At 39.3% G+C, this 288,358-nt stretch overlaps 13 protein-coding genes across 17 annotated transcripts; 9 read left to right on the top strand and 4 right to left on the bottom strand.

The window, feature by feature from the left end:
- The first annotated feature begins 26,697 nt into the window (after positions 1-26,697).
- LOC125489107 lies at positions 26,698-30,083 on the top strand. Its single transcript, XM_048623746.1, has 2 exons — positions 26,698-29,199; positions 29,537-30,083. The coding sequence occupies exon 1, from the start codon at positions 26,698-26,700 to the stop codon at positions 28,519-28,521; it is 1,824 nt and encodes a 607-aa protein (XP_048479703.1). The 3' UTR covers positions 28,522-29,199; positions 29,537-30,083.
- A 7,784-nt stretch (positions 30,084-37,867) lies between these two features.
- Positions 37,868-39,056, top strand: LOC125489091. The gene has a single exon (XM_048623722.1). The coding sequence runs from the start codon at positions 37,934-37,936 to the stop codon at positions 39,029-39,031; it is 1,098 nt and encodes a 365-aa protein (XP_048479679.1). The 5' UTR covers positions 37,868-37,933; the 3' UTR covers positions 39,032-39,056.
- Positions 39,057-50,043: 10,987 nt separating this feature from the next.
- LOC125489106 lies at positions 50,044-50,895 on the top strand. Its single transcript, XM_048623745.1, has one exon. It carries the CDS (start codon positions 50,044-50,046, stop codon positions 50,893-50,895), a length of 852 nt encoding a protein of 283 aa, XP_048479702.1.
- A 6,257-nt stretch (positions 50,896-57,152) lies between these two features.
- Positions 57,153-130,367, top strand: LOC105389629 (myelin transcription factor 1). The gene is made up of 18 exons (XM_048623744.1): positions 57,153-57,189; positions 74,525-74,553; positions 102,756-102,811; positions 117,289-118,145; positions 118,832-118,904; positions 119,110-119,150; positions 119,820-119,978; positions 120,167-120,422; positions 120,593-120,787; positions 120,954-121,164; positions 121,280-121,443; positions 121,582-121,679; positions 122,826-123,039; positions 126,426-126,635; positions 126,786-126,848; positions 127,097-127,386; positions 127,746-127,906; positions 128,648-130,367. The coding sequence occupies exons 1-18, from the start codon at positions 57,153-57,155 to the stop codon at positions 128,990-128,992; spliced, it is 3,459 nt and encodes a 1,152-aa protein (XP_048479701.1). The 3' UTR covers positions 128,993-130,367.
- A 6,801-nt stretch (positions 130,368-137,168) lies between these two features.
- Positions 137,169-140,628, top strand: LOC105391775 (WD repeat-containing protein 46). The gene is made up of 11 exons (XM_011563321.3): positions 137,169-137,305; positions 137,392-137,508; positions 137,640-137,875; positions 138,033-138,284; positions 138,381-138,531; positions 138,615-138,850; positions 139,063-139,227; positions 139,431-139,570; positions 139,837-140,027; positions 140,280-140,378; positions 140,481-140,628. Exons 1-11 carry the CDS (start codon positions 137,288-137,290, stop codon positions 140,601-140,603), a joined length of 1,728 nt encoding a protein of 575 aa, XP_011561623.3. The 5' UTR covers positions 137,169-137,287; the 3' UTR covers positions 140,604-140,628.
- LOC105391776 (transcription factor E2F5) lies at positions 140,618-143,465 on the bottom strand. 2 transcript variants are annotated; one of them, XM_038118013.2, is made up of 7 exons: positions 143,255-143,465; positions 143,043-143,152; positions 142,527-142,628; positions 142,075-142,246; positions 141,631-141,717; positions 141,113-141,185; positions 140,618-140,878 (listed from the first exon to the last, which is right to left on the bottom strand). In XM_038118013.2, the coding sequence occupies exons 1-7, from the start codon at positions 143,360-143,362 to the stop codon at positions 140,778-140,780; spliced, it is 753 nt and encodes a 250-aa protein (XP_037973941.1). In that variant the 5' UTR covers positions 143,363-143,465; the 3' UTR covers positions 140,618-140,777. The 2 variants fall into 2 exon arrangements, with proteins under 2 accessions (XP_037973941.1, XP_011561624.2); XM_011563322.3 differs by having other exon boundaries at positions 141,113-141,188; positions 143,255-143,463.
- A 369-nt stretch (positions 143,466-143,834) lies between these two features.
- Positions 143,835-151,656, top strand: LOC105391777 (ATP-binding cassette sub-family F member 3). The gene is made up of 12 exons (XM_048623314.1): positions 143,835-144,013; positions 144,146-144,251; positions 144,391-144,562; positions 144,786-145,003; positions 145,360-145,623; positions 146,319-146,519; positions 147,303-147,485; positions 147,878-148,051; positions 148,634-148,808; positions 149,716-149,896; positions 150,271-150,491; positions 151,412-151,656. Exons 1-12 carry the CDS (start codon positions 143,941-143,943, stop codon positions 151,565-151,567), a joined length of 2,124 nt encoding a protein of 707 aa, XP_048479271.1. The 5' UTR covers positions 143,835-143,940; the 3' UTR covers positions 151,568-151,656.
- Positions 151,657-151,693: 37 nt separating this feature from the next.
- LOC105390355 (cerebellar degeneration-related protein 2-like) lies at positions 151,694-214,028 on the bottom strand. Of its 3 annotated transcripts, none has more exons than XM_011561646.3 (6): positions 213,796-214,028; positions 156,052-156,164; positions 155,818-155,966; positions 155,180-155,626; positions 154,811-154,979; positions 151,694-153,625 (listed from the first exon to the last, which is right to left on the bottom strand). In XM_011561646.3, the coding sequence occupies exons 1-6, from the start codon at positions 213,869-213,871 to the stop codon at positions 152,309-152,311; spliced, it is 2,271 nt and encodes a 756-aa protein (XP_011559948.3). In that variant the 5' UTR covers positions 213,872-214,028; the 3' UTR covers positions 151,694-152,308. The 3 variants fall into 3 exon arrangements, with proteins under 3 accessions (XP_011559948.3, XP_011559947.3, XP_011559946.3); XM_011561645.3 differs by lacking the exon at positions 213,796-214,028 and adding an exon at positions 167,295-167,692; XM_011561644.3 differs by lacking the exon at positions 213,796-214,028 and adding an exon at positions 162,221-162,520.
- A 2,808-nt stretch (positions 214,029-216,836) lies between these two features.
- Positions 216,837-230,967, bottom strand: LOC105390362 (U4/U6 small nuclear ribonucleoprotein Prp31). The gene is made up of 9 exons (XM_011561653.3): positions 230,643-230,967; positions 230,295-230,430; positions 229,930-230,134; positions 229,135-229,277; positions 227,261-227,445; positions 226,758-226,898; positions 226,221-226,370; positions 223,373-223,600; positions 216,837-217,535 (listed from the first exon to the last, which is right to left on the bottom strand). The coding sequence occupies exons 1-9, from the start codon at positions 230,841-230,843 to the stop codon at positions 217,425-217,427; spliced, it is 1,500 nt and encodes a 499-aa protein (XP_011559955.2). The 5' UTR covers positions 230,844-230,967; the 3' UTR covers positions 216,837-217,424.
- Positions 230,968-231,238: 271 nt separating this feature from the next.
- On the top strand, positions 231,239-234,054 carry LOC105390354 (probable nuclear transport factor 2). Of its 2 annotated transcripts, XM_011561643.3 has the most exons (5): positions 231,239-231,485; positions 232,188-232,259; positions 232,426-232,524; positions 232,758-232,874; positions 233,661-234,054. In XM_011561643.3, the coding sequence occupies exons 1-4, from the start codon at positions 231,378-231,380 to the stop codon at positions 232,866-232,868; spliced, it is 390 nt and encodes a 129-aa protein (XP_011559945.1). In that variant the 5' UTR covers positions 231,239-231,377; the 3' UTR covers positions 232,869-232,874; positions 233,661-234,054. The 2 variants fall into 2 exon arrangements, with proteins under 2 accessions (XP_011559945.1, XP_011559944.1); XM_011561642.3 differs by lacking the exon at positions 232,758-232,874 and having other exon boundaries at positions 231,243-231,485.
- Positions 234,055-234,123: 69 nt separating this feature from the next.
- LOC105390353 lies at positions 234,124-246,216 on the bottom strand. The gene is made up of 7 exons (XM_011561641.3): positions 245,897-246,216; positions 245,588-245,724; positions 245,331-245,484; positions 244,917-245,141; positions 237,303-237,461; positions 236,263-236,397; positions 234,124-235,788 (listed from the first exon to the last, which is right to left on the bottom strand). The coding sequence occupies exons 1-7, from the start codon at positions 246,035-246,037 to the stop codon at positions 235,633-235,635; spliced, it is 1,107 nt and encodes a 368-aa protein (XP_011559943.1). The 5' UTR covers positions 246,038-246,216; the 3' UTR covers positions 234,124-235,632.
- Positions 246,217-247,122: 906 nt separating this feature from the next.
- On the top strand, positions 247,123-266,654 carry LOC105390352 (transcription initiation factor TFIID subunit 2). The gene is made up of 20 exons (XM_048623583.1): positions 247,123-247,329; positions 247,421-247,473; positions 247,549-247,712; positions 248,100-248,316; positions 248,466-248,698; positions 248,903-249,080; positions 253,671-253,940; positions 256,407-256,547; positions 257,012-257,292; positions 257,611-257,850; positions 259,530-259,666; positions 260,252-260,364; positions 260,849-261,011; positions 261,861-262,030; positions 262,350-262,563; positions 262,915-263,116; positions 264,275-264,524; positions 264,770-264,961; positions 265,388-265,534; positions 266,286-266,654. Exons 1-20 carry the CDS (start codon positions 247,269-247,271, stop codon positions 266,520-266,522), a joined length of 3,663 nt encoding a protein of 1,220 aa, XP_048479540.1. The 5' UTR covers positions 247,123-247,268; the 3' UTR covers positions 266,523-266,654.
- A 915-nt stretch (positions 266,655-267,569) lies between these two features.
- On the top strand, positions 267,570-277,045 carry LOC105390351 (kynurenine 3-monooxygenase). The gene is made up of 10 exons (XM_048623685.1): positions 267,570-267,872; positions 268,193-268,262; positions 270,827-271,020; positions 271,438-271,486; positions 271,765-271,852; positions 271,945-272,116; positions 275,074-275,325; positions 275,598-275,828; positions 276,189-276,350; positions 276,781-277,045. The coding sequence occupies exons 1-10, from the start codon at positions 267,816-267,818 to the stop codon at positions 276,847-276,849; spliced, it is 1,344 nt and encodes a 447-aa protein (XP_048479642.1). The 5' UTR covers positions 267,570-267,815; the 3' UTR covers positions 276,850-277,045.
- The last annotated feature ends 11,313 nt before the right edge of the window (positions 277,046-288,358 follow it).

Here is a 288,358-nt window from a genome sequence, read left to right as displayed (position 1 = left end):
TTGTATCATCAGGTCATTTACTTTCTGTAGATTACCTATATAGCTTAAGTTCTAACCGAATTAAGAATAAGTACATTCATATCGGCTAACCGACCACCACGTTTTGAACCAAAGCTTTGAAAACACTGATATAATGTCATAATAACTCGAAAATATTCGTCAAACTTCTAACTTAAAGACCACCCTGTATTGGAGGTATGATTTCGTGGTAAGCCAATGTTACCACATCTCACCCTTCGCTTATGAGTTTCCTTGCCAAATTGATTAATATTCTTCAAGGTGCGCCATAAATCAGCTGAGTTCGGCTGAATCTCAGCTGGTGCAGTCCCCTGGTAGCCATATATCGCAATATCTGGCTTCCGAACACCGCTGCGCCGGGTTTGGTTCCCAGCTTTGCTTTGTTGCAAACTAACGTTGCAATTTTTGCTTTTGTAGTTATGATATTTAAACGTCCAGCAAAATGAAGAGTTCAAAACAGGGCATCGCAAAAGTTTATATAGCTAATTCTAATGTGTCGAATGTAGGAATATAGGTACCATTCAGTTTCCCTCCGGTAGCCAACGGAAGGCAATACATTAGCCACAAAGGCGAAGTTCTGAAACTGTTCAAATTATAAATAGGTGGCGTCGTAGGCGCTCGTCACAATACGCGTAACTTTCCGAAGCTCTTTGATTCCCGCTCGCACCCTGTTTCACGCTCACTAATTTTCTTGTCCGGACACAATTTCGGCCGCCGCGTGGACCCCTCACAATAATAATTTCACTGCGAAACTATAATAGTCGATCCTCTCCGCCTAGTAATTAATTTCTCCATAAACTGCCTCAATTCAAGCGTAAAGGTTCGCACAGGCCGCCTAGAGCCTACGGATTTTGCTGGAGTAAGACAAAATTTCAATTTATTGTGCACCCCAATTTATATCCGCATAACAGCGTTTACCGCTGAGCTACAACACGTTCATAAATAGACACAATAAACGTAAATGACGTTCAAGAAACCGGATACATGCAATCTCGATGCGAATTTCCGAAATACGCGAGGAAGCTGCATTAGCCATTACGGGCACAAAAGCGCGCGTTACGTGCGCTCCGCTGTCGCCCGCGCAATAAGATACATCACGGCGGCGGGCGAAGTTTCCAGAACAAAGCCGCAGCTCGCCTCCTCTACACGAGTACACCTATTCTGGCATTGTCGAATTCACTTACCATACGGCATTATTGGCTCGCGGGCAGCGTGTGCCGTCTAGCCAGTTACCGTCTACACATTCTCACCTGGGGCCCGGACTTGCTAAGACTTCACAACTTTGACGTGACTCAGCCTCGCATTACTAAACTGCGACGTCCAGAATCAATACGCTCGATAGCTCTCATAATATTCTGATACCACAATGTAAGCACTCCGCTGTTTAGTCAGCCGGCAATTTGAGCTGCATCTTATTTGAAACAGAATATGTAAAGCACCTTAAACTTCCGACGAAGTTGACTATTGATTTGTGAGGGACGTGCACATTATGTAGCAACAAACGTGGTCACGTTTTTGTTCGGGCCCCGGTATGCGGGAAGATGAATTCCAGTTTTTACATCTCTTAATTAAGAGTCGAGCAGCATGGCGGCGGCACGTAACAGCCACGCTCGCCGTAAATGTTACAAGAAATCAGGACTATCCCCATAAATTCCTCTCGTAAAAGGCTCTGCGATTATGCGAGGGGGTGGTATTAGCAAAGTTTGTCCGATCGGGATGGGATGGCTCGCCGCGCGTATCCCCCCCTTAATACATTTTTCGTTGATGTAACACGATTTCTCGGTTACGTGATGGATTAAGAAGCGGTCTCTCGACGCCATCAGATTAAGACAAGAAGGGGCTCAATATTTAGGGCATCGCAGCTAATATACAATGTTTGCCCACGCCTGTCGATAGACTTAACCGTATGCTTACAATCCCGTAATGCCGGGGGCTCTGCTGCCCCGTCATATTTGCTGACCCGTCACCGGCGCTCATGTAAGTACATATTTTATGATATTTTACTGCTCGTCTCTAGTACTTGGCAAATCCTCCATTTAGTAAAAGCAATTCGCCTTGCTTTCCTCTGTATGCATTCAGTTGAGAAGAGATTGTTATTTAGTTTCTTTTTACGCTTCGAAAGGGGTTAGATGGTTCTATCTCGGAGCACAATAATCATAAATACATTACGCGCGATTGGCGCCGCTACCCTGTTCGTAAACAACGCATCTCCGAGCAGGTTACAGCTGAACTTTTTATTGCCTATCTAACTTTGACGGATTTTAATAATGCCATTTTATCTACTCTACTTACACTCGTACGTCGGAATAGCGTACTTTACGAGAAAATCAATTTAATGCGATATTAATGCTACTTATCCTAGTTCTTTAACGCAAGTCTTCTAAAACACTTTTTAGGGCAAATATTACTTTTTAAAGCTTATTATCTACTTTACAATTATTTACCTTTTATAAACAGAATTCCGAGTATCCCGACATATAATTAAAGCACGAAAATACCTATAAAGGTAATTATCAATTCGGAATTGAAACGAAGCATTTAGGCGAAGTTCTGTTGATCCAGGTTCGACGGCAGCCGGCGCTAATTAGTAGCAACAAATTTTATAAATGTTCCTTACATCGGCCCGCGTCAAGACTGCCAGCCCCTCGATGTATAAATACTGAATAAGCAGTAACTGTATTACTTCGACGAACCCTTTTCACTTGGCGAATTAGTAAAAAGCTACTGGGGAGTGAAAATTTTAACTTAAATGCGCCCTTACTCCGGATAGATATTTGTACCGCGGGGGCTCTCGCGTTTAGGTCAGTGTGATGGATTTATAAATAAAATAGAAAATAATAGAAATATTTATTTGCTGAATATGGGTTTACAATATTAGATGTTTTACATTAATTTGGTTCCTACATATATTCTGACTGGTCAAGCTCGCCAATTACAATAAGTGGTAGTGGTATTACCACTCTCAAGGCGAGCAATAAATTACATTTTAATATAAAATATTTGGATAAAATTATCTTAAATTAATACATTACTTTATAAATGAACTGTTCTAAGATAGTGAAGCTATCATTCAATGTTATAGGTTGCATTAGTATAAAATATATATTATACATATCTGTGTATCTCTTACTAAATAAAAGTTTAATTTTCTCTGCGTGCCGTTTACTTTAGGTAAATCAGTCACTGTAAAGTATTTGTCACTTTTTATTTTAGCATTTACAACTTACTAAAAAGAGCAGTATATTTTACTTCATATCTTTACATCCTGTACCATAAGGTTTTTATTACTTCCAATGCGGTTCTCGCAAGTGGAGTGACCCCACTAAGTGTGTGTTTGACAGTCAGAAGTGATTACATTGCACCGCTTACCCTTCCTTTTGTTTGTTTTGATTCTCTCACGTTATTTGTGACATTTTTACGTCTACATTCGAAAAACAATTAAAAACATTAATTGGTAATGTGAGCACAATGTTGACCGATAAAAGCGTTTGTTTGTTTTTGTTTAAATTTATATAGCGGGGGAAACAATATTTAAATAAAAGAGATTAGTAAAATCTTCGCATATAATTCAGTTTTACATGATTTACAGATTGTTATGGAAGGAAGAAGGCCAAGAACAGAATAGAGTGCTTGGAATAGATATAATATGTCCAGATATAGAACATTGACTGATGATTAGGTAAATTAAATACACATTTCGTTTTCATGAAACTCGTTGTTATTACACTACTACATTAATATTTATTTCAACATTAACTCTTAAAACGATAAAACAGTGAATTGCAAACAAAAACGAGTTATCCTGTTGAGAAAGAGCACACGAGCCGCATTAAAAATCCAAACTTATTTTTTTCGACCGCCGCCGCTTTAAGCGTCACTTAGCCAAACGAGAATTAGGTAACAACATAAACAGTTGTTTATCCGGCCTAATTGTACGTTAACCGTGCAACTTGCGTTCCAGACGGAATTATAGCTCGTAATTAAAAATGCCAACGCCCGTAGACGTATGCATGCCCGTCTAATTAGGGAAAAGTTAACTGAGCGACTTGACACTGACGACACTGACGTGCATCGCGGAACGGTAAGATGAAACATGTTTCATTTGCCCGCTCTGTTCCGGGGGGTCTATCGCGAAGTCAAAACGAAATAACATTTATGAAGTAGTAAGTATTAAAATTTAATATATTAAGAATCTGAAAATAGTTGTCAAAACAAGTTCCCGAAAAAAAGCCTGTTCCTGTGACGCGAGATACAAAAATTCTAATTGACTATAAAAAATGTAAAAAAAACATTAAATTTTAAACAACTCTACGGATTCACTAACTCAATTACAAAGGAAATTCTGTCCAATCCGTCCATCTTTATTGAAGCTAATGCCAATAAATAACGTATACAGTACAAACTTATAAGCCACATATTTATTTCTTTAACAAAAGTGTACATTTACCAATAATACAGATTCATTTCATATTTTATTGGAATACTTTCGCACGGTGTTTCCAAAATCTCCAAGCTTTCTAAGGCACGTGCAAAAATGTTTCGAAAATGCCTGGTATTTTTGGTTAAGTTAAAAAGCGCATAATATATTCACCACAGGGGCACAAAACTTCCTTCATTAGGTAGCGAATCGACCTTTGTGAGCGAAATAAAGGGTAATTCTGAAGTGGGGAAGTGAATTTCAAGTATCTCCTATGAACACACACGGAACAAATTTGACGTTTCCGTGTGCCGTAATTCGTGAGCAATCACGCATTATTCTGATGTGAAAGTATGTATATGAATTTATTATTTATTTACAAAAATATACACACCGACAACAGCACATAACATAAAATATTGAGAGTTCAAGGTAATTCATGCAACAATTACCTTTCACCGTAAAATACTAAAAGTTAGTTAGGTACTGGATATTATACAATGATAATACCAGCAAGAAGGTTAAAGTATAAAAATATTTCAATAAATATGGTAGCCGTTGATTAATACTTTAAATTATACTTTGCAACTTTTTTATTATAACTTTATCGAATCAATCTGGAGCTTTATTTTTACTACTAAAAACTATTACTTATCACAATAGTTTTGGCTAGCCTTAAATTGAACAGACAAACGAAAACCCTGTTTTTTTAAGTCGGTTAAATAACAATAACGACCGTGTTCATTGGCTCTATTAGCACCGCCTAGACCAGGCAGGCCTCTCGATCTTGCCTCTCGAGGACAAGTTAAGGCCATTACCCACACGTCACGCGACACGGCGATCTGTCAAATTAGTCGCGCCTTGAGGACGCTCTCAGGCGGCGAGGTGCTAACGAAGCCAATCACACGCCGAGGTGGCTATCTATCATTATGACATACATTCCCCATATCGCTATTGACAGGCTAGTGTGCGATGTCCTTTACGACTGTTGTAGCGTAGAGTGCTACGTCTCGTAGCGGCTACGGCGTAGCGCGCTACGAGCGTAGCGTCGTAGCATTTTGTAGGCGTAGTAAGGCCTGGGTCTCCTATTTTCGCTGTAGGTCGCGTCCAGCGTCGCGCCGTGGGCCGCGTCACGATGCTCACTATAGAAATGTACTGATGCGGTCTCCCTCACACGCCAACGTTGGCGCGTAGATGTAGTGAGCATCGTGACGCGGCCTACGGCGTGACGCTGGACGCGATCTACGGCGCGTAATAGGAGACCCGGGCCTAAGTAAAAAGGTGTTGGGTCATTTAAATGATTATCATTACTATTTAGGACATTGTTTGCATCTGACTAAACAGCTGTTAAATACCGTTGCTGTAACAAAACAGTACATCAAGGGCCGAGGAATTGATATTTTTTAACATTCTGAATATTAAGTTTTGTTTTTTTATTTATTTATAACTCCGCAATTTTACAAGACTTACAAGTGTTGAAGATGTAGTCGAGCGCACATTCGGAGTGCGGTAATGAGCGCGGTGGAGGCGAAGTTAGCGCATTGCGGACGCGACTCGTGACGTCATCTCCGCTTGACGTAAATCAACTAGGGACGCGCTGTGGTATGCTATATGCAGTGTATCTACTTTTATGATACTCAGTGCAACATTCCAAAGGTATAGTAAGCCAAAAGAAATTTATTCAGATGCTCATTCTGTATAAATAGTGCATGTGTAAAATTATGAAAAACTAGGGTACTTACTATGACTTTTCATCGTAAAAAATATACTCCTCCTAGTTAAAAGTTTCTATGTAAGTAAAAGCAAAATTTTATTTGCGAATTTTCTGACTGATTGATGCCTTTAGTTATTTACCGTAATGTGCCTACAATACTTTTTTCAACCAAGATTTTATTTTATACATACACATTACACCATTTAAGTACAAGGAGGTTACAAGAGAATAATTATACAAGAACCAATGTCAACCGATGTTTACGATTTGCGTAGGCCATAAAACTGTTAAAAAATAAAATTGCAGTATGTATACAAAAAACAATCGAGTATTTACCCAAACATATAATGTATAATACCTAAGTCAGCCAGTAACATACCAAGAGGCGCCGCCAAAATCGGAGGCCGCGCGCGCCCGCGACTCTTTCTGAGTCCTCTAATGAAGCACCGACGACGTCTACCACCATAATGGTTTCCTCTCGGCCTTTGTAATACACCCCCCCCCTTCCCCTGTACCCCGCTTCCCACTCACACCACCACGGAGTAAACCCATAGTTCTTAAACACTTCTTCAGCCCTTCACTCCGGCGATACGTTCTCTTGATTAAACACCGCCGTATTTGAATAAGGCGTAATTAAGCCGGCGCGGATGTCTTCGCGCTCAAAAGAAAACTTGGCAACCGTATTTATTATGCGTGCACCAATATTTGCTTTTAATAACAACCGCGCACGCTTATTAGCGAACCTTTGAAATTAAGAGTTTACGGAATCTGGCGTGGCGGTCGGCAAACATCGCGCGCTAATTATTTTCGATTAATATTTCCGGAAATTAATAGAGTCCCGCCGTATTCCGATATAATAAGCGAGCGACTTCATATTTACATAAACTTTCATCTAAAACTTCTCGAATATAATTATAGAGGCGTCACCTGTGAGCGCCGTCTCTATGCAAATGTACCTCATCGGAAATTTCTGCACCTAATAATAAGAGTGCGAAAGTGTTCGGGGGCGGGGGCCGATTCTTAGATACCGACTTATCTGATAAATACTGCGCCTTCGCAATTTCCGCGCCGCCATACTCACTCGCTGTTCGAATAACATTTAGGGTGAAAATATTGGGCATAACTAATTTATTTGCTTTTACTCGGCGTAGCTGGCAGCGAACGAGGTGGGAGTGTGCACAATATATTTTAATAACGCATCCTCCGGAGACCCGCGGCCCTGTGATACGGATAACGAAGTTGAAAATAACGTATTTTTACTCCTCACGGATGGTTACCTCTGTAATTTAAATAGGGAACATTTCCGCACATTATAAATATTCGTTAGTCCCCGTACTTCATTAAAGCGTAAAAATATTTTCACGTCTGAAGTTTTAATACTGTATGAGTCATTCATCGCTTGAAATGGTACAGCGGCTATGGAGGGTAAAAAATAGCGGTATCTGTTGTGATTTAATTCCGTATCAGTCGCGCAGCGAATCTGTGTTCCCATCAGCGGGTCGCGGGCGCGGCCGCAGATCCGATCGAGTTAATTTCGCTTCACAAACAAATTGACAAAGTTTAGAGCGAGCATATTTCTTGGCTTCGTCCCGCGCCCCGCGCTGACAGATTCTCGCATGGCGGAAATTAAATTTCACATGGGAACAAGCGGAGGGCTCGTGTCGCGCGACAGGTCGCGGTGTCGCCGGCCGCAACATGTCGCGGGCTGATCGCGGCTGCTGCCTGATAATACACAAAGGGCGTGTCGTTTGTCTTGTAACGTTTATTAATTGTACATTCATCAACCTGAAAAACAAAAGCTAAAATACTACATAAAACTATTTATCAGCAGCAAAACACACCAAAACTAATCCTTTCGTTTGCTCTATCAAAATCGCAATTTAAAGGCCATTTACGGAGGTGGTCTGAGACAGGGCAGGGGTCACCTCGAGGAGCGCACGAATTGGCCATTAGCGGCGGCGAGGGCGCTTCGGACCTTGTTTACACCGCGCTTGCCCTAATGACGACCTTTGCTCTGCTTCCCTTCGTTAAGGCGAGCGAAAACCTCACACTAAAAGGCACAGGTCCCCGGAGTGACCCGCAGACACGGCCGAAACAAAAGACGGGGAAACACCGGCGTGAGAAAAGGACAAAAGCCGATAGCTTTCGGATTAATGCCCATGTACATGGCCGTTAAAAGGCTAGCCCATCCGCCCAGTGCGTCAGGGTTAACAAGGTTATTATGGGATGATCCCGACCAACCGCCGCCGTAAAAGTGTTAATTATGTTTTCTAACGAAATTACCGTCACATGGACTCCTCCGAAAATAAAGAGCAAAACGGCTTCACAAAAAGATGTTAGTTAGCTCGGCTTTTATTAGAAATGGTAACTTAGTTTCGCAGGCCAATACACGAGACCATTAAAAATTCCCGAACTCTCTGGCATTCTAATGGACTCCATTGACATAAAATGTTTTATTCAATTGAAGCTCGCGTGAAAACAAAAGAAAGTACGTCTTCGTCATTATGAGTTCGGAGAAGTTTCTGCATTTTTACTCGTTACTGGTAAACGTGCTCCAGCTGAAAAACTTTATGTAAAAATAAATAAGGACGTACTTAAGACTTAACGAGGTGCTCTTTACTAAGTTTAAAACGTATTAAGCACATTGAAAACAAATCATCAAAACAATGTTTAATAATTTGAAGAGCCGAAACATCGCCATTTAAAATACATATTATGTATAATATACTTACCAATCAATGCCTTATATACCTATCTGGGTTTTAAAAATAGTAGGTACAATTTGTTTTTTCTATCTTAAAGTTTCATGTCAGGTAGAAATCGGGCCTCAAAACTTTAATTACACGCACCGCACCACGTGTGCAAACTAACTATAAATCTGCGAATTATGTGAAAGCCTTCATTACTTAAGCCCGTAAACCCTTATCCCATAACGTTAATAACACAATTACTATAAATCTATCATCGCTGAACAAACAGCGTCCGAATCTCAGCCTAAGCTAATACATTTTGTCCACACCCGTATTCATACTTAACGACTAAGGGAGAGCAGTATTTGCGGAGCACACACTCGCGCCCGCACCAGGCAATATAACCTGCAAGACGCGGGGTCGAGCCCCCGGGTGCCCGGGACGACAGTAATTACGGTAGGCAAATTAAGCAGTAAGGCCCCCACGTCGTGTCCATTGCGTCTTTGTACGGACAACTCTCCGCAGTTTATTTTCGGCTTCGTGTTACAATGTGCCTCCCCTGCGGCAGACTCACCTCAGAAACTGATTTGGCCCGGCATCAGAGTTTCATTACGGTCTGTCGAAAACAATCCACTCTAAATATCTATTCTTCGGCGGGCGCGCACCGGAATTACATTAGTCTGAGGTGGCGGAGGCTCGACTCAATTTGTTTGCTCGTAATATAATAACGCTACGCTATCGGTTATTATATAACAAATGAACTATTGTGAGGGTAAATTGCAGACGAATGGTTTGGCCAGGATTGCGTTATTTTATAGCTGAAAATATTACATTGTTAGAATTCTGTGATTTACAATTTACGAATGCATAGCTTCGAATTCGGTCTATGTCTTCCTGTAGTTTATTTAAAAAGGCTTCATTGTATTGTAGAGCACGTGTCCCCAAGGATTCAAGAGCAAATATGATTTGTGCCATTAAAAAAATGTTGAAGCATTGGTCACTGCGGAGATGTCTCGTTAGCGATCGAACGTGCTCGTCACACTCTCGCCCTCCGTAAATAATGAGAGAGGGCACTCGACCGGACCCACCTCGAGATAGTGGGCTGCGCAGATAATTGTCTGTTGACTGCCGGTGATTTAGACATGTCACTGTGAAGACAATCTGTAAACTCACCCGGAATGTCATCGTAAAAAAATGGACTGTAAATCAGTGGACTGACCATAGAAAGTCAAAGACGGAGCAGGTATTTAAATAGCTGCTGCCAAAGAAAAGCTGCTTCATCTGATATCAATTATTATTCAATAAAAAAAATATCTTAATAAAATAAATTAATTTCCGAACAATCTTACCAGAAATCCTTGCCAAAAATCGAACAACAAAAGGACGAATCGGCGGCGTATTAACAAATAACAGTTTCGGCGCGGTAAATCTTGGCACCTCAGCTATTAGCATGAATCAGGCGACCCGGTGCGGGCGGCCACCTGAGCGGAGTTACGCAGTCGTTACCCGCTTCGATGCCTCTCACCTCTGCTTAGTCTCGAGGTGTCTTTTAAATAGCTCCTTTTGTAGATTATCTATTGGTGACGGAATAGGGTTGCGTGGAGTCGCTGTTTGTTTGTCAAGAGTCAATTATTTGTGATAACATTGTAAAAAATTGCATTGGGAAACTTATTTACATTTGAGTTCAACGTTCCACTCTATAAATAATGAGTACTAAGTTACGTCTGCCTTTTCATTGTAACAATTTATTAACAAAAAACACTGGCCGTAACTGTAAACTAAGCTATATAATTTCAATAAAAAAACGTTTCGATATTAAATGTACTTAATAAAAACCCCTCCATATAAAATATAATTTTATTATCGTCGTTGCTGTCACCTCCACGGCCGTGTTCCGTCCGGCGCCGTTTGTCTCCGGCGCACCTCGGCGCATCCGATTTATGGCACAGTTTTGCGAACTCTAAACCGTTACGTGATCTGCTTCCGAACCCAATTTATGTCCTTCCCGGGACTCGCGCCTATTCTTTACGACTCTATTGCTGCTGTCAGGGAGCGTTCTAACACGCTGCAGGGATATTTCACTCTACAAAGTATACTTTATTACACTACTTTTTAAACATAAAATTTGTTCTAAAATTTAGTAACAAATTAAAATACGTATTCAACCAGCCGTAAAATAAATCAATGTACCATTAATAAAAGTGAAAACATCAGCAAGTAACGAATCGAGTGGAAGCAAGTTGCCCCAAACATTCAAATGCCAGGGGCCGTCCGTCTGTGTCCTAACAAAATAGATCCTAAATAATTAGTGTCCGAGATACGCTCCCTATGTTACTTTCTCATTCGACCTTCGAAACACCTCATCAATCACTGCTAACTGTCCATAGCCGTGTAGAGGCGAATGTAAAATGAATCGTTTCGCTGAAAGTGGAGTGAGCCCGCAGTAGCCCTCGGTCACCCGATGGGCGTTTAGTATTATTATTTATTGACTTTGTCCGAACCCAAGCTCACTTTTCACTCGGCCCCTTCTATGTGAGTCGCAAACAAATCGGAAGGAGAAGTAATTATTAAGAATACTGTCAATAAGGGGCACCCTGAGAGGTTTATTAGTTTTTGAAGATGTTTTGTGCAAGTTAATGGTATTGAAAACGTTTTGAAAATGAAAATGTCTCGAGTATATTTCGCGGCTGGGCTCTTATAGGTCCTATAGGTACCTGAACAAAGCATAGATGTTTGAAGATCTGGGTTCATGAGTCCTTGCCATTACACGGCTGCTCGGTCGCACACTCAATAGAATTAATTCCCGAGCAGTCTCGCCACCGATCCGGTTCCGGCCAGACTGTTTGCTCTGCCATTGTTGATCGATCAAACCCATTATCTCCACCGTTGCTTTCTTCAATTAATTTTCATTTGTACATTACTAGAAACGTTCCATCTTTATGAGCCGAAAAAATCCTTCCGCCGGCCGGATAAAGGTTCAATAAGATGGAAAATTCTAGCAATCGTGTCGCACCGTATTACATTCTGATTTATTCGCAAGCGAGCCTACTGGGGTGGACGAAGCTGCGTTCCGGCGCTTGAAGCCCTAGTAACGATTGACCTCCCGCTCCCCTCTTGTTTTTAGACAAGTGAGTAGAAAAGAGGGTCAAAGAATGTGACGTCACGTGTCACGCGACGCTGGTCGTAGCCGGAGGAAACAAAGCATGTTCTGTTGGACCGATCGGGCGCACCTCCTTGCAGTAACTTCCCTCTCATTTAACGCGAATCCATGCAACAAAAGGATCTCCCGCGCGAAATAACAAAACAAGCAATCTTTCGATTTCCAATGTGTGCAACTTGGAGTTGAGAAGTACCTACAGCTTTCTATGAGTGTCAATATTGATGGATGCCACCCCTCAATGCTATTGTTCAAAAGAGATGAAAATTCGGAGATTGTTAAATTGAAACGAATTCACAGAAACTGCATCGCAAACATTGGCTTTCAAATTAAATCTTAGAACCAACATGCAAGTCAGACATTCAATCAAGTGGCGTATTATGAAGCTACCCTCACACATGTAAGACGGTATAATAACCTGCCCTCAAGACGTATGCCGAGGCAAGGACGGACTAGCTCGAATTCTACTCATATTCATGTAACAAATTATGAAGTCCACGTCTGACTCGAATGTATTAATATGGTTATGCGTGTTTGGAAACTTATGAATCTTATGATATATACCTATACTTATTCAATACCTTTGATCTAATTTAGGTATGTAGGTAGTTATGAATATGTTAAAATAATTAAAAAGCCTGCAAGTAAATAGATAAACAGCATTGTAACTCGGCAACATTTCGAATTAGCTAAGCATAAGCAAATCTTTCGCTTGAAAGACAAAAATATAATACAGGCATGCATGAGAAATCCGTGTATAAAAATGAACCCCAGATACAAGAGAGCTCTGAGGGCCCTCCAACGGGTTATTTAAAGAGAGCAGAGTCCTCTCGAGATCTTGACTCCTGACTCTTGACGTCACGACAGCGGAAAGACTGACGCGTGTGGGATTTGAGGTTATCTACTCAACTCTTTGGGACGAAATAGCTTTACTTTACTGCCTTATTATTGCAAAAAAATCACTTAGATAGTCTTACACTGAATCTGTTTCGAATTATTTAAATAGTTACATTATTGGATACTTTTTGAATTGAAAACTTTTCGAAATATACATAAAGTATTGCAATTTTATTTGACTCTACATAGAAGCTTTGTTTATCCCCCATTCGGCTTTATATATGTACACTTTTTTTAAACCTATTTTATAGTTAACAGCAATAGAGTCCCACCATTACAACACAATATTTTCACATTGGTTAGTGCATGTGTGTAGTAGGTACCACGTGACGGAGTGTGTGTGGCCCTTATTTCATGGTCGGGTTCACTTCTTATCGCCTCCGGGCGATGTTCTGTGGTCGTCTAATTATAATTACTAATCTACATGTGCTCAAAAGCTTGTTTTTGAAAGGATTTTGCGCTCAGTGGCTGCCTGCGGTTGGCTGAATCTCATTTTTGAATAACGTACGTATGTAAATGTTACATATGTACCTAACTACAAGTGGTAAATTTGGTATACATATATACCATTTTTTTTTCATTTAGGCATGAATTCCACAGAATTAAAATATAGAAAAGAGTACATGAATAAATTGCAAATAACTGAAAACTAAAATAGTATAACTAATCTACTTCAAATAATCGCAACATTCGCAACAGTTTCTAGTCAATCCCCATTCTTCTAAAAATTTACAAACTCATCTGTTAAAACCTGAATTATTAGCGTACTTCAAGAGTGCACTCAAATTAATTACTTTACTTAATCGAATAGTTGTTTACACGATGTCACTGGGAGCAATTAAAATTGTTTCCGAAGATAATAAATCATTCGGTGCGAAAGTGAAACATCACGACACAGTGTGCACACCTTGCAATAAATTCCCCAATTACGGGGAAAATTCCGCGCTGGCAACACCGAGCGGAGGCCAAGTTAGATGAAACTAATTACGATTATTGGACGACATAGTCTGCTAATCTTTCAATGAAATTCTGCAGGTGTAATTTTACACATAAAATCTTTGGACATAAGTACCTATAGTTTAGTAAAAATATTATGCTTGAATACAAAACACGTATGTAAGTACTAAAAATTCACTTACGAGTCACTAGCATTGAAAATTTCCATCTTCTAGATAAGTTTCTACGTCACTAAAACTTTTTCATGAAAAAAATGAAAAACATTTATAATAATATACCTAATTTAGTATTATCAAATACAAGTCTGGTTGTCTTAAAAATTACTATTGGTTTCACATTTTTACAGCAGATAGTATCCATAAATATATTTTCTGAGGATATTTTACTGGAGTGAAGTGGTTCAGTTTGACCAGTACTTAAGACGTAAAATTATTCGGGAGTATGGCATTTACACTCGTATGGTTTGCGTTTTATAATCAAATTTATTATGAATATACTTTTTAATACTCAAGTAGTCAGGTAGCAGGGTGCACTGCCGGCATCCGAACCGACAAATTTCATTAAGGTGCGGCCTCACCCGAACTTGATTTATTCTTCCACGAAGCAATTTAATGATAAATACACAATATCGTAGCGCAGATAATTTGTTCACTAGACGGCCCGTCTGAAAGGAGCAAATTAAGTCACAATTACCAGTATTTTAGCGGCGGTTTCCTCGGCTGTGTGTTCCGCCTTATTTCTCGTTATGCCTTATTGTCTCTCGTGATTTATATCGCAATAAGGATCTGTTCTTGTCCGTTCTGTAACACTTAATTTGGGTGTTTTCAGATTGTTGGCATTTTTATGGTCAATTGTTTGGTGGGAATAAATTACTTTTGTTTAAAATGTTGTAATGTCCTCGCCCTCGCCTTATTGAAGCATGGCCAGAATAGGGCATTGTAGCTGTAGTAATATATATATTTCGGCACTTGAGAAGAGTGTCGTCGTCATCCGTCACCCATCGGCGGCGGCGCGGCGCTAATTGTGAGATCATCCAATGAATTGAAAACGATGACTGATCATGAGATGGTGACGTGGCACAAACCCAGCTTTGGTCTCAGTATAATTGCTACTTAGCAATATTGCCTCTTACAACGAAATTAATTTTCGCATCGTAAATTCCTCACACAAAAGAAATTTATTTGCCACAAATACATATTGTAACATTTCTGCTAACGAACCATTCAAACCGAGAACCTTGCAACAACACGCCCGAACAAAGTGTTATGACAATTCATACTCGGCATTCCCGTTTAATTTTGGCGGCTCTCGAAACTTTTCCAAAAGCATTCCGCGTCGGGAAGCGTTCGGGCTTCTGTTTCGACTAGAAACAAAGGTTCACCCGCGATAATTGGATGCGGCCGTCGTGAATACGCGCTAGACGAGACTTAATTGAGGTTTTAGAGCGTTGGGCTAATTCGCCCACCTTCGATCTGGCTCCCCTCGCTCGCGGGGCTTCGTCTGCCGCCGGATCACGCCGGGTCAAACGAGCCCGGCCACGTCGAACGACTCGCCTCGCACTCTCGAGCTAACGGATTTATGGACGGAAATAACACTACAAATAAATACGTGGTCAAACACAGATAAGCTCGAGAAACACCCTCGCAAAAAGGAAATAGAAAGCGAGAGGTGATTAAGAATTTACTCACGTGCCGCGTACAAAAAGTAACAACTAAATATTTTGGAGACGCCCCGATAGAGGTCGGGTCCGGATAACAAAAAGTAGGGGCCGGTCGCCCGGACGCCCCTCGACGCCCGAACAGATATGATAATCCTGAATCCTGAGTATGTAAAATAGTGAAATTTAAGGCCTCTCCATGTGAAGAATTGTGTTCGTTCGGCATGCAAATTATTCTAATGCGGCCCTTTTATTCGTAGCACATTCGCGCGGGATCGCCGCGTGCCGACTACACTCATTTGTATTTCAATAAGTGCTCCACTAGCCCTATCTAAACAAGGTTATCATTCAAATACCAGTAACTAACCAAATACTGAAAAGAAACGTGTTATTTCAATGTTTTGGGCTATCGCATGAATCAATTTGAATTCGGACTGCTCTATTAATCAAAGTTTAGGCAAAGTTTCGGCCTATGGGCGAGCCTGTGCAAACAAAAATCACTTTCTGTCCGAGCAACAATAGTCCAGTCCAGTGAGTTCCCCTAATCAGCATACGACGTAGGTATAGAGACATATACAATTGAGATCTGCGAATAAAGCGCGTCGTATCGGCTGTTGCATCCGGTGGACGGCGTATATCTTCCACTGTCCGATTTGCATAGCGTCGAAAAGTTCACAATCACATTTCCCTCATCAGCCTGCGGGGAGCATAATTCTTCTCCATCTGGCGTCTTCCTGAATCAACCCCAGCGCGAGCTCTTTTTGCCTCCGCCTGTCCGCCGCCGGCGCTCTACACGATACATAAATTTCCACGATCGGTCATCCCTTAAAAACAAGTTTAGCTCTTTATCCGGAGAGTAAGTTGAGGATCGTACGTACCCTTCGATTCGTTACGTATTCAAATTATTTTGCCATTTCCTTTTTGTGTTATTTAGAGGCTTTCTATGGGAATTCCTTGGTGAATGGGTCTGCCAAATTAGATTTTAAGCCGTCTAGGTGACCATATAAGCTGCGCAAGTCGGTAGTCTATGCGTAATTAATTGGGCGTCACTTGGCGACTGCAGACGGCGGTGACGGGCTGAGACGTGGCCACCCTCCACGAGCCCGCACTATCCTCGAGGGCCTCTATTGAGATGAGATTATAAAATTAGAAACTCGTCTCGGCCTCCCTCGAGGCACTAAGTTGGAATGTGGTGATGGCTCCATGTGTATCTTTAGATACGATCGCGTTATGTATTCTCTGAATTGTATTCTAATTATAAAATAAAAGTGATACAAGTATTTTCGTGTGTACTCTTGGGATTAAAGACTCAATACACATCCTAATAGTAGCAATAATAGTAATTTATTTATCATTTAATATCACACTTTACAACAGTAATAATGTACAATCAGGTGGACTTAACGCTAAAAGCTCTCTGCGAGTAACCGGCAGGAGGTTTCAGAGAGTGTATGTAAGTAAGGGTGTGCAAAAAAGGTACATTTAAAATATGACAGTGAAACTCACATTGAAATTGTATCTAATTAACCAAAATAAGGCTGCAATTCATGTAAACTTTATTATTAAATAATTATTATAATTCTACACGAATCTACTAGATATCGAAATCCAATTCTCCACAAGGCACGCCTCAGCCACAGACCAAGCAACTCAATGGCTCGCGACGAAAACTTAGCACAAGCGAGATAAGCGAACATGACACGTCACATACTCTTTACACATTCACGTCTCACACTCGCCCAAGTACTCGCGCGAGTTGCGAACTCACTCGGCGGAACGACTTGATAAGTCGCCGGCTCACAATCATCCTGAGTTTTAGGCACGAATTTTCTGGAACCACTTTGATGAAAAGTTCAGATCAGGATCGGAAATTTGGAGTATGAAGAAGTAAATTAGAAGTTTCGTTTGATGTCAGTTTTGTTGAGTCTGCATGATATGTTCGTTCATAATAATGAAAATAATCAGGTAAAAAAGGGTTTAGCATATTTATGAATTGAAGGATAGCGGATTAAAGAGCAACAGTCACTATTTATACAATAATTTTCGTTGTAACGTGTAAGTACGTTTGTGTTAAACTTTTCCGCAAATGCATCGCCAGGCCGTGGTCCTTTAGCATTGGGAACAGGGAACACATCAGCGTGACGAAACTTCAAAAGTATCAGCAGACCAGACACATGTCGCCAAACATATTAGCGAATAAAAAGCGTACAATCCTTCGCAAAGTCCAGGCTGCGGAATTATAGCCTGTTCTTATTTGCACCTTCTAGGTTTGTACCAATTTAAATTAGGTATTTTGTTATAATTTTCGCACTATTCTCATATATTGTTATGCAATAATTCTTTACATGAGTGTGTTTCTACCGCATAACACATCACAGTTCGTTGAAAACCAAGATTTGACAGTTTTGTCACCCAGCTCAAAATAAAATATAAGTAGTTGCTAACAATCCGTTTGTGAAACTCCTACTAATTATCATACTTAATACTTATACTTTGTAAAATATAGCACGAGTCCTGTGACAGCTGTCAATATTTCATATATTTCATTTGTCATTTGTTAATTTTCAAGGGAAAATTTACTTTATTTTCCGGGCATAAGGATCTGTTAAACGTTAATCAAACGTTATAATTCTCATGCTATCTTTTACAAAGTAGGTATTATTGTAAATAATTTTCTAAAATGATAGTCGAATGCTTGGGTCTAACGCTAAGGGAACATTGTGGAACGCCACCGGTACACTGTCGAACGTGTCGCCAGGAGGGTTAATCTCAAACAAACAAGAGATGCAGTGCAATCGGCACGTTTAACACAACTAGATAGAGTCATGGCTCACATAGCAACGTTCGGAAATCTAGTTTTTCGGCATATAGAGTGACCCCCAGGGGTGTCCGGCGACGCGTGTCGTTCGCGGTGGTTCATGCACTCATTCAATACGACGACGCGGCCCGCCGGCTCCGAGACGTATGCCCGGTAAAGGATTGCTAAATGGATTTATTTATACGCTTATTTATTTATTGGTTGATATTTTGATGCCCTTTGCCAATGAAAAGATTCAGCGGGATCAAATCTTAGGAAGATTTTTCCAGATTTTTTGTTAAATCCAGACAGACAGCTATAAAGGGTACATAGATCTAGTGAGAGGTCCCAAGTTGCTAATTATAGAAAACGAATTAATCATATGTCTCAATACAAGTAAACAAATATCGATTAATACTTTACAAAAAATAAGCAGGTCAACACTTTTCAGCTAAATCTTTTTTCAGTTTCAGTCGATTTTTTCCTTCTTACTGCATTTTTGGCGCATAATTCTTTTATCCCTTGTGTCGCGTGAGACGGCGGCACGTGGTATCGACACGCCGCGACCCGCCGCGGCCCGCTCGGCCCGGCTCGGCTCCACAAATCATGCGACAGCACGGTGCTGCGCCACTTGTATTGCTGACTGTACTTAAGTACCTAGTGCTGGATTATTAATGAAAAATACCTACCTACTTGTAACACAAAAGAGAGATTTTTAAATGTCATTCGTCATCGTCTTGTTATAATTATTATTTATGCAAAAAAAAAACTCACTGAAGCATGCACTAATCCAAAAGTGATAAAATTGGACTTGCAGTTCAGCCACCATCACTTGTGGTGGCGAGAGAATGTTTTACAATGCAATAAAATATTGAAATAAAAATTTCGAACCGGCAATAAAATAAAAAATCTAACCGTTTTACGGCGCCGACAATATAATGAAATAATCGTAACGGCCGTCGATGTAACGTTGAATTGCCCAATAAATTTTCCCCGGGTCATATTGTCCACAGTTCTCTTGGCAACACTTTAATATCGAGAAATATCATCCCGGTAATCGAATGAGCTCGCCACTCGCCGCTTCGTATAAATCATTCCCCCGCACTCGACTCGAATGTCGTTTATTTTTTTAGACTTTCCATTTCCAAATAAAGTCGGCAAGCGGCAGTGCTTCCTCCTTCCGGGGCGGGAGGGGTGTGTCCGGGGCGCGGGGCGCGGGGTCCGCCGCGGACAGTGAGCGGCGCATTGTCCGCTCCGCGACTGTCAGCGAGCACTGCGCCGGAACGACGCTCGCTCAGCCAGAACCAATGTACCATCGCAAATGCTCGCCAATAATAACATTTCAAGAACGTAAACGAAACCCTCCGCTCACCGGAGGATGGACTTGTCCAAATTTTATTTTATTATTATATGATTTGTCGACTGTCGGCCACTTCCCTTTAATATTGTCAATATTTCAAATATTAATTGTTATAAATCAGAAAACTTTTCCATTCCATTTTCCTGCACGCTCTTTACTGGGCAACCGGAATTGGGTTTTTATAAAATTAGTCTCAGATGTCTGTTTTATTTTTTATATTCTGTGATTTTATATTTGTGCGTGTTTGATGTAAGCTGGCCAGGGAATCTACTGGGTCCCTGAGGGAATCGTGTTAAATTATGTAGAGACACTTAGCGTCAATCCACACACTAGTTTGAAAAAGTTCCTCCCATGAAACATTAACAAGCACTCAAGAAAATGTCCGGGTGCCGTGTGTTAAGTACCGCGCGCTTGGACTCGTTCCCACCTTAGTGAGCTGTCCATTCTTTGCACTTAGAAATTACAGACACATCACTCTGGTCTCGGGACATGTATACCTAATGGATAATCCAATTTTGACAGTATGGCGATTTTTCGTTCATAAGTAGACAATACTAGGTATATTATTATTTTTAAAACAACTACCTATATTACAGTTTTAAGTTGAAATTGCACAATATGCACCCTTACAGCTAAAAACGGTCTCTTCCAGGACAACTTTGGATGGATGAATGGCTTATGGAATACATGAGGCAGGCGTGCACTCATTAAATAACTATTTTTGCGAGATAATTTTATCAACTTATCACAGATCTCTTAGCTACGAAATACTAAAACTTCTCAAAACACTACCAAATGAATATAATCTTGATGGGGATAAACACACTGTTCATCCCCTACAGTCCAGTAGTGTCGTCGCAGGCTGTCAACGGGATTGGCGCGCCGATATCTCCCAGGAGCCGCCCGGGGCTTCGGTCCGAGCTCGATTAATGACAAACAATGCACCTCACGCACCCAATTTTCAGTTGTCGCCTTCGCTTTGTAAGGTGACAGCTTGCGCGGGTCGACCCACTCACGCGAGCGCCCCGGGAATTGCAGGGATAATAGTTTAGTTGGTCAAGTAACGATCTAACGATGGGTAAATCTGCTAATTGGTTTATTAGAAAGTTTATTTATTTTTGCGTTGTTTATATTAATTCTAAGAGTCCCTATTTTTTAATAAAATTTCAATTGACGCAGAATTAGCCTAATTAGGTCTAAATTTCTAAAAATCCTCTTTCTCACGTTCAATACACACTGCACTATCACATACAACAATAAGATGACGAAAAAGACGAGGTGTTGTCCGGTGTGTTGATGAGCAGAGCCGGGGCGCGCCGCCCCCGCCCCCGCTCCCCGCGCCCGCAGTATCGATCGCGGCGGGCGAGGGGCGCGGGGGCCGAAATTTGGGAAAACTTTGAAAGTTTCGCGTCTAATTCAGGCGCACGCACACACCCGCGCTCACCCACACAGCCACACAACTCCGATGTTGCTCGTAATTTCTGTTTTGTTCGTTCACGCTCTTGTTTTCAAATGTCACGACTCACGTGTCTCTACCTACGTGACTCGGTTGAATGCGAACGGGTTTCACAGCTTCTGACGGCTATTTTTGAGCGGTCACCCGTTGTGTTGCTTAGTTCTGATTATACTGTTAACAATTCCATAATGCGTATGTTCGTTTCACATTTCAGTCAACGTTTCAGTTTGATTAATCACGTGACTCGGAGCGCGGGGTGGCGTGTGTGGCCCAACTTGTGGAAGTAATCCGCAACTTCACGTGATCTTACATGCCGAGCTTCATTCATTTACACAACTATTCACAACGAGATCAAAAGACCGGCATAGTGTCATTATACTCATTACCTATTGTGTCCTTAAAGCTTTTGTACTGAAAAAGTAAACAATGAAGGAGATGGAGCAGTGTCCGTGACGGCACTAGCCCCGGACAATGGCGCAGGAAACAAACGCTTCCGCAGCAGATCAAAGGGAAATGCTCTTTTAATGCATACATTATGTATGTCTATTTATATTGGCCGGCTATGGCGAAGAGGTACCTACATAATAACTCAGATTAATTGACGTTTATAGGACTACTTAAAAAAATATGATCCCTCCCATGAACGTTGCAGCAAAAAGTTTTTTTATTACCCTAGTCGGCGGTGGCGGCGCGGCGCTGGTGTATCTTTGTTTTAAGCCGCGTTCTTTATTTTCAAAGACTTTTTGCACAGCCGCCAACGGTCATTCTTCCGGCCAAGGAAACTCTTGCAGCCCTTTCATTTGGCAAATATTTATCATTTTCTCGTTAATTTATCGCGGGAATAATTTCAAAAAATCCTTTGTCCTTCCCTGTTGGTAAACAGGCCGTTTGTCCGCGAGCAAATAAAGGAATTCTATTGAAGCTGCGGCTTCGGCCGACGCAAAAAATAGGTCGAAAAATAAAAACAGCAGCGCGATGAGCGAGCAATTTTCGTGATTTAATGGGCATTTAATTGTGCCATAATTAATTTCGTATCTTTAAAGGACAAAAAGAGCTAAAATATTGCGCGAGACGTGATAAGAATCGTACAGCGGCGCGGAGGTAAACTGCGGCCGTTTCTATTCAGCCGGCGCTTTATGGAAGGCATAAAATTACCGGTAGATTACAGTGTATTACAAGTCATATTCATCATAATGCTGAGCCGAAATTTAACCTTTCAACAGGCGAATGAACAATCCTCGTGAATGTCACGTTAATCATAATTTAAGGCGGTGCCACACTGCGCAAAAGAGAGGAGCTTAATTACACTAATGGCAGATACGAATGTTAATTACAATAGGAATGAGCTCGGGGCGATGGCTCTACTGCCAAATTATTACCTACAATTGAATTATTGTAGAGCTGTACATTATTTGAACAAACGGTGATATTTATCACGGATGCCATTAAGTATCACAGTCTCTAAATTATATTTTGTATCCACTTGTTAGTTTTGTGTTTCATACTATAATTATAGAATAAAAACATTACGAATTTTCTGCTTAATTTTTATTTGTTTTCTGACACACTAAGGATTTGAGGATTTATTTTCCTATTACTTGCATTTAGTCTTGGTTGGAATCGTCGTATCGATAGCTGTGTGCAGTGGCTGAGAAAATTAACGGAAATTAAGAATTTGGGGCCGAAGGGGGCTAATGGCGTCTTAATGAAATGCAACTTGCAAAACTTTTAACAAGATGGCGACACCGTTTCACGGAGTAAGTAAAGTATAGCTTTACGTGTACATAGGTATAGCAGGCGAGATATTATTTTCTTCTGAGGTATTTCATGTAGCCATTAATACCACAAGCATGAGGAAGAATAAAATTTTATCCAAATATTGTTATACCAATGTACCATTGTCCACCCGACAGGGCTTAGGTTTATTAGGAAAAGGCATGAGTATTATAGTTGTATATATGTATACTCATTACATAACATGATCATTCATGTAATGTAATGAGTCAGTAGTACAGTCATCTGTAGAATATATACCTATTTTTATTTTTCTTTTAGTATCTTCAAATTTGGGCACAATGTATAAGCAATACGCTCCACAAGTGCAAACCATCTTGCGATATCACACACACTATAATTCTCTCATAAACTTTACGATTTGACCCCGCAATGGTTATGCAGTGGAGGTGGTCAGTGAACAAATAACGCAGTTAGCCGTCATCAGTAGTCGGGTCACGGTGTGCCGGATCAAGTGTACTCCGTCCAAACACACACGATGTGAAATGTCTTAAGATTTAATTTTCTTTTTGTTTATTATGTTTTGAAAAAAAAAGGAAAATTTCACGAAATGTTATTTTGAGAAATGGGAACTCTTAGACTCCTGAATATGATTTGGTTGAAAAAACATTGAATCAAAGTTTTACATAGGTAGGCACTTAGAAATATTAGCGAAACCGCCAAGACTTACCCCTTTTAAAAGCTCCCATTTACAAATCGGGCAAAAAGATTGGAAATGCAATATTTTATCCGTCAGAGCAGTCTCTCCCACGTCGCCATGCGTAGCGGAGCGCAGCCCTCCGCCGACACAGCGGGGTCACTCTATATGACGGACCAAAGGTTGGCTGGAAGAAATTGCTTTTTGGAAATAAGCCCGCCTTTATGTACTTACTTTTCCTATCTTCTTATTTTGTCTGTATATGTTTTTGTATACCTACAATAAAGCTGTGTGTCAATTGTGAAAGCTGCTGCGCGAGCCACGACTCTATCTCGTTCTATTAAACGTGCCGATTACGACAGCTCTCATTCTTTCGTTTTCCCACAGTATAGAGTAACCCCCCAGAGTGAGTAATAAGAAAGGTGGAGTGCGGAGTGCCCCATTGAATGATAACTCCGGCGCTTTGTCTCCGGCGTCCGTCAAGACGAATCGAATTAAAAGGCTTATTGTGTCTACGTGACAGCTCGGCCCCTCCGCCCTTTGAGACGAGTTTTTGTTTCAACTAAACTAAAACATTACGGCCATTCACTACTCCCCCCCCCCTTAACGCCCGGAGCGGGGGAGACCGGATTTGCTACTCGAATTTGTACTCAATTTTTAACGGAACCCTTAATTAAGAGAGCCACTCTTTTATTAGTCCAAGTCTTAATGCGTTAATTGTTGAAATGCAATCTCGAAGGCGGTCCGTTTTAATCATTCAAATGCGTAATATTTTATAAAGGAAATTTTGTATTTAATTTATTGTGAAGTGACTAATGAATTTTGGGAAGGACAGTTTATATTAAATTTTAATTTTGTCAAGAAGAAAATGCTCAAAGCTTTATTTTTGTTTCAGCCGTCCCTGCGACAGCGGTTGCCATCGCCAACAGATAATGGTAAGATATTTATTATAATCTTCATATTTTTGCAAAAAATTGCCCCTATTTATATTAAATGGCAACACATGAATAATCTCACCCTAGAAAAGCATTCATAATATTAACACAACCTTGAAAAGGCATCCCGTCTGCGTCTGCTAGTTAATTATTCATCCACATCACGACGTTCTTCTTAGAGGCGCCGACCAAAAAGCCAACCATAAAAAAACGTAGTAAAACGAACAAGCACATTAATGAGGGCCGTGCAATATTTATACACGGCCCACCCTAATTGCTGGGGTGGAGAGTGGAAAAAATGGCCAATTTCACGTAATGTAATATGTATATTTAGTCGAATTTCTGAAACCTCGCGATGAAATTCTGTCGCGGCGATGCTTATTACACGAAACCACTTCAAACGTCTTTCCGGCGCGGCGCGGGGGACGCGGCTGCAACGGTGCTCTACTTGTGAAAAATATAAAATAAAATTCTTGAATATTTTTGTGGTTTAAGTTAATAATTAAAAAAAAACAGATGCAATAAATAGTGCAAGAGCTTTTAATTAATGAGCGATAAATCCACGTGTGTAGTATGTAAAATATACATAAGTTTTAAATTTAACTCTGTTTAATTTACTGATAAGGTATATTAAGTATCAAGCAAATTTAATGAAATTGCATTTTTCTACACTTATGTATATGTCGCAGGCATCTGGTTTAATCTCCTGTTTGATTGAACCGCTAGCCCGTTCATTGGATGGCGCTACTCAATTGTATGACTAGGCCGAACGTTGAGTGTACAAGCGTCACAAAACGTCCAACTAGTTAGCTGACTTAAAATCAGTCAGGTGGTGAATAAAACAAATATGGCGTCTAACAGCTTGTAACGAGCCGTTACCAAACCATCCACCGCACCTACCCACATACCGAAGCCCCAAGAGCGCCCGCGAGTCGAGGCGGGGCACCACACAGGCGACTCCGGAGAATACAAGGGGCGCGGGGCGACCCGCCTATAAATAACCGCGAGTCGGCTGTCCGACCACCATTCGTCACCTCCTGCTCCGGCGAGTGATCAGTCCGCTCCCGAGTTCCTTCCCCGCACCTATATCTATCTAAGTATCTATTCACGCACACTATTCTCACTACACCGTCCTCCCTACGCTGTGGGTCGCCTACTAGCGGATCGAGGTTCCCCGGAATACACGGACGCCTGGGTCGCCTAGTTTAAGCGGCCGTGTACCGAACTATACAATCGCTGAACACACACCGGCCCTCAGCCACACTTTCTTATCAACACAAGTACACTCCACAAATCCTGGAACAGATCGACACGCACCACCGGTATTCGCCCGACCTCCTGTACCCTATATTCCTTCCCCTTATTAAGATACATAGAAACGTCCGCGTAGGCCCCTTCAGGGCCCGACCAATATAAATATCAATAACCGTGATAAGTATTTGTGCATTTGTGTAGTGTGTTAATATTAAGTACATAAGCTGTAAGTACCCTAGATATATAAGTTAACCTGGTTGTAAATAAAGCGGGTCCAGTGCCGCCTGAATTGTGTTACACTAATTAATCGGCATTATTAATTCTCACCCCGTACACCTACCGAGGTTATTTCCCTCCAGGGGCCTCAGGATCAAGGTCAGGATAGTTAGGACCGCTTCACGGTCATTGTAGATCCCCCAGGCGACCAGGCACTCCTTCAGAGGCCGGCGCCAAGCTGAGCTAGTCTAAGACCGCTTCCCGGTACGTATTAATTGAGAGTTATTAGGTAGGTACCAGCCCTAAGCACTAGGGACGTTAGTCGCAAGGGTAAGTATCACATTACAATATAGCACCCAACCCCTACTCTCGGGGGAGGCCAGGCAGGTCGATTCGCCCAGGGGTCGCTCCCCGGTGATCCAGACCAGCTCCTGCTGAGCTGCTACATTACATTTGGCGCCCAACGTAAAATCCACTAATTCTCATCAATATTTAATATTATTTAGCCCCCCGTAATAAATAGTAAATCACTAGAAATAACCGACCGACCGACTAACCGTTCAAGTTAACTATCTACCCGTAGTTGTTCTAAAAATAGATCGACAACCGACCGACCGACCCCGTTTAACAAAAATTACAATCCAAAAGAGCACGTAAATTTTTGTTGGTCATTTTTATTTAAATTTTCGTAACCGATTACAAACTGGCCCCGTTTTATAGTAGGTAAATATACAGCACCAGATGCCAACTTCTTGGATTTATAACCTTAGTAAAGAGGAATTAATAAGGGAAAGTAGGGAGAGGAAACTACCGTCCGTAAATTTAACCGTAGACAAGCTGAGGAAGCAGCTATCCGACCACATTAGAGAAGAAGAGGAGGAGACCTTCGAGATGACATCCGAAGACCAGACCAAAACCGCGAGCCAGCTGAACCTGTCATCCATCGTGAGGGAATGGAATATTTCGTTCGACACCGCATGCGACCCGGTTGAGTTCATCGAGCGTTTGGATGAACTGACGTCATCAGGTGACGTCCCGCAGGACCGATTACTCCAGGTACTACCTAAAGTACTAAGAGGTAAACCGCTATTATGGTACAGAAATAACTCAGACAGCTGGGAAAAGTGGGAAGACTTCCTGAAAGACTTCAAACTAATCTTCTACCCGGCGGGATACGAGAAAAACCTGCTCGAAATGATCATCGCACGAAAACAACACCACCGTGAATCTTTCGTCAATTACCTGACCGACATACAAACCCTGATGAGAAGGTACGGAAAAATGACCAAACAAGAAAAAGAAGAAAGAATCTACGAAAACATGAACGCGAACTACAAGTACTACATCAAGAAGCAAGACTTCACCAGCCTCGGGGAATTAATCAAACAGGCAGCCGAGTACGAGGAGATCACAGAAGAATCCTCATCTCAACAGTGGAATCACCGACAAGACCGACACCGCCAGACACCGAAAACTAATCCTGAAAGATCACCAGAACCGCGTAAAATTCACGAAAAATACGACAAGACCACATGCTGTTGGAACTGCGGCAAACCAGGCCACTCACACAAGGAATGCCGGGGCAGGCAAGTACTGTTCTGTAGCCAATGCGGAGTCCTCGGGAGACTAACGCGCAACTGCTGCAGGAGAGAAACCAAGTTCGGAGACACGAACATAACCGCCGAAGAAACCCAACCGGAATACCGAATCTTCGAAGACGTAAAAATAGGGAAAATCACGTACCGAGCACTAGTCGACACAGGCTCCACCAGATCCTACATCAGTAGAAACATTTATGAAGAGAACTCGAAAAACGCCGACACTGAAAAAGTCACAGGGATGCGAGTAACCGTCGCAGATGGCAGAGCCATGGACGTGAAGCTCAGAATAAACCCAGAAATCGAGATACGGCAGAGAAAAATAACACACGAACTCTTCGTACTACCAGCTTATTCACCGCCAAACCTAGTTATCATAGGGATAGACCTCCTAAGAAAGGCAGGAGCCACAGTAGTCTGGGACAACAACACCGAAAATACACCGAAAGTCACCGAAGTCGTCGCACCAGAATCAACGCCACCAGACAATAATATAATCAAAATCACAAGAAAGTCAAAATCCCGCAAGCAAAAGAAAAAACATAACCAACAACATCCACCAAGATATCCCGACACAGCTCCAATCCAGGAACGAAAAGGATGGTTCGAGAGGAAAATGACCGAAACCCGAAAATCACCTGAAAATGACCCAACATTCACAATCAAAAACGGCTCACTCCATAAACGAATTGTAAATCCGAGGTACGGGGTCAAGATCAATTCACAATCGCAGTGGAAAATATGCGTTCCGACAGTGAAAAGAAGGTCGATTATCGAACAACACCTTAATGAACCGACAACAACAGGCTACCTAACCACGGGAAAAATCCTACGAAGTATTGCCGAAACATATTACTGGCCCGGGATGTACAAAGATGTACTTCATCATATGAAAAAGTACAAAGAACGACTAAAATCATCGTCATCAAACTCGCCGCAACCAAATTCCACCGAACCGAAGCAGTAATAACCTACCGACGACGTCATCACCCATCGCCAGATGTGCCTAGCCGCGGTACTCATGCGATGCCGAACGAAACGATTTATTCCAAACCTACCCTCAATCATCAACATAATGAAGATTGAAGACAAATAGCCGTAAAAAGTTAAAACATTTGTATATTTATGACCTAGTCATTCCATACCGTACCGTATAAATCTTATTATGTATAATTTGTAATTTAATTATAAATATACAACCGAAAAACCGCAATCTGTATTAAAAATATAGAAATAGGTAAAAATGTAAACGCAAATGCACACATTTTACACCGTCCGTCCGTAGTATAATATAATATAGGTAAATACAAGACACACAGACATGTTAAACTTATAACATCCACCTTTTTCCATCCAAGTCACAAGTAAAAATTTTGCTCAGACTTAGAATAAAGATTGTTATATTTTTGAACGCAGCCCAATACGTTACTCTGTGAACGTACACAGGTTAGAATTTTAGTAGTCAAGTCAATGTCAAGTGTCAAACCGACCGAGTAAATTTCAGCGCAAGGGCACATGCCGATTAAATTTAATTTATTTGTAATGTAAATAATCTAAAACCGAAAAGCTGAAACCGTATACCTAATGTAATTACCAGGAAAATGTATATCAGTACACAATAAGTTGTACATACATAGCCTACAATGTAAGTAAATCCAACCATGCATTTTATCATTGCTCATGTCTAGTAAAAACAAAATATTCACATCTTTTATGGAGGAAAGAATCCCGAATATATTATACCGTTTCCGTCCGAATTTACCGGCACCAAGGCTCATGGACAATATACCGTGTAATCTTTTTTTCCAAAGTTAATAATATTATAAATGTAAATTAACCTGAAACAAATGTCTAAGTAAATAAAATGTATCCTGAATCCAGATGATAAAGTAGGAACCTGTTGTAAACAAATGCACCAGTACATGCACCTTTCTCTTTATTTTTTCTTGTATGTATCTACATAACCTGTGAATTTTTAACAGGTAAAAATTCTCCTGCTGAGGGGGGAGAATGTAACGAGCCGTTACCAAACCATCCACCGCACCTACCCACATACCGAAGCCCCAAGAGCGCCCGCGAGTCGAGGCGGGGCACCACACAGGCGACTCCGGAGAATACAAGGGGCGCGGGGCGACCCGCCTATAAATAACCGCGAGTCGGCTGTCCGACCACCATTCGTCACCTCCTGCTCCGGCGAGTGATCAGTCCGCTCCCGAGTTCCTTCCCCGCACCTATATCTATCTAAGTATCTATTCACGCACACTATTCTCACTACACCGTCCTCCCTACGCTGTGGGTCGCCTACTAGCGGATCGAGGTTCCCCGGAATACACGGACGCCTGGGTCGCCTAGTTTAAGCGGCCGTGTACCGAACTATACAATCGCTGAACACACACCGGCCCTCAGCCACACTTTCTTATCAACACAAGTACACTCCACAAATCCTGGAACAGATCGACACGCACCACCGGTATTCGCCCGACCTCCTGTACCCTATATTCCTTCCCCTTATTAAGATACATAGAAACGTCCACGTAGGCCCCTTCAGGGCCCGACCAATATAAATATCAATAACCGTGATAAGTATTTGTGCATTTGTGTAGTGTGTTAATATTAAGTACATAAGCTGTAAGTACCCTAGATATATAAGTTAACCTGGTTGTAAATAAAGCGGGTCCAGTGCCGCCTGAATTGTGTTACACTAATTAATCGGCATTATTAATTCTCACCCCGTACACCTACCGAGGTTATTTCCCTCCAGGGGCCTCAGGATCAAGGTCAGGATAGTTAGGACCGCTTCACGGTCATTGTAGATCCCCCAGGCGACCAGGCACTCCTTCAGAGGCCGGCGCCAAGCTGAGCTAGTCTAAGACCGCTTCCCGGTACGTATTAATTGAGAGTTATTAGGTAGGTACCAGCCCTAAGCACTAGGGACGTTAGTCGCAAGGGTAAGTATCACATTACAATATAGCACCCAACCCCTACTCTCGGGGGAGGCCAGGCAGGTCGATTCGCCCAGGGGTCGCTCCCCGGTGATCCAGACCAGCTCCTGCTGAGCTGCTACATTACATTGATACACAACAGCTGATACAAAAAGCACCTAATAAACCACCTGTTGTTAGTTTTTTGCCAATAAATTAGCTTGAAAGTGCGTTATTTGTGTTAAAATAGTGTGACAACATGGATTTACCTATTATTACGCCGCGGGCATATAGTTTCAAAGAAAAAATTGTGGCAAAACTGGATAATTATGAACAACAATATGAAGGTACGTTTATTGTTATTGTTTAGTTAATTTGTGAGATAACAGCTTTGTAACATAGTTTTTTTGTTGACTCTTGTCTGGTCATGTTCACCCTAACCAGACATTACAAAGTTGCTATACTATATCCCATTCAACGACTTCGCTGAATGACGTTCAGTCAAGACGTCGAACGTTACAATCAACGACTTGACGGGTTGTCCTTTAGTCATACAACTGAATAGCGCCATTCAATGAACGGTCTAGTGGTTCAATCAAAAAAGATGCCTGCGACATATATATTTTTGTTAAATAGTAGGTATAGGTTTAATCGAGCAACACAGTGTGTAATTTAAATGTAAGTAACAAATATCTCAAGCATAAGTCAAATATTTCCATTTTAAAGTCTAACCCGAAATAGAGCAACTTCCAAGCCCTCAGCACAGCAAGTAGGCAAGATTTTTATTTTTTCAATATGTTTAGGTGCTCGGCTCCCCTCGCCGCAACTTCCTCTTGACGGAAACCCTCAATCTAATGATACGGCTGTGTGTTAAAAAACACAAGGAAATTTAATAACGCAAGGAGCCCTAAGCCGACGAGAGAAAACAAAGAAAATTAAATTTCCACGATTCCCACATGATCAATATTGCTCCGACCCGCGCCCCGGCGTCGGATTAAACAGCCGGAGAGAAATTAGATTTATTTTTATTTTCGCAATTGAAGAAATTAAAATTATAAATCAAACCGGCGGGATTGTGGACGCGTATTGTGACTTGGCAGTGGCAGAAGTCGCTGCCAGTACTAATGAAAGTCCCCGAGTTGGCTGAAACCCGCGGGAAGCGTATGTGCACATCGCGGAACGGGCGCGGTCACCCTCGCCGTAATTACCCGCACAAAGCCTAACACATTTCAAAGGTAAGCAAATTAGTTCCGCACTTAATGATCCGACAAAGCGCGTAAATCTTTTTAAAACGCGCACCCAAAGTGTTTCCTCTTCCTGTGGGGAAGGTAAACAGTGGCGGGCTATAAAAAAATATTAGCATAATCCCTCGCACATATGCAAATCAGGTGAAAACGCCGGCCCGTGCGGGAAAGTGCTGGGAATTGTATCAAATTGTTCCGGTGACACGCCGGTTAGCTCGCGCCGTCATTTGTTAACCGGCACATAATTTTATTATTCGGCGCCGTTAGCTAGACTTTGTAAATGTGCGATATTATTTTTTTTATTTTTGATGTGAGATACCGTGAGAGTTGGTTATTTAGTAATTTGTATATATATATGTATGTATAAAGGAATTTGTATAAAAGAAATAAACAAATAAATAAAATGTGCAATAGGGTACTTGTTTGTTTGGTTTGTTTGTTATTATCAGATTATTGGTAGAATTATGACTTATTAAAGAATGTTTAATCGTTTTAAAATTAAACTATGTATATTCCTGGTGAAAGTAAATAACGGAGTTTATATTAAAATTATTCAAATACACTAATTACACCATTACTACAAGTAATACTTAAACAGATATATCAAATTTATGACAATAATCTTACTTAAATTAACTAAAAACCGTTCGTAAGGTATTATATCCTATGTATCATAAAACTATCAAATGGAGTCCACTAAAAACCACATATTCAAAATATAAAAACATCTATCATCATTATCTTTATACAAAAGCCAATTTTCCCACGCCTTTCAATAAAGCAGTTTGCTGAAATCCGGAACGCCCGTAAAAAGGGCATTGCGAATTAACCCAACCAGCGATCAAATGTTCGCACGCGTGAACTGCAGGCAATGGGCCGGCGCGAGGCGAAAAATATTATTCGCCACCTGTGGCTGCCACACGTTCTCGTTAGCGTATGCGGTTATCTGTGCCCCGGTGATCCCGGCCGGGTGGCCCGGGTGGCCCGGATGGCCCGCCCGGGCGCATCATTGCCCGATGACTGCCCACTGTCCGCCGATACACGCCCGCCTCAATTAACGCACCCATTGCACTCACTCGATTGACCGCTCATTCATCGAGTGGAGTGGAAACCCGCTTTCATTTCCACCAATCACTTCATTCCACCTATTGATTCAATTCAACATTTTATAAACCAGGCTCCACTTACAAACTTTGCACCAAGTCGATTCATAATACAAGCCGCAAGTGCTTCCGAGAATATTTTCCCACGGTTATGAGGTCTTAATAGTGAGCCCCGGTCCTTTATGAAGTCGAGCGGACACAATAACGATAAAGGTGAGAGCAGAAAATCCGGACAATAAACCTCGACAAAAAAGCTGAGTCGTGAAGGGCGTGCGGCTAGTGCAGGGCAAATAGTTCGTGAAATTCTGTACGAGCGAGGGGCCCGGCCGCCCCGGAGCCCTGGCTGCCCGGCGCCCGGACCGGGACGCTTTACGACGGTCCTCCTGAACCTGCCATTACGCCGGGTTAAAGGATCGTTCCACGCGACTTATAAAGATGCCGAGAGCCACGCAAGATTTGTTGCCGCTTTATGGATGTAGAAGGGTTGTTGGACGCCGCGGAGGGTCTTCAGCCGGATTATGGTCGTGTACGTTCAAGAGACCGTGTGATTTAAGCTCAGCACTATGCACATAACTACTTACAGTTTGCCTTCAGGCTCTATAATTTATAATAATCCAATTATAGTACTCATATCAACACCCTTCCGAGGTAGCTCCTAACTAAGGATTACTATCACCATTATATAGCTAATCCTCAACGTAATATCCGTACGTTACAGTGGCCCGAGTTACCGGGTAACTTTTAGTGAAACTGAATAATCCACAGCGAACACTCAAATGAAAGCTTGTGAAAATGCAAACGCATTTATATGTAAGTCGGGTAAACAAGCAGGTGGCGTGCTAACACCTGCTAAGAGGCAATACTTACCAGGAGCTCAGTAAACAGGTAGAGATGCTTTGCTAATTTGCGCTCGTGACCGTCCAGCGCACACAGGGCGAGGGGCATAAAGGCGCGTCCAGAGGTGTGGACAAACAGCCCCCACGCAAACACGACGCGACGTCTGCGACCACTTGGCGCTCGCTGCTTGCGGTTCACTGCAGGCGCTCAACTGCGCTGCACTAAAGACGGTGTAATTTCACTGTTTAGCGAGTTTGTATTGTACACAAATCTGCACTTAACTGCGACTAAAATCCATAGCAAAGCTCATTAACTAAACATCTTTCCCCCAAACCTGTTTACGGTTATAAAACAAGAAAATTAACCCAACTACAGCAGACCCTTTTCAAGGCTCTTTCATATAATATTCAACGCAAAACCAGCATCGTAACCGGACACCGGTCACCTCTAAACACCAAACAGGGCAGTCAGGCAACTAGATTGTGGTTTAAATATTCCGGCCCGCAGAGATCTCTCGGGCAAGCCTTTTGACGCGACTCCGTGGCGGTGTGAACTCGCCTTTTGAACTCGCACCTATAACCGCAAACGTTTTGCGTTTTGCAAAACGTAACCAAGTTGGAAGAGAGATATTATTTCCGTAGTTCCATTATGAAACCTCAACAGATATGCAAGCGTGTTCATATCTAAACAAACATCTAATTCCGAGTGCGGTACGTTGGTACTCGGGCGCTGAATAACGAAGAGCAAACTCCACTGAATACAATGGAGGAAAGAATACTAAGTAAGAAAACTAAGTAAACGTAGCCGTGTAGAAGTTGGGAAGCATTCGAAAACGTCGGATTCCCACAAAATATGCAAGTGGCGGCGCCCGAGCGGACCGGCGGCTTGCATCCTGCATATTTCCAACTTCGACGCCTTCTTCAATATTTTACCGAAGAAATTTCCCTACTTTAACTGCAACACAGTGGATTTTCAACATGCTGCGCCGGATTTGGTGAAACCTAATTTGAAGTTGAAACTTTGAAATGGTTATTTTTTAAACAAAAATACATTATGTGCATCTGAAAACAAACCGAAAAGACAAGTCACTTCTGTGGATTGAACCCCGACATTACTCGTAGCAAAACCACAAGCCATCAAGGAAAATAACCAAGCAACAAATCGTTTTCCACCTGTACTCGGGCAAACGGGAGAAATTAATTTGGTTCTGGAACCTTCCACAGACAATAGCCCGCTTAATAAGTCACGAGTCGCGGACGCCTCGCCTTGTGTCTAATTGCATAGACTTTACTTTCCGATTGTGGAATATTGTATGCACATTGTACCTTGCATGTTATATTTGTACAAACTTTTGCCGAGCGGGTATGAACGAGTTTGCTTTAAGTCTAGATCGTATAGCATAGCCGTTAATATACTGTAGGGTTAAAGACATTATGTTTTTAGCATTAAGTTCACTTGATAGTACATAATTACATATTTTGTAATGATAATTTTTTTGTAAACATTACATACTTTGTAAACTATAGAAGTTTATATACATACTTAGAGATAAACGATGTAAAGGGTAGATATTAAATTGAGCTTACCAAAGAAATCTATTCATATCCTTAGCATTTCCTCCTTGCTGCCATATAACCAAATTAACTGCCAGATTTGCCCACAAAACAGTCAGCATAGGTCGGGATTCAGACAGCCTAGTCTACTAAACGCTGGAGTCGACACAAGCAGTGCAGTAACCACAGAGGGTGAGGCCCGGGCTGCGGCGGGGCACAATGAGACCGGGATAAGCCATTTAGTTTTACTCGCCTCGTATTGTGTGCTGAGTACACTAGCAGAATTACCTTCTGGTATATTAAGATTTTGCTAAAAGCGCGGATCCTCAGGTTTGTGATAGGGTTTTTCAGAATATTTATCATAGTATTTAGTAACAAACCAGCTGCGAAAAGACTTGACCAATAACATTTTTTTGTGTATAATATACTTACAGAATTTACAATTGTGAATTTCAGTAATCTGAAAATAGACGTTTAGCGAACCCTCCCATCAAAAACATGTTAAAAGCCACGTCCCCACAACCAACAAGACAATTCGAATAAGGACTTGAAATTGAATCCCTCGTCTTATCTCAATAGAAGACGCGGGGCGCATAAAGGAACATAAGACACGGCAGATGTGAGGAGCGCCGGATATTATGATAACGCGGTCTGCCGCTCACGTTTATGTCTGCGCTGAGGACCTACGATGTCGCTCGTACCGCGGTAATGTACTAACCGCTCTTTGTGCGCTCTGTTGCCCTGGTACTTCAACGACTTGATTGGAATGGAAATGAATTGGTCTTGATTGTTTCTGTGATTGTTTTATTTTTTGTTATAGTATAGATTTAGATAAGTACTAAACTTAACAATTATGTAAAGGTTTTGAAGGTAAAATTTCTGAAAGATGAATACGGGGAATGGAATAAATCCTGAATAAACCGTATCTCGAAGGTACCGTGTAAACATAAACAAAATATAATTCTCAAAGTCGTACACAAACAATGTATGTAACTTCGAAACGAGGTCGTATCTCCAAATTGCGCGTGTAAGACAAAATTAACCCTCGGCCACATTAAGGCAAATAAGTCGGCGAGCTCATTTGCGAGCCTTCCGGCGGCGGCGCTCATCTAGATATTCTTTACCCCTTCAGTCGATACCACACGAGCAATAAATGGCGCGGAAGGAGCCGCTATCGCGCCGTCCGATATCTTCCATCCGAATTAATTTCGGAACGCTCCTCCGTGTCGTGGAAACGAACTTAGTTCGTCGACTTGTTATTTCGACGGGCGCACCGGAGCGCCGGTTCCTAATCGCGAAGAGTTCCAGATAAAATGGCGACCCGTAATTACCATAACGCCTTCCCGAAGATATGTGGAGAATCTTAACGGTACGGTGGCTTCGTAAATAATGGGCTCCTATGAGAAACTTAAAGTTTCGAACGTAATTTTAAGGGTTCGCTTTGGCTTTTATGGAGTAATGTGTGAACTTGAAGATACGCGCTAATGTGCGTCTATGTAGATAAAAAGTTTTGTTAAGTTACCTTTTAGGTACTTTTGGAAGCCTTAATTTCTAACACGGTTTGAATACGATACATACAAGTCAATTTCAAGTTTAACGAATATTAAATGCCTATACCTACAGTCTTAGGTACCTACAATACAAATAATAAATAAACCTGTCTTAACCGATCCTCATGCAGTGCATGCAACCACCGACCACAGAGTACTTAGTACCGTCACAGAGTAAATAATTGCCGCAGTGACAGTAATTATGATAGCAGTCTGTGATCGCGTGATAGTCGCGACAGGAAGCCGGTCTCGCGACTGCCGCAGATTACATGTAAATTATGGCCGCAGATATCTTAGTGGCGTGAGCTGGCTCGGTCTAGTCTACCCACAGGTATGCATCGGTATTCGCTAATTAATTTCATGTTAAGGAAATTGACTTAATATTAATAGGTATGCTAAATTTTCTCCATGTTTTCTAGATGTGAATAACACGACAGATGCTTAGATAAAAAAGTAGTGTCCTAGTCCTGCCCTGTGGTCCATATCAATAGTGATTAGGACGTTATCTATGTGCTAGATCTAGTACATTACTAGGTATGTCTAATAACCTTTTAATACAAATATTATTAACCGCGTACCAAAAGCGGTGGTAGCTCAGTCGGGTAAGCGCCCGCTTCTTACGCCAGGGATGCGGGTTCGGATCCCGGCGTTGATATGTACCAATGAGTTCTTTGGAGTTTTAACACAATGTAGGTATACCATCGCTGTTACGGTTAAGCAAAACATTATTAGGAAACCTACATATCCTAGATTAAACACTTACACATATGTGAACCTACCAACCCGCAGTGGACCAGCGTGATGGGAAATGGTCTAAGCATAGGAAAGCAGTTCAGACCTTGATCATATATAGAATAGATAGATATAGGAAGTTAGACCGCCGTCGCATGCGGACGCAGATTTAGTCAATTGTTTATGAATTATTATTTTATCTGATTCATGTATCAGCATTTCTTCTAACTGTGTCAAGAGTGAGTTACAAACATGGACTAGTGAACTTTGTACCAACATGTCGAACGCGGAAGCGAGCCCGTTCAACCGCAGCTCCAGGACTGCCCGGAGCCCCCCTGCCGCCTCCCCCTGCACGGGGGACCATCAGCATCAGCATCAGGAAGAAAAACCCGCACCGCCTGTGATAGAAGTTATTTCGACCCCTGAGATTCAAAAATGGATGGCCCATATAGAAAGTTGTCTAAATGAGGTCTGCATTATCTCTACTGAAGGGAAACTTAATTCGGACCAGAAGTTACGAATAGCCACCCTCTGCCGTAAGATTGGTGCTGGGACCTCACAAATGGCTGTGCAATATCAATCAGTGAAGCAGCACGCGATCTCAGCCCAGGAGAAGATAGAGCATCTTTTTGAACAAGGAGGTGTACGGAAATGTCTCGAAGCCCTCAACACTTCAATCCAAGATGTGTGCAAGAAGCAGCCAAATCCAGCAAGCAGCCAACCTTCCTTTGCGGATGTTATCAAAAAGGGTAACAGCCAGGTCATTAGACCTTCCAACTCCAGCTCTATAGCCATTTTCCCAGAAAATAAAGAAAAGAGTAGCGAGGAAACTAAAAACTTAGTCCAAAAAATAATCAGTCCTGAAGAATTAAAACTGCACGTGAGTAGCGTCAGGAAAACAAAGAACGGTGGCGTCATTATTAGTACTGAAAGAAAAGAAGACATCCAGAAACTAAAGCAATGCGAGAAGTTCAACTCTGCTGGCCTAACTATCTCAGAGGTCAGCAAACGGAAACCCAGAATTATTATTATTGATGTCCCCAATAATTTAAGTAATACTCAGGTAATAGATTACTTATACGAACAAAATATTACTGACCATTTCCCAAACTCAGAACGAGAGTCCATAGTAAGCAGTATTAAACTGAGTCATCTATCAGGAAAGAAAGGAGGCCTATATTCTAATTATATTTTGGAAGTCCCAGCTGACGTAAGGAAATTATTGATATCACAGCGTCGAGTATATCTTCACTGGTCATCATGCCCCGTAAGAGACTACACATATGTCTCGAGGTGCTTCAAGTGTCAGCAATATGGCCACTCAGCCAAATTTTGCCGAGAGTCGGAGTCAACTTGTGGCCACTGTGGCCAAGTCGGCCATACCATCAAAGAATGCCCCCAGACAACTGAGCCCCCAGTATGTGCGACGTGCCTCCGCTTCAAAAAACCTAGTGACCATAAAACCGGCGAGGAAGCCTGTCCAGCAAGGAAATTTGCCGAATTGAAGATGATCAACTCTACTGATTATACGGTCTAATTTAAAATAGCCTAGTACGTGGTATTTTACCTACGTGATTATTATGTATGACACCGTTTTATTAATCTTAATGCTGACAACTATTTTCACATGCTGACATAAAAACCTTGCTGACAAGTCTAAAATAGTCTTGTAATAATTTTGTTTTGTTTACCTCATTATACCAATTTACCTAATAACCTAGTTTTTATGTCTAATTAAATTTACACTTTTACACCTTTAGTTTTATATAGATCGGATTAACTTAATTTTACTGTATAATTTTTGGATTTTTTATTTACATTATGTGCTCTTTAAGCATACCTGAGATACAAAGTACATAGCGTACCTTAGTTCAGGTTTGATTATATTAATTTAAGTTCTATAAATAACATATTTAGAATAGTTATAATTTGTATGATTTTTGTGGAATTTTAATAAATTTATCTTATCTTATAGGTGCTGGTACGTACACCCCGCAATTGGAATAGAATATAATGGAATTGCCGCGTACCTAGATAGATAATGGCAAAGGTTAAAATATTTAAAAAATCTTATCCTTAATTTTGAGTTCCCTCCCTAATGTTCAAAATCAGGCAGCGATCTTGGTTTACGATGCCCAGCGGGTCGCGGCGGCAGCGGCGGCCCGCGGCGGCGTCTTGTTCTTTCCGTCGGTGGCAATTAACAGCGCACCCGGGGCGCCCTGCCACCGCACAATACACGTGATTTATACCCGCCCGGATCACTGCACGTACCGCCAGCAATGCTGGATGCATAGCACAAATATCCCCACCAACTTCACCTGCACGCTACAAACGTGCTCTCACATTACGAGCATACTAAATTAGCTACCAAAAACAGTCTCATTTTCCAGTCGAGTGCAGCAGCTAATATTGTCTCGCTAGTGAAATATAAAGGCGTTGTAACCCTCACCTGCGGGTAAGCCGCGTCGCCGCCGAATATACTGTAATTGTGCATCGTTTAATCTGGGCTACATCTTCTGGAATGTTCGGGAGTGCGCGAGATTTGCAGGCAGTCTGCGGCGTTGGCCCCGGGCCTAGCGCGGGTTAATAGGCGGCTAAACTTCACTACGGATTTCGCGATGCTTGTTCTTGCATTCATTACGGAAATCGTACATTTTAGCTACATTGTCGCCAATGCAATTACGTGCCCTAAACGTTTTCAGCAGCACTTTTTTAAAGAGTTGCCAGCAATAAACATTAAATAACCATTACTCACTCGACCCACTTAAAATAACCCCTTTAAAAGAGTTGAAGTCATCGCAACACCCTTCAAAATCCCACTCCTTGGGAGCCTCCTACAAACTTGGTACAGTAAACAGCTACGGTGAAATTGCAAAAATGTAAAAGAGCTAATGTTTGCTCACCTTAAACCCCTTCCGAGGTGGCGCCGCGTGACGAGCGGATAAAAGGCTTTAATACACCCTCATCCCTTATTACGAAACTTGAAAAAGACAACAATATAGATCCAATGTGTCGCGGGCGAGGGCAATCATACGCGCATCAAAGGTGGCGCGCCGGCGAGCTAGCCAAGTGTGGAGTCGCCTTTATGACGCGCCATTTCGCTCAGCAGTGCCGAGTCAAAGGGCTGGATGTGCCGTTATGAGATCCCAAAACAATGCCGACAGTGACAATCCCATTTCCTTCATGTGAATTTGAATCTCTAATGAGAAGTCCTGTTGAATAGAGTTTTGCGAATAGGAATACGTTTCGTGTTATTGCATTGTTGGTGCTGAGAGCGATACAAATAGGGTTTAGCGTTCATCGTGTGTGTTTCCATACATTTTTGTTGAGGAGGTCGCCAAGTCGTCATTACCGCCCTCCGACCCTGCTTTGCAAGTCAAAGTCTCACACTCGCGCCCTGAGTGCCGCAGCCTGCCTCAAGTGCAGAGAATCAGCGCCCGCGTGGCTTTATGAGGCACAGATTTACAAGTAAGCATAAACTTTGTCTCTCTGTTGAAGGGCTTATTTATAGGCTACAAATGGTTTTTTGACAGCTTTCTGGGAGGAACTGGATTAGGAAGGCCGATGATAAAGTGTGGTGGGGCTCCTTAGACGGAGCCCTATGTTCAGTAGTGGACGATAACAGAATGATGAATAAAAAATATTCAAATAAAATGTCTTTTTATTTAATTCAAATGGTAACGTCAATGATATTTTAGGGTAACGTGCACTTATCTGCTTATGACATAACGCTGTAGGGTCGACTGCAAGTTTGATTTACGTGAGACATGCAAGTGAAATGAGATATTTTCTATCACGCACACTTTTACTATTCGGAAACGGTATCTAAAGCGGAGGGGGAGATCTATAAAAAACTCATTTATTTCCAATAAATTCGAGGTGGAAAATCTATTCCGCGGAGCATCTCGATCCACACATCGTTAAGGCGACGTGTTCGCATTACGAGGAATTATTCGCCGCCGCACCCGAGCCGGGACGCAAATTGACATTCAATCAGTGTCGCGACATTGTTTCCCTATCAATCCTTATTGGGAATTCCCGCTCACACGCGCCGCGCGCCGATATGCCGCCATCAAATCGCAATTTGTTTATGAAAATTTATTGTATTCGCCGTTACCGCGCCTTGGTGCCTTCTTTTCCTGCGGGAGCTACCCCGCGGAACGAAATCACCTTATTCAATTCCCTTTTTGCATACATCACACACGCGGGGCGGGGGCGGGAACATCGCCGTTTTTGTCTGAACACGTGAATCGCGTTTGCGATCCGTGTTCGCTTCTTATTAGTCTGGATTCTGTAAAGGTTTTTCGCAAATCGCCCGCGGGAAAAACACCTTCTCTCTGCATATGCATTTGCTTTCTCTTTCAGGGTAATTTCTCAGAAAGCACTCGCATGAACACATTGCGGCTTGTTTGATAAAAAGCAAATCCGTGCAACTGGCATGTGATGTGTCGGAAACGAAGACATCAATTTCGCTTCTTATATTTTAGGCACACAAAAGTCACCCGATCGCCCCATTTGTCACCACCAATCGCAGGTGACAAAAAGCAGTCATCCCGAAAATTTCCCATTCAAAATTCCGCGAAAATCATTTATCAGCGTGGAATTAGCGCGTCACACACGCGCGGTGGCGGCGCGGCGCCCCCGTCTTCTGTTCCACGAATAATTCCGGAAAGATTTGGGAAAAGAATCGTCGCATATATCACCGTTAATAGGGTGCGGAGAGAGCACTACTTATGCCTAATGCGACAAGGAAACATGCTCCGCGCTCCACGCCCGAATACGTTACGTTCCGTGGCTGGATTTCCAATGGCAATAAATATGTATGCTTGCTCGGCTGCGTCCTCGCGAAGTTATGTTAGATTTAATAGACTAGTCGTAATAAATGTCTCAGTTAGTGAAGATATTATTGAATGTTCTTGGTGAAATATATTGTTACTACCGAGTCCCGATCTAGAAGCATGTGTTCACTTCAAAATACTCGTTTTTACTGAAAATAAAATATTCAGCGTTTTCTAAATAGACCATCATCTTTAGTAACATCATCATTACCTTAAAAAAGAACAGCATTAACCCCTTTCCTGCAACATAACAATAAAGCGGTGACATCGTCGTAAACACGTCGGAACGATGCTTCGTAAAAAGCAACGGCGTCGGTAAATATGGACAACCGATGTCTTCACCACGGGCGAAGGCATCAGCCAGGGAGGGGCTAATTCTTTATTGATGCCACCGCGACTAGACACGATGAGTGGAAAATAACGCTTAAATATTGGCTTGTGCATTCCCGTATGACAGCGTAAGTATGTGTTGCAGACGTGCCGATCCCTGCCAATCAAGCAATCGCGAGGGTAGCAGAAAAACAAATAAATTCAGCGCTTTATTCAAATCCTTTCCCACATGTTTATGTATGCCAAAAACCACATCCACCCCTATAAATACCCAAATTAAGCAATCTGTACGATATTACTGGCAACACTGGCACTTAATCTTTTTATTTCCCACCGCACACGCGGAAACATGCGAAGATTATGTTAAATACATGTTGGTATTATTTTCTCAGCGTGCATCGCGCATACGTTATGAGCTGATCAGCGCCCTCGCTAAAAAGCTGTTATGTTTTCAGCACATTATTATGTAAAAGAATTTGAAGATTTCAGAGTTGGAGGGAAAGAAAATGTGTTCCGTTAAGACGCGGGGTTTCTGTGATTTGCATGTCTACCGTGCGCGGGGGCTTGTTTTCTCTACACACGAGTATATGCAGCGGATGTGGAAATGTGAACGCTAAATGTTCATCGAGTGTTAATTGTAGAAAATCATTATACAGCATGTACTTAATTATTCAACAGTCAAAAGCGGCTGCAATCGGTGGAAAATAAATAAAACGTCAGTGAATTTCAGTAGGTTGATGGTCCGTGACAGCTTGGGACAGGAGAGGATTAAAATCACAACCGTGACATTTGTTCCGTGACGGCAACCGCAAATTATGCACAGAACCTGCCGACACGAAAACTCACGTGCAATTTCTAAAAATAAACAGTGTACACTAATTGTTTCTGAAAAATATATGCAAAAGTGTAATAAAATAAAACAACTCCAATTTTCCGTCTCACCTAACGACTTCCTCGTCAAGTTAATAAACACAAAACAAATTACAGGCAGAATCTTCTGGCGGCACCGAGACAATTAATCAAAACATTCGGCCGATGAAAAAAATTAAACGAATAATCCTTCCACGCTGCGAAGACCGTTATTATTATTAAAATCTCCTCCAAATGACTCAACAACACTGGCTGATATAGATATAAGACTGCCATAACCCATTTGGGAGGATAAGAAAAAGGGATGGTAGTCGTTAGCATATAATGAGAGTAATTAAAATACACAAATAGAGTCGTAAAGCAGGAGAGGGCTGTCGCCGTCATCGCTCGGTTGGCAAATATTTTGGCAGCGAGTCAGCGCGGAGGTCCAGGCAGTCTTTGTTTAATTTATTAATTAATGGACCCACTGCCGCGGTCCTGACGAGCGCGAGGAAGATTAGCCGACACCAGGAACTGTTATACGACAATCATCGGCTAATTAAAATATTTATTAAGTCTTCCCTCTATATGCATTCATTTTCAGTATTTATACTGTGTATAGAGTGTTTTTTTTCTTATTTTTTTACTACTGCTATGAAGGATTTGGCAGGGGTTATAGGTACATAATTTAAAAAGAAATTAATTCGGAAATCATAGCAATAGCTTAGCTAAGTCTGGTCCTCCTATTTAAATCGTAGTATCATAGCACAAGGCATAGCAAAGGGAATCCTAGTTTGAGGACCAACATTTTAACAATTTAATGTTTATGTTTCATTGTTGGTTTTCTAATAAACGATTGTAAAAATTATTGTACAGTATTCCTTATTAAAAACGTATAATATTCTATTATTCATTCAGGTAATTATATGTTTTCCCACTTAGTGTTTCTAAAGATACCTAGTTACCTACATGTATTTTTACAAAAGTATTTAATTGTATTTCTTATAAAATATTCTATTCCTTATTAAAAATTATAATTTTAATTAATAATTCCATCCTCACTGCGGACAATGGGGGCTAATTACGAGTTGTAAGGTTTATTAACGCAATCAGGCTAATAATTAACATAAAAAAATAGTATTTGCGCCTCTCCGCCGCGGAGAAGTCTCTTAATTTAGGAATATTGCGGTTTTAAGCGCGTCTTCACTCTTCCCCTCAGACCAGAACAAAAGTATGAAGAGATGTGACTCTAGTGGAGATGAGTTGGTTTTAGGCATCTTGAGCACTGAGCAGCAACGGTTGTAGTAGTCTACTATGTCTATCGTAGAACTCGTTGATACTATACCCATTACCCACCCAGTTGACTTATATGTATAATATTTCCCTCCCTCAGTATCCACTTCAAAACTCAATCGTTTATAAATTTTACAGGTGTTTCATACATTAAATTGGGAACTTTATGTACACAGCAAATTAATACTAAATGATAAAAAAATAAAAGGTTAACGTTCCTTCTCCCTTGTCCCGGTTTCCGCAACTCTTCTCTCGACAAATGACGGCGCGATGGCGCGGCTACGATGAATAGGCCGCCTCGAGATTAAGACTAATCGTAGATGTTCTTTCGTATAATTTTGTTACGTTGAATTTGTTATTTTAAATTGTAAGCTTATTACGGAGCTGGAATACTGAAATGTTGAGGCGGGTTTATTGCCGCAAATTTCTATCTTAGCCTGGATTTTTAAGCTTATCGTTGTTTAAGAATATAAGTGGTATAATACACATTTGGATAGACAAGATAGAATATTGACTTATTCTTATCCAAATCACCTATTGATATTTTAATCAAGCTACTCTCATTCAGCTTTCAAGATACGAAGATTAACATATAAAATGGAGGGTAAAAATATGACATCAGCATTTTAATTTTTCGATATTACGAAGCGATTTACAAATTAGCGTTATAGAAAAACGTTATGGAAAGCCTTGAGAGGGTCGACCTCGCAGATGTTCTATTTAAATGTAAATTTCCCTCCAAAGCGGTGACGAGATGGATAAAAAAAGAATCTCGAATCAAAATATTTGACAAGCTCGTCAAATAGTATGCAAGAATACTAATGATTAGATCAAGGGGAGGAGGAGGGAGGAACTGGCTTATAAAGTCTTTTTTCTCTTTCCTTTCCTTTAATAAAACATTTTCTTTTGCCACCTGAACACAATAGCGGACATCAAACCAGAATTTTTCTCAAAGAAGAAATTAACTAAATCTGACAGGAGTATTTAATCAACGCTCGCAACAAACACTACGGGGGTGACAATTGCAGGCGCCGGATGAGAAAAAACCTAAAGAATAGAAAGAATTCTTTTCACTGGAAAAAGCAACAAAAAGAAAGCCGAGGTCGGGTCGGAAGTGAAAGTGACAGATCGCGCCGACACCGGAGGAAAACCACCTATCATTTACTCTGAGCACTTCATATAATTAGCAGGGTCGCCATTACCGCGCGGTGTCGAGGGTTGCACCACATATTCTTTGCTGCACCTTACGTAAGTGAGCCACTTCACCTGTTGAAACAACAAGGATAATTACACACACGCCTTGGTATTAAACATTTCTCTTGCAATAATCATCAAAGATTTTTACTAGCACTCTAGCAATCTAATTAATCCACTCCCTCCCGATCTAACGAATCGATCATAATTGATTAAGCACAACCCAAGGAATGCCACAAAGCAGTCCATTTGGACCGCCGAGAAAACAAAAACATGCTCCCCCCGTCCCCCTTTTTGGGTAAAAACCGCGGCTCCGGTGAAATCTGGCTTTGTTCATTTGGTCGGTAAACCGATAATTTCATTAAACAACAAAGTGGGACTCCTCGGTAAACACGGCAAGAAGCCACTGTCCCCTCAAGATGGGAAATTCATTTGGAGAAAAAATTCAAATCTTAGAGCAGTCGAATTAGGAGCCTCCCCTCTCTTGTTTATTCATCTTGTTTGAAAAAAGTCCGTCTGAATGAGGGTGCATGTGAAACTATTTGGTGACCCAATAGACCGCTAAATATTCATGATTTTTGTATTCTTGGGAATTCGAATCTATTATGAACAGCACATCAACAAATCAAAAGAGGCTACCCTCTCGCATAGCTACCTAAACAAATAAATTGATGAACATCTTCCGAACTGACCGTCGGGGCTAATAATGCTGGCGTAACCTAAAGCCCCGCATTCCTCGCGTTAAAAATATTGCCCAGTAATTTGGAGCATCCGCCAGGATCGGCAAGGTGGAGGCAATGAAGCCCCTATATATTGCGTTTGTTCTTTTGAAGCCGGAGTGAAGGGTTGAGCGAAGAATGCTTTGGTTTTTATTGCTCCTGCACCGTGAAGAGAATGAGGATACGCGGAATTATTGAGTTTCATCCTGTTTCATCGGTCAGCTGCCGGACGTTTTGCGTTTGTTTTGTGGTGTTTTCCTTTCAGAACTACGTATATATGTGAAAAAATACTTATTTAAACCCTTTATTTTATACAATATACATATGTAGGGAGGTACAATGAAAAAATAAAGATGAAGAGATTTACAGAGATAAAATAACAAAAAATAATATTAAAATAATTTCGCACATTTTAACCCAATTTCCACACGCTTGCGGATCGTTCATAGCAGAAAGCCAATGAATTAAACCTCAGCCAGGTAATTAGACCGAAAATACCATAACATTAATAAATAAAAAACACGAGCGGGCCCGAGCGTGGCCGGCCGCGCCGCAGAGGCCCCTCTGTCGAATAAATTTATGTAAAAATTTTCATTAATATTTTCGGAGGCCGCCCGGCCGCTCGCCCAGGGGACTCGAAATCGAGTTCGCGGTCGCGATGGAAAAATGCAAACCGAAAATTATGGGGACCCCCTACCTTGTATTTGTTTATACCGTCCCGCTGTACCTGTACAATCATCCGTATTGTTTTCGCCTACCCAGCGCTACATACCTACGTGCAGAGAGAAAAAACAATAAATTGAATCGCTTTTTATTTCAGCAAAAAGGCGCCTTGAATTTATTTCCGCGGCATTTCTTTGAGGGTAGTTTCTCGGCCTTGTCCGAGCTGGTTCACTATGAGGAACGCCCCTCCCGAGGCTCGAGATTATGAGAGATTTGTGAGTTCGGAGGAGTTGCCCGCGGCTCGCTTCGGCTTAAGAGATTTAAATCGCTCGCTGGCCCGGAATGCCAGATACAAACAGATTTCTTGCAACCGTCCCCACGAGCGAGGGAAAAAAACGATGTACGGTCTGTATTTTTTAAGGTGCAGGTAAATAAAAGCGATGATACTTAAACTGCACTTGAAAGTAATTTTTTTTTTCATTATTTTCTTGCAGGTTTGATTCAAATATTTTGCTATACTACGTTATTCTTAATACATCCAACGTCAAATTTATCATAACCGATGACCCAACCCAATTAAAGCAATGGCATAATACATATTTTTAACTTATATAAAATTTAAACAGAATTTCCGAACTCATAACATTATCTAGTAGGTACAAGCGGCTGCACAAATCTCCCACAAACCTCGACTGTATTTCATCTGGCGCGGTCTAAATCTGCAGACGGTATCTTTTCGACCTGTAAATCTTCGGCCATTTTTATATTCGCTCTTTCCCGAGTCGCGCCACCTCCAGATTATATCTTGACACTTGATGGATGAATGGTTATTGGATCTCAACATTTTTATCATTTTGATACACTTCTTTTGGGGTAAGGTGAGCCCTTTATGTTTGGGTTTAGAGGGTTCGGCACTAGTAGTCACTATTGTTGGTTTGCTTTTTGGCTGATTCATGGGCTTCTAGCACATAGGTATGTTTTAATTACAAAGGTTTAAGTAATAAAATATTTTCCAACCTTTTAAGTGGAGATATTAAAACTTCCTTAATTCTTCGCGATACATCGTAGTGAGTCGAACTCACTTACCCAGCTACAAGCTTGGCTGAACAAAACGCTACTCAAAAACTCGCTCCACCTCGTCATAAAACAGCTAATACAGCCGGTGTTTATTACAGGAAAATTCAGTGAAAACGCCGCGTCGAATATTCCGGAACATGTTCGTAGTGCGAGATGTAGCGTCAGCAATTCCTCCACTATGCATCAGCGTGTACCGCGACCCGCTCGTTTGCACTCTTTATAGAGCCCCTATCTCACACTTCATATCGCGGCGGTACGGTCCGCAATACAGATATTGGAATTTTGTTGGAAATATAGTAAAGTGTGTACTTCATACTGACATCTTATTAAGTCTTCTGATTCTGCATTCGATTGTTTCATTTCATAGTAATGTAACATGTAACACTGTGAGTGTCTTCAGCTAACTGAGGTCGTCTTCATATACCGGATGTTGCAAAAAGGGCCGTCGGCTTACTATCCCTTCCTTTATGCAGAAAAAACGTTACGATTCAGTTTTTGTGCCTTTGTACAAACTGATCAAAAGGAATGACTGTAAGTCAAGAATAACACTAAAGCCAAGTACATTTCTCGTTATTTAAATTATGTTTTTTTGCTTACCGTACCCGCTCTCACCTCTTTCCGCCTCGCATCATGCCATACGCGATATCTGCGAGGAATGCCGTCTCAATTCTGCTCACCAGCGAACGGGTAGTTCCCGCGCGGCATTTCCCGTTAGGAAACCAGTTAAATCATCGCTGATCGTGATAAACATGCAGGAAAGGTTATCTTTTATTAGGTGCGACGGGCGCCTTTATTTATGGCCGCTGCTCCGGCAAGTCGGTGCGGGATGTTTGGGAGGAATGCGTTTAGTCAGTTGCTTACTTCCATTCGTGGAAATCGATTTCCGGTATGCGCTGTTTTATATATTTTAGTAGTTGTTAGTCTATGTTGAAATTATTAATAATAATGAGGCCTTACCAGTCTACTGTTAGTAACTGAGGAGTGACGTCACGAACGGATTCGAGTCGCTATACGGGTGTACATGATATCGAGATTAAAAATAAAACAGCGAGTAATCAGTGATAAAAAGTTTATAAAAAGTTTCGTCTTACAACGAATACGTGTATCAATCGTTATCTCGGTGCACATTGCTGTTTTAACGTGTGATTATAAGTGTTTTACGAAGTACCTTGGTGATACGGTGTTTACATAAGTGGGTACTCTGCACAACCCTTTACGTTTGTTTACCCTACTATCCAACACAATACTTAAACAAAAAATCATTTACAGCGCCACCTAGGGACCCCTATATCGCAACCTACGCTAGTGACATCTACAGTGATCTACGTAAACTACTACATCCACCTTTAGTTATTGACCACACGCCAGCACATTCCTTAGTTATAATGAATAAATGTGGGGGATGTAAAAAATTCGTGGCCCGTGCCGATATAATTAAGTGTACTAAATGCACAAAATGCGCAACGGTGTATCACCCATACTGCGTGAAGGAGGGTCAGCAAGATCCGGCTACTTGGGTGTGTCCGTCGTGTGCATCCAAACACCCTGCGCCCACTCTCACCGCCGAAGTACCCGCAGCAGATCGGATGAGCTGCCAGGAGCTGCCCGAGGTGGTCGCGCCTGACGACCAGCTTAACTCCACCGCGAACGACACCACCGAGGAGTTCAAGGTGGAGCTCGGGCTCGAGATTAGACTCTTTCGTCAGGAGCTAACCGCCGCCCGAGAGGAGATCAAGGTGTTCCGTAGTGAAGTGCAGGAGCTTAAAAACTCCTTCTTAGCAACGGATCAGCGTCTGAATGCTTTGGACTCGCGAGTTGACCAGTTGGAGCAGCGGCTCACGGATGGAACGGGCTCGCGACTCGAGTCCATCATAGCTGAACTACGGCTGGAGTTGAATGAAAAGGACCAGGAGATGCTCGAGAATGACGTCGAGGTCTCCAACCTTCCAGAAGAGAGCGGGGAAAACCCAATGCACCTCATTTTGTCAGTGGCCAATAAACTTGGAGTTAGTCTTCGTGAGTCCGATGTGGTGAGTGCCGAGCGGGTCGGTGCTAGGAACCGTTGGAGCCGGGCGCCGGGCGAGGGCGGGGAGGGCGCGGGCGCGGAGGCGGGCCGGCCGAGGCCACTAGTGGTGCGACTTACGCGCCGCGCGCTCAAGGACGACCTGATGACCGCGGCGCGCATCCGTCGCGGAGCCACTTCGGCCGACCTCGGCCAGTCCTCTGCGCCGCGCCCCATCTACATCAACGAACGGTTGACAAAAAACAATCGGTACTTATTTCGGCAAGTACGGGAGGCAGGGCGAAGCCAGTCCTGGAGATTCACCTGGACCAAAAAAGGCCGTATATACGCGCGAAAGTGCCAGGACTCGCCCCGTCAATGGATACGCACCGTGGATGACATTGCTCGTGTGTTTGGTGTTCCATCAAACTCATAAAAGCGCTATCGATCACTCGTTCTTTCTTGTTTTAAGTGTATTTGTTTTCGCCACCATTAAGATTGATAATAACTTAATTTTAAACTGCTTACTAATTTGTTTGAACTTCAAGCCATTGTTTCACAAGTCGAAAACCACCTCAGTATTAATTGTTTTGTCACTCATAGATTGGTTCTTAACTTATCATTGTTTCATAATAATATGCTCATTGTACAAGTCACATTCCTACAGCGCCATGAAATATACACATACATACCTAAACTTACTACTATTTACTACTATTTACACAAAACACAAACTCACACCTATCCTTATAGCATATACAATTATATACCTATACGTACTATGTACAACTAATTATTACACCTCATGTAAACTTCAGAAACCATATCCAGTTATTTATTATAATTATCATTGTATCTGTCTGTACAGTACCTGTGCAAAATACATATTGATGCCTATCATGCCTACATTTTCCAATGGTATTGTTTTATTTTTTTATAAAAAATGTTAAATAAAACGAAATCTTTATCTATTGGTCTCTTTAACGCGGGTTCGTTAGGTACCGGACATGACGAGCTTATAGCCACTGTACTCCGCCATGACGTGGATATCTGTGCTATCTGTGAAACCTGGCTGAGGCCGTCTGAGGACGATCGAGCCCCTGTCATCCCGGGCTACAGGCTGCGGCACACGCCGCGACCCCGTGGCCAGCGCGAGCGCGGTGGAGGTGTAGGTTTTTATGTGAAAACCGGTATCAAGGCTCGGTTCCGTACTCATCCCGCCGCGACAGGTATAGAACAAATGTGGCTGACTTGTACCGTGAATACAATTAAACTACTGATCGGTATTGCATATCGACCCCAGTGGCAAGACTGCAACGCTTTTTTTGATGCGCTGACGGATTCTCTAACGTCATTTGTAGGGTACGACCAGACCATTTTACTTGGGGATTTTAATATTAATATTTTACATGGTTACCTAAATGAAAGCAAGGCGCGGCAACTCCATGACTTCGTAAATAGTATGGGTCTTACTCAATTGGTAACGGAGCCAACACATTTCACCGACAGTAGTGAGACATTGATAGACGTCGTGTGCGCTGACACCGCACTTAGAAGTTTGAATGTAGAACATATTCCAGCGCTAGGTAAACATGCATTCATAACCGCAGAGCTCAACATAAAAAAACCGAAACCAACTCCTCAGTGGATTACATATCGGCCATTAAAAAATATTATCATGGATCAATTTAATAGCGACCTAAACTCCATTCACTGGGAAAATATAAAAAATCTACAAGATGTTGATGAAATGGTAAATGAGTTTAATGACTGCATCATTAAGTTATTTGACCTCCATGCTCCCGAGCGAACCGTACGGGTGAAGAAATTTAGCTACCCTTGGATAACCGACAACGTGAAGTACATGATGAGCTTGAGAGACGCTGCTTACCATAAGTTTCGTACCTCAAGCACCGATTCAAACAAAAAGTACTATAAGGACTTGAAATGTTTAGTTATAGCCGCTATTCACAATGAAAAACGAGCTTACTATCAGTCCAACATAAATAATAATATAAAAAACTCATCTGCTTTATGGAAAAACTTGAAACAAACATTACTACGCAGTCACAATAACAGCGATCTCCCAGAATATTTCAGTAATCCAGATGACATCAATAAACATTTTCTTGACCTTCCCGGAAATAATAACTTAAACTTATCTAATATAATTTACTACGAAACAAATAAGCACGGCCCACACACATTTAAACTAGACCTAGTAGATGAAGAAACAGTTTGCAAAATTGTACAAAAATTAAAATCAAATGCACTAGGATATGATAAAATATCTCTGGATATGTTGGTCCTTACATTTCCACGTACATTACAAATTATAACATATATATTAAATTACTCCTTACAAACATCAACTTTCCCTAAACTATGGAAAATCGCTCTAGTCAATCCTATTCCTAAAAAACCTGACCCCACTGACTACAAAGACCTAAGGCCAATTAGCCTGCTATCCACTTTATCAAAGATCCTGGAGAAAGTTGTACACCGGCAAATGTCGAATTATCTCGAACTGAATAAAATTCTACCTTCTGTTCAATCCGGGTTCCGTAAGGGTAGAAGCACATCTACAGCCCTCCTCGACGTGGTGGATAACTTACTGGCTTCCCAAGATAAGGGTAAAGCCACCATCTTGACGCTGCTAGATTTTTCCCGCGCATTTGATACGATTAATGTCTCGCTGCTGTTGGCAAAATTATCGTACTACGGGTTTGACGCTAACGCGGTGAAATGGTTTTACAGTTACCTAGACCAAAGATCGCAGATTGTGAAACTGAGAAAAAATGATGGCAGTACTAGTCTCTCAGCGAGCTATCCAGTGACCAGGGGTGTACCGCAAGGATCTATTCTGGGTCCACTCCTGTTCATTCTGTACGCCGCAGACATCACTAGTGAGGTGCAAAACTGTAATTTCCATGTTTACGCCGATGACCTTCAAATATATTTGGCGGGGCCCCCATCTAATACTGATTACACATGTAAACTTATCAATGAAGATCTTGAACGGATTGCAAAGTGGTCAAATAAAAACTCATTACATCTAAATCCAAACAAATCCAAGTACATGGTGATTGGTACAAAAAACAGGTTAAAGACACTATTGTACATAATCCTAATATAATATTAGATGGAGCGGTTATAGAACGAGTTACGGAGGCGCGCAACCTCGGTCTTATTTTTGATAGCAGTCTGCGTTTTGAAAAACATGTCATGGAAATGATCAGAAACTGTTTTTATAGACTAAAAATCTTGTACAAAATGCGACCTTACTTAAATGTTGACCTCCGTATCCAATTGTGCGAATCGCTTGTACTTTCCAAACTAAATTATGCTGACACCGTATACGGCCCTTGTTTATTACGCAAAACGGAAAGATTGTTACAAAGAGTACAGAACGCCTGCGCGAGGTTCTGCTTTAATATACCTCCGCGCGCTCATGTTACACCGTTCCTTAACCGTTCAAACCTGTTGAAGATTGCTGCGAGGTGGAAACTGCATCTGGCCACTCTCCTCTTCGGTGTGGTGAAGCACCAGTCGCCAGATTATCTGTATGATAAGCTGGCCTGGGCCCGTAATCACCACACTATTAATACCAGAGCTGCAACTTATCTCATGCTGACTCCCAAACATAAATCTGCCATGTTTCGCCATAGTTTTAAATATCTCTCGAGCGACATATACAACAATCTCCCACCGCCTATCCGAGGTCTGAAAACAATTAATTCTTTTAAGTATCGTTTTAAGTCGTATTTATTAGCAATGCAAAAATCTATTTTATAAAATTGCACTTACCACGACCTTATCCTCAGTGCGTAAGGTAGGATTTCCATTGTTCCTGGATCTGCTTGAACACGGCGATGGCATGTGCAATAATATATACAAACTATTGGTTTTATTTATGTATTTGTATAATAAATACTGTCTCCATAGGTAGTCTGTAAATTAAAAATATATTTATATGTCATTTCATTCTTAGGTACACACACACACACTTTTTAGCATATTACACTCACACATAGGCATACTATACTATACTCACTAACTCACATTTTAATTTCACACTAGGTACACAATATGTATGTATTTGTTTAAACTAAGTAGGTAGGTATATAGCAAAGTGGTTTAGTCCTATAAGATATTATCTGTCACACACTCACCATTAATAATGCATCACAGGTTATTGTCAAGTCTTGTTTTGTTTTTTTTAATTATTCTGTTTCTATTTTGTTATATCTATTTGGCACCTGTGCGCGTGCGACGAGCGCAGCTGGGCGGGCCTCTCTGCCCTGGCGGTGCGAAATCCCGTTTTCAGGAGTACACGTGATCACGCTGCGGCGTCGCTCGCGCAATAACTGTTTTTTTGTCAATATTATTTGTATTTGTTTCGTGCGTCACGCTGGGCATCCACTGAAACACCAGTGCTGTGTCCTTCGAGTTCCTCTAAGGCGCAGCAATAGCTGAGTGGATGTGCCTTTTTGACACGCAGCATATTGTCCAATGTTTTGTACTGGTACATATATATATATATTTTTTTTTTTGTTTGATTTAATTATTACTTAAGTTCTTTATATATAAGTACTTAGCTGTTTTTGAAATTTACTGTATTTTTGTTTTTTCATTTTTTTTTTTGCTGTGTGTCAAATAAATGATTTCTATTCTATTCTATTCTATTCTAACTTGCTGCAGCGTATGCCTGTAGCATTAATGTAGCTGTACGGTTGAATCAAAGTATTGAAAAAAATATAACGCTATTGACATAATTTTAGGGCAAAGTAGAAAGAGAAAGTAAAATGTTTATTGAAATCTCGCAGCATTTATTTTTTTGATAAAGAAATATATTAGGTATATGTATTATATAATAATATGGTAAATATATTATACCTAATAATAATATATTAGGTATGTATTAAATATCCACCTATTATAGCAAAACGTTGCCCTTCTATTTATTGCAGATGTGATGATAATAAATTATCCAATCAAGTGTATCCCTATAATGAGATAGGAAGAGCGGGGGCACTAAAAATTCACAGAGTCATCTACGGCTGAGTGGGCATAAAAATTAAAAATGTACACCCAGCGGCAGTACCAGCGCACCGCTCAAGGAAAACATGTCGCCGAGTGTACTGCTTGTTCAAAACTTTCGTTTCGTTACACTTTTTATGGTGCCGGTAGCTAAGTAGGTAATTCAGAATTATTAAAATTTAAGGCTTTCTTACCTTTAATATTTTACATACACTCCATGCGATTTATAATTTTAAAAAATTAAGGTAATTATACTTTCCACGAAGTCAAAGGCGTGGCACAGAAGCGGTCAGAGTCAAAGAATCAAAGAATATAATCAGAGTGGAAATCTACACTTCGAGGCCTATCTCCCTGATTAGGGATTCCAGGACCTGATTATGAAGGTATACTTACTTAATTCATAAAGAGGTTCTGTATCTTCAGGTATAGCTTAAAATTTTCCTTGATATACCAATACGTACAGACTCCTAATATGGAAAGGAACCAGTCTAGATTTAGAAAAATACCTCCTAACCGTGAGCACACTTTCAATTTCCATACAAAGTTTCCCAGAGGTCGTCGACTCTCCCGCTAGCCACTTCCTCATTCCACCTGCATCTTTTAATAGGATCACATCGTCCCCTACCTTATTCTGAGTTCTTAATTCGGTGCTCGAGTTAAGCACCACTTTTTACTGTCATTTGGCGCCCCTGAGCACCGCTGTAGATGCAAAGTGATGCTACAATTTGTTGCAAATGAGATTGACAATGTCGATTGATTGATTGTTCGTCGGTGTAATGCCATCTTTTGAGTGGAATGTTCACTTAACGATCTGGTGAGGGTATTGGGAATTTTAATGGTTTCATGGAAATAAACCGTTCGGTATTGTGATTTTATTGTGACAGGGTGACAATTTTAAGTACGCGGAAGCATAATTGAAATAAAACATAGAGGGACGGGGCGCCACCGCGCGCATCCAATTTAAATTGTGTGACGGCTCGAGTCCAAGTATGTAAACAAAGATGATTTCGGTAGCTTTTTTATTATTCCAATTCCAGTTTTTTCGTATTATGGCACTTAATGTTTACTACACTCGAAACAACGAGCGAAGAAAATTAAAGAGGGTAACAGTGTTAACTAAGCAAATAAGAAAGCGTTATTTTGGCGCCTAAGAATGGTGTTTGGAGGGAAAAAATCTAAGCGTGGCAGTGATCGGCCCCCCGGGATCCCACTTATCATTGACATTAACTTTTTTGTTGTCCATAACATTTGCATAGCAGTAAAGAAGGCAGCGATATAGGCTGCGTGCCTCGGGGAGGCTGCTGGGAGTAATGTATACTTTGTAAGATCATTTTCAGACTTTAGTCAACTGCTTGTCGCGCCACCGGGACCACATTTGCAAATTATCTCTGATAGCAATAAATATTGCCTTCCCTTCAGTACTTTTTTGTTTTTTATTCAGAAATTTGTGTATTTAATAATTATAAAGATTTAAAAACGCACAATTGTATAAAATAATTATAAAGATTTAAAAACGCACAGTTACTTAATTAAGTTGAACATCGGCAGTAGATATAACATTTAACATCCGGTCTCAGTTAAAAGTTTTCGATATTAATTCGGTCTGAATGAGAATATTTTGACAGCTGTCATAGTCAGACGGGCCTTGGGCAAATGAAGCTAATCCAGGGCGTCCCGGGGGAAAGAAGAGGTAAGAGGGGTGGGCGTTTAATCATAATGGCCTCTTGCGAAATTTCCATTATTTTAAATCATGTATGCATTTTGAACAGTGCTAAATTTGTTATGCTTGATTTGCTGGTACATCACCAGTGACAAGGTTTGCAAGTAACACAAAGTTTTTAAGTATTTTTTAAACCATAACAAAAATAGCAACTTTCCGGCAATAAATCTGCCAGAAAGTCACTTAAATAAATATTTCATCTACATGAGAACAAAAAGTAATTACGTCGCACAGAATTTATAGTCCTCAGCTTACCCCATAATCCATCTCCAAATTATATTTTAAAAACATGAGCAGGTATAATGGAAGACGGCCGTGTTTAGTCTTGTACACTTGGCTCCATTATTACCCTTACAGGCTTTTAAAACATAGCAATTCTGAGAATCTGCTCAGTAATTATGATGTTGTAGCACCATTGCGTACCTACCTACTGGTGAAATCAAAGTAATTATATTGACAAAAGTTGTGTTAACTCTTAATACTTAGGTAGGAATCATGCATGTATGCTCATATCTATAACAATTATTTGTACATATTGCGTAATTGATTTTGTGATAGGTAGTTCTAAGAACACTATGGCATTGTTTAGGTGCATATAAGAATACCTAAAGTGTATCTTCAGATTATTAATCAACATTAACATTAGGTTCACTATAATGTGCATTTAACCAATCGAAAGCACTTAGGTAAGTACTTACTTATTTTTCAGTATATTGTAAACTACCCGTTTCCGAGGGTACTTGAGATGGCCAGAGGGAAGTAGGCCGTCGGGCCTCGGCCTAAGATGGCCGATAGCTTAATAAGTAAGTATCGTCGAGCAGCTGTTGTGATACCGGCCTAGAGGTGACGCCGCACTCACCCTTAAAAAGAATTTAACGCGTTACTTTGTATAGAGACGGAGTTTTTATCGTCGACTGGTTGAGAGAGGTTGTTAGGAAAATGGACCTTCAATTTATTTACAGGTATAAACGCAACTTATTTTTTTCCTCCGTGAAATAGTTTAACAACTCGAACTCAAAACGGGGTATACTTTAGAAAAATAAGAATACTTAGTTGGTTGTAAATATATTTTCATTCTTATATTCACAAAGGAATTGCTATATAGAGACAAAACAATAATATGACAACTAAATACTGATCTGAACTAGGAAATAATAGAGTTTTTCCCGTATTTCAGATGAAAAAGTCCACCATTAAACATTTTTAGTAACTAAAACTAAAACAATCGGTCTCCTCACTTCCGTACCCATTGCTAAGGCGATCGCCTTTTTTCTCACCCCACGGCTTCGGAAAAAAAATAGGGGAGATTGCTATCTTGTCGCTTCTAATTTACTTATTCCTTTTTTAAAGACTTATTTACCTTCAAAATCCCATTGTGTCCCAAGATCGGGGCTAAACGGGAATTCCCTTTAGAAATAACGATGTCCTTGCGACGTGTCGAAAGCTGCTTTCTTAAAAAAAGAAATAACAATTTACATAAATACTCGGCCCTAGTTAACAGTTAATAAAGGGAACGACGTCGCAATTGACGAAGCTCTGCTTCGCTTAAATGCTTTTAAGATGGAAATGTTGTTTTTACAAGGCATTTCAAATTGGATGCTTGTAGATGATGATACAAAAATGTTATATCTTGCTGCCGAATCTTTGTAATGTTTATATCGCCAAGGTATTTAAAGCATTTGTCTTACCGTGCAGGCATTATTAGCCCGTGTTTACATCGGCAAGTTGATCGCTGTATCGAGTGCTGAACACAATGACCTAAATTTGGCGAAATCCCCTTCCCTTCCCAAATTGTTTCATTAAAGCGGACCCAAAAGTTTGATGCCGTCGGCCGCGGCGCAGAGGCCGCCCCTGGCCATCCGCATCGATCCGCGGTTCATCGCACCCGCCGGCCCGCGAATATCAAATGTGTACCAACCTCCCCCCGCCCCTCCCCGCCCCCGCCACGCTCCACTACCAGCCCCAGTAGATGCTCCGAAACCGAAAGTCGGTAAAAGTTGTCCGTTATATTTATCTCGCGAGTTAATGACACCGCCGCTCAGACAATGTCATATCAACCCCCTTCCATTAAAAACTTCCCGTCTTCAACTTCACTAATAGTAATCTAAAACAAAGTTGGCCGGTTCAAGGTCGCAATTTAAAGTTTTTTCGAAAACTTCTTTGCCGCTCACTTTTTTTTTATATATAAGTATATAAATCTTTTTGTCGGCAAAGTTCTACCAAGTTTTTGGCCCAGATTGTCATCGATTTTTGTTTGGAGTTTGTTTTTTCGTTGTTCTTCTTTACTTGTTTGACGGTTAATTCATAAAAACTTTCCCGCCGCATCGATAAAGATCGCAGTCAGTTTGTAAACAAACCCGCGCTGCCCATTACTGCCTGTTGTTGTGTCAGCGTAGAAGCATTCTCTTCCTTATACCTCTACTTCCTTATCTACCCTATACCTAAATACGTCCGTATCTCCCATCTCCTTGCAACATAAACGCATAGGTACCTTTCCCAAAAGTACCTAGTAGTAATTCATAAGATACAGCGGCAGCTTTCAAATCTTTATAAATAAACCGTGCTTGTATGTAAATATGTCCCCGTGCGTGCCCCGGCCGCTCATCACCTCACTTGATCCTGAATATTTTTACTCTATTTTACAGTGAGCCCCTCTGTCTCAACTTATGTAAATGTTGCCCTAACACTTTTCACGTTTTTCTCGCATTTGCCGCACAATACTGTGCAATTTGATGCCAGCCCCCGCATTATCCGTATAAGTACCCTTTCGCGACGCGACCGAAAGGATTTGCAAATGGAAACACTGATTTCGACTTCGCGTTAGGGATGTCAGTGAGTGCGACTTCAAGTAAGATACATTTGGGAATAGCACTGAGTTTTTTCTTCATTTATGCAAATTAATTGTCTTGTCTGCAAACCCCAATCCGACGAATTGATATTACGTCCCGCATATCAATTGAGAATTCAAAAGGAAAAGTCTGTTTCTTTAAGAAGCATTTTTGCATTAATTGCTACTCGCGGCGGAAACAAAGAAAATAATGAATCAGCGTCCCCCGCCGTCCGTCTGCACTGATTTATTTCATGACTTTCAGGATATGCAAATCGAATAAAGATTCAAGATGAAGATGTAGCCCCCACCGCGGCCGCAGAATGACGCCAATCCGTGTGAATCTTAATATTTCCCTTTTCTTTTCCTTCCTTATATTATTTATCTGAGCGCCGACAGTGAGATTCCCACTTTGGCGCGTAATAAAAAAGAATTATTGTTCATCTTTTTATAGCGTGCCGTTTTGTAGGTTTTATATTAGCGAGATTGAAAGAGTGCCACGGCCGATCCGCGCCGCTTCACGCCCATTGTTTATTTATACGATACACAGTTTATGGACCGATCGTTCAGGGGAATCGGCATTTCGCGTAATGTTTATCTGATTTTTATTGGATTTGAATGTGTATTTTCCTGCTGGTACTCCGTCAATACCGATCTAATAAAAGCGCAGAAGTACGAGTAAATATAAATATTTGCGCAAGCCAATAATTCCTTTAGGATCTCTTGCCACCTATCCTTCATGTGAGTGATTAACAAGCCCCCGCGGTGTTTGTGCAAATACCAGAAGAGTGTGGTAAAAACAACCGGAGCAGTGCTGGGCCGGGCCGCATGATTGATCGCGCGACTAATTGGATGATGGATGATCAGTCGGGCAACTGATCGGGAAGCCTCGGGTGGACTTGACGCCCTACGCCAGCGAGTCAGGTGGAGATGCTTTCTTGAGTGTACAATGGTATATGCTACCTATCTTGTACGAGTATTTGATATGGTAGTTATGATATCATCTCATTTTAAAAAATAATCTGTGAAAAATTTAATATATAAATATGACTACGAAATTTTGTAGCACTCTCGTAGCTCGTAGCAAATTCGTAACTAGCGTAGCACTCGCACAGAAAACTCATACTTTAGTTGTAAAATTTTCTATAAATCACAATCTGTAGTAAACCCACCGACAATAACTACCTATCATAACATGCCATCGATACCCACTGATTCATAAACACATATGTGGAGTCAACACGACAAGCCCACAATTATCATAAGATGAAAAGCCGCGATTAATGTCAATGAGGGGGCACATTACCGACATGATGGTGCGTCTCGTCAGAATTGTAATTAAATTCGGCATTAGCTGGTGGAACGGAAGACATGGAGCGGAACCTAATTTTCATGGCTGATTAGGCGGCCCCACACGCGATTACCATGTGGCGGGCGCTTCCGAAGTAGCGGCTGTTGTAGTGGCAGCTCGGCTTTTCTGCCTTTAATGATGAACTGCTGAACTGCTCTGAAGAGTTGAACAAGTTGTGGTCCAAAAATATAGCATCTGCTCCATCTCATCGTTGGTTAAATGTGTTCTTATCTGTGTATTTTCTACAAATTATAAATATACTTACCTACGGCCAGCTACATTTCATACCTTACTAAGCAAAATTGCAATGCATTCACTATTTTTATCGTAAACTAGCGACCCGCTCCGGCTTTGCACGGGTGCAATGTTGATGCCAAATACATTACAGAAAAACGGTGATGCTTTTATAGATAAACCTTCCTCATGATTAAAGGCTAGATGAGATCGTAAGACGGTACAGGATGAGCCCAGTGTTACAATTATTCTTGTACTCGCGCCATTTCGGGAGACGTGGATGTTCCCCTCCCGTCACACGTCGCCTGCACGCGCAAATACGCACATCCTGTGATAATTACGCAAAATATGGGCACAAATATGCTTATTAAATGGATTTCGAAGGTAAATATACACTCGCGAGCTATTAAAAAGTTCCACACACAAAATGCTGACTACAATTTTTTATTGGAAAATAATATTTTAGTTTTTAGTCGGTAATATTCGTATGCGCTGTTAAATGTACTTCAATATTGCATGACGTCATTTAGCTAGCCTTTTCCGTTTAGGAGTAGTTTGGTGCTTTTGCCACTGGAACTTTTCTCATTGGTCGCGAGTGTGATACCGATTATTAAAGCCTTTGTTTTTAATTCCAAATTACATGTGTTATTTGGATACCGTTTCGGATAAAAAATTAAATAGGGTCGAAACTAAAACAATTCCGGTCGAATGGCGTAGTGGTTAGTGGGCTTGACTGCTATGTCGAAGGTCCCGGGTTCGATTCCGGGCTGGGGCAGATATTTGTTTAAAGACAGATATTTGTACTCGGGTCTTGGGTGTTGATATTTATATTTAATATGGTATCTATCTATGTATTTGTGTAGATATCTCAGCTGTCCGATACCCATATTACAGGCCTTGCCTAATTTGGGGTTGGATGGCCGTGTGTGAGATGTCCCCACATATTATTATTAAATCCATCGATACGTCTGAATAAGATCAAATGCGCTCTAAATTTTAGTACATCATTTAGTACGCAATAACTACATGTTCTACACACTAAATACTTCCTTCGGAAACTATAGAATCAATGGCCACACACGAGAATGTCTTCAATTACGGGCGATGTTATGAAATAATCAGTCATCAATATATTGCAACAAACAATACGCGGCGCAGTGTGGAGCCGGGCGGAGGAGGGCTGAGGCTTCGAACTGTGCAGGCTGTATGAGAGGAGAATGTGCGTTTATTTCAATAAATTAAACTCACTTCACGTGTAATGAAATGTTCCACTTGCCATTGACGTTCCATATGTGACTGGAACTTTTTCATTCGTTTTGATTTGTTAGTGTATAAACATTGAATCGGTACATACTCGTATGTTCAAGAGTGGACGATTTCTGCCTGAGGTCGATTAGATACTTGTGATGTTTCCGAATGTATTGTCGTATTTCCGATAAGAAGTTCAAAATTAATGCTGTTTTACCCAACATATAATTAAATTTTACATGTAAAGTTTGTAAAGAGGGTTTTTCAGTTAAATCATTTTCATACTTTCTTCTTTGATGTGTGCCTGACTCCTGCTCACATATTTAATACCTTACTATTACCTTCATACTATATTGAACGCCAAACCCTGCACCCTGCACCTGCATCGCGCGAACACCCTTCCCGCTATACACTGCGCTCTTTACTCGCTGCATATAAAAGCTGTCTCGAAAGTTTTCTGTCGCTCGAGCGAGTGCGGATCGATACCACCTACCGTCGGTTTAAACTTCGCCTAATGAACGCGCTCAGGGGGGTCGCTCTATACTGACGACAAACGAACGAACGAGAGCTGCAATCGGCAGGTTTAAAACAACGAGATAGAGTCGTGGCTCGTGCTGCAACGCTAGAAAATTAGTATTTCGTAATATAGAATGACCTCCTTGGTAGTAATTGTCGCCAGCTCTATGATGTTCGCTAGATGTGGGTTATTGTGCTACACTGTCATGTGAGTGTCTGCTCTATCCGGTTCTTAGGTAATGGGCGCAATGTGTTGCAAAAACGAAGAGTACGGTCAGGTGCAGAGAAACCTGACCCCCCTCTCATAGTAACAATGTTTCTGAGAGGGGTCAGGTCTTTCTGCCCTTTACTGTACCTAACTTAGACTAGATCTTCACATTGAAACATTTTCTAGGTAATGTAGTCTAGCACTTTAATTTCTGACCTATTTCAAAATTCTTGTTTTGTGAGCAAGTATTTTATGACAAAATTAGAAGTATCGCAATTTTTTATGTTCAAAAATTTATTTTACTAAATATTCTTTACAACTTTTTATTGATATTAACTAATTTATGATGAATATGTACAAAATACACCTGGAAGGTGTATTATTTATACAAATCGACGACACAAACAACTAGTACTTATAAATAATAAAAATCTTTTCAATAATATTCTTCATGACTTTATGAATGTACATCACAAATATTTTCTACCTTCAAAGGAATGCCACTTTATGTATTTCCCGTAGATTTCTTCCATGCACATAATACATTATTTAGTGAGTTGGTAATTTCATTAATCGGTAAGAGCGTGCCGCCATTTTCCTTCCGATCGGAACTTGTTCCTTCAGGGATTTGCGCCGAATTATGTAGTGACTAGTGACGTGCCACGGCTACTGAAGCCAACATTGATGTGCTTATACAGGTGTTGCAAAAAGGGTATACTAAGCCGAAACCTACATGTGCAGCATGTTATATCTAAGCCCGAAACTGAAATCAGAATTAAAAAATTCGCGAAAAAAAAAGAATTTCCAAATTCTGATTTCAGTTTCGGGCTTAGATATACCATGCTGCACATGTAGGTTTCGGCTTAGTATACCAATTTTGCAACACCCTGTATAGGGTGTTTCAAAATTGGTTTACGAGAATTCAACATTTGTTCTCAATGAGCCACTGAGTCCCCTCGCCCCCTTTAGACGCCATTAACGTGCCATATAAAAAATATATTTACAAAATAAATTATACATATTAGTGATCTACCATTGTAGAGGGAAGATAATCTTATTGTAGTACCTTTTAACAGATAAGTTTACACAATACACATATAATTTAAAGACAGAATAATAAGGACAGCACTTTCGGACTTATAGTATTACAATATACTAACTTAAAAAAATATAAGGAAATGTGAAAGTTGGAAGACTATTACTGCCTCGTCAGTTAGAAAATCTATTTATATACAACCTAAAGCTACCTATACACCTGAGTACATCCTTACAAAATAATTAGTAAGTATTGTGCCGAACTGGTTCCGTGACTGCGGAGGTCACGGCACTCCAGGATTACCGACCTTCGTGACAAGAAAACGAGCTATGTGCGCTAATATAATTACTGCGCGTGTAGATTAGGATTATTTTCCCGTACGTTTACTTAGAAAAGTGGTTAAGTGCACTCTCAATATTGGTTAGTGCTTAGTTGTGAGAATAATGTATTTTTCCGGATTCGGAGAATTTACGCGAGTACGAAAATAAGTCAAGTACATAAATAGGTTTTGACTGAAGAAAAGGTACAAAAATAACCACGACGCATTTGTTACATTACTTGAACATAATACAAACACCTACAATTCCTCACTACAAAACAAATACCCCTTAACTAGCCAAGCCTCTGTTTAATGCACACGTATCTAAGATCTGGGTAAAGCCGCCTCCACACGCACGTCACCGGCCCCGCTGCGGCTAATTTATCGCGGGCCCGTGTGTCCGCACCTTTACCCGCTCTGCTGTTGACGCACACGATTTATGGACTCCAGTGTGCGGTGCGCCTAAACAAATCAACCTCTGGTTAGCAATTAAGGGATTACGAAGGTGGGAATTTCAATTTGGACCTCCCAGGTAATAAGCGTGTGACGTGGTCGTCGTAAATCGTGTTTGTTAGTGACTGCAGAGTCGTGAAATTCACACCGTGATGATGTATGCTAACGATTGTTAACTGTACATTTTATTTCTAAATAGACGACAACGTTCTAGTAATTAGTCCATAGACATAGTAATTTTTGGGGCCTTTAAAGCTAAATGTCGGAATCACATTTGAAATGTATTTTTTTTTATCGCGGCTAATGTAACCTATATAGAGCTTCTAAGAAACCTTATTTTATTTGCAATCGAATCAAAACCGTTTTAATTTTCACAATCAAATCATTGTTGAAGTTAGTGCAGTCGTATTTACCGAACAACTGAGCTTTATAGAGCCGGTTTCTAATTACGGTTATTTTATATCTATCATGTAAAATTACCCTTGAATGTAAAAAAAAATAATTATGAAAACATTTCAGTGCTAACGGAAAAACACATGTCTAGTTTGTATAATTCCTCTTACTACAGATAATATATATTATTCAAAAATGTATACCAATAATACCTGTAATAATTCGTATATAAGTGATAGGAATTAGTGCTCTGCAATTTATTGCGAATAACTCAATCACAACCACAAACAACAAAAGCTCGGGATTGATTTAAAGTGATAGAGATATATAAAATTAAACAATAACCCTTCCGGCTCGAGGTGGAAACTACTGGGTTCCTTGTTTGTCTACTAATTACAGGGTGGTCTTCGAACGCTGACCGCGCGTTCTAAATGAGTAGACGGTGAAACGGTAGCGGAGCTCTAAATATACCCAGAGCAGCACAAACATACCTGGGTAGATGAATCGAGCAATATCGACAGATTTTAAGTCAAGTTAAAACTATAATACAATAGGTACCTGATCCTAAGAACATGAATATTCATATTAAAGCAAGGAACAACAAAGGTTGTTTTATTCCATTAAAATTTTGTTAAGCACACTCTTAGGCCAAGATAAATAGTCGTTGCTTAGCACTTGCTCAAACTAATGCTTAGCCAAGTACGACTTCACCTGAACTAAGTCGAGTTGCAATGAGTCTCTAAAATAGACACTACATAGCGTTTGCTCGGCTAAGTCACTGGCTTAGAACCTGTTATATCAAATCTGCGTCAAATGTATATTTATTTATCTGTGGTCATAGTTTCATTCCGTAGTTTTTTAGCAAATTTGGTATAAATGTGGTCTGTGGATAGCCTGAGAGCATAGAATAATAATTTCCTGAGAGTGTGGCAGATGTGACAACTTGGGTATGCTTAGCAAGGGCCAAGTCATGACAAATGTGAACTCGAACTCGGCTAAGTCAGAGTGTGAACTGGCATAGTCTGTGCTCAAGTAGTGTCTATTTTAGTGAATTCGTGTTCTTAGCATGTGCTTAAGCTAAGACTCCGTCTTAGTTTCGTCTATTTATCTTGGCCATAGTATGTTCGGACCCTGCAATTTGTCATAAATTTTCATGCAAATTCATCACTTGATTTAAACTGAAGTCCCTAACCCTCAATTAATACAAGTGGACCTAAGAAAATTAATTTTGGCGGCGCACTTCAATCAGTGCGTCCATAAATAGAACGTCCGTGTTGCCATGGCGACCGCCTCGGTATGGACTTCTCTATTATTTGATTGTATCAACATTCATACCGGGCTCGCATGTCGCAGAGTGCGGGGGGGGGCTCCGAAGCCAGATTTGATTTCTCTTCTCAATGCAGACGTCACGGTCACGCCATAGTGAAGACACAGTCGCGGCGGTCACGCTCCACCACGCCGCCCCGCTCGTCATGACCCGCGGCCGCTCCTCACAAAACGTGACCACAATTTTCTTTTCCGGGAACTTTCTGACGTACTCCCGCAGAAACCGTAAACACTGTTACTGAATTTAGAAGAAACCCTAACAAAAAAGGAACTTTTCAAAAGAAACATCCAGGTACTGGCTACTTCAGTATACTGAATCACGGTGCACTTCACGCGACATTTAAAATGAAAAGCGCAAAGGGGTCATGTAATCCGGGGGTTTTTCGCCCGCTCTCCGACTTGTGTATGCGTGTGTCGCGTCTTTTGTCACGTAGTCTTAATTAAGAGCGGCCGACCCCAAGGTTGCCCGGCGACCGGCCGCGCCGCGCATTTCCATATCGATTGTTGTTTATTCACTGCGGAGAATGAGATATGGTAAATGAGTCTGGAGTCGTCAAAATATCCTCGCAGGAAATGTAAGTGGATTGACAATTGACAGTAAAATCTGTTAAAAGATAAAAACGCGTCTATTTTCAGCCACCCCACTGTTTGCGCGACGGAAGCTGAGCCTAATAAACCGGCGCTTAACCTCTCACGACAAAGCCGATACAAACTTAGTGACATCCCGCGTCAGAGGAGGCTCCAGTACAAAAAAAAACCGGCGCCGACGTGTCAAAGGCACCGCGAGACACCGAGGAGGGGCCCTTTGTTGCCTCTTGAAATATTTTTTAAAGCTTAACTCCTTAGCGAATTGAGAGATTAAGTCTTTTAAGGAGCAACTGGTCCCCAGCGGCGCGCGTGATCATTCCTTCAGATCTCATTTCCGGGATGCTTCACTTGATTGTTATTTTTGTTTCGTTTCCCGCTCTACAACGGGTGGGAATTGAAGTGACAGTCACCGATTTGCGTTCGGGCGTGATAAGTGTTTTCCGATGTTTTTTTGTAAGCACAGATTTGTTTTTTACTTAATTTTATGGTCGCCTACACTGATCGCCCTTATTCTTCCGTAATAGAATGCTAAATCATTGAATTGCTAAGTGTTTTTTTACGTAAACACAGAATACGCCTAGTACCTTTTTCAATCCAATCCATTTATTCATAAAACATGGTGTAAAGCTTTTGATGACAAAGCTTCGACTGAAGCCCATTACCCCAAAGAGGTAGTCAGAAGTGAGTCATTTGTGTACTCTGTACTCACGTGATAAGTTCGAGAAGCGTATCGCTGTTACCTTATAACTAAAACATATAAACTTAAAATTAATTCCGAGCCAATAATTTAACATTTCCAAATATGCAGCACATTGAGGTTAGTAGATCTCGGAGGACACTCGCGGCAAAGCCACAAGAAAATATGCAAATGCGTATAAGGCAGTAGGTAAGCGCTCATAAGCCGTGTAATTATTCACATCGGATTTGCAAATCGCGCCCGGAGCGGCGTCCCGCGCTAGTATTAAACTGACCCTCGACTCGAACGCATTTAAATCAAAACACATGTGCTGAGAGCGGTCACTCGGCTTAGCCGTTGATTTTGAGGGCTTCCCCTTTTTGCGGGTCCCTGCGCCGATTCCTTGGCGATGATCAATACCCCCTCCACCCCCCGCGACCCTCCCTCTTAATTAGGACTCTGGATCTGCAGCGGACGCACACACGCGCGACCCGTATAATGTTAATCAACTTTCATTATACACTAAGGAATTATATGGGTACGCCTGAGGAGTGATTACCGGAGTTAAGGCGCGTCCCCGACCAAGAAATCATACTTTATTATGATTATTCGGTATTTGGCGCGGCTTTACGACGACACCTCGCGGGTCGCAGCCGCATTAGAATATACTGCGCGCATACATCACCCGCGGATACTTTACATTGTCTCGAGTGTACACGGCGTAATTAGCTTTTGTTAATGTTCCTGAGACTATTTGTGTTCTCAACTAGCCGAGCGAGCGCGCACAAAACCTTTCTAGGGTTCTACCTTTTTTGGCATAAGATTTATTTGCCTAATCTCGTATTGCATAGTAACGTTTGGTCAAAGTCTCGTTACGCCGAAAATCGTATGGCATAAATCTCGTTTAGTAAAAAGTTATTTCGCATAACATTGTTTAGCCTAATAATGGTATGGCCAAATCTTGAATAGCCTAATAATGCTATGGCATAGGTTTATTAGGTTTATACAAAGTAATAATATTCGTTTGGCTTTAACTTTGACGGAGCGTCTCCCTACATAGCGCAAACTGGTGCCTTGTGTTGTTTCCGCTGGTTGGAAAACGCTCCGCTCCGCTTCGCTGCGCTCCGCTTTGGTTTTGATGAACATGTGCACCTAACACGCTCCTCCTTGTTTTGCTCGTCGTCGCACCTATTTTTAGGTTTCGATCTCATGGGGTTTGTAATAATTATATTGGTCGTTAACTTTCGATTTTTTGATCATACAATATCGTGATTTTCGGGATGTAGGAGAAAAATACCACAATTTGTACATTTACTACGTACTTAATATATTATTTATTAAGATAACATTACGAGAAACAAGATTATACATAGGTATAGACGAACATAAATTTGAGCAAACGAAACTTAGGTGTTAAAAGATTGTACCTAAAGAGTTTTAGACGAAACGAGCCTTATGCCACATAAGTCTTGGCAAAGTGATGGTTCGGCCAAAAAAGTTTAGACCATACGAGTTATGCGAAATGAGTTTTGGTCAATAAAGATTATGCGAGATGAGCGGAACCCCCTTTCTAGAGATGATAGTTATTGCAGTTTTTGTTTTTCTTTTCGGATCCTTTGTGTCGGTTTCTTTATTCAGATGATTAATTTCTAATCCTCACAGTTTATAATGAGATGCGTGATGTTGGTCGCTGATACGAGGAGGTCGGAGGGGTGGAGGGCGGGTCGCGGGGGGGGCTCATCACGGACCAGGCTCACTGGACCCGACATAACCCGACAGTTCACTCACAACCACTTATTTACACTACACAAGTTTAAAACTACTTAAACTGTGCTGATATTAACATGCATTTTTAAAATATTTCCTCCCCATCAGTAACCATTAAAAAAAATTGTCAAGGTAGAATCAACTTGCAATAGGTTAAACTGAAGTATAAGTTGCCTTATTCAAAGTACTATAAAACGCAAGTCCATAGAAGTGCACCCGCCCTTTCAGTACTTTCAGTCCCCCCTCTAAGTGGAAGGGCGCAATCCTTCCCGTATTGAGTAATGCCGTTTAATCCATGTTATGAGGATAAACCGTCAATAAATCTCCTCGGGGCACCCTTTCATTATCGCTTCTCATAAAATTTAATTGATCAAAGCGTTTAGTTAGACGAACTATATTACTTATAGGCCTCCTCTACGAATATTACTGTTTGTGGATGTGAAATCGTGGATTTGATGAGCAAGACTACATCTTTCAGTATTAAGATGTATGGATTTGTCATCCTGAAAGTTTTTATGCAGTTATCTCGTGTATATCAATTACAGAATGATTCAACTGTCGAGATTGTGACTCTTTTTTTTTCAAGAAAGATATTATTACTTAGATTTTTTTATTAAATAAATATAAATCTATATTACCTTAAATTAATATTTAAATTTAATTAGCAGTAAATAGAAGCAGTTATAAATTACGATAAAGTTAATTCCGTATGTTATCATTATGCAATACATTTAACATAATTATGAAGCTAAACTTACAACCCGAATCAATCTCAAGCCGCACGTATGAGTTTGATAAATGAGTTGTCTTCCTCAATTTTCTTTACGGACAATTTATTTATTGTGTTAACTAACTACCGTGCCACCACCAGCCAACTTAGACCCCTAACACCTCTTAGTAAGACACTTATAGTATGAACTGCTACACGGAAAACGCAGGTCTTGCTTCAGTGGTTTTCTCACACATACATATGGGAGTACAGGTGGCCGTGGGCCCTTGAAATAATTAAATAAATAAGGTGTTGCCATTAATTACAAAGAACGTCGTTCACAGGCGAACCCGGCGCAACAATGTAGTAACAAATTAATAAGCTTATTAACTCCTTCCGACAAGTCATTCTTTTATACAGTGGGAGGTGGCGCGGGGTTAGTAAATGTTAGCAGCTTGGGCTGCTTTTTGAGTATATGATTTATTATGAACTTGTTTTATTTGTACTTGTGAACATTATGATATAAGAATATCTTCTTATTAGTTATAATTTTAATTGATGATTAACCATAACAGATATTATACGTTTTAGTCGTAAATTACATAAATAATACAATATGTAGAAAATTCTAATTGGACTTCGTAGCCATTCCGTAGCGTCGTAGCCGCTACGGGTCGTAGCACGTAGCCGCGTAGCATTCTGTGCTACGGAAGTTGGTAACCCTTTTTATGCATATGTGGTGCGATGTGGATAATTATTTGTGGATTTGCGGATGGATAATTTTTTTATAATATGTACTAAATGCTACCTACTGAGTATTTAAGCAAATCATATATTTTTTCGTTCTGTTATTGGGCTATCCATCACACAAAAATAATCTTATAACAGTTGTGGTCTCGAAGGCGCAAGCCCTTGGGAGTCCACGTGTGATTGATTGTTAATGAAGTGGTGGGGCGATAGTTATTAATGATTCCGCGACTCCGCCCGCCTTTCTTTATCTAGCCGAGTATCGCCTATTAGCCGGCCGTGTCCGACACACACCGACCGACGATATATCATGTGCCCCGCAACGGATCAATCAATTTGGGAAATTATGACGCCATGTCGGAAAATGTTACACCCCTTCGTTTTGTTACAAAAATTCCGCTTCATAATACTGATGAGGTGACAACCCTACTGTGGTGACGTCATTGGTTTTTAAAACGCGCCGCCGCGCGGTTTTATAGACTTTGATTTAAACAGATGTCGTGTTAAGGAGGTCCTCCCAGAATATTCGTGCGGAATTTAAATTGCAAATTCACGCGGCGGCAGGTGCAGCCTCACGATTGAATACGCACCTCTCTTTCTAATCTACCCACTTCACCTTCCGTCCCGCTCCCGCAAGAAATCAACGTATAATGAACGTCAACAAATAAAACTCAAGCGTTACTAATTACTGGAGAGCGCTCAGACGAAGAGCGGTAATTCCGTATTGCACTCACTTTGGAGAGGAAAATCTTCAAGTTAATGGCGTTAATTTAAAAAGAGGCCGGTGACTGTGATTTTTCTTTTCCGGAGTTGCGACTTTTGACTCCGGGCAGTGATTGATGGCGGATCGCTTTAAAAAAGTACATCGATACTCATTAAGGGGTAGCGTAGATAAATATATTGATACTCATTAGCGACTAGGGTAGTCGGCCCGGCTACTAAGTTGACCCAAACTAACATGAGCGCATGGGGCTGAGGGTGAAATTCATTATGTATGGGCTGAGAGGTCCAAGGGCAGGTACCGTTTCTAAATTAAAGTTTAGCTCATTTGCTGTGTTGACACGGCGGCATCGGCAGGCCGATCACGACAGTGGCCCTTCAAGAGCCTTAATGAATGAAGAATTTCCAACAACCCTCCTCACGTGCCCCTTGGCTTTTGAACACTACCTATATGGGAACTATCCCTTAAACCCAGTAACTGTGAATTAGTGATGGCACCCAAAATGTACTAATACTGGTTAATGTGAAAAAACCATGACCAATGAAGTATGTTTTATTTGTATAACAGAGTGTTTTAACATAACATTGACCGCTGTATTTGGGTTAATTAAAAATTAATTCAATCGTTGTTTCGTACAAAGGATAATAGCGTTTATGATCGAGTAATGTGGTTGTTTTGGTGTAATATTCCCTCCACAGCCTCAGTCTCCACGGTCCGTGCTCTCCCTTGCCAGTTCTACCCCCAATCGATAGTAATTAATTATTTTTGACGTTATCACAACCAAAATCCATTCTCTTTTTGCTAATTCACGGCCTCACAATATAGCGGGGACGCTTTTAACACACCGGGGGGTCTATAAAAAATAAATAAGATTCGAAATTGCTGAGGCAATGAAAACTTTTTGAAGAATTGACGTTGAGAAATGCAGTTCGGTGCAGGGTCTCATATATCTCTGTTATTTTATATGATAGTCATGAAATATACCTAGGTTTTTTGGTTCTGCTTTATATAATGTGTACTAACTAAAGGGGAATAAATATTTTTAAAGACTTTCCGTGTTAAATTTCATCAAATAAATAATGCGTCCAAGTCCGATACGCGTTCTAGTGAAGACAAGATACTACAATATCTGTAGTTGACGAGGATCTGAATCGGCTGACGGAACATCATGTCAATATTAGACGTGCAACATAAGTCCTGAGCTCTGTGACGTTGTCATACGACTAATGAAGATCCATCTATAGGTAGTCGCATACCAGGACTCAGGAGAGAAATAAAGCTCTGAAACTTTTCTTTTCATTCATTTAAAAAGTATTGACATATACCAGCCTACCTAGAAAAGACACGGAATATAATCCGTACGTTTATGTTTAGTTTTAAATTATAATTATGCATTCTAAATGATGAACAAACTTATAATGAGCGTAATTATATCCGTGCCACGTAATGTAAAAGTCTTATTTTCTTTTTTCACAAACAAAATTCGTCAAAAAATACAAAAAAATCTTATATTTTATTTCCTACAAAATCAGCGACTCGAATGATTCCGCTCGAAGGGCACAGACAAACCGAAAATACTCGAATCCAAACAGCGCGCCGTAAAAATTCCAATTAGCGTACTCCAAATGAAGTAGCTATTGGTCGAGGAAGGAAACAAGACCACTCCGAGAGAGGAGGGCCTGCGCCTCTCATTGGCATAACTTGGTGGGACTTAAAAAATACATAGTGAGACCGTGAGTTGCCCGGGGCGGGCGGCGCCGTGATTAAACCCGCCCAGGCATGCATAACGAGCCCACTGTGTACACGCGGCGAATACTTCCTACTTGCCGCGTCCGTGCACCTGCTCCACTTTACTCTATTACCGTAAGACTCCACTGTGTACTCAGGCCCAGCTACCTGACCCACTTGTCTGCGCGAGTGTATTCCAAAAATCCAAAGGATTATAATCGGTAACGCAAGAAGTTTTTAATTAAAACAGCCCCGCGTTAAGAGGCCCGGTAATGGCTTAAGTCCGGCGCAGGCCGATATTGGGCGGCGTGTATGCGAAATCCGCTACGCAAACTTATTTAGGTCCGTGCGCCCGGTTGTAAGGAAGGGCTAATAGACGTTGTATAAATAAACATGTTGGTAGATTATGTATTTTAATTAAAAATGCATCTTTATTAAAGGCTTTGTTTTTATTTCAGATACTCATGAGGGCGACAATGCGGCGGAGGTAAGTGCCTACTGAAAGAAACCAGTTTTCCGCTTGCCAGTACTTAACTACCTACTCAGTGGGGCATAAAGTGTGGAGTAGTTTATGGGGGCTATGATGGTACGGTCGACAACAAAAGTGCAAGCTTGTTTGCTCGTATATCAGCGGGACATTTGTTCCCGATAAGCGCGGTTCCCCCGCTGGCCATAAAGTGATTAAGTCACAAATCGCGCCGGTGCCGCGTCGCCTCCTCGGGGCCAACAGAAATAACAAATATTTTTGCAGTTGTATTTTCTTATTGGAAGCCTTATCTTGGAGTTTGGCTGACCTACTACAGTGTATTTGGGGGTTTATCAATATAGGAACATTGGGTTTTTTTGCCTATTTGTTTCCATGCTTGCCCTGCATATTATATTCTTGTTATTATAAAGTAGAATATTATGTTACGAACCATAGAGAATTACTTCATACTATAAAGACAAAGCCGTGATTATTCAGAGTTGATTCGCAAGCCACACAAATTTTGCTGTAAAGTATAGACATGATATTTAACCACTTCACGTCTTCACTTCACGTCTTGGAATGAGTACAACGTACTTATGGTACACAACTAGAATCTAGATGACGTGTAGGTTTCCTCACAATGTTTTCCTTCACCGTAAAATAATGCAGACTCTATCTAGTATAATACTAAGTATACTACAGCTAGTGAGCGTCCTTGGCGGCCCGGGGCGCGGGGTAAGCTGGTGCCACCCCACTACTATTCGGAATCGCTTCGAACGGCTCTATTACAAATAAATTGCCCTTCGAAATTGTTCCGTGTATTATAAATTTCATACGTGCTGAGAAATGACATACGGTATTATTTATTACGGACTGCTATTTTCGGGGAAAAAATAGAAAGAAGACATTCTGACGTAATTGAGCTCGCTATTACTTTTATTGGGGCACCATTTACTGAGGTTTTATTTATGTTTGTAAATTATTCAATTGATTGTGTAAATTTTACTTCGAGTATTGTACAGTTTTAATATTTTACTGCATTGTAGATGGCTGTAACCACTGCTATTGGCTTCGTAATATAGTATATGCAACAACAAAACATGATAGAAATAGACAAGTGATAAACAAAACAAAACACTTTGATAGTTAAACCTTGATTAAATTATAAATAGCCGCGCACAATAAGCACTATTTGTCATGTCAATTATTGAAAACAATTGATTTATAATAACCGAAAACAAATCTGGAGACACGCACTATGCGTATCATTATCAACTGTCACGGAACAGTTATACCGGCGTTTACCCCCAACTATTTTGTTTCATTTGGCATCGTGTTTACACGTTACCTATGTTTACAACCCCTTACCCCACTAACCGTTCGAAACTCGACCGTGTTGTTTAAGGCTTAAGGGTGAGGTGTAGGTGTGAATGGTGTTCAAGGTATTAGTCAAAGCCGCCATTAACCGGCGTACAAATGACACTAAAATGAAATCTATTCATTTCCTGGAGCGAGTCAATCGTCGCCGATACTGGTGGGACCCACGCGATCCGCGCATTACCGCCTCCCACGATGCTCCAAGCGAATATGTTTCAAGCTAAAATACCACCTTGCACCTGCTCATATTTCTGTCTAGTCTATGTTTAGTGTTTTTAAATGCAAAGGTTAGGTTACATACTTACCGTGGCAGTACCACTCGTGTGAATTTTTACCTTTCATTTAACACGACATAACTTGTAACCTCTTTGAATTTTTGGAGTAAAAAAATACTCAATTCATATGCCTGATTATAATATATTGAGTTTGATAAATGTAGAGCAGTAAATCACGACAGAATAAAGGTAGATTTAACATTCCCACAGTTTAACCGCCGCCACGTCTAAATAAATTAACCGCCGCGCCGCCGTAACAAGAAAAAGATAAATTGGAATCAAACGACTTCCAAATTACATAAAAAATGACATGTCTGACTCTATAATTTCCCCCTTACTTACAGAATAACCGCTCACAATCTACGTTGTGGTATGGTATTATCAAAAAATTGGCTTTATTATAAAACTATTCGCTGCCGTAATATCTTGATCAAATAAAAAATTAACATGCGCGAGGGTGACCGCGCGTTACGCGGACAAATGGTCCCCACACTGGTCCGCGCCGCCCCGGGCCAGTCAATCATACCATCCCGACATCAATACGCATTTTTATCGCTTTGACAAAATACCTTGTCCCCGCCAATGAATAACAAAACAAGCAGTAGATTGTTTTTTTAACCAAAACAAGCGCAGTAACTTTTTACAGTCGCCTTCTGAATAAATATAAAGCCTGCACCGGCTAAGCCATTTCAATAAAATTATACAAGTCGATGAAAATAAAAGTCTTGTTGCTGAGAGCAACTGCCGTGAGAGTCCCGCGCCGGCCGCTGCGTGGCGCCACCGTAGTTCGAATGCAAATATTATTTTTTCAAATTTCCTACGAATTATAAAATCAATTAGGCAACGTCGCTGTTGGGGATGCGGCTGAAAAGATAATATTTTTTCTTTTCAATTTATCTTCCTGGATAAATGATGCAGACACGATGTCAGCTGCCTCTTCTATGAAGTCTTCAGAAAATCTGGGATTTAAATTAAATTTGCACAGTGTTCGATACTAATAAATAAGAAAAATCTTAACCTCAAATTTTAAAGCTATGTTATTCCATGGTTCAATAATTATACAATATAATAATTATATTAATTATATTAAATTAAATAATATATATTAGTACGAAATGGACTACGATACAAGGAACTAACAGGAGTAAAAAAATACTCCGTTCCAAATTATGTAGAATGTTGTGCAGTAGAATTGTTAGATCATAAGACCATTATTATATGTTTGTATAGAGTCCCCCTTAAAAAGGAGAATTATGATATATTTTATGAATGCTGTGAAAATATACTTAAGAAAGTCTATAACAAAAAAGATGTAAAGATTATTTTATGTGGAGATTTTAATATAAATATTTTAAACAATACTAGACAAACACAGGAGTTCCAAAATTTACTGTTAAGCTATAATTTGAAACTTGAATTTAATGAGCCCACTAGGCTGATAAGTAAAACCTGCCTAGATAATTTTGCACATAATATCCGACGTGACTGTAAAGGCGATGTCTTAGACTTAGGACTATCGGATCATACAGCACAGCTTTTACAATTACCAGTCAAAAAAACTTACGCTTTTAATTATTTACTAATGAGAAGACGGCACTACAGCAATGAAAATTTAACAAAATTTAAATCATATCTGTCTAATTTTTCGTTTACAGAAATTTGTCACATGGAAGATCCAAATAAAGCGTATTGTCAATTTATGGAATTCTTCAATATGTTATATGAACAGTGTTTCCCTGAAAAAATTATTAGAAAACCGATAAACAGGAAAGAAAAATGGATTTCGCGTGGGATCAAAATATGTAGTAAGAAGCAAAGAAAACTACTTTGGGCATATCGACTTTCTCCGACCGACCAAAACAAAGCAAAATTCGATAGGTATAAAAATATGCTGAAACGTATAATAAAGTTGACTAAAAAAGCTCAAAATAATCACTTAATCCGCACCTCATGCAATAAATCAAAAACGACTTGGCAAATCATAAATAAAAATAAAAATATGCTACTTAAGCCACCGATAAATACTATTAAAACTAATAATACAATTATAACTGACCCTATTGACATCGCAAAATGTTTTAATGACTATTTCATAGATAAAATCAGCTCTACAGATGAATCTATATCCCCTATGACCAATAGCACAGGAGATTCTTTCTTAAATTCAATGTTTCTTGAGCTATCTACATCAAATGACATTATTAAGATAATCAAATCATTAAAAAACACAAACAGCGTCGGACACGATGGCCTCTCAACGAAGGTTATTAAGTTTGTCTCAGAAGCAATAGCTCAACCACTAAGCCACATACTTAATGTGTGTATAGATAAGGGCACATTCCCTGACCTATTAAAAATAGCAATAATAAAGCCTATGTTTAAAAAAGAAGATCCGGAAAATATGAAATACTATAGACCTTTAGCGATGCTATCAGTAATATCAAAAATATTTGAAAAATATATCCACCAAAAACTATATCTCTATCTGACAAAACGTAAAATACTGTGCCCAGAGCAAAAAGGTTTTCAAAAAAACAAAACAATTGACATGGCGATATTTGATCATTTAAACTACATTATAATGAATATCGACAAGAGAATACCAATATGCTCAATATTCATGGACATGTCAAGCGCATTTGATTGCGTTGATCATAGAATATTGTAATGTTCCATCAATGCCGAAACATTAACTATTTCGCAAATAATGAATTTAAACTACGACTGGATGTTCCGAGGGATTTGTTGCGCTTTGGAAGGGTTTTCCCGTGGGATTTTTGGAAAAGTTGTCTATTAAATCATTCAGGGTGTCGGCTAACTTCGTGCCAAGCTTCGTTGTACCGATTTCGGATCACAGAATAATCAAGATAATTATTCTGAGTGTAGGTGAGCCTTAATATTGATATCGGCCAGTTGAGGGTAGAGGATAATATCCACGTAAGCGAGCAGCGCGTGGGCACTTTTCACTTTTGTGTGAGCAGCCGCGGTGAGCAGACGGTCAGATGGAGGGAGTGATCGGTGCCGTGGGAGCTTGAGGACCAGGCGCGTGGAGCCGAGGCGGAACACCGTGTGCGAAGCTAAGTCACCTTTCTATTTACTTTTTGTCTCTCGTATATGATTGAGAAGTTATACCTACACTTTATTTCTTGAAGGACGCTAACCCACGGCTGCAATTTCCATCACACTGGTATAGGTATTAGATAGGTACACTAAAGGTCTTCTACCTCGCTCATTCAGTACTTAGCTAGCTAGAGAAAAACCTACACATTACACATTGCCTAGCTTTGGTTCAACTATTTTAGTTTAGAATAGGGACTTCTGGATAGATACAAATAGGCAGAAGCGGGCTGATGGTGATGATGATGATGATGATTATCAAATAACTAAAACCTGACAATAGATCTCACTTCAAAAATAATAAATTCTTATCAAATAAAAAATATACACCTACCTTCAAATTTGTTCTATGGTTCATTGTTCAAATTATTGATTTTTCATTAGGTAAATAAATGCTTCTATAGAATCTATGCTATATTAATTATTCAAAGAATAAAGTAGATACATACTTAAATAAACTTTTCAAAGATGATCAATTATGGTAGTATCTATATGGCAGAGAAGATTATTTGACTTTGAGTTTTAAAACAAATAACAGCGCAGGGAAAGAATTGATTGACGGAGAAATTTATTCTAAAAGTGTCAAGATATCACAAATAAGGGTTCTAGATACTTAAACTAAATCATTTCTGGTCCTATATTGCTCAATAAATACAAATAGCTCGAAGATAGATCAGATTCCTGTCCAATTTCCATATTTTCAGAAAGTTATGTAAATTCTTACCCATAGAAGTGTTTGTTTCCTTGTTAAATCAATAAATTCTTATGTAAAAAAGGATAGCAAGGATATAGTAGGAATAAAGTTAGCTAGGATATATTTATTACAACTATTTATAATATATTTGAATAAGATTATATAATATTCACTATTTCATAACAATTATCCTATCTATATTCCAATAAGATCAAAGAATATTCACTATTTCATATTATATATTTAATCTTTTAAAATAATACCTAAATCACTTCCCACTTGGCTACAAAATTAGAGTCATATTATTATATTTTCAAATACTTATCTATTATGAAATTCATGATTTAATAAAGTTACTATACTATAAATTATTGAACTATTCTAGTTTCAGTTAATTTATGATTATAAATAAAATTGTCCCCTTTAGCTTTGACAACATGTATTCATGTTGATTTATTTACATGAACATAAAGACAAACCATGTAAATATATAAGTTAGGAGCAAGGGAAGTGATTAATAAGTTGGCGGAGGAATGTCCAAGTCAATGGTTGTGTTCCACGAGGGCTCCGATTGAATATTTGCTATTATTTATCTATTTTAGAGTCTTATATATTGATTCAATCGGGTGTAGTGATCAAGGCCTACAAAGCGTATGGAGGGGCTTCCCTTATTAACCAACACCAAAAAACATTATTATCTATATTATTATCTTTATGTACTTACCTGTAAATATGTAGTTATCGTACAAATAAAAGTTATACATTAAAGTTGTAGTATATAGGTCAATAATTATAGGCAGGTAGGAAGTATGTAATCAGTTCTAGGTCATAGTTTTATTTAATTCACTATCTTTCGTTTATTCGGTTATAACACAACGTAGGGTTTCCCTGGATGTTTCATGGCCAATTCAAAGCAGTATTTGTTTCAGTTTTATTTCACTCAAGTAAGTTTTGTTGTAGTTTCAAATATCTTCTTAGTAAATCCAATAGGTAGGAGTTAAGTAGGCAGGCGGTAGGGCGAAACGTTACAATTTGGTACCGGAAGACCAGGATATTAGATGCTGCTAGGGAATTTGCTTCATCTCTTCATGTTAGATGTCATGTAGCTAGCTTTCTGTTCTTTTATCTGAAATTTTACCAGATCATTTGATTAGGATAGTACTTATTTACAAACAAATCACAATATTGAACACTCTTTTCATAGTATATTAGGTAACTTACGTTTGTCTCGAAAAAACATTAAGTTTTGTTGTTTGTCTTTGCGATTAGTAAGTAAATATTTACTCAATATGGCAGTTTTCACATAAAGGCATTTCTTTTAAAGTTTTGGCTAGAAGAAAGTTTCAAAAGTTTGTTTTTACTTTAGTTGGAAAAACTTTATGCAGCATTGCACCACAAACAATAAAAAGTCAAAAGGTTTTTTTTTACAGAGTAACTTTTATTGCGTCACAGACTTGTATAATATTTGGCAGTGTAATGCACACTCATGACTGCACAAAATCACTGCAAGATGTTAACGTTATAATAAGTCTCTTGTGTTTTGTTCGTAATGATTTGTTATATACTAGTGGTAGGAAAGTGATTATATCCTTGATATAATCACAATTTGTTGCCGTGGAGTGATCGAACTTATAAACGAAAGAAATTTAATAGGAAGCGCAAGAGGCTGGGTTTTGTAATTACGGAAGCATTTGTGAAGATAGATAGGTAGATACTAGGTAGTTGATAAAGTTAGGATGAGGAAATGAATAATGGAAATAATCCATTTATTAAAGTTTACTTAATAAGTAGGGGTTGTAGTAATGTTATGTAGCTCGTTAAAGAATTACAAAAGATTAGGGGTTGTATAACATAATGCTTGTAGTGGAGTTAGAGAATATAATCATCATCATCATCAGGAGTTGTATACTTAATAATATAATGGATTCTTATTCAGAACATTATCTATAATTTTTAATAGGTAGGTACCTACTTACCTTTAAAGAGATTAACATCAAACATAGTTGTATAAAGACTGATCTATCTGTAGGTAGGTCATATTAGTGTTGCTCTGAATCACTATGAACGATCTCTCTGATTATGTAGCTGATTAGGGAATTATTAGTGAATAGGGGTTGTAGGTAAAATAATGATTATGGTCTTATTTTAGGTAAAATCAGTAAAAAATATATTTATTAAAATCAAAAATAATAAAAAATAAAACAAATGTACTTAAAGAATAGGCGGCGCATTATAGTCCTTATGAATAACCTGAAATGATTAGGATATAGAAATTCTGGCCCAGGTAGATGAGGGGTGGGGATTTTGGTCTGGAGGTGCAGTCGGCTGTATCGGTGGATCGAGGAGTTTGCGTGGCGGAGCTTGTGTGATTATTGCTGGGCTGGACTGGCCTGGTTGGGGGGGGATCGGTAGTTATAGCAACTAGTCTATAATTATTAATCATCCTTTTGGCTGGGTTGGTATTGATTGTATGAGTTTTGTTGTGCGGGTTCTTTGGTTTGTTGATGTGGTTGATTGTGCTTCTGGATCGGATCTTTGCTTGTCATCGACTAGGTGCTTAAAAACTAGGCTCTTAAATTATTATACTTGAATGTTTGAAAAAGTACATATATTATACAAAATTGATCATAAGAGTTGGGATAGAACTGTAACACCACCTATGCTAACTTAGAGTAATCGGAAATGTCCAAATGTCTAATTATCAGATTCCAGAGAGCCAATTAGTAACAGATATTATCAGACACTTTCCTAAACAAATACAATGAGTTACAGTTAATAAAGAAAAGAAAGTATAACATTAATCTCATTTGAAAAAAAATTTAAAGAAATATATGATGAAAGGATAGCGGTCAGATATAACAATAAATTTAGAAAACAATTAATGTGTAGCAAGTTACTGTTGTTGATAAAGTGTTAGACCAGGTGAAGTAGGCTAGGACCTCATTTAGTATCAATATATTCTTTGTAAGTTAAGAATTATGCGGGTAGTTTAGTTGTTTGTATTTTGAGTGCCGTTCCAATCCGCTTCTTCACCTGAGTCAGGATGTTTACTTCATAGTATAGACTCAGAGTTTGGTTGTCAAATATAGAACATCGTCATCATCATCATCAGCATTCAAAAAGTATGTCATATCCTGAAAAGAAGAATAGAATTTAATTAAAAAAAAAAAAGCTAGGTATTATGAGGATTTACATAATTATAGTAATTCAGGAAATGACTATTTAGTTCAATATAAATTAAGTAGACTAATAGGATATTACATTTAGGGAATGATTTTATGATAGGTAATCCATATTGGATCTACAGGGGTATGATTTTCATAACAGTCTAACAAAATCTAAGTACAGGAATGAAAAAATGTATTACAATATGTAGAAAAAAATAGGTACTTACTTATTGAAGAACATTAACTTTGGTCTATAAGTAGTGAGGCATTGTGAATGTTTTGTCACAGTGGATGGTTTGATCAGTGGTTTAGTTTTAGTTCAACATAGAGTGTAGTTGGTTTTCCATTGTTATTATGTTTGGTATTATATTATGTTTGGTCCTGAAATAAAACAAATAATTATTTAGGCATAATTCAAATAAAATTACGTAAATGTAGGAGTTGAAGACCAAATGATTAGGATAGGTACTTATTTAAAAGGTGAGGGGTTGACAATAAGTTAAAATATGTTGGTTAGTCTTGTCAGTATCAATTAAAAACTGTATGGGAGATATTTAATTGAGTTAGATTTTTATAACAATAGGTGTATTATAAACACAAGATCCGTAAAACAGAGCTATTGTATGTATAAACTAACTAACAATTCAGAGGTTGTTTATTTTGAATCACGATAATTTGGGCATGAGGACTTAGTTTAGTAGCATGCATACAGGGTATTTGAAAGAATAATGACACTTACCTGTAAGATTCACTCATTATTTTAGAGTTTCGTAAGTTTAATCGGGTAAACTTTAGATTTCTTCGTGCGATCGATGTTGTTGAACACAACGACGCATGCTTATTGCTTTTGTTTTGATTAGTGCGGAAAAAAAAAACAGCCAAACAGGTTAAGGTTATGTCAGGTTGACATTGACAGTTTAGTTTTAATAAAATTGACAGTTAGACAGGTAAGGCACATTTACACAAACAGCCTAGAATAAGGATAATGGAGACCGTGTTTTTCAAATAGGGGTTGTGAAGGAGAGTTGTAATATCTCAGAAAAACAAATTAGTTACCTAGTAACATTATTTTCGACTTAGGTAGTTACGGATGGTAGGAAAATAGTTGAAGTAGAAGTAGTAGTTAGGTATGCCTACATATTTGATAAAATAAATCCTAACTAATATTATAAATGCGAAAGTAACTGTGTCTGTCTGTCTGTCTGTCTGTCTGTTACTCTTTCACGTCAAAACTACTGAACGGATTTGAATGAAATTTGGTATACGTAAGGTCTAGACCCTGGGAAAGAACATAGGCTACTTTTTATCCCGGAATTCCCACGGGAAAACTTTTTAATGCTAAGCGAAGCGCGCGGGAACAGCTAGTATATTATACATGCGAAAGTAACTGTGTCTGTCTGTCTGTCTGTCTGTCTGTTACTCTTTCACGCCAAAACTACTGAACGGATTTTAATGAAATTTGGTATACATACGGTCTAGACCCTGGGAAAGAACATAGGCAACTTTTTATCCCGGAATTCCCACGGGAAAACTTTTTAAGGCGAAGCGAAGCACGCGGGAACAGCTAGTATTATATATATTAGGTTGTAGAAAAAAAAACTAGATGGCGGTATTTTGATGTTTTGGTATCGATGGAATATTGGGGTGGATTTTGTCTGTTACATGAGAGTAGGAACTTTCAATTTTGGTAAAATTGATCTAATATAATAAAATTTTCTTTTATAGAGAAAACGAAAGGGTAGGGTATTGTCATAGCCATTTCCCGGGGATTATGTCGTGATTATAATGTTTCGAAAAACTGAAAGAGCAAAGAATGTGGAAGGAAGAAAAGTACTTTAAAGGTCATTTTAAATTCTGAATGATAAGAATGATAAAGGTACCCGGCCGGGTCTTACATAGTTGATTTAAGGATGATGAAGAATGAAGTTTTAATTAAGTATTTAATATTGAGTGCGATTTATAATCATGACAAATACAGCTGGGAAATGAAGGGTTTATTGATACTTCGTTCAGACACACACACACACACATTTATAAGGGAAACTTTGGTATATTTGTTTCTGTAAAACTTGATTGAGTAGTTACCTATTATATACATATTTAGCTATAAATAAGAAATTTATTCCAAAAGTTACCTTTATTTCACAAATATTTTCCAAATGATCAACTAGTGTAGATACAAGAATTATTGCTACTTATGTAATAAGTATTTTAATAAAAATTTAAAAAAATACTGAGTAAAATCTTAAAAGAATAAAAAAATATTTTTTATAAAAAATAGTTAACTTCATTTAAAAAAAACTACTAACTTAATTATTTATTTATTTATTTATTTATTTAATTATAGGTAAAATACATAAGAAAAAACAAGCTTAAAGATACTACAATAATCCTCGCAGGATTGTGCGCAGCACCTTCATTCTGCGTTATAATTTACATATATACAATTAACAACTTGTGTCTATTAGTAGGTATCTATTTGAAAGTTTGTATAACATGATTCAATTAGGTAGGTACTTAACATTCATAGCAAGCAACAAGTGTAGATATCGTAAGTAGGTAGGTATGTATAAGTAAAATATAATTTAGACTACCTTTTACTTTGAGGCAGTAATATAGGTACTTAAGTAATAATTTATCACTCGAGCGTCGACATAAAGTATTTTTTAAGTTTAATTCTAATATTTGAGTGGGTCAGTGATTGTCTTGTGTCGGTGGGTAGGTTGTTGATGAGTCGCGGAACAAGATAAGAGCTGGTGCGCTCGCCGTACGAGTTATTTGCTCGCGTTGTAACCAGTTTCTTTTGTGTGACGCGTCGAGTTTGTACAGGATGATTAATTTCTTGTTGAATGTTTGTATTGAAAAACTGTTCTATAATAATAATATGTGGGGACATCTCACACACGACCATCCGACCCTAAACTAGGCAGAGCCTGTAATATGGGTATAATATCGGACCGTCAGTTAGTAGTGTGCAAATTGGTTCAAGTAATTTACACACCATACACTCTTAGTCTTGCTTTTGTAGTAAATTGGCGTCGAGAGGCAGGTCTACACGGGCACAAACGTGTACAACTGCTTTAGTCGATTTATTATTTAAGTTAGCTATGCAAGCATTAACACACAAGACGTCTATACAGGCTATAGATGTTTTTACAAAGTACCTTTTACAGACTCCACACGACACACTACACTATACACAAAAAAAAAGACAATTACTTTGAAACAATTTGCTTTAGAAAAATACCTACATACCAAAAGTTGATCATGACGGAAAACAAATACACTTTACACCAAAAACACATTCTGATCGAAGTGTTAATAAACTAGATGTATTTTCTTTTCAATTTAGGTAGGTAAATGATAGAAAAGAAAATTAATAATTAGATACATTATATTTTATTGATTTAATCAGTGGGGAAGAAGAAGGTCTTGATGTTTATTAGAGTGGCGTGAATCAGAGAAAGAGGATGAGAGTTATGGTGAATCGAATGTCTAAGAACCTATGTATTGAAAAGAATAATACCTACAAACATATAGTTAAGTGAAAGTGGCTTTAGTAAAATATCATGGCTGTTCTCCTGCACTGAAGGAAAGATTCCGATTTCACCTTAATCACACAACACTATACAAAAGAGAATATTTATGAAGATTTTGGTGTTAGGTTAGGACAGCATAGTCAAATTATACTGTTGTATGTACAGTATCTTCATAATATTCTATACTCAACATGTACTTACTTTTGTCATTTTGCTGGATTGGAGGGGGATTGAAAAGTTGTGAATCAGTTGTAAACATGAATGCAATAATGGTTCACAATAATAATTCTCTTTCTAGTTTTGGTAAAGTGATACTTGATATTTCTACACTCTACATCAAGCTCGGAGATTGGTGGACATTGTTCCTGGGGATTGTTAGAATGAGACTTGAACTTTATTAATTTCTATTGATGATGCATCGTCGAAAACATAGGGCGTGGGAGAGTTCGTGCTCTAAGAGGGCGTGTTAAAGATGCTACAAAATTCTTAAAAATAAATTTAAGGTTCTGTGGTTTCTCATTTAGCATTGGATCCTTCTGATCGACAGGGTATCCCCTTGTTCCCGGTTTATTGGAGCATGAATAATCTACTAAGTATTCGATCAATAGTTATGTAAATAATAAATAATAATAGGGATGGTCGATGATTTTTGATAATTTCTGGGGATCTTGTTGGCTAATCATCTGAGTCATTTTACACTCATACACACAGACATATTGAGGTGATGATCGGAATTTCCTTTTACAAATTTTTCATCGTTTAAATTCAATGAATTTGATATTTGCGAAAATAAAGGGTGGTGTATATTATTGTGTATATTTTTTCCATATCTCAATTATAATATACTTGCGATACTACAAAAATATAAGGGGTTGAATGTAATGTTCCATCAATGCCGAAACATTAACTATTTCGCAAATAATGAATTTAAACTACGACTGGATGTTCCGAGGGATTTGTTGCGCTTTGGAAGGGTTTTCCCGTGGGATTTTTGGAAAAGTTGTCTATTAAATCATTCAGGGTGTCGGCTAACTTCGTGCCAAGCTTCGTTGTACCGATTTCGGATCACAGAATAATCAAGATAATTATTCTGAGTGTAGGTGAGCCTTAATATTGATATCGGCCAGTTGAGGGTAGAGGATAATATCCACGTAAGCGAGCAGCGCGTGGGCACTTTTCACTTTTGTGTGAGCAGCCGCGGTGAGCAGACGGTCAGATGGAGGGAGTGATCGGTGCCGTGGGAGCTTGAGGACCAGGCGCGTGGAGCCGAGGCGGAACACCGTGTGCGAAGCTAAGTCACCTTTCTATTTACTTTTTGTCTCTCGTATATGATTGAGAAGTTATACCTACACTTTATTTCTTGAAGGACGCTAACCCACGGCTGCAATTTCCATCACACTGGTATAGGTATTAGATAGGTACACTAAAGGTCTTCTACCTCGCTCATTCAGTACTTAGCTAGCTAGAGAAAAACCTACACATTACACATTGCCTAGCTTTGGTTCAACTATTTTAGTTTAGAATAGGGACTTCTGGATAGATACAAATAGGCAGAAGCGGGCTGATGGTGATGATGATGATGATGATTATCAAATAACTAAAACCTGACAATAGATCTCACTTCAAAAATAATAAATTCTTATCAAATAAAAAATATACACCTACCTTCAAATTTGTTCTATGGTTCATTGTTCAAATTATTGATTTTTCATTAGGTAAATAAATGCTTCTATAGAATCTATGCTATATTAATTATTCAAAGAATAAAGTAGATACATACTTAAATAAACTTTTCAAAGATGATCAATTATGGTAGTATCTATATGGCAGAGAAGATTATTTGACTTTGAGTTTTAAAACAAATAACAGCGCAGGGAAAGAATTGATTGACGGAGAAATTTATTCTAAAAGTGTCAAGATATCACAAATAAGGGTTCTAGATACTTAAACTAAATCATTTCTGGTCCTATATTGCTCAATAAATACAAATAGCTCGAAGATAGATCAGATTCCTGTCCAATTTCCATATTTTCAGAAAGTTATGTAAATTCTTACCCATAGAAGTGTTTGTTTCCTTGTTAAATCAATAAATTCTTATGTAAAAAAGGATAGCAAGGATATAGTAGGAATAAAGTTAGCTAGGATATATTTATTACAACTATTTATAATATATTTGAATAAGATTATATAATATTCACTATTTCATAACAATTATCCTATCTATATTCCAATAAGATCAAAGAATATTCACTATTTCATATTATATATTTAATCTTTTAAAATAATACCTAAATCACTTCCCACTTGGCTACAAAATTAGAGTCATATTATTATATTTTCAAATACTTATCTATTATGAAATTCATGATTTAATAAAGTTACTATACTATAAATTATTGAACTATTCTAGTTTCAGTTAATTTATGATTATAAATAAAATTGTCCCCTTTAGCTTTGACAACATGTATTCATGTTGATTTATTTACATGAACATAAAGACAAACCATGTAAATATATAAGTTAGGAGCAAGGGAAGTGATTAATAAGTTGGCGGAGGAATGTCCAAGTCAATGGTTGTGTTCCACGAGGGCTCCGATTGAATATTTGCTATTATTTATCTATTTTAGAGTCTTATATATTGATTCAATCGGGTGTAGTGATCAAGGCCTACAAAGCGTATGGAGGGGCTTCCCTTATTAACCAACACCAAAAAACATTATTATCTATATTATTATCTTTATGTACTTACCTGTAAATATGTAGTTATCGTACAAATAAAAGTTATACATTAAAGTTGTAGTATATAGGTCAATAATTATAGGCAGGTAGGAAGTATGTAATCAGTTCTAGGTCATAGTTTTATTTAATTCACTATCTTTCGTTTATTCGGTTATAACACAACGTAGGGTTTCCCTGGATGTTTCATGGCCAATTCAAAGCAGTATTTGTTTCAGTTTTATTTCACTCAAGTAAGTTTTGTTGTAGTTTCAAATATCTTCTTAGTAAATCCAATAGGTAGGAGTTAAGTAGGCAGGCGGTAGGGCGAAACGTTACAATATTATTAAATAAACTCCAATCATATGGTATCAGGGGCAATGTACTTCGATTGTTTGAAAAATATCTCTGTAACAGAATGCAGATAACAGAAATATCAAACATAGATTTAAAAACCGGATATGTTAATACTTACTCGTCCAATCCTAAAAAAGTTAAATATGGAGTACCCCAAGGCAGTGTACTGGGACCACTTCTATTTTTAATATATATCAATGATCTTCCGAGACATATAACACAACCTCTCATACTATTTGCAGATGACAGCACAGCCATAATTAAATGTAATAATTTTGATGAATATGAAAATGACATTAACAAAACATTAATAGACGTTATAAAATGGCTAAAAGACAATAATCTACAAATAAATGTTGACAAAACTAAAATTATTCATTTTTGCCAAAGATCAAAACCGCCCCAAATAAGAATAGCCTATGAGGATAATGTCATTGAAGAAGTATCATCAACCAAATTCTTGGGCTTGGTGATAGACAGTAAAATAACGTGGAAACCACATACTGAAGAACTTCTAAAAAAACTTAGTCGATCAGCCTATGCACTCCATCAACTCAGAAAGGAAGTTAATTTGGATGCAGTGGTAACTTCATACCATGGTTTTGTATCATCTGCACTTAAATACGGAATAATATTTTGGGGAAATTGTAGCAATAACGTACAAATCTTCAAAGCACAAAAGAGATGTATTAGGGCTATGTGTAATCTAAAGAACACTGATAGTTGTGCACCCTACTTTAAAAAACTGAAGTTGATGCCATTACCATGCATATACATTTATGAAATAGGTGTCTTTGTGCATAGTCATCTTTATTTATTTTCAAAAAAATCCAATGCACGAATGCGCAATGTACCTCTTCGTTCACCGTACATTAATCAACTCTCATTACCAAGTTGCAAAACAGCACTAATGAGAAAAAATATCATAAATATGGCTCCTCTTATATATAATAAAATTCCACAAGCCCTAAAAGAATTTCAATCTCATTTGTACAAGGCTAAACTAAAGAAGTTCCTTATAGATAAATGTTATTATAATATTCACGAATTTCTCTCAGACCAAACATTTTAAAGGTTTGATTGATTTATCAATAAATAATAATAATTTTTTTTTTTTTTTTTGACATATTGTATTAATATAGCTTATTAATTAATTATGACATTATATGATTTAATTATTATTATTTTTTTATATATACTGCTATTGATTATATCTCGTGACATTTATTGTAAATTATAGCTACACTGCTTTAGATTGTTATTAATTTTCTTTTCTTTTTTTATGCATGGTGTGTGAACTCTCGAATTTTTGTACGCCCCTTGGGTAAAGCATAGCATGAACCTTCACTATAAATAAGATCCTGTATTTAAAATGTACTCACCTGTGCTTTTGACAAATAAATTTATTTTGATTTTGATTTTGATTTTTTGAAATAATTTAATGACTAACGACCACTATTAACGTAAATTATTTTTAACAGACTTCGAAAAAATTAGGAGATTTTCAATGCATCTGTATATTTCTTGAAGGCATGTAGTATTCTTGCAGGTACTATTCTTTTTTGAGGTTGAAGCCATCATTAAGTCGACATCTATAGTAGACTCCTAGAAAGAGAAAAAAAACAGAGATTAAAAAATAATAATTAATAAATATTTATAGCGTCCCACCTGAGCTGTTTCTAAGATGTTCAATTTGGGATTTTTTAAAACTGTCTCGATCGCGGCCCGCATCTGTGCGCCTCAAGAAAGCGGCTTATTACGAATGCAAAATTTTCCATTCATATTCAAAATTTTATATCCCGATGTGGTTGGGAGAGAGCTAATTTATTCGGAGGGGCTCAGCACTCTGCTCGCGCCAGTCTTAGGGAGGATTACGGAAGGGTTGCGCGCTGCACAATTGACAGGTGCCTGTCAAAAATTACAATTAATTATTGAGACAATTGCCGCGGCGGCTGCGCTTCTGCGGACTAAATATTAATTTTGACTTTCTTGAGTGTTTTAAATTCTTCATTACTCTTTTGGGTTACTTATTGGGCATCAAATTGAAATTAATTTAAGAATGTTCCTTTTTTGTTTTTTTTAAAGCAGTTTGACAGCAAAATAATGTAGCTTTTTTAACAATTATTTACTTTTCTTAAAAGTTATACCTATGTAATATTTTTAGTAAACAAATATTATATTTATTATTATTACTTTCCCAATTTATTAATACGTTTATGAGTACCCGGCTTGGTCCACTCAGCGCCTCAGACGGGCGGCAGATCGATCAGCGGTTTATAACCGCTCGGATTTAATAACCCTAATCCAGCCTAAGCCAGCTTTATTGCTCAGTTACTACCGTGTTTTATACCTAGATTTATGTCAAGTAGTTCCGGTATTGGTGTTATTATGCCGTCGTTATTCATGAGGTAGGTAGGTAATTTATAATTTTGTATAGAAATGAACGTGTGAAGTAACTATAAAATTAAACTCAATTTCTGATATAATCTGATATGATATAACACTATTGTTATACTTTTCATAAACTTTTTGAAGACATAAAAACCAAGACATGGCTGATAAAAAAAATCACACATACCTAGATTTCGGTATAAATAAATAGTGTTAAACTTTTACCGGACTATCATTTTATCAATCACATCAAAGTAGAGTAGCGACCCGCACACACATTTTAACGGTTAAATACAACAAGTATAAATATATAAATAAGCATATGCTATATAGTTACAGCAACAGAACCCGCATTTATCACTCGAAGTACCTATTTAAAACCCGAATAGATCAATCCAACTGCAGTGATATGAACAATGCTCAGCGTTCAATGACTAACAATCTGTTATGTGTGTTTACGCGGCGCGGGTGCGGGGGCAAGTAACAAATGACGCCACTCTGTCACGAGGTCAATACCGACTCAATGAATGTCCGATACGCTAGTGATGGACTGCCTCGCATCGATATGAGCAGGAATGTTTGGTAAATGGGTCTGCCGTGCCATAGCTGCTTACTCGTATATACTTGAGTCCCGCGCAGCCTGGGCAGTCACCGACTGCAAATCTGTGGCTAATCCTTTCGCCACGGTGTTAAACCTTAACATCTACTCGTAGCTTCTCTAGTGTTTGTCAAGGACAAGGTAAGAATAAGAAAATTACCTAGTTTTCGAGTGAAGGCAACGAACTGACAAAGATAATCAGTAGTCGCTGGATTAGGAAGACTGTAAATGACTTCGAGTTGATTATGTTTATTAAATATATGATGGGATAATATATTTCCTTATTTAATAATTTCAAAAATGCATTTCAAATACAGAATAACCCTACACGTGGTTAAGTTCAAATAAATTAGTGTAGATCCTAGACCTATGCAATAATATGTAATAGTGACCTCATAAATCGTATTCAGTTTTAGCCAAACCAACAAGTGCAGCGGTACCGGCGATAGCGAATGTTATTGATGGCGCACATCCCTCACCCGCCGCTGCCCCGCTCCGCACCGCACGCCCCGATCGCGCCCGGCTCTCATATCACCACAACTACACCAAAAATCTAATTGCCATCATCCCTAAAGCAATTAGCGGCCGCCCACCCAGAGGCATTTTCATAATCTTAACGATCCTCACCAGAATTTCACTTCAACATTTCATGGTGGAATTCTCGTCGTGTCTGCGTCATAAATATTTTGTCCGATAAACCGTTCGTTCGACAGCCGCGAGGCGTAAGAAAATGTTAATTAACGAATCCATTGTTTTCCCGCCCGGCGGCGGTTCCAAGATGGTGCCGCTTCCGTTTCCGCCCGGCTCCTTCTTTATGTGCTGCTACCGCCATTTTTCCGTGAGGCGCGCCATTGTGCCGGGCCTGCTGCGCGGTGGAGTATAATGATTTTAATTTCCTCTAATCAAGAGCCTTAGGTGCGGCTTAAGAATTCTAATGATGCGCACGACGCCAGCGCCGCGGCGGCGGCTGACAGAAACATCGCCACTTATTCTGATTGCGACGAGTGTGGCGCTGAATAATTAATATGCCATTATTTTCATCATGCTTCTCCGCTAAACAAAAGGAACGCGCTGCATGTAATTTATGAATTAAGAAGCATTCACAATGTTTTACAAACTCGAGTACCTTAGCTGCCATAAACAGAAATTAATTTTATTCGAAGGGTACCGAAACATTTTGATATCAATGTTTAACATTATATTATTTAAAATTCAATACTTCACCAACCACACATGTCCACGGTTGGACTTAAAGTATATATTAAGTTATCTCAAGAAGCACCACAACACTTCCTAGGCCTTCATCCATTCACACCAGTAACACAAAGGTCAGTCGGGCGATCCAATTATCTCACATTAAATTTGAATGAAACCGTAGCCAACAATAACTAACAATCACCAGAAGCCAGTACCCATTTACCCGAAGCCGTTGAGTAAATTTAAATTACAAATGACATTGTAAGTTCGCACTCTAGTTTTAATCTAGCCGTGTAGCGAGCAACCCTTTTCGTTCAATCTGTGTAACGACTAGGGCATGCAATACCGGAACAATTTTCAATACCGGTATTGAGTTCCGGTATTACAACTCAATACCGGGATCCCGGTATTAATACCGGTATTAGACTTCCTTGTAATAAATGGCATATACTGTGTTTAAAGGTCGTATACGTCAAAATAAAACTAGAAAATGCAATCATATTCTGTATTTTGTTGTAGATTTTTACGAGAATTAAGTTTTAGAGTTTAAATTTTAGAATAAATTATTTTTTTACATCCGGTGTCGGTTTACGCATGGTCAACAGTAGATTTCTAGCAGCCAAAAACTGCATTAAACGGTTGGGAACAAGTGCGCTTTCACAGTATATAGAAACACAAGGCTAACTAAATCTTAATCGCTCTATTTATAGCCTAAAAAAGTCCGATTCCGGTATTACTTCAATACCGGTATTAACTTTCAATACCGGTATTGAAAAAAGCGGGAAATTTGTCCGGGATCCCGGTATTACGGATACCGGTATTGCGGTATTGCATGCCCTAGTAACGACCACATTACGGCGGCTGCGGGGAAGCCACTTGCAATTAATTTTTTGACAATTTAACGAAACGCCTATTGCGTTTGAATGGCGATGACTGAAATGTATGCAGATTATGCAGAGGAATTGTTGTTTTTGAGCAATATAATACTTAAAAATTAGCCTATATTTTTTGTTCAGTAAAAATATTTTTTAATAAATCTTTTTGTGAGCGGTGGTTTTGCCTTAAAAATTACAGTGAGAATACCCTATTAACCTAGTAAAATGTAACCTGGCTCACAAAGTAACAAAAACACAAAGATTCATGCTCATGTACATTTAAATAGATAGATGTGTTAAAACCTTTCAAACAGAATATTACTGTACCGTTTACAAGTAAATCAAACCTCCTCATTAGCATTCCTCACCTGATTTCTGGCGCCATTTTCTGAATCCTTTTATGGTGGTGAGATGCACCGCAGCACTGTGCCTCACTCTCCATTCCGGCGGCGCGCGGTGTTTGCCTTGAGGACCACCGCGCAATTAAGACAACCCCTTCAGATCCACACTCAGAATTCTAATCACGCCGCCAGCCCACAATACACCGCTTAACACCGCCAAATTAACGGAGAAAATAACCGAATCTCCGCGAAAACAACATTACGTCTCGCAAAATGATTTCATTACACCAATCGGCTCAGCGCAGTGCATGAGCCCGAAACAAACGAACCGAAACATTCGATCAAAACACTCATAACCCTCTGTGAAAGCACACGACTAATAAAAATGGGAAAAACGATTACAGATCAATGAAGCGTGGCTTCCCCTCGGGCGCAAATAAGGCAGAGTACACACTTCAAATATGCTTTTCTTAATCGTTCTCATAAAACAAAGATCAGCGGCCCGCGATCTCCCTCGCGACTCAAAAAAAATAAAAAGCGCTCCCCGCTGCTGCTCATATCGCGTCTATCATTGCGGATTTTTTACCTCAAATTACTTTTACGACGGAACCCTCCGAATCGATATTGTTTGGATTGAAATTGCAGCTTCCGCGGCTATTATTAGCACCGCTTTGTGGAAAACAAATCAAATTACCGGTAATACTGCACTTCCGCATCCTATTTCTTTTTTTACAATAAATTATTTATCATAGTTTCTCTCTTGTCATGTGAAATAAGGACATTATATATTATTCTAATTATAAAAGGTCATCTTATTTTGTAGTTTCATGAGAGCGTGCATAATAATGACAGAGGACCGTACTGGAGCCTTAACCACAACTTGACAAGCAGCGAACCCTTATAAAGGCACATACAGGAATAATGTCATAACAGCTTATCAGTTGAAATAAATCTGTATACATAGTTAAAACATTACTTCATATCTCCACTTTAAACCTCAACAATGTAATTATAAGGCGTCCTACGCTTTATTATTTTCCGCGCTCCCAATTCGAAATCTATAATTGCGTGATTAGGAAGGTATTTTCTTAACTCAAATCCGATGCAGCGCGGCTATCAGGTCCTCCAAGTTGGATTGGCTTAAAACCTCCTCAGGGATGTGTCATTATCATTTTCTGCGGAGAGATGACTGATCCGCCGCCCGGGGACGTCGAGGCTTTAAGAAAATTATAATACCGTAAGCTATTTTAATCTTAACTTTGTTAAAAATCTTGCGTCCGACTTTAGCATTAATCACTTTTGGCAGACGGTGTAATGGATGTGTCGCGAGTGCGCCGCGGGCGGTGTGCACGCGCCTTTATTAACATTTATACTCTAATACTGGTAATGAGTTGATCATATTATCAGTGGCGGATGTGCATGTAAAACTACTCCGAATATATTTACTGTTTAATGAAAATTAAGTAGCTGGTTTTTTTTATCTCTTAATATTTTCTTAAAGATGCAGGTAGATTAAAAGTATTGATTTATAAATTACATTTAGTAAATGTTTCTTGACTTTCCTAAACTTTTGTTAGACGTCTCGCCTAAGATTTAACTCGCTCTATGTTTCACCTCTTCTTTGTAATCCAATCTTAGCTGGATGTAGTCTTCAAATAAATTTAATTATTATTTCTCAAGAAACAAAGGAAATACCTTCATCAAGCACAAAATCTGAAGCTTAATTGAAAGTCGACATTGAGAGATTTCAATTCAATTACTAAACCATGTTTAACGAAATCCAATCCCCCTTTCCCTGAAGGAATAATATTATTTATTCACAAAAAATAATACAAAACGCGGCCGCGAGACGCCGACGCTCTGTTGGTTTTTTCGAGATCATTCGATGTAAAAGTTGGGAGTAGAGAATGTAGGCAGGAAGAAAACTTGGATAAGCGAAGCCTTCTAAAATGATTGATGCGGAGTGCGACCGTCGCGGGGCAGCGGGGCGCGGGGCGCGGGACCACCGACCCCACACAGAAACTTGTAAATTTTAAAACGAATAAACGTCGAATGGTTCATGATTTGAAATAGAAGATCATTAGCGCAATATTGGCGCAGCGAGCGGCCCCCGCTAATTTATTATCGGGAAACGAAATTCCACTGTTTTTATGGCTGCCCATCAATCAGTCTGCGATCTGCGTGGAACACGATGCTATTAAGAAATTATATTTTTCACTATTAATTCATGCTGTTCTCTGTATTCAAAACTCAAAGGATTGTGTTCAAAGGACTCGTTTAGAAATGGCATGTCAACAACAAAAGAGCAGTAGTGTTCTCCACATAGAGGAAGCTCGCAATCGCGTTTAGCCAATTTCCTAACGTATTGGAAACATTGAACAATTGTTTGAAGACATGTTATTATTATACGGAGCGTTTAGTCAGAGCGGCGAACATCGGAACTGCAAATGGAAATACAGATATACAATACATTATGTACCTCTTGATTTAAGTACTTCTGTTGTATCGTGTCTAGACAATATCCATTTTGTTAACGGTGGAATTTGATAAATTGTTACGGTAATTCATAGTTATGTAATAGTCGTATAGGAATTATATATGTACTTATAATTATTATCGAATTACTTAGACCAGCATATTTTTCATGAGAGACCTTTCCTATAGGTAAGCAGTTCAGAGAATACCTTTTTATTTCTTCATGAGCATATTTTCTGGTTTCTGTTTTTGAGCTTATTTAGTGAATGCGGTTTTAGTATTTATTTAACATTGCATTGTTGGTATGCATCCTGTCTACACAGTCACACGCTGGCAAAGATAAGTTTCTGGCGAATCTCGCCGGTCCTCAGCCTGCATTCACGCCAAGTTTCCTGCCGTCTCGGCCGAGGTGTGGCCGCCTCATTGTTCCTCTTCCTGTCTCGAGCCGTCCGTATGTCTGTCTGTCACCCTGAATGCACATTTTCAGCGCCTTGTCCTTGCTTTCATTCATTGTGACTGCTATTCAGCCGGCGGTTCGCCAAACAATCGCGAAGGTGAAAGGGGTATTAAACTCGCATGTCCTTATGCTTAGTCATAAATGTTGTTACCACATTACATGTGTATATTGGCCTTATAAATCAATTGTTATTAAATATCAATGACATATAGTCATATAGTTAACCGTCAAAAACATTACTTATCCTTAAAAACGTTACTTTTTAATAAACATAAATTCCTTAATTACCAACGCCACACTAACCAAACAATCATGACAAACAAACAACACTCCACATGATCAACAGTACACCTCTGAGAGGCTTCACATGGCCTATTAAACCGAAGCTGAATCAATTCACCATCACACAACACAGAGCACACAGTGGGCCGGCAGTGAGTGAGCCCCACCTGCCGACACCTGTGTCCCACTGTACCGGTGTAGTGTGCGGAATGTGATAACAGAACTTGAACTGCGAATGCGGGATATATGACGAAAGGCTCGCACGGTTGTATTAACAAACTAGCGAGCCAAATCGCACGCTCTGAAGGCGTATATACCGTAGGTACCTTTTGGAAAATAACATCAAAATATTCAAAAGTTTGACAAAAATATTAATGGCACCTTTGCCAATATTTTGAATAGCTAGATGTTTTTTTTTACTATGATGCAAGTCAAGGTACAACGCTTATATGAAGTTCGTGGAATGTGCTCCTAAGTTAAATCACTACTCTCGTACTCGTATATGTTTAATCGCTCGCACTTGTCTGTAGTAAGCTGCCGCGTATCCACAGGTAGATATTTACATCACTATATTTACTTAGATGTGACGTCGTGAAACATAGAGATTCGAAGCTCATAGAAAGGATTATTTTAAGTATTGTATGGGAAGTTTGATGTTACAAATATACTATGAGTCTCTATGTCAGTAATTTTTTCGGTTTTATAATTTGTTCATTGCCTAAAAGTTGTGTTTTACGACTTTTAGATGCGACTCAAGTTTGAACAGTGCATGTGTACCCCAGGTACCTATAGGTATGTTTCTGTATTGCGATGCTCTAATTCGAATGCAGTAATCCAGGACACGCTTGCAAGGTTGGATTGTTGGATTGCAAGATCCTAGGCTATTTACGCCGTGCCTCAGCGTGTTCCTAGCTCTACGGCACATTCTGTCACAGCTCTCGTAATCGCGCGTTAAACGTCGATCGTGTTCGTCTCACTGCGAACACTGATTTAATTCCACTCATACCGCCTCTATTAGCTTAATGCCGCCAATTACACGTATGGAGACGTAAATGTACAGTTATTACATTTACTACTGAAAATCAGCAAATGGAACTTAATAATAGGTTAAGTTACTAAGGTAACAAACTGGGAAATGTTAAGATACTGATGAATTTGCCCCATGCCTCTGGAGGTTGTTGGCTTACGAGTATAGAAAAAACTGTGGCATTGATTTAACATTGTATTACATGTTCGCACAAATAAATAGCCTTAATTTAATTAATGTTATAACCTTAATATTCACACTACATCCGATCATTTCTTATTATGCGTTATTAAAACAATAAAAAAACGATTTCGAAAGTTTACATTTCATTTTGAAGTTTTTCATTGATATACCTCTGAAACCCAAATAAAACATAGCCAATAATTCAATGCATTCAATATTTATTGAAATAAATGTTAGGGGTTATAAAGTCAACACACTAAATATTTTATGTTTGAGTGTTTTACGTCATGGCCGTGGGGTGTGCAACAGAATGAAAACACAAGCCGGGGTACATGCATCTGTATGAAAATCTGAGTTATGTTTTATAGTGGACGTGATTTGAATAAAGACGCCATCAAAATTGGTCGCCGGTTTGCTACGACGAACTTCTTAATTTCTTAGAACATTTCGAAAACGGCTCTGAAGTATTTTTTGTAGGCATAGCCTAATTAGATATTAATTCCAATTAGGATATGTCTCCAAAAAATTATATATTTTGCTTACCATCTTAAAGGTTATACATATAACTGTATAGATTATATAGTCCTCTATCCTCTGTTTCTATTGGTTTATAACTTACAGAGCTACTTTACACATAACACGTACCCGAAGGGTGCCACAACCACAACGCTATCCTCTGGCGACCTGGTCCCTCTGTCGGTCTAAAGTCATCGGCCTGTGGGACATCCCACGCTACGTCGAGAACTCATTTACCGCAACAGTCATCGGTTCTTCCGCAGATCATGATTCAACAAAATACAAAGCAAACCCCATGAAATGTGCAGTGATCATTCGGCGTAGCGAGGCGGCGCCGCTGCGTCAGGCCGGCGCGACGGCGTTCGACAATTCTTTATTATTCATGGGGCGATCTGAGCGCGGAGTGTTTTATATGAGCGACGATCGAGTATCAATTTGTACCCAACGCCCCGTATTAGCATTTCCGTCCCGTATGTAGGCTTACATTGTCATGAGGGTGGGAATTTTATGGGATTTTCTTCCATGATTCCTTTGTTTTCCGAAGGCTTTTTTCTCGGTTACAGTGGATTATTGGATCTGATTATGTAGCTTTTGTTCAGAGTGTCGTCGCGTATCATAATAAATAATTCTTGTGTGGTCTCGTTAAAATAAAACGTAACACATAGTGTTGCTACGCCGCGCCGTAGCAATGTCGTAGCACATTATTCGTAGCATAATTTTCGTAGCACATTGCTTACTCGTAGCTCGTAGTCATTAAACCGCAGCCCCAAAGTAACTCGAAAACAAAACAACATCGAAAACTATCAAAAGACGAGGAGAAATCGCAGAAATGCGCCGCATTTCGCTAGTTTCGTTTCTATATCTTAATACGTTTGAGTATTCGTAGCACAATACGCTAAGCAGTGTGTACGGACGGCTTATGACTGTTCATTAAAGATACGATAAAGACGGCGACGGCGACGCCTAAATTGGCTCCGTTGTCTGCGCGATTATAGCGGCTAAGTGTGCGGTGCGCTACCTCCCGCAAGGTTAATAAGTAACTGGGTTTGCGGCGGAGAAAGGGTTAACGAATGTCTTGGAGTACTTTTGTACGAGTATAAGGAATATGTAAGTTTCTCCGTTTTTGCATGATATTTTCTTGCATTTTTTAAGTTATCTATCAGAATACTTAATTTTTTCAGACTTTTACATTACATGCAGTTACGATTGTAGGATCTATCGACTAAATAAACTTTTCAGAGCTATATTTAGATGAAAATTATTATCTATTTCTTTCTATATCGTAAGAAAAAAAAAACAAAAGTAGTATTATTATAATTTTCATACTACCTTAGGTATTATCTTTCTATCCGTCTCGTCAGTGAATATAACCAAGTATAACTACATAAAGCAGACACCACACAATAGTGTTTCGCGACAGCGAGCTCCGATTTTCGCTTACGAAATGAACATTCATTTCAGCAGATGTAGTTCAACTAACAAGAGGGCTGTTAATTTAAATTTAGTATCTTAACGCGAATAATGAACGGGAAGGTGATTGTCGTAATGGCTGGTAGGCTTCTGCTGTGTGTGGAGGGTGTTGAGTCGCGATGTTTGATTTCAGCTTCAGTAATTATGGGTGTAAATATTTATCGTTAGTTACTCTGTAAGAGGTTTTGTGGCGTCTGGGGTTGAGTGTATCAACATTTTATTTCGTCGTATTAAACTCTATTGGAAGGTAATTATTCAGGCAATCAAATTAGCAACTTTATCTCTCATCTCAAGCCGTAGTAATGAAGAAAATAATGAATCCGCTAAGCAAGACAGCCACCGAACCATAAGAACATTTGTCTGTCGTCTCGTATGCAAACGAGTTGGCGGTAATTTTTAATTACAGACATGTCTAGGTCTCGTCTCGCAAGGAGCCGCTAGGGGGCGCGAGGTGCGAACGCTCGGAGAGGGGGGCGGTTAAGTGCAGCATTTTACGGCTTTTATGCATACTTGATGGCACCGCCATAATCTCCGCGGTCGTATCTCCCCTACTCCTCACGTCACCTGTATTCGATATAAATTGCTCTTAACTTATTCCCCGTCTTGGCATTCGACGGTTTTCGTATTCTCACTGCCATTCAATTTGAATGTGCGTGTAAGTAATTATTGATTACGAATAACAATTATATTCTCTTTTAAAAGCCCACGTCGAGCCCCCGTGACTAATTTGTAATTAATTCGGTAAGTTGGACGAATCGTTTAAATATTATATAGTTTAAATGCCTTCGGCTCGTGAATTGGAAAATAATAGCGGGCTTTGGACGCGTGTCGCCTAGAGAGGGGGGGGGGGTAAGGGGCATCCATTACTGGCCGCGAGCAAACAAAGCATTACCAGCTCAATATTAAAATCAAATTTACGGCCCGTGTGGAGCCAGCTTAATGCCGCAGCTTAGCCTTAAGCAGCGTTGGTAACATGTGCTTTATGAATATAAGTACTGATGTTGCCGAGTGAAATTAATGAATTTTCATTAGTACATTATGACGGCCGAATGTTGTAGTGATTAGCGGATAGCCGTGTGAGTGATGTGATATGAAAACAATAAAGTTAGGTAGGCAATTTAACTGAAAATATTCAAAATCTCAAATATACTGTTTATTTTGTTTCAGAACCAGGAAGAAACGCAGATAACACACAAGCTGTTCCGGCCGGCGCCCGCCAAAACGTAAGTACATATAATTTTTCATAATGTCTCATTCACAGTCTGTTATTAAGTACACAATTCACTCAAGAGCATTCAATGAAATAATAAATGACCAATGTACGTAATTTTATTTTATATTTATGTTTTTTTAATATATTATACTAAGCAATTACATAAATAACAAGAGGGATTAAATATACGTGATTAACAACATGCCAAAGGCAATACTTATCATAGCACAGCTCACGATACTTCGCTTTTTGCAGTCACACAAATAAGTCACGAACTCCTAAACATTGTATTCCTTATTACGCCGAAGGCAACAATTACACCGCGACTGCCATAAACCGGTGCATTTGTCGCATGCCGAAATAACACTTATTTATATACGTGTAACGAGCGAAAATTGCGCTTATTTATATATATGTAACGCGAGAAATATGTGCGGGGACGCGCGTGATCCGCGACTCTTGGTAATTATTGCGTGAGTTATTGGCGAAGGAAGATAACACGTACTTTACGACCAGTGCACGGGGACCCCTCAACTCTTCTGGCTGTGTGAGCTCGGTGATGTCAGGCGCGGCCGGGGTAGGTCGTGCAAGGTTGGTGCAGTTATAAATGTTGCCACCGTTTCGAGGGTTGCCAGCTGCCTGCTTTATCTGCCGGTTGACTCTTGATCGTGACTTTCCGATGAGATTTTGGTAATTATACTGATTATGAGCGCGGCTCGTGGCTCGGCCGGCAGCGTCTCCGGGGACCGATGCTGGGAGCTATCACACTTGTATCAGATCTACTTTTATTTTTATCTGAAATTCAAGGGTTTTCTTAGTTCGTTAAGCTGCCCAGAAATCTATTCCTGAATAACAGAATAGGTATATTATATATTTCAGTGAATCAACAAAATTAAGAGAATACTACTTGAATAAACTTACGAAACTTTTACTACATATTATTTATTACCTATGTACCTAAGAAATCTACGAATTTATTGTAATACTGCTTTTTTTTGCTTTTTATGGAACTCTTTGTTATTATTATGAAAAATCAATGACACCATAACCTACATCTGATAACTTCCCTCCAAAACTAAGTTTGCTGAGTATTTGTCTCAAAAGTTGGGCCAAAGTACATGAAGGCCAACTTCTCTCAAAGTTTGATCCAATAAAACAAAGTTCCGAACAAACGAATGCATTAAACTCCGCCGCAAAAAGATCCAATCATAATCTCGCACTTCCACGCAGCAGAAGTTAGTATGCATTGACTTTGAAAGTCATCCAAAACTTAGTTTTGTTGTGTTTATGAAACTATTCGGTATGTGCCGCCGATACAGTGTGCACGAACTGGCGCCCAACTCGAGGCATAGTTCGCTAAGTGGAACAGCTGTAAAACAAAGTAGCGAAGGGTCTAGGAACTTGGTACCGTGTGCCCGCGCCGGGCCGCGGCCGCGACCGGCCGACACAACTCTCCGCAACTACTTTGACAGTTTAATTCGGGAAGCACCAACCCGAGGTCGACGGCCGTATCGATTTTTGCCAAGTTAAACTAGGTTCAAGTAAAGTATTGCGTCGCGCGATGATAACGGCGCCTACCCCCCGCCGCCTCCGCGTGCAGATAAACTTTTAAAATGACTTTGGAAGCTTTTGAGCTTTTAATCGGTAAAGTTGTACAGACAGACAGTTCGGGCACAATCCTTGAACCGCTTGCGCCGGCGACGACGGCGGCCGCAAAACTTTGTTTTACAGGACTACTTTTCTTCTTGTTTCAAGGTTGGACTCTTAAAACAAACTCCGGTTCGACGGAGTTCGTGAACTCGGGCGCCAACAATTTACAAATTTCTCTCTTTCATAACAACTAACTGGCGCGCGGCGCCGGCGAAAGTTGTCCTGCGTAGATCTTAATCTCATTGTCTGTGCGCTCGCGGCGAACAGCTGATCGCGCGGGTCGGTGACCCCGGCTAATTGATGCGCCTCGCAGGCGACTCGGGAGAAAAAGTGGACGCGGAAATTGGCAGTTAACATGAAGTTGCTTTAGGGACCCCTCGAATAGCGGGCACTTTTTGTTTTGTTGCTATAAATCATTGATGAAGTATAGCTGTGGCGGCGGAGGCCGTGGACAGGGCCGGCGCCCTTCGACGTGTTTATTCAATTCGTTAAAGTGACATTGATAGCCGCCTCCGCCGCTCACCTGGCGGCCGCTCCGAAGCCTCACTGATAGCCGTTTAATACCGGAGCGTCTGCATTTTTATGAACTCAACGACTGTGGAGGTCGTAAAAGCTTTTATTCGCACCTGCCCCCAAGGGCTGGTGTTTTTCAGCATTCATAACTTTGAAGAGCGTTAAACATAAAACGTAATGCAATTAATGACAACGCTGAAAGCTTTGACCACGTAGAAAAATGATATTAAAATTCTTTACAGTTCTGAAGGGTAATTTTACGAAGGTACAGGGATAAGCTTTGATATAAGCTGCCTTATATACTTACCAGTATATATTTACGGATTCCTAAATCAATCGCAGCATAAGCTAAATGCAGTATCGGGTATTGCGCGTAAATTTTACGTAACCAGCAATAAATAGGTTGCGGGTGTGGGGGCGGGGCCGGTGGGCGCGGCGTGCGCGCGCCGCCCCCGCGCCCCGCGCCCCCGCCGCCGCGCCGCCGCTCCGCGCTCGGCCCCGCACTGCCACACTGGCCACACACCGCTACGGGTAAACTTTGCCGCCGCTACGCCGCGCCGTAGCGCTACGAGTGCTACGAACTTGAAATAAAAACCAAATAAAATTGTGCTACATTTTTGTGCAGTGAATAAAAATTTTCGTAACTCAGTGAGCCTACAAGTGGGAAATTTATAAACTATAGTGCGTGATGAGGGCAAGCCCCTCTGTGTTATAGCAATGTCCACCCTCGTACGGCCCGTCTGGTAAGTCGCCCGTTTTATTGCAGAATTTTATTTCGATCGCGTCAACTATTAAAATTTCCAAAGGTGAATAGTTGAGCGCCTATGCCGGGTATCCATGTAAAATCTTTCCGGGTTTCGTGTTTTTATTTCAGATTTTTCAGGTCAGTGCGACAAGTGTGAAAAACATTTAAATAAATAAAATATTTACGCACAAATCCCACGCTCGTAAAACCATTTCACAAAACGCTTTCAAATTGAAATATTAGGCAGGTAGAACTTAAGTAGGTGTTTGTGTGAATTTATTTTTAGAGATTTTAAATAGGTAGGGTCAAAATTTAGTAACGAAAATATGAATGTTAACTACAACGTATTTATTATAGTAAATATCTTGAATGATTACATTTCATTAAGTGAAGTCTTACTTTTTACTCGTAAAAGTTTACATTTTCTTATTTCGTTTTTATACACTAATTTTTTCTCTTGTTCTATATTTTTATAGTTTTATGATTTTGAAAAAAATAGTGTATTAAGGTACAAAAATATAGAAATAGCCTCGTTAAGTTGTCCTACTAGATTTCATTTAACATACAACGGCTTGATATAATTTAATACTTTTATATTCAAATATCATGCTCATTTACTGTTTACGGTGACTTGTTTAATATTAAATAAAAAGAAATACAGATCTTTTTATAAAGTATTATTCGTGAACTTAAAGTTCTTAAAGCTAATCATCATATTTTATATTATTTGAAACAAAGTTTAAGTTATAATATAGATAATTACTTATCTATATTATAATTCAGACACAGTATCCGAACTACATTTTCATCGTGAAAAATCAAGAACAACAAACAAATTTTAATAATTTCTATACAGGTACATGGAAAACTCTATAAAAAACTTATGCACCAAAGTGCAACCTCCTTACGTCCAAACTGAAAAAAAAACACGACGGTAAATTCGGGAATTCGAAAAAAGAATACCTTTAACGGGTGGGGGTCAATTTAAACCAATTTCACGACTCGGCAAGGGTTGTGCCTCGCCGTGCCGATCTAGATAGCCGGTGCAATTGTTTGATCGCGGGCGTGTAGGTGGCGCTTATCTGATGGGAACCGTACAAGGGTTTCATTAATGTTGATCTGTGAACGCACCGATCACGTCGAGTAGGGTGATGAACTGATGGTTAGGTTATTGACGTGAATGTTTGAGTGTTTTATTAAGGGAGAGTTACAGATTATATAGTGCCACAATCTTATCTGTTCCGGTGGTCAAAATGTGCAACAACGAGACGTCATTGTCAAACGTCATTTCATACTCTGTGCGTTATTTGAGTTGTCAATTTCTGCGAATAAGCTGACGCTACGTTATTTAATTTGTTTTGTGATTTTCTGGGTGAAATACTGCCAAAAACGCTGTAATGTGATGCAAGAAAAGTAGTGCTATATATATTGGCTTTTATGCAGGAAGAATAACGTATTCAGGCGCCTTTAATTCCGTTTGAAAAATTGGAAGAACGAGTTGCAGCGGCTACAGGTTAGTGTTGCCAAATATGACGAATAATTTTACCCATATATACTCCATATAATTTTATGAAATATTTTCCCGAGAGGCCCGTGCCCCAGCAGTGGGGACGGGATGGGTCGTGGTACTCGTGATGAAAAGTATATAATCTTTATTTTTCTTTGGTTACAGGTGTGAGGACGTGACATGATACTTTAAATCTTAGGCAGTATACCAAGAAGTATATGGCGAATATATCTCTCATCTACGATTTGCTGATGACATAGTTATTATGGCGGAAACGCTGGAGGAGTTAGGCGAAATGCTCACAGACCTCAATGATGCCTCTAAACAAGTTGGGCTGAAAATGAACATGGACAAGACAAAGGTCATGTCGAACGAACATGTTTCATCATCGCCCGTAACTGTAGGAGGTGTCACCATCGAAGTTGTCGATCAGTATCCCTACCTAGGACAAGTGATCCGATTAGGTAAATCCAACTTCGATAAAGAGGTAGCTCGTAGAATCCAACTCGGATGGGCAGCGTTCGGGAAATTACGACACATCTTCACTGAAAACATACCTCAGTGTCTGAAAACAAACGTTTTCAATCAGTGCGTGTTGCCAGTGATGACTTACGGAGCCGAGACGTGGTGCTTCACCAAAGGGCTTATCCACAAGCTCAGAGTTGCTCAGCGTGCTATGGAAAGGGCTATGTTAGGCGTGTCCCTGCGAGATAGGATTCGTAATGAAGAAATCCGCAGGAGAACTAAAGTTACCGACATAGCCAAAAGGATTAGCACGCTGAAGTGGCAATGGGCTGGCCACGTAGCCCGCAGAGCCGACGACCGCTGGAGTAGAAAGGTTCTGGAGTGGAGACCCCGTGTCGGCAAACGGCGTGTCGGTCGCCCCCCAACCCGTTGGTCTGATGATCTGCGGAAGGTAGCGGGAAGCCGCTGGATGCAGATGGCGGGTGACCGTTTGGGGTGGCGATCGTTAGGAGAGGCCTATGTCCAACAGTGGACTACAGAAGGCTGAGAGAGAGATACCAAGAAGAATTTCGCGCACCTGCAGCGATTTTAGACGAAATAATGATGATTTATGACATGTCATTGTTTTCCCAACTTATCAAGAGTTGGCTGAAAGAAATTGCTTTTTAGCAATTAGCCTTTGGAAGGAGACCCGTGGCCCAGCAGTGGGGACGTGATGGGTCGAGATGATGATGATGATGATGAATTAGCCTTTGCACACTGTCTGAATTTCTTTTAATTGTATGCTTTTGTTTCTTGTTACTTTAAAAAATGTAAAATAAAGTGTTCAAAAATAATACTTAAATAATAGTTTTTTTTAAGTCTATCTCGTTATTCTCACGACCCACATATATTACCTATACCATTGTAATCTAGATTTAATCTCCTATATCAGAAGCAGAACATAATCAGAACTAATTTTATTTCTGTTCGCCGTGGACACCGTGGAAGGAGACCCGTGGCCCAGCAGTGGGGACGTGATGGGTCGAGATGATGATGATGATGATGAATTAGCCTTTGCACACTGTCTGAATTTCTTTTAATTGTATGCTTTTGTTTCTTGTTACTTTAAAAAATGTAAAATAAAGTGTTCAAAAATAATACTTAAATAATAGTTTTTTTTAAGTCTATCTCGTTATTCTCACGACCCACATATATTACCTATACCATTGTAATCTAGATTTAATCTCCTATATCAGAAGCAGAACATAATCAGAACTAATTTTATTTCTGTTCGCCGTGGACAAATTTTCCATACAACAAATGTCGTTTGATATATATTATTATATCCACTTTCATTTACTATCGACCCTATATTTTGATTTATCTATACTTATGAATGTATTAAATTTTGCCTATTTCTGGTTTAAAATTATAACAATAGGTAATAGTAGAAATGCATTGTCGTTTAAACCAGAAATAGGCAAAATTTAATCGATGGCATCACTGGATTCCATGACAGCGACGTCGCCACCGGAACAGATAAGATTGTGGCACTATACGTTCTTAGGACGACAAAATCTTAAATGTGTATTTTCGATATAAGAAACATATGTGCTGAAAGTTTTGGTACTGCATGCTAGTCCTACTATAGTAGCTACAAAGGACTTACATATTACTTGGATTCGGGCAGTTTTTTCTATTTATTAGTTCGATATTATTTTGGCACAGGTTCTTTTAGTTGTGTAGTAATTTTACATTTACGGTGGCAGTTTGTATAGATTGTGATAGTATTATGTTTCGTATTCGCAACATCAACATTACAGTATTTTTGGTGTATTGTTGATATCTACAAAGGAAGGAGAATATACGTTATTTCCAACTTTACTACTAGGTACTACAACCATTACTTCTTCTTCTAAACAACTTCCAACCCGATTTGAAATACTCCTACAAAAAGTACTAACCAATGTAATACCTACATAAAAGTAAATGAACAAAATATTTTCTTTGAATATTTATGATATCGGACATATCGTTCCATGTTTGCACACGTCCGCGAGAGAACGCAACAACACATGATCACGATAATACACGGTAGGGCTGTCTCTACATATGAGCTGTCTATTTTAACACCAAGTTTTTTTACTATTCTGATTTTTTTGCATTACTTATTTCCTTTTGCTATAATAAACAATATTGTATTGTATCTAATCATTGAAATTAAACTTTAATCATTTACTTTTAATATGATTTACTACGCTGTCTGAACTGTATCTATATCTGCGTCTTTTTGCAAGTAATGCATAAACTGCCCTATATCAGTCCCAGATTTTAATCATACAACTTTAATAATTATGGTTAATTTGCACTTCTAGTTGAAAATATGAATATAAGTAAAGCATGTTGAACTGTTAAGAAATATGAATAACTATTCTTAAATTAACTCGTAGGCAAATTATAAGGATCTATCATTTTATAAAAGTAAAGTTATCTTATTTTAACAGAAAAGTAGGCTAACTTTTAGATAAGCTTAAATGAATATTTCTTTCAATACCTATTTAAAAATATAATGTACTAACATTGATACTATAAACAATAAGGACATTAAGGTTGAAATAACTTTAATGTTAAAAGAAAATCGTAGATTTTTTTAAATTCTTCTTACTGAAGTGTAGTGCACTTTAATAATTACAATTACAACATATAACTTTCTTCACCTTTCACCTCGGTCACCTTTAACTATGCCATGGTATTGTATTCAATCTATGTTAAGTTCATGAAGTTTTACATTATAGAGAAAAATTAGTTTATTCCTGTTTGTCTTCTATTTATCTTCATCGATTTATCTCATATTTTTATAAAATAATGGTTATTACTAATTCCCTATCTGAACAAAACACGACGGCTCAAAATATCACCACTACTAACTGTACGTTTATACTACGTAGTATCCTATTTCTAAAAAAATACTCTTTAACTCTTTGATCCCGCTGACAACCCTACCAACATCACGAACAGTCCCGCATGCGAGGGTGCGCAGTACGCACCGCTCTGTACCATTACCCCACTTATTTAAAAACACGGTTAAACTCCGCTTTTGCTAGTGCGATATTGATTTTTAACTCGTACGGTTAGTGCATTCGAGCGGTATGTTTGTTGACCTCTGCTCTGTCGGTCGATAGTTAAGAATGGCAGAGATGTGAGAGGGTGACTGTTGAAGTATGGTGTGTTTATTTTGAAAATTACTTAATTCTTTTTCGGTTTCAGGAATGTATTTGTGAATCTGTGTGTGTGTGTGTGTGTGTGGCTAGAGTCACTAACCACATAGCAGGTCAGGCACATGAATGTTTTTTTTGTGAATATGTGATTATATCCAGGATTACGTATACGCATTTGTTTTACTATCATTCTTATTAATATAATCTTGTGGATAAAAAGACTGGATTAGGATATATTATTATGAAAACTTTTTGCTGAATAGCTTTTGTATAAAACACGAACTCTTACACCTTGCACTTTTCTGCGGGAGAGGCTTATGCAATTAGGCCGTGCTGCATTAAGCCACCAAATTTTCACCACAGTTTTTGTTTTTAGTCCCAATGTTACCTACTCGTAATAGGCGAGGCTATTGCCATATCCTTCGGGTACGATCAGTCAGTTGCAATAGATATTTGTTATACATATTATCGGGCCCTCCCCGTGAGTAACGGTAAACAAATCGGAACCGTGAAACCAATTGCTGCAAACCGAAAGTACTAAGCATAAACTGGAGGAAGTTAGCTTAGAGCATTTACACGATAGAAGAAGAATACATATTATTATTATTATTTGATCTCGCCAAACAAACAAAACACTGGCAAAAAGTGGGTGATGCAGCAATGCGAGTGGAGAAGGTGGACAACACAATTTCTATCGGATTCCCTTTTGGTTTAACGATTTGATTACATTTCATTATCATTTCCTCAAGATAGGTTAGTAGATTTTTGTATCCCGGCATCCCTTATAAAAAATAACCCTTCGCCACTGGTAAATAGGTTGTGTGGCGCAACAGTGTGTGTTTCTGTAAAGTAGGTAAGTATTCAGTGCAAAGTTTTCATAATTTTAAATTCTGTATTTAACGTTTTAAATTTATACCAAAACTATGATGTCTAAGGGCAACACTTAATTATTTTTGTGGAAATTCTTCTCATAGTATGGCTTTTGACTAAAACTATTAGCTTAGCCTGAAATGCCTGAAAATGCTCATGTTTAGATCAAGTTTTAGGAAACTTAATTATGTCATAACAATATCCTGAAAAAGCTTCATTAGGGTACCTACATTAAAAAAGCAAGAGCCATATAATTTATTCCTACAATACCTACAATGCTGTGGTATTAGGTTAGCAAAATCTTGTGGTCGCGTATGTTTCTTGAGTGGTGGTTTGTGTGAGAGTGGGTTGATTGTGTAAAAAAGGTATATTCTTTGTACTTCCTTATGTTTTAACGAATTCATATTTTGTATTATTTTCTTATATTTCATTAAATACCTACATATTTTGGTTTCAATATTTTATTCTCATTTACGAAGGTGTAAATACTTACAATCATTTGAAATCCAACGTAAACAGTTCATAATCCCGCCTTCCGCGTGTAAATCCGACGTAACTCCTGTCCAGTTATCAGCGGGTCTCAGCTGTAACTTGTAACTCAGAAGCCAAAGCCATCTTGAAACTTTCAAACCGGGGCCGGAGCCAAATTGGGAGCGCATTTATCTTGTCGAGGAGTCGATTTAAAAGCAAAATCACGCGAGCACACGCCGCCATTATCGCCGTAAGGAGATCTGCAGGCCGCGCTACTCTATGAATCTAATCCACTGGCTTTAGCCGCTGATTTACAGCCGGCAGAGGGCGCCACTGCGCGAAGGAAAAGTGATAATGTCTTAATCCCACCACACTCGGGCTGCTCTCCGCCCCCTCCAGTTTTATGGTCGCCGCCAAGACGGCACGTTTTGATTTATGATTTCAATAATTAAGAATTCTAAGGTGCAATTTGAATTTGGAAGCCGTGATTCCGCTGGAGGGTCCGCGACGCGTGTTTGTTATTGCCGCCGCTGAAAGGGTCCGTTCAGTGAGTTAGGAGGCTTAGCGACTTGAGAACGTGAATTATATACGGTGAAATGGAATGTATATATTGGTGGAGTAGCTTTGAATCATAATTCTCTTCCTACCTATCTTAGTGTTTCTTAGTTTTTCTTAGTTCAATATATTGTGATCTTTCAGATACTTCTCTTATTTCTTCTGACTTTTCACTCTGATATTTCACTCTGGGGAATCACGACGCTCTTTCTCCGTCTTGCTCATCAATAGAATAACCAAGTCCACGTACCGTGCTTATCCGAAATCTTAACATTTATATGCAAATTACTCCGATGCACCAACGCCGCCCAACCTACACAAAATAACTGCTCACTGTTTATCAAAACATACTGGCATATTCAAAACAACCACACACAACCAAAGACAGACATCTCTAAAATCTAATCATCATATTACGACCTCCTTCCGACCCCATCGGACTACTCAACCAATAAGACAGTTCATCCTGCCACGCCATCGCTACCTCTAAGGCCGCGCTATAAAGCCGTGGTTAGCTTTGGTATTCTTAAAGCAGACCCCCTTCGCACTCCTTATTGTGTATTCCTCGTCTTAGCAGTAATCCTGCCCGGGAATGTGGCCCTGGATGAGTATGCGTCCTGTATCGCAGGCTAATCTCACAGTATTACAATTAACGAAGGCCGAGATAACCCGTCGCTCGCCACCCGCTCACTACCACATATGAATCCCCATTCTACTCACGTATAAAGATTGGAACTGTTTAGGTAGTGATATACTCTGGAAGGATTTTCAGTTTTCCAGTTAATTGCAATGAGAGTGTAACTAAACTTGTGGTCTACGAATCAGAACAATTTTGTGCTGAAACATACCTACAATATTGGTTATGGACGGATTATATTGGAATATAAATAAGGTACACTAGTGGAAGCAAGTTTAGCCATATTCTTACCAGCAATACACGGAATATCATTACAGTACACTCGTATGCGTTTATTTTACGTTCACTATCGCCTTTAAATTGATTACCAAAATATATCACAGCATATTTTTTTTAATATCGTGATTTCTTCATAATACTGAAGATGCGTCGGTAAACCATAATTAGTAGAATAGCGACCCGGTCGAAGCCGGGTTGAACCGGTTAAGCGGCGCCCCCGCCCTCGGGTTTATCTAATTACCCTACACGGTGCGTTCGAAACACACAGAAGCGGTCGCGGTAAGGGCGTAGGGTTTTGTACTGAAGAAGATGGCTTGAAAGATTCGCACGAATTAAAATAGGTAAAAACTGAAAAGAATGAAAAGTATTTTATTTTATTTTATTTTATTTTATTTTATTTTATTTGTTAGGGATAACAAACAGTTACACATTAAAACTTAGATATATGATCTTAAATATGTTACATGACAAAATGTATAACCCACAGCGTTATCCACGTATTACTATGTTAAATTTTAATTAAATAACAAAAACAACAGTCAGAACAGATGGTGTGTGTAAAATTATGAAATAAGTAAAGTATGTATGCAAATATAATGTAAGTAAAGTAAAATGTTTTAGTGAGCCCCGAACTGTACTAAACAGATATGTACAAGTAATATAATAATAATGTATGTAGATACTTAAAAACAGTACGTAAATACAAAAAAAAGAATAATTTCACGCCAAATCTTATTTTGTTACAATTAGCGTTAAGTTTAACTTAGCTAAAGCTACTTGAACGACATGTTGTTCAACGACAATTATTCAGCCAACTAGAGCGCTGCATTTCCAACTGAAGTAAACTAGATGTTCTAAAATAAGGCATCGAGCATATGTATTACAAACATGCTGGAAATGCCACGTTATACCAATTGATTGTGTCTAAACACAATGGTCAACCCTTCACATCTGCTGTTATGTTTCGCCCAAACCCTTCACACCCGGAAGTTACATTCTACGTCGGTCACGTAGGTAAACGATCCGAAACGTGGCGAGGCTACGTTCTATTGGCGGGGCATCCGGCCCTTAGCTTGGAGCCTCAAGGACCATCGATTACCATCTACTGCGAAGTTGGCCGCATATTGCACAACTTTACAGTTGGAGAGACTATCGGTCCATCGCCGATCAATAAATCAGCCACCGCGGGTTGGAGGTCGGAATAATAGCGCAGATTTTGAATGCTAGGTTGAAAGATTTGTGAACGTATTTTTGTATTTATTGAAAGCTTACGGGCTCATGTATGTTCCCAATCTTGTCGCTGATTGTCGAATTTACATGAATGACTATTTGTATTTAAATCTCGAAATAAAAAAAGTTGTCTTGGATATTAAATTTGTAGTTGCTGGTCTGAGGATATGCCCCATATAAAGACATATCAGTAACAATGCATAAACAAACGAAGTACCGTCAACAAGAAGAATCTCTGACTACTGATTTCTGCTTTTATAAGAAGCTAGTTTTTAATAATATTATTGTGATCTGCTAGATGCGCCTTAAAAAGATATACATACATTATACATTCATTTCAGTTCATACAAATTCGTATAATACTAGCTGTTGATCTCTATCTGCGCTTCGCGTTTCCCGTTGGAATTCCGTATAAAAAGTTGCCTATGTTTTAATCCATCTAGGATTAACTACGCCTACCTTAGTACCTTCCTCCATTGGAAGGAGACCCGTGCCTCAGCAGTATGATGTATTAATCCAGAGTGTCAGCTTCCTGCACACCAAGTTTTATGAAAATCGGCCTAGTATTATTTACGTGATAGAGTAACAAACATCCACATTAACCAGATGAAATCAAAAGTTAGTAAACCACTCTGAGGAACATAAAAGTCAGTGATGATATTTCAATGCCTTACATATTATCTTCAGTGTTACCATCATGTAGAATCGGCTTGAGACAAGGTACATGTATACATATTTGAACCGGTCAACCTTTAAACAAGCTTTAAACTTATTTGACCGTAGACATAAACGAGATATGCAATATTCATAATAATTACACAAACGTCTAAACTTATAAATTATAATAAACCTTGATTTTTCAGTAGGGGTTTAATATTATGCATTTATTTCAAAAACCAATCGCACCCACAAAATAACATACTTAATTATACGTTTTTATGTGAAATGCTAACTTATACAGATTTAATAGTCTGTTTCTCCTCCCTTAGCCTAAAATAGGCTGAAACTTCGGATGTGGCAGCACTTTTCATTATCCTACTTTTAGCCCTATTCTATTCCAATCCGAGAAGTCTTCAAAACTTAACTTCTGCTGCTAGAGTAGTAGTAGTACTATTTAAAAAAACATCTATTTTTATAATTAAACCTATTTAAATACTTCTCAAGCGATTTTTATTTTTTAAATTAGGTAGGTCATTTAATCCTCAGGGTTTTTCAAATTCAGGATGGTCATGGACATAACAAAATATAAAACATTCCCGCAAATTAAAAAAAAAACTGAGGTATTTCAAGCCAGCTTTTACGGTTTAGTTTTTATGTTTCCGACCGACGGTCAGTTAAAGCCTGTTTAATATTTTTGTATTCATACAGAAATTCTTTCTCTAACTCTTTCTTACTCCAATAGCTATACCAAAACTTCATCAACTGATTCAGTTTTGGTAGGTATAGGTACTTTTTCGTATATTATTTACTGACTCGAACACTGCTTTCTGAATCAACTAAGTTTTCATAACAAGCCGAAAAATGGACAGCATCGGCATCGTAGGCATAAATTAATGATAATTAATGACATCGTATCGTACCTATAATATCTAAGTACAGTAGTGTAGTGAAACAAGCAAATCCTTTTTAATTAGGTATTTAAAAAAAATAACACAATTATATATTGGTATGATCAAAAAGTGTTCCTTGATAGTTCCACCAAGAATAAATGCAACCTCTTTTTTTAAAAGATACTGGCTGGTTACACATATAGTGTAGGAAAAAACAAAATCTTTGTGATGTTTTGACGTTTAAACTTTTGATAAACTTTCCCAATGGACTCAAAGTTTCTTTCGAAACAATTATTAAACTTCAGAAAAACTAATTCAGTAGTGTTAATAGCAATTACATTATGCGTGGTGGTTTTAAAAGCAATTGAAAGCTATTTGCGTGAAAGCGTGTAGCAAACAGACTTCCTGCAACAACTATTGGAGCTATCTATCTGAAAAACGTATTAAACTTACTGTATGCTTCTTATTTTTTACCATATTTTAGTTGATTTTACAACTTCTAACAAACTGATTTGCTCTCTTATTTAGTTTTTGCATTTACTTACAAATTTTCAAATTACTTTTGGTCTGAAAGCTCTTGAGTGAAATGGTTTTTACGTGGGAACGATTTTTGTGCAATTAAAAATAATACTGAAAGTGCTTTTGTGACAACTACGATTGGACACGCCGAGAATCATTTCCGCGTAAAAATATTGTGACTGTGGATGAGAAAACGAATCGCAAGTACAACCTTAAATTTTTCTGATGTGTTACTGATATTGATGTGAGGATTGCAGCGGCGGCGGCAGACGAAACTGAGCGTGTGTTTGTTGCAGGGCGGCGCCGCTGGGCGCGCCGGCCGCGCTGTCGCAGCTCAACAAGCGCCGCCTGGAGTTCGGCGTCGACGTGGAGACGTTCCGCGCGCGCCGCGACCACGAGGAGGAGGGCAAGCGGCGCCGGCGCCTGCTGGACGAGGAGCCGCGGCGCCGCGCACCCGCCCCCGGCGCCCCCGCGCCCGCCGCCGCCGCCTGGCCGCGCGACCTCGCGCACTACAGCGACGACGCCGACGAGCCCAACGGCTACGACCACATGTTCGACGACAAGCGCTCCGACCGCATGCTGCCCTCCTCGCCCTCGCCCTCCTCCGACAGCGGCGACCACTCCCCGCGCAGCTACTCCATGCCGCCCAACGACGACCAGAACCACGTCCCGAGCGACACCGAGACCCACCATCAGAAAATAGTCAAATCCGAGAGAGATCGCAGCGACGACGAGTACCCGACGAAGCACAACAAATACGCGTCGCAGTACGATGGACCCAACTTCGACGAGCTGGTGGACTCGTCGTCCAACGAGCTCGAGATCGACATGTCGGAGCGGCATGACGAGGAGGGGCGGCGGCGCGAGGCTATGTGCGTCAACAAGCAGTCGCTGTACAGCGCGTACAAGGCGGCCACGGCGGCGCTGCCCTACTCCAGCGCGTCGGCCTTCAAGCCGCCGGCGGAGGTGAAGCACCGGCTGGCCGCGCCGCCGCACGAGCCCTTCGGCGGCTACTCGGGCGAGCGCAGCAAGCAGTACACGGTGCTGCAGCCCGCGGGCGCCGGCTCGCGCGCCGCCACCGCGCTGCACGAGGCGCGCGCCGTGCCCAGCGCCACGCCGCGCCCGCTGCCCGCCGCCTCGCCGCCCAACAGAGGTGCCCACACGCTACTTACCGACAAACAACATTCAACCAACCCCAACTTTGCTCAAGGTCGATTTAGATGTTCCCCAACTTTGAGTTTGGGGTTCGAGGTTGAATGAAATCGATGCCGGTCTTGTGACTCGAATGGATTTAGTTTTGACATAAAATTCTCGGTTTGTCGTTAGTTATTTGTTGCAAATACATAAACATTTACTTCAACTGTTGACTTTGTAGCATTATACAACGATCTCCTTTCCAGCAAAGCTTTTCAAACGACGCGGACGACAAATTATTCTTCATTACAGAGATGGCTCGTGTAATTTATTAGTGGCATCTGCAATGCCGGCGAGGCCCCACCTACGTTGATATCGTAGTCGGTACATAAGCACCTTAACGTTTTCCTCGTATCGCTCGCTGATGGCCGGGTTTATGTGCGGGTGACGCGCAATAAAAACGGGTCAGAGCGGGAGTGGGCGGGCGGGCCGCCCACCGCGCCGCCCCGCCGGCCGCTGGAGGAAAAATCCTTGTCGGTACGCGCAGCCGCCCGGGCGTTCTTTATTTTTTCTTTGGAGTTGTGCGGGCGGGACGCGGGGCGCGGGCCGGGCGGGACACGCCCCCCGGCACGCCCGCACTATCGATCCACACGCCCCCCCGGGATCATTAGGGATGTACTAATTGTGTCGGTGATTTGTTCGCAGAAGGCAACAAGTGTCCGACTCCCGGCTGCAATGGGCAGGGCCACGTCACCGGCCTCTACACACACCATAGAAGGTGAGGGACGCCAGATGATGATTTCATGACTTTCAGTTTACAGCATTCCTATCAAAAAGACTTCACTATTAACCGTGTAGGGAGATATAGTTAGTTAATGAACTATGCAAGGTATCTCAGTTCACTTACTCCTGAAATGAATATGTTAATTAACTTCATTGGACTGGATATGCATTATTTATAACATCCTCGTTTGTTCCATCAGTCTGTCAGGATGCCCAAGAAAGGATAAAGTCACACCGGAAAGTAAGTAACGTAACGTTCAAACATGTTGTCAGGTAGAACTTGGTGTGCACGGCTTTACTTTTCTGTTCATTTGTTCGCCATGTTTATAATTTGTATTTTGGTTTTGTAAATTTCAGTGTATTAAGCCCTAGGCTTGAAGTTCATTTCTTTTATTGTGTAGATTATTGTTTCTATTTTACTATCATATTTCTTATTTCATCACCAATTTATTAGTAGGTAACTACATAAATTATTAACTACTTAAGTATATAGATTTTAATAAGCATTAGGTATTCGTATGCTTTTAATAGTACCTATACATAAATATAAACGATAATATCTATGACAAAACATAGATAATCCAGGTACCTTCATTTATTAATATTTTATTTCCAACTACATTAGCTTAAAACTTTTATAATACAGATTCAGTCACCCACAACGATAATCTAAACTTTGACCTTGTTATGCCATTTCCAAGAATAGTCCTGTTCATAAGACTGTATTAATTGTTATTGTAATCACCAACTCTTGAACAGTCATTCCGAACACAAACGGTCAATGCGCAAATGTATTCGAACAGAACGCAATTTAATTTCAGTCTCCATTCACCTTCAACCTTATCCAGACTTAGGTCGAATACCACGAGTCTTTTAACAAGAAGCTTACGTTAGTGTTCTGTGCTCCTAGTATTGGCGCTTCACGAGACGATCTTGAAGTGTCCGACGCCTGGTTGCAACGGCCGCGGTCACGTCAGCTCCAACCGGAGCACGCACCGGTCGCTCTCGGGCTGCCCCACTGCCGCCGCACGCAAGGCAGCCGCGAGGTCCCAGAGGAACAGGCAACCCAGTGAGTTTCATGCGCTCCTAGTCATTTGCCCTTCTATTTTATTAAAGTGGTAAAGTTTCAAGAAAGCCTTCCAGGATCCTTTTTAGATAAATATTGCATCCTATCCTACACAACAAAACATTCACCTTAACATTTATATTTTACTTAAAGCTTTTCATAGCTTGACATAGTTTATCTTTTGTTACCAGCAACAGTCCCGCTCACGACGCCCGTATCAGTGGCGAGCGAGAGCACAACCGGCAGCGTATCGAGCGGGCGCGAGCAAGCGGCGTCACCAGGAGTGAAGCGGGAGCCAGAGCTGGTGGTGCCCAAGAGAGAGGCGACGGAGCCCGAGCGCGACTCCTCGCCCGTTGCCATGGAGACGCGCCACGCGGGCTACGGCGCGCCGCCGGACCAACGCTCCAGTTACGAGCGGCCGCCCGATGATCATGTGCGCTCCTATAGGTGAGTGCTGCCCTGGTACCTTTCATCCTGTTTGAAAGAGCAACCATACCGCTCATGCATAACAATACGAAGTCGGGACAGGTTATTTAAATCTTGCACTTGAATCTCATCAAGCTTTTCATCCTTGTGTATCCTTGTTCTTTTTGAAAAACAATATTCCATCCCATCAGCCAAATGAACGACGCCCGCTACTACGAGTCCCGATGCTACGAGGGCGCGCCTGCCTTCGAGCGGTACGACCCGGCGCAGTGCCCGCAGCGGCCCTACGGCTGGGAGGACGAGCGCTATCACGACCCTCACCTTCCCACGCCCATGAAGACAGACCAGTCCGAGCAGGACAGCAATACTGGACCCATCTACCCTAGGTAAGTTAGCTCAATTGTTTTAGGTGTGTTTGTCTTTGTTGACACCCTGAGACAATGGACAAACTGGTCTCGGAAACTTTCTCGCTCTATGTTTACTTCCATACTTCCATTAGTGTCTTCCTGACTACGCAATAATGATCTGACGAAGCCCGTTTTTCTGCAACAGACCAATGTACCACTACGAGACGAGCGGCGCGGTGGCGGGCGTCGGCGGCGTGAGCGCGATGGGCCCGGGGGTGCCGCCCGGCTTCTCCGCCATCAACTTGTCGGTGAAGATCGCGGCGGCGCAGGCGCAGCGGCCGCGGAGCCCCACGCCGAGGGACCCCCGCGACCCTCGCCCGGCCATCGACCTCTCCACGTCTAGTGGGAGTCCACAGGTAAGGCAGACTTTCTTTACTCATGAGTGCCTGGTACTTCGATGAATCCGCCTTCATATTTGCCAATGATATACCATTTTTCCACAGCCATAAAGCCATAAAATTGTCTGTTTAGGGTCCATACGCATCGCCGGTGTACACGAGCGCAGGTGGCGGCAGCGGCGGCGGCGCGCGGGGCAGCCCGCAGCCCGGGTCCAGCCCGCAGCTCACCGCCAGCCCGCAGGTGCCCAGCCCGCAGGGACAGACCCTCGACCTCAGCGTCTCGCGACTACAACACAGGTAACTTGGATCACTATAGAAACCGCAGTAATCCCAATCGAGACCAGTTTGTGTCCTGTCCTAGATAACTAAGTAACTAATTGCCTTGGTATACATTTTTCGTGTAACGTCTTACAGTATGTTTCCTTCTCCCAACAGTCGAGGTTTCCCCGGCGGAGTGTCCTACAGTCGGGAGTCGACGCCGGACAGCGGTGGAAGCCATCCGTATCTAGAAGCCTACCATCGAGACGCCGCCGGTACGTTTCCTAAAGAAATATCCCATACACAACTGCTTTATTTCATTCTTATACAATTTTGCAGGAAGATTTCCTATCCTAAGATAACTAAGTAGTTAGGTACATTATATAAAAGTACCTACATTTTCAAAACTCACAAGCTCATTCATCAACACTCACAACGTCACCGTGTTTGTCATTACAACTGCGGTTTTTAAATACAGTCTATTAGCTACGCTTGCCGCATGTTCCTTTGTCTTCCAACCCTTTCCTGGTTGTGTTGCTTGCCATAAAACATGGCGGACAAATTAAAACGCGGTCGCGATTACTCCCCGATGAGCGCGCTCCTGCCAAACGCGTCACCGCAACGTGAGGCGTTGCCGTGCAATATTGCTAGCAGCGAACTGACAGGCACTTGAGTGTGAAGTGTTGTGCCGTTATTTATCTTTAAATGTAGGAGGCACTTAATTTGTTTGAATTGTTTCACGGTAATTGCTTGTTGTGTGGGATTATTTTAAGACTTAAAGAGATAACATTTACAAAAATGACATTAAAGTAAGTAACTGTGTTAATTCGTGGATCGCCTACCTACTAGGAGTGTAGTAAAACTAAGATTTCTACCTGCTAAGTAACTTTTAGTAGGTTTCTAAGAAGTTTTCTCCCAAATATCTTTAAGTACACAAGACCCCTTCTTACCCGCTACCACAATAAAGAAAGGGGTCGTAAGAACCGAGTCCTTTGTACTCACACTGTTTTGTTTAACTACGGTCCCTAAACTCCGCAAACTATAGGTATTATAGCTATGTTTTAACTACGGCTAGCTATATGTATGTGCCTACGAAAAGTGAAGTAATTGACATTTGGTATGCAGTATTAAATAAAATTATTTCATGTAAAAACGTATTGATACTGTTAATTAATCCAATTGAGCCTTATGTTGCGAGCAGATAGTAATTTTATGTAGGTAGTGGTTGGATGAGGAAGGCCGAGGACCGAGTGTTGTGGCGCTCCTTGGGAGAGGCCTATGTCCAGCAGTGGATGATTATTGGCTTGGCTGATGATGATGATGATGATTATGTAGGCACATAGTAACAGTTATGTAATTTTTCACATACACACATCATTGTCAAAGTAGCCTATCAATTTCAAAACCGTCCATCCTCGCAGGTTACGGCGGGGTATCCCCACACCCAGTGGCGGGCTACGGGCTCGCCCAGCCGGACTACGCGGCGGCGGCGGCGGCTGCCGGCTACGGCGGCTACCAGTACCAGTGCGGCGCCTACCCGCCGCCGCCCGCCTACCCTCCGCACGCGCCGCCCTACTCGCCGCCCTGCTACATGCCGCCGCCCCACGCGCCCCACGACAAGCCTAAAGATAGCAGGTGAATATTTTACACAAGGTTTTCAGGATTGCAGATGGTTTTTTATAAGTACTTACTGGTTTTTAGGAGCAGCGATTGATTGGCTGTTTGTGGACGAAGTTTCAGTACTTATTTCAGCTAGCAACTTTCAGCTAAGAAAATGTGATGGTGGTTGTGTGACTTGTGTGATTGTAAATTGTAACCTTCCTTCAATATAAAATCAAGTGAATATATGAAATGTCTAATAAAAGTAAATTTACTCATTTAACTAAGTAGGTAGGTACATTACAATAGAAATAGAAACCTAGAAATTATAAGTAAGACCTAATTAGTAGTCACTAACAATATTTTATAATTTAATAGTGAAAATCGTAAAAAAAATATCCCGACGAATTGAGAACCTCCTCCTTTTTTTGAAGTCGGTTAAAAACCATAAGTCAATTCTAAATAACGGCTACCAGGATCGCATAGCGTGAGCAGCTGTTTCGCACAACGCTCCTTGTGCTTGTGTGTCGATGAAGCAAGCCGGGCTACCCCTGCCGACCTCGCGACAAGGGTGCCATGTAATAACAGGAATAACGGGTTTCTTACATCTCTTTTTCCTTCACTCAATTATTTAATTAATTGGACCATCTAGATGTAGTAGGTATTTACCTAGGTATCTGTCTAGATAGGTTGGTAGGCACGGCAAATATCATTGTGACAATGATAAGTTAGTATGAATGAACGTTTATCGTATTGTTTTATCATTAAATGGGACATTAGCATTTAAGTACTGTCGGCTATAGAATAGATGTTTGTTATTAAGTTGTTGGTCAGACAGCATGTTATTTAAGTATAGCATAATTATTATAAAGAAAAGGAAAAGAAACATCAAGAATAGAAAGAACACGATTTACACGTAGGTTACGTGTTAAATACTAAACTAAGATATTGTTTACAAAAATTACACGTGAGAACGCAATAAACTAACAAAACACAGTGTCCAATAAAAAAGTGTCGTGGATTAAAAGTTTGACCGACCCTCTCTGCATGAAGACAGTCGTGAATTCGCGGAACCAAAGTTTTAAAAACTTTTAACGAACTAGGTATTCAAAAGTTGGCGTTCCATTCATTCCACTACCTGAGTATAGTGAAGTGAGCGCGGGCGCACGCAGCTGAGCGCTGTGAGTGGGTACGGGGCGTGACGTCACGCGCCTCGTGCCCGCTCCGTGCCACTTGGCAGAGCGGCCACGCTCGGCGTCCCGCGATCAGTCTATATTTACCGGCGGCCGCGCACCACGCCGCGCGACGCCCGCTCGCTATCTAACCACCAAACTTGCAGATAAGATACTCAAACTAAACAACCGTACCTCTCTAGCAGTGTTAAACAACTCAAACAACCGAACATGAGGCGGAACAGGTGAGTTCAACAACTTTCAAAACTTTTAATTAGTTCACTCCTCATGCAAAAAAAACTTTCTGCTCATCACTGGTACACATCACAAACAACAACGAGTGACGCTGTTTTGTAAACACATAACGACGTTACAAACTCGGAATAACTTTTGAAAATGCCATGAGACAACGAGCTCCAGCCCCAGAGTGACATTGAAAATAAAAATGGGCATCGATAAGGTCACATTTTTTCTTTGCTTTGTTCAGCAAAAGTTTTAAAACTTTTATTATTAGCGGCGGAGTGTAGTTTTTTTTTGGTTTGCCGCTTTATTCTTATCGGTTATTTTTGTTTACGCGCCCATTGTATCACTGTGTGTATTCACGATAGCTACGGCGAGGAGTACATGGCGGCGCTGCTCGGCGGGGGGTACACTCCGAGCTTCCGCATGAAGGAGCCGCGGGAGCTGATCCAGTGCCCCGTGAGCTCGTGCGACGGCAGCGGGCACATCTCCGGGCTCTACGCGACACATCGAAGGCAAGACACGATGACACCAACTAACCCGGAGCACGCCGCATGCCTCGCCGGCCGGCGGATGTCCCGCACGACGGCGCAGCCAATCGTGATGCAGCCAGAGCTAAAACTAACCGCATGCTGCTGTCACAGAATGCTAAATATTCCAGCTGATGGCTGGTAGGCGTGTGTATCTGTATACCGAGTGACACTGTGTTTTGTTTACTTCGCGCGATACGTTCTTACCCAACTCCGTAACTAATTCAAGATGTTTCTATAACTAATTTAATTAGCGCTCCCAACCTAAATCTAGTAGGTATTTAGATCTCTTTAGCACATTGTTATCAGTCTCGACGAGTACGTTTAGAGTAGGCTAGGGTATCAACTTATTTACCTAGATAGTAAATAGGTCAAGGGTACAAAGGACTAGTGGACCCCCCGCTTTAATCCAACGCACACTTAATTGACTTCATAACTTTTTATAGTTTAAGTAGCCTTTAACTTAATAACATGGACTTGCTGAATTCTCAATTACATGACTATAAGTGCTTATAGTTCTTTAAAAACAGCAGAATAAAATTGATGTCAACTTTTCTATAAAGAGGTTAATGTCTATAATTAAATTGCTATTAAAATACTGAGGCCATTCCAATAAAATCACTAGACGCTATCTTTTATAGCAAAATATATAAGTAGGTAGGCACTTAGGCATTTTATGTTTGTAATCTTATAAGATGTTATCAAATCGGATTTCTCCACTCCTCAGCATCTTATTGCAAATGTAGAGCACTTAGGACTGCAAAGATACCTAAAGATACGACACAAGTTTCAGTTCCTACTTCTTCTGTTCTAAACCTAGGTTTAAATTACTTAATTTTAATTTAATATCCCTGACTTTACTTATTAACACTGCACAATGGATCAGTCAGATGTGTCACATATTCACAAGTGTAGCTAAACCTCTTTTAGTGTTTCATTATCATATTCACGATTCACGACCAAATCCTGAAATAATTTTAAAATTATACCTAACTGTCGCCGTCACCACCACCACATGATTCCTAGATAAAAATTGATAATAATCATCAGCATCATCATCACCTAAGTTAAGTACTTTTTTTATTCATAAATTAATTTAATATCGAACACGGTATCCCGCTACATGCATGCAATGAAGCAGGCAGTGAAACTCAAGACGTCGTCTTGAAACACAAGTGTGCCACACACATGGCGCGAACTTTGCTACTGCTGTTGAGCTGTTGCTAATCTGCATACTTACATCATATGTTTGCCAATGACTACCTACTCTTATAATTACAAACAGATCTTTCCGAAAACATTGCCTTTTCTTGCATTTTCCACGACATGTCATCCAAGGCCAGACATAATCCCCCATTGTCTTATTCATACTGTAGCCAATGCCGGCCGTAATTTGCAATTTAAAGTCTGTCCCTGTGTGTCAAACACCCCCGCGAAGCGCCCGCTTTTCCTGGTCACCACATCCCGCCATTGTAAGCAGTCTGTTTATGTGCAGCCTGTCGGGGTGTCCGCGCGCGGACCGCTCGCAGCTGCAGCCGCACTCGCAGGAGCTCAAGTGTCCGACACCCGGGTGTGACGGCTCCGGACACGTCACCGGCAACTACTCGTCGCACCGCTCGCTGTCCGGCTGCCCCCGGGCCAACAAGCCCAAGAGCAAGCCCAGGGATGGACAGGACTCCGAACCACTCAGGTACATACCACTTTTGATAAGGTTTCTACACATCTTTGACTCTCTTGATTAACCTTAAACCCCCTTAATCTATGATTCCTCTCACTTGATTCTTAGGGTGTATAAATTGTAAAGTCTATATCCTATAATCTGTATTTGCACGCTGCTTAGATGCCCTATACCGGGCTGTGATGGATCTGGCCACGCTACAGGGAAATTCTTATCGCATCGAAGGTAAGCGCCGCCACTCGGCGAGTCCGGTAGTGTTGAATGTTGAAAGTATTTTTAGATTCATCGTAATCTCCCGTACGTACGGTCATGTAAATAAACGCGGCTGCGTTTTATACATCTTCTATTATTAACTGTGTTTTGTCAGCCACACGCATAGTAACATCATGCCATGTTGTGTTTGGTACTCAGTAGCACTTCGCTTCTCGCATGTTTGTAAACACACTCTAATGTTTTTGTTTTTATTTCGGCAGCGCGTCGGGTTGTCCGATCGCGAACCGCAACAAGATGCGGGTTCTGGAGAGTGGAGGGACGGTTGAGCAGCACAAAGCGGCGGTGGCGGCGGCGGCGTCGGCCATCAAATTCGACGGCGTCAACTGCCCCACCCCCGGGTGTGACGGATCAGGTCACATCAACGGGTCATTCCTCACGCACCGCTCCCTGTCCGGGTGTCCCATAGCCGGCGCCGCCACGCCCACCCCGCAGCCCAAGAAGGCCAAATACCCGGATGATATCACTCCGCTGTACCCCAAACCTTATTCAGGTAATTAAATTATGTCTAGAATTTTGCGCTGATTGAGATATAATAATGAAAGCAAACATCTGTCTTTAGCCATGTGCGTCAAATCACATTTGCTATGGGGCAAGAGTTCGCACAAAACACCTCACTTACATGAGAACAATGTTAACGATATAATTTCAGCCAATTAAGCAGCTGCTATGATACCTTGGCCCGTAGGGGACACTACAGGTTAAATAAACTGCTACTTACCAGATCATATTATTCCTAATCCTCATCTCCATGATGAAATACTTACAAACGCTTCAAGAAGAGATCCCATCATTAGATATTTAATCTCTACTCCCTAACCCACAACTAACCCAACAACCCTCTCCTTCCAGGCATGGAGATGAACATGCAGACCGGCAACGGCGAGGACCTGATGACGCTGGAGCAGGAGATCACGGAGCTGCAGCGCGAGAACGCACGCGTCGAGTCGCAGATGATGCGGCTCAAGTCCGACATCAACGCCATGGAGACCCACCTCAGCCATGGAGAAAGGGTAAGCATCATGTTAGGTGCTTTGTAATGCTGCTATCTCACTTGCCTATTCGTAACTGGATATATTGGCCAAATAGGCAATAAGTTTGGCAAATATACACGTGGAAGTTTTGCCAAATACGAATAGACAAGTGAGGAAGCAGCGTAAAATAATATATTATGGAGAACCCTATGACATTTTACCTCCTGTAGCCCAAGCACGAACAAATTAACACTTTGATTTTCTTTACATAACTACGTTAAAATACGTATAATGGTGTCATTTTGTTAGAAAAAATACGTTTCCCTTTTCTATTCTTACTGCTCAAAATATTTCTCGAAGTGAATAAAAAATGACTCTACCTAGGTATTGGATAAAGTACCTACTTATCAAACTTTTTATGCCAACCGTAAGCGGAGCGTAATAACAGTAGTTTACACTGTAACATTGATTTTAACTTAATAAAGAGCTATTGCAAATGATATAAGTAACTAGCATATTATTATCAAAGAGAATTTCATATACAGACTAAGCTAAGCACTAACCACCCACCTTCTTTCATAAATTGAAACTAAAATCTAAACATTTTGTCTCTGACAACGTAGATGGTAGAGTCATGGCTACAAACATCCAGCTTTGAATGCTACTAACTTCCCAGCTCTTTGTGAGTACCTCCTCATTATTATTGAAGTAGCTTATCGACCGTCCCCGACCTTAACCCCCTTAGCCGTATCTTACGATGTTATTCTTAACTGTTTGCAGACTGATGGGGATGGTTTGTTGCAGGAGAACCAGTTGATATCGCAGCGCAATAACAACCTGAACGAATACTATGAGAGTCTGCGGAACAACGTGATAACGCTGTTGGAGCACGTGCGCATCCCGGGCGGAGGCTCGGCGCCGGGGGGGGCCGCCGGGCCGCCCGCGCCGCCGCTGCCGCCGCCGCCGCCCGGCGACAAGCCCGCGCACGACAACTTCGACTCCTACCTCACCAAGCTACAGAACCTGTGTTCCCCCGACGGCTACTGCCCTGACGAGAACCGGCCTCTCTACGAGACAGTCAAGAATGCGCTGCAAGACTTCACGGTCCTGCCGACGCCCATTTAAGGCTCACAGAGCGCCGCCGAGCCGGAGCGACAGTGAACTCTGTGCAGTGTGAGCACATCGGCGGAGCTTATTCGACTACTTAGCTGTTAAAGACATCAGTGTTTTAGTGTAACTGACGCTTTGAAAGTGCGACGTGTAGGTCTCAATTTATTATGCCAAAGACTACTTAATGTTTGAGTCACTGACTGATAACTTAATTCGGTTCGTATTAAGCGTGTACAGTGTACCTATCGCCTGAACGAGATATTTGGACAATCTGTGTTCTGTATAGGTGGAGATGTCTGTTTTGTAAACCGTTGTATACGATGTGTGACTTCATTAGGACATCGCGTCAACAAACGAAGATTTACTAATATTTAATAAGGAGGACTAAACTAGACATAAATTTTAAAACTGTTACTTGTATTTGCATATAAACTGAATGTACTGCTAGGGAAGGTGTATACTACGTATGAAGCGATACGATTTTAGCCCCACGAGACCTATCAATTTCAATATGTAAATACTGTAACGTACATAGATAAATATCGAATAATTTTAATCACCGGTTACCCTGAGGTAGCCGCGAAATAGGGAAAATTATTGAAATTAGGTAAGGACACTGAACAGAATCAACCACAAAAGAGAAGGGGTGATTGTTTATCATGTAACTGGGGAAGTGCCAAATGCTTGAATCAAAACGACACGCATTACCTGCTCAAGTGCTAACTGTATTATTAATAACCAACTTAATTATGCGATGGTCTACAATTTTACAGTAAAGTTGCACACGCCATATGTTTTCATAAGTAAACGAGGGTACGATAGTTTTAAGACAAACTATTGCAGAAAATCAATCGTTAATTAATTATCTTCCTCAAAGGACCTCTAGTCAGTTTTGTAAATAATAATGTGAATAACTATTTCCTGTGCGTCGACAAGACGTTTTTATTTATACTAGGGAATAATAAGATCTCACTAGGTCATGTAAGTTAATTCAGTAATGATAATTTAGATATAAAAAAAACATTATTTGTTAGCCAATGTTCACTTGCTGTGATTATGTTACGTGTTATTGTTTTATTGTTACCTGTACAGGATTGTGATAGCTTAAACAATGCGAACAATGTTAATTTACAATGGAATCCTTGATTGGTTCGCTTTAGAAATTATGTTTTGACTCGTGAGTAGTGGAAGTCGTTTTTGTTTTTCGTAATAAACTTAATTTTCACTGGTAGTAACAAAATTGTTACACATTGGTTCACAAAAAAATAATAACATATACTTACGCATTTAAATACTACCTAATAATATGTTACTATGCTGATTGTCATATACGTTTCTGTAAAATATTGAGTATGTGTTGTTAAAAGAATAAAAATAATAAATACCAAGATTATGGCATTGTTTTTTTCCCTGTTAGCCTCCATGAAATTCGTGGTATCCAGTAAAAATCGACATGCTCTGCTCTACATCAGTTAGGTTCTGCTCTACATATATTAGATGCTGCTCTACATTAATTAGGTTCTGCTCTACATTACTTTAGTTTGCTCTACATTAGTTAGGTTCTGCTCTACATTACTTAGGTTTCTACATAAACTAGATGCTGCTCTACATTACTCAGGTTCTGCTCTACATTACTTAGGTTCTGCTCTACATAAACTAGATGCTGCTCTACATTACTCAGGTTCTGCTCTACATTACTTAGGTTCTGCTCTACATAAACTAGATGCTGCTCTACATTACTTAGGTTCTGCTCTACATTACTTAGGTTCTGCTCTACATAAACTAGATGCTGCTCTACATTACTCAGGTTCTGCTCTACATTACTTAGGTTCTGCTCTACATAAATTAGATGCTGCTCTACATTACTCAGGTTTTGCTCTACATTAATTAAGTTTTGCTCTGCATTAGGCGGCTCCTAGACAATCGATTATAATAGACGCATTTTTCCTGAAATAAAAATGACATATTATGTATCTAGCCTATCTGAAACCTAGTTAAACATTGTGAGATATGGCGTTTCGACTTTCTCCGTGTTCGGCATCATAAGGGTCACAGTGACAGTTAAATAAAGTCCATTTTTCTCTCCACCTTCAGTTTGCAAGGTGCGGGTGCCTATATAAATAGAGTGAGTCGCCCGCGCGCCTCAGTTGTAATATCACCATGCAGAAATGACTAGGTTTCAGATAGGCTAGATACATAATATGTCATTTTTATTTCAGGAAAAATGCGTCTATTATGTATTCTGAGCCTATCTGAAACCTAGTTAAACATTGTGAGATGTGTTTATTATCGCATGGTGGAGAGAAAACCAACTGTGACCCATAAGCTACTGATGAGTATATCAGTAGATAAATATTTGAATCTATAAATTTATAATGCATAGATTTCTAGGTAGTAGATATACTAAAAAGAAAGGTATAAGTATACATAAGACTTAAGTACTTCCTTATTATTCCTGACTTGTCAGAAAGTTATGGAAGGTATGTACCTATTCATATAGGTAGGTATTATACATATGGATACACACAGTGCCTCTTCGAAAGCAATACTTATAAGTAATTATTAATCAAAATCTTGTTATTGTCAAGGCAATATTTTTAACATACACTAGCCGAATGGATAGAACCAGTGAAATACTTTGCAACAATATTTAAAAGCTGTAAAATGTAGAATATCGATCCAGCCCGCTGGGGCTCAGGCCAGCACATGCTGACTAGGGTATGTAATTCTGGACTGACCTCAGAAATGCAGCAGCCGACCCTGGAGCCTCGTGGACCTGCTCAGTCAGCCCCGTACGACGACACGGCCTGCAACACCTGGCGCGGCATCTAGTCCTTGGAACGAGGAGTGGTGCTTGAAGGGAAGATAATTTTACTAAATATCTCAGCCTCATCAGCTACTGGAAAAGATTAGATGAAGGCTGTGACACTGGCGGATAACTAAGTATTCAGTTTTTCAAAACACGATGCAGGTCACCATATTCATATTCTAGATTGACAAGTAACACACAGTCTAATTTTGTATTCTAACTAACTCGGCGGTTAACGAGTTCCTGTGCAGTCCTACTAGGAAGGAAAGTTATTTTATAAGCCTTTGCACCGATTTTGTGGGCTACTATCATTCTGTATCATCATGGTGTGAATATTATGAGCTCTGGCAGCATTCCTTGGTAGATGACATCAATTAATAAAGATTGATTAACACAACAATAACAATTATAATAGTTGATAAATGAAACCCGGCTAACATGTCTTAACTGGGTAAGTAAATGATCAGTCATGCCACCAGGATAAGTAAAATGTTCAGTACTTCATATGAAAAACATTAACAAGGTCACCTTTAGGTATGTTCGTCAACACTAAGGGTAGGTCCCGGCCAAAACCTTAATTTAGGCTTCGCCTTGTTGCAACTTCAAAGGTACGTAAGTAGGTACACTAGGTACCTACTTACATTGTTGTAGGTTAAATTTTAAAACCATTAAGTCAACCAAGACAACACAAAATAAAATAGCTCGATTAAATAAAGATGGTACGTAAAGATGTTAGTTGTACCTGATCAGACCTGATGCAACGACAGCCAACATAGACTCTCTAATCTGTGGAAGCAACAATCATGGTGGCGGGAACATGGACAGTTGGACGAGCCACCTCGAGCCTGACTTATCAATCAGAACTGACAGTTCGCCAACAGCAGATAGCTTGCGGCTATCTATAGGTAAACTTAGGTAGTAAGCTATACCAAAGAAAAAGTCCTTGGACATCGATATGACAGTGGAACGGTGAATAACTATGACATTCTTCAAAACAAAAAGGCTTGTTGTTGATACCCAGCTAAGGAAGGTTACCTACTTCAGCGACCTGATATTGCATTCTGAAAGAACTGCGAAGAGTTATGAATAATAATTATTACTTATTTTGAAAGTTTTCAGCAAACTCTAATAAATCAAGCAGCTACCACGACGCCACGTCACCACTGCCCGGTTATAACTCTGTACTAGCTTAGTAGATATATATACCAGAGAGCTCCAATCAGATGCGAGTACAAACATTTTACTTGGTAACTAGTTACGTAACTAACTGAAAGATCCATAAAAAAGTTGAGGATTACTCAAAATGGAATTGTGAAAACGGCACGTCTGCACCAGTCAGTCTAAGAAGTTTCAGCAGATACAGTGTTGAAAAATAGTTATGAAACGTTTGCGCCAGAATCGAATTAAAAATACATTTTCATTGAGAAGCCGTTTAGGCATGAATAGGTACTTTCATCCTTTGAATTGTGCTCCAAATGATGAATTCATAGAAATTTAATGACGACTGCCATTGTTTATTATCTAGCCCAGTAATTTGAGTAAGGCTGCGGCTACACGTGATGTGATACACAGTACACAGTAGGTATATGCATGTTCCCAGAATAGTGGAAGTTATAATTTTACCAAAAGGTAGTCGTCTCGTGCAAGAGCACCGTTACTTGATTTATTCGATACACAACTATATAGTAGACAGCTGCTGCGTAGGAGGTTCACGCATTTTTCAACAAAGAGCTCGGATACACACTCACAATCCACTGGGACATAAGGAAGACAGCTAATGTGGTGCCACTCAGAAACCGCGATGACACTCTGATCATGATCACCCGACAGTAGGATCATAATAAGTTCGGTAACTTGAGAAGCGGTATGGTATAGCAACAGCGACTTTCACGAAATCAGGAATTAGCTCAGTGCTTTTAGGTTGAACACTCGCCGGTGGGATTCACTTTGCTCACAGCCGAGAAAAGAAAAGACTCAAAGCTGGAATCTGCCGATGTGTCATGACACTTAAAGATAGTGTCTGGGGGGTCACTTTATATGACGAAAAACGAACTTTCAGTGCACTGCGGCGCGAGCCGCTCTATCTGTTTGTATGTATTAAACGTGCCGATTGAACGACAGCTCTCGTTCGTTCGTTTCTCATCAGTATAGAGTAACGCTCCTGTACTTACCGTGCGTCACCATTCCCATGAGCAGTCCAATGATCTTTAGGCAGTTTATAACAAAAGCTGCATTAGACAGTTTCTTCAGAAGAGACATCGAAATAAAAAAAAAAAAAAAAATTGATTGCACAACTATCCCCAGGAGCAGTCTACAGGTCACTTTGGGCAGTTCAGAAGAAAGCTGCTTTAACAGGATACCTCAGCGGAGGCATCAAATTGAAGTGCTATAACACTTTTAGAAGCGGTGCACGTTACCCGATTTGTCGTCCTCCATGCCGATGTGGCTACGGCGACTGCAGGTGGTTACTCAGGCTTCGTTGGTGTGCCCTTGTATGGCTAACATGACCAACCTTGGCAGTAAACGTTCGTCTGCATATGCCAAAATCACTGATGAATAGCGCACGTTACTCGATACCTTCTAGATAAGTCACTCATAATGATGGCTGATGACGATGATGACGGTGCTAGCAATAGTGCAGGCGTTTCCGCTGAGCATAAAATCTCTTCCCAGACAGGGGGCGTTTGGATCTGGCAACCAGAACAGGAGTGCCAGGTGTGCGCAGCGATGCAGGTGGAACAACACAGCCGCCAGGGCAGGAGTGCATGGCTGGGTCTATGCAGCGATGCAGGTAGCACAAACCGGTGGCCAGGGCCAGGACCGGGTGTACACTGCGATGCAGGTGGCACAAAACGGTGGCCAGGGCCAGGACCGGGTGTACAGCCGCCAGGGCAGGAGTGCATGGCTGGGTCTATGCAGCGATGCAGGTACCACAAACCGGTGGCCAGGGCCAGGACCGGGTGTACGCTGCGATGCAGGTGGCACGAGACGGCGGCCAGCGCAGGAGCACAGGGCCGGGTGTATGCTGCGATGCAGGTGGCACGAACCGGTGGCCAGGGCAGGAGCGCAGGGCCGGGTGTACGCTGCGATGCAGGTGCCACGAGACGGCGGCCAGCGCGGGAGCACAGGGCCGGGTGCAGGTTATACGAAACTTCAATTTCACCGAATCGGCCTGCCTACCCTCAGCGGGTAGGTACCGGCGGATCACATTACTCGCCGCACATGCCACAATGTCCCAACATACTGAAACTCGGAGCCACGTGCTTCCTGTAAAAAAATCCTATGATGGTCCTGGAAAGCTCCTGTTTGTAAAGCCTTACATAAGCTATAATCAAGTGCATTATTGTAATAGCAAAGTTTTTATCAACTGTTTTCTAAAAATATTAGAAATTGAGGGTAGAAAAATATATTTTTATAATTTTTTCCTGTATAAAATTAACATATGCTTTACTAAAAGCGGTCATTAATGTAAGTATCTAGCTCAAGCGCCACTAGTAGGACCGGAATATGTGATCAATCATCACCACGACTATTGAATCGGACCCTACTGCGTGGGATAAAAACCCCAAGCGCCGGAGCATTATGACCAGTGGCTGAGCTTTTAAAAGCAGTAAATAATAGCATTTTACTCACGGCTTATCAACTCAAACCTTCGTTGCGAAATCCTCAGCAATGGCTGCGTGCGCAGCAGCCGGCAGGCCCCACGCCGCCTGGTCCGCATCACGCTACAGCTCCCGGCAGCGAGGACTCCGCAAATTCAATATTATATTTTTCCCCGTCGGAGCGAAGCCGACGAGAACCGTGGCTACATTGAGCCATTTTGCCGAAGTGTTCACTTCAAAAATCAAAAACCAACTGAGGCGCGCGGGCGACTCACTCTATTTATATAGGCACCCGCACCTTGCAAACTAAAGGTGGAGAGAAAAATGGACTTTATTTAACTGTCACTGTGACCCTTATGATGCCGAACACGGAGAAAGTCGAAACGCCATATCTCACAATGTTTAACTAGGTTTCAGATAGGCTCAGACTACATAATATGTAAGTATTGCGCAAAATTGACAATTGTGCAATATAATTCATCGTCTAGGGTTAATATTGAAGATTGCGCAAACGTCATTTGGATTCAAAACTTAGGCGCACCCTAGACCTACAATCATATTGTGCAATATATTGATTGTGAAATAAGATTGAATTTCGTTTTGTATTGCGCAATATAATTGATCGTCTACGGTGCGCCTTATTGCACAATAAATATATTGCACAATATTATTGTAGGTCTAGGGTCCACCTTAGTTAGGTTCTGCTCTACATTGATTACATGATGCTCTACATTAGTTAAGTTATGCGCTATACTATCAATGTAGAGCTGAACCTAAGTAATAAAGAGCAGCATCTAATCAATGTAGAGCAAAACCTAACTTATGTAAAGCAGCATCTAATTAATGCAGAGCAAACCCCAACTAATGTAGAGCAAAGCCAAACTAATGTAGAGCCAAACCTAAGTAATGTAGACTATGTAGAGAAAAACCTAAGTAATGTAGAGCAGCATGTAATTAATGTAGAGCATAACCTAACTAATTAGTGCAGATCCTAAGTAATGTAGAACAAAACCTAACTAATGTAGACTAGCATCTAATTCATGTAGAGCAGAACCCAGCTAATGTAGAGCAGAATCTACGTCAATAACAAACCCGTGCAGGCCCCTCTGATGGATGATGAAACCATAGAACCACAGACAATATGGAGAATACTTCCATGGAACCATCGAAATGGAATCCTCCCAAACCCAAATAAGACATCGTGACATACTAGTTTAAATTCAAAATACCTACGTAAACATTTATCTATTTTACATCGTAAAAAAATCATATTTAAATAAATTTTCAGCGAGTAGTTACCTACACCTACGTCAAATCGTCAAGTACCTACTTAACATTTATTGAAGTATAGTGCGACAAACTTATCTGTTCCGGTGAGAGCGAACTAAATTGATCCATATCTCATAACTTACCAATGAATTATACATTCATATAGATTAGATGGGTTCATTAAAACCGCAAGGGTGAATTACCACTACAGGCTAACTCAAAATCTTATAGAATCAAGAAATATTAGACATTTACGTGAGCTCTCACCGGAACAGGTAAGTTTGTGGCACTATATGAACTTTGGGTGGGTTCGGAAGTTCGGAATAATACATATTTTTATATTTTATCACATCAACGGCTTCCCCAAAATCCCCAACCACGATCCACAATGTACGCAGGCCATTATTATTCTGAGATTGCGCACTAAGAGCATGTTCGGGACAGTTCGGGACGTAGCTTTTGAGAGTTCTGTCAAAATCCACAGATTAAATGAATCGATTGACAATGAAAACGTCAAAACAAACGTGAATAGTTGTGATGAGCATGTGTGACTATTTTATTTGAGGTTGTTTTATTACTTATTGTTATAGTGAATAACTCTAGGGAAATACCTAAATACACGAATTGAATATGAAACCAAACAAAGACGTAATTATATTTTTATCTTATTCACGTTTATGTATTTACCAAGTCATACACTGATGGTCTATCAAATCACCTTGTTTACATTTCAGAAAAGATATTTCAGCTCTAACGAGGAAACTGTAGAAAAAAAGGCACTCAGCAATCAGGATGTAGAAGTCTACAATATTAAAATCACAAAAGCACTGAAAAATAAGTTTCAAAACAGGGTAAGTAAATAAAAAAATATATGCATCAACAACGAAAAATTGGCTTCTGTTTATAAGAACTTACCTGCATCCACGACACTGTGTACAATATTCTTAATTTACTAACTCAACTGTATATTTTTGTTCTACAGAGTACAAATAAAATCCAGAAAAAGGTCATAGATAAAAAGGAGAAAAAGAAGAAATTTCCTGGGAAAGCTCCAATAAATCCCAAGAGTCTAGAGAGGCACTCACGCGGGGAGGGCTTTGAGGGAAAGGGGGTGAAACATCCTTTATACCTTTTGAAACTAAAGAAAAGGGAAAATAAGTTCCACTATGCTCAGGAGCAGGCAGCAAGGGCCGAGATATTGCTTGCTGGGGAGCAGGGGTGAGTGAAACAACATAACTGTTACCACTTTATAGTATATTCATCGCACATAATTAAAGTTTATTTGTATTTAAAACAATATTTAGTAGGTAGCTATAATAAGCAGTCAATATTCAGTATGTTATCAATGATACCTAATATCTGTTGTTGATTTCAGTTATGTTGAAGTGGAGGATGAAGGTAAAACAACAGCAATATCACAGAAGATCATTGCAGACAGTGTTGACATATCAACAGCAACCAAGATCTTTGATTTGAACCTCGATTTTGGACCATATAGAGTGAAATACTCTCGCAATGGAAGACATTTATTGCTGGGAGGCAAAACTGGACATGTTGCAGCATTTGACTGGGTTACCAAGAAATTGCACTGTGAAATTAATGTCATGGAATCTATTCATGATATCAGGTAATGCCAATTGTAGGTTATTTGTGACTAGCTTACACTACCATGCACCAACATGATGATTGATAAATAAGGAAATCACATTATTTATATTTTCAGCTGGCTTCATGTAGAAACAATGATGGCAGTGGCCCAAAAGGAATGGTTGTACATTTATGACAATACCGGAATTGAACTACACTGTATTAAAAAAATGGACAAGATATTACGGATGGAATTCCTCCCATACCATTTCTTATTAGCTGCTGTGGTGAGTTCTTTAACATAGCTTCACATGACTCACTTTAATTATATTAATTTTAATATTGATATAATACTCAATTAAATTTTCAGAATGAATATGGCTTCATGAGTTGGCTAGATATTTCTATTGGTGAAATAGTTGGACATTACAATAACCACTTAGGACGAACATCTGTAATGGCGCAGAACCCCTACAATGCCACTTTATGCTTAGGAAACTCGAAAGGTGTTGTGTCTCTCTGGTCACCAACAGTAAAAGATCCTTTAGCAAAGATACTCTGCCACAAAACTCCACTCACTGCTATCACAGTTGACACTAAAGGAATGTAAGTATTAGAGGAATCAGAAGATTTAATTATTATCACAATACTAACCAAACAAACATACCCAACCAAATTATAAGGGCTTACATTTGGGGTATTATTGCATGCCTTAATAAACAAAAAAAAACATTGTAAGTACTTACATGCCAGAATTCGAACCTGCTGTCCCTTCAAGCCCCTAAAAGCCTTCTTGACCTGCAAACTTTAATTCACAGGTACATGGCCACAGCAGGCACAGACCGCAGCCTGAAAATCTGGGACATACGGAACCTAGATGGGCCTATTCAGCATTACAAGCTGAGATCAGCTCCTGTCGAGCTGGAGTTCTCACAGAAAGACATGTTGGCTGTTGGCTTGGGAGACGCTGTTGAAATATACAAGTATGTACCTAACTACCGATATAAGTGAACAAGTTGGTGGTAGTAAAATGTGATTTAATATTAATTGGCAAGTTCAGTGATTTAAAAAAATATATGATAAGAGTTGTAATTCATTGAATGAAAGAAAAGAATCCTTTAATCAATTTATTAAATTTTGAGTTTACTCTCTTTTTATTAGGTACTCATGACTATTTCTCTTTCAGTAACTGCTGCACGCAAACAACAGAGAAACCATACCTTAGACATCGTATGGCTAAAACTATTAGTAATTTCAAATTCTGCCCTTACGAAGATGTCTTAGGAATTGGAACCAGCAAAGGATTTACCAGCATCATTGTACCAGGTAAAAACATCATTTTATTACTATTTATGACCGGCCATATCCTGCTTTAATTTTAAAAGATTTAAAATGTTGAATCTATTCTCAATAGAATAGAATAGAAGAAGAAGAGGAAAATTAAGAAACTTCAATCAGAAAAAACCGCTACTGATAATAACAAGACAGAATTAACATATCTGTGGAATTAACTTATTGCAAGTGGCGCCATCTACATAAACTTTCACTTACTAAGCATTGACCACCCTCATTTGTTTTGCTTATGTCCACAGGAAGCGGAGAGCCCAACTTCGATGCCTTGGAAAGCAATCCCTTCCAAACCAAGAGTCAAAGGAAGGAGGCTGAAGTCAAAGCTCTCCTGGAGAAGATCCCGCCTGAACTCATCACTCTCAATCCGTTTGAAGTCAACGAAGTGGACGTGCGAACTCTTCAGGAGCAGATGGAAGCCAAGAAGAAACTTTTGGTAAATATTTGTCATAGGTAATCCAGGTTTCGTTGGGTATGATATTTGGTTGAAGTTAGATAAATTATGCCGTTCATCTATGTGCTTACAAACACAACGTTAATGTAGGTCAGCATTCTGTTAAGTAGGGCTAAAATATTATTAAGTTAAATGGTGCCGCCATGCCACTACAAGTCTACAATGGCAGGCAATACCAATGTATATGGCGATGTTTTAGTAGAAAATAAAATAATTATAATTATTATTTTTCAGTATCTCAAACCCAAGAAGATTGACGTCAAACCGAGGCACAAAAACAAAGGCAAAACCAATATTGCAAGAAAGAAAATTATCAAAGAGGCTTCTAGAAAGGTGCTTATTTCCTTTTATTGAAACATAATGTGCTTTTCAATGGAGTGGGTATTAAAGTGTTTAATGTATGTGTGAATAAAACATTGTTTTTCTTGATTACAGGAATACATTGAGCAAGCTATTGAAGGACGAAATCTGTTGGACTTGCCAGAAAAGGTTGACAAACAAGCCAAGTCATTTGGTGTTCTCGATAGATTCGTTTCTAAGCCAAAATCTAAGAAATAAAAGGTTTTCCTATATTACTTGTAAATCTTATTTTATTTCCTTCCACGATTTTCCTTATCTTAAATTTCTCAATAAAATACAACTTCATCACGTCACAACATACAAAATCCTTAAAATTACGAAGAGTGTAGATAATCTAAACAATGATTTTTTACAATAATATAGTAGATAATTCTAGTATGGAATATCAAAGAGATCACACAAACCTTCATTCCCACATAATGAAAATGAAAAATCATTTTTTGTGATTGGAGGACTTAGGCGAAGCAGGTAATCTGAAATTAAATAAAGTAAGATGATATTACTTCCATTATAATGACTGAACTTCATGAAACCATGTTAACATATTAAACTATTTCTCACGCAAAAAAGAGCGGTATAGCTACCATATAGGTTTTTTATTTTACTTATAGGTATTTACGCCTTCTGGAATTCCATTCAAACGAAGCAATTTAGTTGATACATTTTTCTGAAGTTATGTTCATAATAGAATCTTTGTGCAAACTTACCTGGGCATTTGATTTCTTCACAGTCATCCATTATACTCTCAACTTCCTCGTCATCCATAGCCTCATCTCGCGCCTGCTGCAAAAATATGGAAATGATTTCAATATACTTAATGCTTTAAGTAAATATATTTGATGCAATCTATTTCTGCACACCGTGCACAGGAACTTTTCGCCCATAAATTAATAGGTACCTATGAAGTTTGCGAGCATAACGTTTGTGGGGCGAAAAATTCTGTGAGCTAACAGTTCTTGAGTCCATTGACTGAGGATAAACTGTTTCAGACTCATGCATACCTGTGTATAACAAACGTAGATAAAGGAACAATATGAAAATGGTGAACTCATTCGGTCTCGCCTTTTTCAAAGGCCTTTCAATCATTCTTCCTACTTATGTAACTTCCTTTTATTTTTATTTCTTTATCTGCACTGCATGCTTTATTGCAACACAATTTTTCGTAGGTTTTCTATTTACCTATTAAGTATCTCTATAGTTTGAAAATGCTGCTGCTGACACTTACCTTTTCTTTTTCTCTATCACACAACAAGATAACTCCAACTGAATTTGCAGACTCCACATGTAAAATAAACTGCTCTTCTCGTTTTTCCTGCAAAGAAAGAAAATCCTCAGCATTTAGCAGACCTTACACACAACTAGGGCATGCAATACCGCAATACCGGTATTGGGTAATACCGGTATCCCGGACAAAATCAACGCATTTTTCAATACCGGTATAGAAGTAATACCGGAATCGGACATTTTTTATGCTATAAATCAAGCGATTAAGATATAGTTAGCCTTGTGCTCCTATATACTATGAAAGTGCCCTTGTTTTCAACCGTTACATGCGGTTTTTGGCCTTTGGAAACCTACTTGTTGTCCATGCGTTCTAAAATTTGAACTCTAATACTCAAGTAAGTGCTATTACACTGTAGTTAGGCAGTGCTATTACACTGTATCTTACCTTACTGAATACTGAGCCCACTGATAAAGTGGACCCTAACGGTGCCTCCAGCACTAATACTTGGTTGTTGGTGAAGCAGTTCCGTATGTCACTCTCATTCACATACGTCCGAGCCTCATTTTCTGATTCATCCAACACATTTTTTATACTTTGCTCGATCCAATGCCTTTGACTGAAAAGTTAATGTTACAATAGTTAATTATGTTCTCATAACTCTTATTTTTTTATTAACAGTGAGGACACTGTGAGGAATTATGGGATATTGTTACACTCGGGGAAGACATCTGACAGGACCCTTATTACATTCAAATAAAGGTAGTTTTTGTTTGTATCAGATGTCTTTCCCCGTGAAATAGAATATAGGAATCTATTTATAAATAAGAATGATTATACAACAAAAACATGCAGTATCAGTTTTTACAAAAAGCTTTTTCTTTTTAATTAATACTTACTTATCCAACAGTTCTTCACGTTCATCTAATATTGCAATTTGTTTTCTCAATAAAGTTACTTTCTTGCCCACCTCAGAAGAAGTTATATCTGGCCCTGCACCCCTGAAAGAATAAAACTATGTATTAAAGTACTTTGTATTACTTTAGCAGCCATTTACTATCCGCATGTAAAAAGACAGTTAAAAAGCACCGTTCTAAGCAACTGTTAACATGGAACAATTACAAGAATGAACAGATTTCATTTGGCCGTTAGTATCCCACCAGTCCAAGGCCCCGAGTGCTGAATAGATGAAAGCAAGCACTATTACACACAAGAAGCCGGGCATAGTTTGCGTGGCCCTGATCATATAATACTAAGCTTAAGATTACCAAAAACAAAAGTAAACCCATTAACCCGCTATGGACCAGCTAGGTGAAACGGTTCAAGCTTAGGGAGGGAGTTTAGACATTAAGGGGATATGAACAAAAGTCCCATCATGGTGAGCATAAAATGTCCAAAAACTATGACATACTTACTTCCACTGTATGCTGTTCTTACTTCTTTTCTCTATCAAACCAATTCCCTCCAATACATTAGTAATGTCGTATATTCTTCGCTTCTGGCGAACAGCCAGCATGTTAGTGGCCTGAAAAGTACAACATATTAGTAAAATAGGTAGTTAACTTTTAAAATTCGTGCCCAAAACATAATAAATACAAGAAGGTCGGCAAAGGCGCCTACTACTTACAACTTTCAAGTCGAGAACTCCATCCTTAGCTTTTTTCACCAGCGACACAAATCGAGTAGTGAGCAAACCCAGAGATTTTTCATATCTTTTATAACACACATCAGCCATCGTTACAGTAATAAATTAATCAGGAAATGTAAATAAATTTTAACAATAATTTTGATTTTACGTTGTAGCGGGCAATTTTTTAATATTTTTTTGTTATGTTGGCACTATTGTATTGATGAGGAGATAAAAATAGTCTGTGAGTGGGAAACGTGTTGATTGCACGGCCAACTTCCTGTTAGTTTTCAGCAAGGAACATTCTTATTTTTATGACCAGTTTTTATTTCCTATTTTATGCAGTATTTTTGGATGTACGTATATTATAAATATAGGTATATATAAATAGGTAGTTATATTTTTTCATACAAAATGAAAAAATCCGTGCATATTAGAATAGACACGAAAACATTTGTGCTTAGATTAACACGGCGATACGGCAAGTAACACGAACGTGACCAATATCGTTAATTTGTATCTGTGATTTCAACTTCAGTTAGTAAACTTTGACACATTAGTCTGTAATTTGACAGCCGATTTAAAAAAATAATTTGGTGTGTTGTGTGTGTGTCGTCAAGATCAAGATTTATCAAATGAAAAAAGTAATTAAATCCTGTTGATAAAAAGCTCCGTGCGTAGAAATCATGGCGAAATACGGAGAATATCTTAAAAAGCAATTCCCTTTAATTGATGAAGATCTTAAAAAATACGTCGAAGGTAAGTCACGTAGGTAAATCTTTAGGTTAGTTTTCACAATAGTGGATTAATTAGAGCTTTATCGCATTAATTAGACGTATACATAGGTTTATTTACGTTTATTTCATATAATATAACTATCGCCATGCGCAGATATCTTGGACAACGGCGCTGGAGAGTTCGAAGACGAAGAGGAAGTTTTCGAAGCTATCGGTGAAGTGCTGCAGGGAATCTCCGAAAAAACTGAAGATGACATCAAGTACGATACTATTTATTTGATCACCATATTTTAGTTTTTCTACACACTACAGTGCAATTTTTTCTACTATTGATAAGAAAAAAATTCATGCTGGTATCATGCTTTAATAAATTTAATTTTATTTAACCTGTGTTTTCAGAGATATATGTAGCCAACTGTTACATATGCTTCAACCTGATCACCAAGGCATGAACAATGGACCAAGGAAAGTGCTGGACGCTCCAATACACTTGGCTTCAATGACTTCTAACCTCACTGAAACACAACCAGAACTAAAAAGTATATGGCTCCAAACAAGAGATGATAACTTAGTAAGTATGCAAGGATTTTATTGATATTCAGACCTACACTTACAAGCTGCTGTAATCATAAAGAAATTGTCAGCGCTCAGAAATCAGACCTAACACTTGTGAAAGTTGTATTTTACATCCCCAAGTTAAATCAACATATTTTTACATAGTTTATACCTAGGAGGATTGCCATGGATGCGGAAACCATTCATAATTATACCTAAACAGTACTAATATATTACAGAAAGTAGATGCAAAGAAGCTAGAAAAGGCTGAAGCAAAATTACAGCAGAAGCAAGGGAAAAGGTCAGATGTGAAAGCAGCTCCGGTAGCAGCGCCAGTCCTTCAAACTGCTACGGCATCTCAGGTCACCTCGAAGAAGGACAGCAAACTAGAGGCCAAGGGCACTAACAGGACTCAGGACATAAGGATAGAAAACTTTGACATTGCCTATGGAGATAGGTAAGTTCACACAATCCTGGACTTAACAGAAAGAAATGAGATGCATAAAAGAAGCCTCCTTAATCTGTGTGGACACATTAAGATGAAGACAGAAAGTAGAGAATTGTTGTCACTTTTCACTTTATGTCCAGCAGTGGATGATTATTGACTGATGATGAAATTACTTTAAACAATAGCTTATACCTGATTTCCAAATAATCCATTTAACTAATTCACTCACTCTTGATGGCTCGTTGACCCAAAGTGGATCTTGGCATCCGCTACCAAAAGACGCCACTTCTCTCTGTTCTGCACAAGTTCTCGCCAGTTGTCCGCTTTTTTAACTAGTTAAATAATAGTCTCAACTTTTCTTACAGGGTGCTTCTTCAAGGGGCAGACCTTGTTTTAGCGTTTGGTAGACGGTACGGGCTGGTCGGGCGAAACGGCCTCGGCAAGACCACACTCTTAAGAATGATCTCAGCGAAGCAGCTCAAGATTCCGTCCCACATTTCCATCCTTCATGTGGAACAGGAAGTAGTGGGAGATGACACGATAGCGCTGCAGAGCGTATTGGAATGTGATTTTGTGAGAGAAGGCCTGCTCAGGAGAGAGAAAGAGATTAATGCTTCTATTAGTAATGGGTGAGTAGAGTAGATATCATCCTTATCAACCTCCTGTATAAGTGATTTAGGTAGCATCACCATATTACAATTTAGATTAGGTTGACTCTAAAGTTCATAATATGTCCAGCACTAAAGTTTTTTTTATTTCAATTAATCTTTTAAACATTATCTTCTCAATATTGTGACATGTTCTATGATTCCTTGAAATGAATTCCTTTAACTAATATAAAAACATGCAATGTGAAGAATTTGTTATGTTGCATATTATTCAAATGTAGTATTAATTTCCAGAAGAATTCTATGTGTTTACCTGTTTGTAAAGGTCACTGGATGATGCAATTAGTACCATTTATTTCATCTCTGAGAAAACCGATATAAATACAAAATTTTAACAGTCTCAATAGCTTACACACCTATAAGTACTTACTAAATTTATACATATAAAGAGGTCAAGTTTGTGATTATCGGAATACCACAAGCACAAATAGACAGATGCACATTAAATGCATATTAACCAATACCATTTATGATTTTTAAATGCTCAATTCCAACAGGCACTATCCTCAAAGCATTACGATGCACCCTGATGCAGCGACTGGCACTGATTCTATCCTACTCCTAGTTAACCATATAGTTCAGCTCTAGTATTTGTCACAGTCACTCTAAGAAGACATTACCACACTCTCAAAACCTTAATCTTTACTTTTTTCCAGCGCAACCGACCCAGCTCTCTCGTCAGAGCTAAGCGAAGTGTACGCTCAACTGGAGAACATCGAAGCGGACAAGGCGCCGGCGCGCGCGTCCATCATCCTGAGCGGTCTCGGGTTCACCCCGGAGATGCAGGCGCGCGCCACGCGGACCTTCTCCGGGGGCTGGCGGATGAGGCTGGCGCTGGCTAGAGCGTTGTTTTCTAAGTGAGTTTGCTTATTTTAATTTGTAGAATATGTCAAAACGACGCGACGCCAAAGCGCGCACTATAGCGAATCACAGTGAAGTTGACTAGAGTAGACCAATGGCTTGTGGAGGCACGCATGGAATGTGTCAAAATGGCGCGACGCTATTGGCGCGCTCTATGCCACTCGCGCGCTATTCGTCTGTTGCGAGATGAAGCGCAGGTGAAATGTGTCTAAATGGCGCTTCGCTATTGGATGCTACTATATTCGTCTCGGCTGCTATTCGTCTATTCCGGCTAGGACCGGTATATCTAGGTGTAGTAGAGTACATAGAAGCGTCCATCATCCTGAGCGGTCTCGGGTTCACCCCGGAGATGCAGGCGCGCGCCACGCGGACCTTCTCCGGGGGCTGGCGGATGTGGCTGGCGCTGGCCCGGGCGCGCGTTTTCGAATGGCAATATAATAAGGTCATAAGGTTAGGGCAGATAGCTGGAACGGCTATGTGACGTCGACCTCGTGAAGAAACAGGGGAGGCTCCCCTGTTTTTTATACAGGCTGTTGCAAAAGTGGTCACCTCCTTTCAGCTTACCCTTACCCTTTTTAACAACCCATATACGTCCGGCGCACCCTGGGCCTCTGTCTGCGACTACGACGTACGCTAATTTGAATGCCCAATTCTTTCATCATGGTGACAAACCCTAAAATCATCTAGTTATTGTCATCAACTCGCTAAGAAGATTTGTTGTATAAGCAACATCCCATCTTCCTTCTCTGTCTCTCTAACTCATTCTCCCTTCCTTCCAGACCAGACCTGCTCCTCCTCGACGAGCCGACGAACATGTTGGACATCAAGGCCATCATCTGGCTGGAGAACTACCTGCAGAACTGGCCCACCACGCTGCTGGTGGTGTCCCACGACCGGAACTTCTTGGACACTGTGCCGACGGATATCATGCATTTACATTCCCAGAGGATTGATACTTACAGGTGAGGGGGTAGTTGGGTAGTACGTTGGTGGAGAATTTGTGTTGTTTTGTGGTATAGTGTATATGTATAAGTCACGCCCCAATGCAGCGATCTGTGTGGTCAACGAAAAGCGCGAGGTTATCATCCTCTTATTTTATTATGGAGTAAAAACAGCTGTCCTTTGTAGGTCCTGTCCTTTCTTGTACACTAACATAACTGTAATCCTATAAAGTTTTCTTGGTGACTCTGAAGTGAGTCATCGGCTTTACACTAAGATTTTTGTGGTCGAAGCTCGTCTAGTATAAACCACAAATAGTATTGTGTAATTTTTTCTATCACACCACACCTCTCAACACATTGTAAAATGTAGCATGTGACCAAAACAATAACCCATATTTCCCCTCACCTTCCAGAGGCAACTACGAGCAATTCCACAAGACCAAGACCGAGAAGCACAAGAACCAACAGCGAGAATTCGAGGCTCAGCAGCAGCACAGAGCCCACGTGCAGGAGTTCATCGACCGCTTCCGGTACAACGCGAACAGAGCCTCCTCCGTGCAGAGCAAGATCAAGATGCTGGAGAAACTGTGAGTAGACTTTAACTAGCCAATCAACTTAATGGGGGAACAAAATGACGACTGAAATAACCAATAAGAACTGGGGAGTTTCGTTTTCTTATGATACGCTCTTCTGTGCATACGATTCGATCTGCCTAAAGATCGCATTCCATTGAATCGATTAAAAAAAATCGGTACCAGAAGATCGATTCAGATCGAACATCCCTAAGATCCCTACCTCTATGTCGTTAGCCGTAAGGGTTTACACTCATGTGTATAGCCAATAGTATACAGTGTCAATATCTTCTAAACTAACTTTTAGTTTATGTATAACTAACTAAAGTCTGTTTTTTAATCTCAGATACTAAATTAACAGATTCTGTATGGTTCATCAACAGTCGATTGTCCCGCCAATAGAACGACACGTCGCTTAATCGCGGGACAATCGACAGTTGATCAACCGTTCAGAATCTGTCAATTTTGTATCTGAAAATAAAAAAATACAGACTTTAACTAACTAGTAATACTGTACGAGCTGTTCTCTACCTTTAAAACTGGTGTAAACGTTTTTGTTAAAACAGTCTTCATTCATTATTACATTTCTCTTCACAGACCGGAACTCAAACCCGTGGAAAAGGAAGTGGACGTGACCCTCCGGTTTCCGGAGACCGAGCCCCTGTCGCCGCCCATCCTTCAGATCAACGAAGTTGGCTTCTACTACAGCAAAGATAAGGTCATATTTACAAACGTCAACCTCGGGGCCACGCTGGAGTCTAGGATATGTATAGTGAGTATTACTATGTATATTATTTTTCTAAAGCTAATACTTATTTTAAATTCAAAAGATTTTCTTTATTGTTTGTATTTAATAGGCTCCGAATCGAATGAATATTCGACGTTTGTATATTGCTACATTGTCCACCAACCCGCACTAGGTCAGCGTGGTGGACTAGGCCTAAACCCTTCCTTCATTGGAAGGAGACCCGTGCCCCAGCAGTGGGGACGTAATGGGTCGTGAATGTCGTGATGATATTGCTACATTATTCTTGAGTTATATGCAACTTTATTTATACGCAAAAAACACAGACACGATTAGGTACTGAAAACTTAATCTAACACATGGCGGTCTTATCGCTTAAAGCGATTGTTCCAGGCCACCTATTTATCCAAGAGTTCCCACGGGAACCTCATTTAAACACGATGTGAAGCTTGCAAGTAAAAAGTAGGTATATTAGATAACTGGGATTAATGTTAAAAATAAAAAAAGTCTGGCATAATAAAATGAAAGTATATCGTAAATCGTATGCGATAAACTCGATTGACTCAATTTATATCCTATTGTTCAGTTGATTATGTAGTATCGATTCAATTCAATAGCGACAACCTTCACACTTCTATGAGAACTATAAAACAATGGGATGATACTGGTATTGTTTTGTTCACAATATCATACTGAAATAATTATGTTTCCTATTACCGGCGCTGGCGTTTATTTTATTGAGTGGTTGAAATTATATCATCATTGAATGAATTTAATAAGCAATACAAATCCAAATTGCACTGCCAAGCGATAAATATGAAGTTCTATTTATTATGGAATTCTATTTCATTCAGTCTCAACCAGATTCAGATGAACTAGTTCATAAATATAAATAATCTAATCAACTTTTACAACCATCAAAACTTTCCTTCAGGTGGGAGACAACGGCGCGGGAAAAACGACCTTACTAAAGATAATAATGGGTATACTGTCGCCTACCAGCGGCCTACGCAGTGTCCATAGGGGCCTGAAGTTCGGGTACTTCTCACAACATCACGTGGACCAGTTGGAGATGAATGTTAATTCTGTTGAGCTGTTACAGAAGGACTACCCTGGTGAGTGTGTGTGTGTAGGATGGCATTGACTCGTGTGCCCTGATGGATAGATTTGACTGATAGTTCAGACTTCAAGCAGCGGAATACCTATTTATGGCATAGATTTTTAAGGTTCTTCCACAAATGATTCCTTTGACTATTCAGTGATGTCGATTCTGAAGGCACAAATTCTACTTTTAGAGATGTCTCATGTCAGTGTCTTACGTAGCTAGATAAATAATAGATCGTACGTATTTTCTTGCGTCCGGATTACGCATTCCATACAATAAACACAGCCCCACATCCGTAATCAAATATGCATGAAATTAGAACACCCTATCCATTCATTACTAATACATTTAATTTACTTACTTTCTAAATCCTCCCGGCCACAGGTAAAACGATAGAGGAATACCGGCGCCAACTCGGCAGTTTCGGCGTGAGCGGCGACCTCGCGTTGCAGACCATCGGGTCTCTCTCCGGAGGGCAGAAGTCCCGGGTTGCCTTCGCCCGCATGTGCATGGGCAACCCCAACTTCTTGGTGCTGGACGAGCCGACGAACCACTTGGATATCGAGACCATTGAGGCGTTAGGGAAGGGGATCAATAAGTATACGGTGAGTTGGTTTTGAATTGGTTAATGTTTTTGTAAAAAAAAGTTAGGTTACGGAAGGTGGTAAACCCTTATAATTTGCCGCTATTCTTGATATCTAGTATGAAATTTGTATGATTGTAAAATTTTCTTTCATTCTCTTTAGGTGTCGGATGAAAATTATTGTTAATTTCGATTTGATTGTTGAAAAGTAACCTTTCTTATGTTTGATGGGGCTATCAGATATTATCAAATCATACTAATCATGGCCGCAAATAAATGGAATCATCCACAATACTTGCAGCTTGTAGGGCAAAAGATAACCTTTCAATATAGATTTTTCAACAACCATGTGCTACAACAAACTCACCAGACTTTACTGCACTCATTTTGCCGAATATCAACACTGATTATATGCAACTGTTATTTGTGAACACAATTAACACAGTATTTTACTTTTTCCACTCGTCACCACTATTATGTATTTAATCAGAATGGATGAGGAGCACAGGTTAGGCTCATGGAAGGTCCAGACTGAAGATCTTCAATCTACCCACATTCAGTATTATTGTATCATACTAATATAACCCTATATTATCTCAATATATTACTAATGAAGAAGAACGACAATATACAACGAAGCGCGTACACATAATATCCCTTCGCGGTCGTCTTAGTCTATGCACCTATCGGTTGCCCTATGTACTTGTTTATGCTGTCTTAGGGACTCAGCACATAATATGTATAAGCGTAACATAAAGGATCGCCTTTTCTTCTTCTGTAAACCAGGCGTTCGCGAGCTCGCGTTCTACTAGTTGGCAGAAGAAAAAGAGGCGATCGCTTTACTTTACGCTTTCATGTGCAGTGACCTTTCGTCTATGCACCGATCGGTCGCCCTATGTACTTGGTTATGCTGTCTATTTTATGGGTGTAATGTGTATACAGGGTGGTGTAATCCTGGTGTCCCACGACGAGCGTCTGATCCGCATGGTGTGCAAGGAGCTGTGGATCTGCGGCGGCGGCACCGTGGCCAGCATAGAGGGGGGCTTCGACGAGTACAGGAAGATAGTCGAGAGGGAACTCGAGGCCGCCAACAAATAATCCATCCTGTATGTAAGGATTTTAATCGTAACGCTCGTTATAATAATAATAATGTAAAAAGTCTCTATAAATTATATTATTGTAATATATTTTTTGTGCGTTTGATTTTGGAAGTTGAAAGACAGGTTTCGATGCAAATTTTTATTCTTTTATACGTAATACTTCATCTCCGCTCATCTTTAAATAATGTTAGCATACAATCCCATACAAACCTTGAGTACTCGCAACAAATATTCATGGCAATAAAAAAACGTTATAACTAAACTTACGCGAAATAATATTTACACTCAAATAAAAATACATAATATACAATTTATATTAATGACTAATATAGTAACAAAGAGTTAATAGGGTAAAACTCGAATAATAAAACAATTTAAAATGCAGTACTCAAACGATCTTGAGTCGTTAATCATGGGATGCTAAATGCAATCAAAAATTCAATTGTATTTTTGTTTGTTGATAATTTTGTATCATGCTTTCGGAGGGAAGTATACCAATTTGTAGGGACTTTGAATATAAATAAATTAAAAGGGCATTTCACTTTACATGGTATAAAGTAATACCATCGGAATTATGGCAATTAACTATTGTGATTATAGGTACAAATTAAAAAGTAATGCTATTAGATCACAATACATACTCCTAAACTAAAATACGTCCAATTGGCAAAGACAAATGGCGCTTGGATCACTCTGCCCTTGCTGAAAGCAAAAGGGGGTCGGAATTTAAAATCTTTATTTACTGATGCTTCTTGCGTCTCGGTTTAGTTTTGTCGGCGTTTCTCAACACCTCCGCATACGACAACTCTAGTTTCCTCAGTTTGTGTATTTCCTGAGACGCAGTGCTCTGCTTGATGTCCCAGGAGTCGGTATCAGCATTCCATCCTTGGTAGATCTTTCCAGTACGACCTGAAGTGCTGGGAGTGGGCGAGTTCATGTTGCGGTTGTAGAACTGTAGTGTAGAACCGTTCCATTCAGCCCCTTCTGGAGCTCGGGTCAGAGGGCTCACCTCTATGGGTCGGTAGTCCCGCCGCTTCTTGCTGTTGGACTTCTGGTAAGTGACTCGAGGTGGAGATGGGAACACCGGGGAGTCTGCGCCTTGGCGCTCCTGGCTGTGCTTGCGGTTGCGATGTCTGGACTTCTTTCTAGTGGCCGCTATGTACTCGAGCGGCTGACGAACCAGCGGCGTCAGTACACGCTCCTTCTCTTTAGGCTTGTCCGTACTGGCGCTCTCTTCCACTGGTTTGTTCTCCTTGTTCTCGACCTCTTTCGCTGGAGTCGGAGCGGGTTTCTCCTTGATTTTCTCCTTCTCTTTGAGGGTCGGTGTTTCCGGTGCGGTAATGTCGGACACTGGAATCGACTGTTCAGACATGGCAGACGACAGGACGCTCTGGGTGTCGTCGGTGAAGGTGCCCGGCGGGTCCTCGTTGGCGGGCGTCACGGGAGGCACCTTGCTAGCGGCCGTATCGTCCAGAAGCGGCAGTTGCTCGCCATCGTCCTTATTCTCGGCGGCTTTCTTAAGGATGGTGAAGATTTCCTTGAATAGTTCCCTGTATTCGGGGCGGTTGCGGAAGCGACTGTCCATGGGGCTGGCGACAGCATCGTCGTAGATGCTGAACCGGTAGTCCTCTCCATCAGCTATAGTACAGAGGAAGGACCCGGGCCTTTCCCGCTCCGTCTGCGTCGCCTTATTGCTCGTCTCATCGGAGAATCCTGAGCTTGAGGTTTCCGCCTCCGAAAAGTCAGGGGTCTGGATGAACTTCTTGCGCGAGACGGGTTCGGCCTTCTTCTGTTCTTTTTGCTCCTCGCCGTGGCCGCTCTCCTCATCAGTGTCTTTCACGCTGAACTGGCTGAAGTCTCCAGAAGTCTGGAGCTCATCCTGCAGAGACAGCGGTCCAGAGGGCGCCACCGTCTGCTTGTTCTTCTTGATGTTCTTCACCTGAGACAGTTGCACTTCGAGCAAAGCCTCGTACTTCTGTACCAGCTCTCTGTAAGGGTTCTCGTGACCGTCTTCCTTGTTCGCCCAGATACCCTGTAGCAGCTTTTCCTTGGCGTTCTGTTGAAGATGTTAATTGGTGTTATTAGGGTTAATGTTAATCATTGGATTGTTGTATTAATTTTGGTAGTGCGTAATACGAGCGAATTGAGAGTGAGAAATGAACATTACTGAAATTTTGAAGAATGGTGAAATTAAAGAAAGGGCATTAGATAAAATAGAAAAGAATTTGCATAGACGTCGTTACGAAAGAAGATAATGCAAGTTAGAATAGATTTCCGTTTACATAAACATAACACATGTAATATCGTGTTCGTTTAACTTACTGGCGAATGATCATTACTATGTATTATTTATGAGAATGTAACCAAGTCATTATTAGTCAAACATACACCCATTACTCAATATAACATTTTGTTACTGATAAACGTAAATAAATTATAACAAGACGGTCCAAATTAAATATATTTTTTCTCAAATACTATATTTTATCTTCCATAACTCCATACCAGTTAAAAAACCTTCAATATATATTATAATTCCATGCATTTAAATTCAGTCTAAACATAATCACTCATGGCTATACCTCCACCATTGTTTAAGTTTGATAACGTTAGCCGCTAGCCATACGGTCAGCAATGGACGTACCTTCGACTACATTCGATATATCCAAAGAAAACTACTGCAAATGCGCTTCATAATGCATATGCAAAGCGTGATCAACAACATCAGGGGCAGTTGGAAAAACTTTGTCGCCTAGAAACGTGAAACAATCTAGATGAGTTCAGATGAAGTGAGAGGGAACTACAACTGGGCTCTTCGTGGTTTATTAAAGACAGTTTTTACTGCGGTTTATTGCGGATTGATTGGTCCAGTGGTGGTGGATCGTAAATGCCTGAGATGATTGTTGATTTGTTAGTGTTTCAGACGTTATTGAGTTATGTTTTAGTAGTTTATCTTCGTTATTTGATGTTATTTTTACAGAAGAAGGTACAAATCATAGTTATCATGTTAATTACGTAATTAACACTAGTATGAGAAGTTATTATTAAATGCAGTTTGTTTATCGGTTACTACACAGAATTTACAACACAAAACCAGTCACAAGAGGGTTGTAAACGAAGAAAGATAGACAGAGACAAAGAACTGTGTTAGTTTAGTTTAGATAAAAGCAAAAGAGAGAGAGGGGAAGAGATCGTCTACAAAGCAACGTTTAGCATGCGCGTCCATTGTACAGCAACTTACGTCGAACTTGACAAGTTTGCTATTGACGTGGTCCTCTCTCGGGCTATCCTGGCCTGAGGGTGGCAGGATGAGGGAACTAATGGCGCTGCGGTCGTCGTCATCCAACATGGACGACATGTCGTCGCCGCGGTCCGCGCCCCGCAGGCATCTGATGCACAGCTGGCCTTGTCTGAAACACACAATAGACGGTTGAGAAATCGTTGGTCCGAAGAGAGTTAGCCAACACTAAAGATGCAGCCGAAACTGGTTCCGTGAGAGCTTTAGAGCTATTACCAACGTCTCGCCACGCCTCGTTAAATTATAATCGATTCTCTACGATTGTCCTATTGATATATCAATTACTGTAATCGAGAGGTCATTATTACTCACCTAACTTCTTCAAGGATCGAGAATTCCTCGTGCATCGACTTGGGTTCATCTTCCCGCTGATGCCAGTTCCTCATCTGTTCGTGCAGTCTATTGTTCTCTTGTACCATGGAGGCGAGCTGTTCCTCCAGCTCTGTGGTGCGCCGGTGCTCCTGCGCGAAGGCCACCTTGCTCTCCCGGAGCTCGTCGCTCAGCCGCAGTAGATCCTCATCGTCTTTGGTCAGTTCTGGGAGAGGGATCGGCGCTTTCAGCGGCGTGCTGCTGACTGACGGCTTCTTGGAGTCGGGAGTCACCGGCTCCAATACTTTCGGCTTTTCTTTCGCCGGGTCGCCGGTCTCCGGCTTTCGCTCCGCCCGTCTCCGCGCGATCTCCAACTGCGCGTTCAGGTCGTCCACAGTCTTCTGTAACTCCTCGCATTTCGCCTCCAAAGTCTCGATGTTCGAGCACAAGCTGCAATAGAGAAAACGATCACAATGGGCTTTATGAAGCGTCATGTTCGAAAGTGTAGTTAGAAGAAAGCAGCGAAATATAGTGCTGCCGTAATTATTAGTTATCGCTGATTAAATCTCTATTCTTTAGTATGTGAGTGGTTGCGTGAGAAGTGTTCGCGGGTGGTTGGGGAGAGATTGGTGTCGACTTACGTCTTGATGTGTTTCTTGTCGGCGGCGTGGTCGACGGCGAGGCGGTGGTTGGCGCGCTCCAGGTCCTGGATGCTCACCTCCAGCTGCTCGTAGATTCGTAGCCTCGAGTCATTGACCTCCCGTAGTGCTACCGTTTGTTTTGTTAGGTACTGGAATCAAAGTTATTGCGAAATTAGTCCTAGTAATGTATCCTCATTTATTGATTTCAGTCATAATATTTTTTCGAGAACTTACCTCTATTTCTTGGGCCTGATCCTCGATGACATTCTGGTGTTGCCGTAGCGCTGTTTCTAATTCCTTATTTCTTTCTAGTAGGGTCTTCCCGAGTTCGGCTGCTAACTGCAAATCTGTAACAAAGTGAAAACCAACGTAAATTAGCGTAAATGGCCACGGGAACTACAGTAGTATCTCCATAAACGTAGATGGTATACGGAAACCTAGAAACGAGTTGAGTCACAGTAATTATCCTGTTGGAATGTTTAGTAGTGAAGGCGCTTTGCGACAGACGGCAGCGCAGCGGTTAATTGTCCGCCGCGGTCTGGTGGGCTACTCTATCATGACAAAAAACTAACGAACATGAGCTGAGAAAAGCTATCGGTACGCTTAATACAACGAGATAGGCTCGTGCGCTAGCAGCGATAGCGGTCCGAAACTTCGCTTTTCGAAAGGTAGTGACCCCCTGCGTCTGCGCAACCAGCTATGAGTCAGCGCGCCGCCTCGCGAGACTCCCATCGATTACTCGATCGCATTGCTTCTTACCAGCAACACACTTTACGACACCTCAAAACCGTACTACAAGTCTCAACGTAGTCGTGAAAGGCCAACCTTGCAACCTTAGCCAAAAGTTATTAACAACCTTAACAATTGAGGCCAATGAATTGTAGCTGCTATACGCACAGATAATCGCTGTTATTAAAAATCCTATTCCGACCAAGTACGCTGCTTATGGCAAACTATTTGAAACAAATTGTTTCTCTCTTTAACTATAGGTGGCTATTTCAAGTCCGCGAAATATTTTAAGTTGGCGGCGAAAATGGCAAGCGTGTGTTTACTGGACTTTACGATTTAGAAGAAAAAGACGTGATCACGACCATAGCTTGTTAAATGATACGTTGGGAGCGTGATTGGTTTAAATTTTTCGGTCCAAAAACCATAGAGTCTCGTCTGCGAAGCGTATTATCGTGCAAGAATTCTCCGCCGCGGTAACCTACATCGGCTAAACGGTACGATCATGTTTTGTAATGCGTAATGTTTCTCTTGCATTCTTTTAGTATGTTGTTGTACAATTATTTCCTAAATATTTAATATAAGTAACTAACAACAATGCCATAGGTACTAATATTTTGTACGCATGATTCGGCATGATGGTTTAGTGACTGAGTTACATTTATTATTAAATATGCGATAAGACACACATAATATGGTGCTTTATAAATTACATAAATACTATTCCCATCACCCATATGTAGATATAATTATATTTTTTCTACAGACTGTACGATGGAGTTATTATTGGTTGATATTATCAAAGTCATTGCCTTACAGAAAAAAAAAATGTTTGTCCTCGTTACTGAAGTCGACTGGAATTTTTTAATAGACAATTTATTTCAATGCTTATCCACCATTTAATCCACGCTTCAGCTAACAGCTTCAACGTGAACTACTTAAACTGCAAACCATTATTTAAAATCTTGTGAGGATTTTACATTTTAAATGATGAATAATGAAGCAAAGATACTTGAACTTCAGCACCTATAATGTTTTTGGTAGACAGGTGGGAACTTTTCATATATTATTAATTATTTACAACCTGTAGCTGCAGTTTTTGCGTCGAAACAGGTTATATTTTCCGTGTTGGCCCCTTGCCATCGGCTTAACAAACAAGTTGCCAGTTCTCGACACTAAAAACTTCCATGAAATGGAAATAAAAAAACAATTGAACATGTTTGGTTATGCGCCACCGGGCAGGTTAGGAAATGCTATTTCGCGCCATCAAACTGCATAATCGGCTTACTTAACTACCTTTATTACGATCCACATGCTAACTACCACTTTTAACTGTGTTACTAAGCACTTCCATGATATAATTGTTATGTTATGAATGATTTGTTTTTGTCAGTGTTTTCTTTCTTACAATAATAATGAAATGAGCTTGTAATTGAAAATATCCGCTATTAAGTGACTTAAACTTATCTCTAAACGCCATTGTAGAAAGTGACCGAACAATTTTGGCCATTACATTTGCACGTTAGCTATAGGATGGACACAGTATCTGTTAATTCAGTGTAGAATCGCGTACCATCACATGGGACTTGATGAGACAAACTATAGACAGTCAGATTCAACACTCTGTAGACTTCTATATGTACACAGTTATTGCTATTATCTGTACTAATATTTCATTTTAGACACATATTTCAAATTCTCATACATCGCCACGCCGCGCGAATTAGTAAGTGCCGTGTGTAAAGTTAACTTAAACTTACATAGGTACAGTTACGTTACTTCGAATGTATGGTACTGTGCTTTACTGCCAAGTGCCATAGGCGTATGTGGCGGAGAGACAGGCCATAGGAAAGTGTTGGTAAATAAAAATAAAATCGAAAGCGGTTGCTGGTTGCTAACAACCATAAGCAACAGATTGTTGCGTGGCTATCGATAATCTTTACTTTACTTTAACTTTTTACTGTAGTTTTCTTGCCTTGATTTAGCTACTTCTATTCTAAAGTCTGTGTGTCTTTAACTATACTTATGTTTCGCATAATAGGTCCGTACAAAATAAGGTTTGACGAACTCATCACCATTAGTCAATGTAAAAAATTGGTGAGTTTGTTTCTTGTAGGTATACTTAAGTTAAGTTGTAGTTGTCTGTACTTTCTCATACGAATCTCATCGTGTCGGATCACTATTCCGGATCTCACTAGTAGGTATATAGTATTGCGCGATAAGTAGTGAATATGCAGAATAAGTGTAGTCAGTAGTCCATAACAATAAAACATTAGCGATATAAATAACGTGGGTGAATAAGCAATAAAAACATGCAAGACTATAAGTACATTACTTAATGGCTTTCTTTATCTCAAACATTTTGATTTACTTCCCTGCAATAAGTATTGCGTCGTCTTTTTATTACAATACACTCCTTCCTTCTTTATAATACCTACAACATAAATAAAACTTATTTAGGACAACGTTTTTAATTAACAACGCATACTTAGGTGTTATTGTATCATCAATCACTCTGACTTATTATGTGCTAGCCATTAGCCATTTTCTATTCATTGTGATTGTATGAAATAAACAAAATATCTAATGTAAGTATTTGTGCCATCGGTCATAGTTCACCTATTGTGTGTTAGACCGACGGCGACGGACGTCGCAACAACTCATCACCTTTTTAAATGCTTCAATAAGAAATGATGAAAATTCAACTGAACAATACATTTCAAAACAAGAAAACATTTCCAACTTCGTTGAGTTGCGCAAATTGTAGAATAAATAATAAAATACAAGAAAATATTAATTACTTAATACACTGATAGGTAACAAAATACAAGCGATAATAAAATAATATAATAAATCGCAGCGCTAATAAAACTTCTAGAAGAACAGCCAGTAAATCAAAGTTGGGAATCGAAAGTGGTAGGTAATAGGCTCATCACATCTGTGTTGAAAACCCGATGGAAAGCTATACTTTTTTAAACATTGTGAGAGAGAGTCAAAACCATGACTAAACAATGGTAGTGTAGAAAGCTTCCCTTATGGAACCTGCGATGGAACTGGATGCGGGACGCTTGAGACCGCATCCAATCCGTGCTTAGTGGCAAGCCTATGTCCAGTTAGTAGGTAGCAACTGGATGAAGATAAGTTGGAGATAGATTAAATCTAGCAATACGAGTCAACTAGAATCTTCACAGATACGATAGTATAATTTTCAAAATTGCATGTTTTTGTCCGAGCAAGAACCGTTTATTTCCTGGTTCAAAGTTGCTTCGCTGTGTGCCCATTATGATAACTCCGTCACTCATTATTACTCTTGCTTTATTTGTATGTGTATTTAATGAGATATGAGACATTTATTGTATAATAAAAGATAGATAGCAACTGTACGCATACCAATGCTTTGCTCACCTCGCAATGACCAGAGAAATAAAGATTTTGCATGTACCCACGTAATAGTAATAAGCTTTTTATGTCTAGTAACTTTTGTTCGCAAGATAAAATTGAAATTAATTGTACCTACCTATTGATTGTAGCACTATATTTATGTATATATTTCAGTCGAGGAACCATAGTGCGCATATAAACCCTAACAGGTTTCTGACGCACTATTCATTTGTAACCTAAATGTATTTAATGTATTCTTAAATAAATAAATAAATAAAAAATAAATAGAAGTACCTACAACATAATTAATTAAAATCACGCTACTTTAATAAGCTCAAGTTTGAATAAAATTACTTAGGTATACCTACTTACAAAATATATTTTTATAATTAGATTCACGTAAAAGGTCCCTACATAGATACTTGCACTTTAAAATGTTGATAGTTTTTCATAAATTGTATTATACAAATATCATTTATGATAAAAAAAAATATACTTACTGATATAGCTAGGTAAAACTATATCAGAGTTCAAAAAAAACAATGAATCCACCAAAAATAAGCTGCTTAATGGTATTCTAACATTACTAAATAGCTAACTAACGATGATAGCTATTGTTAGCTTACTTCATTTATTTGCCAGAGACTAAAGACTGGACTTTAAACAATGCTTGTTTGCTATTCATAATTGACAAGTACTTACTTATAATTAGTAAACGGTTTTTTTAAGCTTACTAAAGTACACTCTTTGATTTGACTCTCAAAAAAGCATCTCGCAAAAGGCATAAAAACAACATACTATGGGCTCCTATGGTAATGTAATGAATTAGCCTTCCATACTATGTGCAATTAATTTGAGAAGATGTGTTTATTTTGTACTAGCTGTTCCCCCGCGCTTCGCTTCGCCTTAAAAAGTTTTCCCGTGGGATTTCCGGGATAAAAAAGCCTATGTTCTTTCCCAGGGTCTACACCATATGTATACCAAATTTCATTCAAATCCGTTCAGTAGTTTTGAAAGAGTAACAGACATACAGACAGACACGGTTACTTTCGCATTTATAATATTATTTAGGATTTATAACTCTTCAACAAAAAAATTAAATCACGCATAATTTTATGGCAAAAGCCGAAAAAAAAATATTTTGTCCAAGCATCTCTTCTCTAGTTGTTTTTATCGAATGTTCTGCACGCGATTTTAACCCGAAATGTTGACTAAACCCCTCTTACTAAAACTTACTTTAAATTGCTTGTAATAAAAATATTACTTACAACTGAAGGTTAAATTGCAGAGATCCCGTGACTGTATGTAGTAACAGCGTAATAATAGGGAGTATTTTGTAACTACATGTAACATTATATACACTCTAATTTTACCGGTTTTTGATACAACTACCTGTGTTTCATATTGGTTAATCTTTGGCACATCTAAAAAATCTATTGTCATTCTATCGTTTGATAGACCTCGGCGCTTAAGCAGTCCATCAGGGTATAATTAAGTCCTTACTAAGAAAATTACAGTATTTCTCTTGATTTGATCGTGTGCATGACAATGAATCCGTCTTCTTCTAGGGTATTGACTGAAAAGTAGGTCGTTAACTTATCTTGGTATTTTGTTAATGATCGCTATAGCAATGTAATAAGTATCACGAAAGTGGAGAATGACTTGGCCGTTGATCATTCGGTCAAGTTTTACTTTTATCTTTGGCCAATACCAGTTTCGGCGGCATTAAATTTTTGATAGTGAGTGACTCATTTAGGTCTTGCTCGGTGTTTTAATCGAAGATAAGTGGTGCAACGTCACTTGAATTAACATTTGACTAGAGATTACCAAAGCGGTGCACATATTTTGTCATGTGGAAAAGTTTTGAAAAAGTTTGCTATGTTGTTTGGTGAGGAGTAAGGATTATGTAGTTTTCTGCTGTTTTAATTTCCATTGAAAATATTTTTTTTTAAATTACGCATTACTTCAATTGTTTATAGACTTTATAGTAAGTAAAAAAAGTAAGTTAAAAAAAACCGATAACACAAAAATGCACCATTCTTAGAACAAATTATTAACGATGGGGACAGGAAATATCTATAGCACTCCATCGGAACCCCTGAATCTCCCCATCAAAAACATATTATTCCGGTATGGCCGGTAAAAACTGACTTCATGATGCGGAAAACCATTAGAGGCCAGTGCGTCACACGTAATAACTCCGACGTGAGCCTTCGAGTCAGCGGGTGAGCGCAACGACCGCCACTGCACTCGGGCCTCTCGCTCACAACCTTGGCCAAAGAAAGAGATAGCCAACCTTCGGTTCCTTGCAGGCACTCCAGCTCCACGGTGTAGTCCCACAGGTCCAGCGAGTTCAGCCCGTTCAGCTCCCACGAGTTGATGGAGTCGCCCTCCTGCTCCTCCCCCATGTTGCTAGCACAAGGTTCACTGTTCACCGTCGATGTCCATGGTAGTGGGACCGTGTCACAGTAAAGTGAAGTGCGTCTAGTGGTGAGCGGCGTGCCCCGGTCGACGGCGCCGCACCGACTGCGCGCCTCCCGCGCCGCTCGCCGCTATCACCCGCCAGACCACTTCAATCTCATTTCGATCGCGATTCTTTCGATCCACCAGGCGATCCCGCAACAAATTAATGAATGTTATCGTTACGCCGATGTAATGCATAGACCATGGCCGAAAAAACCAATGTAATCAACGGAGAAAGTGTTTTCGTCTCGAAATTCTGCCATTGGCAATCAATCAACAGATTTTAATGTCCGAATTAGTGGGTCTGATTATAGGTCTTGAAAGCGGAATGCTTTCTCACGGTTGTGTTATGATTTGGAGCGAGCTGACTTAGTGCTGGAATGCTGTTGGTTATCAGGTACGGCGGCGTGACCTTTACTAGGACAGAACCAATGCTGGAATAGTGGTATCACCGCAGTGATTGCAGTCACGTCTCCACGTCCTGGGCCCAACAGTCGCACTCTCCGTGCGGGGAGAGCGCGGATGCGGTCGCCGCTCCGCTCATTCCTGATTCAAGCGAATTTATCGACCACGAACGTCCCATTTACGCTCGAATTGTATAACAATTTCGTACGCTGCGTTCATTCAACCGAGCACTGTATAAAGTTCTGCTTTTATTGCACGTTTCAATGTAACTGGTGTAATCAGTAATTTATCTGTGACCTTAGATATCTGTATGTCTTCACTGTTATTAAAGCAGCTAAAGTTTTTATCGATGGACATTAACCTTGGATTATCTTCTTATGCTTTGTTGATTCGGTGTATTACTTGTTTGGTTACTAATCAACCGTAATTGAACATGATATTTTGAATGTACACACTTTAGGAATTAAGCCCTGACGATTTCAGTTCGTGACAAACTGCGATCCAACATAACACTTATACCCAGAGCAGTTTCGTCACTAAAGACTATTGCAGTGTATGCAGTGCTAAGATAATTTGGTCCAGATCTAAGTTGCGTTACAGTTTTGGTCTAAATTCGTGCACTAGCATAATATTATTATGCATAATATTTGTCTAGCTCTCGAGACCTCACGACATCGTAAACGATGCGTCTCGTAATTTGCATCACTCTAGCTCGTGCTCATCTCATACTGATTTTGTGTCGATAACCTGCTCCGATGAAAGCTACAGCGCATTGCTTATTGGAGATTATTTGACGTCTTGGCTAAGAACGTTACACGTTGAATAAAAAAATCTTAATTTGTTTCATTCAATTCGTTATCAATCAATCATTCGAATTATTCACGTTGTATTCTGGTGTAATTCGTTCTATGGGAAGAAAAAGTTACTTATAACATGGGCGCCATAAACAACTGTAAGTCCCCGATTCCTCCGTTGTTTCAGTCGCAATGTTTTCCTCGCAGTAATGTGATTGGTCAGATACACTCGGGTACACTCGATTGTGCTGCCAAAGTTTCATTGGAAGGCGACTACTAATTCCTAACATCACATCACAACCCATCACGTCCCCGCTCCTGGGGCACGGGTCTCCTTCAAATGAAGGAAGGGTTTAGGCCTAGTCTACCACGCTGGCCTACTAGTGCGGGTTGGAAGACCCCAACACAAGCATACTTGCTACCGAAGCGGCAACCGGGACCCACGGCTTGACGCGCTGTCCGAAGCACGGAAACGTCCAGAAAAGAACCACTTGAAATCGGTCACCCATCCAATCCAATGGCTGACCGTGCCAGTTGTTGCTTAACCTCAGTGGTCAGTTAAGATCACTGAAGCTAGCTCGACTACGAACGCTTCCTAAACACGTGAATAAATAATCAAACCACAGTAATCGCTTGCGTATGCAAGTCACATCGCGAGACTGTTAAATAATATGGCCTTTGTCCAAGGATCTGTTATATTGTGGAATGGTACATCTTGGCTCTAACCACAAAATGTCTCTCTTTGGTCTCTTCCCGCCCGTTTCTACCGGTGTTCTGCAATTTGTTGAAAGTCAAATCAATTTGTTTTAGAAAGTAGAATAGTGACCGCCGCCACTGGTAACGCTCTTTGCGAATATTATGCAAATTCTTATCGATAGCAATTTATTTGTTGCCTGCACTATTTTAAGGTTAGCTAGCTACCTTAGGCTCCGTTTTGTAATATTTTTTTCGGATAAGATTTAACGTGAATCTGAGTCATCCTGTTCTTTAATAAGGTCATACACAGCTCAAGGAAATTTGCTTATTTTATTACAAACAAGTTTAAAAGAAGCCTGTAAACACTCAGCTATGTTTATGCGTTTAAAGAGTTACCTTCCTACTTGTAGTATGTAAATAGCGTTTTAAGACTTAAAAGCAATTTAAAAACAGCATGTGTGTGGTGTTTTATGCACTCTTTGACTATAAAATGGGAAAGTGTACTCAAAAAAAGATCGGTAGATAGATAGATGGTGTAACTACATGTTTCGTTCCATTATCAGTAAATAGGCCACATGTTGTTTAAAGTGGTCCATTTACGCCGTTTGCTGCGTGTGCGCAAGTAACGAGCTCAATTAAACCACTTCCTTCAGCAATTACGAGCCCAATCCTCTCATGAAATTGAAGAGCTTAATTTAGGGCTGATTTTTCAATAGTCAGATAAGTGTTATCTAAGGAATAAAATTGTTGCTGTCACATCAGAATGTTTGTATTAGACAATGACAGCAACAATTTTATTCTTCAGATTACACTTATCTGACCATTGAAAAATCAGCCGTTATAAGTATACTTATATTTACTTATTTCATTTTCAAAATTTTGCACATTCACCTTCAGTGAGCCCACTTTAAATTCGGATAAATTATAACGTGTTAGTATTTAGATTATGTTGAGTCCTTGAAAATGCCCCCCTACTCCCTATAATGGACCCTGTTACGCTAGTTATAATATTATTTTATACCCTCTTTGTTACGAAAACACCAAGGAAGATAAGGTGCAGCAATTCACCACCGTGTAATTTTGCTAGTTAAAACCCAATGTTTAAACGGATATTTTGAAATAAATTACCTACAACATAATATATGAAGTAAAGGGAGCTATTGAAATCAATATCGGAACTGAACCACGCAACATGTGCACAACATGTGTAACATGATACTGTATTGAACAATACGTTCAATGTCGTAGGACCAGCAGAATTAGCGTCTAAGTAGGCGCTAACAACTTATAACCTACTTGTAAATACATACATATTTTATGATTTAGGCGAAATAATACTTTGAGGTAGATAGGTAGGTACGAAGCCACATACACAACGGAACTAGTAGATATCTACATATTTTAATACATGAGTATCCATAAAATTATAGTTCAACGATTTAACACTGCTCCAAGATCAAAAGAACAAGATAAATAAATCGTTATAAAGGTCATAGGTACAGGTAGAGAAGACAAAAATAAACAGAAAGTTAAAGCCAAACTGGTCAATGCCAAATAGCATGCAAATAAACTGCTGACCAAAGTCCTATTGAGGTGTTTATTCGCGACACTAGAAGACTCAAGTTGCGTTTGAATTCATGCATTATGCATAGGTACAGTTTATGTTGCATTCTGTCAACGCTTAGCAACTACCTAGCAACATGTTGAAACCTAGCCGAAGATAAAAACTCCCGACCAAGTATTTTAGTTCAGAACACTTCAGTTACTTTTTCAAACCATAAAATAATAGTTTTTGGAAGTACTAGTTTTATTGCAACAACTAGGTATACTTACTTACTAAAATTGTACTTATCACAACACTTATCGTGCATGGCCTTTGAACAAGAAATATAATGATAATGAAATAACGGAAGAAACATTGACAAATGAATTAATTAAAAACTCAATGCTGCATCTTATAGTTTTTTCTTCTAAACTTAAAATTCGAACGTCTCTTTATGAATGACTTGCGTGTTACCAGCCAGTTACTAAAGCAATAACGAGTTCCTAAGAAAAATGCATTTAGCCGCCTCGACCGACAAACCAAACGATCGGTTTACCTAATTAGTTCCCAAACAAGTTGATCATGGTGACTCGTATCGATTTTAAAACCCTACAAACGAGGCAGACAAAGGGGAATCGGGGTGAATGCTCTCTGGTGCGATTGCCACTGGTGGGGCACGGAATTTTAAAGTTGCCATTTTAAACAGGATACCGACTGGACCTGCCCCGAACCGGCCCTGTTTGGATGCACTTGTCAGCTCAAGGTCAGCTTCTGATGCGTCATGCAGTCGAAAAATACACCGTAGCTATTGGGTCCTATAATAGGATAGGGACTCCATGCTGTTTTGTTTGCAGCCACCCGGTAGAACAGTTTTTAGTTAATTGCGCACAATATGGTAGAAAATTCTGCGCATATTTTAATGCAGGTCAAACTTGTAGCGAATACGTACACACATACTTAGGTACCTACCTATAGACTCAATGAGAACCACCAGCTGATGTCATGCATTTTCATTCGTTCTAACAATACACATGTGAACAGGTATTAGTTAGGTACAATTGGAATCTTCCTATTGTGACTGTGTCATCGATGGTTGTAAAAGAATAAGGTATGATTACGTTACTTGAATGTCAATCAATTGAATGCGTTGGAATTCTCGATGTTCCCACGCTTCAGGCGAAATATTCATAATTCACGCGAATAGTCGCGATACCGACAATATTCACGCAAACAACAGCCTGCATTGGGCTTCAGGGAAAGCGCAAGTGTTTTTATACGCAGCAGAAAATCAATATGAAGACAGTCACATGGTAACATGGTAACCTCCAATGTACTTGATTCATCCATCATCGGTCATGACCTTTTCTGTCTAAGTCTTACATTTGCAAAATCTCAAAACGCAGTCTAGGTGCTGTCTAGTTCACCCACTAACATGGCAGCTTGATCGATGTTCTAGAAAACAAACTCACCGTCCAACATGGACCGCCGTGACGTCACATTGTCGTCCTCCAGGGCCCCGGGAGCTCCAGGCTTCTCCTTGACCACACTCATGTCTGTCCACACGCACTGGCACCAACGACACACTCAAATCACTATTTATTTACGACACATCGTATGCTAAAAGCACTCGGGCACTGAGACACTGCGTGTATCACTGATCCATTTTTTCGGGTAGCAACCCTCGGCGTAGATGCAGGGGTGAGGGGGCCGAGACGGCGCACGGGGGAGCGCGCGTTATCGCAGTAGCAGTACGCAAATAACTGGCCTCTGTAATCAAGCGGTCGGCCGCCGGCGCCGTGCATCGGCCGTTCAATGTCAGTATCGAATGGACCTATCAATTATGCGACAGCGGCAAGGAGTTGTTTCGCAAGTGCCGCGTCTCTCGCGGACATGCGTCAGCTGGCGGCTCGCGCATGCGTGCCTGCGCCGCGCTGTATCGACGCGGTGGCTGTGGCGACAGACGGACGCCGACTCACTCAACTCCTCACATGATTATTAATTAAATTGCTCAAACAGCTGAACCGCCTCGACGCGATCTTATCAGGGTCCGTGTAAGCAAAAATAAATGCGGCTATTACCCGCAGGACCGGCCTCGCAATGCAACTGAGATGCTGGCTGGCTTGCCGTCATAGGTACTATTAATCTGACTCGGCCTACTGTAATTAAAAGCTAATAGGTGCGTCAAGTGGCAAAACGGATAGTAATTAGATGTTTTATATCTGACAGATCTAAATGAGAGGTTAGCAACATAGAAAGTTTGGTATTGGAAAGAAAGTCTCATTTCATAATGTAATTGCTAAGACTATTTCGCCAGGCGTCAAGCCTGGCCCAGTAGTCATAGCAATCGCACGATCTGCAACAACAACTAAAACAAGTGCCTGGAAAAACTTAATGCGCTGTGTTTGTAAACTGTGTATTGCTATGTAACCGACGCGACGGCATGAGCTTTCGATTTCTTTCTCTCTTTTCTTTTCATTAAACTTTATAACAGAAAAATTGGCGCACAATAAATAAAAGTGAAAAATAATAATAAGTTAAGTAAAATTAATTAACAAATAAACATGCAAAATAACAAAATACTTCACCTAATCAAAAAGACCTCCTCTTATCGTACCTGGCTCAAAGGTTCCCATAATGCTGGCTGCATTGCCTCGCTGTATGGCTAGGGAGATTCTTTGAGCCAGATACGATCCCGAGCGTCGGTCTTGGCCTCGCTCCCTGAGGCGTCGGCTGAGGCTCGACAAAAACTGTTTTGCCTCAAAACCCCACACTCCCGTTGTTTCGACGGCAAAAGGCACAAATATATAGGTTTTTGATAGCATGCTATATTTGGCATGCTTAGCGGTCGCAGCACTTTCAGCAGCAGACCCAGCGATGCGTTTTGTGCTACCGACATGAGATGCGGCAAAAGTGCTGACGCAAGTCGCATCCCACAGAAGACTTTTACCACGCTCCCAGGGCACCAACGTTAAGCCGTCTGGGCGCTTGCCGTCCGTGCGGCTCAGACCCGGCGGCTCCAGCACGCACGGGATGTTTGCTGAATTCAGAGCCCTTCTGATCAGGTCGTTGAGAGCGTGGTGTCGGGGGAATCTGCCGGCGCATCTGCCGCAACTCAGGCCGTGGTGACCATTAGCCTCCACTCCCACACCGCAAATGCATCTGTGCGGCTCGCAAACGTCACATCCTAGTCTCAATGCCACCGCCACCCGCAATGTGTCGTTATCCAGTAGTGTGCCGAGAACTGGAGACGGTAAAGCATGAAGCCATGCGCCCGATTCTGGCTTTGCTGCAGCTTTCACCCTTGCTAAATGTGCTCCAGACACGCTGTCCTCGAGCTTCTTGAGTGCAACCTTGCACTGAATGTCGTCCCAGCTCCTTTGGGTATCGGGCCTCGCGGGAGGATTGCTTAGAGGGCAAAGGATCGTCCAGGTTTGTAAGGCCTCCTCGACAAAAGGAATCTGAAACTCGTCACCATGTTCTGAAAGAATGCGAGTGACGATGTTCTGAAAGAATGCGAGTGACGATAAGTTAAGTTAGTTCTGTTGGTGGTTGTTGGAATAATATAATTGTTAAAAAAATAAGTTGTAAGCATGGAAGTAATGTATGGTTGAATGAATGGTTGTAAGTATCTTTTTGGTAAATGTTTGAAATATTTATTGATTCTTCTTCTTTATGTAGGTAAGTATACCTAAGTAAGTACTTAAGTGCTTATCTCATTTCTGAATACAAACACAAATCATCCTTAACATTATTATTTATAAAAAAAATAAGGTCCGGTTCGTGACTGTGACTGACCCGACCAAAAACAACAAACCAAAAAACCCAACAAATCAAAATTCACAGTCACAGGCCTCATAATATTTTATTTTACCAAATTATATGTTTTTTTCTTCAATAATCTAATGGGTTCCGCTCATCTCGCATAATCTTTATTGACCAAAACTCATTTCGCATAACTCGTATGGTCTAAACTTTTTTGGACGAACCATCACTTTGCCAAGACTTATGTGGCATAAGGCTCGTTTCGTCTAAAACTCTTTAGGCACAATCTTTAAACACCTAAGTTTCGTTTGCTCAAATTTATGTTCGTCTATACCTATGTATAATCTTGTTTCTCCTAATGTTATCTTAATAAATAATATATTAAGTATGTAGTAAATGTACAAATTGTGGTATTTTTCTCCTACATCCCGAAAATCACGATATTGTATGATCAAAAAATCGAAAGTTAACGACCAATATAATTATTACAAACCCCATGAGATCGAAACCTAAAAATAGGTGCGACGACGAGCAAAGCGAGGAGGAGCGTGTTAGGTGCACATGTTCATCAAAACCAAAGCGGAGCGCAGCGAAGCGGAGCGGAGCGTTTTCCAAACAGCGCAAACAATACAAGGCACCAGTTTGCGCTATGTAGGGAGACTAGGGAGACGCTCCGTCAAAGTTAAAGCCAAACGAATATTATTACTTTGTATAAACCTATGCCATAGCATTATTAGGCTATTCAAGATTTGGCCATACCATTATTAGGCTAAACAATGTTATGCGAAATAACTTTTTACTAAACGAGATTTATGCCATACGATTTTCGGCGTAACGAGACTTTGACCAAACGTTACTATGCAATACGAGATTAGGCAAATAAATCTTATGCCAAAAAAGGTAGAACCTAATCTAATACATAAAAAACTTGATAATTCGCACCCAAGAGCCTAAAAGTGTGAGGCAAGTTTCCAATGACATCACTTTCAATTCACTTGTTAATTTTATGATGTCAACTTTATTTCTAAACTATCCACGTGTAAACCGTGTAAGGTTCTAACAATTTCCTAACGTCAAAGTGGTAGTATACCTATAAGATGTAATGTCCTCCTAGCTCCTCCTCCTAATCTCATTTTGAGATCAGCCATCTACGCAGGAGTAGATTATAGTGCCCAAGTGTGTGCGCAGTACACAGGAGCACTCTCTGTTCCATCACTCTCATAGCCCAATGGGACGAATTGTCTGACACGACTGGAGAGAGCTAGGCGCAGGACCGACTGCTAGCTTTACATGCCCATCCGACAGCATGGATCGTTTCACTGTTTCGGACATCATGTGATCAGCCTTCTATGTCCTAATCAAACTTGGAACCACAATTTTAAAAACACAAATTGATGGTCCCTCCCGGGAACCGAACCCGGGACCCCTGGGTCGTGAAGCGAAGCTTCTACCACTAGACCACAGAGGCAGTAAAGATATAGAAATATTCCTATACGTTCCCAATTCAACCACACCCATTAATAGATGAGCGGTTTGTAACTTCTTGACAAGGTACAAAAGTGTACTTATAGCTACTAATTAACTGCACTGTACCTTTATCAATTTCTTTAGTGAGTATATACATACATAACTGTGTATATGTATATAAAATAAATAAATAAAAAATAATAGAAAGATTAATTAATTATATAAACCCAATGAAAGTTGAATCTTTGCAGACAATTAACGAGACAGGAATCGATTATAGAATTCGCTCTAGAATTACGCAACGATTCGCACACGACATCATTAATCGCACGAGAGTTAGACCATTTAGCGAGAACGATAAAGAACAAAGGGTTATTCTCAAAGCAGACAAAGTTCAACAATAGCCGTATTATTCTGGAGGCCTCTTTACGCAACTAAACGACGATTAAAATAATTAATGACCAAACCTAATGAATTACATGAAAAGTATTGCGTAATCAGCGCACATTGACACAATCAAGAGATAGGTAGGTGGAAATGGTTTGCTTGGGTGGTTTGTTTGTAGGTCTACATATCCACGATCGGTATAGGTACAACCTGCCTGCGGAATTCATTAGTATTTTATTGTACGGTTAATTGAGAATTATTTTAATACTGACTTACACATTATTATTACAAAATTAACACGACATTGGCTTTTATAGTAGGTAAGTACTTACCTAAAAAATAACTACTTACCAATAGTACGAATCCTGACCCCGGGTTGGGGTCATTGGTTAGCTGGAGAGTTTTTTTTATTGGTTTCTACAGGTTTCAGAGTCAACGCCTTTCTGCTTACGATTCCACTTTTTGACAACTTGCAGGTATTGTACTTAGGTACTAGGAATACATTCCTGCCACACCTCATTTCAATTGCTGTTTACAGCTAGATTATTGCCAGGCAGCCCCATTTCCACTGCAAGGCAAACACGTAGCACTCACTTAAGCTCATATCTATAGTAATTTTGTACCAGTTTTTACCAGTGCGTGCGCAATAAGCTTAGAAAACCCCGGAACGTTATTATAGAACCTGTATTTTAAAGGAAGTCGACAAAACCAGATAGAGTTCTCATCTTATTATTTATTTGTAAGTCATCGGCCTCGAAAGTGCCGCATTTGCGATGGAGGAGCTATTATAACATAATATTTATAATACAAAAATAACAAAAAAAAAAGTAAGTAAGTATCGTAAACATGCAGTACCATGCTAGACCTCCTCCAAAACAAGTGAGAATCTGAGTCAACTGTCGCAGTAACCCTTAGTTTGCTCGCCCAAACTCTTATGTTCTATGGTGCGGCTGCTGACTGTTTTAAGCAAGCAAGGAGAGGAACTCACATCAGACACGGTATGACATTTTTAACTACCGAGTACCGATCAACCCAGCAATTCCATCGATCATCGATCAACAATTTCTCCATTATATTAGCCAGACGTAGACACGATGACATAGAACTGCCTCAAATACATCTTCATCCTATAGAGAAAAGATCTGGCCTCCTATTAGCTGTCAAACACAACGTAGATTACAGATTATACTGTGGCTCGAGTGGAGAAAAGTGGAACAATAGCCATTTTCTAGTCTCACGCGGCTGGACACGCGATGGGTAAAAAAGTGGCCTAATATCAAAGCATCTATAGATCGATCAGGATTTCGATCGCCAAGCAGTCTGCTGTATCTGTATCTACTTAAGTAGTAGCAGTAGAAAATAGTGCAAACTCACGCAATTTCCAACCTCCTTTTGTGAATGCGATTCGTCAGCCAGCCAGTCACCAGCGCTGTGATTATTTTAATAATAATCATAGCATTGTGCCGAGTCGGAACGCTTTTGCTAACATGATAAATACACAAATAAATGCTTTTTTCATCTATATTTTAACGTCTTTCTGTCTGTCTGTTATTAGAATGTAGGTAGGTAGTGTGTTTATCATTTTCCCTAATGTATTTGTCCCGTGTAACCTGTGTATTATGTATCTATCATATTAATAATTAATTTATATATTTTATGCTTGTAACTACCTAGTTAGGTATATTCTTAGGAAACTAATCAGTAGTAAGTAGATACCTAGTTAGAATTGATTTTCTTATGCGACCGGAGACACTTTGCATCTTTTTCAAGATTAATGGTTCTATTTAGAACAGTGATTGGCGCCGGTAAAAAGCGTTGCGTGTGTAAAACAGCAATTATAAATTGACACTTATTGCTAGTTTATATGCAGTTTTTATTATTATTAGATCACATCTTACTAATTCATGTTGTAATTGATAGTTACTGTGTGAATGCTATTGTGTTCTCACCGTCGGTTAACTGCTTAATCAAATTTATAACCGAGTCAAGAGAAGATATAGATCTTGTTTATTCACTTGCGCTTTTATTATTATTATTAAACATTTATTTTCAGATATAACATCCATAGTGAATTAGTAAAAGTTGTAAGTTTCATTGTAAGTTTAAGATTTATAATAATTATGTTAAAAATCATTAATTGATGCCTCAACATAGTTAATGAACATAAATTGTTGACATATGCATCAATGAATTTTTTGTAGGCTCATAATCTAGAATCTGCCAACTTATGTGTATTAAAATTAAAATCCATCCTCCGAGCGTTTTTAAATTTCCGCGTAATTTTATCAACTTGTGCATCTTGTTATTTTCCAGTGACAAAGTAAATTAATGTAGTACCTACCTAGTTATGTATTGTGATCATCACGAGAACGAAATAAGAATGTCTCGTTTTATCAGGAAGCGAGCTTGTTAGATTTATGGTACCCTACCGGATTACACGACGAAAGAGAAAATTACCAAACAAAAGCTTAACGAAATTAAATTAGCTGAGAACAAACTGTAGAACTGCACGACAACTACAATGAAACTAAATGATAATGAGATAAATAGACAATAATATGAGGCGGACATATCGCGTTGTTTTTTCATTTACAGATGTATCGTCGTGTCGGTGAAACACATAGACTTAGTATATACTAGCGTATATACGCCAGTATATACTAAGTCTATGGTGAAACATTATGTAGCTGGAAAGACATGCCGTTGAAACTTGAAAGTGACAAAAAGTCCACATACGTGAAAGATTCGGTTAGGGAAATCGAAAGAAATGAAACCTCCTGTCGATTAAACGTCCAATGGCGAACTGGCCGTGGCAGAACAGTTGCTGATTCAAAATAAAAGTAGGTATAGTTAAAAATACTTGGTATATATACTCGTAGGGTGAATACTGTAGTGTAGATTGAATTTCATGAGGAAATAAAAAAAGCCTTACTGAAAAAAAAAATTGTTAAATATTTATCCAAGTCGTAAATTTAATCTCTCTCCTACTTGGGTTTCCTACAATATGTATAAATCTGTAACTTGCTACAAACAGTCAATCACCCCACCTTAAAACGACAAGTTTTTGTAAAACTAGTAAGGGCTTGGCTATAACGATATGGGAGAACACATTATAGTTATATCCATGTACCTATGTACATATAATGCCTTTGATAGCTATTAATGATTTCATAAGTTATCTGACCAGTTTGGAAAACTCACTATCTTACTTTATAGGGGAATTTAGGTATGAAAAAACACTAAAATAACGTGAAAATGTGAAATGCTGTAGTACCTATGAACTTGTAGATAAACTATATAAGTACCTACTCTCGGGAGATAGGTAAGTACTTCACCGTGATATTTTCAGGAATGTATTACTTTAAGGGCCTGTTAGGTTAAGCCGGTTTCACAATGTCTGGATAATAGCTACCTATGAGATAAAAGGCATGCTGTAACTCTCTGTAATTATGTTTTTGACAGGGACAGCATGTTTTTTATCCCACATGGCTACCTAAATTATCCAGACATTGTGAAACCGGCCTAACAGTAGTAAGTAACTACCATTCACACTATGGTCACACTCTATGCTGAAACTAAAGTAAATAATAGATAAACCGGAAAGGTGGAAAGAGGCCCAATACCAAGATATCCGAGGATCGTGATAACCCGCCGCCGCCAGTGAGGAAGGAAAGTTAAACAAATGGTTAGGGCACCAGTTTATGTTCCCCAAACTTATTGGATCGATGACTTGAAGAAAGCCGACTGACCGAATGTGGTTGGTAACTATGAAAAATCACGTGTAATTTTCACGAGCTAGAAGGCCTAGCACGGGGCGCAAGACTCCAAATTATTGTCAAGCATGACAGCTTCATATAAATTTTGTTTGTTTTGCTCTTTAACTAATGGTCGCGATTTTTTACCAAATACGGATAAAAAAACTGGGCTTTAGATGCGACTTCAGAGCTTTATTTAACTGTCTTCAGTGAAATTACATAATCTTCTTATCTTGTTCATACTATCCGCGGGCAGTTTGAGAAGCACTTGTCAAGGAAATTGATATCTGCGATTCGAATTCGCAGTCTATCGCCTGCGCACGCGCAATGAATCGCGGCGGCGGGCGGCGGCGCGCCTGAGGTCACTCTAGCTTGAGGAAAACTAAGCTTCATACTTGCAATAAACGTAACATGTCATGTGTCACAGGTCTCATTTGTGCATTTTTATTACATTTACAAGTTACACGATCACGTCTTTAGTACACTCAACCCTATTTCATAGTTTAATATCCTTCCAACCCAAGTTGTCTGAAAGAAATAGCTTTTCGTTATAATCTCCTTTATGTAAGAAAGAGTTATATTTATACATATATTTACATATACTTACTAATAAAGAATATATCTATCAACATAGAGTCACCCTCCAGTAGCGGCGCACGCGCCTCGACTCGGCGCTGCGGTCCATCGTGTTTACTCAGCTACGCTTAATGTTTGATAGCTTTGTTGTGGTTTTGCTATTACCTATATTCTCAAATCATATTGAAGAAAGATTCGAATAATACATAGGTTCACCTGTAGTATAGAAAAGTACCTAGGTAGGAAATCAGTGCAACAAGAAGAAAGCCTCAACGATTTGTATGTGGATAGAAATACAGTTTCACAAAGCAAACAAGCCTCTTTAAGAATGGGATAATCCAATGAAACCCGCCTACAGCGAAGTTTCCCCTCTCATACAAATATCTGTCTCAGTATACGACAACAGTACAAGATAAATAGTCCTACATTCGAAAGGTAACCAATTTGCTTGTCCGCCGCACTCCCTGCCAAGAAAGCAAAATGATTTGTTGGCTAATGGGTATGTAGGTGGACTATGATGGAACTAACTGCACTATCATACTATTACCAGCCTGACATAATGCTAACAATGCTACGGACACTTACTTAACAAGATTAAATGATATGGAAACACCTATTAGAGTGACACTGATGCTCATCATGTGATGTAACGGCATAGCATTTAAACGTATTACGATGATGTTACAAATCAATGATGATGTTAAAGTAATTTTATCTTCGCCGGAGGGGACGGTTATTGATCCACCCACGATCACGCTGAATGATCACGAATTAAATACTTAACTATACTTCCAATATTGCTTAATACGAAAGGAATACAGCATAACATATCAACATGGAGATAGGTTTATGCAGGTACCAGGTATCTAGATTGGAAGTGAAGGCAGTAGAAACTTAGAAAGTATCTCAGGTGTCCTCCATATAATGGGTGACCCGCAGTAGGACCCTCAAAGACTATTCCCACAACTTTCGCCCGTCGGCGCTGAAGCCGCGTTTACTCGAGATCGAGAACCTGGAGGGTTACTCTATACTGACGAAAAACGAACGTACGAGAGCTATCGTGCAATCGGCACGCTCCGAACTTCGTTTTTCGTCATATAGAGTGACCCCCTTAAGCCACGGGGCGGTCACGACTCCGCGCGACGACTGTGAGCTCAAGGAATCCGTGACGACGCCGTAATCGATTCGACACAGGACAGTGAGAGTCCATGATCGACGAATGCCGAGATCACCGACACGATGCTCCAAGTTCAAACGAGAGGAAGTCTCGGAGACACGAAATAATAAATAGACTGTGAATTTTGTAACTTGTAACGCGATATGTGTAGCGTCGCAGCGTTATTTAACACGCATTGCCCCATGCATTGTTCCATATCTTCGTTAGTATTTGTTTACAGTCTATTTAATTGATAAAACAACACATCTGCATGTTAGATAACAGTATTAGATAAATGTATTGCACATCGACCCCCAGCGTGGGAAACTTTCGCTGTCTGCGATTTGAATTCAATCTGTACGATAAATGTAACGAAACTGCACGCTAACAATGTTTACACAGCAATTATATCTTGTAAACGTCTGAAGTTATGAACATTCCGGGCAGGCAGCGCCGCTGTAACGAATGCGAATACGGTGATCGGAACACATCGATAGGCAAATCGGCAATCGATGCAAATTAATCGCACATAAAAACGGTTATTGTTTAAATTTCGAAACGCTCGAGAGATTAAAAAATAATAATGGATGATCTTTGTAATATTATATATACAATCTCCCACGAGTAAAGTACAGAGGAAAGACCAAAAAGTATAATCCGACATTCATCTGAAATAATTATATTGGATGGAGAAATTTAAATCTACACTTTCATTTCCGCGAATCCATAATAAATCAAACTAGTGTATTACTAGTACCTAACCTAAGATACGTAAATTCAATAATAAATAGATAAGCGAATGTCACAAAGATAGTATTTAACTGTTAACACGTTAAAGTAAAAACACATCAAGCATGTATTGAGGTTTAATGAAAATAGCTTTGAGGTCATAGAGATCCGACGGTAAGCTTTCCCCATAGAACATCTAACATTAGCCACTGCCAATGTGTCTTGATAGTGATACAGGCCTTACAGGCTTTAGTTAGGTGTGTAGGTGTAGGCGCTAATTCCTTGTGTAAAATAAATGTGCAATGGAATAAATGAAGAAATGTGAATCTCACTTAAATTAATCAAAATCACGCACAGACTTCTAAAAAGAACTTGGCTGGTAAAAATCACAAGAGCTAGACTATGATTATCTATGGTGACACGATTGGCTTGATTATTAGCAGTAGATCGATAGATCAGTGACTGGCCAGGGTGCGCCGAACAAGTCGTCACATCAGGAGAACAATGGCTAGGACTGGCGCCCCGTGCTAGGCTAGCAGAGGCAGGTGATACGTCACTCGAGAACCTTCTGTGCCTTTGTGTTCTGTGCCCCCAAACTATAAAACAATAGGAAGTAGGTACCTAGTTATAACTAATGATAAGGCAGTGATGTATGATAGATCATATCATATACCTTTCTGAAAAATACTTAGGTAATAATTATCATTGTTACTTGCTACTTTAGGCTTGGCTACTCCATTTTATAAATCTATAGATACGAATTCCGTGAACAAATATTATCTAAGATGGACTTATGTCAAAGACAGTAGGTTCCTTTTCCTTCCTACTACCTATCTTACGCTCCTGGGCAGAAATGCATTACCAAGTTACATTTAATTCCCCAGAAAGAAAGTTATGCAATAGTAGCACGAGTCAGGAAATTATTTACCACTTTTCATAGGACGCTGAAATGATATTTTATAAACATTCTGATACTGCTTTTATTACACCCTCTGTATGTTTTACAACGCAAATAAAATATTTGATACCGCTCCCAGACCAATAAAAGATTTACAGTACTTACTCACAAAAAAGTACCTACTTACTTAAAAGTCAATCATCAGTTTGGTTGGAAAGGGAAGAGACGTTTAATTGTGGTAACCAATTTTATGTGTGAAAATTAGGCACATAGTTTGGTAACTACTCGTAAGTGATCAATTATCTGACTAATTATTTCCAACCAACAAAATTGTTTACTTAATCTCTTTGCCATTTAACACTTGTCGTGGCATAGTTGGCTACAATTATTGATAAAAACTATAAATGAATAGAAGACATGACACGAAAACATTTATTACGGAACCATGCGTACTACGCCAGTGCCCTTATTTTGTATTAGCATTAGCACAGATTCAATATTATCTAGTTGCCCGTGAGTGTAGTTGCACTGCACATAATTATGACATGGCACTTTGGCAGGTGGAACTTTTTCATTGCCCGTGAGTGTATTTCATTGATCGGGAGTGTACCTATTATTAGACGGCGAATATATTATCTACTCACTAAAGTCCTATACATGCACCTATAGGTAGTTAACACACACTCCGGTTTTTTCGTAGAGAAAAACTGGTAGTACGGTTCATCAATCGAAAGTCCTAGGAAATGAAACTTCTGTAAAACCTCTTTAGTCTAGGAATTGAAACTTCTGTAAAACCTCTGTCGGATTCCCATATTTCCCGTCCAATTTGATGGCCTAGTGTAGGTTTTAAAACACCGATCGAGCAGTGAAAATCGACGCAAATTTATATGGCGTAGGCACAGGTAGTGTATAGCGCGAATAGGTACAGCTAGGTGGCGACTCCTTCGCGCAATACAAATTCGCCTTTACTCGCCATGACTCGAATGGAGTAAAAACTCGCACTCCGCACGCTGTGCCTGATGGTCACAAGAAGCGTGAAGAGGAGTCTCGTTGCGTAACGGATGCGTGACACCTGCGCCGCGCACCTGCCTTCCTTATTGCACTGGCAAATTAATATCGCCTAGTGGCAAGAAGGTTTAATGAAACTTTAAACTTATGTCGACATTTAACCTCTTACTGCTCCCACTATACTAACTACAGATACTACTGTCAAGGGATGACGGCATAGATTTACGTCGATACGAAGTAATCTGCATCTAAACATCGCATCCAGTGGCGTGCTTTGGGAGACGCCTACGTCCAGCAGTAGACTGCTATAGGCTGATGATGATGATGATGATGATGTAATTTGCAACCATTCCAGCATATTCATATTATAAATATTCTCCAGGGATAGCTTCAGACAAAATGTGAGTCTCACTTAAATTACTTAATCAAAATCACGCACAGACTACTAAAAAAAACGTTGGTGATAAAAAAAACACAAGAGCTAGACTATGGTTATCTATGGTGACACGACTGCTATAGGCTGATGATGATGATGATCATGAAGTAATCTGCAACCATTCCAGCATATTAATATTATAAATATTCTCTAGGGATAGCCTCAGACACTACAGACGTATGAGATACCATTTAACTTCACCTCTTAATTCCTACAAACGACACAGAGTCGAAAGTGTAACGTCTAGCTAGAACATACCTAGCACCCTCACCATACGCAGCAGCCTTCCTCAACGATTGCACACTCAATTAAAATCACTTACTTATACGGAGACACGTTAAATTGTCTAGCCTCAGTAAACCGCTTTAGCAATAAGCCAGGGGGTCACTCTATATGAAGAAAAACTATGTTTCGGAGCGCTGCTACGCGAACCACGACTCTATCAATATACCTAATATGTATTAAACGTGTCGATTGCCCTAAAGCTCTCGTTCGTTCGTTTTTCGTCAGTATAGAGTAACCCCCCAGTGTCGGCTTAGAAAAGCTTACACGCATGGTGCAATCGGGAAATTTCATAAGTCTGCCTGCGAGCTTTTCTGTTAGGTTCACACCTGAGAACAAACTTGAGTACTTCTACAATTACCTATTACTTACATTTATTACATTATAATAATGCAGCGCTGTGATTTTATGAATTGTTTTCACTTTCTATCCTTTGGAACCTACCTACTGACTGAATAAGGGTGAGTCACGAGTTTGCTGGGTGCCTGACTGCCTGTGTAACAAAATAAAAGGGTAAGTACCTACATAATTATGTAGATAACTAATTACTTTGTAACTTCTTACATGATTAATTTGGGTGTTCTAAGCAAAGTAGATCTGCCTTTAATTATTGTCTTGACTTAATATAAAGGGTCCGTGGTTAGTAAATCCTTACATTACAAATAATCCAGCAGTATCAAGTGTATTTTTAAACGACATCGAAAAAAGGAGGAGGTTCTCAATTCGTCGGCATCGTTTTTTTTGAAACAGAACAAGTTTTTACTACAGTAAAATTTACCACAAATCACGATATTTATATTCTAACTTAGCGAAGATAAAGCTCATATTTTCCACGTCTACACAAAGCACAATTTACCCACAAATTCGTTACGCATCAAATGGGCCGGTCAATAAAGGTACGTACTGTCACGAACATCGATGTAATGACAGTCAAAGCTTTTGTCTGTCCATCCATCGACTGTCATTCGAACGTTTTCATGTTTTATTGCTATGCATTTAACTTCCTAAAATCAGAGAAAGTGACCTTTTGAAAGTTTCCGATTGAATTATTGAGGCATGGCTCGATATGTTATTAACTAACTAGGAACCTTTTTAGGTTCTAACATTATTTAATGCACGATTAGTATGATGGCAAACTAAATTGATATTATATTCATTAGGGCCGCGTATTTCAGTACATTTTGAACATCTTTTTATTACACCGTACTTAATTTTTTTTTTTACTAGCTATAAATAACCTATGATAAAGTGCAAACAGCTCCATTTTTATTAATTATTCTAACTACATATTAAACTTGAAATTTAGCGTTTGGTCGGTCACTATTATTATTAATAAAGATTACATAACATCAAAAACATAATAAAATATATGTTTATGATCATATTATATTATGAGAACAATAGATAATATTTCTTTTCTAACAATACTTAGGTAAGCACTGTGTTTTTTTAATAATTTTATTGGTAAGTACATACGTATCTGGTTAGCAAATAAAAAGCGGAACAAATGGGTCCAAATATATATATAAAAAAAAACAATTTATACCGGCACGAAGATGCTTGCTTACCCTTTCTAGACCTGTCTCCAAATTGCTTACCTGTGAAAGAAAAAAAACATGTTATTAGTCAAACTTATTTTCAGGAAGCCTCCTAAACCTTAGCGATTCCATTAAATTTCTAACGTTCCCACAATACGACTCGTGATGTCATAAATCAGGGCTTGTCGTTTCTCGATCTGTTTGATTTACGAAGCGAGCCCTGGGCGGGGCCCGCACTTTCTTCCCCATGTTAGGCTTTACTTGGGCACTATTCTAAAGCACTACACTGCGGCACGCGATGTTGATTTGGGAGAGTTGCGTTGCACCTTGAGACTTGAGGTTACTATTGAAATGCCAGCCAAGAGGCACTTGACGATAAGAATATAAACTTTTCTGTAAGACCGCTATTCATTATAATGTAGAATGTGTAGGTAGTATCAGCAATTCAGCAGGTACAGTATATTACATGATGAAGGTTGAATAAAACAAAATGACACTTAATGGCCATTGCACATCTTACCCCTTACCGAGTCATTACAGCATGTGAACTGTAAAGCAGTACTTGAAATGGAAAGTTTTATAACATTAACGCCGACCCGCGAAGTATTGAGAGTAGCAACCAAATTGTTTCACATACTCATTCACATAAATCATCGTTCACAAAGTGGTACCCTCATTACTAAAGCAAACTCTGACACATGTTGTATAAGTGAACGAAACTGTACCATCATTACGTAGCGAGTTTACTAACAATTATCGTAATATCACGTTTTTGTTATCGTCCCGTTGATTTTCTCGGTAATCTTTATGAAGAATCTGGGCCCTCAATTGCTTGCCAAAAGCAGAATGTCACTGCGCAACGTCAACTTACTTGCATAATTGGATCTAGCCATGTATGTTCCTAAGTAAACCAAGTTAGTTGGGGTTTCTTATAAATTTACTCTTTGCTGTATCTTGCCATGTTGTCTCTAATCCGGCTAACGGCACTTCTTACTTCATCATCGAATGACAAAATGAATAGCTGAATCTTCTATAACTACGGATAATAACATGTCATCATGTAGCTAAGAAGTCGACTCGAACAAACACGTCTCATTGAAATACTTACATATTAAGTTTGCAATCTAAAGTCGGTTTACTGAAGAGAATACTGTACGGTAGCAGATCTTTGATCTATGGTGGTAGACGTGAACTTGTAGATCTTGATACGAGGGTCATAAAGGTTGAAATGAATGAAGAGGGCAGACAACTTAAGCGGTTGACTGCAGACGGATGCCTAGTGCCATTAACATTTGCATTGTGTGGAGAAATGTGTTAATAGACTACAGAGGAAAGTGAAATTTCGACAGATGCAGATTCACCGACCGATGTGGGTAAATTGTATGGAGATGCCTCAACTCACTTTCGACAGTTGAATAATTTGAATAAGTACCTAATAAATTTGGAATATGTTTAAGAAATGACGTTAGATGATATAAGAATTCTGAAACATTTTCTGTTCCGGAAATATAGATTTCCTTTATCGGTAAGCATCTCGCGAATCAAACGACACTACGGTAAGGAAACAAAATACAGTTAATTACTGCAATTAACGTAACAAACCGATCCAATAATGAAAGGGATCTCAGAAACACTACAACAATGCGGCAACAAATCTATGTTTGTATCAATTCCAAAGGCCACCATTACGAGTGCGCTTTGTATCGATCGAACAAATGACACAGATAATAAACCGTCCCAGGACAATCTATAAAAGGCGTAATTTACAATACGATTACCTGGATTGCATAACGAACACGGCGTCGTCGATGCGAATCAGAGGTGTTGGTGCAGCACGAAGGCGGAACCGCCCTATCTTCCGATCTCAGTTACAGTTTCGTCGAGCAGTAAAGCTGCCCGAAAGCTTTGTATTAAGTTGATTTCTATTAAGCGTCTAGATAAATAATATTTTATATTCTGAAGTAAATAGGTATAGCTGAGGTTACGACTAAAAACCCATTAGACATACAGCCTATCTTAGTGCTTTATAATAGATATTAGAAACCCAAGATCTGTTGGCAGGGGATAGCAAGGTACTAACATCACTGGTAGCCGGAGAATATTGACCGATTCGCCACTGTGCCAACATGGTCCACTGTGCCGGCCTAGCACCTGTTCTCAGAACAATGTTCAGTTCATAATCGGTGCACTTTCGTTGGGGCGGCTCGTTAACATTTTCGAGAATCGAACTGGGTTCGTGACGCGGAGATCGCGAGTTCCCTTTCGTCCGTCACGCGGCCGGCGCGGGCGCAGCTGGTCACAGCAACATCTGGTTGAGATGAGGTAATAGTTCTATCACTTCCGAGGGATTGAAGAAGATTTTGAAACAAGTTCGAATTTTAAAAGTGATATGTAAGTAAGTAGGTACGTAAATAATTGATAATGGTAAACAAAATGTTTGTAATTTTACTGTAAGTACCTAACCTTACCGCTGACGCACCCTGCAAACAGCGACTGATGCTATTCTGTCATGCTAATCTTTTCACGAGTGTGAGGAGTTTCAACTAACATCTTAAACGAAACTCAAGTCATCCTCACCTGCACGTGGTACACTCTGCTGACTAACGAACGAGGCTCTGACGCAAACCCACCAACACGCACTGGACCAGCGCAGTGGGCTTAAGGTCCAAACCTCCATGAATATACAACCACAACCACGGCCCCTAGTGCCCGGCGGCTCCTGTCGCCCCGGCCACGGCGGTAGCTGAACCAGCGCAGGAGCAGGGGGTGCGAAGAATCCCGGGCGAATCAACACGACCGTCAAAATACTACGACCTCGGCAAGGACCCGGAATAACAACACACTTAACGTTTTGACTTATCTTTTCACAACGGTGACAAATACCAGATAGAGTGGATAAGAACGTCTTCTTGGCTGCTAGTCGAATGAATTTTGGCAAGATCTGAATCTTTTACCAACCATCAACCATCTCTCTAGCTATATATACATAACCTGCGTGAAGTTAGCAGCCTATGAATATGCGACCAAATTAAGATGGTCACTTCACTCATCCTGTTCTTATTCAATTAAAACGTATGCAAAGGCTTACGTTGTGTATAGTAGTAGTACTATATGCTAATAAAAATGTAATACAAACCAATATTGTCAAAATTACCATAATTCTAACTTATTTAAATTAAAGTCAGCAGCCTAAATCGTCCATTTGTATGGAGACACCTGGAAGTTGTCCAGATGCCAGCATCTCATCTAGTTTATTTTGTGTGTTGTTTCATAAGAAAAGGCCGACAGAAGTTTCAACAACATTGAAAGAGGATAGCAGGGGTAGCCGGGCCACTTTATAACTGATTTTGGTGGAAAAACGACATTTTGTATGGAGACACCTGGAAGTTGTCCAGATGCCAGCATCTCACCTAGTTTATTTTGTGTGTTGTTTCATAAGAAAAGGCTGACAGAAGTTTCATCAACATTGAAAGAGGATAACAGGGCTAACGGACGAAAGAATGAAATAAAAAGTTAGCAGCCTAAATGGTGAATTTGTATGGGGGCACCTGGAAGTCGTCCAGATGCCAGCATCTCACCTAGTTTATTTTGTGTATATTCTCAAAAACAAAGGCTGACAGAAGTTTCATCAACATTGAAAGAGGATAGCAGGGGTAGCCGGGCCATTTTATAACTGATTTTGGTGGAAAATCGTCATTTTGTATGGAGACACCTGGAAGTTGTCCAGATGCCAGCATCTCACCTAGTTTATTTTGTGTGTTGTTTCATAAGAAAAGGCTGACAGAAGTTTCATCAACATTGAAAGAGGATAACAGGGGTAACGGGACGAAAGAATGAAATATAAAGTTAGCAGCCTAAATGGTGACTTTGTATGGGGGCACCTGGAAGTCGTCCAGATGCCAGCATCTCACCTAATTTATTTTGTGTATATTCCCATAAACGAAGGCTCACAGAAGTTTCAACAACATTGAAAGAGGATAGCAGGGGTAGCCGGGCCACTTTATAACTGATTTTGGTGGAAAAACGACATTTTGTATGGAGACACCTGGAAGTTGTCCAGATGCCAGCATCTCACCTAGTTTATTTTGTGTGTTGTTTCATAAGAAAAGGCTGACAGAAGTTTCATCAACATTGAAAGAGGATAACAGGGCTAACGGGACGAAAGAATGAAATAAAAAGTTAGCAGCCTAAATGGTGAATTTGTATGGGGGCACCTGGAAGTCGTCCAGATGCCAGCATCTCACCTAGTTTATTTTGTGTATATTCAAAAAACAAAGGCTGACAGAAGTTTCATCAACAGTGAAAGAGGATAGCAGGGGTAGCCGGGCCATTTTATAACTGATTTTGGTGGAAAATCGTCATTTTGTATGGAGACACCTGGAAGTTGTCCAGATGCTAGCATCTCACCTAGTTGATTTTGTGTGTTGTTTCATAAGAAATGGCTGACAGAAGTTTCATCAACATTGAAAGAGGATAACAGGGGTAACGGGACGAAAGAATGAAATAAAAAGTTAGCAGCCTAAATGGTGAATTTGTATGGGGGCACCTGGAAGTCGTCCAGATGCCAGCATCTCACCTAGTTTATTTTGTGTGTTGTTTCATAAGAAAAGGCTGACAGAAGTTTCATCAACATTGAAAGAGGATAACAGGGGTAACGGGACGAAAGAATGAAATATAAAGTTAGCAGCCTAAATGGTGACTTTGTATGGGGGCACCTGGAAGTCGTCCAGATGCCAGCATCTCACCTAATTTATTTTGTGTATATTCCCATAAACGAAGGCTCACAGAAGTATCATCAACATTGAAAGAGGATAGCAGGGGTAGCCGGGCCATTTTATAACTGATTTTGGTGGAAAATCGTCATTTTGTATGGAGACACCTGGAAGTTGTCCAGATGCCAGCATCTCACCTAGTTTATTTTGTGTGTTGTTTCATAAGAAAAGGCTGACAGAAGTTTCATCAACATTGAAAGAGGATAACAGGGGTAACGGGACGAAAGAATGAAATATAAAGTTAGCAGCCTAAATGGTGACTTTGTATGGGAGCACCTGGAAGTCGTCCAGATGCCAGCATCTCACCTAGTTTATTTTGTGTATATTTCCATAAACAAAGGCTGACAGAAGTTTCATCAACATTGAAAGAGGATAGCAGGGGTAGCCGGGCCACTTTATAACTGATTTTGGTGGAAAAAATACATTTTGTATGGAGACACCTGGAAGTTGTCCAGATGCCAGCATCTCACCTAGTTTATTTTGTGTGTTTTTTCATAAGAAAAGGCTGACAGAAGTTTCAACAACATTGAAAGAGGAGAACAGGGGCAATGGGAAGAAAGAATGAAATATAAAGTTAGCAGCCTAAATGGTGACTTTGTATGGGGGCACCTGGAAGTCGTCCAGATGCCAGAATCTCACCAAGTTTATTTTGTGTATATTCCCATGAACAAAGGCTGACAGAAGTTTCATCAACATTGAAAGAGGATAACAGGGGTAACGGGACGAAAGAATGAAATAAAAAGTTAGCAGCCTAAATGGTGAATTTGTATGGGGGCACCTGGAAGTCGTCCAGATGCCAGCATCTCACCTAGTTTATTTTGTGTGTTGTTTCATAAGAAAAGGCCGACAGAAGTTTCAACAACATTGAAAGAGGATAGCAGGGGTAGCCGGGCCACTTTATAACTGATTTTGGTGGAAAAACGACATTTTGTATGGAGACACCTGAAAGTTGTCCAGATGCCAGCATCTCACCTAGTTTATTTTGTGTGTTGTTTCATAAGAAAAGGCTGACAGAAGTTTCATCAACATTGAAAGAGGATAACAGGGCTAACAGAACGAAAGAATGAAATAAAAAGATAGCAGCCTAAATGGTGAATTTGTATCGGGGCACCTGGAAGTCGTCCAGATGCCAGCATCTCACCTAGTTTATTTTGTGTATATTCCCAAAAACAAAGGTTGACAGAAGTTTCATCAACATTGAAAGAGGATAGCAGGGGTAGCCGGGCCATTTTATAACTGATTTTGGTGGAAAATCGTCATTTTGTATGGAGACACCTGGAAGTTGTCCAGATGCCAGCATCTCACCTAGTTTATTTTGTGTGTTGTTTCATAAGAAAAGGCTGACAGAAGTTTCATCAATATAAAGTTAGCAGCCTAAATGGTGACTTTGTATGGGGGCACCTGGAAGTCGTCCAGATGCCAGCATCTCACCTAATTTATTTTGTGTATATTCTCATAAATAAAGGCTCACAGAAGTTTCATCAACATTAAAAGAGGATAGCAGGGGTAGCCGGGCCATTTTATAACTGATTTTGGTGGAAAATCGTCATTTTGTATGGAGACACCTGGAAGTTGTCCAGATGCCAGCATCTCATCTAGTTAATTTTGTGTGTTGTTTCATAAGAAAAGGCTGACAGAAGTTTCATCAACATTGAAAGAGGATAACAGGGGTAACGGGACGAAAGAATGAAATAAAAAGTTAGCAGCCTAAATGGTGAATTTGTATGGGGGCACCTGGAAGTCGTCCAGATGCCAGCATCTCACCTAGTTTATTTTGTGTGTTGTTTCATAAGAAAAGGCCGAAAGAAGTTTCATCAACATTGAAAGAGGATAGCAGGGGTAGCCGGGCCACTTTATAACTGATTTGGTGAAAAATCGTCATTTTGTATGGAGACACCTGGAAGTTGTCCAGATGCCAGCATCTCATCTAGTTTATTTTGTGTGTTGTTGCATAAGAAAAGGCTGACAGAAGTTTCAACAACATTGAAAGAGGAGAACAGGGGCAACGGGAAGAAAGAATGAAATATAAAGTTAGCAGCCTAAATGGTGACTTTGTATGGGGGCACCTGGAAGTCGTCCAGATGCCAGCATCTCACCTAGTTTATTTTGTGTATATTCCCATAAACAAAGGCTGACAGAAGTTTCATCAACATTGAAAGAGGATAGCAGGGGTAGCCGGGCCACTTTATAACTGATTTTGGTGGAAAAACGTCATTTTGTATGGAGACACCTGGAAGTTGTCCAGATGCCAGCATCTCACCTAGTTTATTTTGTGTGTTGTTTCATAAGAAAAGGCTGACAGAAGTTTCATCAACATTGAAAGAGGATAACAGGGGTAACGGGACGAAAGAATGAAATATAAAGTTAGCAGCCTAAATGGTGACTTTGTATGGGGGCACCTGGAAGTCGTCCAGATGCCAGCATCTCACCTAATTTATTTTGTGTATATTCCCATAAACAAAGGCTCACAGAAGTTTCATCAACATTAAAAGAGGATAGCAGGGGTAGCCGGGCCATTTTATAACTGATTTTGGTGGAAAATCGTCATTTTGTATGGAGACACCTGGAAGTTGTCCAGATGCTAGCATCTCACCTAGTTGATTTTGTGTGTTGTTTCATAAGAAATGGCTGACAGAAGTTTCATCAACATTGAAAGAGGATAACAGGGGTAACGGGACGAAAGAATGAAATAAAAAGTTAGCAGCCTAAATGGTGAATTTGTATGGGGGCACCTGGAAGTCGTCCAGATGCCAGCATCTCACCTAGTTTATTTTGTGTGTTGTTTCATAAGAAAAGGCCGAAAGAAGTTTCATCAACATTGAAAGAGGATAGCAGGGGTAGCCGGGCCACTTTATAACTGATTTTGGTGAAAAATCGTCATTTTGTATGGAGACACCTGGAAGTTGTCTAGATGCCAGCATCTCATCTAGTTTATTTTGTGTGTTGTTGAATAAGAAAAGGCTGACAGAAGTTTCAACAACATTGAAAGAGGAGAACAGGGGCAACGGGAAGAAAGAATGAAATATAAAGTTAGCAGCCTAAATGGTGACTTTGTATGGGGGCACCTGGAAGTCGTCCAGATGCCAGCATCTCACCTAGTTTATTTTGTGTATATTCCCATAAACAAAGGCTGACAGAAGTTTCATCAACATTGAAAGAGGATAGCAGGGGTAGCCGGGCCACTTTATAACTGATTTTGGTGGAAAAACGTCATTTTGTATGGAGACACCTGGAAGTTGTCCAGATGCCAGCATCTCACCTAGTTTATTTTGTGTGTTGTTTCATAAGAAAAGGCTGACAGAAGTTTCATCAACATTGAAAGAGGATAACAGGGCTAACGGGACGAAAGAATGAAATAAAAAGTTAGCAGCCTAAATGGTGAATTTGTATGGGGGCACCTGGAAGTCGTCCAGATGCCAGCATCTCACCTAGTTTATTTTGTGTATATTCCCAATAACAAAGGTTGACAGAAGTTTCATCAACATTGAAAGAGGATAGCAGGGGTAGCCGGGCCATTTTATAACTGATTTTGGTGGAAAATCGTCATTTTGTATGGAGACACCTGGAATTTGTCCAGATGCCAGCATCTCATCTAGTTTATTTTGTGTGTTGTTGAATAAGAAAAGGCTGACAGAAGTTTCAACAACATTGAAAGAGGAGAACAGGGGCAACGGGAAGAAAGAATGAAATATAAAGTTAGCAGCCTAAATGGTGACTTTGTATGGGGGCACCTGGAAGTCGTCCAGATGCCAGCATCTCACCTAGTTTATTTTGTGTATATTCCCATAAACAAAGGCTGACAGAAGTTTCATCAACATTGAAAGAGGATAGCAGGGGTAGCCGGGCCACTTTATAACTGATTTTGGTGGAAAAATGTCATTTTGTATGGAGACACCTGGAAGTTGTCCAGATGCCAGCATCTCACCTAGTTTATTTTGTGTGTTGTTTCATAAAAAAAGGCTGACAGAAGTTTCATCAACATTGAAAGAGGATAACAGGGCTAACGGGACGAAAGAATGAAATAAAAAGTTAGCAGCCTAAATGGTGAATTTGTATGGGGGCACCTGGAAGTCGTCCAGATGCCTGCATCTCACCGAGTTTATTTTGTGTATATTCCCATAAACAAAGGCTGACAGAAGTTTCATCAACATTGAAAGAGGATAGCAGGGGTAGCCGGGCCACTTTATAACTGATTTTGGTGGAAAAACGACATTTTGTATGGAGACACCTGGAAGTTGTCCAGATGCCAGCATCTCACCTAGTTTATTTTGTGTGTTGTTTCATAAAAAAAGGCTGACAGAAGTTTCATCAACATTGAAAGAGGATAACAGGGCTAACGGGACGAAAGAATGAAATAAAAAGTTAGCAGCCTAAATGGTGAATTTGTATGGGGGCACCTGGAAGTCGTCCAGATGCCTGCATCTCACCGAGTTTATTTTGTGTATATTCCCATAAACAAAGGCTGACAGAAGTTTCATCAACATTGAAAGAGGATAGCAGGGGTAGCCGGGCCACTTTATAACTGATTTTGGTGGAAAAACGACATTTTGTATGGAGACACCTGGAAGTTGTCCAGATGCCAGCATCTCACCTAGTTTATTTTGTGTGTTGTTTCATAAGAAAAGGCTGACAGAAGTTTCATCAACATTGAAAGAGGATAACAGGGCTAACAGAACGAAAGAATGAAATAAAAAGATAGCAGCCTAAATGGTGAATTTGTATGGGGGCACCTGGAAGTCGTCCAGATGCCAGCATCTAACCTAGTTTATTTTGTGTATATTCCCAAAAACAAAGGTAGACAGAAGTTTCATCAACATTGAAAGAGGATAGCAGGGGTAGCCGGGCCATTTTATAACTGATTTTGGTGGAAAATCGTCATTTTGTATGGAGACACCTGGAAGTTGTCCAGATGCCAGCATCTCACCTAGTTTATTTTGTGTGTTGTTTCATAAGAAAAGGCTGACAGAAGTTTCATCAACATTGAAAGAGGATAACAGGGGTAACGGGACGAAAGAATGAAATATAAAGTTAGCAGCCTAAATGGTGACTTTGTATGGGGGCACCTGGAAGTCGTCCAGATGCTAGCATCTTACCTAGTTTATTTTGTGTGTTGTTTCATAAGAAAAGGCTGACAGAAGTTTCATCAACATTGAAAATGGATAACAGGGCTAACGGGACGAAAGAATGAAATAAAAAGTTAGCAGCCTAAATGGGGAATTTGTATAGGGGCACCTGGAAGTCGTCCAGATGCCAGCATCTCACCTAGTTTATTTTGTGTGTTGTTTCATAAGAAAAGGCCGACAGAAGTTTCAACAACATTGAAAGAGGATAGCAGGAGTAGCCGGGCCACTTTATAACTGATTTTGGTGGAAAAACGACATTTTGTATGGAGACACCTGAAAGTTGTCCAGATGCCAGCATCTCACCTAGTTTATTTTGTGTGTTGTTTCATAAGAAAAGGCTGACAGAAGTTTCATCAACATTGAAAGAGGATAACAGGGCTAACGGGACGAAAGAATGAAATAAAAAGATAGCAGCCTAAATGGTGAATTTGTATGGGGGCACCTGGAAGTCGTCCAGATGCCAGCATCTCACCTAGTTTATTTTGTGTATATTCCCAAAAACAAAGGTTGACAGATGTTTCATCAACATTGAAAGAGGATAGCAGGGGTAGCCGGGCCATTTTATAACTGATTTTGGTGGAAAATCGTCATTTTGTATGGAGACACCTGGAAGTTGTCCAGATGCCAGCATCTCACCTAGTTTATTTTATGTGTTGTTTCATAAGAAAAGGCTGACAGAAGTTTCTTATGAAACAACACACAAAATTAACTAGGTGAGATGCTGGCATCTGGACAACTTCCAGGTGTCTCCATACAAAATGTAGTTTTTCCACCAATATCAGTTATAAAGTGGCCCGGCTACCCCTGCTATCCTCTTTCAATGTTGATGAAACTTCTGTGAGCCTTTGTTTATGGGAATATACACAAAATAAACTAGGTGAGATGCTGGCATCTGGACGACTTCCAGGTGCCCCCATACAAAGTCACCATTTAGGCTGCTAACTTTTTATTTCATTCTTTCTTTCCGTTGCCCCTGTTCTCCTCTTTCAATGTTTTTGAAACTTCTGTCAGCCTTTTTTAATGCAACAACACACAAAATTAACTAGGTGAGATGCTGGCATCTGGACAACTTCAAGGTGTCTCCATACAAAATGACGATTTTTCACTAAAATCAGTTATAAAGTGGCCCGGCTACCCCTGCTATCCTCTTTCAATGTTGATGAAACTTCTGTCGGCCTTTTCTTATGAAACAACACACAAAATAAACTAGGTGAGATGCTGGCATCTGGACGACTTCCAGGTCCCCCCATACAAATTCACCATTTAGGCTGCTAACTTTTTATTTCATTCTTTCGTCCCGTTACCCCTGTTATCCTCTTTCAATGTTGATGAAACTTCTGTCAGCCTTTTTTTATGCAACAAGACACAAAATCAACTAGGTGAGATGCTGGCATCTGGACAACTTCCAGGTGTCTCCATACAAAATGACGATTTTCCATCAAAATCAGTTATAAAATGGCCCGGCTACCCCTGCTATCCTCTTTCAATGTTGATGAAACTTCTGTGAGCCTTTGTTTATGGGAATATACACAAAATAAACTAGGTGAGATGCTGGCATCTGGACGACTTCCAGGTGCCCCCATACAAAGTCACCATTTAGGCTGCTAACTTTATATTTCATTCTTTCGTCCCGTTACCCCTGTTATCCTCTTTCAATGTTGATGAAACTTCTGTCAGCCTTTTCTTATGCAACAACACACAAAATAAACTAGGTGAGATGCTGGCATCTGGACAACTTCCAGGTGTCTCCATACAAAATGACGATTTTTCACCAAAATCAGTTATAAAGTGGCCCGGCTACCCCTGCTATCCTCTTTCAATGTTGATGAAACTTCTTTCGGCCTTTTCTTATGAAACAACACACAAAATAAACTAGGTGAGATGCTGGCATCTGGACGACTTCCAGGTGCCCCCATACAAATTCACCATTTAGGCTGCTAACTTTTTATTTCATTCTTTCGTCCCGTTACCCCTGTTATCCTCTTTCAATGTTGATGAAACTTCTGTCAGCCTTTTCTTATGAAACAACACAAAAAATAAACTAGGTGAGATGCTGGCATCTGGACAACTTCCAGGTGTCTCCATACAAAATGACGATTTTCCATCAAAATCAGTTATAAAATGGCCCGGCTACCCCTGCTATCCTCTTTCAATGTTGATGAAACTTCTGTGAGCCTTTGTTTATGGGAATATACACAAAATAAACTAGGTGAGATGCTGGCATCTGGACGACTTCCAGGTGCCCCCATACAAAGTCACCATTTAGGCTGCTAACTTTATATTTCATTCTTTCGTCCCGTTACCCCTGTCATCCTCTTTCAATGTTGATGAAACTTCTGTCAGCCTTTTCTTATGCAACAACACACAAAATAAACTAGGTGAGATGCTGGCATCTGGACAACTTCCAGGTGTCTCCATACAAAATGACGATTTTTCACCAAAATCAGTTATAAAGTGGCCCGGCTACCCCTGCTATCCTCTTTCAATGTTGATGAAACTTCTTTCGGCCTTTTCTTATGAAACAACACACAAAATAAACTAGGTGAGATGCTGGCATCTGGACGACTTCCAGGTGCCCCCATACAAATTCACCATTTAGGCTGCTAACTTTTTATTTCATTCTTTCGTCCCGTTACCCCTGTTATCCTCTTTCAATGTTGATGAAACTTCTGTCAGCCATTTCTTATGAAACAACACACAAAATAAACTAGGTGAGATGCTGGCATCTGGACAACTTCCAGGTGTCTCCATACAAAATGTCGTTTTTCCACCTAAATCAGTTATAAAGTGGCCCGGCTACCCCTGCTATCCTCTTTCAATGTTGATGAAACTTCTGTGAGCCTTTGTTTATGGGAATATACACAAAATAAACTAGGTGAGATGCTGGCATCTGGACGACTTCCAGGTGCCCCCATACAAAGTCACCATTTAGGCTGCTAACTTTATATTTCATTCTTTCTTTCCGTTGCCCCTGTTCTCCTCTTTCAATGTTTTTGAAACTTCTTTCAGCCTTTTTTAATGCAACAACACACAAAATTAACTAGGTGAGATGCTGGCATCTGGACAACTTCCAGGTGTCTCCATACAAAATGACGATTTTTCACCAAAATCAGTTATAAAGTGGCCCGGCTACCCCTGCTATCCTCTTTCAATGTTGATGAAACTTCTGTCGGCCTTTTCTTATAAAACAACGCACAAAATAAACTAGGTGAGATGCTGGCATCTGGACGACTTCCAGGTCCCCCCATACAAATTCACCATTTAGGCTGCTAACTTTTTATTTCATTCTTTCGTCCCGTTACCCCTGTTATCCTCTTTCAATGTTGATGAAACTTCTGTCAGCCTTTTTTTATGCAACAAGACACAAAATCAACTAGGTGAGATGCTGGCATCTGGACAACTTCCAGGTGTCTCCATACAAAATGACGATTTTCCACCAAAATCAGTTATAAAATGGCCCGGCTACCCCTGCTTTCCTCTTTCAATGTTGATGAAACTTCTGTGAGCCTTTGTTTATGGGAATATACACAAAATAAACTAGGTGAGATGCTGGCATCTGGACGACTTCCAGGTGCCCCCATACAAATTCACCATTTAGGCTGCTAACTTTTTATTTCATTCTTTCGTCCCGTTAGCCCTGTTATCCTCTTTCAATGTTGATGAAACTTCTGTCAGCCTTTTCTTATGAAACAACACACAAAATTAACTAGGTGAGATGCTGGCATCTGGACAACTTCCAGGTGTCTCCATACAAAATGACGATTTTCCATCAAAATCAGTTATAAAATGGCCCGGCTACCCCTGCTATCCTCTTTCAATGTTGATGAAACTTCTGTGAGCCTTTGTTTATGGGAATATACACAAAATAAACTAGGTGAGATGCTGGCATCTGGACGACTTCCAGGTGCCCCCATACAAAGTCACCATTTAGGCTGCTAACTTTATATTTCATTCTTTCGTCCCGTTACCCCTGTTATCCTCTTTCAATGTTGATGAAACTTCTGTCAGCCTTTTCTTATGCAACAACACACAAAATAAACTAGGTGAGATGCTGGCATCTGGACAACTTCCAGGTGTCTCCATACAAAATGACGATTTTTCACCAAAATCAGTTATAAAGTGGCCCGGCTACCCCTGCTATCCTCTTTCAATGTTGATGAAACTTCTTTCGGCCTTTTCTTATGAAACAACACACAAAATAAACTAGGTGAGATGCTGGCATCTGGACGACTTCCAGGTGCCCCTATACAAATTCACCATTTAGGCTGCTAACTTTTTATTTCATTCTTTCGTCCCGTTACCCCTGTTATCCTCTTTCAATGTTGATGAAACTACTGTCAGCCATTTCTTATGAAACAACACACAAAATAAACTAGGTGAGATGCTGGCATCTGGACAACTTCCAGGTGTCTCCATACAAAATGTCGTTTTTCCACCTAAATCAGTTATAAAGTGTCCCGGCTACCCCTGCTATCCTCTTTCAATGTTGATGAAACTTCTGTGAGCCTTTGTTTATGGGAATATACACAAAATAAACTAGGTGAGATGCTGGCATCTGGACGACTTCCAGGTGCCCCCATACAAAGTCACCATTTAGGCTGCTAACTTTATATTTCATTCTTTCTTTCCGTTGCCCCTGTTCTCCTCTTTCAATGTTTTTGAAACTTCTGTCAGCCTTTTTTAATGCAACAACACACAAAATTAACTAGGTGAGATGCTGGCATCTGGACAACTTCCAGGTGTCTCCATACAAAATGACGATTTTTCACCAAAATCAGTTATAAAGTGGCCCGGCTACCCCTGCTATCCTCTTTCAATGTTGATGAAACTTCTGTCGGCCTTTTCTTATAAAACAACACACAAAATAAACTAGGTGAGATGCTGGCATCTGGACGACTTCCAGGTCCCCCCATACAAATTCACCATTTAGGCTGCTAACTTTTTATTTCATTCTTTCGTCCCGTTACCCCTGTTATCCTCTTTCAATGTTGATGAAACTTCTGTCAGCCTTTTTTTATGCAACAAGACACAAAATCAACTAGGTGAGATGCTGGCATCTGGACAACTTCCAGGTGTCTCCATACAAAATGACGATTTTCCACCAAAATCAGTTATAAAATGGCCCGGCTACCCCTGCTTTCCTCTTTCAATGTTGATGAAACTTCTGTGAGCCTTTGTTTATGGGAATATACACAAAATAAACTAGGTGAGATGCTGGCATCTGGACGACTTCCAGGTGCCCCCATACAAATTCACCATTTAGGCTGCTAACTTTTTATTTCATTCTTTCGTCCCGTTAGCCCTGTTATCCTCTTTCAATGTTGATGAAACTTCTGTCAGCCTTTTCTTATGAAACAACACACAAAATTAACTAGGTGAGATGCTGGCATCTGGACAACTTCCAGGTGTCTCCATACAAAATGTCGTTTTTCCACCTAAATCAGTTATAAAGTGGCCCGGCTACCCCTGCTATCCTCTTTCAATGTTGATGAAACTTCTGTCAGCCTTTGTTTATGGGAATATACACAAAATAAACTAGGTGAGATGCTGGCATCTGGACGACTTCCAGGTGCCCCCATACAAATTCACCATTTAGGCTGCTAACTTTTTATTTCATTCTTTCGTCCCGTTACCCCTGTTATCCTCTTTCAATGTTGATGAAACTTCTGTCAGCCTTTTTTTATGCAACAACACACAAAATCAACTAGGTGAAATGCTGGCATCTGGACAACTTCCAGGTGTCTCCATACAAAATGTCGATTTTCCACCAAAATCAGTTATAAAATGGCCCGGCTACCCCTGCTTTCCTCTTTCAATGTTGATGAAACTTCTTTCAGCCTTTTTTTATGAAACAACACACAAAATAAACTAGGTGAGATGCTGGCATCTGGACGACTTCCAGGTGCCCCCATACAAAGTCACCATTTAGGCTGCTAACTTTATATTTCATTCTTTCTTCCCGTTGCCCCTGTTCTCCTCTTTCAATGTTGTTGAAACTTCTGTCAGCCTTTTCTTATGCAACATTACACAAAATAAACTAGATAAGATGCTGGCATCTGGACAACTTCCAGGTGTCTCCATACAAAATGACGTATTTCCACCAAAATCTGTTATAAAGTGGCCCGGCTACCCCTGCTATCCTCTTTCAATGTCGATGAAACTTCTGTCAGCCTTTGTTTATGGGAATATACACAAAATCAACTAGGTGAGATGCTGGCATCTGGACAACTTCCAGGTGTCTCCATACAAAATGACGATTTTCCACCAAAATCAGTTATAAAATGGCCCGGCTACCCCTGCTATCCTCTTTCAATGTTGATGAAACTTCTGTGAGCCTTTGTTTATGGGAATATACACAAAATAAACTAGGTGAGATGCTGGCATCTGGACGACTTCCAGGTGCCCCCATACAAAGTCACCATTTAGGCTGCTAACTTTTTATTTCATTCTTTCTTTCCGTTGCCCCTGTTCTCCTCTTTCAATGTTTTTGAAACTTCTGTCAGCCTTTTTTATGCAACAACACACAAAATTAACTAGGTGAGATGCTGGCATCTGGACAACTTCAAGGTGTCTCCATACAAAATGACGATTTTTCACCAAAATCAGTTATAAAGTGGCCCGGCTACCCCTGCTATCCTCTTTCAATGTTGATGAAACTTCTGTCGGCCTTTTCTTATAAAACAACACACAAAATAAACTAGGTGAAATGCTGGCATCTGGACGACTTCCAGGTCCCCCCATACAAATTCACCATTTAGGCTGCTAACTTTTTATTTCATTCTTTCGTCCCGTTACCCCTGTTATCCTCTTTCAATGTTGATGAAACTTCTGTCAGCCTTTTTTTATGCAACAAGACACAAAATCAACTAGGTGAGATGCTGGCATCTGGACAACTTCCAGGTGTCTCCATACAAAATGACGATTTTCCACCAAAATCAGTTATAAAATGGCCCGGCTACCCCTGCTTTCCTCTTTCAATGTTGATGAAATTTCTGTGAGCCTTTGTTTATGGGAATATACACAAAATAAACTAGGTGAGATGCTGGCATCTGGACGACTTCCAGGTGCCCCCATACAAATTCACCATTTAGGCTGCTAACTTTTTATTTCATTCTTTCGTCCCGTTAGCCCTGTTATCCTCTTTCAATGTTGATGAAACTTCTGTCAGCCTTTTCTTATGAAACAACACACAAAATTAACTAGGTGAGATGCTGGCATCTGGACAACTTCCAGGTGTCTCCATACAAAATGACGATTTTCCATCAAAATCAGTTATAAAATGGCCCGGCTACCCCTGCTATCCTCTTTCAATGTTGATGAAACTTCTGTGAGCCTTTGTTTATGGGAATATACACAAAATAAACTAGGTGAGATGCTGGCATCTGGACGACTTCCAGGTGCCCCCATACAAAGTCACCATTTAGGCTGCTAACTTTATATTTCATTCTTTCGTCCCGTTACCCCTGTTATCCTCTTTCAATGTTGATGAAACTTCTGTCAGCCTTTTCTTATGCAACAACACACAAAATAAACTAGGTGAGATGCTGGCATCTGGACAACTTCCAGGTGTCTCCATACAAAATGACGATTTTTCACCAAAATCAGTTATAAAGTGGCCCGGCTACCCCTGCTATCCTCTTTCAATGTTGATGAAACTTCTTTCGGCCTTTTCTTATGAAACAACACACAAAATAAACTAGGTGAGATGCTGGCATCTGGACGACTTCCAGGTGCCCCCATACAAATTCACTATTTAGGCTGCTAACTTTTTATTTCATTCTTTCGTCCCGTTACCCCTGTTATCCTCTTTCAATGTTGATGAAACTTCTGTCAGCCTTTTCTTATGAAACAACACACAAAATAAACTAGGTGAGATGCTGGCATCTGGACAACTTCCAGGTGTCTCCATACAAAATGTCGTTTTTCCACCTAAATCAGTTATAAAGTGGCCCGGCTACCCCTGCTATCCTCTTTCAATGTTGATGAAACTTCTGTCAGCCTTTGTTTATGGGAATATACACAAAATAAACTAGGTGAGATGCTGGCATCTGGACGACTTCCAGGTGCCCCCATACAAATTCACCATTTAGGCTGCTAACTTTTTTTTTCATTCTTTCGTCCCGTTACCCCTGTTATCCTTTTTCAATGTTGAGGAAACTTCTGTCACCCTTTTCTTATGAAACAACACATAAAATAAACTAGGTGAGATGCTGGCATCTGGACAACTTCCAGGTGTCTCCATACAAAATGTCGTTTTTCCACCAAAATCAGTTATAAAGTGGCCCGGCTACCCCTGCTATCCTCTTTCAATGTTGATGAAACTTCTGTCAGCCTTTGTTTATGGGAATATACACAAAATAAATTAGGTGAGATGCTGGCATCTGGACGACTTCCAGGTGCCCCCATACAAATTCACCATTTAGGCTGCTAACTTTTTATTTCATTCTTTCGTCCCGTTACCCCTGTTATCCTCTTTTAATGTTGATGAAACTTCTGTCGGCCTTTTCTTATGAAACAACACACAAAATAAACTAGGTGAAATGCTGGCATCTGGACAACTTCCAGGTGTCTCCATACAAATGGACGATTTAGGCTGCTGACTTTAATTTAAATAAGTTATAATTATGGTAATTTTGACAATATTGGTTTGTATTACATTTTTATTAGCATATAGTACTACTACTATACACAACGTAAGCCTTTGCATACGTTTTAATTGAATAAGAACAGGATGAGTGAAGTGACCATCTTAATTTGGTCGCATATTCATAGGCTGCTAACTTTAGGCTGCTAACTTCACGCAGGTATATACATATAGGTGCTTGATAAATACCTAACATAGGTATTGATTTTGACCGATACTTTTAATTTATAAACTTGCTCAACTATTTAACAGTGAACTGTGACCTAACGGCTTCAGTCGTGAGTTCAACAATGAACAATGTTTAGCAAACGCTCCCTTTATTTCTGGATTAACCTTTTACGGTTTTATTAAGTGTTGATTTCAATACTTTAAATGTCAATAGATGCACCGTGAGGTAATAGGCTATTGGCCTCCTTTTTTGCTTTCAAGATATTTATGGATATGTTAACAGAGATATACCTAGTACCTACCTCAATAACTGCCGATGCTTTAGCGTGGTTCTATACTTTATGGCCATGTCAAATTATTATTGTATAGTTTAATTAAAAACTTATAACTCTCGGCGTGATGGCATTCTAATTCTAACCAATAGGTAAAATAGCTCTAACTAACCTTGTTATAGGTAAGTACATACTGTTACCAAATAAACAAGTAAGGCTTCAAAATAGCACATTATTATTGTTTAGGTAACATTATCCTTCGCCGTATGGCTAAAATTAGGCTTCTTGTGAAGGGTGCAGTGCATAAACGGAACGGTGTCGAATGCCATAGCGTCCATAACATAGTGCGTCACTGCAATCGATCACCCGGACCAGTTGGTGTATCGAATTACTTGAGAGATGCATTACTCGAGTCTTATATCCCTAGTACCTACTAAAAATATTTAAATAAGTAAACATCTAACGAAAAACTAAGCTTTGGAGCTCTGCCCACTATCTCGTTAATTCTCGATGCACTAATAAATGTAGGTACCTACAGATTACAAGTGTACAACAGCTCTCGTTCGTTCGTTCGTGTCAACATGCTAGAGTTACCCTCCAAAGACAGTGATGACGAACACATACCAAAAACTTTAAGAAAAATCATTTTAGCAGGCAGTATAGTCAAACGAGTGAGATCTGCTGGCGTGTGTAGTGTTTCCATCTTCAGTGAGAACGAGAACCTTAGCCTCTATGACCGCTGCGAGGTGTAGAACCACATTCCTCACTACTTTTTTCCAACTTATGGCGTCCGGCGATTATGAAAATTATAGCTGTTATGTGTGAGTGTGACGGAGAAATCTTGAAAAATGTTTATATGTGTAGGTAATATGTATTATGGAAACTACTTAGAGACTATGTGTTAAGTGTGAGCTACTTTTATTTGTTTACATGCCTTCGGCGGTTATTCTTCTCATTGGTAGCAAATGTTTTTTACTATTTTACCTACTTTATGTAGATATATAGATAAATTGTGCCTTTTAAAATAAATATATAAACATAAGATGTATTTGTAAATATTAGGTTATGTTACTAGTATGCAAACATAAATTTAGTAATTAACTAAGAGTTTAGACACTTGTCTCCTTACCTTCAGGGTTGACTGGAAGAGATCGCGATAAGTCCGCCCTTGTATACTAGTTAAGTTTGATTCTCTTCATCTTTTATTGTACCTAAGTACATATGTATTTTGTATACATATATATATATATATAATAAAGTGTTACATAAATATATATGAGAGCTTCTCCGCGCAAAAGCTTATCCCGTGGAATTTGTAAAATAAATCCCTATAAGTATTCTGCATAAAGAACATCGTATTTGTAAACTGCCAAAAAATACATTCAGATTGTTCTCTTCTCTATGACAAACTAACAAAGTCACTAATTAATAATACTTCCCAAGAATTTGCCCACTGAAAAACCTAAAACCGAGATTTGCGATAAGATTAAAACATATTACCGGAACATATATTTTGCATTTTATCCATAGCTTAAAGACCTCACGACTGTTTCATATCAACCACTTTTTATGCTTGATTTAAATTATTCAGGAGAATCTAAGAATCGTAGTCACATTGTATTTAAATGTTGGTGATGATGGATCTCCTTCGGCTTATGTTAATTCACACTGTCGACATGACCCAGTTACATGAAACGATCTATTTTATTTAACATCTGTTATTGTTTCTAGTTCTAGTGTTAGACAGTTATAGTCTTTGTTTATTGAGGTGTCGGCATAATAATAGGAGGTTTCAGCTAAACATGACTAGAAACATTGAAGAGGCACTGGAGGGTTACTCTATACTGACGAAAAACGAACGAACGAGAGCTGACGGAGATAGAGTCGTGGCTCGCGCAGTAGCGCTCAGAAACTTCGTTTATGTAGTAGATATCCTCCATAGATTACGCGTTTCCTCCAATAGCAAAGCGTTTGTTTTCTAACTAACTATACAATGTTTACAATCAGGTGTGAATGGATGGTATGCAAACGGCCGGCGTCCAGTTAGTGGCAAGTAGGTATGAACCTTACTTGTTCTGCGTGGGTCTATTTCTGTAAAAAACCTTCAGAATCTCGCCTACGTGTGAACCGCGTTGTCCTCACAATTACAACACTTGTTTACCACCAGGTAGGTGCACCTACCTGGTGGTAAACCATAGAGATTTGAGAGATAGGTGCATGGGTAATATATGACTGAGTGAATTAGTTATGAGAACTTGTGGTTGTATTGCGTATTTGTAGGTGCCAGATATATCATTGAGTAATGTGTATTAAGGCATCAATACTAGAATTCATGATGACATAGCATGAGCAGTGTTTGTCAAGAATGAAATAAAGTATTAAGTACCTAATAGATACCTAATTAGTAATTACCTATAGAGAAATATTAAATACCTACTTACTTACCTAAGAGATATAACTACTTAGTTAGGTTCTTTCAATTTAGGGCCCCTTCTATCGTCTTAAAAGTAGGTAAGCATATAAGTACATAATTACCTACTATTTATGTGATGATATGATCCTAACAAATTGAACTTGAAAGCTGTAAAGCCCTAAACATTGACGGGTGATTTAGTTATACAAATCACACTTCTTGAAGTAGGTTGATAACCAGTCATAGAGGTAGGTACCATAATAGTAAAATAGCAAGTCAACAGTCAATTCATCCATCTATAAAGATAGTGGTGAAGTGGGAAAGGTAGCTTTCTTGTTTAGAAAGTCAAGTTCGGGTGATTATCCCGTCGATATTGTGTCGGGCGACACACTTACCTACTGCATCGACGATCGGACAGTCATCATCGCAGATAGAAAACTTCATAATTCCTACTTACTTAGATACAGTCAGCAAGAGGTATAAGTATGCCACTCTAGTGCAAAAAGTTGAAACTTGCTTACATTTTGGTAAAAACATAAATATTAGGTAGGTCTTTACATTTTGTACCTAAGTAAAGAAATATTAGGTCTTACTTACAAACAATCTCTGCAGGCAATGTATTTTTGATGTCATGATCACCCGTTATGATTATATGCCGCACCTAAGTGAAAAGATATACAACGTAGGTAGGTACTATGTAAGTATATCTTTTGCTGACTGTACTTGCCTAACGGCGGCGCAGCGTTCGATGCGCATTTATTGTTCTGAGATATCAAAACTCATTATCGTCTTTTGTTTTCTGAGCTTCGCCTCTAATGATAATGATGAGCACTGATGAGGCTACCTACTTAGTTATATCTTATGGTATGGTCTAGTAAAATCGTGAGTCTGTATCAACTGACTCGACAGTCCTTTTTTTGGAGAGTTTGATTATACCACGATGTTCTTCCTTCGAGAAAACATTACACAACGGAGACACATATGCAAGAACAATTTTTTTTTTTCAAATTAAACAATAAAAATCAACTCCGGTCGGGAGATCGAAGGGTCTCGGGAACCACGGCTACTTAGTCAACTAGATACCTAGAGTGTAGTTTCTTTGAAAATTTCAAAGCTGAGTGCATCTAGGTGGACAATAAAATACGAACCGAATAAAATTGTTGATGAAGATGTCTGCATTTTAGATAGTCACCATCAGGCAATCAAAGAAAATGACATGCAGGTGCCATGATTATTCCAAACTATGTACGTATCGTAACATATTATTACTTCTACTTTATACTAATCTACGTCTTATACGTAGGATGGATATTTCATATTATTAGGAATGATTTATAAGGAAGTTCAATACTTGATTCTTAGGTAAAAGTCTTGTTATTCCGTATCAGATATCTTCCTCGATCAAAGTTCACTGCAGGTTGATCGATTAGAGCTTTCGATATGATTCGTGTCAGGAAGCTTACGTGATATAAATAATATTGTATTGAATAGACAGTAGACACACAAAATTACACAAAACTAGCATTTCCGTGTGATAGCTACAGGTATGTTACACAGTTACAGGTTTTGGTGAAATACCTAAGTGCCAAGTATTTATAAGATATTTTTTTTACAATAATTTCAAAAATTATTAGCTAAAAATAAACCATCAAAACAAAACAAAGCTAAGTAGGTAGCTAACGTAATATAAAAATGCCACTTAGGATTGACATGAGATTATAAAATCTTAAGTTTAGTTTTCAACTTTTCACTGTACTTGTGTAAAACAAAAGATGTTATTCTATTATGATGATATAATTAAACGTATTGTCCCCTCAAAGCTTCCCACGGGTTCATAAATTATCACCTAGTTAAGGTTCACACCGCTTAATGTTGACTAATGTGCTCACATTATGCATGTAACTTGATAGCACCCTTAAATATCTTGGGAAACCACATAATGTGTGCTTGTCATTACGAAATACCAACATAATTACCTGTTCATTTACTCAATTGTGTTATACGAACGCAAATTTGGCGTGAAAAATATTAATCAATAAGTAATTGAAACGTTTTTACGAGCGCGTGTGAAATTGTACATGTAAATAATTATAGGTTTGTCTGTAGCTGCTGTAAAACCAAACAGCACCGAGTGAGCTAGGTTACATTATATTGCAACTATGTGCTAAATATGCACATAAGTGTGGGCCAAGTAAAAGGAACATAATAGCATAACTTATAATTATGTGGTAGATGTCTTGCTAGTTCTTGTGTATATTGTACTATATCGTTAAATGTAAATGTTTTCGCGAGGATTGTAAGAATGTAGGTTTAAAATACCTTCCCCGCAAGCTTTCAGAAGCTCTGTGAATCTATTCTTCACCGAAATTGTTACAACGTTATAAAACATTCTCATGTTCCATTACCTATATGGGTCCAATAGCATAGCTGTGTGGTATCGTTAAATTATCAGCATCACAGATCCTAACCATTCATAAATTTAGGGCCGTCAAAACTGAAATTTACCTCCAGAATCATGATGATAAATCAGTGATAAACGTATAAACATGTCGGTAGTGGCATAAATCCATGACTTGACCAGATACAGCTTCACATTTTACAAGTGTGTCATTTCATAGTTAACTGTGCTCGTGTGTAAACGAAGTGCTGACCTTAAAGCTACTTTTGTAATAGAAAGTGTTGATTCACTACGTTAACTCGATCCAGCTTCCTCTTCGTACCTATTTACTAAACATCGACAGATAAGTAGTTAACACGGCTTGAACATGTACATTATGTACAATCTACCATGCAGATATCTCACACCCTAAAAGTAAGAAATAATTTAATGTTGAGATCAATGTGACATTTTTAAAAATTAAATAAGTACCTACCTATTTGTTTTAAAACATATCAAAAGCATGAAGATGGTACCAACTTTAAAAATGAATATAGTAGCAGGTAGGCCATCTTAGCAGGTAGTCTAGTCTAGTAGGTACCCTATCCATCTTCATCATCATCAAAACCCATCACATCACGACCACGAGGCACGGGTCTCCTTCCTTTCGGCCCTATTCATGGCTCGGCTAGAAGAGTTATTTATTTACAAAAGTATTTTTGTAACTGCGCCTGCAAATTGCTTATTTTTCAACAAATTGCAGAAACACGCGGCTTCATGTAGATGTGGGTAGCTATTGAAGCGAAGCCATGTTTGCTGAATAATCTCGCGAATGAGTGAGCCCAACACTCAATACTTTCCTCAGTAGAATCAAAAGCAGTCTTTTCTTTGCGCTATTATTATGCGAATGCTGTCAGAATTTATAGTCTCTCGAGCCCTTGCATTCCACGACCCGTCTCGGACCTGTTTGCAGTAATGGCCCAACACTACGCAGCCTCGCATCCCGCTGCCCTATGACTAGGTAATTTGCAATCTAGCTTTGCGACCGCATTTGAAACGATTGCGATACAACGGTACACGGAATTGGGTGCTAAGCGGCGAAGGAATAATTGTTGTTTCATAGGCCCTGTTTCTCTTTTGAGTCAATCTTATTAAGCATACCTAGGCTTAAGTTCTGTTTGATGTCGTCAGTTGTTTTAACGACAGACACTTCGTTTGGTAGATTCCTTGTGGCTGCGGCATACCGAGACTTAAGAACATACTAGGTACCTAGTATGGTACCTAGTATGTTCTTATATTTTCCGTAAACCTCCATTTTTTATGACTCCTGACTAGTCCTGATGATATTCTAATCTATTCTCTGTGGGGGTGTAAGTACCTGCACCTGGCTCTCTCGAGTGGAACCTTTGTGCATATCCCCTAGGTCTAAACTGCCTTCCTAAGCTTGGACCATTTCCCACCACGCTGGTCCACTGCGGGTTGGTGGGTTCACGTACCTAGATGTGCTAAATCTAGATATGCAGGTTTCCATCACCGTAAGAGCGATTGCGTAATTTGGCGTGATACAAACATAGGTATTATTCTAAAAGCTCTTTACAGCTGTCTGTGTTGTAGTTAAGGGTCACTTCACTTGTCCTGGACCACAATGATCCCTGGACATTGACTCGTCACACCAGCCGCGGGCTGCGCTCCACGGAGCACCAACCTTGGGCCCGCACCGGGATCACGTTACACCCTTCCACCCATGGCTCTGTGACTGCGGAACGTAATCTAAGAGCCTTTGAGGCTTTTCTGCTAAAAGATCGCATCGTTCGCAGGAGTACAGTGTTGATGGGAAAAGCTTTTTGAGTAATGCGATGACGACGATATACAGAATGTTGCAAAAAGGGTATACTAAGCCGAAACCTACATGTGCAGCATGTTATATCTAAGCCCGAAACTGAAATCAGAATTAAAAAATTCGGGAAAAAAATAACATTTTCCATAGAAACTTTGTTGGTCACGTGACTTTTTAATATGGAAAATAAATTTTTTTTTTCGCGAATTTCCAATTTCTGATTTCAGTTTCGGGCTTAGATATACCATGCTGCACATGTAGGTTTCGGCTTCGTATACCCTTTTTGCAACACCCTGTATAACGATATTTTAATACGAACTAGATGGAGTGTCAGTGCAGAAGAAACGTAAATTAAATGAAACAAATACGTCTTCCACTGAGCTCTTATTTTGAATTAGTTCGGTTATGACCTGACCACTATAGCAGAGAGAGTAGACAGTCCGCTGCTACGATCTTTGATGTGTGCACACGTTATGCCGTGTAAATGGGCGGCTAAATAATGTACCTATTTAATTATTATATTTCATTTTAATTTAATTTAATACCATTACTAACATAATTTTTAAGTTCATTGTTACTAACAAAATATGGATCAATCAATGATTTATTATTATAAGATTTGTGACTTTATTTAGTGGTTAATAAAATAAAGTAAGTGCCTAACTAAGTACTTATAATTAATTACAAATAGAATTACTAGACAAAAAGACGAACTGAGGTATGGTATGGATGTTGGACGGTCTATCTAAGAGATGATTCGATTACCTACTTAGTAAGAAAGGCTGTACGATAATATCTCGCCCGTAATATATTAGCAGTATATTAGCCAACATGAATCGGTTATTCAAATCTGTCGCTTGAAGGCTGACAGGTGACAAGACTAGCTTTATTCGATACTATATTTGTTCACAGTTTCGAAATAAACCATACCAGACTGGTGAATCTGATGATGCACCATAATCCGTCAGCAGTCTAAAAATAACAAAATTTTAAAAGAGTAAAGTTAAATTACCTATCTTGAGGAACTTTATAAATATAATGTTTTTGTACCTACTTATATTTTTATTCGACTGTGGTTTATGATCTACTCTGACCACAAGATTTGCTATATTCGTCAATCAATGTAACGATTTAAACGATAAGTAGGGACGTGATTTACTTACCTAGTCACATAAGTGATTTGTCTGAGACGCTTGTCGCAACAATTTTAGCCTAAATCAATTTGTGAAACGGTTACGCAAATTGATCACTTCATTTTGAGCTTTATTTCTTGCACAACAACCGCTATTCACATTTACCTCCTCTATGTACAAAATTCAATTTAAACCATGAATATGTAACACTATAATACATTGTATGAAATGTTTGTTTGTTTTTCTTAAATAGCATAATAATGCTATTGAAAGGGTTTTTATGGGTAATAGTTTGGATACTAGTTTTCCTTTTGTGTATCTTACATCGAAAATTTTACGGTCCACGAATAAGGTAAAAAGCTTATTAAAATATATGGTTTACTCAACAAAAGATACGTATCCGCCTCCTTAAGTGCCAACAGTTTAAAATAGGTACTTTACTATTAGTCAGTAGATTTCAAATCCAAAATGTTAGAGCTGAATGAGTTGTTGTTGGTGGTTCTGGATACCACTGCTTTTCTGAGTGTAAAATACCTACATGAAGGTACAAGAAGGAAGGAAAAATATAAAATTATCTCACGCGACGCGGCACTGCGAATTTCGTTGCCTCTCAGAATGTAGGTACAGGCTGACATCTTGCAATTATCTTGTAAACATTACATAAACTTGATTAACCGAATAGGTGGTATAATGTTACCAAAGTTATGATAAAATGTCAGTGGAACTCCACGTAATGGTTCAACGGAGTTTATATTTAACTACTGCCCTGTATGAAAAAATACAATAATTATCGATTTAAGATACCATTTATAATAAATTTATAAGTAAGTACCTACGTGACGAAATTTGCCACAAGCGAAAGGTGGTTGATATTTCTTTTAGTTTAACTATACTACATTTATTCCTAAATGAATGCAGAAGAAAAACGTAAGTAAAGTACCTACCAAGTGCAGCATAGGAACTTAGGTTCAAACAAAAAATAAAATTGTTTTCGTTTTTGGGTTTTCCCACTTGAAACTGCTGCAAAGTTAACGGTGCCGGACTCTAGTTCCATGCATATTTTTGAATTGTCGTGTGAATAAATTAATTGACTGCGTTATTCACGACCATTTCTACTGCATATTTAATAACTATCTACTTGGTGCTAGAGCGCAGAAATAATCGCATTTGCGCGTGAAACGCTAAGATACTACCCTATATAATTATATTTTCCTTATGATCACGTAAGCTAAATTAATTTACCTACTTAACTTATCAAATTTACATAAGTGGGTATGCATTGTTTTCTAGTTGTCTGTTTGGCTATAGGTATCTGGAATTGGACTGTACTTACATCGGCATCGGTGGTTATATTTATATCTGCATATTCTGCATACAGTATGCAGCATACTGTACATGCTTACTACCTAAAGGCATCTAAATCTACTCCTTAGCATGCCTTATATGTGCTAATATTTTTTGTTGCCTTTTGCCAACCTATATTTCCAGTCATATTGCCACCTATACATATTCCTCATCTAAAAATACATTTCCGTATTTATTTTACCTACTTTATGCGTGCCGGAGAAAGTCTAAATCTTACGTGTTGCCTACCCACTTCAATAATCCCGATGCCGATGCTTAATCGATTATACTAATATTTGGACGGTGTAAATTTTATATGCAAATGCATCGCAATCTGCATAATATCCTTCCTATTCTTAAAGTGTTTAGCTTCAGTTGTTATGTTAGATATATTATCTACCATGCCTACCTATTAATTTACTATGTAAATTGAAAAATTGCATAACAACTATACAGGATGTCCACATGAGCATGGATCAAAGAGAAACAAAAAAAACTGAGAGAAAGACCAAACAAAATATTATTGTGCTACTAGCATTGACTTATACATATTAGTACTTAGTACCGACTTAAAATTATTGGCTACTATAGAATATCATTTCCAGCAATTAAATGTTCAAGAAACTCTCTTCTGTTGCAAAATATGTAAGTAAATAAAGAGGCTTATGGTATCCTACTTAAAGTATCAGTTGTAAGGAATGCCGACCCGCCAAAGTAAAGTTTAAGTTAACGGAACTGTTGGTGTTGGACCCACTCGCATCTAATTCTTATTCAAGCGACACAGCTGGCCGCGACTTCCATTCTTCGACACCCGAATATTTTATTATTTAGGTTGTACTTTGAACGTTGATTAGTGTACCTAACATGTTAGTACCTCTACCTACCTACTACATATTTTTAAATTAAATCATAGAAAAAATATTGGAATGGTGAAAAAATGGCACCTTTTATACAGTCAACAAAGTCAGAGAGTTTCTAAATAAATATAAACAGAATTAAAAAAACTAAATTAATAAAAAAGCTATGGTCGGGTTTCCATAATTTTTAGGTAACAGTGCTTTGGTTTGATAAAGATGTCTTTGGTTTAACAAAGATAGCCGGTCAAATGACAAATAAAAACTCTCACCTCTTAAGAATTGCGTCTCTATACGAGCCAAATTAAGCTAACAAAATTAAAATATACTATAAGTACCTACCTACTTATCTTATAGTTACTTCAATTGCATATTTCAAACAATTGAGACATTAATTTCTAATTACCTTTTATATCTTCCTACTACCTACGCTTACGAACCTAACGGACCTACCGACCGACTATTATTTTGTCATTTTGCTTACCTAATTAATTTAAATAAAGTCCGTATACATATATTTTCATAAAGAAAGAACTACCTTGACCGGTGTTCGCCATGCGTGCACGTTAACATATAAATTGTGTAAGAGGTAGAATATTAAATGAATAGAGATTTCACAGATGCTATTCCATAATTCTTATAGTACCGTCAGTTTTATGTTTAATATAATAGGGATCGCTAGCGTGAAGCTTCGTTAGTTTGATATAAGTGGATACACAGACGTTAATTAAGTAATATAAACTTTGTCACAATAATTATACTGTATTTAAAAAAAAAATTACGTTAAATTGAGGCCCTAGAGCTACTGATAGGTATGTACATAATTATCAATTCTTTCCGTTCCATTCAGTGATAAGGATTCGGTCAAATTTAATGATATCTATATCCATATCATAAGAGTTGTTGCCAACTGCAGAAAGGTTAAAGGCCCTTATAATTATTAATTTTAACGCTGTTATCCGTATAACACAAAGTAATGGAGATAAAAAAATATCTTCTTCTAACAACACGTGTGTATTTTTTTATTTATTTTTTTGCGTAACTTTTAGAACAACTGTAGGTATTTATTTTCAAAGATCTAAAACCCAGCCTATAGCTTCACATAAAACATTGTAAAGTGCAGGGAAGGCGCCAGTCTGTTCATTAGTTCTCCATAACCTCATGTTCCACGAGATCACAATTATTGATTGTAAAAACGTTTTCAAGGTTCGGAAAATGGAGTTGATGAAGATGATGATATATAATGACCGCGGAGAATCAGGGGTCAATGACAATGCATGTGCAGCGGAACAAGATGAAAACGTTATCGACCGTGAACGAAATGTGGAAACAATCAACAACAGACTTTATAACTGAAAGTATAAACCACACAGTGGTGTAATACTAGATTTAGCTGCGATATGCTATTACCAAAGTGTGAAAAATCCAACTTGACATGATCATAGAGGTACAGTGAATGCAGCATCTACGGATCATCTTATTAAGAACTGGTCTGACTCAGATAATAAGTGCGTTTTGTTGCGTTTAAAAGTCCTCTAGTGTACTTAACATACACTATAGCACGCAAACCTTATTAAGCTATAATATTTATAAATAAGTAAACAAATTTTAATTATGATAAAATATGATGCAACTGATACCCGAAATCTTAAGATTAATGATCGCACCAAGGTGAACTAATCAGACAATTTTATGACAAGTACTAGTATATTTTTAAATTAACATATACATTGGACATTTTATGGCGATGGCACGTTCAGATGTTGCTTTCTCTAGTAATTGATCAGATTTATTAAATGCCTTGATGTTATTGATGCGGAAACTATCACTTTTGTAACACCTCACAACATTCATACATAATAAGAAGACATTTCATTTACTGAGTATACACATGCCTTATTTATGAAGACATCACATGTCATCAATCGCCGTATTTTGACGGCTTAGCTCTTGAACCTATTGCCATACCTACACCTATTTGCGCTACAAGACGTGCTGATAATTTCAGAACTGCGGAATCGCTCAGGGCCTCTGTCGGAACCCCTAGGTTATACCGAGTAAAAAAATGATTGTTTGAGTGAAAAAAAAGTGACACATTTTTGCCTGTTTTGCTGGCGGTAGCGGAACAAACTGTAGAGCAATTTAATAAATGGAAGATATGTTTTATATCATCTTTATTTTATTTATTTATTTTATAAAACTTATACTATCATTACAGAGTAACCTAATCTTGTTTAATTTGGCCTTGACTTACAGGACCACCCTGTATATACCCTGAGTGTTTTGTATTGCCATTTGATGAAAGAAATTAAGTTTCCTATCCTACAGATTATGTACACTGTCTCATAAATTGGTTTCTTATTGAAAGTGGCGAAAGAAAGCAGTTCCATCTAGTTAATATAATTCTTCTTTCTATACTTGCTAATAAAATCGCTAATTGCTAATAATGTTGATTGAAATGGTTAATAAATAACTTGTTTAAAACGCGTAATATTGTATGACTTGTAGATGACAGATATTTTATCTTGTTAGTACATGTGTACGAGTATCGATTAACAAAATAATTTTAATTTATTGATTTACAACATGTTGATCTATCTATAGCTATTATAATTACGAAGTGCATTTGCATATTATCGGTGAAATTTCTTTATAAGGAACAGAAACCGGACTACAATTTCAATTTGTAGATAGTAATTAGATAAAAACGCATCGCTCCTCGATCTAATAGGTATACTATCGTAACGTTTACGTAAATATTTAATATTTGCATGTCACGATTAAAAACATTTCGCACGCGCCGGGTGCGCGCTACGAAATTTAGTTCAAGTACCCGCAAGTGCGTACGAATCCAATGCATGAAATTGCAACTTTACAATCGTTACTTTCCGACTGCGCTCGATTAACAAACAACAAACATGGCCAAGGATATCCTTTTAGCTCGGACAGCACATTCCGCACGCGTTTACTAACATAATCCCGTTCGTTTCCAACCTTGACTCGATAATTTGGCATCCCGGGAATGCGTAAGTGACTCACCTGAAGCGGTCCAGCATTCGGGGCACTCCTGGCACAGCGTGGACCAGTCGAAGGCGAGGTCCTCGAAGCTCGCCATGGCGTGAGCGCCTGTTAGTCCAGTCCAGTGTGCACCATGCTATAATATCCAGCACTATCACAACACTTCAACACTTATCAGTCGGCGGGTATGCGCGGGTATGCGGCGACAGGCGTGTGGGATGCGCGCGCGCAGGCTAGCGGACAGCGGAGCACTGCGCCGGCGGCGGCGGCGGTGGGACGGCGACCGGCGCCGAACAGGTTGCTTCCTCCACGCCGGGCTCTTTCGATTTCAATGAACCGTTAACAGCTCTCCTGTATCATATCATCACATCACGTAATATTCAGCCTGACCGTTGAGCCATTGTTAAAAGCAGGTATTCGTCCGCGAATGTCAAAACGCACGTTTCCACTGACGTGACGAAACTAGAAATGGCATTTGGAACACTTCGCTTTGTATCACTCGAAGGCACGATGCGTCGACATACTTTAAATTAACTGTGGAATAGATCCATTGTTAATATTTGGATCGTTTCGCTGCGTGACTTGGAGTGTGAGGACCGGTCGTAGCTGTGTGACTGCGGTTGTGGTTGTCCTTATGCGAGCCCACGCACATCCATGACTCCATAGCAAATAAACGCGAGACGGAATTTTCAACGACACCTTTGTCAATATTTAATGTTTCCTATTGTACAAACATGCTCAAACTTTACCTACATAAGAACTTATATATGGAAACATATTTTTAAGGATTTCAATTTTAAAAATATACTTACTCGTGGAGTCTTAGGTCTGTGAGCTCCAGGTAGTTGAGATTGAGACTGTTATAAAAGATCTGACGAAAATCAAAAATCTGTATACATGACTGTCCATAATTTGATAATCTAGCAAATAAAGCTCTCTTCACTATTTACGATCCGATGACTGACAATACAGACAGCATTCCAATTTACATCCATCCATAAACTAGAAGCTCACATAGGCGGTCACTATTGATTGATGCATCGGCATCGTTCTAACATACCTAGCTACCCGCTTTTTCTCATAAGGCTGCCCACGAGGCAGACTATCATGCATTTTATTTATTTTCATGTGAACGTGGCTGCATTAGCCGACGCGTTCTTTTGTTTTAGTCGTTATGAAGAACCAGTTTGCGGGGATATGAAGGCTGTTGTGTAACAAGAGTGTACAGCAGTCCTTGAACTCAGGCCGGTGCGTGTGAAACACTGCACCTTACGCACTACGCAATAAGAACAGTTTTAATAGAATTTTGTGGCAGTTTTGAGGGTTTGTTAGGGTAATAGACGGATAATTAAAATATTTATCTCGAGTACTTATTTAATTGTTATGGTTGGTAGGATACGTCGTAGGATTGTCAGCCATGGGAAAAAAGTTAGTTTTGTTTTGCCTACAAGGTTGCTGGAAGGAAGCTGGTTGGCGCCAGCACTAGCTATACTAGTAAACTAATTAGGTAGCACTATTTAGTTATCTGTGCTAATAGTAAGGTAGGATAGGTAGGTGGATGTTGTGCCGAATAACCCGGCTTTGGTTCCGGGCTGGGGTAAAAAGAATTTAAGATATTTGCTCTGGCTCTGTCCTATTGCAATGGGACTAACAATAAGATACGCCGGAGGAAACTAGGTGAATCGATGCACAATAGTCAATGCGTGAGTGTTTATGAATGTTTTTATATTAACTTTCTTATACGAATGCCTGACTAGTGGTGGACTCGCGGTAGCAGAGATGTGGGCAACCTATTGAGACAGATGCACTAAAGGAATACATAAATTTACGTAAGGAAATGTTATAAGACCTTGATATTTTTTATGTTATTTTAAGCGGTTGGACAAGTTTTATTAATGCATTTGCATTTGTAATTAAATACTTAATATAAATATTATTTATATCACAATCTGATTTTAAGGAGCATCGTAGGTAACTACCTACAGAACACCGGAGGGAAAAGGGTGCACGAAAGTAGCACCTCCCGACTAACTAAGTACTTTTGATATACTTAACACTTTCCATTTCAGAATATCATCATCATCATCACGACCCATTACGTCCCCACTGCTGGGGCACGGGTCTCCTTCCAATGAAGGAAGGGTTTAGGCCTAGTCCACCACGCTGGCCAAGTGCGGGTTGGTGGACCCCAACACAAGCAAGCTTGTGCTGAGAGAGTTTCAGAATATACTTACTTTATTTTATTTTCTAACGACCACTACAGCAGATGTTAACAATTACATCCGTTACCTTAGTTCTCCGAAGGATGGCCGCATTTCTCTCACGAATCATCAGAGAAAACTCAAGCAAAGCTCTCACCTTAGCACGTTGAGCGATTTTAAATCGGATGGCCGGACCAGCCGACATTTCCCATGTTTCCGCACTAAGCATTTCTCGTTCTGCATTAAACGTTATTTTAATAATTGGAGCTTAGAACCAAACTAAACGGTAGGTTTCTTCTAGGTAGGTAAGACGTTTGAACACGTCATCTTAATACATTCGCGAGCAATGAATAAGTTCAACCAGCTATTGGTTTCATATCTCACTGAAACTTTTTAATTGCTCGTGATCCGAAATGAACATTAGCAAAGTATCGCAAAATGTACCTACCTCAATATCAGTTGGTTGTTTATTTGTAAGGTTGTTTCTTTAGATTCAAGGTGAGCGGCTACAATCTATATTCGATTGCTGCGAAAGGAGTTACACCTTATATCGACAGGTTCATAGCTTTTTAATAAAGTCACTGGTTTTTTTTATAATAGGTACTTACAATTTAAACATAAGAAAATCATGTAAGGCATATCAAAACAAAGGAAGCATTCGAAACAGTCTATCTGTGTGTAGTTAAACCTAACTAAAACGCAATACCAAACCTAATTTAAAGCTGTACTTGTTTCCGTCCGTTTGTGTTTGCAAAACATTTCTGAAAAGCCAAGCCTGATATTCAATATAGCATGATACCCAAAAACAAAAGACGGATTTAGTTACTATTGTTGGACTCGAATTGAAACAAAAACCAAAAGTACTTGTCAGTTTTTTATTCAGGAAATATTAGACCTATGTCAAACGAGTTCATTTAAAGCTGAGATTTACAAACTTGAGTTTTTTTAGTATTTCGACACTGCGAAAAGCTTTATTATGTCAACAATACATTGCAGATATCGCGTTTCGCAAAATTTGCTCTCTGTATACTATTTCGATCGGAAGTTAAAGGGGTTATTGTAATGTAAATCAATCAATTGGAACCGTCTTCCTTATCTTAAATGCAGTTCATATTAAATTTATAAATAAATTGTTAGCTTACTCCGATCTCGCTTTATTTAGACCGGTCATTTTTTTAATTCATAATGTCCACATAGGTTTCTGTAAGTATTTAAATGGGATACAGGCATATTTACAAGTTTTTGATATCAGTAAGTATTTCTCTCTTGGACATTAAGTGGTACCTTCTTTTCAAACAACCTACTACAAACTTTCTGCAAGTACTACTTATACGTTCAATTTAGGTTCAATTCGAATGCAAATGCGTCCGATTAACCACAGCAGCGCGTCGTTAAAACTTAGAAACAAAATGATTAATCTACTGACTTCTATTACAGCCACATTTACATCTAAGTGGTATTCTTCCCGACGGAGAGGAACCCCGAGGTGTTGGAGAAGTACTTGGCGTTGGCCTCGTTCACCCGCGTCTCTGCCGCTTGAGGGTTCACTATCTCCAGACCCTGGAACAAACATAGCACTATTAGGAAAAATACCTACAGGCGAATTTACACACCTCCTCCTTTTTGCAAAGACGGTTAAATGAGAAAGAAACACCATTTATTTCTCTTGGCTCTCTACAGCCCGGGAGAGGTCAGTATGGGTCTTGATTTGGAATAAAGTAAGTATGTTTTCATTTGTTATTTGTTACTTTGTAAAATATACAGTAGCATGGGTCTTATGCCTGGGGAATAAAGATAGTTTTCCCTATGCGGGGCGCCCTCTTTCGAAAAAACACCTATTCTATTAACTTTATAAAACGCATACGCATACACGACACACTGCCTTTGTCACGTCCACCATTCTCGCTCGTGCTAATGTATGCAAAATGGGCTTAACGGAACAATACACACCGAGCTCCGGTCTTACTAAGAATATATTGAGCATAAAAAGTGGCAGATTGAACAAATGTTTGTTAAGTCTACATTAATGAGATGATAATCAGAATCCAATGAGTGTGCACTCTAGTAACTGCTACACAGAAGCGGCGGCGGCGGTACACAAAGTACTAACGGTCGCTCAGAATATGGATGTGTAGATTGTTTACTCATTGGTCACCGGAACAAGTCTATGTGATTATGCGTGCTCGATTAAACGCAGTTATAAATCGTAGTTCCTTTTGAAAGTTTGTTTTCTTATCAATTTGTATTTACATTGAGGTAGTTCTGAACTACATGCCTGAATTTACATGGAATATAATTCCTAAGATCCTAAATATTGTTACAAAATAGATATTAAAAATATATCATTCAACTGAGGATGATGTAGATTCTTATGCTCATAATTATGTCAACTAAGATCTAGATCATAGTCTATGTTAATTACATCATTAGGTACATAAACATAGAGGAAGTATATAAACACCATAGCATAACTTTATAAATAACAATAGGCTGGGTAATGATGGAATCAGATACAATGGCAACTCTATCATTATCAATATTATCATATTACACTAAACATGAAACGTTTTTTTGTACTCAGTTATTTTTTCGGTCGGTGATTATATTTGCGTACTTTTGTCATTATAATAATAATTTAGATATAGGTTTTTAAACAAAGCAAAAACTTAGGAGCGAAATATGAAAATAATATGTTGCGGGAATACGCAAAAAGATGACACAAAAACCGTCGTTTAAGAACCAAATATTTAGTTCCCATGCAGTTTTGAACTGTGTTTATTATAGTTTAATGTGGACTCGAAATAGTTTAGGCTCTTCTTTGCCTTAAATTCATACTCACTCATGATATTTGGAAAATAAATAATAAATAAATAAATAAATAATCATTTATTTCAGGTCATCATTTGTTACATTAAAATTAAAATCACAAAATAAACCCATATGTAAATACAATAAAAGTACAATATTTAAAACTGAATAAACATAAAAATATAATAGAGTGCTGTATAGGGGCAGTAAAACTATGGACAAATTACAATTAAAATTAAAAAAATGTTAAATGCATTCGCCTACTTCTTATTCCCCGACTGGTGCATGAAAAGCCAGTGCTTAATGAACCAATTTCCATAAATATCGTCGCCGACCGCTGCTATCAGCTCATTGCTGGAGCTCCGGACTCGGTCCCAGAACGACGCCGCCCGGAGCCGCAGCACGGCGAAAAGGATCGTCATCGTTACGATTGCGAGACATTTTCCGAAGAATTACTGAACTATAATAATATTAGGTACAGTAGATTAGATAATAAGGTATAATAGTTCCTTCCATATTGCTCACCTCACTTGTCGTGAGATCGCCAAATATTCCAGAATGGTTCGCAGAAACGCTGATATTCACATAAATTCTAGGCTAAGGAGAAAGTAATAAGATTAACTGAAATACCTCGATGCAATTTACCACTGCCTACATGCAAAACGTGTAAATGGCCGCTGGGGGGAGCCACTTGCGAAGCTTTACATAGTGTACTACACAGAACCTAAATATTTCAATAATCGCCGACTGCTTTCCCTTGCAACCTGCTTGCAACTAAATGTCAAAGCATTTCTCCGCCAGGTTATATAAAAGTACCTACAGGAAACGGTCGCATTGATCTTATTGTTGATTAGCTCAAATTGGCTGTCAGGCCTACAGAGCCACAATGTATCAGATATAATAACTTTCCACTTAGACTTATTACCGGCACACTCGCGACTGCAGTATCATCTAATAATAAAGAAGCTGCAACAAATAGCTCGAATACCATTCTGCCCGGCAGCCTCTATTCATCCAATCTGGAAACTTTGAGCAAAATGCCTATAATCAGGCGTGCCTTGATAACATTCTTCTCCATAAACCTACGGCCAGGCATAACCTTGATAAGATCAACTGCATTGTCGGATGAAAACATCAAGTTGTATGGTGAGGGGACGTCCATTCCATTTACTACTACTAGTCTCGTGAAAATGCTTGTTATCAGGGAATATTACGCTCTATGGGGTAGTGATAAGGATCAGGAGAGTTTGGTGTCAGGGGTCGTGTAGTTGTTAGCTGTAGTTGATTGCGGCTATCTAGGTTTATGTCCAAGGGCTGATCGATGCGAGATAGGACCGTAATGATGGTGTTACGCGCATAGCACGAATGTGGTCAAGTGTACCTTTGTTTTTGTATAAAGACGGACGACTTTGTTTACGGGAGAGGAATAGAGGAAAATTTGAAAGCTCCAAGGCAAGTTAATGTGGGGCAAACAAAAGCGTGTAGTTTCATCTCGGTATTAAAGAGGTTTTATGAGTATTTCTGGAGTGATAAATTATAGAAGTACGTTCACTTAAGTTTCGCCTGTTTGCGTAGAAAGGTCGTTATATCATTAACTAATATTTATGGTGTCATAATCATATTGATAATGGGGTGTTAATTTTAATCGGTTCGTAACTAACCTAATAAGCTTTGCTGTCTGAGAAAGGGAGAAAAGCTTTCTTAGAAAGGCAGGTCATATATTAAGAGCTCCACAAGAAACTACACCGTTTCTTGTTATACATATTACATGTAAATAGTTGAGAAAATCTCATTTACACCATATATTTATTTGCATCTAGGTTCTAGGTCTTGTATAGCGGTGCTGCAATGGTCCCTTGTTATGTAATTAGTCGAAGATACAATTGCTATGCTTTTTGTCTCAATCTACATACATTCCTAGCAAGTGTGAGAAAATATATAAATTCCTCAGCAAGTAGTCTATCAAATGGGAATGATACTGTGGTATTGATGGGGGTAAAAAGTGTGGGAAGCGACTTCTTGCTCGCTCGCTTGTATGCGTGTATGCAGATGTCTGACGTGAGATAATTTTACGAGATGTAGCCTGGCTCATGCAGCCCAGCCTGTCACGAAGACTGGTGCTGCCAAACCGATGGTCAAAGAATTGAAAGGAGATACCCAGATGTCGAGCACACTGTTAATTAATTATGTCTTTAGTAAGTTAATCTTTTCAAGAATACGGTAGGTACAGTCAGATTCATAAGTTGCCACACTCACAAACTATTCATACATTGACGGTTTGTTAGTTTGGCATATACAATTTTGTATAGCAACTTATGAAGCTGACCGTACCATAGCGGATTTCATCAGATCGATATCAAGCAACCTGCCAATGAGGGCTAGGATGCCGGGATCAAATCCTTGGCATTATATACCTACTCGTATCGTTTATTTATATTAGTGTTATAGCTATAGCTGTTCCTACGCCACGTCTTTATGAATGGCAAAATCTACGTTATCGTATTATATCATTACGAGTGACGGCTTTGTGACAAACAATGTCTCTTGTTAGGACAACGACATACTTCACAATTTTTTCCCGTACATTCAAAGGATTAGATAATACTTAACTATGCTGCATCTTCTTTGATAAACACCAGTTTATGCAAATGTTGTGAGGAATCTCATTGATCGTACTGAATGAATGTTTAGATGAATGAAAATGAAGCTATTAGAGTAGAGCTTGCACTTTAAAAACAAAGGGATTCTGTTTAATTGTGGATGTCGATTAATTCAGAATATTTAGAAAGTTAATTTTGATTGGAGCGTCTGATACCTTATCAATAAATAGGATACATATACATTATAAAAAAATCATATATATCAACAAATTACCTAAAAATCTAGCCCATTTTTGATAAGCTGGAGACGGATTAAAATTTAAATATTTATGTCTTTCATAGTTAATACCATAAAACATAATCCTTAAAATGATGTGACAAGTATTTCCAAAATATTACTGTGTGGATAAATTCTATTTCAAATGCAAATAACACTAACTGTAAAAATCGTAAGTGCTCCAACTAAATTAATGGGATGAAGCTAATATCAAGATAGCATGCACTTAATAAATAAATCTAGTTAAAATATATTTAATTTCTATAAAAAGTGCACAAACACCGTGCCTTAGCTATCGCGTGTCGACTACGGGAAACCATAAACTAGAAATAAAACTTTTTTTAAACCCAAAACCATATTTAAAAAAGGTCGGTTTCCATGCAACCTGATTTAATATCCTATTGGCGCAATCGATTACCGTATTTACATATAAATGAAAACTAAATTGCAGTGTACGTGGTTAAGATTAAAGGAAACGTGTAATATTGCGTTCGTTCGCACTGATTAATCAATAAACCACATTCTTATTTCCTTTGGGAATGGTGCAGTTGTAATTAAGTGAATACATATTATTGCCGCACTTCCCGCGACTTCCTTTAGAAAGGTATTTAAATCTAGCACATAGGTAATTGGTTTATGATATGCTCGTTTGTGAATTGTCGCAATTAGGCCGTGGTAGTAGGAGCTATTTATTGTTCAGAAGAACATGCTCAAACGAAAGGGATGTTGGCAATAAACCAATGTAATTTGGAAACTTTGTCAAGCATTTTTTATAACTTCATGATGAATGTATATTTTATCTAATTCAAATTTGTTTTAAACACACATTTACTTGTACTTGTACTTACACATTTGTTATAATATACATAATCTAAAAATATAGGTCAGGAACGTTTAAACAGCTGCCAAACCCATAAGAACTTACAACACGGCCAAACAAACCGTTCTTACATAAAATAATGATAAACGTGCTTATCAAGCCATATAAGTAACAAACGTATGCAGTTATGAAACTGTGTTAACATGGTACATTAGTTTTGTCTAGACTTTTTCTTATTTGCCTTGACTCATCTGCGAGCTAAGTCGATTTATTTAATAGTGCGATAAAACTTCAATGATATACTAATAGAGTTTTTAATTTTGATGACGTCTATTGTGCAACGACCTTGTAAACGTTCTGATCTTGATGATACTTACCTACAGTCTGCAGTAACCCTCAAAGACGACCGTATTAAACTAGGTTTCATTCGTACCATTTCTGGAATGGTACTCTTGCTTGACGAAATAAGTAGTTTCAGTTTAAGGGTCTCTTGCCACCAGATACGTGTTATGCAGCTCTAGGAAATTAATCTATTACCACTAGAGCTATACCACCATAGCTTGATATCTACATTCATTGGTCCACATCTAAAAGTATCCTTCCCGAGCCACGGACACACATCAACATTCACCCTCTCTCACACATAAAAAGTTCAAAAGATGCTCGATGAATGGTGGTGGAATCATAATCTTGACAATCAACAAATAATTGTAAATTTTTACTTTAACTGAAATTATACATTCTATTCTACAGTCTCATTTATTTATTTATTTATTTATTTAAACTGGAACACCAGCAGCTTATACAACTAACATTTTTAAATTAGTCTCTACCTATATTATGAAGTCGGATGGCCGTGTGTGAGAAATCCCCACATATTATTATTACATACCTGTAGTGGCGTGAAGGCGACAGACGAAGCCGTCCCGGACACCTGCCTCCTCACAGTAGTGGCGCCTCCCCACTGCTGGTTCTGCTTCTGCAGGTTCTTCTGCAGCGTCTTGCTGATGCGGACCTTCGTCTTCTCGTCCACTTGCGGGAGGCGCACGCGGCCCGTGCTCGACTTGCCGATTGTGCCGCGAGTGTAGCCCAGGTCTTCTTGGTAGGCGTCGTCTTCGATCTGACAGGAGAAATCGACCGGTTAGATAGACATTATTTATTTGTGAAGAAAAGGAAACAATTAGGTACTTATTCTAACAAAAAGGTACAAAAGGCGGTCTTATCACTAAAAGTCATTTTCCAGACGACTTTGGTGTACAAAGATATTATTATGTGATGAAATAGGGATGAATACTTTCACTAAAGAATAAAATTAATGGAAAATTGTTAGGTATATTAATTGGTGGACAGATAGCTGATTGTAGCTGGATGATGAAGGCCGAGGACAGAGGGTTGCGGCGCTCCTTGTAAGAGGACTATGGACGGTAGTGAGAGATCGCGGTCTGATGATCATGATTGTATTAGGTATAAGTACCTTTTAGATATGTATTCAGATGAAAGAGATATCTTAGGTCTATATATAATCGTTTTTGTTCGACCAACCGATGCCTTAATAATGCCTGTTGGAATCGGTTTTCGGAATAGAAATCTCTTCAAGAAACGGAAATAAATCGCATCAATCAGAACGAGAATCGAAATACAGCTACTAGATAATAGCACCCACAACAATATCATCCACCGCATGCCATTCCTAACACGATATAGTCTAATAAACAAACTTCGCAACTTCAAAGCATTTCTCCGCCAAGGAATGCCCACAAAAGGCTATGATATCGCATTAGCCACACGTCGTTACGGGGTCTACGATATACGATGTGCCTTATAAACATTCCTACAATACCGATGAATGCTGTAGGAGACTAGACAGCACTATCTATGGCGAATTAACGTGCGAATTGGCCGCAGAAGACATGGAGTGGCAGCAGTCGCAAGGTAATTAGGTATTAGAGTCCATCAGTTTATAAACTCATGAAAACGGAAATGGATCCTAACTAGTTATTTCATAAAACCGATATAATGGATTACCTTTACTTAAACACAAAACCGTTAAAAAGAAATTATCAATCAGTATTTTATTATTAACATGTAAGTATTTTACTTCAAGTAAATAGCTTAAGTACAATGATAAAAGTCTCGCTTCTTATTTTCATGACTTTATAGATGGACTGTAGTTTCTATCTATGTCTTTGGACGTGTCTCAGAGCGTAATGACGCTAGCCGCCAAATAAATCCTATAGGAGTACAAACTCAGTAGTGACATTGCGACATGTCGCCCGCAGCCAATTGGTACCCTTAAACGCTGTAATCCCATCAAGGGAGTGTACGGTACAACTTTATAGGCACATAATGGACTGTCTAAAGCTAACGTTTTGCACAAGGAAGTGCTTTGTATGACTAAGGTTAGTATCGTTTATAAGTTAACGGTTCATTACCAGCCAATATGTATGTATAGTGGGTTACTAGCATACCTGAACTTTATTGTTTAGTTAAGGTATGCTAGTAACCTACTAGTGTACTGGCGATGTGTATACTTGTAATTGGACCTTGTACTTTAAATAATAACATAGGAGAAATCAAATAAAAATTACGGGTGGAGCATACATGTAGAAGGTTCGTAAGATCATCAGAAATTAATACTCTTTGTCGTCCTCGACAATACCTAGTGTTATCTAGATAAAATAATTTAAGACTGTACGTAGCACCTCATCTGCATAAAATGCCACTACTAAATTTTGCAGAAAATATTTCTAATCACAACAAAATAGAACAACTTATCTGCGGCCAACCACCCCGCGCTCACATCGCCAATTAGCCCGCAGTTTCCGCTGTCTCCACACTAATCTGCACCAATCCGTTGTGTACCGACCCCGCGCGCCGGTCTATTAACCAACGCGCAAAAACATGCGCACGCGCCGATTGAAATTCAACTATTCAACACATCTGGGGGGTCACTCTATATATGACGAAAAAAAAACGAAGTTTCCGAGCGCTCTGCTTCCCGAGCCACGATTTTATCTCGTTGTATTAAACGTGCCGATTGCACGACAGCTCTCGTTCGTTCGTTTTTCGTCAGTATAGAGTAACCCGCCTTCTGCGCTTCGAGCGTGACGTCACATTACCACAGGGGTGCCACAACGGTAACGCCGATAGCAATTGTTAAAGATACCGGTATTAATTGTTACGTATCGTGATCGCCTAACGAGAGAGCATCCGCCATTGTTGTAATTGCGATAGGAAAAATAACGCAATTAACTGTCACGGTTTAAAGGAGTTTGCTGGCGTCTTAATTGGGATGATTCATCTCGAGTCCAAACGGATTATAGTTGTTTTCACTCAAAATTATGTAGCGGATTTTTTGTACAGTACTTTGTTAACGAACGATAACCAACGATGGCAGAACAATATAACTATTTACTGTCGGCAACACGGGAGAAAAATACTGTAGATGTCCTTTCCACGCTACGTTATTGTTACATACAGGGTGGAATTTAATCAGTGAACTTCTAGCGATTATTTAGAAGTAACGGGCTGATCATGTTTAATTAAAATGAAATTTGTCTTTTCACTCCATCTCAGATGGGGGGTGATTTGCAAAAGGTGGCTGATAAATTATTGGATGCGGAAAGCTATAAATCGCATCCAGTCACCTGCATTGGGGGAGGCCTTCGGCCAGCAGTAAACTGCTATAGGCTAAATATAATGATGTATCTTATAAATGTAACAATTGTTGCAATACTCACATCAGCAAAGTTCAGCCTATTAGCGTTCTTCCTGAACTCGGTCATGGCGTATCTCTCCTTCATCTTGCGCACGCGCTTGCCGCCGCGCTTCTTGCGGCTCTGCTCTATGGGCTTGGGCAGGGGTTTGACGAACTTCACTGGAGGGGGTTCCTGGGGACAAGAGGGTAAGTTTATAAAGGTTAAGTGGGGAAAGCGAATGCGTTTAGCTCTCATGGTATACAACTATACAGGATGAGTCTTTCATAGGTGCAAATACGGAAGTATGATACAGAGCTCTTCATTCTGAACAACTTTTGTTATAATGATCTTAGTTCCGGATGTGCACCTATGAAAGACTCACCCTGTATACAGATTAGTGATAAATTTGTAGGAGATTAATTCTAAAAGCTTCACTGATATCGCATCTGCCGTTAAAAACAAACAAAATAGGACCAAAGACTGGCCCTTGAGGAACACCAACATGTAAATTAGAAACAACAGTGGTCCCAAGACAAATCCCTGAGGAACGCCAACATCAACGGCTCAGTACAATCCTACCTGTAGTTTGTCCAGTTTCTTCTCGATCTCCTCTCGCAGGTTGCGTCCGATGCGTCCGTCCGCGCTCTCGTGGCACGCGTCTACTCGCGCCGCTAGTGTCAGCTTGGAGGAGACCAGTTTGGCTGCTTTGTAGCGGAGCTCCTGTAACATAAACATAGATTAGAATACTGATATCTAAAAAGAGACTTACAGGCAGTCCATAAGATAAAACATTCATGTCACCAACAGTGAGCACCGTAATACCATTTTTATAGGTACTAAATATGACCTTGGTTAAAATTATTCAATTAATAAGCATTATAATTTTTAGAGCTTTTTTACTTTGAAGTTTGAAGCAGACAAACGGTTAAATTGATAAAATTTTCATTAAATTTCAGTAGTAAATAAACTGAATCATCGATGCTTGAAGAGATGGTGCTGCGGCTTTTGATGCATTACCAATAACGATAAGGTTACGGTCAGAGGACCTAATAAGTGAAAAAAATAAAATCCATGCAACTCACAGGCGTAGTGTCCTGCACAATCTGCGAGAAGTACACAAAGCCAGTGTGCGGTAAGGTAGCGGCTTGAGAGAACCCCGACAGAGTCTTCTTCTGCTGTCCGAGCGGTAGCACGTTGCATGACGGCATCTTGGACAGCTTGGAGAGACCTCCTGCTACACCCAGGATCTTGGCGGCTGTGGATGCGCCTGGTAGGGAAGTGGGGGTAGTTTGTAGTAATTTTATGATAATGATAATTTATTGCATGATATAGACAGAATTTATAAGGAATTTCTAAAAAGAATATATCCTTTAATATAACTTATTATTATAAGTCCTAGGAACAAAATTTAAAATGATAAAACATTTAATACAAACTTTAAAATATACATAAACTTTTGACGACCGAATGGCGTAGTGGTTAGTGACCCTGACTACTGAGCCGAAGGTCCCGGGTTCGATTCCGGTCTGGGGCAGATATTTGTTTAAACACAGATATTTGTTCTCGGGTCTTGGATGTGCCCGTAAAATGGCAATAGGCCCGCCCCCTATTACATTGGGAATAACAATAATGCACCTCTGCCTACCCCGCAAGGGAGTACATTAGTACAAGCCGTGAGTGTGTGTGTGTGAGTGTGTGTGTGTTTAAAATATTGTGCAGGAATTGCTTACCATTAAAATGCACTCGTATACAACAACTAATCAAGTAAATTCTTATTGTAGCTTTTACTATAGTAAGTTTGTATGTATTAGAACGGTTTGGGAGAATACTGGGATAAGAACTAGGCTATGGCTTTTTATGTTATGTTAAAGTGTGTGTACCAAGACTACCAACGTCAAAAAAGTAAGATTAATTTGAAGACTATTATGAAGTTGCTGGAATAGCACCGCCAGCGGTTCGCAGACAGGCCGCTGCGGCCAAAGAGCGCTGGAAACAACTGAACGACTTGCGCCATCCTCTGTATGGTCATGTTCCAGTGCAGCAGCGCCTTAAATCACGCAGAAGCTTCGTCACAACCGAACCGCTGACTAACGAGACAGCGCAGGAGTTCAGGTTGAGCCGCTGGAGAGCCGATACTTCCCACTTGCGTCAGTTTGTCCAGCCAGCCGAGGAGCTGCCTGCTGGAGGGGGTGAAGAGTGGTCTGTATGGAAAACTCTAAACCGCCTCCGGGCTGGCGTTGCCCGGACGAAGGACAATTTAAGGCGATGGGATATGCTCCCAGCCAATGCCAGCACTCTATGCAGTTGCGGAAGCCTCCAGACAACGTCACACCTTATAGAGTGTCCTAATGCCCCAAAATGCAGTCAAGGAGACCTGATGAAGGCCAATGATCTCGCAATAAGAGTAGCAAAACACTGGAGGAAGTTAGCTTAGTGCATTTTACACGATAGAAGAAGAAGAAGAAGAAGTTGCAAAAAACTTATATCAGTAACTATAAGTACTTTAATAAAAATAGCTTAAGATGAGGTCATGGACGATCATGTGCCTCCTTGTTAAATGAAACGTAAATATTTAATTTTTCTATTACAAGATGTGTTGTTTGTTCATCCATGGATTCTCAGAACAAGTGCAATAATTAACAGTATCTATAGGCCAGGCTGTACGCTGTTTGAGCATTTGAATCAACTTTGCATATTATAGTAGAATCTTGGTTTTTGCAAGTGCTTATTATCTTATAATTGATGTGAAGTTAGAATGTATTTCAGCAAATGCATTTAAAAAAATTAAAGTAAGTACCTATTCTTTCACGAGGGACCCATGTAGAGGAACATTTCCAGTTTAAATATTGTCTTTTGACAATGCAAGAGTTATTCAGTAAATCTAAAATACTAATGTGATACATAGTCAATTCATTTTCCATGGGTTAGGTCCAAAGACTGTAAAAGTGGGGCTTACCGACAATAGCAGTGATATTCGGTGCAATAAATGTCATGCGACTTTCAACATATTCATAGATCTTGGACTTGAAATTGTTTAGCTCTGAAGCCATGTCACAGGCCTCGTATATTTCATTCAGCTCATCCTCTGTTAACAGCTTTCTGAAAAATATTAACATAATTTATAAGGAACTAGCTGTTCCCGCGCGCTTCGCTTCGCCTTAAAAAGTTTTCCCGTGGGAATTCCGGGATAAAAAGTACCCTATGTTCTTTCCCAGGGTCTATACCATATGTGTACCAAATTTCATTCAAATCCGTTTAGTAGTTTTGGCGTGAAAGAGTAACAGACAGACAGACAGACAGACAGACACAGTTACTTTCGCATTTATAATATTAGTTAGGATTATTATAGTCGAAACAGTTTATTCTAGTACTTGTAAAGGCTATGGTAGTAGCTGCAGAAACCGTCTTCCAAATTCATAGAGCTTTTGGAGACTTTAAAATAGGTACAAAATTGATTTAACTGATGTAACAAGTCAATACTTGTGTGTTTCAAAGTCAATTTTAATAATTACAACCATGTTGTAAATAAAAAATATGGTCTATGAATTTGAGGCTAAGTATTTTTATTCTTTATTTTAATTATATACTTGACCCCTCTTTGATTGAAAAATCCTTCCACCCTAAGGTTGTCTTGAAAAATCACTTTAAGCGATAATACCACCATTTTTGTACATATGTGTTAGTATTTAAGTTAATTTTATGTGTGTGTACAAATAAAGAATATTCTATCTATCTATCTAAAATATCTTACCCTTGAGTTGTGGATGCAGTGACCGACACTATCATAATAGTGGCTTGTGTGATGAAGCTTTGCAGGGTTTCATTGTTCTTGGCTTGGTCCAAGTCATTGCCTAGTTCCCGCACTGAACGAATGTACTCCAACGGAGTCACTATAAGAGACTCCAGTTCCGGAAATCGTTTCTGATATTTGTCACGAACAAATCTGTGGATAGTGGCTGAAAGATGATTTGTTTTTAATGTATGTTAAATTACATTATAATACAATATATTTAACAAATTACATTGCAAATCACAAGTTAAGTTAAAAACTAAGTATGAAAGGTTTTACCCCCAAGGGTTTTTAGTTACAAAAAAATAAATTTACTTAAACCTTACCAATTTCTCCGTCAATTTCAACAGCAATATTATTAGCTTCAACTATAAGTTGGTATTCAGGGTCTGATTCCATTAATCCAGATACTTCTATCCTGTTGCGGTCATTCCCAATATTCAGTTCTATTTGTGACATCACCTTAAAACAGTAACTATGAGTAAATTCAGAGTATAAATCAAGGATTAAATCAATTCTACAAGGTTAAGTAGACATGAATGATAACACCTCTATATTTCATAGGCGATTCCTCTATCTATTTATAAGGTAAGGAGAGTAGGAAATGAAAATGCACAGTTTGTTTATCTGTATAATTATTTCTTATAGGTTATGTTTTTTTAAATATAACTTACTCGATTTAGGCGTTCAGAATCCCTTAGTTTTGCCAGTTCTCGAATAGAAACACATTTGATTTCTTCTTCTTTAGGTATAACAGGATGGGGAACAGCAAAATCGTTAAATGCATCGTTTTTGTTCGTGTTTTCTATTGCCGCCTCTAATTCTACATCGTCATTTTCTTCCAAGTCAGCCAGTAATTCATCAGCCAGCGACATTATTACAGAGCTCCAGTAATTTATGCCTAATATTTACTCGTATTCAGTTAATAAACAGTGATCGAATCGAACCAAAACAAAACAAGCCCACCATAAAAATAAGTCACCACTTGACACTTTGTCACTGTCATGTCACCAAGAATTGAGGTTATTAGAGATGGGAGTAGTAACGATTATTATGAATTCATGCACTGCACTGCATCGTTATCTTCTGCCGATGCCGCGGTTCTTCTTTCTTGCCAGGCTGTCAATGTAAACATCAATCTAAACATCCAAACTTATTTTATTTAGGTACTAGGCCTCTTGTAACTTGTTGTCGAATATCTTTGCCCTCCACACACTGCATAAAAAGTGCGTATAATCTTTGTACAGAATTTGGAAAAAGTAGTCTGTGTAATTGAAATTGACAGGTGGTGCGGTGCGGCTGGTCAAGGTGTCAGTTTTTTTCGTGAAAACGGCTAAAAATTCCGATTTTCTAGAAAATTGGAACATTAACGTGCCTAAAAGTTAGCCTGGGACAATTATTTTATAAATATGGCTTTGAACCCACAATATGATGCAATCGGCAAGGGTTTTGTGCAACAATACTACGCACTATTTGATGATCCGGCATCGCGGGCGAGTTTGGCGAACATGTACAATGTAAGTTCTATTTGATATTGAATCCTCATTTCAATCTGCCCAGCTTTAATAGAGAGGTATTCATGACATTAATAACATCGTATGAGTCAGACTAGTATAGGTTATAAAAAAAACTAGCAGGTAACCGCCAATTTCTTGAGATTCTGATGCAGTTGTCATGCATGTGACCGAAGATACCAATCTATATTTCTAGCTGTTGCCTACTGCGGCGAACATAATTTTTTTTTTGGATTTCCCGCGGGGATGTAAAAAATACTCAGAACTGTTCCAGACATTCTGGGATTAAAAGTAGCATATGACAATCTCAGGCCTCAACATCTTAATGCCAAAAATGTATGTGATATATTATAGTATATGAACATCTACTTACATGTTGGCATGTTGCTGACAATCACAAAGCCTACCTAATATTTGTCACTGTAGTAAGAGGAAATTAGCCAGTCATCTAGTCCAGAGTGCCCCCAACATTTATTGGGCACACTTGATAAGTCCCCCTGGCTAAGGTTCCTTCTGTGCAAATTGGTGTGTCATCTTTGAGGCTTGTTCATGTTCAACCTGTATGAGGATGTAAATAAATAACAATTTACATGAAAACATAATAAGGACTTGTAGTATAAAACATAAGGACTTGTAGTCATAGACTAGAATATTATCTTGTAGTATAGTGATTGTCTTCTTTAATTATTAATTTTGTTATTTCAGGTTGAAACATCCTTCATGACATTTGAAGGAGTGCAACTACAGGGAGCAGTTAAAATTATGGAAAAACTAAATGTAAGTTTTTAACTTTGTTTCTCTAAGTAGTAGGCAGATCCAAAGTAGCCAATTTTACTTCTGATCACAATCATGTTAATTTCGAATGAATGCTACACATAAAATCAATACCCTGCCTTGTTTTGTAATAATTTAATGTAATGTGTTCAATAATTGTGTTTTTCAGAGCTTGACCTTTCAAAAAATTGGCAGACTAATAACATCAGTTGATTCTCAACCCATGTTTGATGGAGGAGTTCTAATCAACGTTCTTGGGAGGCTGCAGGTACCTACATCATATTAATTAAAAATAATTAGAATATCAAATAATTATTCAGAATGCATAATAATATACTGAGAAGTAGAGTTAAGATTTAAATCTCTTGAACTTAGAGATATAAAAATAGGTTGTTATAACAAAAGGTACTTATACCTGTAAAATTTTCTTTCAATCTCCTTAAGAATATAAACGTATACTATGTTCCTTGGTACATTTACATAACTCTTACCTTGTGACAGACAGATGATGACCAACCGCACGGTTATTTCCAAACATTTGTCCTGAAACCAATAGGAAACTCATTCTATCTGGAACATGATATGTTCAGGCTGGCTCTCCATGATGCATAAGATACCGTAAGAAAGTCTAGACTTTCTCTATTGCCTGTTTTGTGCACTGTTCTATTCTCACCACTAATGCTTTCACTTTTGGTTGCTGACTAGTTGCCTTAAGTTAACAGTTTAGAATTCATCTGTTTCTGTTATCCTATCTCTACTAGGTTTCAAATAATAAATAAATTTTAAGTGCATTTTTAAATACTTTGAAAATTGTAAAAATTGACACAGTAATAAAATAGAGTATAACTACATCCATATATGTTCATAAATAACTCATAATAAAATTAACTGATCTCACTCTGTTCATTATGAAGTCCTGTTTGTCCCTACATGGTTCATGATCCTTAAAACAAATATAAAACAAGAATGTTGTAAATAACCATCTTACATGTTAAATGTGTTATATTTGCTGTTCTAGCTTTATGTTTATTAAATTTGTGAGAAACTGTGCACAACTATACAATATGTAGGTATAACTATTTATATTGAAGTTGTATTTTCTTAGTTCAAGAAGAGCATTGGTTAAATCTACCAAAAAGTAGTAGGTAACTGAAAAAAGTTACTGACTAAAATGAAATAACACTCCTTTGTAAATATATCCTAAACATGCATGGTGCTTGACTTGACTATTCTTCCAATAGACTGTATGACACAGCTGGATGAAACCTGACTCAAGACAGCCTAGCCATTCCTACCCTAGATCCAATTGCATCTATCCGCGTAATTGTGTGGATATCTTTAGCTGTCTTATAGCTCATAATTTGCTAGAAATAGTCTTCCTAATTGTGATATGTTTGTTTGCAGTGTGACGACGATCCCCCGCACCCATACATGCAGACTTTTGTCCTGAAGCCCCTCGGAGAGTCATTCTTCGTACAACACGATATATTCAGACTCGGCATCCACGACATAGCATAAACTGCCAAAACACATCCAACCAACTCACTAGAACACACCTTTACTATAAAGTTACGAACAGTTCACATCGACGATTGTGAAACTCATCATCTTTTGTTATGAATTAACGTATTTATAATGTAATGTAACATTTTGCTGCTAGCTGAATACCTACATTGTAATATAAGCCACCAGCGTCTCATCATGTCGGCGCTGAGATAGCCTTAGCCAAGTGAATCTTCATCATTTTCAGTTACATGTATACATTTTATAATAAATACATTATAATTTTTTAAATAAACCTTTGTTTCCTTACTTTATGTCTGAATTGTAGTTGCAGTTAAGTGGGTAAAAAAAAAGATTCCAAATGTAGATGCTAAGACAATCATGTATTAAGTAATAAATAGTCAAAAAAATAACAAAAGAGCCACTGAAAACAGGTACATTTTTTACCAATCTCAGAATTTAAGACCTTGCTTCCTCATTTAAATCCTTAGACGCTACGAACACTTAACAAGTTAATGCATGCACTACTACAAAACACACGCCGACTTGTCTAAGTGAATGACTAGGTTGCAAAAGTGATTCATCGCCGCAAAGACAACCCCGGTCCCCACCTTCACTGCACTCCATAACAACGTGTATATGTAAAATCCTTAAAATTTAGCAGTTTCAAAATGATTTCGCTTAGTTAATTAGTTCTCACTTTCAAGAATTACTATTCTCTTAATTTATTTATCTTTGACAGTTCAAAGGCTGCGCGCGCGCAACACTATAAACTAGCTAGGAATAATAAGTGTAATATTGCTCATTAGACGCGATTCAGTTTAGAGAAAGTCCTTACAAATACTAAACAAGTAACAATCATGCGTTCGGCTTTAATGGAGACCATATAAATGTAAAAATATTGAAAAAACTTTTTAAATGTATCCAAACTGCTAAAAGGAAACATCACACTTTAGGTACTATCAGGTGATGAAGACTACTAAGCAGAGATCAAATTAGACATGGCAAGACCTTCCGGTCACTTTTACGTAAATACGATTTGTACATAAGCCTCTGGTTGACAGTACTGTTCCGTTAAACTTGAGGGCACAGGGGAAAACCGTTTTAGCACAACCAGTCTAAGCTGTATTGTCAAAGCATCTGTTAGTTATAGTAATCACAACACAAAATAAAAACAACACATTAGGATAGTTTTTGGTGTAGAGAAAAAAGCGGAGTTTAACAGAACAGTACTACAATTACAATGTTTTTGTGTAGTCGCATCTGAATCTTATGTAGCAGAACATAAGCCTCTGTTTTGCATACGTTGAAAATTATTTGAACGATTGCTCTGCAAACAAGTTGGGTAACTTTGGGTCTTGTTTCACATCTGTAATTAAATCATTTATTGCTATGTTTTATTGGGTATCCATACCATCAATTACCATCTTAAACACAGTATCAACAAATCTTATCCTGATTCTCAGAGCTTGCTATTAGACAGTTATAAGTTCACAAACTTGAAACCCTACAGACCAACTTATAGCTCAAATCATCAAAAATACCCAACACTAAGTCCAACCGAACAAGCCCAAAGTCACCAACCTTAAGATCTAGATGCCACTATCCGTTTCCAACATCCAACCTATCAGCATATTTCTCACCCTTTCGGCCATAGCTATAGCAGCCTAAAATCAAGACTTCACCCAATAAATTAGTCATAAAAGTAGTTAAGTTATTTTGTCTTCCTTATTTTATTTTTATTGATTTTTTGGTCTGTGCAGGACACGGAATAAAAGATATTTTATCTTTATGTTTTAACAAGATTTGAGTTGACAAAAACTGCTGATAGATTGTATACAAAAAACGGAACAAATAACACAAGTGCATCAGTTTACGAGCCGCCCTTCTTGCGGCCTCTCGAGCCGGGCAGGGCGCCTCGCAGCGACCTCATCGCCATGGCTCGGTTGAAGTGGCGCTGCTGTTTGTGCTCTTCCACCTCCACGCCGTTGTCCACTGACGAGAGGATCACGAGGAGTACGCCCATTACCTGGAATAGTTCGGTGGGATGAGTTGTGTGGGGTGATATCATGTGGTTAGTCTGTGCCGTGTGGCATGGATTGCTGCTATGGAAATTGGATGGTGTCCTTTAACTTCACTCAAAATTATTCTGTAATGGATTTATGCAGTAAAATTTGGACCATAGCGCAAATTGTTCAATAAAATCATCAGCCAAAACTCGTTTAGTTTACTGCCAGACACATACTCCTCCCAAAAAGCCCTGCAACTCTTTCCTCGGCCTTCCTCATCCAACCACCACCTAGAGGTGTCTAGGTGGTGGTTGTCTAGGAGTCTAGGGTGTCTAGGAGGGTCGGCTCCCACATTTAAACACGACACCAGATCACGTCGCACCACTCTCTCGCTCTCTCCCATTGAACACCTTCAAGAGGGCAAGAGACATTTTCACCATGCTACCTCGTATCATGATTATTTATGGGAGCCCTAAGATTTAACTTCCACTCACCAAACATATAATAATGAGCAGCGTGTACACGTGGACGGAGGCCTCGGGGATGTTCTCGATGTCCCGCAGCGCGGCCTGCGCCGGCTCGAAGTCGGGCCGCAGGTCTAATGCGTGCTTCAGGTGCACTGCCGCTTCCTGAGGGGTTTAGAAACTGTTAGAGATGTCCTGAGAGGTGATGGAGACAGTTAGAGTAATGTATGGAGAGGTCACTGAGGGGTTAGAGAGATGGTTAGAGAGGTCACAGCCTAGTCTGGATTGAATAGTTCTATATAGCACTGCCGCTTCCTGAGGGGTTAGAGATACGGTGAGAGATTAAATGGAATGTTGCATAGAGGCTACGCAAGTCACATGCCAGCGTAGATTCTACTTCAAAGATACCTATACCTAAAGATACGATACCTACCTATACTCACGACTGTAACACGCCTATGTATGGATGAACAATAAAGGGATAATTGATATCAGATAGTATCGCATATCAAATTGCTCAACCATTAAGCCTTAAAGATCACCTGGAGCGTGAAATACTGTAGCACTTACACATAATAATTATTCTTCTACTTCTTCTTTCGTGTCAGTGTTTATGCCAATCTGGTTGGTCTGAAGTAAATCTTCCCGATTGCAGATGGAAAGGCACAGGGCATACTTAACATCAATAATGTATTGCAGTGTGGTCAACTGTCGTGGACCGCACTGTACCTGTATCTCTCCTATGTAGGGTGAAGTTCTGCTGCCAGACGTGGTCCGGTAGACCACGTATTGTGGTCAACTGTCATGGACCTTAGTATACCTGATAGTGGCCGTAAGCCTTGAAGATCTCCCCGAGAGTCAACAACTTACTGCTGCCAGGCGCAGTAAGGCAGATCACGTATTGTGATCCACTTTAGTGGACGGAACTATACCTGATAGTGGCCGTAAGCCTTGAAGATCTCCCCGAGGGTGAAGTAAGTACTGCTGCCACGCGCTGCGGTCCGGAGTGGTCAACCGATGTGGTCAACTGTAGTGGACCGGACTGTACCTGATAGTGGACAGGACTGTACCTGATAGTGGCCGTAAGCCTTGAAGATCTCCCCGAGGGTGAAGTACTGCTGCCACGCGCTGCGGTCCGGCGGCTGCACCTCCAGCGAGCGCCGCGTCAGGTAGATCGCGTCGTCCAAGTACTGGAGCGTGAATAGCACTCGCGCTAGGTTTAGTAGCACCTGTGGTGGAAGAGAGGAAATGTGTAATAATAATAATACTTATATCTTTATTTCAGGTGTAAAAAGCCCATGTTATATCCTGATGATGTGTGTCTGTGGTGATAATTGGGTGGTTTTTCGCCGATATGGGGCAAATTAATAAAGATTTTTTGTTATATCTCTAGGAATTTAAAGATTGATGGTGATGACGATGACAATATTAACATTACTTCTTCATATCTAATTTTATCCATTTGTGCGGAAGCCTCCAGACTACGTCACATTTTATAGAGTGTCCTAATGCCCCAAAGTGCAGTCAAGGAGACCTGATGAAGGCCAATGATCTCGCAATAAGAGTAGCAAAACACTGGAGGAAGTTAGCTTATTGCATTTACACGATTGAAGAAGAAGAAGAAGGTAGGGCAGGAGCAGGAGAAGATAAGAAGATTATCTCATTCAATTCATGACTTCAAAACTTAATAATAAGTATTTCTATAACAAAAATACCATGCATTTAAAATTATGGAGACATCAATAATGCTACTGCCAACATTGCGATATTATACCATCAGGATAAAAGACGTATCTTACATCAAAGCCTTTAGGTTTATCTGACCTTAGATTCCATTTACATCAGAAACACAACAAAACAAAAGTGAACAAAACATTGAATTATTCATGGAGTATTGGCAGATTCATTTCAATTTACAATGAGTTCTTTTGAATTCCAAACTTTAGATCATGGATAAATATGATGATGATGATGTCCTCTTCATCGTATCTGACAACAGCGACTCTTGCTGGGTCCAGCCAGACTCGTCCCATTCCACACTCAACCCGGCCACACTCGACCCGAATTTCATAATTTCGATAAGGTTCATTTTTGTTTGTATTTTTTTTCTTATCGCAAAGTACAGTCGACAGAAAATGTTTATGGATTTCTTAATTGATTGCATATAAAGTGATTATCACTTAAATTTAAGAAATATGTTGACTAAACTAGCCTAAGTTTGACCTCAGTAACAGAGAGAGGTAGTTTACCCTTCGATTCTCGCTTTCGTGTTGTTGTTGACTGCACGTGGTTTTGGAATTTTTCAAATTACAGCCATTATTAGTGTTTTCCGACCGAGATTGTGTTGTTCTGGTGTTGGTTTGTGTGTCCTGTGTCTGGGTAAGTAGTAGTTATTACCTGTTTCTGCTCCATCTGGAATTATCCAGATGGAGCACGACGTAGACCGCCCCCCGGACCCGCCGCCGGACCCCGGCCCTACTCCTATTCCTCCTTCTCCACCACTCTTCCCTGAAACCCCTCAGGAATCAAGCCGTAAGCGCCCCCATGAGGAGCCAATTACTGACTCAGGAAAAAGAGTTATCACGGACCCAGAAATTGCGTCTGCATCCATCCAGTCGATGTATACGCACCCTAGCCTCAACGAAAACAACAAAAGGTACGAATTGCAAGATGTAGGACCATTTATTGTCCACGTTTCGAGACTAGAGTCATCCCCCTCTCAAGGTACTTCCCTAAAAGCTATCAAATTCGGCCAGTTTCTACATAAAAACAAAATTGCAAATATTACCCGTGACGGAGTTAAAGTAGTCGGTCGAAACAGAGTAGCTGTCGAATTCTGCACTGCAGCTGACGCAAACAAATTTATGCAAGATCCACTGCTCAATGAAAATGGATACAAGGTAGGCATCCCAACATACAGCATCACCAGGATGGGTGTATGTAAAGATGTTCCACGGGACTTGTCAATGGATGAATTTGTGAACTCACTTGATCTTCCCCAAGGTTGCGGTCATGTGCTAAGAGCAAGGAGATTCAGTAGGAAGAATAAAGACAGTGATGGCAAGGTTTCCTGGATTCCAACTCAAACAGTAGTCATCACTTTCAGAGGTCAAGTCTTACCAGAAAAGATTTACTCGTACAAAGCGACAGTCATTGTAGAGCCTTATAAATTCCCCACCATCCAATGCAGAGCTTGCTGCCGTTTTGGTCACGTGAAGGCACAATGCCGTTCCAAGCCCAGATGTTACCGTTGTGCTCAACCACATGATGGTGAGAATTGCACCATATCCCAGGAAAATGCTTCATGCCTACACTGCTCCGGCAGACATTTCTCAACAAACCTAAACTGCCCTGAGCATTCTAGGCAAAAATTTGTTAAATTGATTATGTCCCAAGACAATATTTCCTTCTCTGAAGCAAATGCCAAGGTCCCTAGCAGTAGGAAACCATACGCAGAAGTTGCCAAATCTCCATCTTCTACACAAAATTCACCATCAGCCTCTCCCCCATCACAAACCACCTCATACAGGAAAACGGTATTCACCCAAAGGCGTCCCCATGCCCCCCTTGGTAAGAGCTATGATAAGCAAGCTCACAACAGCCTAATTGCTGATGTTTCATCTTCTCTTCCCAATGGATGCGCCCTCAATAATAACTCTCCCTCTTCCTCTATTTCAACATCTACACTCCCAGTAACTCCTAATGATAACCTTCTAGAGGTATTGATTTCCTCAATTATATGCATCGTGTCAAAATTCAATGATACAACCCTACCGCCCAACGTTGCCAATAAACTCAAACTTCTCTACCAATTCACAAATGGCTCTGACACCAATCCTTCAGTGGAATGCCCAGAGTCTGAATCGTAAAAAATCTGAACTTTTACTCTTGATAGATAAACTTCAACCTGTCGTCGCTGCCGTCTCGGAGACATGGTTCTTGCCGGGTTCCCGATTCCGGGTGCCAGGGTACTCCTGTTTGCGGGACGACAGAGACGACGGGTATGCAGGCTGCGCTTTGTTTGTGAAGCGCTCCATTGTCTACTCCTCTCTCCCCATCCCTGCACACGGGTATGGATTTAATGTGGTGGCTCTTAGAGCTCTAAACATTACATTTGTATCCGTGTATTTCCCAGATCCCCATCCTTCCCTTCTCCCTCCCTTTTTTAATATTATTTCCTCTCTACCGGGGCCATTCTTGATCATGGGTGACTTTAATGCACACCATGTATCATGGGGCTCCTATCACAGTGACAGTTTTGGAATTGAAATAATTGAAATGCTTGATTCCCTTGACCTCTGTATACTAAATGACGGATCTCCTACTCGTCGCGTTCTCCCTTCTCAGAATCCTAAGAGTGCTGTCGATCTTTCTATCTGTTCTCCTTCCCTGGCTACTTTAATGTCTTGGCGGACCCTCCCGAATACCTATGGTAGCGACCATTTCCCAATCGACATCACTATATCCAATAGACCATCTTTTATTCAAAATTTTAACCCATTTCCAAGATACAAGGTAAGCCAAAAAGCGTGGCAGAGTTTTGTTGAGTCTGTCGAAAATAAAGTCAATCTGATCCCCCCTTGTTCTCCAGATAACTTTATGAACAACTATTCTGAGTTTGAAAACGCACTAACATCTTCTTCTAAGCCAACAAAATCAAAAAGACGCTCAAGGGTCTCCCCTCCTTGGTGGGATTCTGAATGCACAGAAGCAATTAAACAGCGAAATGATGCAGAAGATGCTTATTCGGTTGCAATGAGCCCAGAAAATTTTGTTGAATATAAGCGTTGTGCAGCCCGTACTAGAAGGCTATTATTAAAGAAAAAAAAGCAAGGTTGGATCAGATTCTGCGAAAACCTCTCTCCTATGACTCCTGCTTCCATCATTTGGAGACAAATAAGAATATTTCGTGGGTCCTTAAATGCACAAAATGTGTTGTCCAACGATCCTGCGGTTTGGCTGGATGATTTCTCTGACAGACTGGCTCCACCATTTGTTCCAAACTTTGATTATCTTCCTCTACCTCCTTCTGTTCTCCCATCCTCACATAGTTTAGACTCCCCATTCTCATTTGAGGAATTGGAATCTGCTATCCATGGTTTGAGAGACTCGTCTCCGGGCATTGATGGCATTCCATATTCCTTTATCTCTAAGTCGAGCTCCAGAGTCAAGCATTTCTATTTAGAGTTATCAAATTATTTCTTTGAATATGGGGTTCTCCCTGATTCATGGAAGAAACAGATAGTATTGCCTATTTTAAAACCCGGCAAAGATCCAAATGATCCCAATTCTAGACGACCAATAGCCTTATCGTCTGTTTTATCTAAGATAACGGAACATATGATCAAAACTAGACTGGAATGGTTGGTCGAAAATAGAAACCTCATAGCTAAGTCTCAATACGGATTCAGAAAGGGTATGGGTACACTAGACAGTCTGGGTATTCTGGTCACAGATATCCAGACAGCATTCAAAAGGAAAGAATATCTGGTAGGTGTTTTCCTCGACGTGGCTTCTGCGTATGATAACGTTCTCCTTCCAATACTCAGGCAGAAACTGCAACATCTGAGTATCCCTGAGAGGCTGACCCGTTTAATATGCAACCTCCTCGCGGAGAGACTTATTTATATTAAGTGCCCAAATTCATCCATTGACAACCCTAAACTTGTATGGAAAGGACTTCCCCAAGGTTCAGTATTAAGTCCACTCCTGTATAACATATACACTCATGACCTGGAACAGTCTGTAAACTGTTTTTGCGAAATTTTGCAGTATGCTGATGACATAGCGTTATACTTTGCTAGCCCATCAATAAGCGAAGCTAATGTTTCTCTGAACCTAGCCATGAGATATCTAACTGACTGGTTGCACGAGCATGGCCTTTCATTATCTGTTGCCAAGTGCTCCAGCGTGGTGTTCACCAAGAAACGGTATGTACCAGATATTGAAATCGTTGTAGGTGACGATGTAATCCCTGTTGACAACAAGGTAAAATTTCTAGGTGTTATTCTCGACACACGCCTAACAGGTGTTCCGCATTTAAATTACGTCGCTCAGAAATGTGAAAAAGGCGTTAACGTCCTAAGATCCCTGTCTGGAGTTTGGTGGGGTGCTCACCCTTATACTCAAAAACTAGTATATAACGCTGTGGTGCGCAGCCATTTCGACTATGCGAGTTTTATCTTAGACCCTTGCAATAAGGCTGCTTCAGAAAAATTAAATAAACTCCAATACAAATGTCTGCGCATTATAACTGGTGCCATGAAGTCTTCCCCGACCAACGCTCTACAAGTGGAATGTGTGGAACCTCCCCTCTCTCTCCGTAGACAATTTCTATGTGACAGATTCTTTTACAAGATCTGTCAATTTACCTCTCACCCTCTCCTTTACAAATTAGGTACCCTTCAACATCTATCTACTGTTCAGATCAATCAATCCCCATTAACAGTCCCACTTCTGCTGAGAAGCTTCATCAAATTCTCTAGACTTCCCAACACGACAGTGACGTTTCTCTCTAACCCTATGTTTAGCACCTCCTATGACGCCCTTACCTTTCAACCAAATATCATCACCGATTTTGGTGTGGAAAAAGATTCTCCTGACGCTGACCAAACCTTCAACTGTTTGGTAAGTAAAATGTTTTCAGATTGGTTATGCATATACACAGATGCATCCAAACCGTCAGACACTAGCGACACTGGCCTGGCAGTATGGATCCCCAAATTCAAGATTATTCTTAGTTTTAAACGCCCTCCCGAGTCTTCTGTCTTCACAGGTGAAGCTACAGCAATCTATGAGGCCCTGCTTTATGTAGAGTCTCATAATCTTCAAAATTCCATTATCTTTTCTGATTCATTGAGCTGCTTACACGCCATAATTTCATTCCCTTTTCGAAGTAAATCCAAATTCCCTATTATATTTCAAATTCGAGAGTGTTTACACCGCTGCGTTACCCGTGGCATCAATGTAGCTGTGGCTTGGATCCCAGGCCATAGCGGTATTGTCGGTAATGAGCGCGTAGACTCATATGCTAAGAATGCTGTCCAAACTGGTTTGCCGACTCATTATAAAAATTTTGCCCATGATCTTGCCTCACTTGCCAAGCCAAGACTTGAAAAATCTTGGCAAAAATCCTGGGATCTTTCAAAAACAATAAAGGGAAAGCATTATGCTGATATACAACCAACAATACCCAATAGACCATGGTTTTTTAAGGCTAAGTATATTGACAAACGCACCACATCTACAATCTGTCGACTGCGATTGGGCCACGTGTGTAGCCCAGTCCATTTGGCTAAGATCCGGGTTCGTGATAGCTCAATTTGCGACTGCGGGACGGACGAAGGCACAGTAGAACACCTACTGTTCAGTTGTCCAAAACTCCAATCCTCTATATACGACTCCCTACCTCCTTCAATCCCTCGTCCTGTTAATGTGAAGTGTCTACTAACCTATGTCCATTCCTCATTTGTAAATATTTTATCAACTTTTCTTAAAACTAACAACATTACACTCTAACAGTCCTCCCCTCCGAAATTAATAATGTAAATACATGTGATCGTTATACTAACATTAATCTACTAACTTTTGTTTGTGTTGTCTTGTTTCAGAATATTCATTCTCTGACTGAAATACATCAATCAGTAAACAAGGCTAAATAAAATAAAATACAAATAAAATACCGTGCAATCTCTAACACATGTTATTGGCGGAATTGACAGTGTTAGTCACACACAGTCAGAGAGCCACAAAAACAAAAATTGAATTGTTTACCCTTCTCATTGTTTTAGCCTGAAATAAACGGGTTATCGATAACAATGGTCAAGATTTGGATGGCCTGCATCCATCTCTTTCGCGCACTTACTTGTATTGTAATTTATACATTTGATAAGCAAGGGCTACTGCGAAGTTATTATAATTTTATAAACAGCAAACGGATTTTATACATATTTCATTGTAAAGATATTTTGTGTAACTGTGATTTTACCACACATAATTATTAATAGTTACTTATTTTGTTAATATTTATTATTACTTTTACGTTTATAATTCAAAACATGTGTTACCTACTAATAATGTTTATAGAAAATGATAAATAAATGATTAAAAGTACAAATTATTACTTTTGTTTGAATTAATCAGCACATAAAACACCTAACTATAATTTCAGTAAGAAAACTCTTGTGGCTGACAGTACATTTCATACATTTCAACAAAAGTACCTAGACCTTATCGTATTTTAGAAATTCGGGTCGAGTGTGGCTGGGTCGAGTGTGGAATGGGACGAGTCTGGCTGGACCCCTCTTGCTACACTCTGTTATGTGCTCTTATGTGGATAAATATAGGTATGAATGAAAACACCTTACCGATTTTTGAGATGATAATTATGTAGATGCTTTAGCGATAACTTAAGTACTGCCAAGCAATAAGATTCAACAAACAAAAAATCCCCCAGTCTCAGTATAGGAAAGGCACAAATATTTTTTTCTTGTGTATTCTGAAGTCAAAAATATTATTTCTTGCCATATCCTACAGTAGACTATTATGGTCTTTATAATTTATTTAGTGATTCATTGGTAATGAATATCTTTTTTACTCTAATGTCATAGCATAATAACTGGACTTGATTATAGCTTAAAATACTTGAAGCAAAGAAAGCAAATAGTATCTAAAATGCCATTTACCTCAGCATTGTAAGGTGATACAGCTAGTGCTCGCCTGAAGCACTCAATAGACTGGCGCGTGTCTCCTTTGATTCTCCAGAAGTTTCCAATCTGGTTATAAAGTTGCACCGACTTTGGTTTCTCTCTCTTTGCTTTCTTCAGTCGTTTCTCCAGAGCATTGATGTCAAATTCTGACACCACTCCGCCATTTTTGTAACTTTTCTTCTTAGTAAATATTAGAGCAACCTAAAAAGTTAGAAAGGTTAAAATAAATATATATAATATTTTTTAATCTTTTGATAAAAAAATTAAGTAGGTTATATTCTATTCATTATTTTGTACATGTATGTAGGTATTTTCTTCAGTTTACAGGTAGATCTGCATGATATCATGATGATTGACTTCAATAATGTAATGCAAAGAAATGTAATGAACCTGAGGCTCAGGAACATTGGGATGTCTGTGTCTTCTCGCTACACCAACTAAATTGTCATAATATGTAAAGTTGACGGCTTTGCCACAGTCCAAGTATTCATCATCCACTGATTCCCCATTTGTTTCTGATGGCGAATTATCATCTCCATTTTCTCTGCAAAAAGATAATAATGAAGTTAGGTTAAAAGTTAAAATGTAGGACAATTGCAATTTACCTATTTATAATAATGGCAAATTTCTAGCAATGCAATACCAACCTTTGTTGCTCATAGATTTGGCAATCAGTACAGAACATGTCGAACCCATGTTTGGTCCAGGTGCTCCCATAATAAACAGTTGAGGTCACAATATTGAAGACCGGGTCATCATCTTGTTCTCGAGATTTGTCTTCATCCTGCAAGAACATGCATTAATTGCAACAACTATGTAAGAGCCTTTTAGGTCATACAGAGCTTTTATTTACATTGCGAATGAATATAGCAGCTGCAATTGCAAAATCAACATGCAGCAAACACAGTGGAAAGTTCATGATTATATAAAAGTAGTTAAACTGTATCTGTGCTGACCTGTTGTAGGGTTGATCCGTCAACTATTTTTCCATCTTCAACGTTTAATTTCCACACCGTAGATGTACGGGAATTAGTGACAATAATTTGGAATGAAAATATATAGAGAACCAAACAAGTCAAGTATGGTACGTCCCTCATTTCGAGTTATTAGACCAGAATGAGGCATGAAAATTGTTTCGGCATACAGTCTCAATGATGGTTTACACACAAAACCAATAATTTCACCAAAAGCTTTTGAAATAATCACGATTGATTCTTTTCTTTTTCCAGTTTCAGTTCCTCTTCCTTTCTAAGTTTTTTTTTGTTTGACAAGTCTCTCACAGAGTAGAAAAACTCAAATAGCAGAGAAGAAGAACAGTCACAAAACAAGCAATAACGACGATATATTTGTATGTAACGATATATTTTTTGACATCTTCCATACAAAAAACCATTTGTAACAAAACCATTATTCTGATGCTGCTACCTCATCGAGCTTTTCGTGTTTGCGTATTTTCCAATGCTACTACCTACCCCACTTGCTAATAAGGCAATAAGTCTGAGAGCAGACTATAGTCACGACAGTTTCAAGACAGACCATTGCTAGCTAAAGTACTAAATAAACGCAATAAAACCAACTATCGGCCAATGGCCAATCTATGGCGCACGTCCGCGCGCGTACACTACCCGATTGTTAGTCGACCGATTCGACCGATTGTTGAAGTTGCTCCATAGGTTTGGCGCGGATCGGTCGAGCGTTCAGGATGGCTACATCAAGGCTACATCCTTGCTACATCAGTTGGAAACAGCTATAGTGCCACAAACTTATCTGTTCCGGTGAGAGCGAACTAAATTGGTCCATATAATCTATGTCAATATGAAATTCATTTAGTAAGTAATGAGGTATGGACCAATTTAGTTCGCTCTCACCGGAACAGATAAGTTTGTGGCACTATATTTGTTTGTAAAGTGCTTTTTTGAAGTTGGTGCCATATTATTTCTTCGGATTACTTTGTCACCGCACCAGCATCAAAAAACAGTACCTGCTTAGGTATATTTGCAATGTCACATAGAATTGGTCTAAACCATGTCTAAACATTAAATTATTTCTTACTTTTTAGTGGTTTTTTGAAGTCGGTTTTTGTTTTTTTTTTTAATTATTATTTTATGAAAGTTATTATTCTGAGAGGTAATGCAGTACAGATCAAAAAGGCTACCTTATTCTAATTTTGACCACAGAGTAAGTGATTTTGACATTAGAAATTTTCGATTTGTGTTTGTGTTGAATTGTTGATTGTATTCCTGAAATTTACTATTTTTTTCTATGAAAGGCTTTGTAAAATGACGAAGATAGTTCAAATATTCATATAGAATTAATAAGAACCCAACAATGTCGAATAAACCTATGAAAAAAGAGCGAACAGGCGACAATTGTCGACCTTTTAAATTAGGTACGTACATTTACCAAAATAAACTATGTTTTTATTCAAATATATTCTTCAAAATATTGCATTATTTTGCTTATTGTTTATTTTATTACAGCACATCAAATACTGAGCTTGACTGGGATCAGTTTCGAAAGAAAAAGTATCATTGTAAGTTATGTTTTTATAGGTTAAAATTCTAATTATTTTTTATTGGAACTTCTAATTACCTAGATTTGTTTCCAGGGATTTGTTGAACTGACTGTGGTACCCCTAAAGGATAATTTACGGTACATCCGACTGAATGCCAAGCAATGCCGCATATACCGTGTTTGCCTGAATGACCAGTATGAGGCAAACTTCCAGTATTTTGATCCATTCCTTGATATTTGTCAAGCAGATCCCAATACGTAAGTTGTTTAGATGATTTACTTAAACCTCACCAGCAGCACAGATAGTACAAATGTGCATACTTTATGTAGGTCAGAAAGAACTTAGAATGTACTTTGTTTCCCCCCACTATTAGTCTTTGCTGGTTGGTCCTTATAAACTTCAGTACCTTATCCAAGATCACATTTTATATTATTGTTAGTAAAATAAAAAGAGTTAGATTATACAAAAAAAATTGAAGTAGGTGTTACTCAAAGTGGCATTCTTATAGATAGATACATAGAGTAAAACAAATAAAGAGATATTTGTACACCAAGAAATAATTAACAATTTTACACTTTACTAGGGTACAAAAGGCAAGTTATAATTTACCAGGCATCCTAGAATAAAATCAAATCCATTTTCAGCCGATCACTAGATGTATTCTCCCACTACCACCTGTTGGCGGCGCAGAAGATAGATCCGGACCACAATTCCGGAGAGCTCCACATACAAATACCAGATGAAGCAGCTCACTTGGTCGGTGAAGGGCGAGGGCTGAGGATTGGTATAGAATTCTCCCTGGAGTCTCCTCAAGGAGGGCTGCACTTTGTTGTGCCAGAGGGGGAGGGTACTTTGACCGAAGTAAGCATTGTTTTTTCACCCTTAAGTTGCTTTTAGCTGTAAGGCTATCTATTGAAAATAAACCTTTGTAATGTGTCTACAATATTATGATTAATAGAATAAATTGCTCCACTGTGACAAACTTCTTAATCCAACTCTTGATCCTACAGAAATCCGCCCACATGTTCACTTACGGCCACTCAGCCCGTCTCTGGTTCCCGTGTGTGGACAGCTATGCAGAGCCGTGCACTTGGAAACTAGAGTTCACAGTGGATGAGTCTCTGACTGCAGTGTCGTGTGGAGAGCTGGTGGATGTTGTGTTCACTCCGGACCACAGACGGAAGACATTCCATTACTTGGTTAATACTCCAGCCTGTGCACCGAACATTGCTTTGGCTATCGGGTAAGCAACATACAATATGAATATGCCTCTGAGTCTCTCCATATTCTCCCCTGCTTTTACTGATGTAACAGCCATAATTTTCGTCCATGTAGCATTGACAATGCCATATTCCATTGATGGCGACAAGTTTAGTGGTGGTCATAAAAATAGAGGTTTGCAACATAGGCATTTGAAGATATGATAACTCCTGTTATATTTTTTCAGGCCATTTGAGACGTATGTAGACCCACACATGAATGAAGTGACCCACTACTGCCTTCCGCAACTGATGCAGATCTTGAAGAACACAGTGAGATACTTGCACGAGGCATTCGAGTTCTATGAGGAAACCTTGTCTACAAGATATCCTTATCCTTGCTATAAGCAAGTGTTTGTTGATGAGGTGAGGTTACGTTTTGAATGTTATACAGTTCTCCCATATTAAGGGTTGGCAATAGGCAATCGAGGGTTGGCATTGTCATAGAATTATGTAGTAAATGATGCTCTACAGCCTTGAAAAAAATCACACAGGTAGCCGAAGAGTCTAGCTAGGTGCTAAATCATTCGAATTTAAGTAAATGCTTATGGATAACTGTAAATTAATTACGAAAAACCAGTAAATCACACTCCCGTATTGTAACAACTGTGTCGTAATTATCAAGAATTTTCATATGATTCTTATCAAATTATAAAGATAAATGCTTGGACTAGGCGCTAAATACCTTGTTTTTTAATAAACACACACCTATTTTGTGTAAATTAATCCCAAACTTGAGCAATTTTTTTCCCTCAAATCTTCATACAAATATCTATGGCGGCTTTCTGTGTTATAAAATCATAAACACAAGCGACGTTTGACCAGGGGGGAGTCAGTGCCTTAATGGCTGAACTTTTAGTAGAAGGTAGTGCCATCTCTTTATATTACTCTTACTACCAAAAAAGATGTAAGATGGCGTTATCAACAAGACCATAGAACAATAACAAGACACATAGATAAGTAGTATTTGAATGTTAACATTGTCATGATCTATGGCTTTTATGAAGAAATTGCGTGTCAGTGTCAGTTCAGTTGTCTTACAATGTCTCGCAAATAACATTTTTGTAATAAAAATAAAAGTCTATACTCTCGGTATATCGTTATTTATAAATGTTATATACCTACAAATAAAAATAAACATGGTGTGTCAAGAAAAAGCATCTTTATCCGCAAAAAGTGTTTTTATGAAATTCTTGTGACCTGACAGATTCCATATGGATCCAGGTTCCATGTGGTTCCACGGGAACCGAGCTGAAATGGCGGCACTGGCAAAGAGCGATCGACATCTTCATATCCGCTGAAGATTAAAATACTATGTGTAGTTACCAAACTGATAAATGTCGTCAAAGACGCGAGGATAAATGATGCACTATTGGACGAAATGACTTTATCACCACAAGTGACAAGATTTGCTTCTCTTGGGAAACATAAACTAGCAAAACATGAATTGGTTTTCATGGTGAAAGGAATACACACACCCACTCGCATATTATTTTACAAGTGACATGAACAAAACTGAACTGAAACATTGTTATATGCGAGGTAATAAAGAATTATATAATAATTTGTTTTTTATTTATTGTTGCATGTAGGTAGGTACATAAATAGATTGAACTTAAATTTAGCTGATAAATGTAATAACTGTTGTGTGGTGTAACTACGTCAACGCAAATATGTCTTATATCTTTAATAATCTTTATAGATTGAAGTTAATAGCCGGATCCCCACCAGACGATCCAACGCGATCCGATCACGCGATCCAAGGAATCTTACATACTAAACTTCTTGGATCGGGCGATCGGATCGCATTGGATCGTTTGGTGGAGATCCGGCTATTAACTTGTGATAACAATATCTATATATACAGGGTGTCCCAACAGGGCACCCTGTATGTATGTACAATGAGGTTGAGCAATATAAAGAGATGGCGTTGTAGGCTCAGTATGACGTATAGAGTATGACAAAAAACTCCTCCAGATGGCACTCTTTACACAATTGTTTATTTTTTCTCTATGCGTTTGACTCAGTCGGCCGCTGGCCTCCAAAGAAGGGTCACGTCGGTTTAGGTGGCACTGACAGCTCGCGATCTAATTGTGTACAGACACAAAATCACTGCACATTGGTTGTCATTGCACTTTTTCAACTTTTATGACACCAACATAATTTGATTTGAAATTGAGGAAGCATAATTCTTATACTATATTCAATAAATTAAATTATAATGTTTTTTATTAGTTAAGTCCATGGTACTTCTTGATTAAATTATAATTATTAATGCCTAACTAAAACTATAACTAATATAAAATTAAACTAAAAAGAAGATGCTGGCCAGATCGCTGCCACTGTCGGGTAGGGTACCCAAGACGCTGGCCGCGTTACCCCGCTATATAGCGATGCTTAGCCTTTGTGATAGGTAAGTGCCAGCCCTAGGGTCCCTTGAGACTTCTATTAGTCTGCTGCTGATGTCTTTAAAAAGCTGACGTGCCTCCGGTCCCCACGGCCCTGGGATGAGGAGCAGGAATATAGTGAATGGATCTAAGTGATGACAATACGTAGGAAGATTAGGTTAGGATTCAAAAACACAGTCTCATGGTGCTGGTTGAGGCATGGTCTCGTGAGGATCTGATGAGGGCAGTAACACGGAGGTGACTGAATTTTATTTCAAAGATTTAATAGCTAAAACCATCGAGTTTGGGCGCGGTGGTAGCTCAGTCGGGTAAGCGCCCGCTTCTCACGCAAGAGATGCGGGTTCGAATCACGGCGCTGACATGTACCAATAAGTTCTTTTAACTTAAGTACAATGTATACCATCGCTCTAACTGTGAAGGAAAACATCGTGAGGAAACCTGCATATCTAGATTTAGCACATCTAGATATGTGAACCCACCAACCCGCAGTGGACCAGCGTGGTGGGAAATGGTTCAAGCTTAGGAAGGCAGTTTAGACCTTGGGGATATGCACAAAGGTTCCACTCGAGAGAGCCAGGTGCAGGTACTTACACCCCCACAGAGAATAGAATAGAAACGAGTTTGGGCTATTAAGTATGTTTTTCAAAGAGAGAGAGAAAGATATTTTAGGTTTCCTCTGGATTAGTTAGGTTTACTGGGTTTACTAAATTCATTCGTAACGTAAAATTGTCAATGACGGAATTTCTTCTATAGACAGTAGCCACTAATAAAAACAACGATATATGGCGTGATTTGCAAAAGTACCTATCTAGTCAACCTGCCACGGGGTGACTTCGGTGGGTAACTCAGAATAATACTAATTATATGTTATTGCATCAATAATAAAAAAATCAAGAAAATATTCAAAGTTTCCATCCTCGCTTTTCACGCACACAAATCACAAACTCATGCCTTGTTCTAGGAGCAGGGTCTACCCTGGTGCATTTCCATGACCACTTTTCATTAGCGTCCCACCGGTTTCGATGCTTAGCGGAATAGCACCATTAACCATTATTATTCTGAGATATCATCACTTCTTATTCTGAGTTACCCAACATAAAATCACGCCATCTATTGAAATCATTTTTTAAATTAGGATTTGTCTATGGTGTGGTCCCCAAATTTAAGGGTAAAAGCCAAATAATTATATTTTAACCTTTTTTTATACCTATTATATTAAAAGACCTATTCAACGATACCCTACCTACACCATAAAAATAACCGGAAAAAATATCAGCCCCAATTTACTTGTATGGGAGAGGGAGTACCCCAATTTTTTTTGGGTACTCCTCATATCTATGCGAAATATCAGCTTGATATCTTTACCCGTTTCTGCGAAAAAGGGCAGTGACAGACAGTCAGTCAGACAGACGGACAACAAAGAGATCTTATAACGGTTACTTTTTTGTTACTTATTGAATCGTAACAAAGCACTTGCATTTTGATCCTTGTTCGAAAGAAATAGTAGTCAATATCATGTGACACATAATCGAAAACAATTTGGGCGGTCGGTGTGGCTGTCACCGATCAGTCAAAGGTCTCAAGGTCAAGATCAGTATTACTTTTGTGGAATTATAAAGAGCTGCAAATACACATCGTTCTTGTAATTTTTTTCAAATGTGAATTTAATTTCAACTTTAATTATTTTTGACGAAGCCATATTATGAGGCACATTTAAGAATAAAATATACGTCACATTGATAGACTTCACTTTGCCAATAAAGCCACACCCAAAAGACCAAGTTTATAATTGTAATATTATTGTGAATGATCAGCGCTGTAAATACTTTTGAACTGAGATTTTAATGTAAACATTTTTATTAATGTGAAATAATCAGTGCTGTAAATACTTTTGAACTGAGATTTATAATTTTTTAATGTAAACCTGTGTTTGAAATCCATTTCTCCTTATAATATAAACCTTGTGTTATTCAAACCTTCTTTCATCCATCTTTACATCAGCTTCAGTAAGACACTTGAAAAGTACCTACTGTAACATTTTCGAAGTAAATTTTAATATTATGGAATATTATGAATTATCGAATCAAATTTCGTTACTGATAAATCAATTATCTCTTTTAGCACCAATTACATAATTCTACTAAAATTTCATGAAGAAAATGCACTTAACCACTCTAAATACATAATAGTTTTCTAACGCTCGGGAATACGACCGTTGCCGAACAATGACGAAGATTTCTATGTGCATTATCAATTTTGGGGAACTGTACTTTATTTACACATACGAGTGTTGTAACAGCTACAAAACAACCGATCCATGATATACGGGGCTGAAAGACAATTTTATAGATCAATAAATAGTTAAAAAAGCTATACAACTGAGGCCCAGTGATCAGAGGACATTGCTCATGGTCATGTGCTCATAGTGGGACAAAATAAAGGCTAAATCTAGTAACTGACTGCTAATACCAGATGATACCAGATAATAATACCAGACTGTATAATACCAGATGTAGATTTATAAAAAAATTATTTAATACCTTCACAGATAGAAGACCAAGCCACAGCCTACACAACCATGTCGATCATGAGCACACACCTCCTCCACTCCATCGCGATCATCGACCAGACCTACATCAGCCGCAAGGCCATGGCCCAAGCAGTGGCCGAACAGTTCTTTGGCTGTTTCATCACGATGCAGAACTGGTCAGACCTGTGGCTGGCCAAGGGCATACCTGACTACTTGTGTGGATTGTACTCTAAAAAATGCTTTGGGAATAACGAGTACAGGTATTGGACGCATCAGGAGCTGCAAGAGGTATGCACCTAATAGTAATTTGTATTGCACATTGCACATGACAGTTTAATGTCTCAGACGAATGATGACTATAGATGAGTCCAGTAAAGCATACGGCAAAAAAATTTAGTAATTGCTACTCAAATTCGTCAATATCGCTTATAACTTTGATAGTATAAATCACACCTTATAACACCATCAGCAGGTCTTTCAATAAAAGCGGTGCATGAGGTCTTTTAATAGCTGGGCAGTTATACTTTTTGGACACTAAAGTACTTTGATTTCATACTACTGACAGTAAACAACAATATGCTAGAACGACGACCATAAACAGCTTGTCGATAGTGTTAAGATCAGTAAGGCCGAGTGCAGACCGAGTATAGCTGAACATAAAAGAGTAGAGAATAATTGAGGGCGTGGCAATCTAAGAAAGTGGCCACACTATTATAGTATAGAAAACGGACAAAAGTATCACGATACTTTAGCAGAAAAAATCAAAACGAGAAATGTTTCAAATATTTACTAATTATAAAATGCCACTTTTTGGGGAGGTTTATGTTAAGAGAAGAAATAAGTAGGGGAGAGGGGGGCAGTCTTGAATGATTTTCATTAAATCAAATCAACTGTAACTTTTATTTCATTGTGTATTTCATAATGTTTTTTTGCACTGAAACACGTGTTGGTTATCCCATTATGTAATTACTATAGGAGAAAAGTGATAGTATCACACATCGATATTTTATTACAGTTTTTTCTTGCTCAGGAAAAAGTTCAAATGTGCCCCGGCAATTCTTCTAAAACTGTGTTTACCGATTTTCCTGCAACAAATTATTTAATTGGTCAGAAAAGCAGTGACTTGCAAATTATTATGTCTGGGGAATTTATACCGACTCCATATTCTTACACATATTTTTACAATAGGTACTCTACACGGAGAGACCGACACACATAGACACCTACAGCTGTTAAACTTATCGATACCCTTTTTGAGTCGGGGGTTAGTAAAAAAGTATCTAGACCTGATGTTTTAACAACATTAGCATCCAGACCCTGATGTCATGTAACGTTTGACACTAGTATTTTCTAACCTCTATAAGAATAACAAATACACATTGAAAGGAATTCTATTACATCAAAATAGTACTTTTTTACAATAAATATAAGCAATGTATGTTAATGATTAGAAATTAAGTACCTACTCACCAGTATAAAACGCTGCTCTTTCATAAACATCGTATATATTGACTAATACTTCTCCAGCCTCATTCTCCGCCAAACATCGTAGGTAAACGCTGTAAATCATCTGTCTAGCTTCGCTGCGAATGGTTTTATTAATTTTCACCTCGGGAACAAACTCAACAATCCACAAAACTCCAAAATTAAGCAAAATTCGCTTTGTTTATACAGGAACAGGGCGAGTTTGACATTCAAACCATAGAAACAGACCACAAATCATAAGTTTTTTTTTATTGCCAGGTTTAAATCTGTTTAGTTCCAAAAACATTAATCTCTACTCTTTTGTGTTCAGCTATATTTTTGTGGTGTTTGGCCTTTTTGATAAGAGTTTGTTTATTGTTTGTTAATACTTCTAGTTAGTCTATTACCGAATAGAGGAATGGTGAACAGCAAACTCGTGTATTATTTCCCTAAATATCATATTGGCGACAAATAAGAGCTCACGCAGTGTAATAATAATAGGTTAGTGCATTTTACGTGAGCTGAAAGTAAATACAAGCGCAAATGTGTGGTAACCAAAATTTTGACCAGAACCGTCGAGTCGTGTGGCGAAGATTGAAAAGCCGGTTTGTTTAGTTCTGCTCAGCGAACGACAACCGAGCGAGGCCACCGATGCAGCAGGCCTTAAGAGGAGAGCTGTGCTGCCGACGGAGTTGGTCGAAATCACCGGGTCGTAGAGGGCTTGGCCTTCCCAAAGAAGCTGACAATGCGGAGTAAAAGGCTCTAATGGCATTGCCAGAGAGGGGACTGGCTGAGTGGGCGACTCGAGTGTGGAGTTTGGCGCAGTAGGAGAAGGAGCGGAAAGAGAGCGGGCCTGATGGAACACAATGACTCCTGGCACAGAAGTACAGCTGTAGAGGGGGAGGAGAGCGGAGAGGATGCTGCTCCTCAGCCGCCAGGAGGGACAGTGGACAGCCAGTGCATAGAGATTTTGAATTGTTTATTCTTTGATATTTATGTTTATTCAATGTATTGACTTTGTAATGGTTTATTGAGTTTTATGTTATATTATTTTATAAATAGTAGGGGAGGTATGTGGTGTTTGGCCTTTTTGATAAGAGTTTGTTTATTGTTTGTTAATACTTCTAGTTAGTCTATTACCGAATAGAGGAATGGTGAACAGCAAACTCGTGTATTATTTCCCAAAATATCACAATTTTGGCGTTACCCAGAAAACTCCTATAGTGCACAGATAGTTTATCATCAATTAATTAGTCAAAGCTCCTTCCTAACCCCTTAATCCCCTTCCAGGTGGTAAGCTACGAGGAGCAGTACGGCGGCATGGTGCTGGACCCGTGGCAGCCGCCCATGAACGGCGCGAGGGTCGAGTCCAAGGACATGTACTACTTCCCCGTCAGGAATGTACATACCATGTCGCCTCGGTATATGGAGGTTAGTGATGATGACAACTGGCGATCTATTGTGTAGGCTATTGTGTATAATTATTGGCTTAGTCTGTCGAGCTGCGAGGTATAGGTAGAGGTATATACCAGGATTGTATATAGCAGGATTGTAGTGCTACCTTGGAATGCTTAATTATCATCAATTCCGGTGCATAAATAGAGCCACCCGAGTTACTGCCTCATCCTTTCACCACTGTAACCAAACCGACACCAGCTGTAGTGATTTTTATATGATAAAAAGCCAGATTCCGGTTGATCTAAGAAAAGTCTATCTCATAGAAAACTCGTCAAGTCAAGCAGTGTAAAACCCCCTCTCTAAATCTCATATTTCAATCTTTAACCAAAGTCAAAGTCAAATATTTTTATTCATCGTATAAATATAAAATTTTCTGATGAACGTAAATATTTACAATCTACTCTACCTTACTCTCTTACCAACATCCTCTTTTCCAGATAATGCGAAAGAAATCCCACCTAGTGCTTCGCATGTTAGAGCAGCGTATCGGCCAAGAGCTCCTACTCCAAGTGTTCAACAAGCAGCTATCTCTAGCCACCAACGCGGCCAACACAAAGATCGGTTCAGGCCTATGGGGGCACCTGTTGCTGTCGACCAATTTATTTGTCAAGGCTATATTCACGGTGACGGGCAAGGACATGGCGGTTTTCGTGGACCAGTGGGTTCGCACCGGGGGACACGCTAAGTTCCAACTCACTTCTGTGTTCAATAGGAAGAGGTGAGTGGTTTGCTATTCATTTGGTTTATTAGATACTTTGGTGCCTATTATAATCTTCCGAAACAAAGAAAATGTGTCAATTTTGATACACTATAAAGAAAGTTTACCCATAGGAGCTCCATGATAATCTAGCATCCAGGGCAGCTTGTCAGCTTGATACATGCAAAAATTCATAATAGATGGTCCAGCTGTTTTCACGTGAAAGAGAAACAAACAGCCATCGATCCATCCAAACTTTCACGTTTATAACATTACTACAACTCCTTTGACATCCTTCCAAACTGCCAAAACACTAACATACCCCCTCCACGCCCCCAGAAACACGGTAGAGCTCGAAATCCGTCAAGATTGCGTGCACGAGCGTGGCATCCGTAAATACGTCGGACCTCTCCTAGTGCAACTACAAGAGTTAGACGGAACATTCAAGCACACGCTACAGATAGAGAACACGGTGGTGAAGGCAGACATCACGTGCCACAGCAAGAGCAGGCGGAACAAGAAGAAGAAGATCCCGCTGTGTACCGGCGAGGAGGTGGACATGGACCTGTCCGCTATGGAGTGAGTACATATACGTCGCTCTATTGTATAGGTATCTAAATCCACACGATGCATTGAAATGACAGAACCAGAGGAGACTAGATCAGGGATAGATTGGCGTTGAATCGACGGAACGGCAGATATTATTGGTAACTAGGTAACCAAGCGTTAATGCAGCGCTCTTATAGCATTCCTTGTGCCATCGCTTTAAGTTAGTAGATATCAAATTGAGGTATATTCGCAGTATCTCGGCCAGTAAGCACACTATGCGTTTATGTGTCGTAAGCAGAGGAGACGAGATGGGGAAGGAATCTACGTTAAAATGTCGGAGCATTAGGTATCGGAGTTGACGCAGCGCTCTTGTAGCTCTCGGGTAGCATTACTGGTTGCGTCAATCTAAAAATGTAGTAACTAAAGGTCTAACACAGTATACTCTTAGTATCTCCCTCTATCGGAGTACCTTCAAGCACACTCTCCAGATACAGAACACGGTGGTGAAGGCAGACATCACGTGCCACAGCAAGAGCAGACGGAACAAGAAGAAGAAGATCCCGCTGTGTACCGGCGAGGAGGTGGACATGGACCTGTCCGCTATGGAGTGAGTAAAAGTCGCTCTATACATAATAGGTATCTAAATCTGAACTATATGCACACGATGTGTTGAAGTGACGCAAGCAGAAGAGGTGAGATGGCGAAGGGATCTGTGTCAAAACGACGTAGCAGCAGGTATTATTGTTGACTAGGTAACTAAGCGTCGACGCAGCGCTCTTGTAGCATTCCTAGTGCCATCGCACTAAGGTAGGTAAACTATAGGTCACGTTGAGGTATACTCGTAGTATCTCGGTCAGTGTACCTTCAAGCACACGATGCGTTGAAGTAACAGAAGCAGAGAAGAGGAGATGGGGAAGGTATCTGCGTTAAAACGACTGAGCATCAAGTATTATTGGTAAGCGACACCGCAGCCCTCTTGTAGCATTCCTTGTGCTATCGCTCTAAGGTAGGTACTATAGATAGGTATCTCCCTCTATCGGAGTTCCTTCAAGCACACGCTACAGATAGAGAACACGGTGGTGAAGGCAGACATCACGTGCCACAGCAAGAGCAGGCGGAACAAGAAGAAGAAGATCCCGCTCTGTACCGGCGAGGAGGTGGACATGGACCTGTCCGCTATGGAGTGAGTATCCGTCGCTTTATGTAGGTATCTAAATCCACACGATGCTTTGAAGTGACATAAGCAAAGCAGAGGAGACGTTAAAACGACAGAGCGTCGTTTTATATAGGTGTCTAAATCTGTATGTCATGCCACACGATGCGATAAAGTGACAGAAGCAGAGAAAACGAGATGGGGAAGGTATCTGCATTAAAACTACGGAGCATCAGGTATTGTTAGTAACCAGGTATCGTAGCGCCTATGTAGCTCTTAGGTAACATTCCTTGTTCTGTCGCTCTAAGGTAGTAAAGTTAAATGAAAATCTCAACGACACGCCACACGATGCGCTCAAAATACGGAGATTGATCATAATATTGTAGGTAACCAAGTTACCGGCAGCACCGATCGATTTTCCAGGATTCTTACCCTGAGTGAACCCCTTTCGGCTTACTTTACCCCTTTTGCAACATTATGTATATCTGCCAAAGAGATTGAATCTTTCAAACTTTTTACTTCGGCGATATTTCTAACAACTTACCCTCTATTCCAGTGACTCCCCAGTGCTCTGGATCCGCCTGGACCCGGAGATGTCTCTGCTGCGCAGCACGGTCATCAGCCAGCCCGACTACCAGTGGCAATACCAGCTGCGCCACGAGCGTGACGTCACCGCACAGAGCGAGGCCATCGGTGAGTGTGAAGAAAAGTTATAGCGACGGATAGCACACTCATGGTTCATACTAGCATAGAGTGAGTGAATTCATTGTGTAGTGCGGTCATCAGCCAGCCAGACTACCAGTGGCAGTACCAGCTGCGCCACGAGCGAGACGTCACCGCCCAGAGCGAGGCCATCGGTGAGTGCTGTGAACATTTGTAGCGACGGATAGCACACTCATGTTACACACTACTGAGTTAGAATACGTATGGTAGTGTTTAATACTACCAGTGACAGTACCAACTGCTGCTGAGCCCAGAGCGACGCTATCTGTGTGTGTAAACAAGATTTATAGCGACGGACATCACACTGAAGGACATACTGTTGAAGTGCGAGCAAAATTTATAGCTACGGATATCACAATCATGGTTTTTATTCGCATAACAAAAGCAAGTTCACGTATCATATCTAATAGTAGCGATCGGGATAATAAAAGAACACATTATCAAGAGGATTTGTGATGACGAATATTACACTACAAAGAGAGAAGTAATTTCTTGTCTTGCTCTAATATAGCAATCGGCATACTCCACACACACTAACTCCTATTTCTTCCACAGATGCTCTGCACAACTTCCCCGCGCCGGCCACCCGCAAGGCCCTGACTGACACCATCGAGAGCGAGCAGACGTACTACAAGATACGATGTCGCGCCGCGCTCTGTTTGACTAAGGTTTGTACTTTTATTTACAACACAAAGAGGCTGTTTTTGTTTCGAATGCGGTTTAGTTACTACTACTGTTTAAGAGTGTTCATTAGCCATTCCTTATATTTTAGTATTCCAATAAAATTATATATTTATAGTTATCGAAAATTTCCATCATGAAAGAAGCCTCCCTGAGTCATGTATCTACTGTACCTTATAATACGGCCGTCGCACCATGATTAATCCTTGGTGACAACTCATTGTCTATCTCTATTGGTTATCACCGACAGGCTTAGAAAAATAAGTTTTAAACAAAGTGCAAAAAATCACAATTATTAGTACCTAACCTATTGAATCCTGGGCAAAATTCACTCCCTGGGTCTACCAATTATCACTCCATGGCCTCCTCATTCCAGTCCCTGCAAAATACGTCAATTTCAGTTTTATTAGTACTTCAACACAATTTTACCATCCCATAATGTGTTTACATTGCCTTTATTCCGCCAAACAGGTAGCAAACGCGATGATAAGCTCGTGGGCGGGCCCGCCGGCCATGCTCACGATATTCCGCAAGATGTTCGGCTCGTTCTCCGCGCCGCACATCATCAAGCAGAACTCCTTCGATAATCTGCAGCACTACTTCCTGCAGAAGACTATACCTGTTGCTATGGCTGGTGAGTTAATAGTGACAGAAGGTATTATTAGAAAAAGCTGTCATTGAAAGGGTCCGTTATAAGAATTCCCACGGGTCGTTTGAAGAATCTAACAATCATACTAAAAGCAACGGGCATATTCCTTCCTAGTGGCCATCCTCATTATAATTAAATGAAAAGTCTGTGATACCGGTGCAAATTTACTGTTGATGAATGATGGCGTCCGTTTTGCAAGGTCTTTTTTTTCGTATTACGTTTTTATTCGATGATGGCACATTGTAACCGATGAAAAGGATCTTGTAAAACGGATCCCATCAAAAACATAAATGTAAAATAAGAGCCAAGTTCAATATTATGATAAATGTCTTGGTTGTTGACTTCAACGACAAAAGAAGTGAGATCTAAATGGGTGCCAAGTTCAATGGTCAGTCCTGAAATTTATTTATAAGCAACAGTATAACATATTCATATATTATCTTCTTATAATATAAAACAATATATTGTAAGCCCAAGATCTGGTTTGTCTAGTTTTTATACACCTACCAACGAATTAAAATGTTCGATCGCTAGTTTCTAGCAACAATACAAATTTTCGGAATTATAAGATAAGAATTCTTGTACAAGTGCATATATGAAAACTAGCCAAGACAGACCTTAGACACGGTGCGGCTCGCCAGTTCTGTTTCTCGAACTTGGCTTGACACGCTACCGCGTGTCTAGATACTTTGTCGGTGAATCCATATTATATATTCTTACGCTTCTTCTTATGTACGCAATAGCTAGCTTTCAATTTCACACTTACCACCATTTTTGAATTTTTTGAATAATGGGATACTATGGTTAGACTAATTTATGTTCCTTCCCCCGCAGGCCTCCGCAACATCCACGGCATATGCCCGCCAGAAGTGGTGCGCTTCCTGCTAGACTTGTTCAAGTACAACGACAACTCCAAGAACCACTTCTCTGATAATTATTACAAGGCGGCGCTCGTTGATGCGTTAGCTGCGACCATCACGCCTGTTATATCCGTGTTGCAGCCGGTGAGTTATATTGTGATTTACTGCCAGTTAGATTATAGGGCTGTTGTCTTTTCGGTGGCCAACAGTGATGTCGATTCTGAATGCACAAATTCTAATTTTATACCTGTCAAATCTCAATTTTTTTAATTAAAATCGACCAAAAATCGACTATATGAGGGTTCTTGTAAATGTGTTTTAGGGTAGAAAAATTTATATTTCGACAGCGTTAAAATTAGAATTTCTACCTTCAGAATAGCTAACAGTATCCCTCTATAATTACTTACTGTTGAAATTATTGAAGCCTAATTAACCACAATCTAACACTCTTTCACCCTACCAGGGGGCCCCAATCTCCGCCGACTCCCTCTCAGCAGACACCAAGCTAGTCCTCGAGGAGATAACCCGAGTCCTGAACCTTGAAAAAGTCCTCCCATGCTACAAGAACACGGTGACCGTGAGCTGTCTCCACGCGATAAGAAGACTGCAGCAGTGCGGGCATCTGCCCAGCATGTCCACTGTGTTTAGGTCTTACGCGCAGTATGGGCAGTATATTGGTAAGTGTGTTTGAATTTGGATTATATTATGAATCACAAACTTTTGTACATATGCTTCCTTTATCTTTGAAATGATTTCTGTTGTGAATAATTTTAACCGGAGACTAGCTGGTTATTGTCTTAGGTCCAGTCTGCCTCAACGAAAAAAGCCCTGGTACAATTATTCTTTTAGCGATACATAGTTATTAATTATACTTTTTTCCTATCAGTCATGTTTTATGCCAGTTATATGACTACGAAAGGAGCTTTTAGACATGATGGTACCGGCGCAGGTCCTTTTAGGTACAACGACGTATTCCATTTATAATACTAGTCTAGTTCAGTACATAAACCTTTCCTTTCACCCACCAGACGTCCGCATAGCCGCCTTCGAGTGTCTAGTAGACTTCGTCCGTGTAGACGGGAAGCCCGAAGAACTGAGCGCCCTGCTCACCTCAGTAGAAAGTGACCCTGACCCCTGCGTGCGGCACTCACTAGCAAGGCTGCTAGTTCAGAACCCGCCCTTCGAGAAGGCGTCGCGACACCGCCTGGACACCGAGACTGTCATGCATAGGTACTGTGCTAATATATACTACATATATATATATAGAGAGCGACCCCGACCCCTGCGTGCGGCACTCACTGGCGCGGCTGCTCCATATACATATATGTGTTGCAAAAAGGGTATACTAAGCCTAAACCTACGTGTACTGTACAGCATGTTATATCTAAGCCCGGAAATGAAATCATAATTGGCGAAAATGCTGCTATCTTCTTCTGCCTATAGCAGTCCACTGCTCGGCCTCTCACAAGCCACTGGATGAGGTTTCACAGCTTTCCTCATCAAATAATTGCACACCAGCCATCTTCGGCAAGTCGTCACTCATCTAGCCGGAGGGCGCCCTTTATTACGTTTGCCTGGTCGCGCACTTCACTATATCATACGTGCCGAACCCTTGCTTGTGTAGCTAGGTACTGTTTCGGCTAATAGTTAGGTAGTATAGGTAGTAGGTACTATCAGCGAAATCCAGGCCTACCCCCTTTTCTAAACAACGTCGCGTGGGCAACTGGTCTGGCTGAGCGGTTAGCATTACATAGACAGAGATATAGGTAATTTTCCGGACACAAAAATGCCAAGGCGTCTACATCCAACGGTATTTGGGGATCTTCCGTCCACTTGCTAAGTGAGATTTACATACACAGATTTGAGAGAGCCTTGAGCGACCAATGACTTGCAAGATGAATAATAGATTATTATTATAGGGCATTACATAATTTTATAGATTGACATTTTAGAAAAAAATATACTTATCTTACACGGGTTCTTTGAATATAAAAAAATACTCGTATCTAATCTATTACGAGTAATAACTGACCTTGCATCTATACCAAATATCTTTATTTGCCGAACTAATAGGCAATTACATAACCATGTTACGTATATTGTCCTAGCTCTACTATTCAAAGCTTATCATTAGTTACACAATAAAGTAATAGTTGGGTATATAGAAACAATTGATAGTAGACAAATTGTATACACTTATCAAATTAGGTTTCTGTCAGTTTCGCCTACTATGAATCCTAGTTGTACAGGATGGTTTAAAAGTAAGCTGATATAATTATTAATAATTTACAAAAGTTTTAGAGCTAAATTATTTCAGAATGACAATCTCAGTCACCTTCTTTCACGTTGATTATATTATTATGATACTCACAAGTATTTTTTTTTCAGGCTATGGAACAACATCAACAGTCTATTATCAAACGACGCAAGACTTCGCTGCGACCTAGTAGACCTATACTACACTCTCTATGGCACTAAGCGACCTATATGCGTGCCATTACCGGAGATCCAAGCCATGATGAAACAAATGCATCATAAGGAGAGAGAGAGACTGGACAGAGAGAAGGAGAGAGAGAAAGAGAAGGAGCGACAGAGAGAGCTGGAGAACGCGCCGATTATTAAACAGGAGGTTATTGATGTGAGTGTTAAATAAACGATGGTGAAACGAAGTGTTACTGATTGAGTTATATTCGGATGTTTTAAAAATATAATTATTCGCTTTTCAGTATTGATTTTATCACCGAAATCTACACATGTTCTTTCTACAATAGACCCTCTTATTCGCGTCAAATATTTCATACATTTCATAATCCACCATTTGTAGTCTATCCTGCTTAAGATCCCTATTCCACTACACTCCCACTAACCAAACCCCAATTCCAGGTGAAATACGAAGAGCCAGACGGTCAAGTGATAGTAGAATCCGCCCCGCCGCTCCTGTCGCCAGTGCTAGACGTCGGGAACCCGCCCCTGCCGGTGCCCTTGTCTCAGATCAAGGAGGAAGATGTGAAGATGGAGCTGTCTAGTGATGTGCCGATACCTATGCCAGTGCCCATGCCGGTGAGGGTGTTTGGGGTGAGTGGACGTTTGGATTTTTACGCGGTGAATTATAGTTTTCACCCTTACGCATATGCATAACACACTTTAGAACCTTTACCCATATGGGTAAGGTTCTAAATTATGTGGGAGCTGTACACCTGCCTGATTAATACTTACGTACAAAGAGATAGTAGGGAAGTGTGTTTGTGCTAGGCGGAAACGTGACGTCGTCTCCGCTGTCCCGCTATACCGGCCTATACCGGCTGTGTACTCAGACCTTAATAAAAATAACAGCGGCCGCTTCACGGGTCTGTTATCGACGTCGATAAGCTAGTTTAATGTTCGTCCTACCAATCTTAGCGCCGTATTTATCGATATAGTGACGTTTATCTATATCGATAACGAACCCGTGCAGCAGCACCTAGACCCTTAGCACAGAATAAACTTATTTATTTTCTCTAGGGCGACACATCAACAAAGCGCGAGTTCATGTCGGACAACGCGGTGCAACTGCCCGGCATAGAAGGCGGTGTGGGCGCGGGCCCGGTCGGATTCGAACCCGGCATGTTCCACCCGCAGGGCTCGCGGGACGAACTGGGGCTGTCTAAGGTAAGTTGCAGTAACTATATATGATGTTGTTTAGTATACAGGGTGTTGCAAAAAGGGACTATACTATGCGGATGTGTTTCCTTTTTATATTCCTGTTACACAAATGTTTTAATTCATCTCATAGTCATTGATGAATGCTTATCTGTTTATTTAAGAATTTAATTAATTAAATTATTATCTCATATCCTATTAAACAAGATCTTAATTGATTGATATAGCTATCATATTATATATTTTAATAAACAAGATCTTAACTTGATTGAAATAGCTATCATATCAACAGGAATCTTCTCTAGCAGTTTTTTCCACAAACTGATAGAAATCTAAATATATGAAAGCAAAATCTACTGTAGTATAACTTATCCTCATATTTTAATATGCATCGTGACTATGCAAATAATAAGAAGTAGGATATAAACGTGGGTATAATAGATGAACAATATAAGATCAAAGGGTACTCGTATAAAGCCCGCAAATAAAAATAAACCGGATAAAAATGTTGTACAGAATGCGAGCAACACAAACCATCAATCCTTCTATGTAATAGTTGAAGAATGGCTCCCATGATCAAATTGCTTCTTTATCGTGTGGGTTCAAAATATTATAAATAACCAGTGACAACCCTAACTCATTTACCAAAGTATTATCGTAAGTCACTGTTTACGTAAAACGAAAATTCCAATTAATTATTGGACTTTGTGTCCTAGGATGTTCTTTTAATCTATTTCTACATATACCCGTCTCTTTCCAGCCGAAGAAGAAGAAGAAGGACAAGAAGAAGCACAAACACAAACATAAGCACAAGCACAGCAGTAAGGACAAGGCCAAAGATCATAGGGAGAAAGATAAGTCTTTCCCACCTAGACCGCATTCTAGCACCGATCACTTACGGATCAAAGACGAAACTAGAGAAACGCTGAGCTCTTTCAGCTCCAGCCAGAGTCCTTCTGAAGATATCTCATCTATGCCAACTAATATGAGCTTCTAAATTTTAAGTTTAAGTTGACTGGATCTTGTATTTAAGTATTAAGTGATTTTCTAAGATTGTAAATAAGATTATTGTTGTAATGTTAGTGATGATAAGTTAAATGGATTAATAAATGTCTCTTTAATATAAGTATTTCGTCTTTATTTTCATTTCTTAAATCTTAAATTATACCATCGCATACGTGCTAGGAAATAGGAGGGTTCGTGGTTTTTATGAGGCCATAAAATGATCTCAGTAGCTACCATAACACAGAGTGTTACCGTTATTTATGTAAGTATACCTATTTAAAGTTACAAAATCCATCTTAATTGGTTCACTCACCCAGCCAGACTGGGAAACTTAATACATTGGCTTCGACTCAAGTAACGCGCGGTTTTAAATTACTATTGTGCTGCCTGATCAATACTTTCACAACTTAACTGTAGTAGATAGTAGTGTTATAGTACCAGCAGTATAATATACTGTTTATAATGTTGCTACTTTAACATATAATATTTTTTTGCAGTATTACAGCCAAATTTGAAAGTTATCTTAAACTATTACAATAATTTCTCGATAATTGCTAACTGCGCTAAAATTAACAGCTAATGACAATAAATTATATTAGCTGTTACATTTAGCGCAATTACGTAGTATTAATTACAGAAAATATGTACTTATACGTAGATACCTTGATTTTGGAATTATATTTTATGACACAAATCAAATAGCCAGCTAAGTAAAAGGACCAAGTTATTCCTAAGCGTAAAAAGCTAGCTTAATGACACCGTCTGCAACATTGAAGTACATTTAAAAGCTTACCAGAATATTAAAAAACATAAACATTTTGTTAAAACTTCCTATTGAATGTATTAATAAATTTAGGCCATTTATAGTCAGAATTTTGTAAATGGAACTGTTTCTTTGAACGTGAGTGTATTTTATGATATAACTATGTGACGCAAGGTGTGCATTTAAATGTATAACTACTTATAAAAACTACTTACTTATCTATAGCACAATTTATTATGTGCAATATATAAAGTGTTTATTAATGATCACGGCATCCATCACGACTACGCAGCTTACGTCTGTGACAACAACATAACAAGTCAATCATAAGGGCGGGTGGGACTGATATAGATATACCGACATGGTGGGCTCGTTACGTAAAGATATATGACATATGCGTATTCAATGAATATATCGTTGTTGTTCTTTAGTCGTGAGTGTACCGGCATCCAGAATAGAGGCCTTGACCGCAGATAGAAGCGAGAATAGTTTATTAGTTTTGTTATAGCTTGTGTTGTAGCTATGGCGGAAAATGGATTAAAGAAGAAACTTAATATAGCAGTGGTCGGGGGAGGATTGGTAAGTACCTAGACATTCTTTTTACACAATTTTCCTTCCTTATTTTTTTTTCATATTTTTGATTATATTATTTTGTTGTAGGTAAGGTAAGTAGTATGAGGTTCGTATAGGAAAGAAACTGTAGGTAGGGGTGGGTTCAAGTTTACAATTAATAGAAAGCCGATAATGTTTTCTGGCTGATAAACTTGGAAGATTGCCTTGCATAAAAGAACCTCAGGATCCTATGCTGTTTTCTATCCTTACCTAAGTTATAGAATTAATTTATGTAGGTAGGTACCTAACATTATTAATTAATGATTATGCATTGCATATAATTGCAGGTAGGTTCACTGGAGGCACTATATCTAGCGAAGAGAGGACATAATGTGAACTTGTACGAATATCGGGAAGGTGAGTTTGACTTGTTTACATTAATTACTGAATATATCACACCTCATTTTACATCGGCGGGGATAAAAAATCTCGCTGACGACTTTCAAACACTCGAGAAATGAAAGCATCGTAGGTAAGTACCTACTTACTACTTAGGTATTTAGGTGATGTAGGTGACTTGTAAAAATATCGTTTCAATTCAATTCGTGTTATTTTTTGTGTTACTTACCTCAAGTCTTTTCGACTGGGTGAACAGATTTTGACCGATTATTTTTGAATTACGCCTATTGTGATCCTAAAGTTAAAACATCCTTATCATAATCATAAGAGTCATTAACTGCTACATAATCGAAATACAACATAAGTATGTTGTACTTACCTATACTTAACATATTATTATTGACATGCCATTTTGCAGGGGCTCTAGCTAGCCCCGTTTGATAATCGAACTCAGGACTTTCGGTGGTTTGTAAAGTAAATAAGATTATCTAATCAAACTATTCAAGACCAATTAAGATTTAATTGATATATCAATTCAACAGAAACTAGATAAAGATCTTAGTTTTTTTTATCTGGTAGCTAGTTTAGTTACCTACTTTCCTACAATGGATAGGTACTTATATTTACCTACCTACTTGTGAGTGAAAACAAAACACTCCTGACATAATTACATCATAGTCTATTGCCAATAGGGAATATGCGTAATTTTTTTTTATACTTTTATTGGATAGTTTTACATCACTTTATTATAGTAAAAAAAAATTCAACGCCAAAATAAGTAATTTAAGGTATTTTAAAGAAAGTTAAAAAATTACAACCATCACGACCACTTTGAAATTCCCGTCAGGATGGCGGGCTGTCGTGACGTCATAATCGTTTAATTTCACGGCTCAGAATAATGAGTCCCGTCAGTCGGCATAGATTTTTTACCTAATCAAGTAATCACAGAGTACTTTTGTATTTTCAACAAACCAATGTTGTCATGGTAACAAACGAAAAAGGAAGTGTATAAAGTGTGATCAGTGGCTGTTTTGTAATGGTAATAAAGTGTGACCAGTGGCTGTTTTGTAATGGGAGCTCGTAAATAGCTGCTAGTAGCTCTTTTGAAATGGGAGCGCGCAAACCAGAGGACCTTTGTACACAATATTACCCTATTATGGCAATATGAATATAAAGTAATATTTGTATTGTATGTAAGTACTTACTGTAACTTTGGTTCTCAGTAAGAGAGACTAGGGTTAGTGGGTCAATCTATTCTATTATCTGTGGGGGTGTAAGAACCTGCACCTGGCTCTCTTGAATGGAACCATTGTGCATATCTCAAAGGTCTAAACCCCCTTATCTAAACTATAGAATAAGAGTATAAAAATATATGCATATTTACCTAATATTTGGGCACACGGCTCTCGACTTTTCAATAGTCTTTGCTGTCCTTTTCCGCAGCTGGCCACAGTTTACTCGTTCATACTGCGTAATAAATTTAATGTGTCCAGTTCTTCTGATTACGAGAATTCTTCCATAACTTAATTTAGAAAAAAATTACAACTTTTGAAATATACTAACGACTGCCATTATAACCTAAAAGTAGAAAGAGCAACTTGTGTCATGTTCATGTCATAATACTTACAATACAAATTTAATTTTATTGTGTATTGCATATGGAGCATATTTGAGTGGCTCGTTGACTAGCGAATGGCTGTTTACGCCTCATTACAATAGAACAACTAGTGGCAGCCCATACACTACCAACAAAAAATATAAAAAGTCCTAAACTTTGCAAACAAACAAGCATATCAAACAAGAAGTGGAGAGGTTATAGGAGGCTAGGATCTACTCGTATTTGAAGAATTTTTATGTGATCCATCGTATCTGATCACAACGAGCATCACAAATACTCGGTGACATTAACATTTCTTTGTTTACACTTGACATTTATTTAACTATACGCAAACGCAAAGAAGTTATTATTCTGAGATTGATATATAAAGAATTATTACGTCACATCCGCCCTAAGAAAATGGGTGACGTTTCTCGGAAGTTAGAATTTACCGAAGTTTTTTTGTACTTTTCAACTTCATTTACTTGCTCAAAAATAAATTATAATCAAAAATAATGATGGAGTCGTAGTTATGGAACAACAAAGTTTATTATAAATAATATTTGACCTTTATTTGAACCACTTGCATATTCCCTATTTAACAAATTCCAGTACCAGAATCAATATTATGAAGGTCACAAGGTGAACATAATTATTATGGTAACTTGATCCTGAATTGACCGCTAAACCAAATTAGGCCACTTTCACAAGCTAAGCTACCACTGCCAGTGACAACTGTGCGAGATCGTGCGGTAGGTAATCTGATGTGTAGACGTATCATTTTTCTAGCCTATGACAAGTAAAACGAATATTCCACTTTCTTAAAAAACAAAGTCGTCAGAATAGACAATATCCAAGGTTTTCATTCATCATAATTATGTATTCTCCCGTAACTTTGTATCTATCGTCCTTCGCCTCCATTCCATTAATCACCCCATCCTGTTTACCACAAATAGTCCGATTACATAACGATAATCTCCCCCAGACATACGGAACACACCACAGGTCAGAGGGCGGTCCATAAACCTGGCGTTATCTGTGAGGGGACGTACGGCCCTCAAGGATGTCGGGCTTGAAGACCACATAATACAGAACCATGGGATACCGATGAAAGCTCGCATGATACACCGGACGGACGGGTCGACGTATGAGATACCGTACGATGCGAGGACGAATCAGGTTTGTGAATACTTGTTTCGGGAAACTTTTTTCATTGCTGTTTTCTTAGCCAGTTATAGAAGGTATCTGTAGTCTGCTGTGATTGTCACTTATCCTAGTTTCTTAGTTGACAATAACAAGTTCAGAACAACTTATGCATGAAATGCAGCGCTGTTTGGTTAAATTGTTGGTTCGCATGACTTAAGTTGATGCTTAGGTAGATTTACTCAAGTGAGGAACTGGCCCAAGTCCCATTCCGAAGCCAGTTACCAAATCTGGATTCGTAATGGGAATGGTTTCCATCTGCATCCTATAGACGTATAGCGATTTTAACAGTTCGTAAGTACTATAAACATTTGTAAGTACTTGCTTTATGCATTATTTATCATCCCGTCGTCTTTATGTTTTTCATTCTCATATCTTTCTTTTTTATTGCAGTGCATCTACTCGGTAGGCCGAAACTACTTGAATGGACTCGTACTGAAAGGTCAGTTCTAATTATGTATCTATGAGGTCAAATGGGCACATTAACATGATGTTGAGCAATTGAGTCCAATTAATCATTGGTACTTGTGATTTTTTGTTGCAAGTTATTTTTATTTATTAGGTACTTCTTTGTAACAATAAAAATAAAGTGTGCATTGTGCATTGAACTAAAATATTTACTTATAAATATTTATTTAGTTCGCAACTAATTAATTGTAAAATGACTATATGCCTGTTTTTTATAAATAAATAAATAAAAATAATAAGTAAATTTTACAGAGACTGAAAACTACAAGAACGTCGAGAAACATTTTAATCACAAACTAATTGAAGCCAATCTACAAAAAGGTGCATTAACATTCCTAAAGTAAGTGAAATAAGTCTAGTTTACATAACATACCGTCAACAATAAAATTATTGTTTTCAAGAAAGAATATGACGTTATGTTAAATTTTACAGCACAGACACCAAAGGTACAGTTCAAGTGAATGCAGACCTTATAATCGGGGCTGATGGTGCATTCTCCGCTGTACGCAAGGCGATGATGAAGCAGCCTTTGTTTGACTACAGTCAGAAGTACATTGAACACGGCTACCTGGAGCTCTGTATTCCACCGACTGAAGATGGCCAGGTATGTCCTAAAACTTACGATTTTAGGTATTAAGATTTCCAGTGACTGCAGTCGCCGTTGCAAAGGGAGATTGAAAATCTTCGGCAAAAGTTCGTCGTCGAAGCTGATTTCTGGAAAAGATACATAATTTTAGTTCAAATCCTAATGTATGGACCATCTGATAGGAGAACACAAAACAGATAAGGTACCTCTTAAAAATTTCAATGGCAAAGGTTAGTAATGATAACGAGGAGCCCAGGAATAGTATAAAAAAACTAAGCCACCAATCCCTGAGTCGAATGCTGTAGTAAACATTGGATTTAATCTTGCATGCAAGATTTCCCCTTGACGTTATATCGCGCAACTGTTTTTCCATCAGTCCACTCTCAAACAGTAATCTTGTCCGATAGCTGAATTTCTTCTGCAGTATGGATCCTCGGTGGAAATAGACAGCAGTGACGGCGTGGCTGGCGTACTCAACGTACTGCAACGTTGGCTTGCCTACCTCGTCCACATAATCACACTCATTAAGACGATACGTGTAGTCCATTTCAATGGTATACAAATTACTGTCTCGCGAAACCTTCCTAAAACTCTTAGCCGGGTCGTCGTGCTCCGTTTTACAATCGCTTTTCGGCAGCTTCTGGTTGAAAGCAAACAGAACGAACTCTCTCGTCTGCTTGGAGCAACAAAACCTGTAGCCGTTTTCCATCACATACTTCATGTCTTTCACTTCATTTGGGACCAAACGAGCTGTAGTCAAGCTATATAGGGCTGTCGTATAAAAGCTTATGATGAAAAATGTGAAGAAAATCCAGCAGATCAAAACGCTTCTATACAATTTCCTCTGGTTCAGAGTCTTGCTTGTATTAGCGAAGAAATAGCCCCACAATGTGATGATTAGATATGACCGATCGTAGAACTTGGTTCCAAGTTTCTTTCCTATGTATGACACGTAAGAAGCCATGAAAAGTATAGCCGTGAAAGCAAGAGCTATGGAGATCCACGTGGTTGCGCCAAACTCCTTGTAAACGTGTCGCCATTTCCTCTCGTTACTGGTCTTCGTATACAAGTTGTAAGTCCCGAAATAGTATCCCCAAATAAAGTCAAATGTATCCACTCTGTTCTTTATTAGAGACATCCCTCCAGCGGCAATGTCTGCTTCACCAGTTCTTAAATATTTGAACACTCCAGTGAAAGTGCCATTTTCTAAAATAACGCCATAGCTTTCATTAGAGCCAACAAGAATATAGTTAACAGAAAACTGTTCAGCCGCAGCTACAGTTTCTATGATAAACTGTTCTAGGCCAATTATTGGATCTCCATCGTAGTATTCATATTTTTTTGATTCGTAAATAAAGTTTGGAATGTCTTCATTGGCAGCTACAGTTATAGTGCAGTTGCGTAGATCGCGCGGCGGATTTCTACGAAAATAATATTCGCTTTTCTTAGAGTTTACGAGGCTACATGGTCCCAGATCAATTATCGCACCAAAACTCTTTCCACAATATCCATTTTTGAACGGATCAAACGTGTAAATGTTTGCATCATTCCCTGATTGTTGAATCACTATACTATTGAACATGTAATGTTTATACAAAATATGTAGGGTTTCGTTGAGGATCGTAGTATTTAATTTCTTTATCATGATAATAAACCGACTAGCAGGGCGCCAGTAGGGATTTCGTATCAAGCACTTGATACTTGTATGTAATATATCGATCTCTTTAGCAAATATCACAAAATTTTGTGAATTATAAGTATGATCACAATTTTGATAACTTTTTATAACGTTTTCGTATCGATACTGGTGGCTGAGAGTTTTGATGAAGCTGTGGAATTTGTGATTGAAGTTGTAAAGCGTGATGGTTTGTTTTGCGGGGAAGAACTGAACCACTTTCATTAAACATTCTGCATTTATATATTTTTCTTTCTTGTAAATACGATCGTAAAATGTTGTGTTAGTACTGTAAATCAATTGCAGGGAATTTACTGCTAGGAACCAATGAAGGAGGCCCATTCTAATGGTTAGTGTGGTTTCGAGGACCAGCGGTAACTGTTGGATATTGGGTGGTGATAGATGATATGTAGATCATAAAAAATCATAATATTTACCTCTTTCAAATATGGGCACTTGTTTTTCTTCGGTAGGTAAACATCCTTCATAATTAATGATTGGTGTATCAGCTGCGCTCCAAATTAAAATATGTACTTCATTGGATAGAATACCTATCTCCTATGAGTTTGCAGCTACAATTAACTTTACTATTCTTTACTAATAAAACTTAATCACGGCTTGTGAATTGCGATCGCATCGTCGCATGTCAATCATTTTGTAAATACATCTCTGATAACATCTATAGGTAGGTACAAGTTAATGGCTTTCTAACAATTAAAATCACGATTATGTCAATTTTCCTTTGAGGATTATTTCAATGTGAATTGGTTTATTTAAAAAAATATATTAATAATAACAACTATCTATGCTGGTTTTGTACGCTAAAAGCTAGTACTTAAAATACACTAAACCTTAAAGGAGCTTACAAAAATACTTAAATATATAGTTAGTAGGTATACTCATATTAGGTACTTTCATAAATACCAAGATGTAGATTGTTAAGTTGAACCAATATTAACTGAACACAAAGCAAAGAAATGTAACGACATAAAACATTGATAAATAGTTGGATGGCCAGTGATTTATTAGTTTTATAACAATACGTCGGGAAATAGCAAACATGTTTAATAAACAAGTGAGTGATAAAAAAACTGTGTAATTTTTAAATGATTTTCATGTTTTTTTTCCGTTATGACACCGTGGCCATCTCAATAAGAATCCTATTGGTTTTAAAATTGCGCCACATATATCGCTTGTTAGGAGTTATACAGATTACAGCTGCTTCCTTCCCGGCCTAGTAGATAATATTGCATCAATTACAGTAAGGAACATCATCACATTCATATTTTTTGTCCTATAGTTTCAGATGCCAGCGAACTACCTCCACATCTGGCCTCGCGGCAACTTCATGATGATCGCGCTGCCCAATCAGGACTGCTCGTGGACCGTCACTCTCTTCATGCCGTTCCAAAACTTCAAAGCCATCGACTCTGAGGAAACTCTGTTAGACTTCTTCACCAAATACTTCCCTGATTCAATACCGCTGATTGGTCGGAAGAGATTGGTTGAAGACTTCTTGGGAGGGTCACCGTCGCCGTTGCTTGCGGTTAAGGTGAGCTTAGTAAATTATTCCCTATTATAGCTTAATGACAGTACAGGTTGTTGTAAAGTGGTATAGTAAGATAAAAGGGGTAATTCTGCTGGCTATCCTGAAAAAACTCCCCAAAAGCGAAGTAAGCAAGTTAATTAAGTGACCAACAAAGTTAGGCTGTACAGAATTAGACCCCCTATCACCCGCTTTCGGCTTACTATATCAATTTTGCAATACCCAGTATAGCAAATAGAAATCGAAGCTTCACACCTAACAAACACCAATCTTTCCAGTGCCGCCCATACAACGTAGCCGACAAGGCTCTAATCATCGGAGACGCGGCTCACGCCGTGGTCCCGTTCTACGGACAAGGCATGAACGCAGGGTTCGAAGACTGCACCCTGCTGGACCGCCTGTTCCAGTACCACCACGACGACCTGGCCAAGATCCTGCCAGAGTTCTCGGAGACCAGGTGGCGCGACACGTTCGCGATCAGCGACCTGGCTATGTATAATTATATTGAGGTGATTATGGTTTTTGTAATAAGATTGTGCATGTGCATCGCTTTTCTTTGTGTATTGGATTACCTATATTGAAAGTACAGAAGAGTATTCAGTAAAGAACAGCTGAACTCGCGAAAATAACACTGAAAGTTGATAAATATCATGTCGGGAACCTTCCGTCAGGAAGTGCACTCATAATTCCACCGTGTATTTAGTGGATCTGAGAGTAGGTAGTAACTTTTTTCCCGGAATTCCCTAAGGAAACACTAAATCCTTTCCAAATTCAACATTTTATGGATGTATGGACGATATTCCAATACCTACTGCTAAATACTTCAGTAGCTATGCCCTAAATTTCTAACCCATGTATCCCCCTATCAGATGCGAGACCTGGTGACCCGCCCCTCCTACCTGGTGCGTAAAGCCGTGGACGACTTCTTGTTCTGGCTGCTGCCGGGAGTGTGGGTGCCGCTCTACAACTCCGTCACATTCACCACCATGCCCTACAGCCATTGCGTGAAGAACCGAGAGTGGCAGAACACGGTGAGTCAACCATCACCCCGTGTATGTCCACTGCTGGACACAGGTGTCTCCGAAGAAGCACTACGGCTCTCTGCTCTGTCGTTGGCCTTAATTATCCAGCCACTATCGGCCACCAGTCTAAGGATTAGGTCCATAGGTGCAGCAGGCGGGATAGCGTCCTATGCTACGCGTTCTTGCTTACATTCTTTCACTACAAATTATTTATTTTGACCAATGGACAGTATACATTTTTTAAGTCCCCTTCGCGGTGCGGGTTGAGGCGCGGGGGGAATGTGCTGAAACTTGCAACGCCATAGGTCTTTTAATTGTGGCAAGGATACGCTCCGAATCTCGTCTTATCACTCGTTCATGAATGTGTTTTTGTCAAAACAATCCTAATAGGTAACTTTTTATTCATAATCATTGATCTTCATCTTTTTTGTTGTTGCAGGTACTTTTATACTTGTTCTACTTCATCATCTTCTGTGTTTTTGTGGGAGTGTGGTCTTACTTGAGATAAATAGTTATTTAGTTGGTAAGTGAATTGTGGTTTTACTCGTATAGGCATTTATACCTTACGATGTTTTTAAGTTGAGTATTATGATGTGCATTTAAAATATTTTATATTATGTAACTATTGATGTAGTGATAAATATTTAAATGTTCTTTGTAGCTTATATTTATTGCAGTGAGCAGTACAATATACTATACCAATTTGAAATGTTAATGTTTATTATTTATACTTTAAATACATTAATTATTAAGTACTTCCTTCAAAAACATCCTTCAAAAACAAGCTCCGACAGCACTACTTAAATTTATCTTATCCTGATTAGAATGCAGCAGCAATTATTTATTTATTTTTAATAATATTTATGTATTATTATAGAATATATAGGTATATATTTATTATTAACTATGTAGGTTTTATATATTATTATATGTAGGTGTTTACATATCGTTTATACTTTATATTAATGTAGTTTATAAATATCTCTTATTTTCACACGCTACCCTTTTTCATTATTTCTATGTCCTTTCAATTTGGTTGTCTGGAAGAGATTACTTTTAGTAATAAGGCCGCCGTTTGTGCTATTTATTTTCTGTTCATGTTTGTAATACTGTTTCTTTTTGTGTGCAATAAAGAGTATTTTATCTTTATCTTACTTATTATATCTGCAAGAGTTTGAGAAATATGTGACGAAGGTTCCTAAATGCATCCAGTTCCGCCTTGTAGGCTCTCTGTTGAAATTGCTTACGAGTATTATAACTAACTAGTCGAATATTTTTCCCATACCCAAGTTCCCATAAATGTAAGCTACAATTTAACAGGATGTAATTAGGAGTAAAGTAAAACAAAGCATCACACACTAAAATTTAATATTGAACTAACTAAGTAGGTACATTATTAAAAACCAACTATAAGACGTGCTTGAACAGTTAACAAAAGGGCCCAAAATTTTCACTGATTAGCCAGGTATATGTTAGGCTTACTCAAGTATTCAAACACAAAAACGATTGCTGAGCAAACCCAACCAATGCTTATAACACTGAACGGAATCCTCAAATCCTTCAAGTTGAATTTATGGAAAACCTTAACTTTGTTATGACAAAGCAAACTATTCTCAAACCTGATCTCCTTCTCCTGTCGCGTGAACAGTCCTGCCTCGTACATGTGACGAGTATATTTTTCAAACACTTTAACAAAAGGCGACCCTTTATGAAAGAAAAGCACTGTGATAATGTTTCCGAAGAAGTACCAGTCTTCCATTTTCTCGTTGCCTTCCTCGTCGAGGTAGTCGCACTCCCGCAGCTGGTAGGCGTAGCCGGCCTCCAAGGCGTAGGTGTTGGGCTCGGCCACCACGGTGTTAAAACAGTCCTCCGTGACCTCACACTCCTGGCGATCCCGCCCAGGCGGCAGGCTCTCGTTATAAGCAAAAACAAAAAACTCCCTCGTCGTATTACTAATACACGGCTCGTACTTATTCTCCACGAAATAATTCAAGTCCTTAGAAACCTCCGGCCATTTGTTAGCAGTAATCAGACTGTACAACGCGGTGGAGTAAAAGCAGCAAATGAAAAACGTAAACCAAATCCAACACACCAAGACGCCTCTGTATAATTTTCTACTGTTCAAAAGGGAGCTCGTGTTTGAGAACATGTATCCCCAAAGTATGACGACTAAGAAGAAGGGCTCGTAGATCCTTAGTCGAATCTGATAAGAGAGGTAAATTATGAAGAAGGACAAAGCAATTATGGCTATGAATGCTCCAACTATTAACAGCCATGTTTCGAATCCGAACTCTTTGTAGATGAACTTCCACTTCTGTTCGATGTTAGCTCTCGTGAAGACATTGTAGGTGGCGTAGTGGTACCCCCAGACGTAGTCAAATAGTTCTGCCCGGTTCTGTATTAGCATGAATCCTCCAGAAGAAACGTCTGATATGCCCTGTTGAGTATATTTTAATATCCCAGTGGCAGTGCCGTTTGGGAGCACTATACCATATCTTTCGTCAAATCCCACATACTTATACTCCAGAGTGTAGTTTTCCTTCTCAGCTACGTTTAGCATAATGTACTGTTCCAAACCCAGCAAGGGTTTTCCGTTGCGAATGTATTCGCTGGTAGGTACAATCACATTTGGGACGTCTTCGTTGGATATAACTACGAGGGAACAGTTCCTCAGATTGTGTTTGGGATCGTCTTGGAGGAACTCACTTTTTCGTTTAATAAAGTCGCTACAAGTTCCTATGGTAGTAACATTATCGAAGCGACGACCGCAGCGACCGTTAGCAAAAGGATAGTAGGTGTAAGTGATTGTTTCCTGCGATCGTCTTGTATTTATGACAATCACATTGAATATTTTGTGCCTTAAAAGTATTATGAAAATGTCAGACATCTCTTCAGAGTTATCGTGGTTTAGAATCACTATGAAACGTTTAGATGGATTCCAGTAGATATCGAGTGAGAGGCAGCGTAGGGTTTTCCGTAGTTCTAGTGTCCCGTTTATAGATAGTATGTAAACATTGGTCACAAAATTCATACCACACTGATTTATGCTTCTTAATGTGAAAGCACGGCATTCTATGAAATCTTCTCCATCGCCTGTGGATTGTCGCCGTTCCGCGATATCAAATGAATCGCTTCTGAAGTTCACTAGAGCAATCTCTAGACCACAGGGCAATACGTTAAATACTATTTCTTGCAAACAATCTACAGTCAAAGCAGCTTCGTTGGAATATTTTGGCATCATGTTCTCATACGCAGAATGCGCACCGAGAAACGAACAAAGGAATAAAATATATCTTAGCAGCAGCATTATTGAAGCTAGCCTTCTTAAAGTAGCTGTTCACAAAAGTAAAGACTTTGATAAAAAAAGTTTTGGAAAGCGCCTAATAGGAATATCATTTATTTTCTTAAAATGATAGCCATTTGTAAATTTCTACCTAGTCATCATCTTTGTCTTGATTTTTATTTATAGTCCTATCAACAGTTTAAAGACACATTAGTTTACTTGGTATGCTGCTATTATTTGTAGACAATTTGATCCTGTTTCATTTGATTGATTTCGTACCCATCGTTTAACAAATAATTTCAGAATGTTGATTATATGGTAGGTATGCGTATATAAATCATGCATTCGGGTATCAAAACAGGATTCAATCAATCCTAAATTTATGACCCAGGCTGAAACTAAATAATTCATAAAAAAACATTTATTAGATCTACCTACACCAGTTTATGTTTTTGATAGCATTATATTAACTCATGTTACATAAATACATTTATTATGTACATAAGCGTAATAACTACTTAGTCAGTGGGGACTCGCAAAATGTCGCGTTTTATAATACCTATTCCTAGCTAGATTATTTTTTCTCTTTGATCATCTAAAATAAGTACTACACTGTGGGAATTACCTAAATCCCCTTTTCTTCTAAACTATACCTACTATTTCTTGCAAAATTTATATTGCATAAGTTGAAAGCTCGTAATTCTGAACAATTTTTACTGTATGAAACTTGTTAAGTAATCAGTAAAAAAATACTAATCTACACTACGAAGTTTACGTTTCAACAATCTTTTTATTATTATTTTTTTATTTTTAAAACACTTATGCAAAGTTGTTGAAAATAACTTACTATTATGGTATCATCACCTTTCTGTAAACTTTTTGTATTTTTTTTCGAAATCGTTTATTAATTTGGTGTTTTTGAGTCCTTTAAAAGTAATTGTGATTTAAATGAAATAAAAATACTTATTATTCTTGCCCAGTGTAAGTTTCAGTATTACTGTAACTAAGTATGTACTACATTTTTTATATTAAATCTAATTTTGTGTGTGTAAGTAGTTGGGGATTTGGGTTTCTAATTTAACTTCTTCAGTACCTTTAAAAAAACCTAGTGTAAATGATAGTTCGTCTGAGGCTTATTGAAGAGTAGCTAATACTTATTTTTCATTAACTTAAAAAAAGATTTTTTAAATTTTGATAATGATTTTCTACGTATGCTTTAAGTATATTATTATATTAATTGGTATAAAGTATGTATGTAGGTGGCTTTACTTCCAACAAAAGTAGACCGCAACGTAATCTTAAATAAGAAATATGAAAAATTGGGATTGTTTGATGTGACCTATAGTTAATAAAAACTAATTACTCAGAAAACAATATCTTTATTGCAATTACCATAAGTTTCATTGTACATTTCAAGGGTAAAGTGCACATAAAAGACTAGATAGGTATTTAAATATATTGTTTCATACGAATTTCACATAAAAATATGAAGAAAGATATACCAGATCCAACAAATAATATCATAAAAGCTAATTTCAAATCACCAAGTCGTAAGTTGTGAAAAACATTCGTAGTTTTTTGACAAGTTAGTTGATTTTCAAGACTAATATCGTTTTCTTGTTTCCTCAACAATCCACTGTCAAACAGAATACGGACATATTTTTGGAAAATCGGCGTCAGCACGGATCCTCTATGTAACATGAATACCATCACATGATTCCCGGAAAACTCTTGTTCATTCAGCAGTTTATTACCTTCGTCATCGTAATATTCACACTCCCTTAGTTTATATGCGTAGTCTACGTCAATAGCATACGAGTTTGTTTCTTTGGAGACAATCGATAAGCTATCTTCATTCCTTTGGCATTCATCTCTTTCACTGCTATTTATACTCATATTGTAGGCAAATTCAAAGAATTCTTTTGTGCTTTTACTGACACATGGTTGGTATCCTTGCTGAACCAAATCGTTAAAATCATGATAGTGAGAAGGCCATTTATTTGCAGTTATCAAGCTATACAAAGCTGTTGTGTAGAAGTGACCGACAAAAAATGTAAGCCAGATCCAGGACACGAGGACGCATCTAAAGAGTTTTCGGTTATTCAATCTGTCGCTTGTATTCGCAAAGAAATATCCCCACAAATGTAAAATTAAGTAGACACCATCGTATAGTTTTATGCCGATTTTGTTGGCGATAAGGGTGATGTAGTACGATAGGGCGAGGATGGCGAGAAAAGACGATGCTATCAAAATCCATGTCCCAGAACTGAATTCTCTGTATACGTTTTTCCATCTATTGCCAACTGTTGTGTGAGTGTATAATTTGTGAGAAGCATAGTAGTATCCCCAGACATAATCAAACGCCTGCACTCTGTTTTGTATGAGAATAAGTCCTCCGGCTGACACATCTGATATGCGGCTTTCCAAAAAGTTTAATCCTCCTGTCGTTGTCCCATTCTTGTGTATTACACCGTAAGCCTCTCTTGGTTCAAGCATTTTATAGTGTACTGAGAAATTTTCAGCTTTAGCTACACTTTCTATAATGACTTGTTCTATACCTAGTATCGGTTGGCCGTCTAGTTCGTATTTGTCTCCAGGTATGATAAAAAATGGTATGTCTTCCGTAGCAGCTACTACTATGGTGCAGTTACGCAGGCCGTTCTTAATCTTTTTAGGAAAATATTCATCTGTATTATTTTTAAGACAGTTGCAGTTCCCCTTTTTCATGACGGTCCCGATCTTTCTTCCACATCTATGTTTCCTGAATGGGTTGTATGTGAATATTGATGTTACATTTTCATTTTGCAAAGTGGCCAATAAGATCACATTAAAGACATTCTCGTTTAGTAGTATTTTAAATAGTATTTTCAACATTTGCTTGTCTACAGAGTATGTGACTACGATGATTGCTTTGCCGGTTGAATTCCAATAGACATCTAGAGTAAGGCAAGCCAAGCCATCTCTCAATTCATCTGCATTATCTACTAAAATTATGTACACGTCGCTATGTACATGCATATTGCACCTTTTAAAATTTCTTACTTCTATGTTGTAGCACAATCTATGATTAACCGAGTGAATGAAATTAAAAGTATCGATTCTTAAGTTGACGTAGGTCAATATGTCACCACAAGGCACGACATTTTTTATTATATCTGATACACATTGACCGACAGCTAGTTTTAATGCAGGGTCGGTAGTGAGGAAGTGGTTGCTAAGACATGGTTTTATAACAAAACACGATAGTATAATACTCATTTGTTTCACATTTAGCATTGTCGAATGTGATTAGTAGATTCACTCGATATCAAAGTTTAGATCAAACGTGTTGACTTTACAAAGCGAACAGTTATTTTAGAGTGGGGAGTTTAGCGTTTCATGATTAATGATGGCAATAGCCAATGTATATGTTTATGCATGAATAATGATCCTTGTTTTCTTCAAAATGAGTAAACTAGGTACTTAGAAAATTAATATTGGAATTCTTGATGATTTTTCTACAGGGTGTAGGAAAAAGGACAAGCCAAAGGGGTGAATGTGTGAGGATACATATTATCAGAATAGATATTATTCTGTGGTACTTATGTCTTAATTAAAATTTCATTGCCATATTAATTTGGGCTGCTACGAAACATCTGATAGCCACTGTAGACTTGACGTGGTAAGTTTTATTAACTTACTGTCGGTGTTTAACTCCATCTAGCGCTCCGTCTGAGTATTCACAAGCGCAGAGCTTCAGTTAGTGCCCATACAACTGTATGCAGACTGCGTAGACTACTACAGTATTTGGCCTAACACTCGCTAGATGTCGCTACCAGTAAATTTTAAACGTATTTATAGTGAAATAAAATTAAGTATTAAACTTTCATTGTTAAGTCAATGTATTCCTTTAGATGGGTGATAGAGGAACATATTTGCAGTCGATTGAACCAGATTGTGTCTTTCAATCAAATAGAAGATTCAACCAGATGACTGCGACATAGATAACACTACCTATTTTTGAATTGACAACATTTCAAAATTTTATACAATTGAAATTCGAAAACCATTTAGAGATATGGCTCTAATATTCACAAAAAAAATGTTTCCGATTTTTCTATTCATTTATTTCAGAGAAAAACATAAAAATCTAAATTATCATTCGTGACATCACGATGTGGCATAATAATTAAACGCGCTTTTACTTCTAAAACATGAACAAAAAAAAACATGTTATGACAATGACAAACATCACTCAAATGTCTGTCACTTTTATGTGTCCTTGTCAATGACGGAAGTTCGTGATTGGTCCTTGCCACAAAATAAAGTTGAAGTTGAAGTTGATTGGTCCTTGTTCATGTCAAGTTAATGTCATCCAACTTTTTTTTTTAGGTTAGGCAGGCAACGAAAATATTTTTATCCAAAGCCTCGACGTGACGTCACTCATACTATAAATATTTTGAACTTTGAAATTAAAAAAATATATTAAAACATAGAAATATGAAGAAATAAAAAAATACGGGTCATCTAAATTTGTGATATCTCTTCGAAAATAAAATAAAATCAGTGAGCATTTTATTTGAAATGTTGTCAATTGTTTATTTTGCATTAGTAAAATCTGAACAAAAAACTGATAGTAAGTACTAAGTAATTCATGTGTACATTGGAGTGGCAGAAAACTGCACATGGAACATGCACCTGTTAGGAACTGTCAAGTCTTCACCGAAGATACTTTAGATCAATCTCAGTGCAATGTCGTCCAATACATTACTTACAAAACACAATTTACACTCCTCATGTTGACTAAGGACTAGTTCTTATTATAAAGCACTAAAGTCTGTATTTGCAAATCAAATGGCAGCAGTAAGATGGCACGTTGAAGTTGGAATTTATAGTAAACATGCAGTCATTATTCATGCGAAATGAGATGCAAGTTGTAAGCTTATAGTGAGGTTTGCTTACTAAGGTGGACTGGGCATAATGTATGGGTATTGAACAAAGCGACTCCGGTATACTTAATTGATATTACGAAAACTGCGAAACTTTACCACACTACTTTTATATTAATTAGAATATCATTGCATATTTCTATAGTATAACATTTGGCAACTAGTAAAGCTCGACGACATGTCGTCGTCGTATGCTGCACTAACCTTAAATTGTCGGCCGCCAATTCGCACTTTCTTATCATATACCTCTCCTTCTTCCTAGTCTTTTCTTAAGTTTTAGTCGGCTTTGTGCGTCATATCCTCATCCACTCATATTTTGTCCACAGCATTAAGTCCACCCTTTGTACTTTTATTACAAATAATTTGTACAATAAAGAGTTAAATAAATAAATATTTTCTTTCACACAACTTTCACACTTTCTTTTCATATACCTAACAAGGCCAATTTTAAGTTTTATGTGGCCTAAATAATAATATAAACGAAGCAAAGTGCACACCACGCACCGCGAGCTGCAACATGCAACAAAAGTGGTAGAAATAAAACTGAAAACTCATTTCCTGCCGGACGGTAGCCCAGTTGTTCTAGTGGTTCTGTTACGTAAAACAAAGTTTTATTTGTATGTGTCTACATAGATTCCAGATAGGAAAGCTTAGGGTCTAATATTTAGATATAATCAGTACAAAATTGCTAGTTTAAGAAATGAGCTAAAGTTTTACTAGTTGCAAAGTTAACAACAGACGGAAATGACTCTACAGAACGCCTGAAAAAAATATTTGAAAATAACAGCCCGCTATCGCCAACTTGTTTTGACACTAATTACTAACCCTTCAAGGGTTATCGTAAAGTAAAAACGAAGTAATTAGTGTCAAATTAAATAGGTTTTGAATCCGAAACAGAATCAGAACAAATCTGTAAACATAGCTTTACTATCAGTATATTGCAAAAAGTGCTCCAAAAGTTTTGCGAAGTTGTGTACCCAACTACCCTCCGAGCTCTATGCATAATTTCCCCCCTAAATTCCTTGATGCAGCGGAATCCAGATTTGTCCGCGTCACGTGAATAATGCGTCTTGTTGTGCAAATAGCGCGAAACGTGCTAGGAAGCAGCGCTTTCAGCTTAACCGCACTGCTTTATGCTGGGTACAGACCGGCCCAACGAACGCGCAACGATGGATATTTATCATCCATAATACAGGGCAGATTGCAGCAACGAATGTCAACGAAACCCGTTCGTTGGCGTTCGTTTGGCCGGTCTGTACGCAGCTTTAGATGGCACCCGAAATGTCCCGCCATTAGGTACACGTTACTTATGGAGGAGCAACTTTGGAATTTATGGCACTCTCCAAAGAGGTCGGTATTTGTTTATGTGGGTGAAAGGTTTTAAGAAAAAAAGAGGAGGTTATTTTTGTGATAAACAAATAATGTACCTACAGATTTTAATTACATACTTATGTAGTTTAGTGTAGAGGATTACTTGGACTCAGTTGGTCGATTTTACCTTTATGACTGGAAAAATTGCTCTTAGCAAGTATGTAAGTGAATATTATGAAAAATAATAATCGTTTGCGAGAGAACTATGCCCAGCACTGGTATAAAGATGATAATGTAGATTACAATTAATTATTACACACGGAATATGTATGCAATAACATTTCATGTTTACCTAACAGCCCTGAAATAACAATAACTTGGCCCATGCTCTAATGTGTTGGCCATCAAGACATTCCCCGAGTTCTCTGCCTTCCAATTTCAAAATTCGAAAAGAGGCGGTCTCCAAACTTTTGCATTCCAAGTGGCCAGTCCCCAGTCCCCACGAATGGAAGTGTCTCGCCGTATTAATTGGCCCCTCGATTTGAGAACAAGAAAAGAAAACTATGAACTATGCTGACACTAATGAAAATTTATCGGCGGCATCTCTCCGACGTAGTTACGAAGCCTAATATAACGTCGGATTCTTGGGTGCTCGAATTCGTGTGAACTTTATTCGGGAACTTAGAGATAGCACCTATAAAATAATGTACTCCAATACTACGTTTTGATTAATATTTTTAATCGACTCCGAAAAAAAAGTAGGAGGTTCCCAATTTGTCTGTATGTATTTTTTTCTGTAAGTATGTAATGTACGAGTATGTTCACCAATATATCCGCCATTTAGACATCGATTTTGATAATACTTTTTTTTTAAATTAATTGTAGATATTGAATAAATGTACCTACTCATGTTCGAAAACCTCAAAGAACTTATTATTACAATACAACAGCTTGCATGCTCATAACCATTAATAGAGCAAGTGTTTCTCCGAAAGCACTTACTTTTTACATCCAGCGAAGGTTTTAACAAAAAGTTAATAAATGCACCAAAAGATTTTTTAAGATTTCTGGTAAACATTGTAATTGGTGGTTTCCTCAACGTTATTGTGTATGTTTTTTCTGGGAATCTTAGTAAGTCATACTTACCTAAAAGGAATAGTAGTAGTGCCGTTAGTACTTAGTACGTCGTAAGTATAGCTGATGATTTTCAAATGTGCCTTCTTACCGAACTTTAATTATATCAAACACCGATTATCCTTTTAGTAATTATTTCCAGTAAATTTAATTCGTCGCGTAATACCGACAGATTAGTGCCAATGTCAAGACGATTGGCTACGGACTTAGCCATCACAATGCGTTTTTATTTTATAAAATGCTGTATGTTAAATCCTGTATTTAAAATGTTGTCCCTAAGCACAATTTTATTTTATAAACCCTAAATTGATTTCAGCTGCTTGTATTAGGTTTATTAATCATTTTTGTAATTGCATGGACCTTTCATCATCATCACGACACACCACGTCCTCACTGCTGGGGCACGGGTCTCCTTCCAATGAAGGAAGCCAATGAAGGAAGGGACTATGGACCTTGGTATAGATATTTTGTACAACTACAACTAACTATACGTAACTACTTACATGAAAACTTAAGAACTTTCGACCTAAAGAATTATTGTTATTATGATGTAAGTACATAAGGTAACCTTATATATTGTAGAACTTGATATTATGGGTAAATAAGGCGTAGTTAGTTTTTACATATTTTATCCACGGACACCGGACAGTCAGTTGTACCAGAACTTTAGAACAGCAAAGGCAGATGTGAACTTTAAATGATTTAATTTACTTTCTGCAGGTGATGCAGAAATGTTTATTAAGTTGACTACCTACGGTATTTTAAATTTCTTTCATGCTTTTTATTACTTTTTTTTTTTTTTTACAACTTTTTTAGCAAATTACACTTAAACCTAATTATGGTTGTAAAATACACCTAACTAGTTATAAAATTAAAATATTTTTATAACATCATAGTATATCTCTATACTACAACGGCTTGATGGGAAAAGTAGGATAGTAAAAATCTACCTACCTACCTATATTCTTTTAAAAATAAATAGTTAATTATTAATACATTATACAATTACGTTACCTATTCGTAACGCTACACCTCTAAACCATTTAATGAATACTAAATTGCTATAAATACCACCGTATCATGTTATAACAAAGATGTTTGATGACTGTGCACATGCGTCCTTATAAACCATCCTCAGAGCTCTTATTAAAGCCCTATAATAAGCTCGGCTCTACCCGTCTTAGCTGCAACCAATTAACAGGAGTGACCGTGCAGTCGATGCTACAAACCGATAAACCGTTTTTTCTTCTTTTTTTAAAGTTCCTTTTTTAAACAGGTGCAGCGAGACTTGTTGCTCGCCTGACCTTGAATTAGCATGTTAATCTGCCTTTTTAATGAGATGTGCTTTTACTGAGTGAAGA

Source organism: Plutella xylostella, chromosome 10 (assembly GCF_932276165.1).
Source record: "Plutella xylostella chromosome 10, ilPluXylo3.1, whole genome shotgun sequence".
Classification (NCBI taxonomy): domain Eukaryota; kingdom Metazoa; phylum Arthropoda; class Insecta; order Lepidoptera; family Plutellidae; genus Plutella; species Plutella xylostella.
The sequence above is the reverse complement of the archived record's forward strand: the minus strand, read 5'-3'. Positions and strand labels throughout refer to the sequence as shown.

Bases quoted from the DNA above. Each gene is read 5' to 3' on its own strand.
- LOC105391775 (XM_011563321.3), top strand. The intron at 138,851-139,062 runs GTAAGTATTAGA...TTTAATTCACAG, and splicing joins ACAGTTGACACTAAAGGAAT to GTACATGGCCACAGCAGGCA. The intron at 139,571-139,836 runs GTAAAAACATCA...TTATGTCCACAG, and splicing joins TACCAGCATCATTGTACCAG to GAAGCGGAGAGCCCAACTTC.
- LOC105390355 (XM_011561644.3), bottom strand. From the start codon at position 162,332: ATGGGGGAGGAGCAGGAGGGCGACTCCATCAACTCGTGGGAGCTGAAC. The intron at 156,165-162,220 runs GTTGGCTATCTC...ACTTTGTTACAG, and splicing joins GTGCCTGCAAGGAACCGAAG to ATTTGCAGTTAGCAGCCGAA. The intron at 155,627-155,817 runs GTAAGTCGACAC...TCTCTATTGCAG, and splicing joins GACAAGAAACACATCAAGAC to CTTGTGCTCGAACATCGAGA.
- LOC105391777 (XM_048623314.1), top strand. From the start codon at position 143,941: ATGGCGAAATACGGAGAATATCTTAAAAAGCAATTCCCTTTAATTGAT. The intron at 146,520-147,302 runs GTGAGTTTGCTT...CCTTCCTTCCAG, and splicing joins GCTAGAGCGTTGTTTTCTAA to ACCAGACCTGCTCCTCCTCG. The intron at 147,486-147,877 runs GTGAGGGGGTAG...CTCACCTTCCAG, and splicing joins CAGAGGATTGATACTTACAG to AGGCAACTACGAGCAATTCC.
- LOC125489091 (XM_048623722.1), top strand. From the start codon at position 37,934: ATGGCCCATATAGAAAGTTGTCTAAATGAGGTCTGCATTATCTCTACT.
- LOC105391776 (XM_011563322.3), bottom strand. From the start codon at position 143,362: ATGGCTGATGTGTGTTATAAAAGATATGAAAAATCTCTGGGTTTGCTC. The intron at 143,153-143,254 runs GTAAGTAGTAGG...TGTACTTTTCAG, and splicing joins GAGTTCTCGACTTGAAAGTT to GCCACTAACATGCTGGCTGT. The intron at 141,189-141,630 runs GTAAGTGTCAGC...ATATTTTTGCAG, and splicing joins GTGATAGAGAAAAAGAAAAG to CAGGCGCGAGATGAGGCTAT.
- LOC125489106 (XM_048623745.1), top strand. From the start codon at position 50,044: ATGAGCTGCCAGGAGCTGCCCGAGGTGGTCGCGCCTGACGACCAGCTT.
- LOC105390352 (XM_048623583.1), top strand. From the start codon at position 247,269: ATGTCGAATAAACCTATGAAAAAAGAGCGAACAGGCGACAATTGTCGA. The intron at 247,713-248,099 runs GTAAGTTGTTTA...ATCCATTTTCAG, and splicing joins TGTCAAGCAGATCCCAATAC to CCGATCACTAGATGTATTCT. The intron at 256,548-257,011 runs GTTAGTGATGAT...CCTCTTTTCCAG, and splicing joins TGTCGCCTCGGTATATGGAG to ATAATGCGAAAGAAATCCCA.
- LOC105390351 (XM_048623685.1), top strand. From the start codon at position 267,816: ATGGCGGAAAATGGATTAAAGAAGAAACTTAATATAGCAGTGGTCGGG. The intron at 271,853-271,944 runs GTAAGTGAAATA...TAAATTTTACAG, and splicing joins GGTGCATTAACATTCCTAAA to CACAGACACCAAAGGTACAG. The intron at 275,829-276,188 runs GTGATTATGGTT...TCCCCCTATCAG, and splicing joins CTATGTATAATTATATTGAG to ATGCGAGACCTGGTGACCCG.
- LOC105390353 (XM_011561641.3), bottom strand. From the start codon at position 246,037: ATGAGGGACGTACCATACTTGACTTGTTTGGTTCTCTATATATTTTCA. The intron at 245,485-245,587 runs GTTGGTATTGCA...ATCTTTTTGCAG, and splicing joins CAAATCTATGAGCAACAAAG to AGAAAATGGAGATGATAATT. The intron at 237,462-244,916 runs GTAAATGGCATT...CTTCCACCACAG, and splicing joins TATCACCTTACAATGCTGAG to GTGCTACTAAACCTAGCGCG.
- LOC125489107 (XM_048623746.1), top strand. From the start codon at position 26,698: ATGCCAACTTCTTGGATTTATAACCTTAGTAAAGAGGAATTAATAAGG.
- LOC105390362 (XM_011561653.3), bottom strand. From the start codon at position 230,843: ATGTCGCTGGCTGATGAATTACTGGCTGACTTGGAAGAAAATGACGAT. The intron at 227,446-229,134 runs GTAAGCCCCACT...CTTCCCTACCAG, and splicing joins GAATATCACTGCTATTGTCG to GCGCATCCACAGCCGCCAAG. The intron at 226,371-226,757 runs GTAGGATTGTAC...TCTTGTCCCCAG, and splicing joins AGAAACTGGACAAACTACAG to GAACCCCCTCCAGTGAAGTT.
- LOC105389629 (XM_048623744.1), top strand. From the start codon at position 57,153: ATGAAGCTAATCCAGGGCGTCCCGGGGGAAAGAAGAG. The intron at 57,190-74,524 runs GTAAGAGGGGTG...TTTTTATTTCAG, and splicing joins CGTCCCGGGGGAAAGAAGAG to ATACTCATGAGGGCGACAAT. The intron at 127,907-128,647 runs GTAAGCATCATG...AACTGTTTGCAG, and splicing joins ACCTCAGCCATGGAGAAAGG to ACTGATGGGGATGGTTTGTT.
- LOC105390354 (XM_011561642.3), top strand. From the start codon at position 231,378: ATGGCTTTGAACCCACAATATGATGCAATCGGCAAGGGTTTTGTGCAA. The intron at 231,486-232,187 runs GTAAGTTCTATT...TTGTTATTTCAG, and splicing joins GTTTGGCGAACATGTACAAT to GTTGAAACATCCTTCATGAC. The intron at 232,260-232,425 runs GTAAGTTTTTAA...TGTGTTTTTCAG, and splicing joins AAATTATGGAAAAACTAAAT to AGCTTGACCTTTCAAAAAAT.